Source organism: Caretta caretta, chromosome 20, assembly GCF_965140235.1.
Source record: "Caretta caretta isolate rCarCar2 chromosome 20, rCarCar1.hap1, whole genome shotgun sequence".
NCBI lineage: Eukaryota > Metazoa > Chordata > Testudines > Cheloniidae > Caretta > Caretta caretta.
In genome coordinates this window covers 20,979,742-21,248,097 of record NC_134225.1, presented here as the reverse complement: position 1 = coordinate 21,248,097, position 268,356 = coordinate 20,979,742, and the positions used below count along the sequence as shown (strand labels likewise).

The 268,356-nt window shown below is 59.0% G+C and overlaps 16 protein-coding genes and 1 long non-coding RNA gene across 27 annotated transcripts in view; 8 read left to right on the top strand and 9 right to left on the bottom strand.

Annotated features, from left to right (window-relative positions):
- JUNB (JunB proto-oncogene, AP-1 transcription factor subunit) overlaps positions 1-738 on the top strand; it is a 2,096-nt gene extending 1,358 nt beyond the window's left edge. Inside the window, exon 1 of the mRNA XM_048831632.2 lies at positions 1-738. This exon is cut by the window's left edge and continues 1,358 nt beyond it. Coding sequence (XP_048687589.1) covers positions 1-85 — 85 coding nt within the window. The 3' untranslated portion in view covers positions 86-738.
- A 5,830-nt stretch (positions 739-6,568) lies between these two features.
- PRDX2 (peroxiredoxin 2) lies at positions 6,569-13,704 on the bottom strand. The gene is made up of 6 exons (XM_048831636.2): positions 13,559-13,704; positions 10,929-11,034; positions 9,506-9,659; positions 8,119-8,241; positions 7,360-7,490; positions 6,569-6,810 (listed from the first exon to the last, which is right to left on the bottom strand). The coding sequence occupies exons 1-6, from the start codon at positions 13,685-13,687 to the stop codon at positions 6,725-6,727; spliced, it is 729 nt and encodes a 242-aa protein (XP_048687593.1). The 5' UTR covers positions 13,688-13,704; the 3' UTR covers positions 6,569-6,724.
- A 1,173-nt stretch (positions 13,705-14,877) lies between these two features.
- RNASEH2A (ribonuclease H2 subunit A) lies at positions 14,878-19,584 on the top strand. The gene is made up of 8 exons (XM_048831633.2): positions 14,878-15,043; positions 15,535-15,606; positions 15,986-16,112; positions 16,423-16,510; positions 16,819-16,956; positions 17,355-17,442; positions 18,107-18,230; positions 19,148-19,584. Exons 1-8 carry the CDS (start codon positions 14,917-14,919, stop codon positions 19,281-19,283), a joined length of 900 nt encoding a protein of 299 aa, XP_048687590.2. The 5' UTR covers positions 14,878-14,916; the 3' UTR covers positions 19,284-19,584.
- Positions 19,585-19,720: 136 nt separating this feature from the next.
- On the bottom strand, positions 19,721-29,916 carry RTBDN (retbindin). 2 transcript variants are annotated; one of them, XM_048831634.2, is made up of 6 exons: positions 29,451-29,916; positions 24,762-24,929; positions 23,620-23,719; positions 22,859-22,987; positions 22,208-22,316; positions 19,721-21,329 (listed from the first exon to the last, which is right to left on the bottom strand). In XM_048831634.2, exons 2-6 carry the CDS (start codon positions 24,922-24,924, stop codon positions 21,069-21,071), a joined length of 762 nt encoding a protein of 253 aa, XP_048687591.1. In that variant the 5' UTR covers positions 24,925-24,929; positions 29,451-29,916; the 3' UTR covers positions 19,721-21,068. The 2 variants fall into 2 exon arrangements, with proteins under 2 accessions (XP_048687591.1, XP_048687592.1); XM_048831635.2 differs by lacking the exon at positions 29,451-29,916 and adding an exon at positions 28,771-28,863.
- A 5,362-nt stretch (positions 29,917-35,278) lies between these two features.
- On the top strand, positions 35,279-83,685 carry MAST1 (microtubule associated serine/threonine kinase 1). Of its 4 annotated transcripts, none has more exons than XM_075121424.1 (27): positions 35,279-35,522; positions 45,196-45,227; positions 56,213-56,301; positions 57,546-57,621; positions 58,885-58,963; positions 59,297-59,457; positions 59,933-60,008; positions 60,931-61,140; positions 61,465-61,566; positions 63,827-63,959; positions 64,625-64,692; positions 66,186-66,271; positions 66,679-66,887; positions 69,124-69,262; positions 69,573-69,705; positions 69,954-70,119; positions 70,466-70,567; positions 71,165-71,287; positions 72,034-72,143; positions 74,337-74,500; positions 75,163-75,413; positions 75,877-76,080; positions 76,699-76,928; positions 77,625-77,747; positions 78,279-78,415; positions 79,124-79,311; positions 80,875-83,685. In XM_075121424.1, the coding sequence occupies exons 1-27, from the start codon at positions 35,316-35,318 to the stop codon at positions 82,026-82,028; spliced, it is 4,752 nt and encodes a 1,583-aa protein (XP_074977525.1). In that variant the 5' UTR covers positions 35,279-35,315; the 3' UTR covers positions 82,029-83,685. The 4 variants fall into 4 exon arrangements, with proteins under 4 accessions (XP_074977525.1, XP_074977526.1, XP_048687775.1 ...); XM_075121425.1 differs by lacking the exon at positions 35,279-35,522 and adding an exon at positions 35,898-35,921; XM_048831818.2 differs by lacking the exon at positions 35,279-35,522 and adding an exon at positions 36,810-36,976.
- A 4,603-nt stretch (positions 83,686-88,288) lies between these two features.
- LOC125627719 (uncharacterized) lies at positions 88,289-100,497 on the bottom strand. Of its 2 annotated transcripts, none has more exons than XM_048832153.2 (2): positions 100,352-100,497; positions 88,289-91,605 (listed from the first exon to the last, which is right to left on the bottom strand). In XM_048832153.2, exon 2 carries the CDS (start codon positions 90,326-90,328, stop codon positions 88,988-88,990), a length of 1,341 nt encoding a protein of 446 aa, XP_048688110.1. In that variant the 5' UTR covers positions 90,329-91,605; positions 100,352-100,497; the 3' UTR covers positions 88,289-88,987. The 2 variants fall into 2 exon arrangements, with proteins under 2 accessions (XP_048688110.1, XP_048688111.1); XM_048832154.2 differs by lacking the exon at positions 100,352-100,497 and adding an exon at positions 93,440-93,596.
- On the top strand, positions 93,596-95,343 carry LOC142069635 (uncharacterized). 2 transcript variants are annotated; one of them, XR_012665570.1, is made up of 2 exons: positions 93,596-93,833; positions 94,806-95,343. It is a non-coding gene; the product is annotated as an uncharacterized LOC142069635 (long non-coding RNA). The 2 variants fall into 2 exon arrangements; XR_012665569.1 differs by lacking the exon at positions 93,596-93,833 and adding an exon at positions 94,084-94,170.
- An 8,384-nt stretch (positions 100,498-108,881) lies between the features above and the next one.
- Positions 108,882-114,859, bottom strand: LOC125627720 (uncharacterized). 2 transcript variants are annotated; one of them, XM_075121617.1, is made up of 2 exons: positions 114,780-114,859; positions 108,882-110,109 (listed from the first exon to the last, which is right to left on the bottom strand). In XM_075121617.1, exons 1-2 carry the CDS (start codon positions 114,832-114,834, stop codon positions 109,094-109,096), a joined length of 1,071 nt encoding a protein of 356 aa, XP_074977718.1. In that variant the 5' UTR covers positions 114,835-114,859; the 3' UTR covers positions 108,882-109,093. The 2 variants fall into 2 exon arrangements, with proteins under 2 accessions (XP_074977718.1, XP_048688112.1); XM_048832155.2 differs by lacking the exon at positions 114,780-114,859 and adding an exon at positions 113,978-114,210.
- A 5,666-nt stretch (positions 114,860-120,525) lies between these two features.
- Positions 120,526-135,891, bottom strand: DNASE2 (deoxyribonuclease 2, lysosomal). The gene is given in 15 exon segments (XM_075121698.1): positions 120,526-121,142; positions 121,471-121,668; positions 122,270-122,431; positions 122,798-122,882; positions 123,390-123,564; positions 123,891-123,990; positions 123,993-124,029; positions 128,050-128,108; positions 128,544-128,625; positions 129,955-130,014; positions 130,666-130,722; positions 131,224-131,301; positions 131,557-131,607; positions 132,013-132,124; positions 133,928-135,891. Coding segments are annotated over 15 exon segments (1,611 nt in total). The 5' UTR covers positions 133,945-135,891; the 3' UTR covers positions 120,526-120,804.
- A 615-nt stretch (positions 135,892-136,506) lies between these two features.
- On the bottom strand, positions 136,507-140,673 carry KLF1 (KLF transcription factor 1). Its single transcript, XM_048832152.2, has 3 exons — positions 140,406-140,673; positions 138,396-139,235; positions 136,507-137,505 (listed from the first exon to the last, which is right to left on the bottom strand). The coding sequence occupies exons 1-3, from the start codon at positions 140,490-140,492 to the stop codon at positions 137,440-137,442; spliced, it is 993 nt and encodes a 330-aa protein (XP_048688109.2). The 5' UTR covers positions 140,493-140,673; the 3' UTR covers positions 136,507-137,439.
- Positions 140,674-144,270: 3,597 nt separating this feature from the next.
- On the top strand, positions 144,271-157,990 carry GCDH (glutaryl-CoA dehydrogenase). 2 transcript variants are annotated; one of them, XM_048832148.2, is made up of 12 exons: positions 144,271-144,292; positions 147,659-147,919; positions 148,295-148,330; positions 148,858-149,001; positions 149,652-149,714; positions 150,504-150,674; positions 151,588-151,717; positions 152,180-152,396; positions 153,137-153,240; positions 154,041-154,166; positions 155,767-155,927; positions 156,934-157,990. In XM_048832148.2, the coding sequence occupies exons 2-12, from the start codon at positions 147,817-147,819 to the stop codon at positions 157,005-157,007; spliced, it is 1,329 nt and encodes a 442-aa protein (XP_048688105.2). In that variant the 5' UTR covers positions 144,271-144,292; positions 147,659-147,816; the 3' UTR covers positions 157,008-157,990. The 2 variants fall into 2 exon arrangements, with proteins under 2 accessions (XP_048688105.2, XP_048688104.2); XM_048832147.2 differs by lacking the exon at positions 144,271-144,292 and adding an exon at positions 146,800-146,947.
- Positions 157,991-159,803: 1,813 nt separating this feature from the next.
- Positions 159,804-167,537, bottom strand: SYCE2 (synaptonemal complex central element protein 2). Its single transcript, XM_048832318.2, has 4 exons — positions 167,388-167,537; positions 165,500-165,618; positions 162,891-163,101; positions 159,804-160,316 (listed from the first exon to the last, which is right to left on the bottom strand). Exons 2-4 carry the CDS (start codon positions 165,610-165,612, stop codon positions 160,122-160,124), a joined length of 519 nt encoding a protein of 172 aa, XP_048688275.1. The 5' UTR covers positions 165,613-165,618; positions 167,388-167,537; the 3' UTR covers positions 159,804-160,121.
- Positions 167,538-181,847: 14,310 nt separating this feature from the next.
- On the bottom strand, positions 181,848-192,902 carry FARSA (phenylalanyl-tRNA synthetase subunit alpha). The gene is given in 15 exon segments (XM_048831931.2): positions 181,848-182,191; positions 182,810-182,924; positions 183,552-183,629; positions 184,078-184,246; positions 184,574-184,673; positions 185,307-185,391; positions 185,866-185,981; positions 186,559-186,687; positions 188,019-188,111; positions 188,805-188,923; positions 189,269-189,367; positions 189,707-189,844; positions 192,527-192,718; positions 192,721-192,770; positions 192,773-192,902. Coding segments are annotated over 15 exon segments (1,719 nt in total). The 3' UTR covers positions 181,848-182,085.
- A 23,111-nt stretch (positions 192,903-216,013) lies between these two features.
- On the top strand, positions 216,014-225,299 carry CALR (calreticulin). The gene is made up of 9 exons (XM_048831515.2): positions 216,014-216,207; positions 219,234-219,335; positions 219,919-220,122; positions 220,591-220,685; positions 220,795-221,004; positions 221,232-221,345; positions 222,402-222,545; positions 223,044-223,136; positions 223,906-225,299. Exons 1-9 carry the CDS (start codon positions 216,120-216,122, stop codon positions 224,104-224,106), a joined length of 1,251 nt encoding a protein of 416 aa, XP_048687472.1. The 5' UTR covers positions 216,014-216,119; the 3' UTR covers positions 224,107-225,299.
- Positions 225,300-226,115: 816 nt separating this feature from the next.
- Positions 226,116-244,143, top strand: RAD23A (RAD23 nucleotide excision repair protein A). 2 transcript variants are annotated; one of them, XM_048831516.2, is made up of 10 exons: positions 226,116-226,317; positions 227,621-227,668; positions 231,756-231,917; positions 232,331-232,533; positions 234,330-234,385; positions 235,394-235,521; positions 236,014-236,089; positions 236,438-236,568; positions 236,903-237,067; positions 241,051-244,143. In XM_048831516.2, the coding sequence occupies exons 1-10, from the start codon at positions 226,246-226,248 to the stop codon at positions 241,162-241,164; spliced, it is 1,155 nt and encodes a 384-aa protein (XP_048687473.1). In that variant the 5' UTR covers positions 226,116-226,245; the 3' UTR covers positions 241,165-244,143. The 2 variants fall into 2 exon arrangements, with proteins under 2 accessions (XP_048687473.1, XP_048687474.1); XM_048831517.2 differs by lacking the exon at positions 227,621-227,668 and having other exon boundaries at positions 226,118-226,317.
- A 2,527-nt stretch (positions 244,144-246,670) lies between these two features.
- On the top strand, positions 246,671-262,241 carry LOC125627628 (tetratricopeptide repeat protein 39A-like). Of its 2 annotated transcripts, XM_048831924.2 has the most exons (18): positions 246,671-246,750; positions 250,413-250,514; positions 250,810-250,941; positions 251,522-251,592; positions 252,152-252,219; positions 252,675-252,739; positions 253,219-253,318; positions 253,465-253,530; positions 254,031-254,139; positions 254,536-254,603; positions 254,867-254,926; positions 255,369-255,530; positions 255,893-255,984; positions 257,064-257,184; positions 257,666-257,777; positions 258,200-258,314; positions 259,033-259,149; positions 259,544-259,759. In XM_048831924.2, exons 1-18 carry the CDS (start codon positions 246,725-246,727, stop codon positions 259,659-259,661), a joined length of 1,704 nt encoding a protein of 567 aa, XP_048687881.1. In that variant the 5' UTR covers positions 246,671-246,724; the 3' UTR covers positions 259,662-259,759. The 2 variants fall into 2 exon arrangements, with proteins under 2 accessions (XP_048687881.1, XP_048687882.2); XM_048831925.2 differs by lacking the exon at positions 258,200-258,314 and having other exon boundaries at positions 259,544-262,241.
- A 3,677-nt stretch (positions 262,242-265,918) lies between these two features.
- Positions 265,919-267,809, bottom strand: GADD45GIP1 (GADD45G interacting protein 1). The gene is made up of 2 exons (XM_048831923.2): positions 267,361-267,809; positions 265,919-266,903 (listed from the first exon to the last, which is right to left on the bottom strand). The coding sequence occupies exons 1-2, from the start codon at positions 267,702-267,704 to the stop codon at positions 266,585-266,587; spliced, it is 663 nt and encodes a 220-aa protein (XP_048687880.1). The 5' UTR covers positions 267,705-267,809; the 3' UTR covers positions 265,919-266,584.
- Between the last annotated feature and the right edge of the window lie 547 nt (positions 267,810-268,356).

Sequence of the window (268,356 nt, the reverse complement as noted above, 5' to 3'; positions counted from 1 at the left end):
GGTGGCCCAACTCAAGCAGAAAGTCATGAATCACGTGAACAATGGTTGCCAGTTGCTTTTGACTGTTAAAATGCAATCCTTCTGAAACCCCCCTGAGCCCCATCTTATTTAAGAGACTTGTGTGTAACTGGACTCCCTGTTGGAAAGTTTACATGAACTTTAGCTGGACTTCTGTAGCGTTCTCATGAGTCGGACCAACCTCTGCATGCAACTTTGAAGATGATTCTTGGCCTCCTCTTGTTTGCTGATGGTTGTATTTTTATTTTATTTTTTTGGATGGGAGGGGGTTGTATTTTGCTCTCTGCTGGATTCAGAATATGTGCATATTGCCTAAAATTTGTGTATGTTGTGTGAGTGTATTTAAAAATGGAACAAACCAACAAACTTGTTGCATAGCTGGACAGTGCGGCAAGAGGTACTTTGGCAAGGAAACCATGTAATAAGGGAACTGTGTGTCTGAATTAAGGGGCCAGGACTTTCCTTAACTTAAAACCGAACAAACAAAAAAATCTGATACTTGACATTGACAGATAAGAGAAACTGAGTGCCACACCATAGAATTGCCTTGCCCATGAAAGGAAATATGGCTTATTTACTTTACTTTTTTGTGGTGTTTTAGTTTTGTTTTTTTAAAACAAAAGTCCTTGAATTTGTTGTGTTTTTAAAAAGTTGATTGTATTTGTGTTTTTGACTTTATATTGACCTTTATTTAAGTTTAAAAAAAAAAAAGTTCTCTGATCTCCTGTCTGAGGTTTGGCTTGGTTTCAAATCCTTTTTGGCCCGGACATTATTTCAGGTGGGGGGGAGGGGACTGTGTCTGGTCATAAAACAGGATCTGTTCTGTATTTTTTAGGTGAGGCTTTTACAGTTGAAAGGTCTAAACTAGAAATTTTTGCTGTCCGTTTCCTTCACCTCTTTCTACAGGACTCCCTCTGAATATATTGTTAACGGATCCCTGATTCTTCATCACCCCTTTTGTTTCTGGGGTGGCAGCTTTTGGGCCTGTGTCAGGGGCTGGGACCTTAGGGTGCTGTACAAAATCTTTACCTCCTGCCCCAGCTTGGAGGAGGCGTTTCTGGCGACTCCCCCCCAGCCGGAGTGGATTTGATGGCTCTCAGCTGATCTGTGTTTTTCCTCCCAGTCTGGCTCCAGGGCCTGTGGTAGCTAAGAGCTCAGCCGGGCTCATCACACGGGGCCTTGGGGCTTCCACAGCTCGGAATCTCTCTAGCTCGTCTCCTCCTGCAACCCCACCCCCGCGGCCTGGCGCTTTCCCAGGGGCTCTGACTTCTTTTCGGGGGGGGGGGGGGAAGAGATCTGTGTTTCTCCCCCCTCCCCCTAGCTCTGAGGGCAGACCGCAACGCCCTGGAGGCCCTGCGCGGCTGTTTTTCGCCCCAGGCCAGGGTTAAAAATTCCCCCTGCGCTGCGCGGCGCTGCTTCCCCCGCCCGGCTCCGGCGCACGGGAAGGGGGCGGGCGGCAGGCGAGGGGAAGGGTTTTCCCAGTGACGCAGGGGAAGATGCCCATATATGGGCCCGGGCTGGCTAGTGACGTGCCCGGCCCCGTTCCGGGAACCCCCGCCCACGCCGGCTGCCGGGCAGAGGGGGCTTGGCCTGGCTTCATTTCCAGCCAGGGCGGCAGGCAGCAGGGAGGGGTTTTTCCCAGGGGCCGCGGGGGAGCGGAGTTGGAGGCCGCTGGCTCGAAACCAGCCCGTTCATTTCCAGGCCGGGGCATCTGCAAAATCCCCCCCCTTGGTGGGGAGGGGGCAGGACGAGCCCACGGGGGAATTGGACGTTTCTCTCAGCTGAGGCCGGAAAGACCCTGCCACGTTCCCACCGCTCAGATCAAAGGCAAAGAGAATGTTTTCCTCACGCTGGAAGTTGGAGGTGTTGTTCCGGGGGTCAAGGGAGCAGATAGAAGCACCCACCTTTTGAGATGGGGATCTAGTAGGTGCCTTACTGTAGCACCCTGCTTTGGGGCGGGATATTAGGTGTATAATGGTAGCACCCCCGTGTGAGAGTGGGGTCCCACCAGAACGCTGCACGGGATCCGAGGAAAAACGGTTCCAGGTGCTGTGGCATCAGCCTGTGGAACTCCCTGCCACAGGACGTTGTTGGGGCCAAGAACTGAGGAAGAGTCAAAGAGGGAGAGGATGAGCCTCTGGACCCCAGAGGTGACAATTAGTGCTGGGAGGTAAAGTCTAGGGCAGGGGCCAGGCCCCTGTCTAGCAGGAATGAGGCAGTCTTCGGGGGGGGGGGGCTGTTTCCCCTACATCTGTCTGCTGCAGGGTTCTTACACCTCTCTCCAAAGCAGCTCCTGCTCCCCTGTTGGAGACGGGACAGCAGGGGAGTGAGAGGCAGCCCCTGCCCCACAGATAACAGACAAGACAGATGCAGGAAGGGATTCTCACCTCCCATTCCGCAGAGCGGGGAACTGAGGCACGAGATGGTGAAATGACTGAACCAAGGTCATTCAGGGACATGGTGGCAAAGCTGAGAGTTGGACCCAAGAGACCCGAGCGATGCCCTGCGGAATCCCAGTGAGCTCCCATAGGCCTGGGCCCTGGCTGAGCACTTGTGGGGGGCAGTCTGTTCATCCTGGGGGTGAGCAGATGCTCACCAGCTGCGCAAGCCCCTTTCCAGGCGAATGCCTAGAGATGGGCCAGAGGTGGGCCCCCAGTGGCCTTAAGGGAGCGCTTGGGACACCCTGACCAAGCCTGGCCCTGCCATGTGCCACCAGCCTCTTAGAAACCCCACACCCACAGGGGGCTGGCAGGATGTGACGGCAAAGGGGGGCACCGAGAATACACCAAGGGGTGTGGGTTGGGGTGTGTTTGAGTGGGGGCTGCCAGCTGACCTAGCATGCTACACGCATGGGTGTGAGGAGGAATCAAGGTAGAGGCCGTGGCAGGTGCTTTGGGGTAGATTGGGGGGGGTGTCCCTGCCTCTCCAGCTCTGGGGTGGGGCAGGCCTGGGGGACGGCCACCCTTGATTTCCCAGCTTGGGGTGTTCTCAGAGTAGCCCCCTGCTGCGTGACGGCGCGAGGCAGCGTCAAAGCGGTTCCTTGGCAGCCGCTGGTCCCCGGGGCCCACGGAGCGTGCGGCGGGCGAGCTTCTGGGGGAACGGGAGGGAGATCAATGGGGCTGGCGTGAGTCACGGATGACACAGGCAGCTGCTGCGCCAGCTTCCCCCACACAGCAAAACTCACGCCCGACCCGCAGCCCCCCCCCGCTCTGCCGCTGCCCCCCCCGACCCGCAGCCCCCCCCCGCTCTGCCGCTGCCCCCCACTCCCGACCCGCAACCCCCCAGCGCTGCCGCTGCCCCCCACTCCCGACCCCCAGCCCCCCCCGCTCTGCCGCTGCCCCCCCCCGACCCGCAGCCCCCCCCGCTCTGCCGCAGTCCCCCCAGCGCTGCCCCCCACTCCCGACCCGCAGCCCCCCCAGCGCTGCCGCTGCCCCCCCCGACCCGCAGCCCCCCCCGCTCTGCCGCAGTCCCCCCAGCGCTGCCCCCCACTCCCGACCCGCAACCCCCTAGCGCTGCCGCTGCCCCCCACTCCCGACCCGCAGCCCCCCCAGCTCTACCGTCCCGTCCCCCCACTCCAGACCCGCAGCCCCCTCTGCTGTGTCAGCCCTGGGCTCCCCCCAGCTGATGCCCCTGAGTCACCGCCACTAACCCAGCCCCGGCTGCCTGCAGACGCGCTGGGCGTGCCGGGGCCGGGAACAGCCTGTGCCGGGAGCTCCGGCCAGCGCGGGGGTGGGAGCAGCGCCCAGGGACGTGAGCAGGAACACACGGGCGGCAGCTGCACGCGCCCCTCCCCCGCATCCCCCCCGGCACCCCCCCACATCCGCCCTGTACACATCCCTCCCCCCTCAAACACCCCCCTGCAGCCACTCTCCCCCCATCCACCCCCCGTCCCCCCATACACCCTCCCCTGCCACCCCTCCGCCCTGTACACACCCCTCCCCCTCCAAACACCCCCCTGCAGCCACTCTCCCCCCATCCACCCCCCATCCCCCCATACACCCTCCCACTGCCACCCCTCCACCCTGTACACATCCCTCCCCCCTCAAACACCCCCCTGCAGCCACTCTCCCCCCATCCACCCCCTGTCCCCCCATACACCCTCCCACTGCCACCCCTCCACCCCGTACACATCCCTCCCCCCTCAAACACCCCCCTGCAGCCACTCTCCCCCCATCCACCCCCCATCCCCCCATACACCCTCCCCTGCCACCCCTCCACCCTGTACACACCCCTCCCCCTCCAAACACCCCCCTGCAGCCACTCTCCCCCCCATCCACCTCCATCCACCCCCCCCAGCAGCCACTCTCCCCCATCCACCCCACTGCACACCCTCCTGCATCCACCTGTCCTGTACACACACCCCAGCATCCACCTTCCCCCATACACCAATTCCATGCACCATTTTCCCCCCTGCATGCACTGCCTGGTACAACTGCAACACCCCTCCCCCCACACCACTCCTGTGAGCACATTGCATCCCCCCCATACACCCCTTCTGTACACACTGCAACACCCCTCTGTGCACACTTCCCATACAAACCCATTTCCCATACACCCCCCCACCGCATGCTTCTCTCCCAGCACCCCCTCTGCAGACTGATGCCCACAGGGTACCCTCCCCTGCCCCCTCCCAGCCCCCCCTTGCTTTGACTCATTTTATGTCTGAGTGGCAGCCCCCCCCAGCTGAGCAACTCAAGCAGGGCAGAATTCGCTGGGGGGGGGGGGGGGGGGGGGGGGGGGGGGGGGGGGGGGGGGGAGAAGAAGAGAAGGGCAGGCAGGCTCCCCCTCCCCCCTGCATGCCAGGCTGATGGTGCCAGACCAGACCCGGCCAAGGGATGGACCCCAACAGCCCCCAGGAGAAGGGTGTGGCCATGTGCACAGGGTGGCTGTGGGTGCAATCAGGTGTGTGGAGGGGGGGGGGGAGAGGAGAGTGTGCAGCTGTGGGGGGTGCAGGGCACAAGAGGGGCTGTGTGCAAAGACCAGTGCTTAAGCCCAGGGCCATGGGCGGAGAGGTGCAGCGGCACCCGGGTGCACCCAGGGCTGCGTGCATGCCTGCATGGGGTGGCTGTGGACACAGCTGTGTGTGGTAATTCTGCACAGCCCTGTCCGGGCATGCAGGCTGCCAGGCCGCCTCCCAGCACTCTGGCCCCAGGGGGAGCCCAGCCCTCGTCCTCAGGCCAAGACTGGAACCAGCCGAGCCCAGCCGGGGAACAGAGCAGGGGCCAGGAGGGCTGGGCCTGGCCTGCGGGAGGGAAGCAGGAGCACAGGGAGCTTGGCTAGCGTCTGGGAGCAGCTGGGGAACATGATGTCCCAGCCAGGAAAGCACACCCAGGTCAGCCTAACCCCTGCAGCACCCACCCCCATTCCCTCCCTCCCCATTAAGGCCAGCAGTGACCTACCCAGCCATCGCCCCTACACCCCCTGACCCCACTCTGAGCCACAATGTCCCCAGCTCCCTGGCCCCTCTACACAGACAGCTCAGCCCTTAGGAATAGCCCCCAGGGAGGCCAGCTCAGGGTGCAGGAAAAGGGGCCTTTCCCCTGCAAGGGGCCCTGGCTCCCCTCTGGCCTCAGGGCAGCTGCCAGGCCACACTCCCAGGGGCTGATGAAGTCACAGGCAGACCCCAGCTCACCTCCTCCAGGCCCAGCGCTGGCTGGTGTGGGAGGGGAAGGGACATGTCTGGCTCATGCACCGCTCCTGGCACACAGTGTCTGGGGCTGACCAGGGCAAGGTGCCCCCCATATTATGTACCAGGGCAGGCTGGAGCCCCCAGCACCAACTGTCAGAGGAAGGGGGTGTCAGGACTCCTGGGTGTGTCCCCCCCGGAGTAGTTAGAGCTCTCTGGGGCAGTAGCTGCAAGCCAGGCTCTTGGGGGACAGGTAGCACCCCCTGCTGGCACAGCACCAGCCTGAATGATGACTGGGCATGGTGGGGGAGTGGCAGAAGCTGGACATGCCTGGAGAGCCCCCTCCTCCCCAAGCAGCAGGGGGCTGGCTTTAAGGGAAGGGGGGCAGATGAGCACACTGCTCATAGCAGGAGCTAGGCCCTGCCCCCACCCCCTCCAAGTCCGACACTCCTCAATGCCCCATCCAGCTGCCCCCCCCCCCCGCCCCCTGGGATCCCAGCCCCCTCAGAATCTGGCAACCCTGAGCCAGGACCCTCTGGGACCAGGAATCCCTGCTCCTTCCAGCCTGGGGGCAGCTGTACTGTGAGTGGGGGAGGGAGAGAAGCCAAGAGCCCACAAGGGGTGTCCCCCAGCAGAGAACCCCAGGCCCTTCAGAGTCAGCTGCCCTAGTGGGGAGCCAGTTGATGTTCTAGGAGACCTGGATTCGCCTCCCCAGAGCTGGACGCACACCAGGGAGCTAGCTAGATGCAGCCAACAGCACCACCTAGTGGTGCAAAGTGCTACAGCACCCACTGGCACCAAGAGACACCTGGGGTCGATCAGAGGTTGACTGGATCCCCAGGGCTTGGATGGGACACCCCCCCCCCCCCCCAGCAGGGTTGCCCCGACCCCCCCCCCCCCATTCAGGATCAGAAACAAGCCAGCTCCTTTTCAAACAAACCCTTTTACTTTAGGTCACAAGCATCTTCTCGGATTCCCCCTGCCCCAAAATATCCCCATCCAATGGGTGGGGTGAGGCAGAGGGAGGGGCTCCTTCACAGTAGACCCGATTCTCAGTCAGCTGCTGCTGCCCCCCCCCGCTCAGTGCTGCTTGGCAAAGTAGTCCTTGCTGTCCTTCACTGTGGGCTTGATGGTGTCGCTCCCAGGTTGCCAGCCTGCTGGGCACACTGGAGAAAGTGGGGGAGGGGGGGTTAGGAGACCAGAGGCAGGAGCTTTGTATTCCCCCCGCCCCCTGCCCTTTGCAGATGGGGAAACTGAGGCAGAGTACAGAAAACCTGGGTTTGATGCCAAGTCCTAGGCTGGTGCTGTAACCACTAGGCAACCCTTCCCCTCCAGCTTGGAGGTCTGCCCAAGGCTGGATGGAGCAAGCACTGTAGGTCCATGCATGGGGCTCTACCCCACCTCTGCCTGGCATGGGGGTGGCCGTGTGCATGCGTCTCTAACCCTTCGAGAAAAACTTCCTAGTACAAGCAGAGTCTGCAGCCAGCTGGAAACAGCTGGGGTTGAGAGCCCCCTCACCACTTTGCCCCCCAGGAACAAACTCAGACCTGCTGTCCCACCCCCCCAGCTGTGGGGCACCCACCCCGTCTAGATACACTGCTGCAGTTGGGCCCTGCCTTCCCCCTAACCTGGGGTTGGCCTTTACCCTGCCCCCCCCCCCCCACCAACCAAGAGCTCCCCCCGCCAACCTGTGCAGAGGCTGGACCCAGCCTCACCTTCCCCATGCGTGTCCGTGTACTGGAACGCCTGCACCAGGCGCAGCACCTCTTCCACCGAGCGCCCCACCGGCAGGTCGTTGACTGTGATCTGGCGCAGGACACCCTTGCTGTCGATGATAAACAGGCCCCTGCGGGGGGAGGAGGGAGAGGGATCACACCCCAATGGGAACCAATGGGGGGTGCACCCCCCCTGCCCCCAGCCCAGATAACATCCCAGATCTGTCACGGTGGGGATCCCAGGGGATCACGGAGCCTGCAGCCTTCCCCCCATGGGATGTGGGGCACCCCCACCCGGATGCTCAGAGCCAGCTGTTGCTTAGTGGAGACACCCAGAGATTCAGTGGGGTGGGGAGTACATCAGCTCCATAGATTGGAAATCTCTAGCCTCAGTCAGGGCAAGACTGGCTGTGGGGATACCAGAGTGACACCCTCAGCCTGGCATCCCATGGGGCTCCTTCCACCCCCCCCCATATACCCACCCTGGTGTTCCCCACACACTGCCCCAGCTCCCCAGTCAGCGTCCCGTTCACCAGATGCACCCACCCTTCACCAGCCATGGGGGTGGGGGTGTCGTTCGACATTAGCTGGCACTGCTGTGAAGTTAAGGGGCAGAACTCCAATGGGGCCCCAAAACTGCCACAGGGAGACCGGAGTGGGGACCTCAGCACAAGTGACCACCATTCCCCTTCCCCCCCACCCCCAGCCAGAGCAGACCCCAGAAGCTCACACACAAGGGCAGTCAGTCAACCCCCACACCTGTAGGTGATTCCCTCATCCTCCTTCAGCACCCCATAGTCCATGGCCATGCTGCGGGTGAGATCTGACAGCAGAGGGATCTTTATGGTGCCCAGCCCCCCCTCCTTCCGCGGGGTGTTGACCCTACAGGGAGACAAGGGGGTTAGTCTCATGCTGTGGTATGCCCCTAATCCCAGCCACAGGGACCCCACATCTAGATCTGTCCCCCCGGCACCACCTCCCGCCCAGGGAATGAGGCCACCTGGCCCTAGTGCATCAGGCCCTGTCTCCCACTCAGGGGGCCCATGGGGCAGACCCCAGCCTGCAGCAGCATGGCTCTCATCCTGGCTTGCAGCATCGGGGGCTGGGGGGCAGCTGGTCCAGCCAGACTCCCACAGAGCTGCTAGTGAGGGGGAGAATTTCCCCTCCTCCCACAAACCACCAGAAGACAGACACCCAGGTTAGACACTAAATCAGAGGATTGATACAGTGCTTAGACTGGGGGGGGCATGCTGATGAGAGCCCTATTCTGGAAGGGGGAAGAGAAGAACACCCCCACCCGAGAAGATCATGCCAGTTTAGCCATCCACTCCCCACCCCCCGTTACAGGCCTGTCTCTGGCTGGTCCCAGCCCCCAGTGGCTAGGGGTGATAAGGCTTCTCTCAGAGTGTGCCCAGATAAAGCCAGTAGGGGCCCACCCTGCCCCACCCCTCTGGGACAGCTGGTAATGTCTGCTGGATTCTAGCCCAGTGTCTTCCCCACAGCAAGGGAGGGATGGGCCCCACCCCTGCCCCCTATCTAACCAGGGAGCATGGGGCTTTTTGATAGCTTGTGAGGCATTGGAACTGGTCTGTGGGGAGATTCCAACCCCTGGCACCCAGGGGCTCTGACCCCTCCCCTCCCTAAAGGCCTGGTACCAGGTCCAGATGGGTTAAGGGACTAGACAGGCAGGCTTCCCAGCCCCCCCTCCCCACACAGGTTTTGCTCCAGATCTCATGTACCGATTGCATTGGGGCATCTGGGGCAGAGCAAGCCAGCAGCACCAGACCTCTTGTGTTAGGGCTGGCAAGATCCTGACCTCACACCCATTACAAGTGGAGAGCAGAGGGGTGTCTAGGGGGCATTTTGGTCACTGGCCTGAGACACTGTCACATGCTGTGGGTCTCAGTCTCCTTCCAGGTGGAAACCATGGTTCCTGATGCATTAGCCTGGGTTGCAATCATAGCAATGTCTCATTCCCTGCCCCCCTGAGCCAGCTTCTCCCCACCCCACCCCTAGGGCCAGATCAGAGATGGGCCCCCCAACCCTGCCAGTCCCCACAGCCCAGGGCTGGATCGGAGCTGGCACCCCCTAGAGGGCGGCGAGACCTCACCCATGTCCCCCTCCTGCCCCCCGCCCCTGCCCGCACCAGGCCAGGTGGGTGAAGTGCGAGTCCACGGAGGCCCCCAGGACTTCGCAGTGCAGCTTGTGGAAAGCCTCGGCGTGCTCGCTGAAGGCGATGATCTCGGTGGGGCAGACGAAGGTGAAGTCCAGTGGGTAGAAGAACAGCACCACGTACTTGCCTGGGGGATGGGAGGGGGAGAGAACCAGTCAGCAGGGGGAGCTGCCATAGGATGGGGTGTCAAGAGGTGGAGCCATGGGCAGAGACCCAAGTCCCCCCCCAGACCCAGTTGCATGGCTGGAGGCCTTGCTTGCCAGCCAGCTGATCTGGTTACAGCGTCTCCCCCAGGAGGCACTGAGAATGACCCCCTCAAGCCCAGGCTCAGCCAATCACAAGCCAGCCGATTGGATTATACACAGGGTCCCCATTTATCTTTTAAAGAGACAGCACTGCACACTTGCCTGCCCAGAGGCAGGATGGTAAAACTGCAAGGTCCCCCTCTCTCCACAGGACCTTAATCCTGCCCCACAGGGGACCCCCCCCCCCCACTTCCTTTAGGGCAGGGGTGGGCAAACTTTTTGGCCTAAGGGCCACATCTGGGTATGGAAATTGTATGGCAGGCCATGAAGGCTCACAAAATTGGGGTTGGGGTGTGGGAGAGGAGTGCGGGCTCTGGGGTGGGGCCAGAAATGAGGAGTTCAGGGTGTGGGGGGGAGGCTCCAGGCTGGGGCACAGGGTGAGGGGTTGGGGTGCAGGAGGGTGCTCTGGGCTGGGACTGAGGTGCTCAGAGGGGGATCAGGGCTAGGGCAGGGGGTTGGGGTGCAGGAGGGGGTCAGGGGTGCAGGCTCCAGGTGGCGCTTACCTCAAGTGGCTCCTGGAAGCTGTGGCATGTCCCCGCTGTGGCTCCTATGCGGAGGCGCGGCAGGCAGCTCTGCAGGCTGCCCCGTCCGCAGGCACCGCCTCTACAGCTCCCATTGACTGCAGTTCCTGGCCAATGGGAGCTGCAGAGCTGGCGCTTGGGGCAGGGGCAGCATGTGGAGCCGGGGGGAATATGCTGATGCTTCCAGGAGTCACATGCAGCCACAGCACACGCAGAGTGGGGCAAGCCCCGGACCCTGCTCCCCAACGGGAGCTCAAGGGCTGGATTAAAATGTCTGAAGCGCTGGATGTGGCCGCCGGGCCAGGTTTGCCCACCCCTGCCCTAGAGGTGGTGACCCTGTTCCCCATGCAGGCAGACACCCCTGTAGAGTGCCCCCAGTATTCCCAGCATTCGCTCATGCGCAGAACATCCAGCTAATCCAGTACCAGCAGGGGGCGCTGCGGGGAGCAGGGCAGGAGCACTGGCTATGGGGGGAGCTCCCAGCAGCCCTAATCCCAGTGTCTGGGGAAGCTGTAAAGACCTCCCTATTAGCACAGGCTCAGAGCAGAGCCGTCAGCAGGTTCCTCTCACCTCTGTAGTCGGAGAGTTTGATCTCTTTGAAGGCTCCGTCCACCACGGCCATAGCGTGGAAGCCTGGGGCTGGCTTGCCGATGTGAGCGTTACCAGAAGCCATGTCCTGCAAGAGAAGCTGGGGCTCAGGACAGGTGGCACTGGTTAGCGGGTCTGGCCAGCAACTGTGAGGAGTTTCTCCCGTTCTCTGCAGGAAGCAACACTGCACGGGGGCAGCTTGGAGATGGACCAGATGAGCTGGCAGGGGGGCCCTGACTTCCAGGAGGTCTCACTGCACCAGCGCCTGGATTTCTGAGACGATACCAGCTCCCAGACCAGACCCAATCTCAACTCCCCCTTCCAGCCCACCCCAATCATCTCCTTCCCAGCGCTGGTCTGCGTGAGCAGACAATCCCAGCTCCGAGCCCCCAGTCACAGGAGCATCACTCACATCTCACAGCTCAGAGCACACTAGCTATTCTGGGTTGGCACTGGGAATGCTAGACCCAGCGGGCACCCCACTCCCCAGCACAGGTACAACCCAGGGACTGCCAAGCTAATGCAGGCTAGAGAGATCTTTGGGGGAGGGCAAAAGGCTGGCGGCATCTCCTCCCCATGTGCAGCCAGGCACAGCTGTGCTAGTGTGAACCCACCCAGCCCACCAATCAATCACAATTAACCAGCTCACCCCTCTTACAGCTTGCATACAGGAGGCTATTTTGCACACACAAAGCACTTTTCATTCCCAAAATCGTGCAAACCAACAACACTAATCGGTGATTCCACAAACTGGGTCAGTGCAAAGCTGGGGATAGGGAACCCAAGAGTTCCGACTCCTAGCCCCCTAAGCACTAGACCCCTCTCCCTTCCCACAGCTGGGGACAGAACCTAGGAGTCCTGCCTCCCAGCACCCCACACTGACAGCATTAAAAGTAACAGTCCTGCTCTCAATCTATTCTATCTGAAAGTGCAAGGAAAGGACCCCTAAAGCTCCAATTATTTGGAGCAGACCTTGTCTCATTTCGGCTCAGAGACCTGAAAAACGTATGGCTTCGCTGTGAGATGAGGCCGGCTAAGCCGGCGGGGAAGAGATACGGGAAGAATTTTATTGGGGTTTTCTTCTGTGGCTGTACCTCACCAAGCCTGGGGGGCCCCCGCTCGCTACCATGACAGACCAACAGATACCACAAGCAAGAGTGCGGAGCCGTTGCAGGACATGCAACTCTGCTGGGGGGGTTTCTTCAGATAAGAACCGCCCTACTCGGGGTGGGCAGAATGGCCCCAAAGGATACCAAGCAATAGGGAGTTCCCCCAGTGACACTAGGGCAAAAAGCACTCTCTCTCCCTGCATTGTGAGCCGCCACCCCAGAGGCAGCCCCACTGCAAGGCAGTTGGCACGGCATCCGGGATTTGCCATCATGGGGCAAGCTCGCGGTCAGCACAAGAGTCTTTAGAGCTGAAGGCAGGTTGTGGTCTAAAGACCTGGGTTCTGTCCCCGACTGGCCTGGTGAGTTACCTTGGGCAAGTCACTTTCAGCTTCATGCCTTGGTTTCCCCTCCTGCCCTTTGTCCTGTAAGCTCCTCAGGGCAGGGACCGCTTCTCACTCGGTGTCTGTGGCGCACCGGACACAACAGGATCTTAAAGCCACCTTAGCAGAAGAAGCGGGGGCCACCTCCCAGCAAAGGGGCATATAAAAATAACAGGCCTCCAGCTGCCATTTTCACTAGCCACCTGAAGTCGCTCGGTTCCCTGCCCCCTTAGAAGCTTCGCCTAACCGTCCAGAAGCAGGACACAGGGGAAACTCACTGGACAAAACCCAAGCACGAATTAAGACCCACAAGCCAAGTCACCTCTGGCGAGTCCTTAACGGCACAATGCAAAGGTGAAATGCTCCCACCGCAGGGAGGCGGCGGTTCACGCACCAGGACAGCAGGGAATTAGACAGCAGCCTAGAATTCACCCAGCTAGGGCCCCACTGATGGATCAGCCCCTCTTCCAGCCCCCCCAATTGTTTCCGGGGGGGGGGGAACAGAGATACTCTGCCATAGTTTCTTCCCTGTGCAGCCACTTGAGAAACTTGCACAATCCCAGCTCTCCCGTGTCAACCCACCAGCACCACCCAGGAAAACCCTGATGCACCCTTACAGCGGTTGGCACCTGCTGGAAGAAGTGAGGAGCTGGTACGTAAGTGAGGGCAAGAGAGGGGCCCAGGGCGATTCAGGATCCACGCCCCCGCCCCCCCGCAGTTGCTTTCGAAGCCGGGAGCCGCCAGGGCACGCGAGACAGTGCTGCAGCCTAGGTCAGGGCTTTCCAAAAATAGCAGCAGAGACCGGGGGGGGGATGAGGAGGACGAAAGGCCCCTTTAGCATTGCCAGGCCCTGGCTGGAAACAATACCCCGCCTGGCTCCTCCTGCGGGATTTGCACGAGGGCTACAGGAACCCAGAGCCGACATCTACCGCTGAAGGCAGCGATTCCAGGGGGGGCCCAGTCACTCTCCCCACTCCGAGCAGCCACTTTGCAAAAGAGACGCTCCCTCCTGCATGTGGCTGCTCCAGGCCCGGGGGCTGGAAAAGCCCCCCGCTCCAGGGCCCACAAAAGCAAACCCGGCCTGCAATGCACAACCAGGAGCGTGCAACACAAAAGCACCCACCTCGTCGCTGCACCCTACCACAGCAAAGACACCCTCGACCTCCGCGGCGCGTGCACAGCTCGCAGCCAGCCTGCAGCCGGGTCTTATAGCCACCCCCTCCACGCCCCCGTCCGGGCTGGGCTGCTCCATTTGGAGCAGAGAGAGGGGGGAAGTGAAGACGAGAGAGATAAAGCCAGGGGTGGGGCAGGGTTTAGACCTCCAAGGGGACTCCCCGCATTGCACGTGGAGGGCGAGGTTCGGGGGGGCCCCCTAGCATTGCACAGAGGTGAGCGGGGTTATGGGCTCTCTCTGCCTTGCACAGAGGGGGGACAGGGCCATGTATGGGGACCCCTGCGTTGCAGACGGGGGCGGGGCTATGGGCCCCCCCAGCATTGCACATAGGGGGGTGGGGCTAACCCTCCCGTGCTCCCCGTTACAGTGCAGGCCAGGTGGGGTTGCAATGCTGCCCTGGAGGAACCCCACAGCCCAGGAGGGGGAGGCTCCCTAGGGGTCTGGGGCCAAGCTTTGGACCGAGCTGGGTTTATTTATTTATCACTCATGACTCTGCTGAGTCCGTTTGTTTATGGGGAATTTCACCCCAGCCCCTGTGCCTCAGTTTCCCCACTGGTGCAATGATCCCAAGCCTCTGAGACTCCAGAGGGTCGGCGGAGCTGGGGAATTAGAGCATAATTGTTAGGACTGTTCCCTAGGGTTTGTTTATGGCTTTATGAATGGCCTTGTGATGCACAGGATTTTACCCACGTACATGCCCCTGAGCCCACAGAACCCCCACCAAACACATGATCCCCCTAAGTTACCACCACATACAGCCCCCCACCTTCACTCCTAAATGCTACCCCGTGCCACGCACAACCACAGGTTGGGGATGTGGGAAGCAGAGGGACATGGATAGGGCCTTTCCCCTCCAAGGGACATGAGCTCTGATCCAATCCCAGGGACTTCAGAGCCCGGCTCTTAGAGACTCCTAATGGGATCTGTGGAGCTCGGGGAGGGGTCCCAAGTTGGGCCCCACAATCAGTGGCTGCTCTTAGAAAGTAGCGATGAATGACTAATTCCAAGCTAATGCAATGAATCCGGTGTAAATGGACCCAGGAGTCCTGACACACACACAAGGCAGGGGCAGAACCCAGGAGTCCTGCCCCCCACCCACCAACCTCTTCCTGCTCTAACCACTGGACCCCATTCCCTCCTAGAGCTGGGATAGAACCCAGGAGACCTCACCTCTGACCCCCCCCCAACCCCAGAGCTCAAGCATGGGGCTGCCCCTCCCCTAGAACTACAACTCCCAGGTGTCTGTGCGAGGCCGGCTCCGCCCCCTGGGCCGGGCTCGGGGCCTCGCGCTCGCCCGCGCGCGGAACATGGAGCTGGGGGAATTCGAGCGGGACAACGCGGGCAGCTGCCGCCTGGGCTCCCCCGTGCCCGAGCTGTGCCGGGCCGGGCCCTGCTGCCTGGGCATCGATGAGGCCGGCAGGGGGCCTGTGCTGGGTACGGGGGGGGGTCCCCAGCATTGCAAGGGGAGACCCCCCAGCATTGCACAGAGCAGGGACCCCCCCAGCGTTGCTTAGGGGTGGGGATAGGGGGCCCCCCATACTGAATGATAGGGGCGGGGCCCTCCCTGTCTGTGCTCCTGAAGGGGGAGCCCCTGGTACAGTGAGGAGGGGGTGATGGGTGGGGGAGCACAAGGCATCTCACAGGATTCCCCCCCCACACACACACACACAACTCCCTGCCAGGGAGGTGGGTCCACCCGCCCTGGGGGAGAAGAGCTTGGAGCCCTGTAGCTGGCAGGGGGGTTAGACGGGCCCTGCCCAGTTACCCCTCTCCACATAGTGCGGGCAGGGCTGATTTCCCCGCCCCCCGGTGCTGTGGGTGGGAGTTGCGGAGTAGGAGGCTCTTGCACCAGCTGGATCGGGCTCGGCTGCCCCCCCATCTGTGCCCTTGCCCCCCGCCATATGTGCCTCTGTCTCCCCGTCCAGGTCCCATGGTCTATGGTGTTTGCTACTGCCCGCTGGCAAAGCAGGAGGAGCTGGGAGCTCTGAAGATGGCCGGTAAGGACAAGGGCATCGTGGGGGTGGGGGGCTCAACTTCCACCCGGGCCTCCTGTGATTTCCCCCCCGCCAGAGAAGGGGCCCAGGGATCTCAGTGAGGGGGGTCAGGGGGTGGAATTCCAGAGTTCTGGGACTGACAGAGCAACTGCAGAGAGATGGGGTCAGGAGAACTGAGGCTTGGGGAATGGGGGAGGCAGGGGGGATATGGATCTCCGTGGGGGGAGCAAAGTGGGGACAGGGGATGGGGACAGCAGTGGGGAAGGGCCCCACAGAGGGAATGCTGGATCATGAGGGGGCCCCCCCCCCAAGATCTCGAGGAAGGCCGAGGCTTCCTCTGGTGGCCAACCCTAGTGTCATCCCCCCCCGGTCCGCCCCCCAGACTCGAAGACACTGACGGAGGCCGAGCGGGAGCAGCTGTTTGGGACACTGGACGGGGCCAGGGACTTCGTCGGCTGGGCCCTGCACATCCTCTCTCCCAACCTCATCTCCACCAGCATGCAGCAGCGGTGAGAGCCCCAGGGAACTCGATTCGCATGGGGGTCACAGGTGCCCCCTAGTGGGGAAAGGCCCTGTGTTCCATTTCCCCCCTGAGCCAGCCAGGCCCCCCAGCCTGGGGCCGAATCAGCCAGCGCTCCCTAGAGGGGAAAGGCTATGTGTCCCCCTTCCCCGCTCCTGTTAACCCTAGGAGCCAGATCGCTGGGTGGGTGAGGCAGCTGGAGAGTTTCTAGGGGGTTGCTCTGTGTCTGTGCAACGCCTGGCACAGTGGGGCCCAGGTCTCTGGCTGGTAAATACTAACCCCTCTCCTCTCCCGGCCAGGGCGAAATACAACCTCAATGCCCTGTCCCACGACACAGCCATCGGGCTGATACAGCACGTGCTGGACGCGGGAGTGCATGTGGCAGAGGTGAGCCGGCTGCAGTTTTCCCCCGCACCTCAGTTTCCCTGTGGGGCAGATTTCTGTCCACGGGGTGCCCCGATCACAGACTCAGCCAGGGTTGGCAAAGGGGACCACTGTGGGCATAGTGCTGACAGGCACCCTTGCTCCCCCCACTTCCAGCCAGCCTCCCTATGCCTCAGTTTCTCTATACGGCAACAGGGCAGCTGCCTCCCCATGTGGTGCCCTGATCCCAGCACAAGGTGTAGCGGGGGGGTGGGAAGGGATCTGACACCCCCCCACACACACCTCTTGCGGGGTCCCCCCAACCCTGGCAGGTCTTCGTGGACACGGTGGGGCCGGCGGAGAAGTACCAGGAGAAGCTAAAACGGCATTTTCCGGAGCTCAAGGTGACTGTGAGGCCGAAGGCCGATTCCCTCTTCCCCATCGTCAGCGCAGCCAGCATCTGTGCCAAGGTGAGCCTCTGGGGTCCCCCCTCTTCAGGGGGCCTGGTGGGGAACAGGCTGGATCTTACTGTGTGCTTAGGAGTCACCAGGCTCCCTGGAGCAATGGACCAGGGCGGGTTTGTGGAATATGGAGACACCCCAGCTTCACTTACCGTCCTGTTATTGGGATCTCCTGGGTGAATTAATAAGGGGGTTCCATTGGGTGTCCCTCAATCGGCTCCATGCTAGCAGATTCATCCTCACTTCCTATCCCAAATGCTGCATGGCAGTTCGACAGCTCTTGCGCCCCTCCCCAGAGGCGGCTGCATCTCAGCCCCGGGCGACGGATCCCTGTCAAAACAGCCCAGCGCTAGGGGACCATGTTCCTAGAGGTGCCGCCCCGAGCCAACTCCTGTCTGTGTTGGCAGGTGGCGCGGGATCGTGCTGTGAAGAACTGGACGTTCCTGGAGGATCTGGGGGACGTGAGCGTGGAGTATGGGTCTGGGTACCCCAATGGTAAATGGACCCCCCCCCCCGTGTAATTCTCAGGGGCAGTGATAGGTCTGACCACAACGTGGAGCTATTTGCATATATAGGAGCTGAAGATAAACCGAGGCTGCCCCATGGGCCCATCTAGCCCGGTATCCTGCCTTCCACCCGGTTCCTAGATTGCACCGGCTCCGTCTCTCACCCAGCTCCTACTGGCCAGCTGTGTTTGGTTTCACGCACCAGAGGGCGCATGTGACCTGGGATCTGCTCCCGTCTTTCACTGGATCCTCCCGCCCTGGCTCTTGCATTGCCTAGGGGTGGGGGCTGTGGTGCCAGGCTCCGAGCCCCCTCCCAGCCCTTGGGCTTCCTTTAACCCCCTCGGCTGCATCAGGCTGGATTTCTGATCTGCCTTCCAGAGACCGAGACGGAAGCTAAGTGACGTGCTGAGGGCATGGGGGATGGCAGTGGTGGAACTGGGGATAGAAGCCAGGAGTCCGGGCTCCCAGCCCCCCTGCTCTAACCACGAGACTTCCCCACCCTCCCAGAGCCAGGGATAGAACCCAGGAGTCCTGACTGGTTTGAAAGCTGGCAGGTACCCCCGTTTGCAGTCAGGGAGGTGGGGCTGGTGCATTTAGCCCCCTCCCTGACTCTCATCTCTCCCCCATCCCTCCCCCCACTCCCTGGCCCCCAGATCCCAAGACCAAGGAGTGGCTGGCGCAGTGCCTGGACCCTGTGTTCGGGTACCCCCAGTTCGTGCGCTTCAGCTGGAGCACGGCCCAGACCATCCTGGAGAGCAAGGCAGTGCCCGTGCGCTGGTAGGTGAGGGGGGCCGGGACAGGACTGAGGGTACCAATCTGTTAGATCCCTGCAAGGGGCCTGACCTCAGTCTGACCCCCACTTGGCATTGATGGGCTCGAACAAGCTCCCGCGGGCGCCGTCCATAGCGGCTCAGAGGAGCCGGCTCTGATGCCAAGCGACAGCCCTGCCACCCCCAATTATGCCCCGGCTGCCACCAGGGCCCTGCTGGGGGGAAGGGCAGCACCGCATGCTGCTAACGGGGCCCTTCTGCTGACCTCCCCCCTGGCATGCGTGGAGGGTGCTGGGCGCAGCTCCCCTCCCCCTCTGGGGTCCCCTCGCCACCCACCGGCTCGTCCTGCACCCATGTGTGGGATTGGGGAGCCCAGGGGGGCTGTACTGAGAGCAGCATGGTTCAGTGCCTCCCAGGCCTGGCCCCTCCCCTTCCCAGGTATGACCTTGGCAGCTGGGTGTGGATCCCTCCCGAGGGGAGAGAGGGCAGAGGAGATGGGGGGTTATGGGATTCTGCACCCCCTCAGACGCGGGGGGTCCACCGTGGGCGTAGAGGGGCTCAGAGGGGCCCTGCCTCATGCTGTTTCATTATCTTCCTGTGCCGGGTCACAGCCCCCACATCCCACCCCAGAGGTGGCTGCATCTCAGCCCTGGGTGAGGGATCCCTGTATAAACAGCCCCTGCGCCCCACCCCAGAGGTGGTCACATCTCGGCGCCAGGCAAGGGGTCCCTAGATACATCGGTCCGGAGTAGACACCAGCTGAGCCCAGCACACCTGCTGGCTCTACCCATCCCACCTCTTTCCGCTTGATCTGGCACCTGCCTCTGCCCTGGCACCCTGTGTGTGTGTGTTGGAGAGAGCTGAGCATTAACGGGGGGTGTGGGGGGGTGCCAGGGCCCCGTTAACTTCTTATTCCCTCCCCAGGGACGACAGTGAGGACGACCCTGCTCAGAAGGGCACCCGCTCCGTCCTGTCCTTCTTTGCCCGCAAAGAGTCCTCCAAGCACCAGCCCCACCGCTTCTTCCACGAGCGCAAACTGGAGACAGTGACTGGGCTGTAGTGGGCACCGGGGGCGGAGGGCTGGCCCCATGCCCCCCCCCAGCCCCATGGCCCCCTCAAGTCGGCTCAGCTTGACTTAGAGCGAGAACTTTCGACTCACAGTGTCTGGGGTTGTATTTAATCGTGGTGCCAGCTGATCTGAGCCCCCCTCTCCAGGGGCTGGGAGGAGCCCAGCCATTAAAGGGGCTTTTAGGAACCAGCTGCCCAGTCTCGCCAGCGCCTCCTTGCTGTGGATTTTCCACCCACAGTGAATCCCCTCCCCCCCCCAATTCATTTTAGTTAATAAAACATTTTGAAACATCTCTGGAGTTTGCAATAGGTGTGTTTCTCCCCCCCGCCCCCAATGCGGTGTGTCCCGCTGTGTCCCTGAGCCCTGCAGCCACCTCTGCGGTGGAGCTGACTAGAAAAAAGGGGAGGGGCCAAAAAAATCCCATGGACCAAATTTGAAAGGTTTTTATTTTAGTTTATTTCTTTCCACAGTTTCATCTGCTTTTCAAACAGCATTTTTCCCTTGTAATCCCAGTTCTGGGGAGCAAATGGACAAGTAAGGGGCAGGGGTGGCCCCGTGGGAACTGATGCTCAGAGCAAGGGGGTTGAGTCCAGGGGTGGGGTATATTTCAGAAGGTTTGGGGCTGCTTTGAGGGGGGGCTGGCTTAAAACACTGGCACGATCTTCCCCCTACACCGCCGATTCCCCTTCTCCCCCTGCAGGGGGGGCAGATCCTTGCTTTGAGACAGAAGCCTCTGGCTCCCTGGGCTCTTGCAGTGTGGAATGAGTGTCCATGGTTTGCCCCACCAATCTGTCTGCACAGCGCCCCCTACTGCTGTGCTGGGGCCCTGAGGTCAGCACAGACTGCTCGGGGAGAGAGCCCCCACCTCGCAGCCCAGCGTCCCCTAGCGCTGTCCTGGGTGGGCATGCCGTCACCCTGCCCAGCTAAATTCCCGCCCGCTAGCCGCAGCAAAGACATGGCTGGTTCTGTCTACACTAGCGTGTGAGGGGTTGCAACAAGCTTTAGCATGCAGGCTAGGTGCAAACGCTGTTGCTTGGGCTGAGTGGAATCGACAGAGGGGGGCCCCTACAGAGTGTCCCCGAGCCTGGCATTGGGGTCAGCAGTGACTAGTGGGGAGAGCGCCCTCTGCTGCCCCCGTGGTGTCAGTGGGCTCTTTGTCACCCCCTGCTGTCTGACTCGTAGAGCAGTTAAGGAGTCGGCCCAGCATGAAGCAAATGGACCTGGCTTATCATCAGCTCCTCTGTGTCAAGGGGTCGATCCCCGTTGGTGGGGGGTGTCAACCAGGAACCTGCGCAGCATCCTCCCTTGCCCCTGAGCCTTTGGCCAGCAGCCACTCCAGGTCCTGGCCTGCACGAGAGAGCCGAGCCACTACACTGAGTTACTCTCAGGTGTCCCCACTCTGTGCCTCAGTTTCCCCCTCTGTAGTATAGCAAGAGGATAATACAGCTGCATCCCTATGTGACTGGGGCATGGGGGGAGCTGGTGGCGAGCAGGGACGCCCTCTCTGGGAAGTTGGGTGCTTGGGGAGGGGGAAGCTAACACCCCTTTGAGCTAGGCCCTATGGCTGCGGCGGGAGGAGGGCTATGTGGGTCCCCCACTCCTGTAGGTGGCTGGATGGGGTGCAAGAGGAGCTAGAGAAGCAGTCACAGTTTGCGTGGGGGGGACAGTCAGGGGTTTGCATAGATTACAAGCATTTCCCACCCCCCCGCCCGACACCTGGTGCGGGAGGGGCTCTCCTAGGGAGTGGGGGAGCTGGGGTGGGAGGGGCCAGCGGCTCTAGAGCCCGCTCCCGCTCCCCTCCACGTCCTCCATGAAGACGGAGCGCTTGTGCAGGCCGTGCCGGAGGAGGCTGCTGGCCGGGCAGGGCCCCCGGGGGCTGCCGGCTTTGGTGGAGTCAGGCTCCTCCGAGCTGTCCCCGTCCTCGGGCAGCGGGTCGGTGTCGGAGCCTGTCAGGCTCAGGCAGGGGCAGGGCTCCTGGGCGGCCACGAAGGAGTCACCCCAGATGTTCTCGCAGAGCTCCCTGCCATCCCGGTACATCTGGGGGGCAGAGAGAGGGGAGAGGTTAGGGGGTGAGACCTGGGGCCTTTCCCCTCTAGGGGGCACTGGCTCCAATCCAGCCCCAGGGCAGGGGAACTGGCTGGCTCAGGGGGGTGGGGAATGGGGCATGGGGCCTTTCCCCTCTAGGGGGTGCCACTCGGATCCAGGGCAGGGGGAGGAGAGGTTGAGTCTCAGACCAAATCCCTCTGCCAGTCTCGGAGCACAGAGAGGGCAGGGACGCTCATGCTCTGTCCCCAAGTACAGGTGCTGGGCCTGATGGGCACCCCTTGGTGGTGGGGGCTGCCAGGCAGGGGGCCCTGCCAGCGTTTGCAGCTCTGCTGCCCCCGGCAGGCGCTAGCTGGCTCAGTGTCTGGGAGCCGCATGTGGGCCAAGGCAGCAGCCTGTTGGGCTGGGTGCGGGGAGATCTCCTGGCGATGGCTGGGGTGGTGCCAGCTGCTGGCAGCTCCCCCCCCAGCCCCCTGAGCTGCTGCCCAGGCTGTGGGCACATGGGGATCAGGAGTGGGGATCTCTATCCCCCCGCCCAATTCACCCAGCCCCCTCTATCCATCCCAAGTAGGACAGCACCCTGCGGGTTTGTCCCTCTGAGCCAGGCAGCACCCCGCCCTGGGGCTGGATCGGCGCCGGCGCCCTCTAGAGGGGAGAGGCCCCGTGTCCCATTGCATGCCAGGAGTTGGACGGGTCTCAGCCCAGCTCTGAGGTGTCTGTGCTACAGAATCCGCCCTGCCCAGTTGGTGCCAACCCAGCAGCCTGAGCAGGGCAGCTCAGCCACGGAGTCCCAGTCCCCCACTTCCCCCCCCCCCGGCCTTCCCCCAGCAGGGCTGAGCCAACCCCCTCCCCCAGCAGCAGAGCCCCCTCACCTGACTGTAGGGCACACAGTCCCGGCTGCAGTTGTTTCCCTGGGGACCCCACTGCCAGTCACTCACCCAGTTGCGGGCACAAGTCAGGTCATCCTTGCAGGCTTCATACCTGGTGGGGGGGGAGGGGTGAGAAGAGGGAACAGGCTGGAATTGAGACAGACTACGGGGCTCTTCAGCTGGGGTGTTCCAGGGCCAATCTATCCCCATATTGCCCCACATCAGACCCCAGGGTCCATCCAGCCCAGTAGCCCAGCTTTGCTGCTGCACTCCAGCTCCTTGCAGCAGGGAGTTCCACCAGTCCATTGGGCTGCATTAAAGGGGCAGTTCCCCACAGGTGGGAGAGACCTTCCGACCAGCCCATCCTGGAGCTTGTCATGGGGCCTGGATTCTCTTTTCCCCTTGGCCATTGCTGCCTGGAGTCACAGGTGAATTCACACCCTCCCTAGGAATAGCCTGGCTCCCAGCCCCTCCCCCTACCAACCACTAGACCCTGCTTCCCTCCCAGAGCCAGGGATAGACCCAGGGGTCCTGGCTCCCCCTCCCTTCTAACCGCTGGGCCCCACTCCCCTCCCAGAGCCAGGGATAGAACCCAGGAGTCCCGGTTCCCAGCCCCCTCTGCTCTAACCCGGCCAGGAAGGTGCATTGACTTACCACGCCTCACAGAATCTCAGGCAGAGGGGCACCTCCAGGACAGCTGTGGGGCGCTGGGGGTGGGGCCAGCGGGCGGCGCTGGGGGAGCAGCGGTAGAAGCATTCAACCCTCTGGAGGTAGCGCTTGCACCTGGGGAGGGAGAGCGGGGAGAGGGGGCATTAGAGTGGGGAGGCCCACAGTGGTTGCACCTTGAGCCGCGCACTGGCAGGATGCTGCAGGGAGTGGGGCGGGGGCTCAGCAGGGGGCGCTATCCCCCAAGCAGGCAGCGCTGGCCCCAATGCCCCAGGGCGGCACTAGGGGGCGCTGTCCCCCAAGCAGGCAGCGCTGGCCCCAATGCCCCAGGGCGGCACTAGGGGGCGCTGTGCTGCAGGGAGTGGGGCGGGGGCTCAGCAGGTAGCACTCCCTCTCAGTGCTGACCCCAGGGTGGCACTAGGGGGCGCTCTGCCCTGCTGGTCCCATCTGTTTAGGTTGGGCTATAACTTAGGTCTTTGTGTAACCCTCGGCTTCTAGGCTAGAATTTCAAACTGAGTGTGTGTCATCATCCACCACCAGGGCATTGCTGCGGGGAAGCTCAGAGTCAGGGGAAACAAGACATGGGCATGGCACTGCTGCAGGGAAGCTCACAGCCAGGGGTAGCTGAATGCTAGGAGGGCACTGCTGCAGGGAAGCTCACAGCCGGGGGATAGCTGGGTTCTAGCAGGGCACTGCTGCGGGGAAGCTCACAGCCGAGGCAGGCAGAGGGCGGGGTCAGGCAGTCCTACCTGGGGCTGAGGCTCCTGCAGCGATTCCAGGAGATGTCATTGACCTTGGCGAGTGGGGCACTGGAGATCTCCTGGGCCACTTTGGGGGAGCAGCAGGCGTCTGGGAAGAGACCGTCCATCAGCGCCATCCTTGACTCCTCACCCAGGGCCCTGACCCCCCACTGACCCGGCTCCCCAGGGCAGGGCCTGGCGTGTGAGGGGTGTGTGACGAAGTGGGACTGTTCTTAATGTTTCCTCTGAATAGTGTGGGGGTGCCTCAGTTTCCCCTAGGCAGTTCTTAAGTATCTAGGGGGTGGGGTAAGGGTGTATGATCATTGCAGAGCCCTAGAGGGCAGGTGTGTGCAGGAGTCTGGACACAGAGAATGGCCAACGCCCTGTTTCCTGGCAACTGATGGCCTGGGCCCTTCCCCCCCTGCAAGGTGAGAGCTGAAGGGTTGGAGAACAAAGGAATCAGGTGACCACCTGGCCCGGGAAAGGAACAAAGCCCAGAGGAGGAGGGGCTGGAGGGGTTTTCAGTTTGGGGCTGGCTGGGACATGGAGTGAAGTGCAGACGTGGTTGTCTGGCTCACTGCCCCCCAAAATGGACCCAGCTGAGGGGTCCCATTCTCTGCACCTGCGAGCTCTGTGTTAGACCATGTTCCTGTCGTCTAATAAACCTTCTGTTTTACTGGCTGGCTGAGAGTCACGTCTGACTGCGGAGTTGGGGGGCAGGACCCTCTGGCTTCCCCAGGAGCCCCTCCTGAGCGGACTCGCTGGGGGGAAGCGCACGGAGGGGCAGAGGATGCTGAATGCTCCGAGGTCAGACCCAGGAAGGTGGAAGCTGAGTGAGCTGCCTGTCCTGAAGACAGGCCCCTCTCGTTCTCCAAAGCACAGGGATCCCCAGCAACACGGGGGCAAAGCTACTGCTCACTGGGGTCTAGTGGATAGAGCGAGGGGTGGGCTGTGGAGTCAGGACTCCTGGGTTCTAGCCCCAGCTCTGGGAGGGGAGTGGGGTCTAGTGGTTAGAGCAGGGGGCTGGGACTGGAGAAACCCCTTGAAACCACCTGCTCTGACCCAGTTTCGTCCTCCCCAAACCTCAGATTTTGTGGCCTACCCGCTGCACACCCCACCCCATCCCGGGCCACCCCATGCCCATCACTCACTGGCAGCGTAGAGCTGGCAAACGCCCAGCTGCCCCTCGGGGCTAGGGGCCACCTTGTGCTTCCCTCCAGCCAGGCAGCGGCTGTCCAGGCCCCCAGCGCCTCCGCACAGCATGGCCAGCGCCCAGCCGATGGCCAGTGCCCACACTCTGCCCCCACCACTCATGGCACCTGGGAACAGAATCAAAGCGGGGGGGTTTGGTCAGAAGGGAAAGACTGGGGGCTCCCCCGGTAGCCTGCCCCTGAACCGGACAGACCGGCCTGCCCTGGGGGGTGGGAGTGGGGTTAGGAGGGGGATGGGCTGGGGACGGTGGGGGGGGACAGTAAGGCTGGCTGTGGGGGTTGGGAGGTCCCCACTCTGGGACCAGCTTGGTTTGGGGAAGGGCAGGGGTAATACTGAGTCCAGGGAGGGGGGGAGGCAGTGTACAGTGCTGTATCTCTCTACCTCCCCACCCCCTGCCCCATCTGGGTCTCTCTCTGACAGCCCAAGTCCCCTCTGGCACGGCTCCTTTGGGCATTATTCAGCACCCACAGGGCTGGAGATTGGGGGCTGCTGACGCTCAGCAGGGACAGTCAGTCGTTGACCCCCAGCCGCTTTGCCCTCTGGCACTGGGCTGGCTGGGAAGCTGCACAGAGTCCTTCCTGACCCCTGCAATGATCCTGGAGCATCACAGTGACTGACCAGAATTTCCCCAGTAACCATAGACCATCCCCTAGGCCAGGAAAGGATCCAACCAGCCTGAGTCCTCACATCTAAGCTCTCACTGGCTGCCCTAGCCCCCGGGCTCTATCTCTGCTGTAATTCCCACTATGCTGGATGAATTGCATCTTTCCAGGGTCTACTTGACTTCCAGTGGAGACTATATCAGGGGTTGGAGCAGGGGAGGCTGTGAGCCAGGACTCCTGGGTTCCAGCCTCAGACCCTTCCTTGGCAGAGGGGCTCATTCCTGTGGGTGACATTAGACCCTCATCCCCTGCAAGGAGCTGGGTGGCTCACATGCTGGGGAAGGTGCCTTGGGAGAGGCTCAGTGCATCTGATCCATGCCCCCTAATTGGATTTGAATTAAAGACCTGGCTCTAAGTTGGACTTGGCAGCTTCTGCCCCCAAGGCCCAAGGTGACTCCTGCTTACGGAGCCAGATCCTGCCTTCCCCAGCGAATTAGGCCGACGGGGTGAAATTAGACAAGACAGGTATGTGGGGGGGGGGGGGGGGGGCACCTGGCTCTGGCAGCATCCTCCCCACTGGGAGATCAGATTTCCCCACCCACACACACACACACCCAGTGTTGCTTGCCTAGGAGAAACCCAACTCCCTGCTCTCCCCAAGGGCAGCTGGTAAAAGCGCAGCTAGGGACCAAACCCAACCTGGCTTCCAGCCCCTGCTGTAACCACTAGACCCCGCTCCCCTCATTCCAGAGCAGGGAACAGAACCCAGGAGACCTGGCTCCCCAGCCCCCCTGCTCTAACCACTAGACCCTGCTCCCCTCATCCCAGAGCTCGGGAAAGAACCCAGGAGTCCTGGCTCTGAGTCACATCAGAAAGGACTGGTTTTCCTTCCCAGAAGGACAAATGCTTGCATGGGTGGGGGAGGGGTGCCATGTTACCAGCCCCAGCAATGTGTCGCCCCCCCCCGCCCCCAAAAAAAAAACCACGAGAAATTTAGAAAAACCAGGGAGTCATTTTTTGACCTGGGGGGGTAGGTTGAGTCTTTGGGGAGTCGCATTTTCCTGCTTTTCGTTGGCAGCGTGAGGGCTGGATTCTGGCTTTTGAGGAAAACAAACAGGAGCAGAGTGCCCCCCCCGCCCCCCCAGGAGCTGGGGCTTGCAGGAAGAGGACGAGGCTCCGAGCCGTACTGCACACCGTGCCGGAGTCAGCATCTCTCTGCTCCTGTCCTGACCCCCGGAACCGCCGGTGAACGGGAATTATTGACACACCCCTCGGGTGGCACTTTTGGTTTTGTTCTGTTTTTTTAAACTGATACAATTTCAGCCAAGTCAGGGTCCCATTATGGTGTGTGCGGCCTTAGCATTAGCAGCATTACGATAGCACCTGGAGACCCCCCCCCCACGATCAGGGCCCCATTGTGCCGGGCGCTGCAGACACCTCTGAGGCAGTCCCTGCCCCAAGCTGATCTCAGTCTAACTAGACCAAGGAAGGATCATTATCCCCAGTCAGATGGGGGAAACTGAGGCACAAGGCAATCAAAGGATTGACCCCAGGAGCCAGGACTCCTGACTGCTAGTCCCAGTGAGGAGTGGTGTCTAGTGGTTAGAGTGAGGAGGGGCAGGGCTGTGAGTCAGGACTCCTGGGTTCTATCCCCAGCTCGGGAAGGGGGAATGGTTTAGTGGTTAGAGCTGGGGGCCAGGAGAGCAAAGGAGAGCCAGCAGGTGCTATTGAGAGCTAACAGCCTCCCTCCTTCCTGTCTCCCCCACCCCCCAGGTCCTGCTGGGAGCCAGTGGGGGCCAGGCAAGTTGCATGTGACTATGTAGAGACAATTTCTCCACCTGGGGCTGGAGGGACCATTTCCCCCCCGCCCCTGCCCCCGGCAGGTTACTCCCGGATCATCTACTAGGGCATTTCTTGCACCTTCCTATGAAGCAGCTGGACTTGGGCCCTGCAATTGATAGGGTAAGGGGCTGGATGGGCCCAGGTCTGATCTGGGGCAGCAATCCCATCTGAGCCCCCCTGAGGAGCCCCCTCACCCAGGCAGCGCCATGCTCACACGGCCCCAAGGACCATAGATCAAACCGCTCAATCTAGAGCAGCCTTTCGACAGGCTCCAGCGGCTGATTGTGCCCCTGCTGCAGCGGGGTGCAAAGAATGGAAGCAGGAGGCCTCGGTTCTATCCCCTGCTCTGCAAGGGGAGGGAGGTCTAGTGGTTAGAGCAGAGGACCAACAATCAGGACTCCTCGAATGCGGCGCCCTGAAGTGGGCCCAGGACTCACAGGGGCTGAGCAGAGCCAGACAGTGACCCCCCGTGTCTCGCTAACGCACCCCGGAGGGTGCTCGCCACCTTTGCAACTGGGACCACATCCGGCTGTTGACTCATAGTCAGTTTGTGACCCACTGTAACACCAGCCCCTGTTCAGCCCTGCTACCCCCTATCCCGCTCGTCCCCACTGTGCAATTGTGAACCAAGCACTTTGCAGGCATCTTGGTTGAATTTGAAGGGGGTGGGGCTGGCAGTCAGGACTCCCGGGTTCTATTTCCAGTTCTGGATGGGGAGTGGGACCTGGTGGGTTAGAGCAGGGGGAACTGGAAGTCAGGACGCCTGGGTTCCCTTCCGAGCTGTCCTGCACGACTTTTGGGGAGTCATTTCCCTACTCCGTGCCCCCCTTTCCTCATGTGTAAAATGCCTTTCTGCAGCCCTCTCAGCACTCAAGGTGCCCTACGGCAGCCGCTCCCGGCCTTTCCAGACCACCCGCCCCCTTTCAGGAGCCTGATTGGCCTCGCGTACCCCAAGTTTCACCTCACCTAAAAACCACTTGCTTACAGAATCAGACATCAGAATACAAGTGCCCCAGCCAGACCATTACTGAGCAACTGCCGACTTTCTCCTTTTAACCAGATCGTGGTAAAATCAATCCACTGGGGCAGAAATATCCTGCTGCCATTTCCGTGGCTAGTCTGTCCAGCGGTAGAAACAAAGCATTGTCCTGTGTACTGACTGGGCCAGTTTCATGTCCCCTGTTATAAACCTGGCAGGGCTCCCCGGACCCCTGGCTGAGAACCGGGGCACTACCGGGGAGCTGAGTGGTGGTGGTGGTGGGGTTATAGAGGAAGGAAACTGAGGCAGGGAGAAATTGAAGTGACTGGTCCCAGCTCCCAGGGGAAGCCTGTGCTAGAACTGGGCTCTGAACCCAGGAGTCCTGACACCCCAGCCAGCTCCTTAACCTCCCCCCCAAGTCACGATTTCCATAGCCCTGAAATCACGCTTTCTCCCCCCAATAAAATCAAAGCCGCCACCCCTCGATGGGGCAGGACCCTCGCCCCTGCCCCCCCCCCCACTCACCCCAAACTCTCTGCTGCTTTGATTTACCCGGCAGCTCTTCCGCCGGGCCGAGGTTTTCCTTCTCCTGCTCTGGACTCGTCTGGCTTTGACCCGGGCGGGGAGGGAGCCCGGCTGCCGGGGGAGGGGTAGATGGGGGGGGCGGAGTGAATCGAGGAGGGGGGGTGGAGTGAATAGTTCTTCGGGTGATTTCAAACTTGCGACCCACGGGAGGGACAGAGTCCGGTTCTCACTCCGTGTCCCTGATTCTCTCCCTCCCCCACCCAAGCCGTGCCCCCCCCCCCAAGTTATAGGGGCGGCCTGCGCTAGCAAGGAGCTGAACTCCGTGACCCAGGAGCCCCCCTTATAGCCCCATGTTCTGATGTGATAACCCCCCACCCGCACAGCAGCCGCTGGGATTTCTATGGGGGGGTGGAGCCCCCCATCTCCACTTCCCAGCCCCCCCGGCCACGGGCGACTCTCAGGGGCAGAACCAAGCCCGCAGGATTGGGGGCGTCGGGCTCCTCTGCGTCTGCAGCGCCCCAGAGTGGATGTGTTACCGCTAGGGGATGGGGGATCCCCGCACCCCCTTTTCCCTAGTGGCTGCAGGAGGGTGGAACTGGGCCACCAGACCCCGCCCCCCGCGCCTGCTATAATAAACCAGGGGGGAAATCGACCCTCCCCACCCCACCCCTTGTGCCTACCTGAGCTGGCTGCTGGATTGGGGGGTCTTGCCTGGGTGACCGGGGGGGGGGCGATCTCCCCCCTTCTTCCACCCCACTGCCGCCGCTGGGCAGGGGAGCGGCGCCTCAGCTCGCCTCCTCCTGCTCTGGCTGCTGCAAAGCAAATCCCTGCAGCAGCCGCTCGCCCGCCGGAGCGGCGCTGGGGTGAATCCGGAGTCGCCCGCGTCACACTGGTGTACGCCCGGGAGGGGCTGTGGGGGGCGCTCTGTCTCTCCCGCTCCTTCCTCCCACATCACATCGTCTGGGGCCTGCTCTGGGCCGGGCCCAGGGAGGGACGTGGTCAGCTGATGTAAATTAACAAGGCAAATCCGGGGGAAGCTTCCATCAGGTTTTTCCCCAGGGCCAAAAACTGCCCCCAGGCGGGGACGTGACCCAGCGTGCGCGGGAGGGGCCGGGCTCGGGCCAGTGTTTGAAGCATGAATCCCTCCAGCTGGGAACGTTGCACGGGTAATGGCGAGCGACTCTTTCCGTGGGAGCCCCCTAAAGCCAATGTCTTGCGCTCCCCCCGGTGGTCGGGCAGGACGCAGCTTATTCGCCTGGCGCTGAGATGCAGCCACCTCTGGGGTGGGTGCGGGGGCCCGTTTATACAGGGGTTTCTCAGCCAGTGCTGTGATGCAGCTGTCTCTGGGGTGGGGCATGGCGGCTATTTAACAGTGAAATGCCAGCCTGTATCCAACTGAACCAGCAGGGGGTGCTGGTTAGGGAGGCATCCTGGAGACAGGCACACAGGGCTTTCTCACTGCCACAATCTCCTTCCCCATATGCCTGGGGCATGGGCCACCCTGGCACAGACGGGAGGGGAATGCCCTCCACCAGTGCATCCAGGGAAGTAGGGGACCCTGAGACCCCCATCTTACTCCCCGCACACACACCACATGAGGTGATCTCTGGGTTCCTTCTGCCCTTGTAATGGTGATTAACTCCCCCTTGTCTTTTCGGGTCCCCCGGGGATCACTGGGGCGCTGCATGGCCCACCCGAGGAGCTGCCTTCCAGCCATGGAGTCTGATTTGCAAGGGAGTCTCCAGGGGGGATGAGTCAGGGATCAGCACAGACAGACGGAGGGACAACCCCAGCCCCAGGGTGGGACCTTGCAGCCGAAGCTGCGTAACTTACAAAGCCAGAACCTGCCCCGGTCCGAGCCACTGGGCCACAATGGTTTTGGAAGAGCCTTTTGGTTCAATGCACTAACCCTCACCCCACCACATGGGAACTCCTGGCTCTGGGAGGGGCGTGAGGTCTAGTGGTTAGAGTGGGGTGGGGTGGGGTGGGATGGGGGTGCTGGGATGAGAGTCAGGACTCCTGTGTCCTGCTCAAGCTCTGGCAGGGGCATGGCTAAAGCCCTGTGTGGCCTTGAGCCCAGTGGCCTTTCTGGGAGCTGCCGGGCACTGGGGGGCCCTGGCTGCGGATCACTACTGCCACCTAGTGGGCTGCGTGCTCTGGTGGGTGCCAGGCTCTGGGGTGCCCATGGCGGGGGCAGGAGTTGTGTCCTACATGTGCCATGACGGAACAATCCCAGCCTGCACTTCAGGGGTCCCCAGGGCAGCTCTGGGGACATGGCCACCACCCCTGAGATAGGGCAGGAGCCACATCCCCCCACGTTATGGGTGGGTTAAATGGCTCTTGTGTTGGGGGTGAAAGTGGGACTCGAGAACACATGGGACTGGGAGGCAGGTTCCTGGGGTCTGCTCTGAGTCAGGGAGAGGGACTCAAGTCTCCTGGGTTCAATTATGAGATCGGATAAGAGAGTGGAGTCTAGTGGTTAGAGCAGGGGAGGCTGGGAGTCAGGACTCCTGGGTTCTCTGCTGAGCTCTGGGAGCGGAGTGGAGTCTAGTGGTAGGGACAGAGGAACACAAAACCAGGTTTCCCAGGTTCTGTTTCAGGGCTGAGTCACAGTGAGTCTGAGTCTCATGCCCTTGCTCCATGCCTCAGTTTCCCCAATGGGATGCATAGCTGGGCAGGGCTAGCAAACTGCATGGTATTACCAGGGCTTTGCCAACGGCTGTTTGGCATAGGCTGGGGGAAATTGCTCCTTCTGTCCTCCATGGCCGCAGGGTTGGCCCATGCCCTGGGGACCGGGGCTCTGCCTGGCTTGCTCCAGACAGGTGTCTTCACTGCTGTAACCTCAGTGCTCCCGGCAGGGAATTGACCTCCACTAAGCGCCGGATGGGATTAGCAGGTAGGGGTTAGGGGCCGCTGTGGGTAGGGGAATTAGACCAGCTTCTGCCATCTGGCTGGGGCCAGCACCTGAGGGCGTGGGCCCAAGGCAAGGGCCTTCACCTGTTCTGGATTGTCAGCGAGCAGGCAAAAGCTGGGTTCATGGGCTGCCTTCTCCCGCGGCCCAGCCCCGCCCTTGCTTTAAGCCACTAGGACCCCCCTCCCCTCCCAGAGCCAGAAATAGAACCCAGGAGTCCTGCCTCCCTCCCCGTCCCCCGTCCCTTGCGCTCGCCGTGGGGACTGAACAGAAGTTCTTGAAGCAGAAGTGTCAGAGAACCCCGGTCCCCCAGGCTGTAGTACAGGGACTGGCCACTAGAGAGCGACAGAGCCCCGCGGCATTTCTGTGGGGCCCACCAATATTTCACGTGTCCCCAGGGATGATTCTTAAAGTGCTGTGTCTGGAAGGGGCCCAGCGGGGGTGGGGGGAGGTCCGGGCTCTGAGCGGCTCCGCTGTTCGCACCCCCGGGCCCAGAAACACAGCGCGGTGGGGTCTTTCCACCCCGGCAGCCCGGGGGAGGCGAGAGAACCCAGGAGTCCGGCCCTTGTACCGCTCCCAGCCCCCGTCCTTCAGCACCAGCACCATGGACAGCGCAGGGTCCAGAGCAGGGCATGTCCCGCCGCTGTGACTGGCTGCAACTGTGTGTGGGTGAGTGTGTGTGTGGGTGTGAGCGTGTTACATGCCTCTCCCTCCTCTGCCTGTCCCAGGCCCTCCCTCTCCATCACCCCGGGCAGAGTTCTGGGCTGTGGCGGCCTCCTCCCAAGCTAACCCTGCCACTGCCAGCGTCCAGGTGGGAACACGCGTCACCCAGGCACGCACGCCAGGCTCGCGCACGCTCGCCGTGCACCCTGGCCAAGGTCTGCTCTCTGCCCCATCCGGTAACCGGTCTTCTGGAAGTGACCCTGTTACTGGGCCGGGCACCAAGGACCATGTGGTTCCGGGGGGCAGGCCCATGGCCTCCAAGACTCTGAGATTGGGCCTTCTGCATCCGTGGCCCCGTTTCTCTCTCCCTCTCTGTGGCTCCCTGCACACCATCCGTTACCGCACACCACGGCCACTCCCTCGTCACACACCAGTGCACACAAACACAGCTTCACGCGCACACACTCCCCACCACCAGCCAGACACCTGCCCCTGCAGGCAACACACCCCCACACCCACACACAGACACCCGCCTCCAGGCCCTGCTCTGCCGGCTGGGCCCAGCCCTAGCTATTGATTTCCTTTAACTGCCCCATTAGGCTGTGGATCGCCCTGGCCGCCCATCAAGTGCAGTTACGGCGCTGGCCCAGCCTATCGACCCGATGCTGCCTGGCCGTCCGTGCTGAGGCTGGTGCAGGACGGGGCCGGGCGCTGGCCCAAGCCACGAACTGCCCTGGAGACCAGACGCCACCCGTCACCCCCGACAGCTGTCTGCGCCAATCGCCGCAGAGACCAGAGTCACCCCGGGCTTGCGTCTCCCCAGAACCCAGGCCCCATGCTGATGGATCTACTTGACGATGAGAGTCCCATGGTCTCCAACCTCCCCAGCAGCAGGCAACCCACCTTTGCAAATCTCCCTGGCTTACGAAAACTACCAGGGGATTGTTACGGGCCAGGCCCTCTGTCACGGAGTCCCTGGGCGATGCTCTGGAACTGCTCCCCATGAAGCCAGTCAGGACTCTGGGGTAGTCACCTTTCTGTGAGCAGCCTGTCTTCAGGACACACAGCTCACCCGGCTTCCACCTTCCTGGGTCTGACCTTGGAGCATTCAGCATCCTCTGCCCCTCCGTGCGCTTCCCCCCAGCGAGTCCGCTCAGGCAGGGCTCCTAGGGAAGCCAGAGGGTCCTGCACCCCAACTTCGCAGTCAGACGGGACTCTCAGCCAGCCAGTAAAACAGAAGGTTTATTAGACGACAGGAACATGGTCTAAAACAGAGCTTGCAGGTGCAGAGAACAGGACCCCTCAGCTGGGTCCATTTTGGGGGGCAGTGAGCCAGACAACCCCGTCTGCACTTCACTCCATGTCCCAGCCAGCCCCAAACTGAAAACTCCCTCCAGCCCCTCCTCCTCTGGGCTTTGTTCCTTTCCCGGGCCAGGAGGTCACCTGATTCCTTTGTTCTCCAACCCTTCAGCTCTCACCTTGCAGGGGGGGAAGGGCCCAGGCCATCAGTTGCCAGGAAACAGGGTGTCGGCCATTCTCTGTGTCCAGACTCCTGCACACACCTGCCCTCTAGGGCTCTGCAATGATCATACACCCTTACTCCACCCCCTAGATACTTAAGAACTGCCTAGGGGAAACTGAGGCACCCCCACACTATTCAGAGGAAACATTAAGAACAGTCCCACTTCGTCACACCCTCCGCTTTACAGCTCCTCTGAAATGCAGCAACTCCCTGCAGCCCAGCGCCCCCTAGTGCTGCACTGGGGTCAGCCCTGACTGCCCAGGGGAGAGCGCCCCCTACTGAGCCCCGTCCTGAAGCAGCAACCTCCTCTGCAGTGTGGTTTGTGAATTCAGAACATGGGGCAGGGGGAAAAGGGGCAGACCAGAGCCAGACCGCCATTGAGCAGAGCCCCCCTCCCCAGGAGCACCCCCCTGCCCACCCCAGGCCATGCGCCCAGCGGCCTCCCCTGGAGCAGCCCCCACCACACCGCTCCGTCGCCCCCATGAATATTTCATCCCTGCTCATTTCCCTGACGTGGCCGCGGACACGGCACCATTAGCTCTGGAGCCTGGATTTTTCTAGGCCTTGGGGAGGGAGGGGGGAATGGGGACGAGCAGGAGGGTTATGCTCCCCCTCCCCACAGAAACTGACCCCTCTGGGCATCGCCAGAGCCCAAATTCCCCACTGCCAGACACCAAGGACTCACCCCCCAGCCTCTTATTCCAGCCCCCCAACTGCCCAATGCTGGAGACCACCAGCCCCTTATTCAGGCCCCCAAATGCCCAGTGCTGGGGACCCCAGACCCTTATCCCAGCCCCCCAACTGCCCAATGCTGGCGACTCCCAGCCCCTTATTCAGGCCCCCAACTGCCCAATGCTGGGGAACCCCAGCCCCTTATTCAGGCCCCCAACTGCCCAGTGCTGGGGAACCCCAGCCCCCAGGCCCCCTCGCCCCTTCCCCAGCCAGGTGGAAATTCCTGGACGAGCCCCCGTTGTGGGGGAGGGGGGCAGAAGCAACAGCTTGGCAGCTCTTCTAAGAGCAATGACAGCCCCCCCGCCCCGGCCCCCCGGGACCAGACACTGCCTGATCAATAATGCATCCGGCTCTTAACATATGTCAGGGCTGGCGGGGGAGGGGAGAGACGGGCAGGCGGGAGGGGGGGTCGAGGCAAGTGGAGACCGGGAGCGAGGCCACGGGGGGGAGGGGAGGAGAGAGAGGTGGGGGAAGAGGGGGTGGCTGCAGGAGGGGGGAAGGGGAGGCCCCCTCGGGGAAGGGCTTAGAGGCAGGGGGAGGAGGCCGGAGGGGGGAGGGCTGCAGAGGAAGGGCGGGGGGGAAGGGGTGGGAGGAAGCTGCCAGGGGAGGGGGGCTGGGAAGAGCTGAGCTAGCGTTACTGACTCCCTGTCAGTCTTTCTGCCCCCCCAGGTTCCCTGCGCTGTCAGCTGATGCAGCCAGCCCAGCTCAGGGCACCAGATGCTGTGGACTCCTGGAGGGAAAGGGTTAACAATTAATCCTGCCCTTAATCCAAAAGCAATTAGCCTTGGGAGGACCTGGCTCCCCACCCCCAGCCCTCTGGAGCTTCCTGGGGTCCGATTGGGACCCATCCTGCACCAGGGGAGGAAGGGGCTGGGAACCCAGGACTCCTGGGATCTATTCCCAGCACCACCACCGACTCCATGGGTGAGCCACTTAATCACTCCGTGCCTCAGTTTCCCTTTCTGTACAGCAGGGATAATAATTCTTCCTTTGGCTGCATGGGTTATTGAGCTGTTCAGGAGAGGGACTGTCTCTCATAGGGGGCCCTGATCTCGGGTGGGCGTCTATGCCGTGCCCGGCCCAATGAGGGCCTGATCCCAGTCGGGGTTTGTGCATTGCCTGGCACAAGGGGGCCCATACAGATTGGAAACTCCGCAATACAAACAACAATAACTCCGGGGTCATCGAGCCCTGCTGGGCCCTCGCTAACCCAGGAGCTAACCCCCCCCAGACTGCTGTCTACACTCGTGCTTGCAACAGTGTAGAGGGAGGGAAACAGGCTGGTGCAGAGGGAGAGGCCGCAGGATTGCCAGCATGGGAGAGGTGTGTGTGAAAATTGCATGGAGAGAGGGCCAGAGTTAAGGGGACTCTAGGGACAGGGTCTGAGGGAAGGGGGGGCAGTGGGTGGTACGGGGGGCACACGGGCAGCGAGCAGTGGATGTGTTGGGGGCGTGTGGGGTTGGGGGGCAGCCGCAGGGGGAATGGTGGGGGCTCATGGGTGTGTGGGCAGGGGGGCACATTGGGGGAGCGGGTTGATGTGATAGTGGATGGTGGGGGGTGACAGGGGAACGGGGGCAGCAGGTGGTGGGAGGCACATGGGGTGGGGCAGTGGGGGAGCACACGGGGTGGGGGCAGGGGCTGAAGCGGAGCTCAGCGGAGCTGGGCCCTGGGGGCTGCGGGGCTGGAAGGGTTAAACCCCCGGCCCCGGGCGGGGAGGGGGGGTGTCCCGCGGTTGCCGCAGCAGCGGGGAGCCGGGCGGAGCAGCCCCCCGTCCCCGGGGGCCATGGGCTGGCGAGGCCGGGCCGCCCAGCCGGGATCTCGGCCCCCCCCCCGCCGCCGCGCGGGAGCGGAGCCGGCGACGCGCAGAGGCGGCTGCATCCCCGGGAGCCGGGCAGGCGGGGGCAGCATGGGGGGGGCGGGAGGCCCCGGGGCCCCGGGACCCCCCAGCTAAGCGGGAAGCGGGAGCTCGCCGGGGCCGGGCGGTCGGGCGCAGGCGGCGGCGGCTGGCGAGGATGGAGCCGGGCGCGCACCTGGGCTGATCCCCGCGGGGGGCTGCGCGGCGTCTCGCGAAGCCCCGGGGGGGCTGAGACCCCCAGGCGTGGTGGGGGGGCACACCTGAGCCGCCCCGCCCCGCCCTGCCCCCCCCCGCGCTGGGCAGCTGGGCCGGGCGCCGCCGCTGCCAGGGGCCTGGTGGCTGCCAAGTTTTGTGGCAGGAGACGCGAGTGAAGGATCCTCGCTCCCCCCCCCCCCGCAGCCAGCTCCCCCCCCCCGCAGCCACCACCCCTCCCTCGGCTCCATCGCTGGCTCGGGGGCGCCCGGGGCCTGCTGGCTGTGGGGAGATGGACGACTCGGGGATTATCCGCAGGCGACGGCTCCAGGTAAGGGGGGCTGGGACCCCGCGCATGGCATGGGAGGGGGTGCTGTGGTTTTGTGGGTGTCTGGTCCCCCTCCCCTGCTGGCTCACGGACGGGGGAGGAGCCCTGACGGATCCAGGGTGCCACCCCCTCCCCCCGCTGCTAATGCACCCTGCAGTACAGCCGTGTGGGTCTGTCTGGGTGCCGCCCTCCCATAGATCCCCTCCCTGCCCCCCCCCCCCACGCTAAAATGGGGACATTGGGCCCCGGGACCACGTTTGGTGGGCGTCCTTGGGGTGAGGGTGCTGTTTGGGGTCACCCCACCCATGCATCCCCTCCTGTGGTGGGGCGCTGTGGTATCTGGGGGTCTCTCCAGTCTGTTTTCCAGGTGTCCCCCACTTTGAGAGACCCTCCCCCACCCAAGGCCATGAACCCCCCCACCCCGGGAACTTTCTAGGGCGCACAGGGGCTGTGGAGCAGGGGGCGGGTGCTGCAGGGCGTGGGGTGTGTGAATGGGGCTCTGTGGGGTGGGCACTGTTAGAGTCGGGCATGGCAGGCTGGTGGAGACAGAAAGCGAGGGAGTGGCAAAGGGTGAAATGAGGGGGCACAGCTGCTCTGAGCTCCCCACTGCACCTCAGGGTGCCTGGGCGGAGCTGGCTGTTCAGGGTGGGCCGCGTCGAGCGATGTCGAGAGGTCTGGCACCGAACGGGGCAAGGCGCTCCCTGCCTGCCATGAGCGGGCGATGGGGTCCATTCTGAATCTGGTGTTTGGCTGGTGGGTTCTGATGCCAGGTCAGCTGGGAGTGTGTGTGTGGGAGGTGTTGGCATAGGACAGCTAGGTGGCAACATGCGCAAATGGTCTCTGTCTGGCCACTGAGAGTGGAATGGGGCCTAGTGGTTAGAGCTAGGGGTGGGATGGGAGTCAGGACTCCTGAGTTCTATTCCCAGATCTTTCCCCTCCTCCATGCCTCAGTTTCCCCCTCTGTACAGGGGGGATAATGACCCCAACACCCCGGGGTGGGGGAGAGTCATGGAGCTGATCTGAGTAATGTCTGTAAAGTGCATTGATCTGGGTGGGGCAAGCGCAGCCCCCATCTGTTATTATATATGCGGGGGGAATGGGGGAGGGGCCAGAGGCCCACCCTGTCCCCAGGCCCAGTGTGCAGCATCAGGATCCTCCCCACCCTGCTAGCACCTGGGATGGAAACCTCTCTCCCGCCGTGGGGCTCGCAGGGCCCTCGGGACCGGCCTGTCGGCAGCTCTGCCAAGGCGGTAAACATGTTTGTTTCATTTCAGTGCCTGTGGATCCCACACTGGGCTGGGCTATGACACCCAGCGGGGATCAGAACCGCTGGCCCAGTCCGGCCCAGTCAAGATCCTCTGCAGTTGGGGGTGTGAGTCTTGAGCCTGATTCTGGCCCAATTCCAGAGCGGGGGAGGTCACTCCAGCTCCCCCAAATCCCCACCCCACACTCTGAGTTGCACTCAGAGCTCGTATTCTTCACTTCCTGTCTAGAACTGTTAAAAAAGCCCCACGCCATGCCCCACTTTAGGCTCCCTCTTTGCATTCCCCATAGTCCTGGGCCATGTCCCATCCCCTTGTGCAATCCAGAGCAGCCTCGGGGCTACTCTAACATCTTCCACTTGCTGCTGGGAGGCAGCGAACAGCCAGAGCAGTCAGCTGGACTGCAGGGCTGCCAGCTGGAGATGCCCCCCTGCTCAGGGATGATCCTTGGGGGGCCATTCCCCCCACTTTCAGACTCCTTTGGGCTGCCGGAGAGGCCTAGAAGAGTGTCAAGGAGAGTTGGGCCTAGAGAGAGCGGGAGTGACACGGCTGCAGTGGGGACAACACCCACCTGCCCCCACTGCGGGGCCTGCTTCTGGGATCCCCAGAATCACCCCCCTGCCCCCTCCCCCCATCACTGGACAACGCCGAACCCTCTGGAGATCAGAACCCACGGCACCAACTGCACTGAGCTGACCCCGGGAAGTTAATGGCAGGGGGTCCAAGACATCCTCTTCCCCTCCTCCTCCAGGACGACAATCCCCAGAATGCCTCTGGGCTGAAACTGACCTGTGGAACTCATGGCCACTTGTGCAGCCATTGGCGGGGGAAACCCCCACCCCCCTCACACGGAGGCTTCCGCCATTTCTTCCCCGGCAGATTCAGGCCCAGAAATTTCCAAAAGCGGCCCCTGGTTTGGGGTGTCAGGTTCTCCCCAAACCAGAGCCAGCCCTGGAGAGGGGTAGGGAGGCTGCTCACGATGGATTGGTGTAACAGTGGAGCCCAGGAACCCCAGGCCAGGGTGCCAAGTGCAGGGCAAACAAGTGACAAATGCTACAGGGGGCTGCTGGGCAGGGTCCGCAGGAGCTGTGAGAACGCTGCAGCACGCAGGGTAATCTGCCCCCGTGACCTCGCCTCCTGACCCCTGGTGGCTTTAAGCCCTGAAGCATGATGGTGACCAGCCCTCCTAAAATTGCCCTTACTGTGAGTGGTGATTACTTCGCTCCTGCGGAATCAGGTGGCTCTGCTGGATTTTTAAAAAAGTCTCCCTTCATAACCCATTCCCTCCCTCCCCCCACAGCCCCCTCATGAGTTTACTTTGCTTTTCTCTGGGCCTCTTTCCAGTTCAACAATACTTGATCAGGAAGAGAGCAGTTAAAAGGGGCTCTGCCTTTTGAGATCAGGGCCCTGCCTTGCTTGGCCTAACAATCTGGGGAAACCGAGGAATGGAGCGGCAAAGTGCTTTGCCTAAGGCCGTCCCGGGAACTGAACCCAGGACTCCTAGCCCTTTGCCTTGAGCACCAAACTATCTTGATCCGCCTCCAGAGTCTCAGAGCACAAGGTGGAGCTGCTCTGACTAAACGTGGGATGTTGGAAATTCGGATCCATATTGTTTTTATTATTATTAGGTGCATTACGGTAGTGCCCGGGAGCCCAGTCGTGGCCCAGAACCCCATTGAGCTGGGCACTGTATGCTATTTATTAGGAGCACTATGGTAGCACCTAGGAACCCAGTCGTGGCTCAGAACCCCATCGTGCTTGGCGCTGTACAGACACAGACCAGACGGACAGGCCCTGCCCTGGGGAGCTTCCCAGCAAAGTAGAAGACAAAGAACAACAGGTGGATTCAGACAGACGAGGGAGCCCCCAGGGAAAAGGGTTCTCAGTGTTGCACCCGGGTTCCATCTTTGGGGGCAGAGCTCCTGGTGCCGGGAGAGATCCCAGATGCATCATTGGCACGGTTCGATTTTCATGGCTCCCTGCCTTCTGCCGGAGCCGGGAGGGGCCGGGTTGGGGGCCGGAGATGAGCCGCACCGGAAATGTGCGGCTTTTCATCTGGCGTGACAGGGATCTTTAGCTCGGTGCCTCTTTCGTTGCAGGGCTAAGCTGCGGGGGAGGAGGGGTTCTGCCCCTCTTGGCTGTAGACTGCTCTGCCCCATAGGGCAAGCAGGTCCGGGCTTGCAGCAGTGGGCCTGTGCACAGGGGAGAGTCTGCAGGGCCACAGCCTAAGCTGGGCCTGGCCCTGTTTGTTTTGTGGATGGGTGACGCACACATTTTGGTGATTTAGGTCCCTTAGCATTTTTTGTAAGAGAGCAGGGGGAAGTGTCAGCTCCAGGGTCCTGGCCAGATTGGAGCAGGGCAAATTCTAGTCACGATTCCCCCAGTTGTGTGAAGGATTTTAATACATTTCCTGTGCTGAACGCCTGTCTCGTGGGGCTGTGAAAAAACTGCCACACCTCGCCTCCAGAGGCGGCTGCATTTCAGCACCGGGCGAGGGATCCCTGTATAAACAGCCCCTGCACCCCACCCCAAAAGTGTCTGCTTCTCAGCCCCGGCTGATGGATCCCAGTATAAACAACCCCTGTGCCCCACCCCAGAAGTGGCTGCATCTCAGTATGGGCAAGGGATCACCGTATAACCAAACCTCAACTCTTACTCCAGAGGTGACTGGATTTTGGTGCTGGGTGAGGGCTCCCTATATAAACAGCCCCACCCCAGAGGCAACTGCCTCTCATCACTGAATGAGCAATCCCTGGGGATGCGTATCTATATAGAGCCTGAGGAGTCACACTTCGCTCTTAGCATACATGGATCGCAACGTGTTCGACAAAGGACAGCTGTGTCATTATTCCCATTTAGTAGATGGGGAAACTGAGGCACAGGGTGGGGCTTGCCCAAACCTACTCCACTGGCCAGAGGCAGAGCTGGGGGGTCAGTTACAGGCCTGGGAAGTTGGGGTGGGGGTGGCAGGACATGGGAGGGGGGGTCCAAGGGGACATCAGGAGGTGTGAGCCCCATTGCTGGTGGCTGGTGCTGGTGGGGGGAACGGCAGCCCCATAAGTAGTGGCTTTGTGGACTGGGAGCCCCAAGGCTGCTGGCTGTTGGTGGCACAAGCAGATTGTATGCAGTTCTGGGGGGCTGTGTGGGGCATTGGGGAACTGTGGGGCAGTTGAGGGGGTTATGGGCTGTGGGTCATTTAAGGGGGTGGGGACAGTGCAGAGCATGGGGGCTGTGGGGAATTTGAGGGGTCATGGGGGGATGTGCGGGGTGGTGGTGGGCTGTGGGGCATTTGAGGGGGTCGTGGGGGGCTCTTCAGGGTTTCGGGGGGGCGATGGGGCATTTGAAGGGGTTGTGGGGGGCTGTGCAGGGAGTGGAGGGCTGTAGGGCATTTGAGGAGGTTGTGGGGGGGCGATGTGAGATGTGGGGCAGGGCTGAGGAGTACTCAGAGTGTCTGTGGGTGCAGTGCGAGAAGTCTAGGGGCGCTGGGCAGGGACATTTGGGGGAGGTATTATCCCATTGCTGGAGGGTGGGGAATCAGATGCCAGCGCAGCCCTACACACACACACCCCCGCCCAGCTGTATCTCCCGCCCTGGGGGGAGGGATCAGATGGCGGGGGGCAAGTTCCCGGCAGCGGGCGCGGTTTTGGGAACTTGCGGGCACAGCAGCTGCTGGTGCTGGAGGGAAGCCCAGTCCCCCCCCGCCCCCCCTGCTCTGGAGTGGTGGGGGAGGGAGAAATCTGCCTCCATCCCGAGGAAGTCCTCGGGCTACCAGCAGGGGGCTCTGTGGGAAGTGGGGCAGGAGCTCTGGCTGTGGGGTGGGGGTGTCTCCTGGCTACTCCAGTCCTGGTCTCTCCCAGCAGGGGGCGCTGTGGGGGGGCTGGATTTAGGGCGGGGGCCCCATATTTCGGATAATGACCAGGTCCCAGCAACGCCCCCCCTCCATCCTTGTGGGGGGTGGGGGGCGCCTGTCCCTTTAAGGCCTGTGCTGGCCGCACACTGCGGGGGAGGGGAGCCCACGGGTGCTGCAATGCGACTGGAGGAGCCGGGAAGCAGCGCCAGGGCCCGATCCTGCTGGGGGCTGAGCATCTTCCCCGCACCCCGCTGGCCCCGGCTCCCTGGAGGCCTGGACCCCAGGGAGCGAATTAACCCCTGCGGTGCTATCTTGGGGTCCTGCGGCTGATGCCCCCCTCCCCAAAATGGTCTCAGCTGTGGGGATCAGTGGGGGTGTGTGTGTCAGAGACGTGGGTGGGGCTTTCTTCTCCCAGCTGGAGTGGGCTGGTGGGAAGGAGCACCCTGGGGTGGGGGAGCGGGGCACACGTGTCTGGGGGTGTTGTACACCCAGAGGGGTTTGTTCTACACGCAAACACAGAGAAATGTTACACACAGACACACAGAATTGTTCTCCACACAGATCCACTGAAATATCTCACGCACCCGGACACGGAATTTTTCCACGCACACCCGGATACACGCAAGCCGCGGTCCTGGGGTGTGACACGCCTAGGGAAACGTTACACACAAAGGGAAACGCTGCACACACACGGTCAGAAATATGACCCACCGAACATGAGGAAGGAAGGTAACTGGGGAATTGTACACATGACACACACCAGGGAGTGTTCCCCATAGACAGACCCACATGGGGTTGTGACACGGATTTCCCACTTCCACCTTGCACGTTCTCCCATGTGCACATTGTACACTTCATACTCATGTGCCCCCCCACAGGGGGACATACACTAACACAACGGCTTCCTCTTCTCACGCCCTCTCATCCACACACCTGCTCTCGCACACCCATGCCACTCACACCCTCTTGTGTGTACACATTCTCACACCCTCATTCTCACACATCCACTCTCACATCCTCACACTCTCACGTACATGGGCAAATGCTCACCCACCCTTGTTTTCACACTCACACACATGATTACACTCATGAAGGCACCCACACCCACATAGGCACACATGCTCACACACCTACACACACATGCCCACCAACACGCAAACATACACACGAACACACACATACAAAGGCACACAACACACATATGCACACTTGAACAGATACATGTACACACACGCATGCACACGCATGCAAATGCACACGTGCACAGACCCACACCTGCACGCATGCACGCACAAACACGCACATATGCAAACACACACGTGCACGGACATCTGCACACAGAGCTATTTTCTGTCTCCCTGGGGGGCAGAGTACAGGAAAGGGGCCTGGAGTGAGTCCATCCCCTCTGCCCTGCCCCGTGTGTCTCCTGCTGAGATTCCCTCCTGGGCCCCGGGCCCTGCAGCCGGCAGGCAGAGACGCCCTGGCACTGCCCTTCCCAGAGCCGCACCAATTCCAGGGCTCGCAGCTGGAAGTTACACAGGGTGGGTGACTGGTTGTGGGGAGAGAGAGCTGTTCTTTCAAGTCTTGGCTCAGGGAGGGAAGTAGGGCCTAGTGGTTGGGGGGGGGGCTAGGAGCCAGGACTCCTGGGTTCTACCCCCAGCTCTGAGAGGGGAGTGGGGTGTAGTGCTTAGGGCAGGGAGGGGTTCAGCATCTGGTGCAGTTGGCCGCATCAGCCCCTTGCACGTCTGTTGAGCGAAGTGTCCGTTGGCCTCAATCGAGGCTCTTTGAGAGATTTGTTTAATTTTTTCCTCCTGGATCCGAGCTTGAGACACTTGGGTCCAGATCCTCCAATGTGCCGACATATCTTCGAGGATCTGGGCCTTAGGGGGTTTGGGGAGGGGGGCAAGTGAACTTTGCATTAGGAGTGGGGGGGAGCAGGGAACAGATTCCCGGATTCCTTCCAGGATGGGAGCATCCCAGAATGTGTCGTCTGCGGAGCCCCTGGCATGCCGGCTGCTGGGCACAGTGCCCTACAGACAACCTGGGCTCCCAGGACAGACTGCCGCCCCGCTGGCCCCGGCTGCAGCCAGGAGGGGACTCAGACAGACGGGCAGACAGAGTCAGACAGACAGGGAGAGTTGCTGCGGCTTGCTAATGCAATCAGGCCCTTAGCGGCCAAATGCCCCCCTGCCTGCTGCAGCTGCTGCTGGCCAAGTGGAGTCTGAGCTTGGAGGGGAGAGTCCAAGGGTGCAGGGCGGGAGGCTTAGCAGGGGGCGCTCTCCCCGCTGTCCTGATCTCCGGGTGGTGCTAGGGAAGGGTGCCCTACAGGGAGCGCGATGTGGGGATCAGCGTGTGGCACTTTCCCTCGCAGTCTGCCCAGTGCAGCACTAGGGGGCGCTGAGCTGCAGGGAGCTGGCTGGGGGGACTCAGTAGGGGGCGCTCTCCCCTGCCTGGCAGTGCTGACCCCAATGCCCCAGCGCCAGGCTGTTGCCTTTCAGATGCGCTGTAACCCCAAGGCCCCGCCTCCATGACCATCGTCAGTGGCTTGTTCGCGAGAGGCGGGGTTTTGATACCCAGGTCCTGGATTGGTTCTAACTGGGTTCACGCTTGCTTGTACCCTACCCTGCCCCCTGCTGACACAGGAGGACACAGGGTTTTTTTGTATAAACAGCCCCCTTGCCCCACCCCAGTGGCAACTGCATCTCAGTAGCAGGCCAAGGGTCCCTGTATACACAGCCGCCGTGCCCCCCCCCAGAGGTGGCTGCATATCAGCGTCTGGCGAGGGATCCCTGTATGAATAGCTGCTGTGCCCCACCCCAGAGGTGGCTGCCTGTTAGTGCCAGGTGAGAGATCCCTGTGTGTGTGAACTACTATTAATTATTTGTACTGCGGTGGTATTTAGCATCCCCCGGGATGGGCCAGGACCCCATTGTGCCTTGTGTTGCACTAACCCAGTAAAAATGCTCCAGTCTGTTCAGACAAAAGGGATTGTAGAAAAGAGATCAGCCCTGGGACTCCGTCACCTTCTGACGATGATCCAGGGGGCAAAATCCCCTCTGTCCCCCTTCCCCCCCAGGGGCTAACTTCCCGTCCCCTGTCTTGTTTTGCAGAAGGACCTGCCCTTGCCACGGAAAAGCAGCAGGTAAGCCCCTTCCGCTGCAGTGTTTGTGTGTCCCGGGATTCGGGTGGTCACCCCCCCATCCCAGACCTCCCTGCAGCAGCCTTGCAGGCCTGAGATGGGGGGTTCACTCCCCGCCTTGTGAGCCAGTGGTCAGTGTCCCGCTACAGACTTTGCACGGGACTGATCCAGGCGATTCCCTCGCTGGCTGGCTGGGGCAGAGGGGAGCTACGAACCAATCCCAGGCAAGGACCCGGCGACGTGGCCGTGGGGCAGGGGTTAATCTGCCCCTCCTGGGTCACCTTGGGGCTTTGCCCGGATTCCAGCCTGGCACATCCCAGGGCCTGTGCTGGGCTCTTCAGGGTCTTTCCTCCTCTCCTGTGTTTTGGGTGCGGGCGGGCGGAGGGTTGGTTTGGGGGTGAGGTCTGGGAATGCACACCAGACTGTGCACACAACCAGCCACGGAGACACCCACATGTGCAATCGCATACCTATGCTGTGTGTACAACCACACCCTACACACCCGCATCCACACCAGGCTACACGGAGTCCCACGTGTACTTCACGCATAACCACACCAGGCAGCCACCCAGACAAACAGTCCACGCGAAACCACACACCACCTACAGACTCAATCACAGACACCACCCCATGTACATACCCACCTCCCCCACAGATAGAGCCCCATATATAGACACACTTCCCATATAGACAATCATGCACCCAGCCACATAAATACACCCTATATACACAAATATACACCCATACAAAATATGGCCAACCGCACAGCACATACATACACTACAGATACACACTATCTGTGTTTTGGGGAAGAGGGGCCTATACACACACACTCCACTAACACACAGTAACACTCACCATATAACACATACTGTGTAACACCCCCCCGCACACCGTAAACACACGCACGCACCCCATGTCCCCCACCCAAACAGAAACACACACAGATACACTCTAGTAACACCCACACAGGCATTCTCCAGCCAGTAATATACCACACACACAAACAGACACACACACCCGCACAGAGATGTGTCCTCGCAGAGATCACAGCTCTGAAATTCATGCCAGCCGCCTGCACCCAGCAGCCCCCTGTCTCCCTACACCCACCGCAGGGGGCAGGGATCAGCTGGGAGCTCGCTCCAGGCAGCTGGGGCTGCGTCTGTCTGTGTGTGGGGTACCGGTGTCATGTGTGTGTCACAGCCCGGAGAGTGCACGTGTGTGTGTGTGTTCCTAGGGTCTATCGGTGTGCGTGTCTGTTTGGGGGGGATTCCATGGGGTGCATGCGTGTTATATGGGGGGGGTTGCTGGAGTGTGTGTGTTTCTGGAGAGGTTGTGTGTGTGTGTGTGTTACTGGAATGTGTGTGTTATATGGGGGGGTTGCTGGAGTGTGTGTGTTTCTGGAGAGGTTGTGTGTGTGTGTGTTACTGGAATGTGTGTGTTATATGGGGGGGTTGCTGGAGTGTGTGTGTTTCTGGAGAGGTTGTGTGTGTGTGTGTGTTGTGTTATATGGGGGGGGGGTTGCTGGAGTGTGTGAGTCTGTGTATCTATCTCTGATCCCGCCCCCGCCATGGTCCCTTTGCCCCAAACAGCATTTCCAGCTGCATCATCGCAGCGGCCCCGGGACCAGAGCCCGCCCCCCCCCCACGGCAGACACATCCCCGGCCCGCTCGCCCCGCTTCCAGCGCCCCCCCCGCCAGACACACCCCCAGCCCCCCTCCGCTCCCAGCGCCCCCCGACACCTCCCCAGTCCCCCCCGCTCCCAGCGCCCCCCCCGCCAGACACACCCGCAGCTCCCCCCGCTCCCAGCGCCGCCCCCCCCGACACACCCCCAGCCCGGCCCCTCCCCGCTCACAGCGCCGCCCCCCGGCTCCCCGCTCCGGCTTCTCGGCAGCCGCTCGGCGCGCTGGGCTCGGCCCCATGGCGGCCCCGGGGGGCGATGTCTGAGCCCCCGCGAGCGGCCCCGGCCGAGCTCCCGCGGCCCCGGAGCCTGGACGGCAGCATGTTCCGCCGCACCAAGAGGTACCGGGTCCGAGACACCTGCCCCCGTCCCCGCTCCCCCATCGTCCTCCATCCCCCTGCCCCTCCCTTCCCCCTTCCTCAGCCCCCCAGCCCCCCTGCCCCTCCCTCCTCCTGCTTCCTCAGCGCCCCATCGTCCTCCATCCCCCTGCCCCTCCCTTCCCCCTTCCTCAGCCCCCCAGCCCCCCTGCCCCTCCCTCCTCCTGCTTCCTCAGCGCCCCATCGTCCTCCATCCCCCTGCCCCTCCCTTCCCCCTTCCTCAGCCCCCCAGCCCCCCTGCCCCTCCCTCCTCCTGCTTCCTCAGCGCCCCATCGTCCTCCATCCCCCTGCCCCTCCCTTCCCCCTTCCTCAGCCCCCCAGCCCCCTTGCCCCTCCCTCCTCCTGCTTCCTCAGCGCCCCATCGTCCTCCATCCCCCCATCATCCCCCTCCCGCTCCCCCATCCCCCTGCCCCTCCCTTCCTCCCCCCATCCTCCTGCTTCCTCAGCCCCCACTCCATCCCCTCCCCTCCCTTCCTCCCCTCCTCCTTCCTCAGCCCCCCATCCTCCTTCCTCCTCCTGCTTCCTCAGCCCCCCGTCATCCTCCATCCCCCCATCATTCTCCCTCCCGCATCCGCCTCCATCCTCCCTTCCCCCTCCCTCCTCATCCCCCTTCCCCCCCATCCACCATCCCTCCATCCCCTCTGTCCTGATCCTTCCATCCTTGTTCCTCTCCCCTCCTCATCCCCCCTCCCCATTCTCCTCTTCCTCCATCCCCTCCCCCATCATCCCCCTCCCTCCATCTCCCCTCCTCATCCCCCATCCCCCCATCATCCCTCCATCCCCTCTGTCCTGATCCTTCCATTCCCATCCCCTCCCCCATCCTCTCCCTCCTCATCCTTTTCCCCCATCATCCCTCCATCCCTATCCCCCTCCGTTCTCACCGCTCCATCCCTGTCATCCCCCTCTCCAGCCCCTCTGTCCCGCCATCCTTCATCCCTCCGCCGCCCTCCTCCTCACTATCCCTCTATCTGCACCTCCTTCCCTCCATCCTGCCCCCTGGCCCCATCCCTCCATCCCACTCGCCTTCCCCTGCCGGGCTTTTCCGTCTCTTTCTCTGATGTCTTGGGCATATTTTTGTTGGGGGGTGCCAAGGATCCAGCTTCATTTTGCCCCCCCCCCACAGTGACCAACAATGATGGGGGGGACAATGATGCGTTCAGAGCTGATGTGGGGATGGGGGTGCAATGTCTTTGGCTGGGGGGGCATATTCAAAGCTGGAGGGGGGCAGATTTGGAGTGGGGGGGATTCAGAGCGGGGGGGGGAGGCTGGGGTTATGCTGGTGATGGGGGAGGGTCCCTTGACACACCCCTCCCTCCCCTGACACATCCATCCTCCCCCTCCCTCCCCAGATACACTTCTCCCTCCCCATACAAACCCTCCCTCCCCCTCCATCCTATGACACACCCTCCCTCCCTCCCTCCCCATACACTATCTATCTATCTATCTATCTATCTATCTATCTATCTATCTATCTATCTATCTATCCCCATACACCCCTTCTATCTATCTATCTATCTATCTATCCCCATACACCCCTTCTATCTATCTATCTATCTATCTATCCCCATACACCCCTTCTATCTATCTATCTATCTATCTATCCCCATACACCCCTTCTATCTATCTATCTATCTATCTATCCCCATACACCCCTTCTATCTATCTATCTATCTATCTATCTATCTATCTATCTATCTATCCCCATGCACCCCTTCTATCTATCTATCTATCTATCTATCTATCTATCTATCTATCTATCCCCATACACCCCATCTATCTATCTATCTATCTATCTATCTATCTATCTATCTATCTATCCCCATGCACCCCTTCTATCTATCTATCTATCTATCTATCTATCTATCTATCTATCTATCTATCTATCTCACATACTCCTCTCTTTCTCAGTAACACCCCAGATCCACCCATCTCCTTGGCCCTCCAAGCTCTGCACCCCGCTAGGCCTGGGGGGGGACCCAGCTCTGGGGTCTGAGGGTTGTTCAATATTTCAAACCCCTGCCCCATGGCGCCTCCTGTCTTAGGGGCTGAATAGTGTATGGGGGGGAGGGGGCTGGAGTCATACATTGGAATCACAGCAAAAGACAGCGGCCTTCCCCAGCCAGCTCTAGTCTTCTGCCCCCCAGCCCCAGCCATCTGCCCCCCAGCCACCCTGTCTCCATCCACCCCCCAGGCACCTCCCTCACCTGCCACGTGCTGCTTGGCTGCTTGGAGGGGCTGGGGTGGGAGTGGGGGGCAGGGCCCTTTGGGATCAGTCTGGGGAGCATGGGGGGAGACGGGTGTGGAGCCGAGTTGGGTTCTGGTTGGTGAGGTGGGCACCTTTGGGGGAGTTACACTGTGTGTGTGCGTGTGTGCGAGAGGAACAGCTACTGGTCCCTTGAGAGAGCGTGTGTTACCCCCGGTATGTGGTGTTGTGCAGTGTAATTGGTGTTTTTGTGATCGTGTGTGTGGTGGGGGAAGGGCTGATACATGCTTGTGCATTCACTGACACATGTGCACACCCTGATGCACACCCTGCCCCGTTCACGCACACACACTGACACACTCATGCACACCGACACACGGGCACACACTAATGCACACACTGACACACTTGTGTGTGTGCTGACACGTTTGCACACATGCACTGACACATTCATGCGCACCAACACGCGAGCACACACTAATGCGTGCACTGACACACTTGTGCGCACGCTGACACATTTGCACACACACTGACACACTCATGCACACCGACACACGTGCACACACTAATGCGCACACTGACACACTTGTGCACGCGCTGACACGTTCATGCACACACACTGACACACTCATGCACACCGACACATGTGCACAAACTAATGTGCATGCTGACACACTTGTGCGCACGCTGTCACGTTTGCACACGCACACTGATGCACTCACATGCACCGACACACGTGCACACACTAATGCGCACGCTGACACACTTGTGTGCGCTGTCACTTTTGCACACGCACACTGACACACTCACATGCACCGACACACGTGCACACACTCATGCGCACACTGACACACTTGTGCACGCGCTGACACGTTCATGCACACACTGACACACCAATGCACACTGACATGCGTGCACACACTCATGCGTGCACTGACACACTTGTGCGCACGCTGACAGGTTCACGCACACAAACTGACACACTCATGCACACCGACACACGTGCACACACTAATGTGCACGCTGACACACTTGTGCGCATGCTGTCATGTTTGCACACGCACACTGACACACTCACATGCACCGACACACGTGCACACACTAATGCGCACACTGACACACTTGTGTGCACGCTGACACATTTGCGCACACACACTGACACTCTCACACACCGACACGTGTGCACACACTAATGCGCACACTGACACGCTTGTGCGCACGCTGACACGTTTGCGCACACGCACTGACACACTCATGCACACCGACATGCGTGCACACACTAATGCGCACACTGACACACTTGTGCGCACGCCGACACATTTGCACACACTGACACACTCACACACACCGACACACGTGCACACACTAATGCGCACACTGACATGCTTGTGCGTGCTGACACGTTTGCACACACTGACACACTCATGCACACCGACACACGTGCACACACTAATGTGCACACTGATGCACTTGTGCACGCGCTGACACGTTTGCGCACACACTGACACACTCACACACACCGACACGCGTGCACACACTAAGGCGCACACTGACACGCTTGTGCGCACGCTGACACGTTTGCGCACACGCACTGACACACGTGCACACACTGACACACTTGCACATGCACCGACATGGCCTTTGCCAGCAGGGCTTGTTCCGATTGAGAGCGACCGCCCCAGCTTCCACCCATTGTTGGGTTTAATGAGCTTCTTGACTGACTGCATCGTCATGGAGACAGATGGACAGGGCATCACCATGGAGACAGGAGACAGACAGACAGGGCATCTCCAGGGAGACAGGGCATGGAGACAGGCAGACACCAGCTACACATCCACTAGGACACAATACATGCACAGAAAGACACACACACATCCTTAGCCACACTCACAGCCAGACCTGACCCGGACACAACACACACAGCCGCTCACACTCAGGTGCAAGAGCTCCCCCCTCCCTCCCCCCGACGCCCACCCCGCACTCCATCACACCAGACAGATCTTCTCACGCACACCCGGCCAACCAGAGGGGAGACAAACACACAGCCACACACGCTCTGACACACAACAGATCTCGCTCACCCTGGTTTCAGACAAACACAGACACCTACACACTCAAACACACTGAGACACCAGGCAGACTCAGACTCCGTCAAGCACGCACACACAACGCAGACACAGCGGGAATATGTGACCCTGAGAGGGGGCTGTGGGGCAGGACGGAAGGGCACCGGCTGGGCTACGGATGAGGGGAGCCCAGGGCTGGGCTAGCAGGGGCTGTGGGTCGGGATTGAGGGGCACCGGTGGGGGTAGGGGAGCCCAGGGGCAGGATGGCAAATCCCAGACCTACCAGTGCTCACACTAATGCCGTTGTTAACGAGCAGGCTGCTGCTAACCGACCACAGAACAATGGCTGATGGTTGTTTCAAGATGGCGGCGCAGGCCCCAGTCCTGGGGGCTCTGTGTCCAGGCTGCCCCCCTTGGTCCCAGGCTGGCACCAAAGTCACCAGCCAAGGGCGCCCTTCCTAGGGGGTGGGAGGAGCAGGGCACAGGAACCAAGGGGGCTGAGGCCAGGGTGCTTAGGGGATGGGACAGTCTAGGGTTTGGCAGTTGCCACATCATGGCCTAGACATGGTTCCCTGGTCCAGAGCTGGGGGGGAGGGGTCGCCTCTGCGAAGAGCAGTGTAGGGTGTATGACACATGACTGAGGATGCTCATCCCAACCTGGCTGTATCACAGCAGAGGGGAGCAGCCAGCATTCCCATAATCCCCTGCTCTCCCTGGCTCTCCCGGCCCCCTTTTGCACTGTTGACTCTGAACCCTACTGATAGCCAGTTACATGTCAGCGCCGTTAAGGGTTTCACGACTGAACAGAGCAGAGGAGAAAGGAGAGTGAGTGTCGGGGGACTGGCACAATTAGCTGGGCATGCTCTTGCTTCAGGGATGTGGGTGGGTGGGGCTTGGCTTAGGAGAACACGTCTATTTTATTGTCCCCAGTCTGTCCCCGTGCTGTGAGCCGTTCAACAGCCCCCACCCCAGAGACAGCTGCCTCTCAGCACCCAGCAAGGAGCGGGGACAGATCTAGGTCCCTGCCAGTGCGGTATCAGAGAGGCTCTGAGCTCTGTGTACGGGCCAGGTGTTGCTGCCCGCCCAGCCAATGGGCATCAGAGCCCAGCCGCTAATAAATAATCCTCAGTGGGGCAGATGAATTACCCCAGAAGAGGCAGCGGCTAGAACTCTGCAGGGCCCCGTGGGCCGAAGCAGCGAAAGCCGCCGGAGCTGATGTGGGCGAGCAAACTGTCAGTGAGAGACTGGTAGGGCCGCGGCTCTGCCGGTGCCCCTCGCTCCCGACCCGCAGCCCCCTGCTATTCCGGCCCTGCCCCCCCAGCTCTGCCAGTGCCCCTCGCTCCCGACCCACAGCCCCCTGCCCCCCCAGCTCTGCCAGTGCCCCTTGCTCCCGACCCGCAGCCCCTGTCCCCCCAGCTCTGCCAGTGCCCCTCGCTCCCGACCCGCAGCCCCTGCCCCCCCAGCTCTGCCGGTGCCCCTCGCTCCCGACCCGCAGCCCCCTGCCCCCCCAGCTCTGCCAGTGCCCCTCGCTCCCGACCCACAGCCCCCTGCCCCCCCAGCTCTGCCAGTGCCCCTCGCTCCTGACCCGCAGCCCCCTGCCCCCCCAGCTCTGCCAGTGCCCCTCGCTCCCGACCCACAGCCCCCTGCCCCCCCAGCTCTGCCAGTGCCCCTCGCTCCCGACCCGCAGCCCCTGTCCCCCCAGCTCTGCCAGTGCCCCTCGCTCCCGACCCGCAGCCCCTGCCCCCCCAGCTCTGCCGGTGCCCCTCGCTCCCGACCCGCAGCCCCCTGCCCCCCCAGCTCTGCCAGTGCCCCTCGCTCCCGACCCGCAGCCCCCTGCCCCCCCAGCTCTGCCAGTGCCCCTCGCTCCTGACCCGCAGCCCCCTGCCCCCCCAGCTCTGCCGGTGCCCCTTGCTCCCGACCCGCAGCCCCCTGCTATTCCGGCCCTGCCCCCCCAGCTCTGCCAGTGCCCCTCGCTCCCGACCCGCAGCCCCCTGCCCCCCCAGCTCTGCCAGTGCCCCTCGCTCCCGACCCGCAGCCCCCTGCCCCCCCAGCTCTGCCAGTGCCCCTCGCTCCCGACCCGCAGCCCCCTGCTATTCCGGCCCTGCCCCCCCAGCTCTGCCAGTGCCCCTCGCTCCCGACCCGCAGCCCCCTGCCCCCCCAGCTCTGCCAGTGCCCCTCGCTCCCGACCCGCAGCCCCCTGCCCTCCCAGCTCTGCTGGTGCCCCTTGCTCCCGACCCGCAGCCCCCTGCCCCCCCAGCTCTGCCGGTCCCCCTCGCTCCCAACCCGCAGCCCCTGTCCCCCCAGCTCTGCCAGTGCCCCTCGCTCCCAACCCGCAGCCCCTGCCCCCCCAGCTCTGCCAGTGCCCCTCGCTCCCAACCCGCAGCCTCTGTCCCCCCAGCTCTGCCAGTGCCCCTCGCTCCCAACCCACAGCCCCTGCCCCCCCAGCTCTGCCAGTGCCCCTCGCTCCCGACCCGCAGCCCCCTGCTATTCCGGCCCTGCCCCCCCAGCTCTGCCGGTGCCCCTCGCTCCCGACCCGCAGCCCCCTGCTATTCCGGCCCTGCCCCCCCAGCTCTGCCGGTCCCCCTCGCTCCCGACCCGCAGCCCCCTGCTATTCCGGCCCTGCCCCCCCAGCTCTGCCGGTGCCCCTTGCTCCAGACCCGCAGCCCCCTGCCCCCCCAGCTCTGCCAGTGCCCCTCGCTCCCGACCCGCAGCCCCCTGCTATTCCGGCCCTGCCCCCCCAGCTCTGCTGGTCCCCCTCGCTCCCGACCCACAGCCCCCTGCCCCCCCAGCTCTGCCAGTGCCCCTCACTCCCGACCCGCAGCCCCCTGCTATTCCGGCCCTGCCCCCCCATCTCTGCCGGTGCCCCTTGCTCCAGACCCGCAGCCCCCTGCCCCCCCAGCTCTGCCAGTGCCCCTCGCTCCCGACCCGCAGCCCCCTGCCCCCCCAGCTCTGCCGGTGCCCCTCGCTCCCGACCCGCAGCCCCCTGCCCCCCCAGCTCTGCCAGTGCCCCTCGCTCCCGACCCGCAGCCCCCTGCTATTCCAGCCCTGCCCCCCCAGCTCTGCCGGTGCCCCTTGCTCCAGACCCGCAGCCCCCTGCCCCCCCAGCTCTGCCAGTGCCCCTCGCTCCCGACCCGCAGCCCCCTGCTATTCCGGCCCTGCCCCCCCAGCTCTGCCGGTCCCCCTCGCTCCCGACCCGCAGCCCCCTGCTATTCCAGCCCTGCCCCCCCAGCTCTGCTGGTCCCCCTCGCTCCCGACCCACAGCCCCCTGCCCCCCCAGCTCTGCCAGTGCCCCTCACTCCCGACCCACAGCCCCCTGCTATTCCAGCCCTGCCCCCCCAGCTCTGCCGGTCCCCCTCACTCCCGACCCGCAGTCCCCTGCTATTCCAGCCCTGCCCCCCCCAGCTCTGCCGGTCCCCCTCGCTCCCGACCCGCAGCCCCTGCCCCCCCCAGCTCTGCCAATGCCCCTCATTCCTGGCACTCCCTTTCTCCATCTCTGTTTATTGCACCTCAATCCTGATTTATCTCTGGGGTGTTTTTTTGTGGGGGGGAAGGGGGAGGTCAGGACTCCTGGGTTCCATTCCCAGCTCTGTCACTGACTCCCTGTGTGACCTTGGGCGAGTTACCTCGTTCGTCACCTCGGCCGTGAGCCAGCTCTGGGGTGGAGCCTGGCAGCTGGGTAGGAGCCCAGAGCAAGGCAGGACCAGCAGTAGAATGTGCGTGATGAGGCTGGGGGAGGGGGGAATGTCAGGGCCAGATAATTTAGGCAGGACCCTGGGGTCAGCTTGTGAGAGACGTCCTGGAGTCTGTTCATGACAGGGCATGAAAACACAGCACAAGAGTGAGGGAATAGAACCCAGGAGTCCTGCCCACCCCCAGTAGGCCCCACTCCCCTCACAGAGCCAGAGATGGAACCCAGGAGTCCTGGCACCCAGCCCCTCCCCCCACTACACCCCACTCCCCTCACAGAGCCAGAGATAGAACCCAGGAGTCCTGGCACCCAGCCCCTCCCCCCACTACACCCCCTTCCACTCACAGAGCTGGAGATAGAACCCAGGAGTCCTGGCTCCCAGTGCCCCCCCCGCCCCCACTGGGCCCCACTCTCCTTGCAGAGCTGGGACCGGATGCAGTCCCCCTTCCTGAAGCTGAAGTGAAGGATGTAAGTCGATGAGGAGCCTGGCCCTGGGAGAAGAGTGATGTCTAGTGGTTAGCACAGGGAGGGACTGGGAGCCCAGCAGCACTTGCCTTGGTGCGGTGTGGGGGGAATTGGGAGTGGCGTCTGTCCCCATCACTGCCCCACCCCCAGCTGGTCTCGATTCATTTTGTCCATTCCCGCACTGGAAATAGCACACGAAAAAACTCCAGAGCCCAGAAGAAAACGAGATGGGAACGGCTGGGAGGGGCCCTACTGCTTAGTTTGGGAGCGGGGGGCTGGGAGCCAGGACTCCTGGGTTCTATCCCTGGTGCTGGGAGCAAAGCAGAGCTCAGGGTTTCTAGTCCTGGGCCTGAGGGAGTAGAGAAGACCCTGAAGGGGAGCTGTCTCTTGAAACTCCCTTGATCCCATGCTGGCTTTGGGACTGGGGTCAGACCCCATTTCCCCCTAGCCCCCAAGCTGGCCCACTGAGTCCAGTCCCCCCTTCTCTTGTTCCTTCCCTTCTCTGCAGCTGCCGAACCAGTAACAGGAAGAGCCTGATCCTGACCAGCACGTCCCCGACGCTGCCGCGGCCCCACTCCCCCATCCCGGGTCACATCGGTGAGTTCCCCCAGCCTGGGACGCCATCCATCCAGCGTCGCCCCAGCCATGCTGCTCCGTAGCCAGCAGGGGGAGCTCTTGCTCGAGGCTTCACAACTTGCCCCCACCAAGGGCAGCTCCCTTCCCGCACTAAGCCAGCCCTGCCAAGGGCCCAGCTGGGCCTGGGGCTGCGCCCATCACCCAACGGCTGCTCAGCTCTTCGTCTAGCTCCATCTCTGGAGCCTAGTGTCTGGCTTCCCATCCGTCTGTCTGGCTGCCTGACTATCCATTTATCACAGCATCCATCCATCCATCCATCCATCCATCCATCCATCCATCCATCTCTTTCAATCCATCCATCGATCCATCCATCCACTCATGAGTCCATCTATCCAATCATGTCTTTCAATCCATCCATCCAACCATCTCTTTCAATCCATTCATCCATCCAACCATCCCTCCATCCATCCTTCTCTTTCAATCCATCCATCCATCCATCCATCCATCCAACCATCTCTTTCAATCCATCCATCTCTTTCAATCCATCTCTTTCAATCAATCCATCCATCCATCTCTTTCAAGCAATCCATCCATCCATCCATCCATCCATCCATCTCTTTCAATCCGTCTTTTTCCATCCATCCATCCATCCATCTTTCAATCCATCCATCCAACCATCACTTAAGCAGTGTTGCCATCCTTTTGTCCATCCACTCATCCATCTTTCTACCAATCCAACTCTCCATTCTTCCATCCACTCTCCACCTCGCTACAGTCCATCCATCCATTCTTCTGTCTTTCAGATCATTCATCCATTCATGAGTCCATCCATTCATCCATCTCTCCATCTAGCCTTCTGCCCATCTATCTACCAGTCTATCCATTTGTCCATTCTTCTGTCAGTCCATCCATCCATTTATCTATCTGCTAATACAGCTGTCTGTCCATTGACAGAGTCTCCATCCATCCATCTCTTTCTCATGCCCCCATCACCACTTTCTCCAACAGCCAACACATCCAGGCTCCTTTGCCTGGCATTAGTGCCTCCCAACCCATTTGCTGCTCTTGGGAGGAAGTGGGAACAGCAGCCAGTAGCAATCCAGTCCACCCCCCTGTGGCTCTGCCCTCTTGGGAGGGGTCTTGGAGGATGAGTGGCTCCATGGGGGCAGCATGTGGTGTTGGTGGCAGAGGTGGGATGCTATCTGTTGGGGGATCCTAACATACTCTATATCTGTCTGTCATCCCCTGCTCCCTCTCCCTCTCAGGCAGCAGCCCCCTGGACAGCCCAAGGAACTTCTCCCCCAACGCACCCGCCCACTTCTCCTTCACCTCCTCGCGCAGGTAAGGGCTGCGCCGCCCCCTTGATGCCAGTCTCTGGGGAGTGGAATGAGTTTACCGGGCCTCAGCCCAGTTCCCAGGAGTCTTCACCATAAACAACCCTCTCCCTCCACAGCTAGCTGACACCCTCCCACCTTGCCAGCAGCCTCAGCACTGAGACTGAGGCCTCAACTGGCTCTAGAGCTGGGGAGAGAACCCAGGAGTCCTGACTCCCATCCCCTCCCCCCCACTCTACCCATTACACCCTACTCCCCTCCTATAGCTGGTAATAGAACCCAGGAGTCCTAGCTCCCAGCCCCCCTCCATGCTCTAACCACTGGACCCCATGCCCCTCCCAGAGCTGGGGATAGAACCCAGGACTCCCATCCGATCCCCTGGCCCATGCAGCAGTTGGGAACGTAGGAGCCTACGCCCCATCTGCTCCCTGCTCTGATTACAGCCCTGCCCGCCCACACCAGCCCCTGCCAAGAGCCTGGGAGAAATGGCACCGTCTCCTCCTGGAGCAGCTGGGCTCACCCGGCTGGCGGGTCCCTGGCTGTGGGGTCCTGGCGTCCCTCGGACGAACCGACTGGTGGGAAGTGCCGTTCCCTTCCCCATTCTGGCCCATGGGGTGCGAGGTCTGTCCCTCCGCATGGCCCTGGCACTGGGACGGGGCGAGGGATTGGTGGAGCCTGCTTGGGCCAAATCCAGGAAGGGAGTGAGAGCAGGACAGGGCCTGGGAGCCAGGACTCCTAGGTTCTGTGCCCAGCTCTGGGAGGGGAGTGGGGTCTAGTGGTTAGAGCTGGGGTCTGGGAGCCGGGACTCCTGGGTTCTCTGCCCAGCTCTGGGAGGGGAGTGGGGTCTAGTGGTTAGAGCTGGGGTCTGGGAGCCGGGACTCCTGGGTTCTCTGCCCAGCTCTGGGAGGGGAGTGGGGTCTAGTGGTTAGAGCTGGGGTCTGGGAACCGGGACTCCTGCCTTCTCTACCTGGCTCTGCTAATCCTCCATCTCCCAATGGTTAATTAACACCTCTATCTTTCCCAGTGGCGCCTTGTGTGAGCCCCGAGCCCTCAGGGGTCCCCATGTAGCTGTTGCGGCGGGGCATTGCCTGCCACCTCTGCTCAGCCCCGTTCTCCCACATGCCAGGCAGCAGCTCCAAGCCCCTGGCACTGGGGGTGGCCGGGCTGGACGGGGCTGAGGTCCTCGCTGCTCTCTGAAGACTGGATCCCCCGGAAGGGCTGGATCCCCCTAGACTGGATCCCCTCACGCTCCCCTGTTTGGTCCCCTCAGGGCAGACGGACGCCGCTGGTCTCTGGCTTCCCTTCCCTCGTCCGGATATGGAACCAACACCCCCAGCTCCACCGTGTCGGTGAGTGTCGTGACCCCAGATGGGCGAGTAGGGCCGGCCGGCGCGTCCAGACAGTGCTGGCCCCTGGCGGTCAGTGCTGGCCCCGTGAGGTGCTTGGGGGCCTGTGTGGCAGGGAACGGGGCAGGGAGTCAGCAGGGGGCGCTCTCCTTACTCTGTCAGGGCCGGTTTGCGTGCAGCACTAGGGGGCGCTGTGCTGCAGTTACAATAGGACGTTGGAGCCTCGTTCACTTCCTCTCCTAAGCGGCGGTTAATTACTGACACGCCCCACCCCAGAGGTGGCTGCACCTCGGTGACGGGTCCCTGTCGAACCCTCCTCTTTCTCTCCCTCCCTAGTCGTCCTGCTCGTCCCAGGAGCGGCTGCACCAGCTGCCCTACCAGCCCACCATGGACGAGCTGCATTTCCTCTCCAAGCACTTTGGCAGCACCGAGAGCATCACGGACGACGACGGAGGGCGGCGCTCCCCCGCCGTGCGCCCCCGGTCCCGGAGCCTCAGGTACTGCAGGAGCAGAGGGGACGCCCCCCTCTCCCCAGCCCCTGTTCCCTTCCCCCGAGCCCCTTGGGCTGGGGTCACATAGGAGACTTGCCATGGGAATCTGTCTGCTGTAGGGGCAGGGGGCTCAGCAGCGGGGCGCCCTCCCCCCGGCAGTCGGTGCTGGCCCCAGTGTGATGCTAGTGGGTGCTGTGCTGCGGGAAGTGGGGTCTCAGTAGGGGGCGCTCTCCTTTCGTAGCTAGTGCTGACCCCAGAGCCGCAGTAGGGTGATAGGGAGAGCGATCGAGGGCTTAGCAGGGGGCGCCCTCCCTTGTGCAAAGCCTTTCTGGTGTAACAGCTACCAGGTCTCCACCCCAGAGGTGGCTGCATCTCAGCGCCGGGTGGGTGGTTTCTGGGAGTGGGAGGCTCTGGGGGGAACACGGTAGGGGGCACGGAGATGTAACACCATGTGACTCCTCCCTTCTTCCCTGCCGTGCAGCCCGGGCCGCTCCCCCTCCTCTCACGACAATGAGATAGTGATGATGAACCATGTGTACAAGGAACGGTTCCCCAAGGTATGGCCCGGGTGTGTGTGTGGGGGGAGAACAGGCCCTGAGGGCAGCGCAGGAGACAAGGGCCCAGGGGCACAGCAGGGGTGGGGGCCCGTGGCCTTGCAGAGTCCAGCGGGCAGGGGCCCAGTGGTACAGCAGCAGGGGTGGGGTCTGTGGGCCTGGCAGAGTCCAGCGGGCGGTGGCCCAGGAAGCAGGGGTGGGGATCCGGGGGCCTGGCAGAGTCCAGTGGGCGGGGGCCCAGGGGCACAGCAGGGAAGCCCTGTGCCCTGGTGTGGGATTCACCAGCGAAGGGCTGACAGGGCCTGGCCAGGGAGAGGCCTCCGAGGTCCCTGCAGTGCCTGTGGGTGAAGCTCCCAGCTGTGAGTCTCTGGGTGAGGGGGATCGGGCAGGACGGGCTGAGCAGGACCCTGGGGTCCCCATGGGGAGGTGGGGGTGTCCAGCTGAACCCTCTGGGGGTTCCTTTGGGAAGGGAGCCCTCTAGTGGTGATATGTTGTGCAACCGCTGCCTGCTCCCTCCGGAGATTCCATGGGGACCCTGCCCCACATTCCCCTCAGCGTCTCGTTCACCCCTGGGACCAAGGGACAGCGGTCTGGGGGGGTCTAGCCAAGGTTCGGTTGCGACAGGCCAGGTGACGCCTTCCCAACGCTTGGGTTCCATCTTGGCTTGGGGGTGGGGGTGGGGGGGGAAGTGTAGTGGTTAGAGCCAGGGGCTGGTGGCCAGGACTCTTGGGTTCTGCCCTGGCTCAGGGAGGGCAGTGGGGTCCAGTGGTTACAGCAGGGGGCTGGGAGCCAGGACTCCTGGGTTCTGCCCTGGTTCAGGGAGGGCAGTGGGGTTCCCGTTCAGAGCAGCCTGGTCTCTGGGGTAAACTCCCCCTGACCCCCGGTGCCGGCTCAGTAGAATCTCCCCATCTCCCACCCCGGCCAGGCCACGGCGCAGATGGAGGAGAAGCTGCAGGATTTCGTCACGGCTTTCGAACCAGACAGCGTCCTGCCCCTGGCCGACGGGGCCCTCAGCTTCATCCACCACCAGGTGATCGAGCTGGCCCGGGACTGTCTGGCCAAGGCCCGTGAGGGACTCATCTCCAGCATCTACTTCTACGAGCTGCAGGAGAACATGGAGAAGCTGCTGCAGGACGTGAGCAGGGGGTGGGGGGGCTGCCAGGGGGTGTGGAGCAGCGGGGTGAGGGGAGCGGGGTGGGGCAGCGGGGCTGAGACAGGAGCGGGGTAGGGGGTGATGGGGCAGTGGGGCTGTGATGGGGGTCACAGGGATGCGATGGGAGCAGGAGGGTGCTGGGGAACAGGATGAGGGCCCTGGGGGTGAAGCGAGTGGCGTGGGGGGTGGTGACTAGGGGCATTGGGGGGTGATGGGGGCGGGGCAGGAGGGCAGGCTCTCTGGGGCAGGCCGAGGACATAGGGCCGGCATGGGCTGCCTCTCACCTCCCCTCTCCCCCGTCCCCAGGCCTACGAGCGCTCAGAGAGCCTGGAAGTTGCCTTCGTGACCCAGCTGGTGAAGAAGCTTCTGATCATCATCTCTCGCCCGGCGCGGCTCCTGGAGTGCCTGGTGAGGGGGGCGGGAGCATGGTGGGGGGGCAGCTGCCCCCCACTCTGCTGCCCCCTGCGCTAGGGTCCGGGGCTGTGCTCTGGGACACCCAGCTCCCAGCCCTGCTGCCCGTCAGAGTGACATGCTGCTACCATCCCTGCTCTGACCCTAAATCCTATGCCAAGCCCCAGCTCTAACTGCTAGCCCCCGCTGCCCTCCCGGAGCTGGGAGAGAACCCAGGAGTCCCGGCTCCCAGCCCCGCTACTCTGCCTACTAAGCCCCGAAGAGAACCCAGGAGTCCTGGCTCCCAGCCCCGCTACTCTGCCTACTAACCCCCGCTCTCCTCCCGGAGCTGGGAGAGAACCCAGGAGTCCCGGCTCCCAGCCCCGCTACTCTGCCTACTAAGCCCCGAAGAGAACCCAGGAGTCCTGGCTCCCAGCCCCGCTACTCTGCCTACTAACCCCCGCTCTCCTCCCGGAGCTGGGAGAGAACCCAGGAGTCCTGGTCTCCAGGCCCCTGCTCTAAACACTAGACCCCCCTGCTAGTCCCCCAGAGCCAAGGGAGAACCCAGGAGTCCTTTTTCCCAGTCCCACCCCCACTCTACCCACCCCTCTGACTCCATTCTGTGCCTGCCCCCCAGCTCCCCCACTCACACCCCTATGCCTGCCCCTACCTGTCTATGTTGCCCCATAGCCATCCCCAAACCTGGCACCCATGCCAGCCAATCCGAGGGCACCCAGCCGGTTACCCTGACAACAACGAGCTAGCCAGTGACTGGGCTGCTGCCTTGGCCCAATGGCGAGCAAGCTGGCAGCAGGGGGCGGTGTGGCATTGGCCAAGGCAGGTTGCTGATGCGGCCTGTTGCTGTGGCAACAGCCATCGCTGCCCAGTTCCTAGAGGGCCGTCATGGCAACAGAGACAGGCAGAGGCATCCTCCAACCGGGATCTTCCCCCCCTCACCCCGCCAAGGGGTTTTGATGCTGGGAATAGGGGGTGGGCATGTAACTAGCCCCTCTGCCCGGCACCCCGAGAGCCCCAGCCGTCTACCTCGCCAGTCAGTGTGTGACCCCCGCTTCACCCGGGGACGTGGGGCGGGGAGAGCCAGGGGGAGGGTCTGGCAGCTTCTGAGACGGTGACAAAAGACACAGCCGTGTGTGTGTGAGAGAGAGTCCCCTTACAAACACCCAAAATACACCCACTAACACCCCCGCACAAAGACACCTGAAACACCCCCCCCCCCCAACATCAGACACACAAGAAGAGCTCTGTGTAGCTCGAAAGCTTGTCTTTCTCACCAAGAGAAGTTGGTCCAAAAAAGGATATTTCCTCACCCACCTTGTCATGCTACACACCCCAACACACATACACTCCTGAAACACAAGTACACCCCACGCACACGTGACACCCCCCCACACACACCTGAAACAGACACACACCAACACACGTCCAAATCCCTGAAACACAAATACACCCCCCCACACACACACCTGAAACAGACACGCACTAATACCTGAAACAGATACAGAGCCACGCCAACACCCCCCCCAACACAAGTGTGTACAAATGCCTGCAAGGCCTGACCTGACACACCCACACCTCTGAAACACACAAAGGCACAAACGCCTGTTACACACGTGCACAGAACTGCCTGACACACACTCACTCACATACCCACCCCTGATACGCCCATACAGACTGCTGGCAGTCCCTGGTCCCTGTGCCCCCGGCTGGCAGTCCGTGGTCCCTGTGCCCCCGGCTGGCAGTCCGTGGTCCCTGTGCCCCCGGCTGGCAGTCCCTGGTCCCTGTGCCCCCGGCTGGCAGTCCGTGGTCCCTGTGCCCCCGGCTGGCAGTCCCTGGTCCCTGTGCCCCCGGCTGGCAGTCCGTGGTCCCTGTGCCCCCGGCTGGCAGTCCGTGGTCCCTGTGCCCCCGGCTGGCAGTCCCTGGTCCCTGTGCCCCCGGCTGGCAGTCCCTGGTCCCTGTGCTCCCGGCTGGCAGTCCCTGGTCCCTGTGCCCCCGGCTGGCAGTCCCTGGTCTGCCAGCAGGAACAGGTGTGTAGGCAGAGCCCCAGTGCCCCGCTCCCACCCCCACCCTGCTCGCTGACCTAGTAACCGCCCTCCTCGTGTGCAGATCCGTAGTTGGGGCACCTCTCCCCAGTGTCTGCTCTCGGACACAAGGGGAGCCCTGGGGTGTTTCCCCAGCCTGCAGGGTCCCTATCTGGGGGTGTGGCCCCCCTGCCTGCCCATGAGTGACGGGGCTGGGTGGCCCTGCCGGTGTCTTGCAGGAGTTTAATCCCGAGGAGTTTTACCATTTGCTGGAGGCGGCTGAGGATCACGCCAAGGAGGGACACCTGATGAAGACGGACATCCCCCGCTACATCATCAGCCAGCTGGGCCTCACCCGCGACCCCTTCACAGGTAACCCCAGCAGGGGAGGGGGGCATGGGGACTGGTGCCCACTGCAGCCAGGCCTGTGCTAGCGAGCGGGCGGGTTGCCATTGCACAAGTGTGAGTGATGGCATGCGTGTGTCTTAGCATGCATGTGTGCGTGATTGCGGGTGCGTGTGTGACTGTGCGTGTTAGCATTTAGTGTGTAAGGTTGCACGTGGGTGTGCGACTGCACGTGTGTTAGCGTGCACGTGGGTGTGTTATTGCAGGTGTGCGACTACATGTGTGTTATCATACGTGTGTGTGCGTTAGCAGGCATGCGTCTGCGCTTGCATTTCTATGACTGCATGTGTGTTAGCATTCACTGAAAACATTTGCAACGCGGCGCATGTGTCTACATGCATATGTGTGACTGCATATGTGTATGTATGACGGCATGTGCGTTTGCAGCCGGGGGTGGGTGCCTGTATGACTGCATGCATGTGTCTGTGTGTGGGCCTATACGTGATTACATTCATGTTGGCATGCACACGTGTGTACGCACCTGCCTCGCCTGGGACTGAATGTGCGTGTATATCCCTGTGCGTATGTCCATGGGTGTGCGTGTGTGTGTGAGTGAGTGTGTGTGGCTGCCCGCGTCGCCCTTCCTTCGTTGGCTCCCGTGGCCCCTCTCCTCAGTTGATGTCTCCCCCCAGACATGGTGCATCTGGAGGAACATGACAGTGGTGGATCCAACACGCCCGAGACAGATGAGTTCACGGAGGTAAGTCCCCAGCCCGGGATACATACAGCACATGGCCATCAGGGCTCCGAGCTGTGGGGGGTGGGCGGTGTCTGAGGGCTGGGTCTGGTGCCCCACAGCTCTGGATCTCTACTGATGGGGCCATAATAATGTGGGGGACTCGCCATTCCGCTGCCGCCTACTGGAGGGGATTGGAACAGCCCTTCTGTGTGTCAGAACCGCCCCAGTCCCCTGGGGGAGCCCTGGCCCGAGGTGCTGTAATGGGCGCAATCCCGCTGGGTCCCACTGGGTGGCAGTATGGCAAAGGGCTTGGGGTAGGTCCCCGCTGCCCCATCTGGGGCATTTTGTTAACACACAAATGCATTTGCCCACCCAGAGATACAGACACACAACAGAGGCAACACAACTGCACGCCCACACAGCCACACAATGCCCAGACACCCGCACGCTCCTGTACATGTTTACAGAGAAACACACACAGACTGGTGTGCAACACAATCACACACACCGAGAGGGACACAGCCCCAGAAACAACACGCACACAGGCAACCGCAGAAACAACACACACAACTCACTCAGGAGACACACACATCCCTCCCTGTCACACAGAGAACCAACCCTCAAAACAACATGGTCCACCCCAGACACACACAGACCAGCATGCAGCACAATCACACAAACCTAGAGGGACACAACCCCAGAATCAACCCACACAACCTATCCTGGAGAGACGCAGCTCCAGAGAAACGACCCCCCAAACAACACCCCTGCTGAGACACACAACTCCAGAAACACACTCCCCATGGGCACACATGTCACAGCCCCAGAAACAAACAACACCAAACGCTGCCGACAGTCACACACCCCGGGAGGACACAGCCTGAGAAACAACATCCTCCCATACAGAGACGCACACTTTCCCCAACCTCAGGAACAACACAACCCACCCCAGACACACACATACAGACACTCACACTCCCTCATAGACACACCACACCTGAAACACAGCACTCCCCACAGAGCCATCCCCCCTCCACAATCACACCCCCTACAGGGGCACAACCTGGAAATAACACACACGCTCCCCAGAGACACACACACACACACACACACAGAGCTCCAGAAACACCTACCCACCCAGAGAGAGACACACAGATACACAACCCCAGAAGCAACACACACTCTGGACACAGACACGCACACACAGATACAAAGACCCAGAACCCAACACACCCCACAGACCCACTTCACCAGGGACACCCAGCCCCACAGCTACACGCACAAACACAACCCCCAGCCCCCTGTGCCCGGGCGCTAAGCCGAGTCTGCCCCGACTGGCGGTAGCCCAGCATGGGAACACCAGGTACCTGGTGCTCTGGGAGGTTGGGGTCTAGTGGTTAGAGCAGGGGGCTGGGAGCTGGTGAAGCCTGAGGGCTGACATGGGGGTGGATCTGGGGGATGGGGGCTCCCCCTTTCCCACCCCCACCCTCAGTGATGCATGTGATTTATTCCAGGGCCGGGGAGCCGCCCTGAAACACAAGAAACCGCCCGGAGAAGGGGACTTTGAAACCATCAAACTTATTAGCAACGGAGCCTATGGGTGAGAGAGTGTTGGGGGAGGGGTTGACCCCTGACCTGACGCCCCTCCTGTGGCAGTGGTCTGCACCCCTTGGGGGTTGGGGGGGAGGCAGGAGAGATCTGGCTCCTCCCCTCACAGCCCCACTGCTCTCTGGAAGGGATCAGCACCCCCAAACCCGCCCCCAGCCTCACAGAGACTTGGAGCGGGGAAGGGAGAACACTGGACTCCTGGGTTCTATCCCAGCTCTGAGCCAGCAGTGAGGTTGAGTGGTTAGAGTGGGGGAGGACTGGGAGTCAGCCTGGGTTCTCGCGCCAGCCTTGGGAGGGGAGCAGTTAGAGTTGGGGAGTGGGGGGTTGGCTCCAGGACTCCAGGGTCCGCACCTGGCACCAGTGGCTGGGGCCGGAGCCGAGCGCTGCTCTGTGTTTCAGGGCCGTGTACTTGGTGCGGCACAAGGAGACCCGGCAGCGCTTTGCCATGAAGAGGATCAACAAGCAGAACCTGATCCTGCGGAACCAGATCCAGCAGGCCTTCGTGGAGCGGGACATCCTCACCTTCGCCGAGAACCCCTTCGTGGTCAGCATGTTCTGCTCCTTTGAGACCAAGCGCCACCTCTGCATGGTCATGGAGTACGTGGAAGGTACGGCGGGCTGGAGGGCGGGGGGGGGCACACCTGGGGTGGGGGGCCACGGCCTGGCCCACCTGGGGAGGGGACACCAACGGCAGCCCTGAAACTGGCTCCGCTGCCCATCCAGCACTGTCGCACCTTGGTGGGGCTGGCGAGCACGTGTCGTGTCACAACCTGATGGCGTTACGTTGTGATACGGTGGGGCTGCCTAGCAGTGTGTTGTGTCACAACATGGTGGTGGTGTGCTGTGATGTGGTAGGGCTCCTTAGCAGCGTGTCGTGTCACAACACAGTGGCGTTGTGTTGTGAGGTGCCCCTTCTGCATAGCAATGTGACGCGTCCCAGCATGGTGGTGTCATCTTGTGACCTGCCCTCTCTGTGCAGTGATGTGGCCACGACATGGTAGTGGTGTGTCGGGCCGGGCTGTCTCTGCATGATGGGACATGTCGTGACGTGGTGGCGTGTTGGGGCATTCGGCCTCTGCAGGGTGGTGCAGCATGACATGGTGGCGTGGCATGATGTGCTGACTGCTCAGCGGGGTGATGCCATGTCATGGCTGGGGGGTGGGCGTTGGGACAGGGTGACATTGGGTCATGACGGAGCAGGGTCTGCGTTGCATCTTGACGGGGTGGAGTTGTATTGTAATGAGGGGATGTGATGGGGAGATGTTGCATCATGACAGGGCAGCACCTTATCAGGCCAGGGAACACTCGTGGCAGGACATGGCATTGCTGTGTCACGACAGGGCCATGTTCTGTCCTAATGGCGCCGTGGTTTAGAGCGGCAGGGTGACATTGTGGCATCATGGGGCAGTGTCATGTCCCGACGGGGTGGATTTGTGTGGTATTGTGACGGGACGGCACTGTGGCGTGCCAGGGTGCCTGCCATTCTCTTGGGACAGGACAGTGGTGTGTTGTGACAGCACCGTGTTGCGTTTTACTGGGGTGAAGTTGTGACATGCCAAGCTGCACGTGCATGGGTTGCCTCACATCCTCTTGGCACAGGCATCCCATGGTGAGAACCCAACATCACCGAGAAGCTATTTTAGTTACTTCTGGGGGAATTCTGCGCCAAAAAAATAAAATTCTGCACACAATATTTTAAAATTCTACAAAATTCTGCATATTTCATTTGTCAAAATAACACAATATAATCACACCAGTTTCAATTATTTTGGTAAGTTATTTCAAAATACCTCTCAGCGTGTATGTCTGTAACAATACAGGCAACAAAAAGGAGTCAGGAAATGTTTTTTGACAAATAGATTCCTTACTAGGCATATTAATACAGAACTCTGAGTAATAATTCATTTTAACTACAGTACAGAACCGTATTTCCCACACCTCTTAGAAGCAGTGCAAAAGGCTTGGAGGAGTCAGGGGTAACTAAGAAGCTGAGGGAGAGGGAAGTCATCACTGGGAAGGAGCCTGGGTGTGAACTTGGAGGGTTGTTGGATATGGGTGGGGAAAGTATGAAATGGTGTTTTTTGGGGGGGGGGGGATTGTTGGGGAGCTTCCCCCATGCAGACCCTGGCTGACCCCTAGCTTCTCCCATTCATCAAGCTCATCAGCCCCTGTCCCCATGTGACCCTCCACCCCCCACTCGGACACCCCTTCCCCCCATCCCCATGTGTCTCTGCACCACTCCTGTCCCCATGTGTCTCCGTGCCCCCACTCAGCCAACCCTCTTCCCCCACGTGGCCCTGCATCCCCTCCTCCTGTGGCCCTGTGCCTCCACTCCCATTCAGCCCCTGCCCCAGCTGGTCCTCCCCGACTAGTCCTTATGATTCCCTAACTGTGACCTCCCAGCAGCCCCATGTGCCCAACACTGTCTGTCTGCCCATATCCCCTGTCTCCTGACCTGGCCCGACAGGTGTGGTGAAGAAGGCACTGCAGGCTCTTTCTCTTCCCCATCTGCAGCTGGGGCTGGCTGGGAGCAGCTGCTCTGTTCTAGCACCACAGCGCCCTCTGGTGGGCAAAAGTTGGAACTGCAGCAACTTTCCAGCAGAAGTTATTTTCTGCGGAAAACAATAAAAGTATGCATGGCACATGAATTAAGTTAATGCGCAGTGGTGCAGAATTCCCCCAGGAGTATCTAAGTACATTGGGGCTGGAAGCTGAGATTTCTGGAGAGGGTCTGGGGCTCCATGCACCCCACTATCAACAGGGCTCAAGAATGCTCCCTGCTCTAGGAGTATGAGGGGAACCCTTCTCCCAGAATAAACAGGGTCTCCCTGGCTCCCCTGGCAGGTGGGGACTGCGCCACGCTGCTGAAGAACATTGGGGCCCTGCCCGTGGAGCTGGCACGGATGTACTTCGCTGAGACCGTGCTGGCCCTGGAGTATCTGCACAACTATGGCATTGTCCACCGTGACCTCAAACCCGACAAGTACGGAGCCTGTGGGGCGGGGAGCAGAACGCCTGGGTTCTATTCCCAGCTCTGGGAGGGGAGTGGGGCCTAGTGGCTAGAGCGGGAGGCTGGGAGGCAGTACTCCTGGGTTCTATTCGCGAAAGGAGGCAGCTTCTTCCATTGCTCTTTCATCCCCCTCCCTCAGCCCCATCTGGGGCCCCCCAGCTCCTCCCAAGGATGGGGTGGGCCATGCAATGTGGTGATCTGGGACCCAGGAGCGGGGTGGGGGCCCCAGAATCCCCCCTCCCCAGCTTCCGCTCTCAGGGGCTCCCTGTCACTGTCCCACCAGCCTACTCATCACCTCCATGGGGCACATTAAGCTGACGGACTTCGGCCTCTCCAAGATGGGGCTGATGAGCCTCACGACCAACCTATATGAGGGCCACATCGAGAAGGATGCCCGCGAGTTCCTGGACAAGCAGGTGAGGCCATGGGGCAGGGGATGGGGGGCCATGGGGGATGGGCTGCAGTGGGCGGGGCCATAGGGGTGGAGCTACAGGAGCCCCTGATGGGGGATGGGGGGGATCAGGCAGGGGATGGGCATTAGGCCAGGGCTGATGGGGCTTAGTGTATATGGGGAGCTGGGGTCACGAGCCGAGGGCTGACGGGGTGGGGGGCTCAGTGGGGGGCTGGGGGCACTAGCCGAGGACTGACGGGCGCCCCCGGGCAGGTGTGCGGGACCCCCGAGTACATCGCACCCGAGGTGATCCTGCGGCAGGGCTACGGGAAGCCGGTGGACTGGTGGGCCATGGGCATCATCCTGTACGAGTTCCTGGTGGGCTGTGTGCCCTTCTTCGGGGACACCCCCGAGGAGCTCTTCGGGCAGGTCATCAGTGGTAGGTGGGGGCGCGGGGGACATAGACATCCTCAGGCTCGGGGAAAGTGTGAGGGCAGGTTCATGGAGGGGACAGTGTAAATTTGGTGGGAAGTGTTGGGGATGGGGCTGAGACTGGGGGGGAAGGGTTGGGGGTGGGGCTGAGTTTGGGGGGAAGGGTTGGGGGTGGGGCTGAGTTTGGGGGGGAGGGGTTGGGGGTGGGGATGAGTTTGGGGATGGGCTGAGTTGGGGGGGAAGGGTCGGGGGTGGGGCTGAGTTTGGGGAAGGGTTGGGGTGGGGTTGAGTTTGGGGGTGGGGCTGAGTTTGGGGTCCAGCTCTGACCCTGCCCCCATCTAACCCCCCCTCAGACGACATCCTGTGGCCGGACGGGGAGGAGGCCCTGCCCATGGACGTCCAACACCTCGTCTCCTGCCTGCTGCAGACCGACCCGCTCGTCCGCCTGGGGGCCGGTAAGATGCTGCCCCCCCCGGCTCCCCCCACAGGGCCCAGCTGGGGACGGGCTCTTGGGCCCGGGGCCAGGACCATTGCACCATGGACCTGCTGCAGCCATGGGTCCCACTCAGCTAATGCCGTGGTGTAACCCGTCAGCCTTGTGCCCCCCGCTTCTCTGACGCCCCAGAGCCCCTTCCCCCCAGCCTTGTGCCCCCCGCATCTCTGACGCCCCAGAGCCCCTCCCGTCCCAGGTGCCCGCACCCGACCCCAGTGCCCCCGTGCTGATGGCAGGCTTTGGCCACTATAGCCGGGCTGGTGCCCAGCAGCCATGGGCCCGAGCAGCGCTGCCTGCCCCCAGCCAAGGGCCCTGCTCCCCGGGCTCCCCCTTGCCTGCCCCAGCCAAGGGCCCTGCTCCCCGGGCTCCCCCTTGCCTGCCCCAGCCAAGGGCCCTGCTCCCCGGTCTCCCCCTTGCCTGCCCCCAGCCAAGGGCCTTGCTCCCCGGGCTCCCCCCTGCCCTGCTCCCCGGGCTCCCCCTTGTCTGCCCCCAGCCAAGGGCCCTGCCCCCAGGGCTCCCCCCCCTGACACCCCGCCCCGGCGGGGGTCGGTCTCTGCAGGTGGTGCCTTTGAGGTGAAGCAACACAACTTCTTCAAGGAGCTCGACTGGGCGGGACTGCTGCGCCAGAAAGCCGAGTTCATCCCCCACCTGGAGTCGGAGGAGGACACCAGCTACTTCGACAGCAAGTGCCACCCCCCCGTATCCCCCGCTCCTGCCCCCCCCCCACCAAGGGCACTGCCCGGGCAGCCCGCCGTGTCCGAAGCATGAGCCAGCCTGGGGTCCGGAGCTCAGGGAATGGGGACTCAAGAGACTCGTGTATCTAGAGCCATGGGCCTGGGGGCTCAGGTTCTATCCCGGCTCTGGGAGGGGAGTGGGGTCTAGTGGTTAGAGCAGGGGGGCTGGGAGCCAGGACTCCTGGGTTCTATCCCCAGCTCTGGCAGGGCGGGGGGGGGGGGGGTGTCAATCCTCCATGCTGCCACCAGGGCACTCTACATTCCCATTTCTTTTGAAGGGGGTTTGGGTCTGGTGTTCTCTGCCTAGTCAGTGGCTTGGCAAGCTGCCCACGCTCCATGCCCACGGGCAGCGTGTCTGGCCGGGGGCAGAAGGGACCTCGGTCTCCATGGCCTGTTCAATCCCTAGTCCCTCTGGGGTCCCATTAACGTCAGTCGGGGGAGAGGAGTTCTGTGCCATGGGCGCCCAGCCTGCTGGGAGCCGTGCCGAGAGCCTGCAAACGCATTGTGCTGGGGGGGGGCACTTGAGCAGCAGGGAATGAAGCAGGATCAGGCACCCCTCGTCCAACACTGAGATGCAGCCACCTGTGGGGTGGGGTGGGGGGCTGTGTATACGGGGACCCCACATCTGGTGTTGAGATGCAGCCACCTCTGGGGTGGGGCGCAGGGGCTGTTTATATCTCCCTTCCCCCTCCAGCTCGTTCGGACAAGTATCACCACATCAACTCCTACGACGACGACGACACAACGGAGGATGAGCCGGTGGAAATCCGGCAGTTCTCGTCCTGCTCCCCCAGGTTCAGCAAGGTGGGACCCCGTAACGTCGAGGGCAAAGGGCTGCCCCGTCTGGGGCCCCTGCGGCTGTGGCTGTGCAGGAGGAGTTTGTGTGTGTGAGCCCTGTGTGGTGTGTGTGATGCATGGGACCTGTGTGAGCTGTTGGATTTGGAGACATGGGAGCTGTACCTGTGGGGCCAGGTCCGTGGGTGGGATCCGTGGGCTAGGGACGCGTGTGTGATCCGTGGCACATGTGCGATCCGTGGGGCCGTGTGTGTAATCCGTGGGGCCAGAGACGTGTGTGCGAGCCATGGGTCTGGGGGCACATAGAAGATCTGTGGGACCGGGAGCATGTGTGCAAGCTGTGGGGCTGGCGGTGTGTGTGATCCATGGGGCTGGGGGAGCGCATGCGATCCGTGGGGCTGGCAGCTTGTGTGATCCGTGGGGCTGGGAGAGCGTGTGCGAGTCGTGCGGCCGGTGGTGCATGTGCGATCCGTTTGCCCGGCGGTGTGTGTGATCCAGGGGGCCGGCGGTGCGTGTGCGATCCAGGGGGCCGGCGGCGCGTGTGCGATCCAGGGGGCTGGCGGCGCGTGTGCGATCCAGGGGGCTGGCGGCGCGTGTGCGATCCAGGGGGCCGGTGGCGCGTGTGCGAGCCGTGCGGCCGGCGGTGCGTGTGCGATCCAGGGGGCCGGCGGTGCGTGTGCGATCCAGGGGGCCGGCGGTGCGTGTGCGATCCAGGGGGCTGGGGGAGCGTGTGCGGCCGGCGGTGCGTGTGCGAGCCGTGCGGCCGGCGGTGCGTGTGCGATCCAGGGGGCTGGGGGAGCGTGTGCGAGCCGTGCGGCCGGCGGTGCATGTGTGATCAGTGGGGCTGGCGATGCGTGTGCGATCCAGGGGGCCGGCGGTGCGTGTGCGATCCACAGGGCTGGGGGAGCGTGTGCGAGCCGTGCGGCCGGCGGTGCGTGTGTGATCAGTGGGTCCGGCGGTGCGTGTGTGATCAGTGGGGCCGGCGATGCGTGTGCGAGCCGTGCGGCCGGCGGTGCGTGTGCGATCCAGGGGGCTGGCGGCGCGTGTGCGATCCAGGGGGCCGGGGGAGCGTGTGCGATCCAGGGGGCCGGGGGAGCGTGTGCGATCCAGGGGGCCGGGGGAGCTTGTGCGATCCAGGGGGCTGGCGGTGCGTGTGTGATCCAGGGGGCTGGGGGAGCGTGTGCGAGCCGTGCGGCCGGCGGTGCGTGTGCGATCCAGGGGGCTGGGGGAGCGTGTGCGATCCAGGGGGCCGGCAGTGCGTGTGCGATCCAGGGGGCCGGCGGCGCGTGTGCGATCCAGGGGGCCGGCGGCGCGTGTGCGATCCAGGGGGCCGGCGGCGCGTGTGCGATCCAGGGGGCCGGTGGCGCGTGTGCGATCCAGGGGGCCGGGGGAGCGTGTGCGATCCAGGGGGCCGGGGGAGCGTGTGCAAGCCGTGCGGCCGGCGGTGCGTGTGTGATCCAGGGGGCTGGGGGAGCGTGTGCGAGCCGTGCGGCCGGCGGTGCGTGTGCGATCCAGGGGCCTGGGGGAGCGTGTGCGATCCAGGGGGCCGGCGGCGCGTGTGCGATCCAGGGGGCCGGCGGCGCGTGTGCGATCCAGGGGGCCGGGGGAGCGTGTGCGATCCAGGGGGCCGGGGGAGCGTGTGCGATCCAGGGGGCCGGCAGTGCGTGTGCGATCCAGGGGGCCGGGGGAGCGTGTGCGATCCAGGGGGCCGGGGGAGCGTGTGCGATCCAGGGGGCCGGCGATGCGTGTGCGATCCAGGGGGCCGGCGGCGCGTGTGCGATCCAGGGGGCCGGGGGAGCGTGTGCGATCCAGGGGGCCGGCGGCGCGTGTGCGATCAGTGGGGCCGGCGGCGCGTGTGCGATCAGTGGGGCCGGCGGCGCGTGTGTGATCAGTGGAGCCGGCGGTGCGTGTGCGATCCAGGGGGCCGGGGGAGCGTGTGCGATCCAGGGGGCCGGGGGAGCGTGTGCGATCCAGGGGGCCGGCGGTGCGTGTGTGATCAGTGGGGCCGGCGGTGCGTGTGCGATCCAGGGGGCCGGCGGTGCGTGTGCAATCAGTGGGGCCGGCGGTGCGTGTGCGATCAGTGGGGCCGGCGGTGCGTGTGCGATCCAGGGGGCCGGCGGCGCGTGTGCGATCCAGGGGGCCGGCGGCGCATGTGCGATCCAGGGGGCCGGCGGCGCCTGCCCTGACCCTCGCCCCCCCCAGGTGTACAGCAGCATGGAGCACCTCTCCCAGCACGAGCCCAAGGGCCCGGGCGTCCCCAAGCGGGACCAGAGCAACAAGCACAAGGACGAGAAGCTCAGCAAGCGCGAAGGCCTCGGCAGCTTCACCCTGCGGGACAAGAGCTGGCGCAGCGGCTCCCCGGAGCTGTGAGTCGGGGGGGTGGCTTCCCGGAGCTGTGAGTCGGGGGGGGCTCCCCAGAGAGGTGAAGGGGGACAGGAGGGGGCTGGGCAGGCTCTCCCCCAGAAACCGCAGTTCATCCCAGCCTGCAGCGCCCCCTGCTGGGACAGTCCCAGAGACCTTCTGGCAGAGGCTGGTTCCGAGAGGGCGGGGGGGGAGGTCTAGTGGTTAGAGCAGGGGGGGCTGGGAGCCAGGACTCCTGGGTTCTATTCCCAGCTCTGGGAGGGCGGGGGGGGGTCTAATGGTTAGAGCAGGGGGCTGGGAGCCAGGACTCCTGGGTTCTATTCCCAGCTTTGGGAGGGGAGTGGGGTCTAATGGTTAGAGCGGGGGGCTGGGAGCCGGGACTCCTGGGTTCTCTCCCGGCTCCGGGAGGGCGGGGGGGTCTAGTGGTTGGGGGGGGGAGCTGGGAGCCAGGACTCCTGGGTTCTCTCCCGGCTCCGGGAGGGCGGGGGGGTCTAGTGGTTGGGGGGGGCTGTGAGCCGGGACTCCTGGGTTCTCTTCTGGCTCCGGGAGGGCAGTGGGGTCTAGTGGTTGGGGGGGGGGGGGAGCTGGGAGCCAGGACTCCTGGGTTCTCTCCCGGCTCCGGGAGGGCCTTGGGGCCTCACCCGCCCACCCCGTGCGTGTGCTGCAGGAAGCGTCTCTCGGCCTCGGAGTACACCTGCCTGGAGAGTGAGTCGAGCCCCCCGCTGGGCGCCCGGCGTCGCTTCTCCGCGCTCATGGACACCAGCCGCTTCGCCGCGCCGCTGGAGGACGATGACGAGCCCCGGGCCAGGGGCCCCGCCAGGGAGAACGGGGGCCCCGCGGCTGCCCCCCAGGCCGAGGGCAAGGACGGGACCACGGGGGGAGCCAGGGACCCCGCTGCCCCCAGGGACGCCGAGGCTGGTGGGTAGGACCTGGGGCTCCCAGAAAGGAGGGAGGGGAGCCAGGCAAAGGGTTAAATGTGGCATCGCCCCCCCCCCCCAACCGGGGTAACTTCCCCCTCGCCCTGGGTAATTGCCCCCGTTCATTGGCCCCACTAGGCAAAGCAGGGGGAGGTGCATTCTGGGTAACAGGCTGGAAAGCTTTGGGGGGGCAGTATATTGTGGGTACCAGCTCTATGTAATGGGGGGGCAGAGAGAGGTGCATTCTGGGAAAGGGCCCTGAAGTCCATGCTGAGGGAGCAGTGCATGCTGGGTAATGGTGCCACCATTGTGTGGGGTGGAGAGGTGCATTCTGGGTAAGGAACCATGGGCTGCCCTGCCCCATGGCCCCGCCCCAGGGCCCCGCCCCAGGCGGCAGGGGTGTCAGGGAGGAGGCTGAGACCCTCCAGTGCCCCCCCACCCTGTTGCTCTGTCTCTCCCCGCAGGCGATAGAGTGAAGGGGGGCGAAGCCCAGGCCCCGAAGGACGTGGACCCCCAGACCCCCAAGGCCACCAGCGACCTGGTTCTGCGGCGCGCCCGGCACCAGCAGCTGTCCGGGGAGTCGGCGGGCGAGAGGCGCAGCGCCCGGGCGGGGGGCAAGGTCATCAAGTCTGCCTCGGCCACCGCCCTGTCCGTCATGATCCCCACAGGTACCCCCCAGCCCTGTCCGTCACGATCCCCACGGGTACCCCCGCACTGATACCTCCTAACCCCCCTGCCCTGTCCATCGCGAGCCCCACAGGTACCCCCCAGCCCCCCCTGCCCTGTCCATCGCGATCCCCACAGGTACCCCCCAGCCCCCCCTGCCCTGTCCATCGCGATCCCCACAGGTACCCCCCAGCCCCCCCTGCCCTGTCCATCGCGATCCCCACAGGTACCCCCCAGCCCCCCCTGCCCTGTCCGTCACGATCCCCACAGGTACCCCCCAGCTCCCCCTGCCCTGTCCGTCATGATCCCCACAGGTATCCCCGGGCTCCCCCCCTGCCCTGTCCGTCATGATCCCCACAGGTATCCCTGGGCTCCCCCCTGTCCGCCATGATCCCCACAGGTACCCCTCACTGATATCTCCTAACCCCACCAAGCTGCCTGTCATGATCCCCAGAGGTCCTGCGCCCTGGAGAGCAGGACTCCTGGGTTCAATCCCCGGCTCTCGGATGGGAGTGGGACCTATTGGTTAGAGCAGGGAGGCTGGGGCTCAGGACTCCTGGGTTCTCTTGGCAGGGCCCCAGGGGTGCCGTGCTGGTCTCACTCACCTCGTCTCTCTGCAGTGGAACAGCACGGCAGCTCCCCCCTGGCCAGCCCCATGTCGCCCCGCTCCCTCTCCTCCAACCCGTCCTCGCGGGACTCCTCGCCGAGCCGCGACTACTCGCCCGCCGTCACCATCCTGCGCTCGCCCATCACCATCCAGCGCTCCGGCAAGAAGTACGGCTTCACGCTGCGGGCCATCCGCGTCTACATGGGCGACAGCAACATCTACAGCGTGCACCACATCGTCTGGGTACGGCCCGGCCGGGCGAGGGGCCCCGCACCCATGGGTGGGGCAGTGCGGGCTGGGCGAGGGGCCCCGCACCCATGGGGGGCAGTATGGACCGGGCAACGGGCCCCGTGCCCCATGGGGGGCAGTGTGGGCCGGGCGACGGGCCCCGTGCCCCATGGGGGGCAGTGTGGGCCGGGCGACGGGCCCCGTGCCCCATGGGGGGCAGTGTGGACCGAGCGACGGGCCCCGTGCCCCATGGGGGGGGCAGTGTGGACCGGGCGACGGGCCCCGTGCCCCATGGGGGGCAGTGTGGACCGGGCGACGGGCCCCGTGCCCCATGAGGGGGGCAGTGCGGGCCGGGCAAGGGGCCCCATGCCCCAAGGGGGACAGTGCATGCTGTGAAAGGGATCTTACACCCCACAGGGGAGCAGGGTATACTGGGAGAGGGGTCTTGTGCCCACTTGGGGGCAGGGCATGCTGGGTAAAGGACTTCACACTTTCCTGAGGGTGCGGTGCATGCTGGGAAAGGCTGGGGGCAGGGCATTCTGGGTACGGTCCTCACACCATCCTTGGGCGGGGGAGGTGCATTGTGGGTAAAGGCTCGACAGCGCTGGGTGGAGCGTTGCATTCTGGGTGGGGCCCTGCGCCTTTGGTTGGGGCGTTGCATTGTGGGTAAGCAGCACGGTCCAGCCCTGACACCTGCCCCCTGCCCGGCAGCACGTGGAGGAGGGGGGCCCCGCCCACGAGGCGGGTCTCTGCGCCGGGGACCTCATCACCCACGTCAACGGGGAGCCGGTGCACGGGCTGGTGCACACGGAGGTGGTAGAGCTCATCCTGAAGGTAAGTGTCGGGGAGCGGTGCATGCTGGGACAGGGGCCTTGCGCCCCATCGGGGAGCGGTGCATGCTGGGACAGGGGCCTTGCGCCCCATCGGGGAGCGGTGCATGCTGGGAAAGGAGCCTCACACCCTGTCGGGGAGCGGTGCATGCTGGGACAGGGGCCTTGCGCCCCATCGGGGAGTGGTGCATGCTGGGACAGGGGCCTTGCGCCCCATTGGGGAGCGGTGCATGCTGGGACAGGGGCCTTGCGCCCCATTGGGGAGCGGTGCATGCTGGGAAAGAGGCCTCACACACCTTCCTGGAAGCAGTGCATGCTGGGACAGGGGCCTCGCGCCCCGCCGGGGATCAGTGCATGCTGGGACAGGGGCCTGATGCCAAGCCCCTGCCCCACCGTTGCGCATGGAGCCCAACTGTGCCCCCAGGTGCCGCCCACACGGCCCCGGGTCAGAGGCAGGCCTTGGCTAACGGGGATGGAGCAGGAGGTTGTTTCCTGCCCCCCCCCCCCCACTCACGTGGCCCGTCTCTCATGGCAGAGCGGGAACAAAGTGATGGTGACCACGACGCCCTTCGAGAACACGTCCATCCGCGTCGGGCCGGCCCGCAAGAGCAGCTACAAATCCAAGATGGCGCGGAGGAACAAGAGGAGTGTCAGCAAGGAGGGGCAGGAGAGGTGGGGGGGGACAGGAGGGGGTGCTGGGGCAGTGGGGAGGATGGGGGGGGCAGGGCCTGGAACAGGAAGGGGTGCTGGGGCCAGGGCAAGAGGTGGGTGCCAGGGTGGGAGGGACAGAAAGGGGTGCTGGGCTAGGGGGGACAGGAGGGTGTGCTGGGGCAGTGGGGGGAAGGGTGCTGGGGTGGGGGTCAGGAAGGGGTGCCTGGGCAGGGGGGACAGGAGTGGGTGCTGGGACCGGGGGGAGAGGTCCTGGGGTTGGGGGCAGGAAGGGGTGCTGGGGTGTCAGGGGGCAGGAAGGGGTACAGGGGTGGGGGGGATAGGAGGGCATACCGGGGCCGGGGGAAGGAGAGGTGCTGGGGTGGGGGGGCACAGAAGGGGGAGCCGTGGCGGCAGAGGGCAGGAAGGGGTGCCACAGTGGGGGGGACAGGAGGCCGTGCCGAGGCAGGCGAAGGAGGGGTGCCGGGGGGGCACAGGAGGGGGGGCTGGGGCAGGGGGAAGGGGCGGGTGCCTGGGCAGGGGGGAAGGACGAGTGCTGGGATGGGAGGGACAGGAGGGGATGCCGGGGTGTGGGGGAGGGGTCCTGGGGTTGGGGGGGACAGGAGGGGGTGCCGAGGCGGGGGAAGGAGGGGTGCGGGGGGACAGGAGGGGGATCTGGGGGAAGGAGGGGTGCCGGGGGATCCCCCCCCTGCACTGACCCTCTCCCCACAGCAAGAAGCGCAGCTCGCTCTTCCGGAAAATCACCAAACAAGCCAACCTGCTCCACACCAGCCGCAGCCTCTCCTCGCTCAGCCGCTCGCTCTCCTCCAGCGACAGCCTGCCCGGCTCGCCCACCCACAGCCTGAGCGCCCGCTCGCCCACCCAGAGCCTGCGCGCCACCCCCGACTCTGCCTACCTCGGTACTGGGTGTGGGGCACCATGGGGGGCACTGGGGGACAGGGGACACCCTGGGGTGGGCTGGGGGTGGGGCACCATGGGGCGGCACTATGGGGCGAGCAGGGAGCATGGCTGAGGGGGCACAGCAGGTGGGGGCTGGGGGCACGGCGGGAGGGCACAGCTGCAAGGGATCACCAGGAGGGAGCAGGGGAGACAGGGACATGGCGGGATCTCTGTTACCGCCTCAGCCCTGCCCCCCATGCCAAAAGGCATGGTGCAGGTGAGGTGGGGGGCGTCAGAGCCACCTTCCTGCGCCCGTGAGTCAGGTTCTGCCCCACTCATGGGGGTGGGGGGAGCAGGTGTGGGGCTGGATTTAGGGGTGGTGGAACATCTGGGGCGTCCTTGGGCTGCACGGGCTTCTCCCTCCACCAGGTGGCGTCCCAACCCCATTCAAGTCCCTCCACGCCCTGGCTCTGTCAAGGGGCATCTCCCCTGCCCGGGCTCTGTGCCCCCTCGTCAGCCGGTGCCCATGGGCAGGGGGCAGAAGGGCGAGGGGGATCCAGGCCCAAAGCTCCAGCAACTAGAGATATGGGGTGAGCTGAGTGCTCCAAGAGAACTGGGGGGGCCCATCCCACTCGTCTGTCTGTCCATCCATCCATCGGGGGCAGCCCCATCCCACTCGTCTGTCCATCCATCCATCGGGGGGCAGCCCCATCCCACTCATCTGTCTGTCCATCCATCCTTCGGGGGGCAGCCCTATCCCACTCATCTGTCCGTCCATCCATCCATCGGGGGGCAGCCCCATCCCACTCATCTGTCTGTCCATCCATCCATCCGGGGGCAGCCCCATCCCACTCGTCTGTCTGTCCATCCATCCATCGGGGGGCAGCCCCATCCCACTCGTCTGTCTGTCCATCCATCCATCGGGGGGCAGCCCCATCCCACTCATCTGTCTGTCCATCCATCCATCTGGGGGCAGCCCCATCCCACTCGTCTGTCTGTCCATCCATCCATCCGGGGGGCAGCCCCATCCCTCTCGTCTGTCCGTCCATCCATCCATCGGGGGGCAGCCCCATCCCACTCGTCTGTCCATCCATCTATCCATCGGGGGGCAGCCCTATCTCACTCGTCTGTCCATCCGTGGGTGGGGGGGCAGCCCCATCCCACTCATCTGTCCATCCATCTATCCATCGGGGGGCAGCCCTATCTCACTTGTCTGTCTGCCCATCCATCCATCGGGGGGGCAGCCCCATCCCACTTGTCTGTCTGTCCATCCATCCAACCATCCATCCATCGGGGGTGGGAGCCCCATCCCACTCATCTGTCAATCCAGCGATGGTGGGGGCAGGGCTCTCCCCACTTCTGCTGATCCAGAGCAGGCTGAAACACAGCCTGTATGCCATGGGGGGGCTCCTTCAGGACTTCCCCCCCAGGAAGTAGGGGGGATCAGGCTGTGGGAGGGAGGGCTGTGTGACAGGTTCTCCCCCGGGCTGCTCCCCCAGGGCGTTCAGAGGTCCTGGTCTCCAGGGGTCCGAGCCGCCCCACTCCGGGATCTCACCCCCCATCCCGGTCTCCTCTCTCTGCAGGCGCCTCGTCCCAGAGCAGCTCCCCAGCCTCCAGCACCCCCAACTCCCCGGCCACCTCCTCCCACCACATCCGGCCCAGCACCCTGCACGGCCTGTCGCCCAAGCTGCACCGCCAGTACCGGTCGGCCCGCTGCAAGTCGGCCGGCAACATCCCGCTCTCGCCCCTGGCCCACACCCCCTCGCCCACCCAGGCCTCGCCCCCCCCGCTGCCCGGCCACACGGTGGGCAGCTCCCACACCACCCAGAGCTTCCCCGCCAAGCTGCACTCCTCCCCGCCCGTGGGCCGGCCCCGGCCCAAGAGCGCCGAGCCGCCCCGCTCACCCCTGCTCAAGCGGGTGCAGTCGGCCGAGAAGCTGGGCTCGCCCCTGGGCTCGGAGAAGAAGGGGGCCGTGCGCAAACACAGCCTGGAGGTGACGCATGCTGACTACCGCAAGGACTTCCACCCCGAGGCCGGCCTGCAGAGCCTGGCCGAGTCGGACGGCGAGAGCCCGGGGGCCGGCGACGGGGCCGGCAGGCAGGTAGCCGCCCGGCGGCTGGGCCGGCAGGAGTTGGCCCTCAGCTTCGGAGCCGGGGAGGCGGCAGGCACGGCCGGCGGGGGCCAGACGTGCCCCAAGGAAGGCCTGGCCTGCGCCGAGGTGGCCGGCAGTCCCCGTGACCCGGCGGGGGGCGTCAGGAGACACCAGGGGGTTCAGACCGAAGAAGCCTTTGCCGCTCCCGCCCGGCCCCCGGCCAAAGCGTTGAGCCCGGTGCAGGAGCATGAGCTGGGCAGGAGGGGCGAGGCAGAGGGGGTGCCGCGCGGGCCTCTGCCTCTGGTGGTGGAGCCCCAGGGGGGCGCCGCCGGGCAGGGGCTGTGGGAGAGGAAGGCCGAGGGGCCCCAGGGCCGGCAGCCCCCCAAGTGCCCCCAGAACCAGGCTGGCTCCCCCAAGGAGAAGTTGATCCTGGAGGTGGTGGAGGAGCACACCACCCTGGGGCCCCGAGCCAAGCCCCCCTCCCCCAAAGTCCCCTGCCCTGAGGCTTCCAAGAATGGGCTGGCCCCCCCCCGGAAGGGCCTGATTGAGGCAAAGACGCTGGGAGTGATGCTGCCGGCGGGAGCAGCCCCTGCCCCCCAAGTCCCACCCCCTGCCGCTGTGGAGAAAAATGGGGCGGGACACTGAGAAGAATGGGTGTGGGGGGGGCAGGATGCCCCCCCCGGAGTGTACACGCCCTGCAGGAAAACAGGGGGACACCCCTGAATTTTGGGAGACATGGTCGGGGGCCCCTCTGCCGTGCCCCCAAAAGGACTCTCGTCTGTTTTTGTGCGGGGCGGTGGGTGGGTATAGGGGTTACACAAAGCCCCCCCCCCCCGTAATAGCTGCTTCCATCGGTGGGGTGAGGGGCACCGAGCCAGGAGGAACCCCCCCCCAGTTCATGGGGGAGTGAAGGCAGTGCCCCATTGTAATCCCCCCAGTGAATGGCATGTCCTGTGTAAAGTATCTATACATATATATATATATAATATATACGCGCAAGAATACCACGTACACTGAAGGGTTAATACTGTGATTTCCCCCCCCACCACCACCACCAGGTTCCTTGCCATGGCCCCAGTCAGGGAAGGGTTAACTGGACCCCAAATTCCCTGGGGGTGGGGGGGTGGGGAGCTTGCTCTGGAGCCTTCCAGGGATTTGGGGGGGGGCAGTTCCTGGCCTGTCACCCCCCCCCTCCACACCTGGTTTATACTTTGCCATGGCAACCAGCTGGCCTGAGCCAATCTGGGGCCTGGCTTGCTGAGGTCACTGAGCAGCCGTTGTAGCATCATCAGGTGTCCGGTGATGTCATCAACAGGCAGCCAATGGTGCTGCAAGGGCATGGTCCAGCCTGGGGAGCTCAACACCCCCCCCCACCCCCCCCTCGGCCTCCCCGTGCTGGCATGATGATGTTGTCAAGCCGTGGCTGCTTGTGTGATGTCATCAAGGTGCTTGTGTGATGTCATCAAGGTGCCTAGTGCCCTGGTGATGTCATCAAGCTCCACCCTTGGGCACCGCGCCTCCCTACTGGGTGTTGGTGATCTTGGACATCATCATGGCAGTGCCCCCCCCCATGTGCCCTGGTGGGGGCGTCCCCAATGGGCACGGTTCTCGCTATGCAAATGCCCGGTGCTGCCCTGAGAGCAAATCGAGCTGTTGGGGGCCTCACACAGCCCATGGGGGAGGGGGCGGGGGGGCATCGCTGTCTCACCCCCACCCCAAATATTTCCCCACCAACCAAGCCTTAATGGACCCTGCATGCCGTGGGCACCCTGCTCAAACACATTCACACGCCTGCCCCATGGCCTGTGCACCCCCCCCCCCGCCGCAGAGGGACCAGCAGGGGGCGCCTTTCCCAGTGGGAGACAGCCCCCCTCCCACTCAGGCCATCGGGGGGTTCCTCACGGAACGGGGTCCCCAAGCCCCGCTCCAGCCTGGGGGTCAAATAGGAGAATGAGAGTTGGGGGGGGGGCCAGCAACGGTGCCTCCGCAGGCTGGGCCAGGTGATAACCAAGGAGGGGGATGGTGGGGGGGAAAAATTATCCCTTATAACCCCCCCCCAAAGAAAGGTGCTATAACCCCTAATCACTCTGGCTATGGGGGGGGGTGAATTCCCACCCCCTCCTACTCCAGAGCCCCCCATGTATATGAGCGGGCCCCACAGGTGGGGGCATTGGCTGCCCAGGAGATGTTGGCCGGGGGGGGGGGGGGGCAGGGGAACAGGGACACACTGTGTCCAGCCCTCAAGTGGGTCCTAAAGCAACCGTGTGCTCATGTAATAATAAAGACTGTACAGCACATATCACTCCCCCGGTGTGGTGTCTCATTGTGTGTGGGGGGGTTGTCTACATAGCCCTCCCCTGCTGCATTATCTGGGGTCGATTGTTCCCCCCGCACCTGTAGCAGCATCGTGTTCCCCCCCACAACCCTCCTCCCTGCATGATCGGGGGGGGGCATCCCAAACATGCCCCCACCACCATCTGCTGCACTGACTGGATGGGGCTCAGCCTGCTTGCCCTGTGCCCCCCCCATAACACAGAATGGGGGCACTAACTGGAAGATTGAATTGGGGTGGGGGTCAGCACCTACAGCCACACCCCACTTGAGATGACCCCCCCAACTGCACCCCCCACGTGGGCCTCCAGTTTTTCAGGTGCTTCACCCCCCAGGGCATTCGGCTCCTCCCTGCACTTGGACAGTGGGAGGGTGTCGTGGTTTGGTGATCGGGCGGGGGAACCCATCAGCCTGGCTGGGTGAAATCGAGGGACCCCCCCCCCATAAACAGCATTAATCACTATTGCAGGTGCCAGTTCTGAGGCCCCCCCCCCCGCCTCCCAGATCAGACCCTCTCCCCCAGCCGCCACGTGCCACCTGGATCGCATGCCCCATTGACTCCTGGTTCTGCTCCGGCCCCACGCCAGGCCTCCTGCGCAGCCCTGGCCCTGATCCAGCTGCCCACGGGGCCGGGCGTTGCCAGTTCTGTACGGGCTGGTGTGACCAGCTGCGTTCACGTGAGGCTGGGCTCACACGGGCCAGGCCGGAGGAAACAGGCCAAAGGTGTCATGGCGGCGTCACCCCCCACCCACCCATGGGGCAGCGGCCGTGGGGTTCTGATCCGCCACCCAGCCCAGCATGGGGGTTCTGGTTCAGCCCATTTAAGGCCTGAGGGTCTGGATCCAGCTGTAGGCCCCCCAACACCATCTGTCATCCCAACATCCCAAATCCCCCCCCAACTGAAACCCCCCCCATACACACTCCCTTGCTGCCCCAAACTCCCCTTCCTGAGAACCACCACCCCCCCAGCTGAGATGGCCCAAAGAGGATCCCCAGCCTCCTTGGCACCAGTGGGAACCCCCCCCCCCCAACAAGCTCCGCTGTGGGGCTGCCCCAGACCTTGTGCCCCTTTCCAGGTCAGGGTGGGCGCTGCTCCGGGGTGGCTGGCGGGCTTCTGTGTCACCTATCCCTTGGCGAGGGCCTTCTGGCACAAACCCTGCAGCCTCCTCCACTGGCTCCGCCCGCCCCAGGATGAACCTGCCATGGGGCAGAGGGGCTAGGACTGGGCATTTGTGTGGCCCATGAACCAGTGTCTCCCTCCAATGCCTGGGGGGGCAGTGGGGCAGGCATCCAGGCCATTGTCTCCCTGAGCCCTGGGGGCTCCCCCAATCTATCCCCCACCCCCACTCTGACCACTAACCCCCACTCCCCTCCCAGAGTCTGGACTAGATACCAGGAGTCCTGACTCCCAGCCTATCCCCCCCACCACACACATATGCTCCAACCACTAGACACTCCTGTCCTCTCCCAGCTCATAGAATATCTGTGGGGTGGTCGGTTGGGGGCACATTTCCCTCTTCAGCCTCAGCCCAGAGGTGGCATCTCTGTTCCCACCCTAGTGCTGAGGACTCCCCCCACTCCCAGGGCTGTGTCCATCCTTCTCTGAGCCCAGGACCTGAGGGGCCAAGGTTAAACAGAGCAGGGCCAGGACTCCTGGGTTCTATCCCCAGGTCTGGGAAGGCAGTGGAGACTAGCCGTTAGAGGAGAGAGACAGGGGTGGGGTGGGGTGGGGTGGGAGGCAGGACTCCTGGGTTCCAGCCCAGCTTGTGGAGGGGAGTGGGGTCCCATGAGCCCAGTGCCCCCTCCCCCGCATGCATCCCCCCTGCCCCATCAATGGCTAGGAGCTCAGAACCAACAGCCCCAGCAGCTGGGGAGGCCACGAGGGGACCCTCCCAGGGTGCATTGGGGCACCAGAGCGGGATTATGGTAGCGCCCCCCCATCCACCCTGCAGCATCACAGGGGGGCCCCTGCCCGCTATAGCATCCCATGGGCCCCCAGCTCCCCACAGTGGCATAGGGGATCCCTGCTCTGCACCCCACAATCACAATCCCACTATTGCATCCTATGGGACCCTGGTGCCCCATCTCCCACCGCAGCATTACGGGTCCCTCCCCCCTCTCCCCCCAGCGGTCCCAGCCCTGTAGCATTGCTTGGGCTCCCCCCACCCATTCCCAGCCTCCCCAGCCCCCTGCCCCCGGCTGTCACAGGCTCTCCCCATCACTGATCCCCGCCCCACCCGTCTCTCCACCCCGCACCGATGAGCCCCCCACCATGAAACCTCCCTCCCAGTGGCTAGGATGCGAAGGGACTGCCATGGCAACAGGACGGGCACTGGTGGTGCCAAGCTGGAGCCCAGCCGCCGGGGCTTGGGGGAGCTCATGACCTACTTTCTCTGGTGCTTTCTTCCGGCCCACGTTAATCGGGGATTATCCTGCCCTGACTGTGGGGGGGACGGGACTCGGCTTTTCCAGGGCAGGAGCAATGTGGGGACACAGGCAGCTCTGAGCCTGTCTTGTGTTCTTGGGGTTGGGCGGGGGGTGTCTAGGAGCAGGACTCCTGGGTTCTATCCCCAGCTCTGGGAGGGGAGCACTTATCTCCTGGATCCCTTGGGCTGCCCCCCTGCCCCTCACCCAAGTTCTTATGTGTGTGGGGCTGGGCCACAGCCTCTGCCCCAGGCCTAGCCAGGAAGCTGGATTAGGCCCTGGCCTGGCCCTCTCCCTTAGACCCAGTCCAGTGGGATTGGGGTTCCCCCCCCCCAGGTTCCTAGCTGACCTCCCGGAGTGAGCAGGATTTGGGGTGCAATGTCCCTGTAAGGGGGGGGGGTCCCCAGGGCTGTATCCACCCCCAGCACACCCACCTCCTCCAAGAGCTGGAGAGGGGGTATGGGTGCTGTGTGTCATGTGTGGGAGGTTGGTTGTGTTACATTGTGCGCACTGCATGCATATGTGTGTGTGTGTGTGTATGCATCTGCGTGTTTTTTCACATGAATGTGTTTCATGGGTATTGTTTTTGTCTGTGCTGTGTGTTTGGTTGAATTTGTGTGTGTGTCTACATGTATTATTTTCATGAGCATGTGTGTTTTTTGCAGTGATTTATTTTGTCTGTGGTGTGTGTGTCTGTATTTTACATAAAGTGTCGTTTTGTGTGTGTGTGTGTTGTGCCTTTGTGTTGTGTATTTGTGAGCATGGTGTTTGGTGCTTTTGTGTGTTGTTTTGTGTGTGTGTACACGGTGTTTTGTCTCTGTGCTGTTTTACGTAGGGGATCGTTGGATCTGTGAGTTTTGTTATCTGTATTTTGTGTTTCTGTGGGAGACGTTGTGTACGTTGTGTGGAACGTACCCCGCCATCTATCCCCAGGCCCTCACCACCCCTCCTTCCCCTGGAGAACTGGGATGCTCCCTTGACCCACACAGGCACTCACCCCCCACCCCAATCCCTGTGGCTTGCACCGGACGCTCCCTCCCCCGCGCTGTCAATTATGGCTGCTGATGTGGGTGCCCTCTGGGTGCTGGTGCTGCCCTACTTTAGCTGCCTGACCTACTAATGCTGAGATGCCAGCCAGGCCCCGTGCTGGCCCAAATAGTAACCACAGTACCAGGGGAGCAGCGGCAGGGAGAGATGCCCCCGTACCTGCCCCCCCCACGCACCACACATTGCCCCTGCCAGCACCCCTCCTCCCCCGCCTGCTGAGGCTGCCATGGGGAGACTCCTGGCTCTGGGAGGGGAGCGGGGTCTAGTGGTTAGAGCAGAAGGGGAGCTGGGAGCCAGGACTCCTGGGTTCTACTTCCTGAGCCAAGGATAGAACCCAGGAGTCCTGGCTCTTTGGGCTGCACTCAGACTATTAGGCAGCACTGCTGTGCTTCCTCCCATGTCTCCTGGTTACACCCTTCTTGCTGCGGTGGGTGTCTGAGTCCCAGGGCACAGCTCCATGCTGTCCCCTGGGTACTGGGGGGGGTATTGGGGTATACCCCAAGGTACAGTTGCTCTAACACCCCCCCATCACCAGGGGTTCAGGCCGCAGAGCCCCTCGATTCTTAACATGGGGCCCCCTTATCTGAAGCCTCAAAAGGGGATGGGGAGCAAAAACCAGACCCAGACCCCCTCTTCTGAAAATAGGGGGAGGCATGGTGTCCGAGATGCACCTCGTATGGACCAGCCACCACCTGCAAGCACAGCGCCCCCTCCTGGCTCCACCCCAACCCCTCCAGCAGCCAAGGGGGTGCAGCTTGTACCATTCCTCCCCTATGTAACCATCCATCCATGCCCCCACATACCCATCCATCCATCCATCCCCATACACTTTCCTCTCTGTCGATCCCCATGCACCCCTGCAATCTATCTATCCATCCAATGCCGTACACACCTACCTATCCATCCATCCACATACACCCCTCTATCTATCCATCCCGTACAGCCTATCGCCACACTCCCCTCTATCTATCCATCCATCCCCACGCACCCCCTCTGTCTATCTATTTTCCTCCCTCCGTACACATCCATCCATCCATTCAACCTTCTTCCCTTCTCTCATTCCACACCCTCCCCCCACAGTGGCTCCACAGCACTTCGGAAAATCTTTTTGGGACATTTATTTGGATTTTTTTTTTAAAAGATACAGTTTTATTTTCATCAAATGTTTCCCGACTCAGAAAATCCCCCACCCCCACCTCCCCCGAATCCCACTGGCTTCAAGAGAGCTGGCTGGCGGCGTTGCTGGTGAGACAGTCCCAGGTCGAGGGAGGCTGCTGGTCCCAGGCCCTGGCTGCACCCCGCTGTCACCATCCTGGGGGCTCCAAAGCCAAGGGGGTGGGGGGGATGAGGAGATCCCGCTTGGTCCTCCCCCTGCAAGGCCAGCCCCACCCAGCACATGGGGCTCAGACCTCAGCTTGGTGGGAACCGTCTGACAGCTCACAAATCTGTGAGCTCAGCCAAGTGGAACCTGCTGCTCTCCAGATCCCCAGGCCTAGCAGGACAGGGATTTCGCTTCTCACCGGATCCCAGCTGGGCAGATCCCCGGGCCCAGCAGAACAGGGATCTCTCTGCTCACTGGATCCCAGCCGGGCAGATCCCCGGGCCCAGCAGAACAGGGATCTCTCTGCTCACCGGATCCCAGCCAGGCAGATCCCCGGGCCCAGCAGAACAGGGATCTCTCTGCTCACCGGATCCCAGCCGGGCAGATCTCCAGGCCCAGCAGGACAGTCAGTGTTGGCTTTGTCCACGTCACCTGCCCAGGCAGTCGCTGTTCAAGGGCTGTGCCCCGCTAGAGGGCACCGTCATATGGGCCTGGCACCCTCATTGTGGCAACTGCCCCTCCACCCGCCGGCAAAGTCCCCGGGCTCCAGCCTGTTTGAGGGGGGCAGGGGGCTGCAGTAGAGGAGTCTGTCCAGGGCACCGGCGGCGGGGGGGTGCCCGTTGAGGAGCAGTGCCTGCCGCACCAGGGCCGCCATCTCCTCGTGCCTCTCGCTCTCCCAGTCGGCTGGCGCCTCCTGCTGGCAGCCGGTGGCGCCAGGCTCAGGGCCCAGGTCCTGGCCACCGCTGCTGTGGGCCCGGCACTTGAGGCGCAGCTTATGGGGCAGAGCAGCCAGCTTGACGTCCGGGGCGGGCGGGTAGGGGGCGGGCGGGCACCCCCAGCCGGGCTCCTCCCCACTCTCCTCGCTGGAGTAACCTGCGAAGGGGGAACTCAGCTCGACCACCATCTCCGTGGGCTCCGGCCTGGCCTCCCGCGCCGCCTCCTCCCCAAGGAAGCCAGCAGGGGCGCCATAGCCCTCAGCCCGTGGGCAGCCATACGGCTCGGGGGGGCCCTGCAGCTCCCCCTGCTGGCAATAGGCCTCACAGTCGCCATGACGACCCCCGGGTATCTGCTGGGCATAGCTCCCCAGGGCCTTCTCCTCTTCTTCCTCCTCCTCTGCCCCGTCCCCCTGCTCTGGCACCCCCCAGGCTCGGGGCGGCTCCACCGCGGTGAAGCCGTTGGCGCTGAAGAGGATGACGCCCCGGGAGGCCGGGGCCTGGGGGTCGGGGGGGCGCAGCGCCCCGTCATCCCCCCGGGCCCGGCTCACGGCCTGCGCCTCCCCCGGCGTCCGCGGCAGCGGGCTGTCCCGGGAGGAGCCGTCGGACATGTCGGAGAGGGAGCCCCGCGGCGAGTATTTGGCTCCGGCGGCGTCCCGGCCGGGCTGCTCCGTCTCGGACGAGTCCTCCGAGTGCTGGGCCCGGGAGGAGGCGCTGGAGTAGCCGCTGCTGCCCCCGCAGCGCTCCCGGCTGGCGGCGCGGAGCTGCTGGCTCTTCTCCGCGAAGGCGGCGGTGCTGAGGAGCCCGAAGCGTAGCTTGAGCTGGAGCAGCTCCGTCTTGAGGCGCAGGTTCTCCTCGTTGAGCGCCAGCACCCGGCTCTCCAGCACCAGGTCGTTGACGCGCCGCTTCTCCCGCGAGCGCTTGGCCGCCTCGTTGTTCTTCCGCCGCTTCTCCCAGTAGCTGGCGTCCTTCTTCTCGTCCGAGATGAACTCCCGCTTGCGCCGGCAGCTGGCGCTGGCTTTGCCCTTCAGCGCCCGAGCCCGGGGCATCGCGCCCTCCGGGGGGACGCCCCCTGCCACGCACTGGGCAGGCGAGCGGAGACCCTCCATCGCAGGGCCAGAAATAGAACCCAGGGCACCCCTGCCCTGACCCTCGACACTCCTTCGGCGCCCTCAGAGAGCCCAGGACGGTCGCCGGCGAAGGGTCGGGACGCTGAGGTTAGAGATGGCTCAAGAACTCACCCGTGGGTCTCCGCCAGCGGGATAGGGGTCCACAGATCTCTGTCACCGGGACACTGCGCCCTGGATCTCTGCCACGGGGATAACACACCCCAGATCTCTGCCACGGGGATATAGGTCCACAGACGTCTGCCACCAGGACACTGTACTCTCTGCCACGGGGTTAACACACCCCAGATCTCTGCCACGGGGATATAGGTCCACAGATGTCTGCCACCAGGACACTGCACTCTTTGCCACGGGGTTAACACACCCCAGATCTCTGCCACAGGGATATGGGTCCACAGACATCTGCCACCGGGACACTGCGCCCTGGATCTCTGCCACGGGGATAACACGCCTCAGATCTCTGCCACGGGGATATGGGTCCACAGACGTCTGCCACTGGGACACTGCACCCTAGATCTCTGCCACGGGGATAACACGCCTCAGTTCTCTGCCACGGGGATATAGGTCCACAGACGTCTACCACTGGGACACTGCACTCTCTGCCACGGGGTTAACACACCCCAGATCTCTGCCACAGGGATATAGGTCCACAGATGTCTGCCACAGGGACACTGCACCCTGGATCTCTTTGCCACTGGGATATGGGTCCACAGACGTCTGCCACCAGGACACTGCGCCCTGGATCTCTGCTACGGGGATAACGTGTCCCAGATCTCTGCCACGGGGATATAGGTCCACAGACGTCTGCCACCAGGACACTGCACCCTGAATCTCTGCCACAGGGAAAACGCGCTCCAGATCTCTGCCACTGGAACAGACGATTCTCGCTAGCTCCTCAGCCCAAGCAGTTAACAAGCCCGGTGGCCAGGCAAGCTGCTGCCGTGAGTGGCCCTCCAGCTGCGACCGACAAGCCACGATGGGCACCTTCGGGTGCCAGCAGGTACATTGGGGACCTGTGGACCATCTTCTGGGCGCCTGGAGGAGCCGCTGTTGGGGGCGGTTCAGGCTCGGCTGGGTCCCTTCCGTGCCTGCTGGCCGCGCTGGGAAGGGGCTGGCCCCCGGCCAGGAGCTCTGGCCCCCGCGTCCTGCTCCGGGAGGCTGGCTGCGGAGACGCGGCTGGGCTGCGGGTGTTGTGGGATGTGAGGCGGGCAGGGGGCGGGAGCCGTGTCAGGTCCGGGAGGAGGAGGAGGAGGGAACACCTAGGAGGAAGGACACGGAGGGCGGTTGGAGCACGGCCCAGCACGTCACACCCCTCTCCGCCGCTTACATAAGCCACAGGCGAGCAGGTCTGGGCAGGGCGGGAGAGGCCTCTGGGCCCAGCGGGCAGCGTGCCCCACATTCCGCCCCGCTACGGCGACGCGTGTGCCATGGCCTGCCGGGTGCCAGGGCTGCCCCAGCTACACACCGCGCACCAGGCATACACACACACCACACACCGTACACACACAGACACACACACAGACACAGAGACACACCACACACCAGGCATACACACACACCACACACCGTACACACACAGACACACACACAGACACAGAGACACACCACACACCAGGCATACACACACACCACACAGCTACAGACACACACACACACCGTGCACACACACACACACACACACACACAGACACACCACACACCACACAGCTACAGACACCACACACCGTACACACACAAACACACACACACACACACACACACACCACACACCAGGCATTCACACACACCACACAGCTACAGACACCACACACACCGTACACACACACACACACAGAGACACACCACACACCAGGCATACACACACACCAACAGCTACAGACACCACACACACCACACACACAGACACACACCAGACAGCTACACACTGCGCATACACACTACACGGCTACACACTGCACCAGCAGTCACCACACACACCACAATTACACCGCGCACCACGCGCGCACACACACACACACTACACAACACACACACCACAATACAGCTACACACCATGCACACACACACTACACACCACACACCAACATATCATTTGCACACACACACTACACACCACACAGCTACACACTGTGCAGACACTGCACACCACACAGCTGCACCCTGCACACCGCACACACACGCACACAAACACACACTATACATGGTGCACACACAGTGCACATTGCACACACACACACTGCACACCGCACCAGTACAAACTGCACACCACACAGCTACACACATCGCACTGCACGCACACACACTACATATGCACACACCCGGCACCCAGCTACACACCATGCACACACGACAGTGCCCACAGCTACACACTGCGCACCACACGTGCACTTACCGGCACGCACACACTGCCCACTGGGTGAACACACCGCATGCACGCCACACACTGCCCACAGATGCCCACTGTATAATGCCTGCCACACATTGCCAACAACTATACAACACGCACGCCACACCACACACCGCAAACACATCACACACAGCACACTGTACATGCTGCACCCCGCACACACTGCACACTGATCACACACTGCACCCCACACAGACACTGCACAACACACAACACGGTGCACTGCACTGAACACGGTGTACATCACACACCTGACACTATACTGCACAGACACACGCATGCACACACTACACAATTACACATTGCACCCCACATACACCTGACACAAACACTGCCCAACACCCACACTGTACCATACACATGGCACACATTACACAACTGCACCACACACCCACACTGCACACTTACCATTACACACCCCACAGAGACACCACACACACACACGGCCCAACACACATTGCACACCGTGTACGCATCACACACTGCACAAGGATACAATTACACCTTGCCCCCCACACAGACATCACACACTGCCCAACACACATCATACAGCTAACACCACACTACACACCACCCATCAGACACGGCACACCCCCTACCCACCAGGCACCCGCCACACACAGTACCCCATGCACCCAACATCACACAGTGCCACACACACACACACACACACACTACACCCCCACCTTGCAGCGCCCCTGCTTTGACTGCCAGGGCGGCTGTTATGTGGCACGTCCGAGCAGTGGCAGGGCAGCCGGCCCGGGCGCGTCCACCCTGGGCAGAGGGGAGCCCTGAAAGCCAGACGAAAAGAGCGAGGCGGCTTCCCACTCTCCTTCCTCCCCTGGCCTGGCTCTTTCCCGGAAGGAGGCCAGTGGGGCTGGAGCAGGGAGGTGGGTTGCACAAGGCAGGACGCCCAGTGGGTCACAAGAGCCCGTTGTGCAACTGACCCAGTCCCGGGGAGGAATATTTCCAACCCCCTGGGCCGAGCCGGGCCGGGGTGTGTGTGTGGAGCAGCACGCTCGGCCTGTCCGCCCCCGCCCGCGCGAGCCAGGCCGGCAGATGTGAGCACTAGGAATATAGGTCAGTAAACATTGAATATTTATCAGCCCCGGCAGTCAAAACAGGTCCGCTGCTGGCATATTGCACAACGCCGCTGCTTAGGCCCGGGCACGTCGCCAGCAACCTACTAGCCTAGAAAGCAGTTCTGTGCGAAAGTCAGAGGAACAATGGGGCTATGGGGCGGGGAGGAAGTGGGGGGATTGGAAGCAGCAAAGGGGCCTGGGTGGCTTAGCTCCATGCTGCTGGGTCCGATGCCGCCCGGAGAGATGATCTAAGCAGGAGCTGAGCCAGGAGGGGAGAAAAACGGGAGGTGGAAGCTGTGGACGGCAGATTCAGGAGATGCAGCCTCCGTCCTCAGGTGTGCTGAGAGATCTGGGGCAAGGCCCAAGATCACCAAAGGGGTTTAGGTACCTTTGGGACCAATGGGAGTTAGGTATCTCATGCCCTTGGAAGACCGGGGCCAGATTTTTAAGAACTTATTTAGGGCCCAGTTTGCAAAAGCGTCTGCCCCTCACCAAGCCACCAGGTTCCACCATCCAGCCTGCTGCCCCTTAAATCGCTCTGGGCCTCAGTTTCCCCATCTGTAAACGGGGGGATAATCCTCCCTCCTTTACTTGTCATTTATTTGGTGTATTACGGTAGCACCTAGGTGCCCCAGTCATGGAGCAGGGCCCCACTGCGCTAGGTGCTGCACAAAGAGCATCAGAGAGAGTCCCTGCCACACGGAGTTTACAATATACGTTGTAGACACAGGGGAGCAGAGGAAACTGAGTCAGAGAGAGCGGCAGGGACACCAGGTGACATAGCGGGTCAGTAACAAAGCTGGGAAGAGAACCCAGGTGTCCGGTGCCCTAGCCACAAGCCCCCACTGCTAAGCCCCCATCCTGCTCCCTGCTGCACAGCGCCCCCTACTGAACTGCCTGCAGCATGGCATTCTCCACTGAGTCTCTCCCTGCACTTCCCACCACCTACTCTGTTTTCTTCTCTTTTTAGGTCAAGGCTGTAAGAGAATTTCCACCCAAACAGGGAGGATCCGCCCCAGGCACCGGCCCTGTGTCCTCATGACACATGGAGCCCTTGGTGGGCTGGTCCGGGTGCGTACTCCAGGCGAGGGCAAGTCTGGGCATCGCCTGGCTGCACTGGTATGAAGGGCACTGCTGACCTACTTCCCAGCTCTGTGTCGTCACCCTGGGCTACCGGGTTACCTAAAGGCAGAGACCAGCCCCCTCCGGCAAAGTCGGCTCCCAGGGAGTCTGTCTGGGCTACTTTGGTCAGTCTGTCTGTCCATTCACCCTTCTTTCCCCATACACCCCATCATCATCCATCTGTCCCTCCTATCCCTCCCTCCCCATACACATCCTCCATCCATCCATCTATCCCCATACACATTCATCCATCCATCCCTAGCACAACGGGGTCCGGGGTGCTACCGTAATACACCTAATACATAATGCGCAGCACCCAGCACATGAAGTGCTCATTCACTATATTACACCTAATAAACAGCAGTCTACCAAAAGGTAAACAAAAACTAAGGTCCTCTTATGTCACATGACTCCAGGAGCTGGTGTGTTAGAAAAACACACACCATATTTTGGGTGAGCTGGTGACAGATCCGCCTGTCTCCCTACCCCCTTACGTTCCTTCTCGGTGCCTATACGTGCCCCCAGGTACCTCTCAGGAGGTAGCTGCGTGCAGTCCGCCCACCCACTGCTGCGTTCTGCTCAGGCTCGGCCCTCGCGGCTCTGCCCTACTAACCCATGAAACCAGAGCTAAGGAACCAACTCAGCATCTGCCTTGGCCAACCGGGGCGTTCCCATGGCAGCCAGCGTGGGCCGGGGGTTACATCACCCGAGCTGCAGAAGGTGAGGGAGTGGGTCAGGAATGGGGCGGATCTCCGCTTGCCAAGGCCCCAGCTGGGTTTGAGAAGGAACTATCCCCAGCTCGGGTGTGACTCTGGAGTGACTCTCCCAAGGTCAATGGGGGCAAGCCACAGGAGAATCGGATCCCAGGCGATGGGAGAAGTGTGTTGTCACAGCAACTGCCCTCCCAGGATCACACCAGTCTTCTCCAGAGCTAGGAGCCTATGCTGCCACAGCTTGAGCAACACCCAATGCCTCCTACAGGGACCCTGCCGTGTGGCGGTGTGTGTGAGAGAGATTGCAGAGGTGTTAGGGGGTGTCAAACCCACACACAGAATCCCCCGTGCACCCCTCCACGGCCTGCTGCTAACAAAGGAGGGGCTTTTTAGTACAAGGGGACAGATCCTCAGCTGGTATAATGCAACGTAGAGACACAGGAGTCCTGGTTCCCAAAGCCACCTGTACTCTAACCACTAGACCCCACTCCCTTCCCAGAGCTGGGAACAGAACCCAGACATCCTGGCTCCCAGCCCCCCTACTCTAACCACTAGACCCCACTCCCTTCCCAGAGCTGGGAACAAACCCAGACATCCTGGCTCCCAGCCCCCCTACTCTAACCACTAGACCCCACTCCCTCCCCGAGCTGGGAACAAACCCAGACATCCTGGCTCCCAGCCCCCCTACTCTAACCACTAGACCCCACTCCCTCCCCGAGCTGGGAACAAACCCAGACGTCCTGGCTCCCAGCCCCCCTACTCTAACCACTAGACCCCACTCCCTCCCCGAGCTGGGAACAAACCCAGACGTCCTGGCTCCCAGCCCCCCTACTCTAACCACTAGACCCCACTCCCCTCCCGAGCTGGGAACAGAACCCAAGTGTCCTGGCCCCCAGCTCTAACCACTAGACCCCACTCCCCTCCCAAGCTGGGAACAGAACCCAGGTGTCCTGGCCCCCAGCTCTAACCACTAGACCCCACTCCCCTCCCTGAGCTAGGGATAGAATCGTGGAGTCTGGATTCCCAGCCGCACACCACCCTCTTGACTCAGGGAAGCCCTGGGCATCCCAGCTTGGCCAGGATCCTTCTCCACAGTCCATGTGTCCCCCCCCGAGGGACCGTACACCCCCCAAACTCTGGGGCCCCTGGGTGAGTCCCTTGAGGAGACAAGGCTGTGGCTGGATCCATCCTGCCCCCGGGGAGTCAGTCCTGCCTGCCAGCCCATGGCTGGGCCCAGGGCTCGCAGCACCGGCCCCCAGGAGCACAGCCCCTTCCCCCAGGCTTCCAGCGCCTCCCGATGTAACTTTATAGAACGCCCCGCTCGCTTGCCACGCAGGGATGTTCTGTCCCTGGCGGGGCTGGAGTGGCACCATCGCTCCCCATGGCACCATCCCCCTGGTTGGTGAGGCCTCTGGGCCAGCCCTGGCTCCTCACCCCTCGCCAGGACCTGGACCCAGCCAAGCAACGGGCCCATACAGCCTATATTTGCCTGACCCCTCCCTGTGCCTGGGATCAGGATCAGGCCCATGGGCCCATCTAGCCCTGTATGCCCCCCACCCTAATCCACCAGGCCCCACTCCTCCCACAGCCAGGGAGAGAACCCAGGAGTCCCAGGCCCCAGCTTGAACCACCAGTCTCACTGCCCTCCCAGAGCCAGCAGCCCTAGGCCACCTTCCCAGCCATTTGATCCCAGCCCTGGCCCCGCCCGCCCTGTGCCGTTATCAGCCCCACACCCAGCCTGTCCCCTGCTCTGGGAACAGCACAGAGCGCGAGCCACACGTCCCAGCCGGCCAGGATCCCGCCACCCCCCCAGCGCTGAGCTACCCTCACTCCATGGGGATGGGGGTGGGGCAGTCATCCCATGAGACAATGGGGAGGGGAAGCTTTCAGTGCTAGCTGCATGGGAGCCAGGACTCCTGGGTTCTGTTCCCAGCTCGGGGAGGGGAATGGGGACAAGTGGTTAGAGCCGGGGGCTGGGAGTTAGGACTCCAGGGTTTTGTTCCAGCTTGGGGGGCAGGAGTGGGGTCTACTGCTTAAAGCAGGAGAGAACAAGGGGGTCAGGACTCCTGGCTTCTGTTCCCAGCTCCAGGAGGGCAGTAGGGTCAAGTGGTTAGAGTGGGGTGGGCATTGGTTGCTTAAAGGCCTCAGGAAGAGGATATCCAATTTACCTGCCCCTTCATCTGCCCAGATACCACGGTGATAGGCTCTCCCTAGCATCACAGGAAGATCGGACTCAAGTCAACCCCAGCCCTGGCCTTTGAGCCGAGCTGATCCTGTGGTGGGGAGTTCCACTGGTCAATCTTCCCCTAACCAGCTACCCGGAGACTCTTCCCAACCCCATCTCCCACTCAGCAGCATTTGGTGCTCAGAGACAACCCCCGAGATAAAGCTGGGATCCCTGCATGGCCCATGGGACCTGTGGCTATAAATCTGAGGCCCCCATGGGTGTGTAGACCGTGCCCCACCCCCCATACAAAGCCTGGTGGCAGCCTGGGGCTCGCCCGTCACCTTGGTGGAGTATGAGCCCAGCTAGCTAATGTAACGTCATCGCACACTAGCCAGGATCAGGGCCCCTCATCCAGAGACTGCCCCAAAGGGCTCAGCCCAGCCAGGTGGGGAGAGTCGAGGTGGGTCGCTGCCCCACTGCTCTTTGGTTTGACTCTGTGAGGGGAGAGGAGGAAAGAGCAGGACTGGGGGGCAGATTTGAGCTATCTCAGGCTGGTACCAGATGGGCACACGCCCCCCCCATTTCCCTCTGCTGCTGCATCAGACCCTGTCCCTATGCCCACCCCCAACACAACAGTGCCTCCAGCTCCATCTGCCCCACAGACCTGGCCCTCACGACCTCATCCGCCCCTGCTAGCTGGGATCGGAGCAGGGAGGGAAAACCACCATGTAAATCTGGGGAGAGGGGTGTAATATGGAGAGTGTGTGTGTAGGGAGGGGGTGTCTGTGTGTGTGTAGATGGGGGTGTGAGGGTGTGGGTGTACTGGGGATATCTGTGTAGATGGGGGTGTGAGGATACTGGGGGGATGTCTGTGTGTACATAGACAGTGTGTGTGTGTGCGTGTACTGGAGGATGTGGGTGTGTGTGTGTGTAGATGGGGGTGTGAGGATACTGGGGAATGTCTGTGTATACATAGACAATGGGTGTGTGTGGGGTGTCTGTATGTGTGTGTAGATGGAGGTGTGAGGAAGTGGGTGTACTGGAGGATGTCTCGTGTGTGTGTGTGTGTGTAGAAGGGGGGGTTCTGCGTACACAGAAAGTGTGTGTGTGTTCACGCACACATGCACATTATTTACAAACTTCACTCCACACTTTCCAGGCAGCGTTCCCCTGGTTTGAGATGCCGGGACCCCAACTTTGCTGCTTCACAATACACCCCTGCACCCCAAATTTATGGGTGTCCTCCAAAGGGCCAAATTCACCCTCAGCAGAGAGTGCCAAAACCTTCTCCCTCCCTCACACACACACACACACACACACCCCACCCTGGCTCCTTTTGGCTTGGCTGTGCCTGCTACACACACCCTGCAAAAGTAGGTCAGGATTGAGGGGAGTGACTGGGAATGAACAGGCAGAGTGTGTGTGTGTGTGTGTGTGTGTGTGTTGTCAGGGCTTTGATCCAGCAGGGCCGATTCCCTGATACAGAAGAGTTCGGGGAGCGTTGTGGGAAGGATACTCCAGGGAACACACATATACACCACAAACAGATGCGCACACACACACATAATTACATGCACACAGAACACAGAGAACATGTGCACACAGTGTATCCAGACACAACACACAATAGATACACACACAACAGAGCACCAGTGAATCATACCTACAAGCACACATGAAACACACTCGAGATATATACAATGCACGTATACTGCTTTACATACATGCAACATATATACATGACAAGAAATACAACAGGAATACACACAGCCACAACACAGTTACATAACCACACAAGACAAACATATACACAGAACATGATATGTATACACTACATACACACCATATACACACACCACATAACACATACACAATGCACCCCCAAATATACACAACACATCATACATACACCCACAACACAAACCACAATACGTACACACCTTCAACCACATAAAACACATCACATACACACACACACACACGCACTACACAGACAACATGCTTATGCACAGAACACACAACACAGGACATACACAATATACAGACAACCTGCAACACACACAGCAGAATACATACATCATACCCACCCCCTAAAAACATACAAAACGCATCATACAAACACAACATGCTTAGACTGACAACACATTACACAGACAACATGCAATACACACAAAATACAATACATAACACGGAAAACACAACACAACACCCCCCCCCCAACCATACGAAACACATCATACAATCACAACAAGCTTAAACACACACACACGACACTCCCCCCACACACGAGGCAATACAATACACACTGCACACAGAAGAAACACAATGCACACCCGAAATACACAAAACATAACACCCTTAGCCACACAACACACACAACACTCTTAGCCACCCAACACACTTCTCACACACACACACACGACACCCCGGCAAACACACGCGCCCCCCTCCATGCGCGCGCGCGCACGCGGTACCCGACACCCCCGGCCCCCCGCCGCGGGCAGGGCTCGGTACCTCTCGGGCCGGGCCGGGCCGAGCCGGGCCGGGCGGGCCGGTCCCTGCGGGCGGTGGCGGCCGGTCCCTGCAGCCGGCGCACGGAATGTGTGTTACTGGGTCACCCGGTTGCATAACAGCCGCTTGGCGCCTCAGTCACGTTCTGCTTCGCAACACACAAAACGGGGGGGGGGGGAAGGGGGCTGGGCCGGGAGCCAACGAGCGGGGGGGGGGGCGGGGATATTTAATCCACCCAGAAGGCGAAACCACCAGCAGCGATCGGAGCCCAGCCCAGAGGCTGGGCAGCGGGGATGGGCGCGCCCCGCCCCCCACCGGGGGCAGGGCTGGCTGCTGGGGAGGTGGGGTCTGCCCGGCTCCGCCCATGGCAGGGATGGGAGGGGCGTGAGGGGGGTGGCCTGTCGGGATCCCCCCCACAGAGGAGATGGGCTAGGGGTGGGGTTTGTCTAAATGCTCCCCCGGGCAGGGAGGGGGGAGGTGCCTGGACACACCCCCTGCAGAAGAGGTGGGCTGGGGTGGGGTTTGTCTAAATGCTCCCCTGGCTGGAATGGGGGGAGGTGCCTGGACACCCCCCCGCCCCAGGAGATGGGCTAGGGGTGGGGTTTGTCTAAATGCTCCCCCTGGCAGGGTTGGGGGGAGGTGCCTGGACACCCCCCCCCCCACACACACACAGAAGAGATGGGCTAGGGGTGGGGTTTGTCTAAATGCTCCCCCTGGCAGGGATGGGGGGACGTGCCTGGACACCCCCCCCCCCGAGGAGATGGGCTAGGGGTGGGGTTTGTCTAAATGTTCCCCCTGGCACAGTGGGGGGAGGTGCCTGGACACCACCCCCCCAGAAGAGATGGGCTGGGGTGGGGTTTGTCTAAATGCTCCCCCTGGCAGGGATGGGGGGGAGATGCCTGGACACACCGCCCCCACAGAAGAGATGGGGGGTTCCTGTCGGATCCAGTTCCCCTTTCCCTGATCTTTCTTCTTCTGCCTCTTGCTAGCTCACCGCTGACCCCCACCCCAGGCATAAATGGGGACTGACTGTTGAAGTCGGACCAGTAGGAGCCAGGAGGGGGTCCTCTGGTCTGCCCTCCCCACACCCCGCTTCTGTCTCTGCCACTTCCCTGCCTCCTCCACCCACCAGGATTTGACTTGGGATGGCGCCATCGTTACCTGGCGCTGGCTTGGGGATGCATTAGACCTGGGTTGAGGGATGAGGAGCGGAGAAAAGATCTGCTCGCATCCAAGCCCAGGCCAGGGGGTGCTCTGGGCCCATGGAATCAGGCCCCCCAGTCCAGGCCTTAAACTGACCCTAGATGAAACACTCCATCCCAGAGGTGGCTGCACTTCAGCACCGGGCAAGGGACCCCTATATAAACAGTCCCATTTAAGCTGGGGAAAATCTATCCCAAAGGGGGTTACAAGTGCTGGAAAGGAGGCAGAGGGCCAGAGCCCTTTCTCAAGCTTTTAGGCTCCACAGATCCCAAAGCACTTTACAAAGGAGGAGTGGCGGTGGGGGAATTTCCCATAGTGTTGCTACGAAGTGACTGACTTGCCCTAGGACCATTCCCTGGGGGCTGCAGAAGGGTCACATCTGCTCCTGGAACAAAGCAAGAGCCCGGAGCTCATCAGGATCCTGCCAGAGGAGGACGAGGGACTGAGAGGTGACAGGAGGCAAGACAAGAGCTGGGTTTTTGCCACATGCCGGGATGGACAAGGACAGTGCGAGCCAGAGCCAAGGTGGTTTCCACAGCAGCATGGCCGGGTGGAGGCCTGGTTTGAGCCCAGCTGGACTTTGTCTTGTGCTAACTTAAGGACTTTCCGCTGCCATGTTCCAGCTGACTAATAAATCCGTTCTTATGTTCTTAAGATTTGTTCAGACTTGTACGTTCTTCCAGCCCGTCGCGGTGACCATGTCCCTGGCTCTCTGTGCAGCCCTCCGCTGGCTCCCCCTTCTCTCGCACCACCAACAGAAGCAGCTGTTGCTATCGCACGTTGCCGTCTCAGATGGAAACATCAGCACGTGGAGGAAAAGGAAGCCAAACTTAACAGCCACATCTGTGCCCCAAGCCAATTGCAAGGAACAAAACGGGTCTCCCCCTCTCCAACCACCACCTACAACTCCAAATATACCAAGCAGCTCTGCGCACCACGGTGACAACGACCCTGCCACTGCGTCCTGTGATGGAGATGTCGTTTGCAATGGTGCTGTTGGTCCCAGGATATTAGAGACCGCAAGGTCTGTGGGGTAATATCCTGGATTGGGCCAACATCTGTGGGTGAAAGAGACAAGCTCGAAAGCCTGTATTTTCCACCTACAGAAGTTAGTCCAAGATATTTCCTCCCCCAACTTGTTTCTGCAACAGGTATGCCAATTTCACGCAATATTCTTCAAAGACCTTCCTGTATTGAATGTATGGATTCTTGTAGGCCGGGATCGTATAAAGAGATGTGAGACCTGGAAGCTCAGAAGACTGTCTTGAAAATGTGCCAGACAAGCATGGCGTTTTTGGACCAAGAAGCGAATTTCCTAGGGAATCTCTCCAGGGAGGTGAATGCAAATTCCCCAAATCCAGTTATGCAAAACCCCAGCCTTTGGAAGCTATGCTCTGGAGAGAGGGATCTTTGTCTGGTGATCACTTCTATAGAAGGCCAAGATAAAAGGCCTGAGACATATTATGAAATGGTGGCTATATGAACTTGTAACCCTGGGGAAAACCCAGTTGTGGGATTTTAAGGACTGAAATCTACCAGAGCCCTAGACTGGAGATGGGGGTGAGCTCCGGTAAGCTACTTAGCATGCATGTAGGTTTTTCGATTGTTTTAACGTTAGCAAATGGACTTGCTTAGAAGCAGCTGTGTGGTAATTTATAACTAAGCTGGGAAGGACTAGATTTCGATCGGTAAGTGTCGAGAAACATCGATTTTGCAGTACACGCAAATGGATGAAAAGTTATTTCCACTGATAATCATCGACATTTATAGACAGACAAAGGAAGCAAAACGCTGCTCGAGAACGTATTCGAGCTGGCTTTCAGGCTAAAAGTTTGACAGATGATTTGATTTGACATATGAGCTGTGGTTTGAGTGGTTATAAAGTTTTAACTTTCTGCCTCTTCGGTGGCTGCTGTAATTAAATCATTATTGTCAGGCTCCCCCATCCCATGGTCTGATGCCCTCACAATTTCCCACAACCGTGAACATTTACAGAGATACAAAGAGACAAAAAGGCTTAAAAATAAACATAGATTTTATCCATTGAAATTATACAAAAATAAACCTAGAATTCTGTCGAGCCTGCTTACAAGGGCAGGGAACACACTGGCCACAGTCACTGGAAAGAAAGCAAAGCATACGCTGTTGTTTATGTAGGGCCTACAGGAAGTGCTACTCCCCAGGTACAGGCTCAGCTCTGACAGGCATGGGATGGGGTGGCTGGGCCATATATAAGGATATCCAGAGGGCCAGGTGGGGGTGAAGCCGGGGTTACACTCTGGCTTGCTGGGGGTATTAGAGTGTAATGCAGGGAGCGGGGCAGCCTCAAAACCCTGGTCAGGAGGGAGTGAGACGCGGGTCTGTGACGGCCGGATGTGGGTGCCCTCGGTAGACTGCAGAGTGGGAACACGGGTGCAGCTACCCTGAATCTGGGACATGTGTTATCACAGCCCTTTCTGGCTTCCCCCGCCCAATCATCTCTCACTGGCTATCGACATCTCCACTCCAGTTTCTGACGGCGGCCTCCAGTGCCCACCTGGTACATTTCAAACCAGCCCCTTGGCGCTTCCTCCCAGAGCCAATGGGGTAGAAAATGAGAGGGGGGGTGAGGGGGTGTCAAACAGACAGACCCTTTTAGATTCCACAACAAACACTTTGTCCAAACCTTGGGAACAGCCCTGGGCTTGAGGATGGCTCCCCAATAAGCCAACATCTTCAAGGGCCACCTTGAGGAAGAATTGCTGGACAAATGCACCATGAAACCCATGATACACAGTGAGGATATTTTCCTCCTCTGGAGAGACAACCTCAACTTCCTCACAGATTTCCACCAACTTCCACCACCATCCATCAAACTCTCTCTGGAACACACCCTCACCAGCATCAGCTTCCTGGACACCACCATCAGCTCCAACAACTATCTGCAAGAAACCCACGGCTCATCACCACTCCTACCTCCGCAGATCCAGTAACCACCGCAGGCACACCCAGAAATCTCCTACCTACCGCCTGGCCCTCAGGTACCACAGAACATACTCCGAGGAGAAAGTCCTTGACGCATGTAAAACCACCTTCACCAAACAGGGACACTCCACCAGAGAAGTAGATCACATCATGGAACGGGCCACCCAAATACCCCGAGAGAACCTGCTTTAATATGGAAATAAAACCCCCTCTGCCCACTCGCCCCTAGTTGTCACTGACTACCCCACACTGGTACCCAAACGGAGTGTCATTCAGCAATTACAACCCAGATTTGATGGGGACTACATCCTGAAAGAAAGCTTTCCTGAACCCCCTCTTCTGGCCTTCAAATAACCCTCCAATCTTGCCAAATTTATCCTCATAAGCCAGCTCCCCACAGAGCAGGACCCACCAACTCAAAGCAACGTCAGACCCTGCCAGAACAACAGATGCAAAACCTGCAGACATATCTCGACACAACACACCTTTCAAGACCCGTGGGACCAGCACATGCCTATGGCAATGTGCGCTGGCCTTCAGCCAGTGCCCCAAGAGCAGCCATGTGGGTGAAACCAGACAATCGTGGCACCCTTGAACGGACTCGCACAGGACAAGGACAAAAGACAAAACCACCCTGTCACCTGCGGGTGGGCACTTTTCACAAAGTGGTCACTCCATATCTGACCTCTCCATCCTCATCCTCAAAGGAAACCCGCACAACCCCTTCACAAGCCAAGCCGGGGAGCTTAAATGGATAACTTTACTAAAACGCTAAAAATCGTGGGCTTAATAAAGACACTGGATTTAGGGCGATTCCAACCATCTGTAGCCCACTAACCCCCCTTTTCTGGCCTACGGCTGCAGGAGTGTTAAGAAGCCACTTCCCCTTGAAGGGTCCCTTAGAAAACATGCAACCTCCTTATGCTAAACAATCCGTCCCCCGTTGCATTTGGCTGTGATGCTCAGAGCACCCTTCCCAGGCCTGGAGAAGAAGCTCAAATGCTCATCTCTCTCTCTCTCTCACTGGGAGGAGTTGGTCCAATAAAAGATATGATCTCGCCCTCCTTGGTGCTCAGACAGATTGGGCGGAGGCCTATGGGGGGAGAGAGAGACAACGCGTCAAGGTGCCAGGACCCGGAATCTGTGTCACGGTCAATAACCACGTCTGCAGGGCCGCCTGTGGACCGGGCTGCGTGTGACAGCCAGCTCCACCCTACCACTAAAGGAGGGTACCGGTGACAATGCAGGTCATGGGGGTATTTACAGCGGATCTGTAAATCAGAGACCCCCCGTCCCCAGAGACGGGGCGTGGGCCGTCTCGGCCGTCTCCTGGGACGGGGGGTCTCTGTGTCTCCCTAGGTGGGACAAGCCCCCCCCAACACACACACAGCCCCCCCAGTGACATGCCCCCAGCACAAACACCCCAAGGGGCTTCCCCCCCGAAGAGGTGAGGGCCCTCCCGCACTCCCTGCCCCATCAGCAGGCACCTGGGCCACTCACCACCCTGTTGTTTACATAGGACCTATAGGAAGTGCTGCTCCTCAGAGGCAGGTTCATCTCCAACAGGATTGATATGGGGCAGCCTGGACCAAGGGGGCTGGCCAGCTCAGGCCAGCCATGGGGTCAGGAGAGTATGGGGCAGGATTTCAGCCCAGTTGTGTATCTGGGGCATTAGAGCTCTGACTGGCCTCACAGCCCCTCCTCGTCGTACCGGGAGAAAGCGAGGGACATGGGTGTCCCATGGTCACACACAGAATCAGTGAGTCAGCCATAGAACCCAGGAGTCCTGGCGCCCATCCCCCTGCTCCAATCTTCCCATCCCCCCCTTCTCTAACCACTAGACCCCACTCCCACCCTGGAAGCTGGGATAGAATGGAGGCATCCTGGTTTCCAGCACCCCCCCACACAGTCTAACCACTAGACCCCATTCCCACCCCACTGCTAGGAACAGAAGCCAGGTATCTTCGCTCAGTTCCCACTGCAATAACAAGCTAATCCTGGCCAAGTGCCAGCCTGGAGGTTTGCACCCGGCATCCTTAACTCCCAGTGCAACTTTCATGGGGGTCTGGGAGTCCCTGCCACTTCTGGCCCCGAACAACTGCCACAACCCACACCAGAAGCGGCCGCATGACAGGGGCAAAGACAGTCCTGGAAAATTCAGCTCCATTCCCAAGAGCATCCTGGGAAATGTAGTTTTTAAGGTCCCAGGGCATCCTGGGGGGTGTAGTTTTTATAAGTCTCACAGCACCCTGGGACGTGTAGTTTTGTGACCTCAGTGCATTCTGGGAAATCAGGTTTCAGAGTAACAGCTGTGTTAGTCGGTATTTGCAAAAAGAAAAGGAGTATTTGTGGCACCTTAGAGACTAACCAATTTATTTGAGCATAAGCTTTCGTGAGCTACAGCTCACTTCATCGGATCCGATGAAGCTTATGCTCAAATAAATTGGTTAGTTCAGTGGTTTGAGCATTGGCCTGTTAAACCCAGGGTTGTGAGTCCAATCCTGGAGGGGGCCATTTGGGACAAAAATTGGGGATTGATCCTGCTTTGAGCGGGGAGTTGGACTAGATGACCTCCTGAGCTCCCTTCCAACCCTGATATTCTATGATTCTAGTCTCTAAGGTGCCACAAGTCCTCCTTTTCTTTTCTGGGAAATGTAGTTTGTGGTGGCCCAATGCATCCTGGCTACGTTGGTTTGCATAGGGGAGCAGTCTGGGGTGTCAGCTTAGCCCCCCCCCAAAGGAGGGGTCCTGTTGTGTTTTGTTCTTCTTCCCCCACCCCTGAGCGAAAGGCTCCTCACCCATCAGAGCCCCCCACCCTTCAAGTAGGCCCCCTTCCCCCATGTGAGCTGGAACTGCAGAGGCCTGGCCTCCTGGGGACCCCCATCAACGCTCCCTATCAGGTGCCCCCCTCTTCCTTCCCCCCCTGTAGCTGTGGCATCTGGAAGAGTGACTGACCGCCCAGCCCCTCCCCAGGGACCGGTTACAGGTACTGGCATGGGCTGGCAGAGGCCAGCCTAAGACTTAAGTCCCCCCAGCCCCCCACCCTCCAGACGAAGGGACCACAAAGTCCAGGCCACAACTGAATGTGCGGGACAAAAACTGGGAGAGGCGGGATGGGAGGGAAGATCGCAGAGCTTCAGCGGAGGACCCCGAGCAGAGAACCCTGGACACTGCCCAGAGGAATGCTGTCCGGAGCTGGGATCCACGAAGGGACCGGGTCCGGGCCCCACAGTCACAGGGCACCCCCTGCCCAGCTGCACACTCCTGGCCCAGTGGCTTGGCTGTCATGGGCAGTGCTAGGTCACGAGGGGGTCGCAGACGGGACCTGCAAACACAATGGAGGAAGAGTCCGGCCAGAACCTCAGCGGGAGGCACCGGACGAGCCGGAAACGGGGTTGCCGCCTGGCTGGCACCCCACGTGCTCAGCAGAAACAGAGGGTGGCAGGATTCTGGGTGAACCGCGCCAACCCCCCGCCTGCGCTCGTGGGCCCACGGAGAAGCCGCCAGAGGAGGTCACCGGAGGGCGGCGGGACTAGGGCAGAGTACAGGCTGGCCACTAGGGCAACCTGCCCTCTTCAGGGGGCAACAGGTCCTGCCACCTGGTGCCAGGGCAGGGCACGAAGCAAGGGACGGGGCGGCGCCCCAGTGTGCAGAGAAGTTTGCAGCGCACGGGTCGGAGATGGCCCGGCTGGATGGTGTTCAGCCTGCCTTGCAGGGCAAAGGCCCAGTTACAAACGCCAGGGGGCCGGGGCAGGCGGGGACCCAAGCCCCAGCATGCTGCGACTCTGAGATCAGGGCCGGAGAGGTGGAGCGTCTTGGGCCATCAGCTGACCCTGGGGGGGGATCCTAGTCTAAGCAGCCCCTGGGCCCCACCCCAGCAGCGGCTGCATCTCAGGGTGTGCGAGCCCAGTGGCAGGGCGGTGTTTGGCGTTGGTGCCATGCTGCTACCATGCGGGGTTAGAGGGGGAGGGAGGTGGGATCAGGGTTCAAATCCAGCCACAGCACCCGGGGCTGACGCGGCACGCCAGCATGATGGGCAGATGGTGGCGCTGTGCAAAGCTAGTGGCATTGCCCCTCTGAGTTCCCTTCAGTTTCCTGCCCCCCTGCACTGGTGGTGGTGGGGGGCAGTACAGGATCCCCCAGCTAGTTATAGCCCTGCCTGGGAGGGGCAAGCATCTGTGAGGGATGTCAGATCACTCCCAGCTGCACATGGCGGAGGAGGGGAAGGAGGGAGACCGGGGTAGATGGGCCCACGGCTCTGATCCAGGGTGGCCAGGAAGGAGGGAGACCGGGGTAGATGGGCCCCCAGGTCTGATCTTGTCTGTGCTCCTTAGGATCTTGGGGGAGCCACCCAAACAAACAGGGGTGCATCCCCCAAGAAACATGTTTATTATTTTAAAAGTCTCCAGCAATGGATACATGATAGAAAAACCTCCCACGCACCCCAAGGGGCAGAAATCTGTACAAATATACATGGGGAGGGGGTAAATTAACATGGGGGGAAGGGCCCTAGGGCGGGGAGATGATAACCCACACCTGCTCCCAGCCACCCCCTTCTCTCCCCCCCCGCAGCACCCCTCAGTTCATCTTGACCAGGATCTGTTCGGAGAAGAACTTCTTCAACTGAGCCACCTCAGCCGACAGTGATGCCAGCTGGCTCCGGAGGGCACCGTTCTCCGTCTGGTACCCGGGCTCCTGGAGTTGGAGGGGGGGCGACCCCCCAGTGCCGTAGCACCCCCCAAACGACGCAGCCCCCACCCCTGATGCCCCATTTGTTTGGTCCTCCCCTCCGGCAGCGCCCCCCCGCCAGTCGCCGGCGGGTGGCGACGGGGCATAGGGGGCCTGGGCCTCGCCCCCCATCTCCTCGGGCCCCCCAGCCATCTTGAAGCGCAGCTTGTGGGGCAGGCTCTTGATGGCATCCCCCGCCGGGTCGTAGCGCCCCCCCCGGCCTGCCTCCCCCGCCTCCCCGGGGGCCTCGGGCACCAGGCAGTGCCCCTCGAACCCGTCCCGCTCCTCAAAGAAGACGGGGCTGCCCATGCTGGAGCTGCCGGGCGTGGAGAACCCGGAGTCCTCGGAGTACCCTGCGCCCAGCTCCGGCTGGAAGGGGCGGCCACAGCGTGGCGGTGGCAGGGGCTCGGGGCCCAGCGGGTACAGGTAGGGGGCGGGCGCCGCAGCCGGCCGTGGGGGCTCGGCCGGCTCGCGGACGAGGCTGAAGCGGAACTTGAGGGCCAGGAGCTCGGCCTTGAGCCGGGCGTTCTCCTCCAGCAGCGCCAGCACCCGGCTCTCCAGCGCCAGGTCGTTGACGCGCCGCTTCTCCCGCGAGCGCTTGGCCGCCTCGTTGTTCTTCTTGCGCTTGTCCCAGTAGCCGTCGTCCTTCTTCTCCTCCGGGGTGAACTCCCGCTTGCGCCGGGCCGCGCTGGCCGGGTCCTGGGGCCTGGCCCCCCCCGCCAGCAGCCCGCTGCCCGTCAGCAGGGACGGGGGATCCTCGGCGAAGCAGGACCCGGCGATGCAGAGCTTGGCTGGGCCTGGCGAGGGCGGGCGAGGTGGCTCCTCTGGGGATGAGCTCATGGCGCCAGGGGACAGGCCGCGCCCGGCTGCGGGGGGGGAAAGCGGGGGGTTAGCGTGTGGCAGGCGATGCCCGGAGGCTGATGGGAGGGGAACGTGGCGGACGTCCCTGTGGGTGTGCAAGAGGGCGTGTGCAAGTGTTGGTGAGCATGCACTGGCGTGTGAGACAACGTGTGTGTGTATGACAGTATCTGTGCTTGTGAACGCACACTTGTGACTGTTTCTGGGTGGGCGACAGCGAGTGTAGCTGTACTAGTGGGGGTGTATCTGCGTGTGTGTGTTGTGCGTGCGTGCGCACACTTGGCCGGAAGCTGAAGTTTGTGGCATAAGTAATGTGACCAAGTTCCTGCTCTCCCTTGGTGGGCCTTGCGCTTCTTGGCGGATTTGCTCGCCTTGGAGCTTCACGGCAGCCCTCAGCTTGGCCGTTTTTCTGAACCCGCAGTCCAGGTCGACTCCTCCTGTGTCTGACCAGGAGTTGGGAGGATTTGGGGGAACCCGGGTCTGCCCTCTACTCCGGGTCCCAGCCCAGGGCCCTGTGGGATGCAGCTGTCTAGAGAGCCTCCTGGAACAGCTGTGCGACAGCGACAACTCCCTGGGCTACTTCCCCATGGCCTCCTCCCAACGCCTTCTTTATCCTCACCACAGGACCTTCCTCCTGGTGTCTGATCATGCTTGTACATCTCAGTCCTCCAACAGTCCCCGTTCTCGTTCTCACTCTCAGCTCCTCGTGCCTCTTGCTCCCAGCTCCTCACACGCACACCACAAACCGAAGTGAGCTCCTTTTTAAAACCCAGGTACCCTGATTAGCCTGCCTTAATTGATTCTAGCAGATTCTTGATTGGCTGCAGGTGTTCTAATCAGCCTGTCTGTCTTCATTGTCTCCAGAAGGTTCCTGATTATTCTGGAACCTTCCCTGTTACCTTACCCCGGGGAAAAGGGACCTACTTAGCCTGGGGCTAATATATCTGCCTTCTATGAGGCGCTAGGAGCTGAGAGTGAGAACGCCGACTGTTGGAGGACTGAGGTGTACAAGCATGATCAGACACCAGGAGGAAGGTCCTGTGGTGAGGATAAAGAAGGTGTGGGGAGGAGGCCATGGGGAAGTAGCCCAGGGAGTTGTCGCCGTCGCACAGCTGTTCCAGGAGGCAGTCTAGACAGCTGCATCCCACAGGGCCCTGGGCTGGAACCCGGAGTAGAGGACGGGCCCGGGTTCCCCCCAAACCTCCCAACTCCTGGTCAGACACAGGAGGAGTCGACCTGGACTGTGGGTTCAGAAAAACGGCTAAGCTGAGGAATGCCGCCAAAAAAAAAAAAAAAAAAATTACTCTCCTATAGCCATCCGACCCGACCCTGTCACAGTAAATTATTTTATATGTCCAAATTAAGTCCATATGTAATTTGCATAAATGTCACTTATGGGACTGCACAGCTCCTCCTGCCCCCCTGGCCTCCTCCCCCCTTGTCTCTCAGGTTGGGAGCTCTTTGGAGTAGGGTTTGGGCTCCACACCCAGGTAAGTGCATGCACATACTCCCACACACAATCACAATCACACACACACAAAACACAAATCAGCCTAACACAACCACACACACAACACACACAGATCAACAGCACCTCACCTCTCTCTCAAACACAACACATAGTCACACTCTAAGACTGTCCCATACGGTCACACAGACATACACAACCCTCGTAACAGATGCACCCCCCCCCACCGCCGCACACACATGCTTACATGAACAGGGATAGATCCGCCAGGCCTCACCCCACCCACCCTCTGGCGCAGGCAGGCCTCACTCTGGGAATCCTCCCTGCTCTGGCCTGCTGTGTTTTGTGCAGCGCACAGCCGGGGGACTCACAGTTGTGTAAAACCCCCGTGGGGGGCTGAGCTCAGAATCAAGCCCTGACATCCTCCCCTCCCCCAAAGCCTGGGCTGGGGGCCCAATCCCTCATCCCGGACCTGCTGTCCCTGCTCCAGGCAATTCAGACCCCCCCCCCCCCGTGACCTCCCCCGTCCCCCCCGCCCTTCACTGGGAACATTCCAGCCCTGGGACAGGACGTGCTGCCCTTCCCCCCCCCCCCCCCCAACAGGATAAACAAACTTGCTCTGAACCAGCTGGTATTTTTGGCTGCTACAGGGGGTGGGGGGGGAATTGCACAAAACTGCACAAGCCATGAAGGGGTTAATTTTCCGGGGACCAGAGATGGGGGGTGGTTGATATTTTATTTAGGAAAGAGAAAGTGAAGCAATCGCACCCAGAATCACACACAGCCAGAAACACAGCCAGCCAGCCACACAATCACAATCACCCACACAGAGCCAGCCACACAATCGCACACAACCAGCTAGAAACACAATCACATACACAGAGGTACACATATATCCAAACACATAATCACACACACATACCTCTAGCACACAAGCACACACAATCACACTTGTTTACACATATATATCCACACAAATTGAAATAAATGTACACAACGATACACATTTACACACAGACACACACATCCATACAGGCATGCACTCTTACAAACACACACAGTCACACAAACACAGCTGCAAAGAAATGCACACCACTATTTATATACTACACACACAGTCTCACGCACAAATACACAAATCCTTCTAAGCACACAAACAGGAATGCAAAGAAATAGTCATATAAATGCACCCAGCTGTACACACAAGCACAAAATACACACAGCCACATATGCAAACACAAAACACACACATCTATGTGAACACACATACAAGTATACAAATATACCACCATTTCTGCACACCCATATATGGACATATACACCCACGCAGAAACACACTGGCACAAACATGTACACACACCTGTATATGTAAACGGTTAACACACAAGTGTACACACCCACATCTACACACACAGAGCTAGGAAGCTGCACTCTCAGCCACAGAATGCCTGTACAAACACCTCGCCATCCATGCCAACATGAACACCCCCATCTGCACACACACACAATACATTACACCTGCAAAGAAACCCACATACAATAGCCCAACAAATACACAACCCCTCTAGACACACAAGCCCAAATGCAAAGTATAGAGGGATTCAAAGAACAAAGCTACAAACATAGAGACCACAAATACACACATGCTAAACATGTAGTCATACACACAAAGCCATGTTACCATGCCCTCACAAATACCACATCCCTCTACACACACAGACCTGCAAACACACCCCACCACATGAACATAGACAAGCGTAGGCAGCCAGAAATGCAAACGAATAATAAAACACCCACAAAGTTAAGGAAGCATAGTAACACCTAGAGCCACACCAGCACACACAATCACACAGAGCTTTGCGTACACAGAGAGAAACACACAGAGAGCCATGCACACGCACACAGACATAGCTACACACACAAAGTCAGGCTTACGAGCACACACAGAGCTACGCACACACCCAGAGCCGTGACACACACACATGCACACACAGAGCCAGGCATGTTTGCACACACACAACTGCACACACACACACACACCCAGAGCCATGCACACACACACACACCCCACGCCGGGACACACAGAGACACACACACAGCTACATACACACACCCAGAGCCATGCACACCCACACACACAGAGCCGTGACACACACACATGCACACACAGAGCCAGGCATGTTTGCACACACACAATTGCACACACACACACACACACGCCCAGACACACAGAGACAGACACACAGCTACATACACACACCCAGAGCCATGACACACATGCACACACCCAGAGCCAGACATGTTTGCACACACACTTCTGCACACACACAGAGCCATGCACGCCCCCCCAGCCCCCACCCGCAGACACACAGCTACACACACACACACACAGCCCCTTCCCCACTCACGCAGGTGTCGGTGCGGACGGTGCCCGTGTCCCCCCGGCGTCCCGGTGGCGCCCGCAGCCCCCTCTCCCCCGCCGGGGCTGGGCGCTGCTCCGAGTCCTCCCGCCCGGCGGTCGCTACGCTGCAGTAGGGCCCGGCGCCCCTTCGCCGCTGCCTCCGCGTCTGCCGCGCCCGCCCGCTCCGGCCCCTATTTGTGCCAAGTTCAGCCCGGGTCCCAGCCTCACCTCGGGTAACCCCGGGACGTCACCGCCGCCCTCCCCCCTCCCGTCCCCCTGGCAACCGCGCGCCATGGCAACAGGGACAGCCCCCTGGCAACGGGCTGGGATGCTCCGGGGGAGCCGGGCTAGGAAGGGGGGTGGCAGAGCCTCTGAGGGGCACCCCCAGGACTCCTGGCTCCAAGCCAGTGGGCCCCCCCCGCCTCCCAGAGCCCGACGTGGAACCCAGGCGTCCTGGTCCCCAGCCATTAGACCCCTCTCCCCTCCCAGTCAAGCCGGGGATAGTCCTGGCTCCCAGCCCGCCCCCCCCCCCCGCTCTAACCCCTAGCCCCCACTCCCCTTCCAGAACTGAGGATAGAACCCAGGAGTCCTGGCTCCCAGAACCCCCTCCCCCCGCCCACAACCCCCAGACCCCACTCCCCTCCCAGATCTGGGAGTCAGGACTCCTGGGTCTCTCACCAGCTCTGGGAGGGGTGTGGGGGGGGGTCTAGTGGTCCGAGGGGGGGGGCGGCTGGGATTCAGGACTCCTGGGTTCTATCCCTAGCTTGCCACCCATCCAGCCCCTACCTCCTGCATCCCCGTTTTCTCACCATAGTAACAGTCCTCTCCTCTGGGCCAGAGCTCGTGGCAACCAGACGCTGCCATGGCAACCCACTGATGTCAAAGGGCCCGGAATAACTGGGGCAGGATCCGGCAGATGCATGGAGCCGGGGGACCCGACCAAGGGGGCCTGATGGAGTCCTGCTCATTAGGTGAATTACGGTAATGCCTAGAGGCCCCCCAGCTGAGATCGGGGCCCCACCATGGCGGGTGCTGCAGCGGCAGACCCTGCCCCAGAGAGCTCGCCATCTGCATAGGTTGGGAGGGGACACTGAGGCACAGAGAAGGAAAGGGACTTGCCTAAGGTCAGTGGCAGAACTGGGACTAGAACCCAGGAGTCCTGACTCCCATCCTCCAACCTCCAACTAGTAGCCCCCTAACCCCAGTGCCCTGAGGCCCAGCCGGGTGCGTTGGCCACTAACCCAGGCTGCCTCTTTGCTTAAACACGCAGGTGATTTCAAACGTGCCCCCTTGGGAGCGGGGCCAGGGCCTGCTCTCCGCGACCCCGAATGACCCTGTCCCCCCCAGCCAAGCCACCTTCTGCCCCCCGATCCGTCCTCCCCTAAGCTGCCTCCTGGCCCGTGTGCATCGCCCTTGGGATCTTTGCTGGTTACGTTTCATTTTGTCCTTCTAGGAACCAGTCTCAGCAAACCACCGTGTGTACGCTGTGCGTGTGTGTATGCGCACACGTGTGTGCCTGAGTGTGTGTTGCAAAGTGGACACACAGTGTGTATGGGCAGCATGTGTGTCCATTGAGTGGGCCAGGGTGTATGAGGGCTGTGTGTGTGTGTGTAAGGGAAGTGTGGGTTTATGTGGAAGTATACAGCGTACAGGGGAGGGGGTGTGAGTGAGTGTGTGTGTGTGCGAGCTGTGTACAGGGTGTGGGTGTTGGAGGGAGTGGCTGGACAGTGTGTTTGTTGCCGAGGGTATCTTTGTATGTGGGAGTGACACAGTTTACGAGGTCTGAGGGTATTCTGAGTGTTGTGCATTGGGAGTGCAGGGGGGCGTGTGAGACATTGTGTGTGTGTTCGCGTGTTGGTGGTGGTGTGCAGGAGTCAGGTGTTTGTGTGCAGTGTGAGGGGTGGGTTTGTGCAGCTCGTGAGTTTAGCACAAGCCCTTTGCCCGAGCTGCGGCAAGTGGTGAGTGGGCAGAGCGTGTGTGAGTGCATAGAGGGGGAGTGTTTGTCCTACACTGTATTTTGGCACCTGGCCCTTTGCCCCATTTTGGGAGTCTGGGAGGGGTGTGTCTGTGAGTCCCATATCTCGATCTTTGCTCTGTGTGTGTGTGTTATACTGTGGTCTCTCAACAACCGGCATCAGGACACACTTGAGGGGAGGGACTGGCTAGCTGAGGGGGCAGGGAATGGCACATGGGGTCTTTCTCCTCTAAGGGGCACTGGCTCCAATCTGGGGGCAGGCAGCAGCCCCATGGGGGGGTAGGGGAGGAGATGCACCCCCTAGGTGACATCAAGGGGTCAGGCTGGGAGAGAGGCACAGAGCGGTGACCCCAGGGGCCTGATCTGCACACATGCTGCCCCCTCCCCCCCAGCGGGCCCCACACCCAGGCCCGGAGGAAAGGGATCCAGGGGGCGGGGAAGGAGGTTACGCAAGCCGGAGACTGTTATGTAAGGGCCTGGCCCCGGCCCAGCTGCTCAGCCTGGGGGCCTGGATCCAGTTACATAATCAGGCGGGACCAGCCAAGGCCGCAGGAGGACCCCTGGCGGGCGGGGGGGGCTTGTTACCTTGCAGCTCTGTGTTCTTGGGGAACCAGGGCGCAGGACTCAGCCCGTCTTGACTCACAAAAGACCTTCCCCTCACCCCCCCCCCGCCTCTGCTTGAACCAAAACCGATCAGAAGAAAGACTGACAAAAAGCAGTGCCAAGGCCGTGGGAGACCCCCCTAAACCCCTAGGATAAGGGGGACGGGATTAAGGAAACTCCCCTGGCCTCATTTGCATCGAGGAGGGGACAAGGAGGCATCTCCAGGAGCATCCAGAATGGAGAACGGCGCTTCCAAGGCAAGAACCGCAGGGAACTCTGGGACCAGAAAAGCAGGGAAACACGGCATGATGGGGGGATCTCTCCTCCAGATGTTAATGAACCCAGCCAATGGGAGCTGTGGGGGCCACGCTTGGGATAGGGGCAGCGTGCGGAGCCCCCTGGCTGCCCCTATGCGTAGGAGCCAGAGCGGGGACATGCCGCTGCTTCCGGGAGCCGTGCAGCGCAAACCCCCAACCCCGCTCCCTGGCTGGAGCTCGAGGGCCGGATTAAAACGTCGGGAGGGCCGGATGTGGCCCCCAGGCCGTAGTTTGCCCAACTGTGCCCTAGACTCTGCCCTCCCCAAACTGGGGATAGAACCCAGGCATCCTGGCTCCCTGCACTGTTACAAACAGCGGGTATCTACCGCTCTGTGCCCTTCTTGTACTTGGGCTCAGCAGTGAGGGGAGAATTCAGACCCCCTGCTCTGAGATCACAGGCCCCAGGCAGCTCAGCTGCTGGAGAATCCCCCACAGCCATCAGCAGTAGAGGGATCTATGATCCATGGCACAGCAATTCCCTCTCCTTCCAGCAGGGGGTGCAGCTGGCTCCTCATAGGATGGGTGGGGGTGGGCTTTCTTCCAGGGGGCTCAATGGGCCAGTGGCTGGGCTGAGCTGGGAAGTATCGGAGCCAGCCCAGCCCCCACCCACCATGGCTGGCGGTGCTTGGCCAGGGAGGGGATGGTTTGGGAAGGTGCCCATCAGGGAAGCGCTCATGGGACCTGGGGAGTGGGGCTGGTGGTTAGAGCGGGGGTGGGGAGGTGGCTGGGAGCCAGGACTCCTGGGTTCTGTTCCCAGCTCTAGCAGGGGAGTGGGGGCTAGTGGTTATATCAGGGGGGGCTTGGACTGAAGTTCTATCCCTGGATCTGGAGGAAGGGGCCTAGTGGTTAGAAAGGGGGTGGGACTGAAGGGGAAGGAAGCTGGGTTGCGCCCCCACCCCCACCCCCACCCCCCTGGCGCCAGCTGGGTCAGGGCAGGCGAGTTGTGTAATGCGGCTCCCAGCTGGGACATCATGTTCCCAGGCTGCCTATTTATAGTGCCCGCCCCCCCCCCCCCATTACCTGCGTATGCAGCTTGGGCAGGGAAGGGGGTTGGGAGGCAGAACTCCTGGGTTCCTTGGGAGGGGAGGGGGTGGAGAAGGGGGTGGGAGGCAGGACTCCTGGGTTCCTTCCCTGGGAGGGAAGGTCTAGCAGTAAGTGGGGGGGCGGGGGTAGGGCGTCTCTTCCCTCCCCATGAGGCTCTGGCCAGTTCCTAGAATCCCAGCCCAAGCTCCCACCCCCAGAGGCGGGGCCGGAGCCGGGGGCCGGGGCCAGAAGTCTGTGCCCCCTTGGCTGCAGCCTAGGATGGGGAAGGTTCTGAAGGGTGGGGGGAGGTAGCAGCCCTGGGGGGCCGCTGGCAGAACCTTCCCCATCCGTGGGGGGGTGGGGGGGCGCGAACTGCTGTAGCTCTGCCGGTGTCCCTCATTCCCGACCTGCAACCCCCTGCTAACCCAGCCCTGGGCTGCCCACCCCCCCACTTCTGCAGGTGCCCCTCAACCCTGACCTGCAGCCCCCTGGGCTCTTAGGTAACACAGACAGTCCCATTTCCCCCTGCCAGGGGGCTGGGGCGGGGGGGGGGGGTCTCGGTCCAGCTGGCGGTTCTGTGACGGGGGCACCTGCCCCCTAGGACCTTTGGGCACCATCCAGCAAACTCATTTCTGCCCCGTGACCCGGCCGGGATCTGGACTCTGCCACCTCTGACAGGCCAGAGTCTGTCCCAGCCCCCCTTCTCCAGCCCCAGGGGTCCCAGAGTTCTCCACCCCCACCCCCAAAGCCTCTGGTGCTGCTGTTTCCTGCCCTAGAGGTTGGGGCCGGGGCCCTTTGCCCAGCCTCTGACTGAGGCGTGGGGCAGACAGGCGGCGATTGCCCCCTGTCCCAGGCTGCAGGAGGCGGGCAGAGCCCCCCCACTCTTGTTGGGGTGTCAGTGGCTTATAGCAGGGGAGCAGTGAGATCACACCCCTCCTCTGGGGGTACTAGCAGGGCCCAGTGGGCAGCCCAGCCTGGTTTCACCTGCATCCCGAGTTACACCCCCACCCTCCCATGGCAGGTGGGGCTGGATCCGCCCCATGGCCCGATGGAGGGGGGGAAGACACAGGTCGGGGGGGGCTGCGGGTTCAGCCTGACACGGACTAGGCAGGGATGATGACACCGCTGCGCCCCCGCCAAGGACCCCTGTTGAGCCTTGGGGGAAGAGTAGGCCCTACCAAAACACGGGAAGCCAAACGGGACCTTCGACAGCAGATCTCAAGGCAGCAGCTTGGGCGCGGGGCGGGGGGGGGGGCGAGGAGAGACGGGAGCACAGGGCGCCCTCTGCTGGCAGAGATTGTAAAGACACGATGCCCCCCCCCACAACACCCACACTCCCCACAACACTCCCACCAAACAGCCCAAGACACACACACTCCATTGGGGACCCCCCTCACCCCACCCCAAACACACACACTGCACACAGCCTGCAACAGCCTCCGCAGTCCAACACACACACCGCAACCCCCACACCCTGCAACACCAACACAGAGTCCCATGCACTCCGCCACAGATACACACAGCTTGTAGGCAACACACCCCACAATCCCCATACACGCCCTCACCCCACTGACAGACACGCCCAGAGCCACCCCGAACGCCGGCCATAGTGACTGGAGCGTTCGGCTGCCCTGCAAGCCCGGGCCACTCCCGGTGGGGCTACTGGGGACAAACCAGCCGGCTGGTCGGAAGAGATCCACCCCAGATCAGACCCATGGGCCCATCTACCCTGGCATCCCACCTCCCGCAGTGGCGAGGACGAGGGGTTGCAGAGGAAGGTACAACACTCCCCCTCGTGGGCACTGATGGAATAACCTGCCCTGGGCCCACTCCCTTGTCGCACCCCAGGCTCCACTCCGACCCCCTGCTTACCCGGGGCTGGGGGGGGCGTGAGGGATGCTCCAACCTCCCCTCCCCAGGGAGAACAACATTAACACTAAATAGACACTGACTGAGGGCAGGGCACTGGGATGGGGAAGCCAGGGGAGGGAAACTGAGGCACGCAGCCCAGCAACAGGCAAGCACCCAGCGCCAGGCACTGCAGAGTTGGGCCTGGGGATGGACAGATAGCTGGGGGATGTATGGGGATGGGAATCTACCTCAGGGGTCCGGTCAATGTCAACAGCCCCCCCGCCACCTTCACTGTTAACCAAAGCAGAGATTTGCCCTCCCCAGCGGATCCTGGCTAGTATCAGGACCCATGACTGGGCCCCCCAGCCTCACTGGTGCTGAAACTTTCTACAGCAGCAGCCTGCAGGTGACCCTGGGAACCCTCCTTCCCCCCCGACCCTGCCCTGATTGCCTCTTGGGGCAGAGTGGGACCCCCTAAACTCCTCCCCTAGCTGGGCCGGGGACTCACTGATCACAGCCAAGTCATCCTAGTGTCTGGGCAGCTCCTGGCCTGTACGACATCCATCCTCACACACACCCCGCTGTAAGGAAGGGCTATTCCCTTGGGGAAACTGAGGCAGGAAGGCAGCGCAGAGAGTTGAACCCAGATGTCCTCTGTCCCTGGTTGGCACTGACCTCTCTCCTCTAGCACCCCCAGGTTATTGAAGGGATGTCCCCCTGCCCCAGTTCTGGCTGCCCCCAGAGCACCACCATCAGGTGTCGGGCCAAGAAAATTGCAAGACTGACTTAGAAATCAGGAGATTATTATTGAAAGAACCAGTGCAGTGGCTGCATTTATACAGGGGCATGGAGACCCCCCCAGCTTTGCAGACACCATTGAATCCACTCTGCCCCACAGCCCCAGAGAGGTAGGTAAGTGCAATTGTCCCTACATCACTGATGGGGAAACTGAGGCACTGAACCAGCAAATGAAGTGCTCAAGGTCCCCCAGAGAGTCACCAGGGCAGAGAACCCAGGACTCCTGACTCCCCATCCCGGCTCTACCCACTAGACTCCGCTCCCCTCCTAGCACTTGCTATACTTCTGCACCAGGGCATAATAGGATTTCCAGACGGCCGGATCCTGCTGGCACAGGGTCCCCCCTCCCCGCTGCTCCTCCTCCAGGTTGCGGTTCATGTCGCCCACGCAGGCCCAGCCGGGTGTGCTCTCGGTGCTCACGCACCACTTGGAGTGGTCGACAGTGGCTGGGAAGTCGGGCCCCGGGGCCGGGAAGCCCAGCTCCTCGATGTTATAGACCCGGTAGGGCCCCGAGCAGTTGGAGGGCAGGACACCCCGCGAGTTGGGCCAGAACTGGACGTAGAGGTCACTGGAGAGTGCCTGGGCCACCCAGCCGGAGTAGAGATCTAGGGGGCAAAGAGCAGGGGAGGGGTTAGCAAGCTGGAGGGAGGGGAAATGGGGGCGGGGAATCAGAGGCACTGTGGGGCTGACCTGGGGGGAACACATCAGAGGGAAGATGGAAGGTTGGGGGGTAGAAGACCCCAGGGGGAGCCAGCTGGAGTAGAGATCTGGGGCAGCCGAGGTGTTGGGGGGGTAGCACCACTTGGGGCGGTTATAAGGCCATGGGGGGAGTTGGGGTTTATCCCCCCCCATGCATGAGTGTGGGTCTGGGACCTGCCAGTCCCCAGATACTCCCCCCCCCCATAACACGGCTCCCCCCGCCCCTGTTCTCACCGTCGTGGAAGAGCCGGAACTTGGCCAGGCTCAGGAAGCGACGCCCCCCCAGCGAGGTCAGGGCCACGCTGCGGTTCCAGGGGGGCTCCCGCACATGCTGCATCTCGGAGGCCAGGTGCAGGTCGGGCAGGGCCTGGGCAAAGGCCCCCTGCACCCGGGCATCGAACACCGCGGGGTCGTCGAACCTCAGCTGGGTGCCTAGAGCGAGTTGGGGGAGGGGGGGTTGGGGGGCAGCAGGACAAGACCTGCAGCCCCCCCTCCCCGGGTGAAACGGGTTGGCCAGGGCTCAGCCCAGCCCCAGGTGCCCCCATCACAGACTCTGCCCCAGCAACAAGCCATGGAGACTGAGCCCCGCTGAGCCATGGGGGGTGGGGGGGCACACAGGGGCGGGGGTCACTCTGCCACGACTAGGCTGCACCCTCACTAGGTTAGACACAGAGTCAGTCCCCAGAGCTGGGATAGAACCCAGGAGTCCTGGCTCTCCCCTCCCCTGCAGCTGTAGCCACTACTAGACCCCACTCCCCTGACAGAGCTGGGATAGAACCCAGGAGTCCTGGCTCCCCCCTCCCCCGCAGCTGTAGCCACTACTAGACCCCACTCCCCTGACAGAGCTGGGATAGAACCCAGGAGTCCTGGCTCCCCGCTCCCCTGCGGCTATAGCCACTAGACCCCTACTTCCCGCTCAAATCCAGGATAGAACCCAAGAGTCCCGGCTCCCAGCCCCTGCTCTAACCACTAGACCCCACTCCCCACCCCGGGCTGGGAGAGGACCCAGGCGTCCGGCAGATGGAGCACCTACCGATCTCCTTGAACTGGGCATAGGGGAAGGTGACGCACAGGAAGGACTGGCCGTTGTGCAGGCCGCTGTGGGGCCAGGCGTAGGTCTCCGTCACAGGGGGCGGGTAGTGGGGGGTGCTGTGCAGCAGCCAGAAGCCCTGGGCTCTGTCCAGCAGGACCACGCCTGGGAGACGGGGACACAAGGGAGGAGAGTCAGGGTCCAGATGGCCAGGGAGAGAACCCAGAAGTCCTGGCTCCCAGCCTCCCCCCTCCTCAGCTCTAAACACTAGACCCCACTCCCCTCCTGGAGCTGGGGAAAGAACCCAGGAGTCCTGGCTCCCAGACCCCCCTCACACCCCGCTCTAACCACCAGCCCCCACTCCCCTCTGGGAGCCAGGGTCGCTGTCTGGGGAAGTCCCTTGTCTCTCTCCCTCCTTTGGGGCAGACTCCCTGCCTCCCCAGCATGGGGAGGTGCTGCCCAGAGCTGCTCTGGGCCCCCCTGGGGGCGGCTGGGCTCAGGCTGGTCGTGGCGGGGGGCAGAGGGGGTTACCCTTGGTGTGCCCCCTGGGGCTGGTGGAGGAGGGGACGTTCTTTGGGGGCTGGTCGTTGTACAGGACATAGGCCGTGTCCTCCGTCTGCAACAGAAATGGGGGCTGAGTGCTGGGAGACCCTGCCCCGCTGCCCCCTGCCCCCCCACCCCTCTCCCCACTTCCCTGCCCCAGTGCCCCCCACTGCCCCTTCCCCACCCCTCTGCCCACTCCCCTGCCCCAGTGCCCCCCACTGCCCCTCCCCCGCCCCTCTGCCCACTGCCCCCCACTGCCCACTCTCCTGCCCCACTGTCTCTTCCCCCAGCACTGCCCCTCCCCCAGCCATTGCTCCCTCTCCTGCCCGTACCCTCAGTGCCCCCTTCTTTCCCCAGCTTCTCACCTACTTCCCCCTCCCCAGTTTCTGCCTCCCCCATTGCCCTGCCCCTGCTCTGCCCTCCGGCTGCCCCATCTCCCCGCACACAGCCTCCCCACCCCTTTGCCCAGCTCCACCTCCCCTGCCCCCTAGTCTGTTCCAGCTTATCCCCAGCTCCTCCCTCCCCTCACTGTCCCTCCCCCAGCAGCCCGGCTCCAGTTGTCCCCCTCCTGCCAACTCACCCTCCTGTTTGCCCCCTGGTAGAGCTGCAGTAGGGTCCTGCCCACGGCGCTCTGGGTGCTGTTCATGAGGGTGCGGCCGGGCACCCAGCCGCCAGAGCGGGCATCCTGGTACATGTAGCGCATGCCTTCGGCCGGGGGGCTGTGCCGGGGCCAGGGCAGCTTATAGGCCAGGAACCTGGGGGGAAACCAGACCCTTTTAACCCTTTGGGGCCAGACCCTGCCTAGGAGGTGGGGGAGCCATACACAGGGAGCCCCAGTGCCTCCCCCTGATGCCAGGAGCAAGGGTATCCTGGCACGGATGCCATGGCTCACTGCGATACCCGCTCACCCAGCCTGTGGCTCGGGGTGTGTGTGGGGGGAAAGATGTGCTATGAGAACCAGGGACACCCCCGCCTCATTTAAGCCCCACTCCGGGGCCCCAGGGGCACACGCTGTCCCTTTATGGGGTGAACAAGTCACACGGGCTGGGGGGGGCTGACATAGGGGAAGGGGGGAACTTACCAGTCCACGGGCTGCCCGGCATCATCATAGCAGGAGATGCCGCCTCCAGCCACATGGGGCAGGGCCACGGCCAGGAGGAAGAGGGGCAGCATCCTGGGGAGGGGGGAAGACACCAAGCAGGATCTGAGGGGAACAGCCCCTGCAATGCACACAGGTACCACCGTGAGGCGCACACGAGTCACACACGCATGTAGGCCCTGCAACAGGGGTGGGAAAATTTTTTGGCCTGAGGCCCACATCTGGGTATGGAAATTGTATGGGGGGGCCATGAAGGCTCATGAAATTGGGGGGGGTGAGAGGGTGAGGGCTCTGAGGTGGGGCCAGAAATGAGGAGTTCAAGTTGTGGGAGGGGGCTCTGGACTGGGGCAGGGGGTTGGGGTGTAGGGGGGTGAGAGCTCCAGCTGGAGGTGCAGGTGATGGGGTGGGGCTGGGGATGAGAGGTTGGGGTGCAAGAGGGTCCTCTGGGCTGGGACCAAGAGGCTCAGAGGGCAGGAGGGGGATCAGGGCTAGGGCAGGGGGTTGGGGTGCAGGAGGGGGTCAGGGGTGCAGGCTCCGGGTGGCGCTTACCTCAAACAGCTCCCAGAAGCAGCGGCGTTTCCCCTCATCTGGCTCCTATGCGGAGGGTCAGCCAGGCGGCTCTACGCACTGCCCCGTCCACAGGTGATGCCTCTGCAGCTCCCATTGGCTGCAGTTCCTGGCCAATGGAAGCTGCAGAGCCGGCGCTTGGGGCGGGGCAGCATATAGGGCCCCGTGGCTGCCTCTACACATAGGGGCCAGCGAGGGGACATGCCGCTGCTTCCGGGAGCCGTGCGGAGCCACAGCATGCTCAGAGCGGGGCAAAAACCGGACCGTGCTCCCCGGCGGGAGCTCAAGGGCCAGATTAAAACTTCTGAAGGGCCAGATGTGGCCCCCGGGTCGTAGTTTGCCCACCCCTGCCCTACAAAAACAATCAATTCCCACCAGGGCATCCCCAGCCAGGGATGAGGGGCTGGTGGGTCAAAGCAAGGCAGAGGCTGGGAACCAGGACTCTGGGGGTCTCTTGGAGGGGTGGGAGGGCCTAGTGGTTAGATGGGAAGCTGGGACCCAGGACTCCTGGGGCTGGGAGGGGAGTGGGATCTGGTGTGTGAGAGCCAGGGGCAGGGCTGGGAGCCAGGACTCCTGGGTTCTATGCACCAGCTGCTCCTCACATCCACTGATGTCTGGGTGAGCCAGGGGTGCCCGGCTAGTCCATGACTTGGGCTCCGGGAAGGGGGCTTCCAAACTGGAGGTGTCCAGAATCAGAGGGGAGCTCAGGCCGGGGCTCGTTGCCCCCCCTCCCCCACCCCTCCAGCCCTGAATCATTTGTGTGGCTTGTCCCCGGGCCCCTTGGTGGGGCCGACGTCCTTCCGGGGATGACGCGCCAGGGGCCGGTATCACAAACTGAAGGCACGGGGGGGCGGCCCTGTTCCAGCACACACACTCCAGTCCCAACCCCGAGTTCCTCGGACCAATTCCTCTTTCTGTGCCAATGGCTCGGGGGGAGGGGACCGGACAGAGCAACGCAGGCCACAGGCAGGGCCCGGCATTCAGCCAGTGCGGGTGATCCCATTCTGCACCCCGCCCCAGAGGCAGTTGCATCTCAGCGCTGGGCAGGGGGGGCTGTTTATTTGGGGACCCGTGCCCCACCCCAGAGCTGGGGACAGAACCCAGGAGTCCTGACTCTCAGACACCCCTGCTCAAACCACTAGCCCCTACACCCCTCCCAGAGCTGGGGACAGAACCCAGGAGTCCTGACTCCCAGACACCCCTGCTCGAACCACTAGCCCCCACTCCCCTCCCAGAGCTGGGGACAGAACCCAGGAGTCCTGACTCCCAGACACCCCCCTCTGCTCAAACCACTAGCCCCTACACCCCTCCCAGAGCTGGGGACAGAACCCAGGAGTCCTGGCTCCCAATTCGATTCTTGGATCATCCCCCCGCCCCCAAGGTCTTCTTCCCCAAAATGATGTGGAGCTGAACTGGTCACAGCTCCAGGGCTTTGTCCCCCACAGTGGGGTCCTTCCACAGCAGGCGGGGTTTTTGCGGGGGGGGGGTGTCTCTCCTTGCTGCTGTACAAAGTCGGTTTCTGGGGGCTGCCAAGCTGGCTCCTTCCCCTTGCGCTGACCCCACATAAACACATAGAGCCTTTGTCGCTGTGGGGCTGGATGGGGGGGGCTGGATTCTGGGGTCCCTGGGGGCTACCCAGCAGATACCTTGCAGTGGCCTGAGCCCTGGGACCCGGCCCGGGGCGGAGATGCAGCTGCCGCTGGGGTGGGGCACGGGGGCTGTTTATACAAGCTCCCCGGGCCCGGCGCGGAGATGCAGCCGCCTCTGGGGTGGGCGTGGGGTCGTTCGCCGGAGCTAGAAGCTGGAGGGGGTCCAGCCCAGCTGCGGTTGGGCTTGTTCTGGGGCGGTCGGGGCCGGGGCCGGGGCCGGGGCCGGGGGTTACCTGACACGGGGGAGCGCCACGTCCCGGGAGCGCCCGGACCTGCCCTCTTTGCCTGCCCCACTGCGCCAGCCCCACTTCCCCTTCCCCAGCTGAGCAGCACGTGACCCCTGGGGCCCCTCCTCCGCCACGCCCTCCCAGCTCCTAGCCAGCTCCCACACCCCCAGGGCCGGTCTGTGGGGCACGCACGGTGGCGGGGGGGGGGAATGTGGGTCCCACCAGAGATGGTCCAGGGGAGGGTTTCCTGCCAGTTAACGACTTAATTGTTTTTTAAGGATTTAATGAGTCCTGTGGGCCCGGTGGGGATTATTAATTACAGGGAGTGCGGGGCTGGGAGCCAGGACTCCTGGGTTCTATTCCTGGCTCTGGGAGGGGAGGGGAGTGAGGTCTAGTGGTTAGAGCTAGGGGTGAGGTTGGGAACCAGAATTCCTGGGTTCCACTCTCAGCTGTGGGAGTGGGGTCATGTTTGGGGAGGGGCATTGCTGGGAGTCAGGACTCCTGGGTTCTAGTCCTGGCTCTAATCAGTGTGTGCTCTGTGCCTCAGTTTCTCCATCCACACAACGTGGATAATGGCCTCGCGAATGCAGCCTGGCTGTGAGGGCCAGTTAGTTCATCACTGGTAGGGGCTTGGAGACCAGGGGGACAGTTTTCTGAATTAGGGGTTATTAATTATCAATTATTAATTACTCCAGCCCCAAGAGCCCAATTGTTCCTTCCAAGGGAATGTGATTCCCTAGCTCTGCCCCTCACTAAAAGGCAGATCCCTTCAGCACCACTAGGTGGCGCTGCTAATTCATCCCATGGTCCCTGTGGAACTCCTCGCTGCTGGGCTGTGGAGCCTGACACCAGCTTATCTGCCTCCTGGGGGGGAGGGATTCTGAACAGCAGCTGCCGCTTTGGCAAGAGAAGAGCCCCAGCTCCCTGGGATTCAGGGAACCAGCCCCCATGTCCTGACCCACTTCCCCCCGCCCCCCTGGGCTGGCAGGGTGTTGAGCCACTGAACTGGCTGGGGTGGGAGAGGGGCCAGATACCAGGCTAGATGGGCCCATCAGAGGTGGTAGCAAGGGAGGAGGGGGAGACCAGGCTGGTCCATGGGTCTGATCTGGGAGCTCGGGGGGTCCCAGGATGGATGGCCCATGAGTCTGATCTGGGGGGCTGGGTGGTGGGGAAATGACCCCAGAGACAAGTTTCTGTGGTTTATTTGTTTATTAGCAGTTGTCGTTGAGCCCCGCATGGCTCAGGGGGGCCGCATCTCCTTGGGGCACATGTAGAGCCAGGGTCCGGCGGGCGGGGGGCAGGGCTGGCGTGACAGCAGGGCACAGAGGGGACCCAGCACCAGGGGGCCCAGCAGGGCCAAGAACAGGGCCTTGGCCAGGGCCCAGAACAGCTGCCCGGCCAGCCGCAGCCTGGGGAGACGGGGGGCAGCATAAGATGGGGGCCTGGGGGGAACCCCCATGCACCCCCCAGACACACAGACCTTCCTCTGGCCTGCCCCCCTGGACCCATACCCTTCCAGACACCGCCCTTGCCCTGTCCCCATGTCCTCTCCCCCCACAGACCCCTCCCCCCCCGCTCCCCAAAGACCCCTTCCCCCAGAGGCCCTCCCAGGTCCTGGCCCCCCAGCTCCAGAGCCCTGGTCCTCCTCATCCCCCCCCAAACTCCCCCAGCCCCTCCATGGTTGCTGGGGCTCCTCACCTTAGGGGGAGTCGCCCCCTTGGCCCTGAGGCCCCCGACTCCTGACAAAGCAGCTTCTCCTGTGGGGGGAACAGCAAACCCAGTGAGTTGGAGCCCCCCACACACACACTTCACAGGGAGTCAGGGTGAGGGGCCCAATGGCAGTAAGTGCTTCTGGGAGGGGACCCCCATTCAGCACCCCCATCCCGGTGGGGTTCCTTGCCCAAATGGCCCCCCTATATGCCCCCCAAACTTCAGAGACTGGCTGTCTGCATCCAACCCCCCCACTGGAAACACTCACCCCCCTGCTGCCCAACTATACCTCCCCATAGACAGCCCCCTGTCTCCACTCACCTCCCCCTTCCCCATCTCCCTGTAGACTGGCCCCTGTCTCCTACTAGCCCCCCTGCCCCCCGCAGCCTGACCCCCACCTCCTCCCAGCCTTCTGACACCCCCCCACACCCAGTACAGCTGAGCCCACAGCCCTCCAATCCTGCCCCCCGTCTCCCCCATACCGTCTGGTCACGCAATCTCTCCTCCCACAGGAGGTTGCTGGCTGGGGTCCCAGGGAGTCTGTATAGCGCTTTCCTTTGGAAGCTGAGGCAGAATACAACATTAGTGCCCCCAAGACACCCCCATAATCTGGAAGGAATGGGGTATGACAATGCAGCTTCCCCCCCCCAGGGGGGATGTGCCCCAGGCATCACCCCCCCGTTGGGATCCCCCGGGCCCCCCCCGGACCCCCTCACCCAGCGCCAGCTAGGGGCCATGTCTGAGTCCTGGGGTCCCCTTAGTCCAGGCAGTCCCTCTGTTGTTCGGCCCTGCCTGTGTTGGAGGTCGGGGGGCCACAGGCTGAAGCAGGGGGCGGGGGTTGCTACAGGCATTGCCTCCTCAAGCGTAGCCCCACCCCAGGCACCCCAGGGTGCTACCCCACCGTCTGTGACCAGTGTCTGAGGCCTGGGGGTGGGGTGACCATGACATCAGGGTCTCCCCCCCCAAATCAAGCCCTCTCCACCCCCATCCTAGGCAGGAGGGGTTGCGACTTGCTGACAATATCTCACAGCTCCCGCGAGTGGCTGCCCCCAGAACCGCCCCAGGCCCTGCAAGCGATGCCCATTGCTACCTGTCAGCCCCCCTCCCCCACCGGAGAGGCTGGTACAGTCACAAGGAGCCTTGGGTGGCCAATCACTCACAGCTCTGCCTCCTGCTGAGCCTCCAGCACCAGATCACCCCAGCAGCTGATATTCCTGTGCAGGACCTTGGAGGGACAGGATCGTGCCCCTACCCTGGTTACAATCCGATTGGCTGCAACAGCCCCACCCCCAGCCCGGGCAGAGGGGAATTTGGTCTCTGTGGGCCAGTGTGTACGTGTGACAGGATGCTCCGGTGTTAGGCTGAGCCCCAGCGAGCTCATCCCACACCATAGATGGGAACAGCTTCCAGCCACCACCCGCTGGATTCGCACTGGCAACCCAGAGGCTAACGGTTCTATGGTGAGATGGTCCCACTGAAATCGGGCGCTGCCCAGATCCCGACTGAGATCAGGGCCCCTTTGTGCCCGGTGCTGCCCAGACCCCAACTGAGATCAGGGCCCCCTTGTGCCGGGCGCTGCCCAGACCCCGACTGAGATCAAGGCCCCCTTGTGCCCAAGGTCTCCCATCAGGGAACAGGGCCCCAGTGTCCCCAGCCCAGCCCACACTCACTGGAGGACCACTCTCTCTGGCAGAGGAAGGAATTTGGGTTTTGAAAGCATGGAACCAGCTGCTTTCCCAGGCTCAGGATCCTCCACCAAAATCAGGGGAAGTTAGGAGCCTAGGAAGGATCTGGGCCCTGCAGGATAAGGCGGATTGCTCTGACCCAAATGAAGCTCCCTGAAACCCAGCTGGGTTCAATCCCGGGGGTGGGACAGGACAGGACAGGACGTACCTGGGTTCTTCGAGAAAGTCCCTGGATGGTCCCACTCAGCTCTTCCATGTGTCGCTGCTTCTAAACCCACCCCCGCCCCCAGACAGGAATGTGGCTTTGGTTCTGGGCCCAGAAGGGCACAGCTCGTTAATTACAGCCCGTGAAACCAACCAGAGAGCTGTGGTGATCTCTGGCAACCCCTGCGGGGTGGGTGCAGACCAGGCTGTGGGTGGGGGCAGCCACCTCAGAGCTACAAAACACTGGGGCATCCGGGCTGGGCCTGAGCCCACAGATCTCCCCAGCTAGCCACCGCCACAAAGGGGCGCCCCTGGGAAAAGCTGGATGGGTCTGGGGACCGCAGGCTGGGGGGGGAACAGGGCGCAGAGGGGGAAGGTTGGGGGGGGTTCTAGGGAGCACAGGCTGGGGTGTGTGATTGTGAGGAGGTGACGGGAGCACAGGTTGAGGGAGGAGGATGCAGGGGGGCTGACTGGGGCTGGGGGAGGGAGGAGGGGGCAGGGCCAGGAGATCAGCCCCTTGGCCCAAGATGTGAGGGAATTCTTTGGTCCCATCCCATCTGGAAAACCCTGTGAGCCTGTCATGCCCCTGCTCAAACCAAGCAATAGGAGACTTCCAGGGAAGGCATGAACTGACTAGAGGGGCTGGGCTAGCAGGGGTCTGTGGGTCAGGAGTGAGGGGCCTGTGCTGAGACCCGGAGCTGGGGCCTGGCCTTACCTCCCGGATCCTGTCAGCCTTGGCCCGACGTTTGGCCTCCATGTCCCACAGGTGCCTCTGGTGGGAGAGGAAAAACACAGGGTTTCCCTTAGCCCCTGTCCAACAGTTGGGTTCCCCACTCCCCTCGCCCACAACAGGAGCTGCTGCCCATGGCTGGGGAGAAGGGTTGTCAGAGACCCCCCAAGACACTCCCTTGTGTCTCAGGAATAGTTCCTGTAGGGTCTGGATTCCCCAGTAGACCCAGGCTGGGTGGACGTCCATGGTTCAGAAGCCATCGTCCCACCCGGACGGAACACACCTCTGTGACTCAGTTTCCCTAGATGGGATCTGAGAAGGAGGCAAGCTGCGCGGGGGTCTCTTTGTTGGTGCCCCAGCTGCCCTCACTCTGGGGGTGCAGGGGGAGCATCATGGGGTGGGGGGCTGGTGTGTATGAGGAGCGGCTCTCCCTGCCTCTCCCTGCCCCAGGAGTCCACGGGGGAGTCGGTCTCTGCCCAGCTGTCCCGCATACTCAGTGACACACCCCAGCCTCAGACCTTCCCCCTCCACCCCCCAGTTCACCTGCAGCTCGTCCTCCTGCACCCGCAGCTGCTGCAGGGCCTGCTTGTGGGTCTTCTCCCACTCTCTCTGCTTGGAGACCTGTGTGGGGAGCGGCAGGCAGTGAGCACACGGGTGGTGGTGGGGATAATGGCAGTGGGAAGGACTGGGTGGGACCTGCAGGGCGCCCGCTCGCAAGGAATGGAGGCCCCCAGTTGTGGACAATGACCCTATCCGGATGTGGATCCCAGAGCACCTCAAAGGCCATATGGGGAAACTGAGGCCCAAGGTCACACAGACAGTGACAGAGCTGGGGACAGAACCCCAGTCCTGACCGCCGCCACCCCCCAGACCCACCTTTCCCTCCAGCTCTTGGATGGTCTCAGCCAGTCTCTGGTTTTCTTTTTCCTGCCGGGCAATGAGGGGAAATTGCTGTTGCAAAGCAGGGCGCGGGCGGGCTGAACCCTTGGGGGCGGGGGACCTGGCTCCTAGCCCCGTGCTAAGCCTCCTGCCAAGCCCAGCCTTTGCCTCCATGCAGACCCCCCCACCAACCCTGCCCAGCCACTACCCCGCTCGCCAGTCTGAAGCCACATCCCCCTGCTGCTGGCCTGTCCAGGAGGACCAGATGGCTCGCGGGAATGACACATGCGACCTGGCCCCCTAGGGGGCACCAGTGCCAATCCAGCCCCAGGGCAGGGGCCTGGCTGGCTCGGGGGGGCGGGGCATCCAATCCGGCCCGTGGTTGCTATGGCGCTGGTCCCCATGGTGCCGTGGCGCCGGTTGCCGTGACGCCGGTTGCCGTGGCGCTCTCACCCACTGGGGGATGTGGCGCTGGTGGTTCTGCTCTTGCCACTCCCGCAAGGCGCCCTGAGCCTCCTCCAGCTCCTCCCGCAGCACCCGGGTGGCCTGCTCCAGCGACTCCAGGCTGCGGGGACAAGGGGGCATCAGGCGGGGGGGAGGGGCATGCCCAGGGCATGGCCCTCCCTGCCCCCCAGGGACCACAGCACAGGCTCCACCCCCACGCACCTCCTCCGCCAAGGTTCCCTGCCTGGCCCCCCCTACACCTGGTGGGGGGGGGTCTCACCTCTGGGCCTGCAGCAGGGCACGGAGCCGGGCCTGGCGCCCCAGCAGCCCCTCATAGTGCCCCTGCCAGCGCTCGGCCTGGGCCAGCTCCTCCGCAATGAGCTCCTGCAGCCGGGCGTTCTCCTCCGCCACGCTCCTGCAGCGCAGCGGGCGTCAGGGCCCCCCTGGCGCCAGCCAGTCTCCCCCCCCCCGAGGGGGTGCCCCACGCGCCCACCCACCGCCGCTCCGGCACCTAGGTCCGCTCAGCCCCACATGCTGCCCCCCCGCACCCGTCGTTACAGAGGTCCCCATACAGAATAAGGCCTGGGGAGGGCTCCCGGGGGGGGGGGCTGAGGGGAATGGACGGGGGGGGTGGATCTCGGAGGGGAGCCCTCTCTCCCCAAAGAGGAGGGCCTGCGGAGTGGCTGGGAGTGAAGGGGAGGGACAGGCCCTGGCTGGTCTATGGCACAGCGGTGGGGGGGGGAGCAATGCCTGACACAGCCAGAAAAGCCAGGGCTGAGCGCTCCCCCTCCCCCGGTCACCCCCCCACTACGCAGCAGCCAGGACAGGACACCTGAGCGGATGGGGAATCCCCCTACAGGGGGCAGCAGTACTGGAAGTCAGACCCATAGCAGGCTGCACTCACACAGCATCCATCCTTCTCTTATGGGGGGGGGATCTTATGTGACACAGCCCCTCCTCCCCGACTGGGCCGGTAACCACCCCACATTGGCAACCGTAACCGGGCATCGCCATACCACATGTTGCTTAGCAACCAGCTGGAACACATGGGATACAACACAAGGGTTGGGGGGGGGCTGTATCTCCATAACCCCCCCCAGGCCTGGGAGAGAGCTGGGAATGTGTGTGTGGGAGGTCCCTGTAACCATGGCTACTGGGCATCCCCTTCCCCAGACTGGGGTGGCAGCCAGTTCACCAGCCCCCACCGGAGGGAGGAGGGGCAGGGCAACCCCTTGGCCTTGGGGTGACTGTCCCCAGAGGACACAGCAGAGGGCGCTCTCCCCCCCTGCCTAGTCTGAGCATGGCAGCCTGGCCCAAAGGCTTCAGCATTCAACTGGGAGTCTGGACGCCCGGGCTCTGTTCCCAAACTCTACCTCTGACCTTGGGCATCTTGCGTCCCCGCGCTGTGCCTCAGTTTCCCCTCCACACCCTGTGTCTATTCAGCGTGTGAGCTCTTCGGGGTAGGGACTGCACCACAGTCAGGGTCTGTGCAGCGCCTGGCCCAGTGCGGGCCCTGATCTCAGGTGAAGGGTCTGGGCAGCACCTGGCACAAGGGGACCCTGATCTCAGTCGGGGTCTCAGCAGCGCCTGACACCAGGGTTCTCAATCTCTTTGAGAGACTTCAGACTCTTCCCTGAGCAGGGGCAGCCTCGGTGCAGCTGAGGCCGAGCTGAGCTCTCGTGAAGAGCTGGCGTTCCCCAGGGCACTCGACGCCCCGCCCGCTCCCATTGCTGCAAGGCCCCATGTGCCGATTCCCTTGCATGACTCAGGCCATCAGCCGTCCCCCAATTAATCCCTGTCTGAACTCGTGCGGTTCTCCTGGAAAAATCGGCCAGCTAGACAAGCTGTCAAAGTGACGGAGAATCCACCACGCCCCTCAGTGACCTGCCCCAGTGGGTAATTCTCACACCCTGAACATTCACACCTTATTTCCAGCCTCATTTTGCCTAGCTTCAGCTTCCAGCCGTTGGTTCATGGTCGTCCTTCCTCTGCTCGCCTGAAGACCCCACGATTACCAAGTTGTTCCCCATGGCAGTACGTTCAGCCTGGGACTGAGCCAACACTTCCCCTTCTCTGCGTTACCCAAAATCCAGGGAGCTATTTGCGTGCCCGGGGCTGATTTAATGAGCTTTAACTTGCAAGTGTAGACAAGGCCAGTCCAATGCTAGATTGAGGTAGGGCAGCTTACTACGTCAGCGTCCACACTACGGCCGTGCTCCCGCCGATGCCGGTGCCCGGCTGCCCCGAGATCATTACTCCCCCTCCGGGAGAGGCGTAGGGCTAATGTCAGTGCAGTTAGGGTGACGGTGTCCCTGCGGACCCTGCATTACTTACAGGGGCCGCTGGCTGCCCTTCTTGTCAATTTCACAGCTCCTGGGTTACAGCCCTGAAATTGAGGAGAAAGGCTGGTGGTAGGTTCCCTGCGGTGAACCCCAGGGGTGGGTGGGAAGCTCCAGCTGGAGCCCGGCTGCCCCCCTGGGCTCCTGCTTCTAGCTGAACTGCTGCCCCAGCTCCCCACTACCTGCTGGGAGCCCTGCTGCCCCTGGGGTCCCGGCTCCCAGCTCCCAACCCCGCTCCCAGCTCCCCGTTGGGAGCCCAGCAGCTGTCCGGGCTCCAGGCACTGACCTCCCCCCCAGGAGCCCGGGGGGCAGCCTGAGGTTTGTAGGTTTATCTCCTACCCCTTTAATCAAATCCTATGGCTCTTCTCTGACCCCTCCACTGCTGGAAAGGGCGCGCGTCCCTTCGTGTTTCACAGATGTGTCGGCCACACGCTCCCAGATCCGCAGGCCAACTCAGCTTGGCACGGAAGCGGCTGGGGGTAGGGCTGGATTTGGGGTGCTTTCCTGCAAGATGACCCCCTAAACCAGGCAGGCTGAAGGGTGACGCTGCAGCTGCACCTTCACACCACCAGGGGGAGCAGCGACCCTACTCAGTCCTCCCCCAGATGCCTGTTTCTGCTGGTAAAAAGGTAATTGATTCGATCCCTGGATCGGGGCCCTTGCGGGCCCCCCTGCTGGGCCCCCCAGAGAACCCAGCCACGCTGTTTGGAAAACACTCATTTGCAATTAGAGGAGGAACTGGGCCTGCTAGGTGGGGTCAGACCCGAGGCCCATCTAGCTCAGCATCTGCTGCCACAGGGGAAGATGTAAGACCCCCTGCAGCCGTAGGTCACACTGTGCGCTCTGCTGAAGATCACCTTCAGCCCTGGCACATCGACATACGAGGTTAATACCCCTTCCTGAATTGTCATCAGCATTCATGCTGCCTTGTCTAGTTTCAGTGTCCAGATCACCCTCCCAGCCCTCTTCCTGAGGCCCTGGTCTCAGCACCATCCAGTAGCAGCGAGTTCCATTGGCTAACCACGTGGGTATCATTCCTTGGATTGGATTTGAATTTGCTACTGCTCCCTGCCCCTGAGCTCGCATTACAAGGCGGGGAGAAGAGAAAGATCCTGATGGAGGATCCTCCAGCCCTAGCACTGTCTTTTGATAGCCTGAGGTCCCACTTCGAGATCTCCTGGCAGAGGGAACTAAACCCCCTCTGTTCAAAGGCTCTGCATGACAGCCTGCTCACCCTCTGAACCCCAATCCCTTTCAATAGGCTCCGAGATTTATTTTTAATTCTTTTTTTTAAAGTACGTGAAGGCAAAACGCACCAAGTGAAGGGCTGGCTTCACCCGCCAGGGCCGAGGCCTGGAAAGACTCACGGCTGGGACAGGTGTAGCCCGTAGGGTTATTTTTCATTAATACAGCAGGGAAAACGTGGGGTCTTTTCCTGACCTGAGACAAGCGTGGCAGTAGGCACTGCCTTCCCCTGGGGCTCTGAAACCTACCTCTCCGCTGGTGGGGCTTATATATAGCCAGAGAGCCTCTCTGACCGCTGGCAGGAGAACAGGTCGCAGGGAGGTTATGATGTTTCAGTTAAAATGGTAGGTTGGGAATTCAGGGTAGAAGCCACTTGTGGAAAGGGACCTACCATAGCACCCAGGAGCCCCAGTCATAAATCAGGACTGCATTGTGCCGGGCACTGTACACAATTTATTAGGTACATTACGGTAGTGCTCAGGACCCCCTTGTGCTGGGCACTGTACATGATTTATTAGGTGCATTACAGTAGCAGCCAGGGGCCCTAATCCCAGGCCGGGACCCCTTGGGCTGGGCACTGACCCTCCTGCAGTCATTAAACAAAATCCACTCTTATTCACTAGGCTCGGGGAGGCAACCTGGCTGAATGGCCAGGGCCCCCTACCAGGAGTCAGGACTCCTAGGTTCTCCTCCCGACTCGGCCACAGACCCGCTCTCTGAGCTAGGGCAAGTCCCTTTCACATTCAGAGACACAAGGTGAAGGGGAAACTGAGGCAATGTAGAGCAGGAGCTGGCCCTCACTGTGCAGCACCCAGCCTGACAGAGGTCACAAGCTGGGTAAGCGTTTCTGTGATACTTCCGCAGAGTCGTCCCTTGCAGCTCTTACTTTTCAATCCACCAGGACACACTTTCAAAGAGCCAGGGGAGAAGGAATAACTTCATTTCAATCCTCTCCTGGCTTAGAGAGGTTCAAACACAGTGGGGTGTAGATTCTGCATAGAAGACACAGCAAGAGGAATCCCCATTCACTGATAACAGTATGGGGCATGAGAGACACTGCACGGGGGGAGAAACACACTGAAAACAAAGAGAATCTGTAATTCGGATGCCTGCGACCAGAACTGATGGATGGAGAGAGAAGAACTGGGTCCCCAAAGCTGCAAAGAGTTACTCACAGGGTAAATTTAATCCTTCAAAGACCCCCACAATTTGTGTATGCTGAGCAGTGAGGTCTGGTTGCCACCACTGTGAGATGAGGCCAGGACCAGCAGCTGTTCTGAATGGAGTCAGTTCATTCAGAGAAGTCTCCCGCCCCCACCCCCTGCTTCTCCTCACCCTTCTCCCATGGGCCTGGCCCAATCCCCACCCCTACCCAGAGGGTGGCAGGAGCTCTCAAACTCATTTCATGGAGCTGGAAACTACATCTGGTTCTTTAATCATTGAAGTCAGAGCCAGCACCCTCTAGAGGGGAAAGGCCTCATGTCCCAGTCCCCAGCCCCTGAACCAGCCCGTTCCCCACGCCAGCAGCAAAGCGAAGCCGGCACCCCCTGGAGGGGAAAGATGCTGGACCCCGTCTCCTGCAGTTTATAACGCCAGAGTAGCTCTTCCCCCTTCTGACATTTAACAAGGAGGCACTTGCTGCTTGTCGCTGCTGAGGGGGAAAGACAAGAACAGAACCTGCTGAAACGGCTCGCTACCAGTCCGTGGCGCCGGCAGAGCGGGGCACGGCACGGCCGCGGCCCCTACGCGTGTCTCTTCATGTGCAGGGCCAGGTGGTCGGAGCGGGAGAAGGCTCGTTGGCACAGCCGGCACTGGAATGGGCGCTGCCCTGTGTGCTTCCGGTAGTGGCGCGTCAGCTCGTCCGAGCGGGCGAACTTCCAGCCGCAGCCCTCCCAGGTGCAGTGGTACGGCTTCTCGCCTGCCAGGGACAGAGGGAATGTCACCCCAGCCCAGCCGGCCCGCCCTAGCCCCCGCAGCCACCTCTGGGGTGGAGCCCGACAGCTGGTTATACAGGGATCCAGCACGGAGATGCAGCCACCTCTGGGGTGGAGCCCGACGGCTGGCTATACAGGGATCCAGCACGGAGATGCAGCCACCTCTGGGGTGGAGCCCGACGGCTGGCTATACAGGGATCCAGCACGGAGATGCAGCCACCTCTGGGGTGGAGCCCGACGGCTGGCTATACAGGGATCCAGCACGGAGATGCAGCCACCTCTGGGGTGGAGCCCGACGGCTGGCTATACAGGGATCCAGCACGGAGATGCAGCCACCTCTGGGGTGGAACGCACGGGCTGTTTAGCAGCCACACAGTAACCCCCATCAAACATTTAGGACAGGAAGTGACAGCACTTGTACCTACTGCGGGGGAAGTGCAGGGAGGCCGACCGAAAGCCCCAGGCTCAGGGCCTGGTCGGGATGCAAGGACCAGAGCCCAGGGCATCAGCGCTCCGGCATTTTCCACAACCCAAAATGGACGGGACCTTTCACGTCTCAGACAGCCAACACCTCCTGCATCACGAGGCCCTCCCATCCCACAGCCTGGTGCCCCCCACAATGCAGTGTCCCCCCCCAGAGCTTCCCCTGCTCCCTGCAGCACAGTGCCCCCGACACTCCCCCACAGTGCAGTGCCCCCCTCCTGACCCCCTCCCAAATCCTCCCCACAGCACCACCCCAAACCTCTACTCCCCACAGCATTGCCCCCACAGCCTCCCACCAAGCCACCCCCTAATGCCCTAACAACAAGATCAGAGCCCTCCCCCACCCCCGCCAGTGCAGGCTGTGCAGTCAGAGGGCCCCCCCAGCACTCACCCCCTCACCTGTGTGGGTGCGGAGATGGGCCTTGAGGTGGGAGCTCTTGGTGTAGGTCTTGCCACAGCTGGGGTGGCTGCAGGTGTGGCTGGTGGGGCGCTTGTGGGCACAGGCTTTGCGGCTCCTCTTGGGCTTGGCTGGGAGCTCCCCGGCCAGCGGGTGGGGCGGCGCCAGGAGGCCGAGGTAGCCCGCAGGGGCTGGGGAGGGCAGCAGAGCTGGGCTGCCCCGGTACAGCTGGAACCGGGCTTGGTACTGGCTGTGACAGAAGGCCTGGCAGCTGCCCCCCAGACCGTAGGGGGGCAGCTGGCAGTAGGGGGCGCCCCGGGCCAGCAGGGTGGGGGCCAGCGGGGCATAGCCCCCGTACGTCAGCTGGTAGCCATGCCGCAGGGCCACGGGCCGGGGATCCCTGTATTCGCCAGGGGGCTGGGCCTCACAGTCCGGCCTGGAGGGGTATGCCGGCAGATGGGCCACAAAGGTGCCCGCTCCCCCCTTTTCTTGCCCGCGGGCATAGCCGGGAGGCACCGAGCTGCAGCCCAGGGGCTCGTCCCCCGACAGGAGCTCAGCCACCAGGCTGGTGGGGCCCGGGAGCCCATCCCCCGATGTGTACCCGCCTGGGCTCTGCCCCTCATAGCCCTCTGGCTGGCACAGCCCAAGCCCTGCCTCGAACCCCCTGCCTGGGCCGGGGCCACCGGCCTCCGTGCTGGGGAAATTGCTGAGCAGGAAGTCTAGGTCCCAGCAGGATTCCTCATCCTCTTGCTTGAGCTGCAGGGAGCCGTGGGGCTTGGGCAGGTCCATGGGGCTGGGCACTGGGGGGTCCGGGTCATCTTCCACCTTCCACCACTAGAGAGGAAACCAACAGGCAGCATCAGGCCAGAGGAGACATTAGGAGAACGGACTAGTGGTTAGAGCCAGGACTCCCTGGTTCCATCCCTAGCTCTGGGAGGGGAGTGGGGGCTAGTGGTTAGCCAGGACTCCTGGGTTCTAACCTCAGCCCACATATACATTAAGCACCCCCCTTTTCCAGCTAAATTTTGTTTTACTGAGCGAAATTCCAGAGAGCAGCCAGCCCCAACTGGCCACAAACCTCCCCCCAGCCCAGCCCCCATCACCCTGTGGGGCTGGGAGCACGGCCCATGGGACTGGCTCCAACACTGCCGTGCTGGGACCCAGAGATAAGAGAACCTGTTATCAGGACCCCGCACCAGCTGCTGGCCAAGGAGAGGGACGGGGCCATCCCGGCCGCCTGGCAGAGCCCGGAGGGGAGAGCGCCCCAGGATGGGGCTCGCAGGCAGGATATGTTAAAGGAGAGGTGGGGGCCCCCTCCGGGTGCACATTCATCTCGCAAGTGAAGTGAGTTTGTCTGCTCTCAGCCCAGCCCCCCTCCAGGCTCAGCAAAAACCCCAGATCAGAGGCTCAGCTGACTAGATAGGGCTGGGCTAGCAGGGGGCTGCAGGTCAGGATTGAGGGGCACTGGCAGAGCTGCAGGGACCCCCAGGGTTGGATAGTGGGGGGGCACTGCAGGGATTGAGGGGCACCATCAGCTGGAAGCTCCTTTAAGGCGAGCTCTGGGATTCCTCCCCCCGAGCTAGGAATGGAACCCAGGCATCCTGCCCCCACAGCCCCATGGCTTAGCAGGACCCCACCCACCCAGTGAAGCCTCCCCCTAGGGAAGGGGCTCCCCACCCCCTCCTCTAGCAACCAGGTGCCTCCTGCCTGCCGTCTGTCTTACCCCAGGGCCCTCATGGGCTCAGAGCAGGACTCTGCCTCCATTGCTGGGCCCATGCAATTCAGCAGAGCTGCGGCGGGGTTGGGGGGCAGGGTACAGTCCTCCCCCCGCCAACCCATTCCCTGCCAACCGAGCTCCCAAACCTCCCTGCCCCCAAGAACACGGAGCCTGGAAATGCAGCCACCTCTGGGGAGCCGCAGGGCTGCGCCTTCGCGCCACAGAGGAGGGACACCACACACGCTGCGGCAGGCAGGCAGCCAGGGCACCCCCCAGCCCCCCCTTACCTTGAGAATCTCCGACTGCTTCTCCTGGAAGTGGCAGAAGCCGGCCAGGCTGCTGATGGAGGGCAGGACGGCATCGGCGAATGCCATGGCCAGCCGGGCCCCAATCCGGAGCCAGGTCAGGGTGAGGGAGGGTGGAAGATCAGAGCCCAAGGGCCGGGAGGGGGGGGACCAACCCTTCCAACTCCTTCCCCTCCACGCACCTGGCCCCCCTCACGTGCTCGCCTCTCCTTCACCCCCCCCCCAGCTGTTGGCTCCCTCGAGCCACTTTCTGAGCAGAGCTTCCCCCCTCCCTTCAAACGCTACATTTCCCTCTTTCCCGCTCCCCTCTCATTGGCTTACTAAGGTGATAAGGGGAGCCTCTAGGCCAATCAGAATGAGGGGTGTGGCCCATCAGGTATGGAGGGGGGGCTAGCTAGGGACTTGGATAATTTCACTCTAAGTGCATGGGGGGGGGTCCCAGGTGGCTTAGGGCTGGGAAACGATCCCGCCCTGCCCCACCCAGGGATCTCAAAGCAGCTGCAGTTTCTGCCCCACTCAGGGGCTGATTTATGGGGGGGGCAGAGGCCTAGGGCTTGGCACCTGCTAGACTCAGCCCCCAGGTGCCTCCCGTGGGCCCATCAGTAGCTGCCGCTGTTGCCCATGGGGGGGATGATTGATGCCACTTGGCAGCCCCCTCCCGCTGGGGGGGCAGATAGACCCTGTCAGAGAGTCGGGACTCCCCCCAGCTATGGGAGGGAGTGGAGTCTAGTCGTTAGGGCAGGGGGGGCTGGGAGTCAGAGGTTCTACATAATATTCCTCCCCCGGCCACTCACCTGCTGGGTGCCTTCGGCCAAGTCTCAGTCCCCCCCTCCCACCTTTGTGCCTCAGTTTCACTCCCTGTGAAATGGGGGGTACTGATACGGGCCCAGCGACCAGAGCAGCATAGAAAGTTCAAGGTTGACTGGTCGGAGGCGAGGCACCTCCCTCACCGCAGCACAAGGCCGGGGCCTCCAGGTGGGAAGGAGGCTGTAGGAATCACAGGAGATCTGGGGGACGGAAGGTGCCACCTAAATACAAATCATTGTCTTGCCCACAAACAGGTTCTAGTGGGTGAAACGAGGCCCAGAGCAGGTCACACAGTGAATGGGGGCAGAGCTAGGGAGAGACCCAGGAGTCCTGCCTACCAAGCCCCCTGCTCTAAGCACTAGACCCCACTGCCCACCCCGAGCTAGGGAGAGAACCCAGGAGTCCCAGCTCCCAAGCCCCCTGCTCTAACCACTAGACCCCACTGCCCACCCTGAGCTAGGGAGAGAACCCAGGAGTCCCGCCTCCCAAGCCCCCTGCTCTAACCACTAGACCCCACTGCCCACCCCGTGCTAGGGAGAGAACCCGGGAGTCCCATTTCTCACTCTCTGCCCCCCAACCCTGCTGGTCCTGGATTTTTATATGGCACTATTTTCTCTCTTCCGGCCTCGGCCCCTTTCGAATTTCATGAAAGGAAACAAGGAACCAGAAATGCTGAGAATTTCCTGAGAAACAAAACAAGATTCAGGGAACCGCACCCTCCTGACCCCAGCCGAGGGAGGGAGTACAGTCTAGTGGTTAGAGTAGGGGGGGCTGGGAGCCAGGACTCCTGGGTTCTGATCCTGATTATCTGAAGCAGCTATTTACTCTCTCCTGTTCCCTGGTGGCTCTGTCTCCCCATTGCCCCCCCTCGAGCCAGGTCTTCCCTGCAGAGACAACCCCCCTTTCCAGATACCCGGCCTGCCGCTCTCAGGGAAGTACGAGGACGTAGATCACCATCCGCCTGAGCTTTATCGGACTGCCCCAGAGCGGCTCGGCCACCTGCCCCAGCCCTGATACCGGGGCAGAGCTGGAGATAAAGCCCCAGGATCTACCCCGGCTCCAGCAGCGGGGACCTTTCCAGCTGAGACATGGGGGAGGCAGTCCCCGTTGGGCAGGGGAGCGAAGGCTGGGCTAGAACAGGGCTGCAGGTCGGGATTGAGGGGCACCAAAGAGCTGGGATGGGGCCCAGGACGGGAATAACCTGGAGCGGGGGAGGGATTGGGTCAGCTTCATGTCCCCAAATCCTGGGTCTGAGTCTGGGGGCGCCTTGGCCTCTGGGAGTTCGGTGATGGGCTTTGACCCACCCGGCTGCCCCAGGGGTTGCCAGGTGCGGGGGGAACAACATACCCGATTGCCAGTGCAGTGGGGAGCCCCCTCCCCCGCCTCCCCTGGGGGTCCCCTCTGCCTACCCCCAGCCTCGCTCTCACCCCTGATCCCAGAAGCCATTGCATCTCTCCCCCTGCCCCACTGGGCACAGAGAAGGGGGGCAGATGAGCCGGGGGGAGGAGCACTGAGTGTTTCCCCCAGGCCCTCGCTCCCTCCCTGCCCAGCAGCCATGGCCTGACCCCTGCGTGAGACGAGCTCGCCAGGCCTCAGCCCAGTCAGTTCTAACCCCCGCCCCCAAGACCAGGCCACGGAGCCTGCAGCCTCCCAAAAGGTCTGTGTGGGGGGGGGGATCCCAGCCCCAGGGCGATGGCTGCACAGAGGTGGGGAGCTGGGATCAGGTGTCCGTCCCCCCCATTAGCTGCTCCGACCCCCCCACCAGCTCCCCCAGCTCCTGCGGCTGATGGCAGTTAGGGGCTGCTGGGCCCTAATCTGCAGCTCCTGTCGCACCAGGCCATGTGTGAGCCCTGATTAGTGCTGGGGAAGGGGGGGCAGAGCTGTGAGATCAGAGCCCTACCAGGCTCTCTGAGCACTAGGCGGCCCGCAGGGACCAGCCTCACACACCCCCTCCCCGACCCCATGCTGGGGAAAGGGCCGAGATCCTTATCCCCACGAGGCAGAGCGGGAAACCGAACCAGAACTCTCCCAGCGAGTCAGGGCAGAGCCAGGAATAGAACCCAGGAGTCCTGACTCCCAGTCCCCCTGCTCTGGGGCTGCATATTGGGACTGAGGGCCACTGGCAGAGCTGGGGGGAGCCCAGGGTGGGATAGCAGGGGGCTGCGGGTCGGGAGTGAGGGGCACTGGCAGAACTGTGCCCCCTGCACACACAGGCCCTGCCAGAGGTCAAGCGGGTAGAAAAGGGGAAGTGATTCGTTCCCCAAATTCGGCCCGTTGTGGCTCCTCTGGCCCATGTCCCTGCTGCCACAATGAGCCATGTGACAGCCCCACCCCCGCCCAGGGCATGATCCCTGCCAGGCACAGACCATGCGGCAGGCAGCAGGTGCCCAGCCCTTGGGGCTGGCCCTGCCTGTAGCCTTTTGCCTTCTGGATGCCCGCAGAGTGAGGGTGGTGTGTGGCAGGGAGAGCTCCTCCCATACAGCCCCCCGACAGATCTCCCCATGCCCCATAAGGACCCAGCTCCCCTCTGACCTCACCCCCACTGTCCCCACCTCCACTCCCAGAGAGACATTGGTGGTAGCAGTGGGGTCCCCCAGACTTCCCGACACAGCCAGGCTGTCTCTGCTTGGGAGATGATCCCTTGGCTCTCCCCCTCCTGCCCCACACAGGGCCACCAGAGCTGTGGGGCTCAGAGTCAACACCTCACTGAGTTGCTACAGGGCAGCTCCCCCTGCTGGGAGCAATGGGCTTAGGCTCTCATCTGACTCAGGCAGCATCTCTGTGTCAGTTACACATCCCTCTCTGAGCCTCATGGTGACACTGGGAGCTAGGCCCTCAACACAGGTCTAGAGCCCCTGGACATTAATGCAGCTCTGCCCTCTGGGATCAAGAGCCTTCTCCACTGCATGCAGCTCCCGCCTCCCTGTACCTCTCTGCATTAGAGCTCAGCTGGACCCCCCTCTTAAAGCCCCCCTCTTTGACGGAAGGAGCGACCCTGCGCATGGGCCTCTGAGCAGGCGAACTGGATTCTGCTGGGTTTAGAAATTCTGTGCAAGAAAGAGGTAAAGGGTCTTTTAAAAAGTGGGTGGGAAGATTGGCAGGGTGGCAGCTTGGCTTAGTGACTAGGGCTTCAGCCGAGACTGGGACTTCTGGGTTCTATTCCCAGCTCTGCCCCCGATGTGCTTCCTGACTCTGAGCAAGGCCCTTTCCCTCATTGGTGCCTCAGTTTCCCCTCCCACCTTCTGTATATTTAGTTTGTAAGCTCTTTGGGGCAAGGATTGTCGCTCATTCTGTGTCTGTGCAACGCCTGGCACAAGGGGGCCCCGATCTCGGTCAGGGTCTGGCAGCATCTGGCACAATGGGGCCCTGATCTTGCTTGCGGTCTGTGCAGAGCCTGGTACAATGGGGCTGGTTGCAGATGTGCCCATTTCACAGATAGTAAATAAACAAGGAGAGAGTTGGGGTGGTTTAGGGCACGACCTGCCCGGTCTGTGACCTCCCAGGCTGGTGGCATCATGTCACAGGGACCTTTTCACCTCCCTTATCGAGCTGTTTGCGTCGTCTGCCCATCCTCCCGCAGCAATTTGGGGAAGTGGGGCCTGTTGCGCTCTTTCCACATTACAACCTCAAGGGTTTTTCTGAGAAACCCCTTCTTACCTCTGCACTCGGGGGTGGAGACCCAGGGCCGCTCCCCTCCCACTCAGGGCTTCCACTGCCAAATGCCTTCCCTGCACTCCCAGGAGAGGGATTGGTGTCATCTCCCTGGGGAAACTGAGGCACAGAGTGGGGAAAGTCATTTGCCCAAGGCCACCCAGTGAGTCAGTGGCAAAGGTGGTAGCAGAACCCAGGAGTCCAGGACTCCCAGCCCCCGCAGTGTAAGCACTAGACCCCTCTCCCCTCCTGGAACTGGGAATAGAACCCAGGGGGAGAGCTAACTCCCAGGCCCCTTCCTCAAGGTGCATTGTCACAGCTGTCTGCGGTGGGGGGAGCTCAGGGCTGGGACAGCAGGGGGCTGCGGGTTGGGAGTGAGGGGCACCAGCTGAGCTGGGGGGGGCTCAGGGCTGGGACAGCAGGGGGCTGCGGGTTGGGAGTGAGGGGCACCACAAACCCCTCCCGACTCCTTTCTCCTATTTTGCTCCCACCCCCGGCCCATGGAGCACAGGGATCTCAAGGTGTTTGCTGGGGGGAGGGCCCACAATCCATGGCCCGTGGGGCCCTCTGCTGGCCGCACCTAGCCCATGCCTGCGTCCTGACAACTGCATTTCACAGACTGGGGTGTCCAGGCTCGCCCGGGGGGGGGCAGGCTCTGTGTGTGTGTGTGTCAGAGAGAGAGAGAGAGAGAAAAGCATCAATGGGGCCCCCACCCATTTGATGCAGGGATCCAGTGGGCCAGATGCCCCGGGCTAGAATCTGCAGCTGGGGCCGGGCGGGGGGCGCTCTGGCTGGAAGGGACCGGCTGGGGGGGGGGAGCTCTAGTTGGAAGGGACCAGCTGCCGGGGGGGCGTTCTGGCTGGAAGGGACCGGCTGGTTTGGGTTGCCAGGCATTCCCCCCCCACACTTTACCAATGTCACACCCCCGCCCCCACTGAGGGAAGTGGGGTCCCATTTCCGAAGCTCTCTTAACCCGCCCTGACTGCAAGGGTTGGGGGGGGTCTGCCTACTCACCCAATCACAGCCCCCACCTGCTCTGGGGGGCGGAGTTTGGGGGGACATTTAATATTGATATCCCCCCCCATGCACTTTATCTGTGTGCGGCCCACGTTGACAGCGGGGGCGGGGCTGTTTCTGCACCACGGGCTCCCCCCCCCCCGGCTGCGTTGCTCAAGATCCTTCGCACGCCCCCTCTCGGTGGCCAATCACGGACGGAGGCTTGTCAACCACGCCCCCCCCGGTGAAAGGCGGGGTGCGCTCCCTTTCTCGTCCCTCCTCCCCTTTGATAATTTCTCTCACCGCATTTTTTAACCCCCAAATCTCTTCACCCCCGGGGCAGCCCAGCTGCAGGCAGAGAAGGATCCAGCGTTTGCAGGAGCAGTTAGCAGCCAGGAGATGCTGCATGCATGCAGATATTGCAAACAAACGCAGTGTGCCTCTTATTGTGGCAAGCGGCCTTTGCAAGCAGGCGGTTACGGCTGGCAGAGGCGGCCGGCGAGCGCCTGTTGCATGCATGCACAATCTCCTCCTCCCCGTGTTTGCAGATTCTGCATGCAAACGCTGCAGGCACCCAGGGGTTGCGCCGCTTTCACAAGTGCGCGGCTGCTGCAGGCAGAGGGGGCCGGCATGCGCCTGCTGCAGGCATGCATGATTTCTCCCCCTGCGTGTCTGCAAATGCCGCGCGTGAGCGTTGCATGCGCCGTGAGGTTGCATGCTTGCAGCGTTTGCACACCCAGACAGATGATTCACCCACGTGTAGCTGCAAGGTGAAGTGGCCGCCACACAGGGGTTGCATGCAGCGTGCACTGGCGTGTCCAGTGCAGCCACGTGCAAGCTCGCATGATGCGGTCTGTTACAGGCAATATGTGCCCGCACCGCGGTACTTGCATGCGGCATGCCCCCCCCCCCCCAACCTGCTGCGGCCTCGCTGCTGAGCCAGAGGGACAGCAAGGAGTTAATCTCTCTCTCTTCCGCCACACTCAAAATGCCGCCCCGCCCCCATTCCTGCTGACGTCACCCCAGGGTCTCCCGTGTTGCCCCCGGGTCAGTTTCAGAACCTCCCCCAGGTGAGTCGCTCTGTGCTGGGGGTGGGGGTCGGTCTCTTTGCTCGGGGCAGCTTGGGGGAGCGGCAGGCCTGGGGGGGGGCTCTCCGTGGGGGGGTTTGCTTAGCTCAGCTCCCGGGGCCCAGTTGCTGAGGCCCCCGTGGTGCCTTGGGCTCGGTCGGGCTCCCGCAGCTGGGCGATGCCTGGCCCTCTCCCCTCCCCCGGCAGCTAAAGCAAAGGGGCTGGGGGCTGGCAGCCAGGGGGTTAATGCACAGGGGTTTGTGCCGCCGCGGGAAGGCGGGTTTATAAAGGTTTTGAACCACCGGGGCTTGTAACCTAACGAAGGCCCCGATCCTGGAGTTGGGTCCATTAGCAGAGCCCTCCCGAATCCGTGGGGAGCTGCACTGGGAGGAGACTCAGAGCCAAGAATAGAACCCAGGAGTCCTGGCTCCCAGCTGCGCTTGCCTTCCTCCCCCCTCCACCGGGAGCTCGGGAGAGAACCCAGGAATCCTGGCTTCCAGCCCCCTGCTCTAACTACTAGACCCCACTCCCCACCCAGAGGTGGGGCTTGGCTCAGAGATCCAGTGTGGACTGTGTGTCTGGGCAATTCCTGCCCCTTCGCAAACAACAAGGGGTGCTGTGGGTCTTGTCTACACAGCAGAACCCGTGGGAGGGCCCCGGCTGCAATACAGCTTCCCTAGTGTCATTAAAACGCCGCCCTGCCTTGTCATGTAGACAGAACAACATCCAGGGGACACATCGGGGAAACAGGCTTACAAGATCAGCGGGGCCTGTCTACGCCCCGCATCGTGAGAGTGATTTATCAGTGAGTCTGGCGGTCGCCCCCAAGCTGCCTCTCTCTCGTCTCCCTTCCCGACGAGCAGCAACCCCAGATGGCTCTGAGACTCACCACGACCAGGCTGCTAAAACGGAGCTGCTGCTGTGCGGCAGGGATAGGCGCCAGCCGGCTCCAGGGCACCATAGCGGCACAGAAGGGTGAGTAGGAGCAGGTGCGGCCCCTCCCAACACCCCCCAAGCCAGACCCCCTAAATGTTGGGGGTTTTTTTAAAGGGGGGGGTGGGGGTGGAGGGCTGGAGCTATGGGGGAAGTACAGGCCTCCATCACCATGGACCCACTGGTGTCACAAGTCCCCCAACCACGGAGAGTCTGAGTCTGTCACAGCCCCACCTCCGTATCCCTGGCTTTTTAGCTCTGCAGGGCTAAGAAGCTGGCACGGGTAATGGAATGCCCAGAAGGGGTCCCTTCAGCGTGGCACAGGGTAGAGATCTGATCCAGTGATTCCCGCTTTGCGTCCTCAGCAGAGCAGGGATAAAATAACCCACCTGCCCGGCTTCTTCTCTGCTTTTCCAGAAAAAGAAACGAAGGCCCAAGAGAAGCCCCTGAAAGGTAACCGCCCGCCCTCCAGCTCCCATTGGAAATGACTTTTTGACCCTTGGACAGCTGGAGAAACTGAAGAGAACAGGGTCGGAGCACCTCTACGAATCCATCAGTAGCAGAAAGTGAAACAGCCAAAAGGCAGCGCTTGGGGTTTTTTACAACAAGGGGTTCCCAGTGTCTGTAAATCAGGGGTTTAAAGCATTGGCCTGAACTAGGTCTATTATTAATTACTAATTTGATTCCAGTAAAGGCTGGGCAGGAATCGGCTTTAATGAATGGCTTCCATCCCATGCCCCTCAATTCTGACCCGCCGCCCCTGCTATTCCAGCCCTGGGCCCCCCACCCTGCAGCCAATACCCTCACGCTTTACTTTTGGGATTAATGTTCCCCTTTGTGATCTGCCTCCAGCCCGAGGGAGGTTGGGTTGAGAAGACGAGGTACCTGGCTTGTCATTTCCCCTCTCCCTGCGTGGGTAGGGGTAGGGGTTGGCGCTGAAGCTGTGAGGTGTGCATCTAGCTCTGACTGTCTTCCTCCAGCCCCGGGAGCCCAGTTTGACTGGCAAGATCCCCTGCAGCTGGAGAGGCAGCTAACCCAGGAGGAGCTCATGATCCGGGATTCCTTCCGCACCTACTGCCAGGAGAAGTTGATGCCACGAATTGTCATGGCCAACCGGAATGAAGGTGCCTGAAGCCAGCACCAGGGATAGAACCCGTGACTGTTCCAAAAACCCATGTCTCTGTCCCCGGAGCCCCCAGTAGCTCTTTCGGGTTTAGATGCTGACTGCAGCCGCTAGCACCGGGAGCTGTCCGATTGCGTCCAGTCTGCGGCAGCGTTGCCCAGACCCGCCCGTCCCAGAGATCCACGTGCCATGGCTGCATGCAAACCAGAGGTGCTTGGGGGTGATTTACAGACCCAGATGCCGCCCGCTGTTCTTCCAGCTTCCTCTTTTAAATTCAGTGGGTGACTCTGGAATTGGCCCCAGGGGCTCCGAGATCAGAATCCGGCCCTGACCCCATTGTAGTCAGGGAGTGACTCCAGATTTACCCAGGGCTCACTGAGATCGGAACGTGCCTGTATGTCTGTAGCCTCCTTCAGGGCCTGGTGGATGCCTGAATTAAAGGCATTTGGGGGAGGGAACTGCAGATTAAACCCGCTGGTGGGGCTGCAGAGATCGTGCGTTGCTGTCGGGGAGAGCCAGGTGGGCTGCATGGCTGGAGCTCCAGTCCTGATCTGGTTTGGGGATCCCCGTGTCCGGGGGGGGGGAGGAGGCAGAGGGCAGTGACTCTGCCTTTTGCACTCACAGACACACTTTGGTGTCTCCTCTTTCCAGTCTTTCACCGGGACATCGTGTCGGAGCTGGGGGAGCTGGGAATCCTGGGCTCCACCATCAAAGGTGAGCTGGACCCAGGAGGGATTCCCCTCCGGCCATGGCTGGGAGGGTCACTGGCCGGGACGTGGAGTGGATCTCAGTTCGAGGACAGTGCGTCCCATGGAGGGAGGGGCTGGCACGCCACGGGGAGGGATCTCACCAGCTGACACGGGGCAGAGGGATGGTGGGCGAGAGCAGCAGCAGCTGACGGATGGGCACCATGGGTGGTGAAGCCCCTGAGAGCTCTCCTGAAGCACGCTGGATACCCCTATGGACAGTCCCGAGAGCTGATCTGACCTGTGCTCACCTGGGACCGTGTAATGGCCACGGCCCCCCTTTGACATGCCCCTCCTTGCCTTCATGTTCACCCCAGTCATGCCTCCTCCTGCCTTGGCCATGCCCACCTCTGCCCCACCTGGGATGCCCCCTGTGGCTGAGGGGGGTACAACACCTCCTGCCCTGTGAGGGGGAGGGGTTTCCAGTGGCTGCTGTGGCATCTCAAACCCTGTGGCTTTGTGCCCGGGCGATGCAGGCCCTGTGGCTCCGTTTGGGAAGGTGGCAGGTGCCCATGGACTATCCCCAGTGCACACGATGCCCCCTACTGGCATGTCTCAGCCCTTCTGAGCTCCTCCATCCACTCTGCCTGCATGGCCCCCGTCAGTCCTTGGCACATGAGGTAGCAGGTGCTGAGGGGAGCCGTTCCCCAGCTGTCCTCAGGCGGGGAGGGGGTTCTTGTCTTGACCGACCCAGGGCGGGGTTCGGACCCGTGCTGCTGCTGATGTGTGTCCTGTCCACATTCTGTGCCCGTCTCAGGTTATGGCTGTGCCGGAACCACGTACGTGGCCTACGGGCTGCTGGCTCGGGAGATCGAGCGAGTGGACAGCAGCTACCGTTCAGTCCTGAGCGTCCAGTCGTCCCTGGTGATGCACCCCATCAACGCCTACGGCACGGAGCAGCAGAAGCAGAAATACCTGCCCCGTCTGGGTGAGCGAGAGGCGCGGGTGGGGGCTCTCCCTGGCTAGGAGCGGGGAGCGTGGATCCACCCGGGAGGCTGCTGGCTCCGGAGCTGGTAGACGTCCCCTGTAGCCAGGCCCCGGCTGTCCGGCCAGCTGGCAGAGCAGGGAGGATGCTGGGATGGTTCTTTCCCACAATGCTCTCTGCTGGGATAACCTGGAAGGAGTGGGGGTTGGCGGGAAGGGGAAGGAACTGCCCCCTGCCCCCCAGAGGCGGGCTGCTGGGAGGGAGCACAGGGTGGGGAAGGTCTGCGGGGGCAGGCATACAGGGAGTGGGGGGTGGCCACTGGTGGCGAACGAGCCATGAGGAGAATGTCGGGGGAGGGAGGATGCAGAAGTCGGGGGCAGGGCAGGTATTGGGCCTGGGTGACGTGAGAGCCATGGCGGGAGGGGTGGCAACTGTGGGATTGGGTATCGTCTGGAGGGTGGGAACTAGGTTGGAGGGGCAGGACCCATGGGGAGGGTGTTGGGGGCAGAATTGGGGGAGGGAGAGGGGCCTTCAGTGGGGTGGGCAGGGGGAGGGCATTGGGGTGAGTAGGGGCTTGGGAGCTGGGGGGAACCTAGGAGAAAAGTGCTTGGGGGCAGCAGATGGGCGGGGGGACGGGCACTGCCTGGTGGTTGAGGGGCAGTGCAGGACCTGGGGCAGGGATGAGATGGGGGGTGGGAATTGATGGGGGAGAGGCAGTGCAGGAACCTGGTGGGAGGGTCACAAGAGAGGTGGGAATTGGTGGAGGGAGGGGTCGGTGCAGGACCTGGGCCGTGGGGGAGGGTGTCTTGGGGATGGGAGGTGGGGGAGGGGGCAGGACCTTGGGGGGGGGGGCAGGACCTGGGGGGAGGGTTGGGGCAGCGGCTCAAGCCCAAGCCCACTGGCTTCCTGTCCTCAGCCACAGGGGAGCTGCTGGGCTGCTTTGGGCTGACTGAGCCCAACCACGGCAGCGACCCCGGGGGCATGGAGACAAGGGCTCGCTACCACCCGGCCAGCAAGACCTACACGCTCAACGGCTCCAAGACCTGGTGAGACAGAGACAGAGCCAGGCCCCGGCAGCCCGGCCGCTAGCCCTGCCCTCGGCTCTCAGCAGCCACCCACGCTCCAGGCCCTTGGTCTCACTGAAACCCTGTCCTGAGACCAGATCCTCTGGGGCCCCAGAGCTGGGCAAGCCCCCTCTTCCCAGACAACTGCTGTACCCTGATAACCTTGGCCCTGCCTTGTTGCTCCCCATGGCTCAGCCAATCCTGGGCCTCTCCAGGACTCCTGGGTTCTATCCCAAGCTCTAGGGTGGGAGTGGGGTCCAGTGGTTAGAGCAGGGAGCCAGGACTCCTGGGTTCTATCCCCAGCTCCGTTACTGAGTTGCTGGAGCGTTTCACATCTCCCCTCTAGCTCGTTTTCCCTGTCTGGATGGTACCATCCTGCCTCCTTTGAGGAGGGAGCTCTGAGAGGCTCCGAAATGAGCTGGGTCTCACATCTCCTCCTCCCAGGATCACCAACTCCCCACTGGCGGATCTCTGCGTGGTGTGGGCTGTGTGTGAGGACGGGAGGATCCGGGGCTTCCTTCTGGAGAGGGGGATGAAGGGCCTGTCAACACCCAGGATCGAGGGCAAGTTCTCCCTGCGGGCCTCCACCACCGGCATGATCCTGATGGAGGATGTGGAGGTGCCGGAGGAGAACCTGCTGCCGCATGTCTCCGGGCTTGCGGTAAGTCCAGCCTCTCCTCCCCACCAGCCGATTCTTCGGTTCCCCATGATCTCGCAGCCTAAGCAGGGTTGGCTGGGGACACTGCTAGGAGGAGAGACTCCAGCTGCCGTGGGGAGGGGGGCCAGCAGCGGATGCTTTCCCCATAGAGCCAGTGCTGATTCCAGTGCGGTGCTAGGGGGCACTGTGCTGCAGGGGAATGGCCTTTAAACCAAGGGATGTTAATCCAGGTGTCCTGGCCTGATCCTCACCTTGGCAATTGCCTTCAGCTTCCCAAACCATAGGAAGCAATCGACTGCTGGATTCTTCTTTGCTTCCTGTCTTGGGTATGGTTGCTGTGTGGTTGATGAAAACAGCTGCTGTGCCCCGCCCCAACCCCAGAAGCAGCTGCATTTCAGCACAGGGCCAAGTGATCCCTGGATAAGTAGCTGCTGTTCTCCACTCCAGAGACAACTGCATTTCCTCAGGGGGTGAGTGATCGCTGTATAAAACAGCCCCCACTGTACAGGGGCGTTCCGTTGGAGAGATGAGCCGTTCCTGTGGTCAGTTTTGATGAATGCCAATGAACTTGTGCTTAGAAATGTGGTCCCCAAATCCTTCTGGGCAGAGAGAGACAATGGCACGAAGCCAGGATCCTGTTGCCCTGTTAATGCAGGGGGCTGGCGGGAGCAGAGGTCATGTGCTCTTCCTTGGCAACGTTGCCTGGAGGTTAATGATCAAGGCTCTGTCTCGTGTCCTGCCAGGGTCCGTTTGGCTGTCTGAACAATGCCAGGTATGGCATTGCCTGGGGAGCGCTCGGTGCTGCTGAATTCTGCTTGGAGACAGCTAGGCAGTATGCCTTGGACAGGTAATGACTGCATGTGGGGTCGAGGGGAAGAATTCTTTGTGCCTGGGGTGGGTGGAAGCCCCACGTAGGTTTGGGGGATCCCTGCCTGCCTCTTTTTAAAGGCACTGATTCATTCAGACCTCATGGGAGAGTCCTTGACAGGAGGGGAAACTGAGGGAGAGAGGTGAAGGGACTTGACCAAGGTTGCAGAGTGGATCAGTAGCAGAGCTGGGAATGGGACCCAAGAGTCCTGACTCCCAGCCCCCTTCCCTAACCCACCAGGGTGAATGCCAGCGGTTAGCTGTGGGAGAACACGGTGGAGTCCAGCAGTGAAGGGCTTTCATGGGGCTCACTAGCTCTTTCCAGTCCAGTTGTGCTGCCAGCCGATTACATGAAGCGTTCTAGCTCTCAGAAGAACTGTCCGTTGTAGAGCGTCCGATGGAACTCTTTGTCGCTGAGCAGAGATCAGGTCAAATGAGAAGCAAGGACGGTGTAGTGCATAAGGCACTGAACTGTGACTTGGACACCTAGGTTCTGTCCCTGATTCTGCCGTCCCAAACTGTGACTTGGACACCTAGGTTCTGTCCCTGATTCTGCCGTCCCTTCCTATCTCTGGGCCTTGGTTTTCCCCTCCCACCATGTGAGCTTATCAGGAGAGCACCCAGCACAATGTGGATTTTGGATGGGGCCTTTAGGCTCTACCTAATACACCTAGTATAATGCTCCATCCCAGTTAAAGTCAGTCACCAGAGGCGGATCTGCCCCAGGAGTTTTAAGTGACTTTTGCTCCTCAGTCTTCTAACTAAGTTGTCCGCCCCTAGGATCCAGTTTGGGGTGCCGCTGGCTAGGAACCAGCTGGTCCAGAAGAAGCTGGCTGATATGCTCACCGAGATCACCATTGGCTTACAGGCTTGCCTGCAGCTGGGGAGGCTAAAGGATGAAGACAAGTATGTACCTGCCTTTCTTAACTAAAAAATGTTATTCTGTGGGTTAGACTGCAAAGCTAGAAGGGGTTTGGCTGGCTCAGGGGTGGGGAATGGGATCCAGGGTCTTATCCTTCCAGGGAACACAGGCTCTGATCCAGCCCCAGGCTGGGGGGTGGGACTGGTGGCGTAAGGCATTGTGGAATGACATAGAATCATAAAATTGGAAGTCCCCTGCACTCAAGGCAGGACTCAGTATTCTCTAGACCAGGGGTGGCCAACCTGTGGCTCCGGAGCCTCATGCGGCTCTTCAGAAGTTAATATGCGGCTCCTTGCATAGCCACCGACTCCGGGGCTGGAGCTACAAGCACCGACTTTCCATTGTGCCGGGGGGGAGGGTGCTCACTGCTCAACCCCTGACTCTGCCACAGGCCCTGCCCCTACTTCACCCAAGGCCCCTCTCCTTCCTGCCTCCTTCCCTGAGCCTGCCATGCCCTCACTTCTCCCCCTCCTCCCAGAGCCTCCTGCATGCTGCAGGAGGCATGGGGAAGGAGGGGGAGGCACTGATCAGCAGGGCTGCTGGCAGGCGGGGGGACTGCTGACGTATTACTGTGGCTCTTCAGCAACGTACATAGGTCAATTCTGGCTCCTTCTCAGGCGCGGGTTGGTTGTCCCTGATCTAGACCATCCCTGACAGGTGTTTTGTCCAACCTGCTCTTAAAAATCCCCAATGATGGAGATTCCACAACCTCCCGAGGCAATTTATTCCAGTGCTTAACTGCCCTAACAGTTAGGAAGTTTTTCCTAATGTCCAACCTAAACCGCCCTTGCTGCAATTTAAGCCCATTGCTTCTTGTCCTGTCCACAGAGATTAAGAAGAACAATTCTTCTCCCGCCTCCTTGTAACAACCTTCTATGTACTTGAAAACTGTTCTCATGTCCCCTCTCAGTCTTCTCTTCTCCAGACTAAACAAACCCAATTTTTTTTTTCAATCTTCCCTCATAGGTCATGTTTTCTAGACCTTTAATCATTTCTTGTTGCTATTCTCTGGACTCTCTCCAGTTTGTCCACATCTTTCCTGACATGTGGCGCCCAGAACTGGACACAATACTCCAGCTGAGGCCTAATCAGTGCGGAGTAGAGTGGAAGAATTACTTCTTGTGTCTTGCTTACAACACTCCTGCTAATACAGCCCAGAATTGTTTGCTTTTTTTGCAACAGCATTACACTGTTGACTCATATTTAGCTTATGATCCACTGTGACCCCCAGATCCCTTTCCGCAGTACTCCTTTCCTAGGCAGTCATTCCCCAATTTGTATGTGTGACATACAGGGCCTTTTCCTTCTAAGGGGCAATGACTCCAATCCAGCCCCAAATTTGGGGACTGCCTGGCTCATGCAGGTGGGGAAGGGGGTCCTATTCCCCTCTAGGAGCGTTGGTTCTGATCCAGACCACGTGATTAGAGAAAAACAGGCTGTTCCCCTTTGACCAAGCCGCTAGGTCTCCCCAGTATGAAACGAGGCTGCTGGGTCTAAGCCTGGTGCCAACATGGCACAAACCCTGGCTCTACCGGGGAGCTCGTCCTTCCACCCTAGTCCCCTTGATTGCTGCTGTTGCTGCAGGGCTGCCCCTGAGATGATCTCCATGCTGAAGCGGAACTCCTGTGGCAAAGCCCTGGATATTGCCCGCCAGGCCAGAGACATGCTGGGGGGCAACGGCATCGCCGACGAATATCATGTCATCCGACACGTCATGAACCTGGAGGCTGTGAACACCTATGAAGGTAAATCTCCCCCCCCCCCCCCCCCCCACTCCATACACCTCTGTATCAAATGTCATGAAGGTTCCTAGGATTTCCCAGCTCCTTCGGGACAGTGGAGGTAAGGGATAGAAAGCAGGATGCTCGGGGGTGCTGTGCTTCAGGGAGCAGGGTGGGCCTCAGTAGGAGGCATCCTCCCCTCCAATCTAATCTCCCTGTGTCAGGTTGGGGCTTAGAGCTCCAACTGAATATGATGTTCTTGCTGTATGCTGCTGAAACAGCTGCCATGTTCCACCCCAGAGGTGGCTGCATGTTAGTGATTTGCTTCCCTCGTCGCTAATATAGTCTTTTTTCACCTTCCGGGGGAAGCAACCCCTGCCACTGTTTGATGGATAATCTTGGAACATGCTCATCCCTGTAGCATCTGATGATTTACGCCTGGTCTATACACAGGTTTTACCCCCAGATAATGGTGTTTGTTGGGGGGGCAGGGGGTGACTTTCATTTACCAATATAGTTACATGAGTACAACCACTAGTGTGGACATGATAGAAGGGGAATAAAGGTGCCTTATACTGATATGGCATATTCCCCTTCCCATATGTCAGGAACTTCACTGGTATGTAGCACCAGTACAACTGTGTCCACACAGATAGTGGTTGTACTACTGGAACCGTTTTAGCCATGCCAGTCTAGTTAAACTTCTGTATGTAGCCAAGACCTTGTATTCGTTCCTCTTTCACTGGATTTCAGTTTTACCTTTTCTAGTCTCCTGGGTTTCGTGCTACAAAAGCCATGCTGCTGGGGGGAAAGGTTTGGGGTTTGTTCCCTTACAAAGAGATCCATATTCTCCCACGGTTGTTATGATGCAAACCATCCTCTCTGCAACAAAGCAGCCAAAATCTGTCCTTGCTAGCTCCGGAGAGGCAGTTCCATGGAACTGAGACATACCGCATGCAAATTGGTGACTTCCGGTTATCCTAAACATCACCCAGTGAGATCTTTGTTCCCGTTTCTCTTCACTCCACAGGCACGCATGATATCCATGCTCTCATCCTTGGCAGAGCAATCACCGGACTTCAATCCTTCACCGTCGGCAAATAAATCCAATATGGAGGAGGCCTATATCACCTTTGCCTTAAATTCACTACATCAGAAGAATGATTGTTTTGTATACAAAGATTTTTGATTTTTCTTTCTCAAGATAATAAGTCACAAGCCAGAGGCTGCTGCTGTGATACCGAATCTGAATGTAGCTCTTCGGGCTGACTCCTGGATTCTCTCTTACTTTGCAATACAATTCCCCCCCAAATCAGCTAGTTGGTTTTCAAGCTCAAGGATCTGGGAGGTCATCTTCCGCTCTGTTTGCCGTAAAGGATCAAGGAGAGAGGCTCAGTAACGGACCGTCTTTGCCAGCATTGCATTTGTATTTTGGGGGTATGGGAGAGGGTGCAATTAGCGAAACTTCTGTGAAGTGGATTGTCATGTAACAAAAGTCAGTGGATTTGTGATGCTGGATTGGCTGCTTGATGCATGGAGCTGGCTTGCTTGCTTTCTCCTTGATTGTAAATTCAGGAGCTGTGTGGGAAAGCCCGCCTGTTTCAACAGGGCGGGAATGCACTGTCAGTCATCAGTGGTTCACCTCTCCTTCCACTGGGTGTCCAAGTTCAGCTAACTTGCTTCTCAGAATTATCTGAATGGAGGCACTATTGCATGCTGGGAGAACTCTCTGCTCTTTACAAAGCTGTGTTGAAGCCGTAAAACCTGAATCTTCACACACAGCCAGGTCATGGGACGTGTCAAACGGGCATCTGCACAATGTAGCTACTGAGCTAAACGTTGTTACCGAGGTGAAGCAATGCTGTACAGGGCTGGGGGTCAGAATGGGGTTAAATTCCTGGTTCTGCCACGGACTTACTGCAGGCAACTCTATGCCTCAGTTTCCCCAGCTGTAAGACCCACAGAAGACGCATTTAGCATTCCTGTTACCAAATTTCTCTTTCACAGTATCCCACAGTTGAACCCAGCTGATCTCGTATCCCTTCTGTTACTTACATGAATAAATTTTAAAATATATGGTATCTTGCTTTTTCGGTTTGCGGTGGTTAGTTGTTTGTGTACCTTGCAACCCGCTGCTGGATAGAATCGGAGCCGCTGAACTGTGTAAACTGTTAACATTTGGTGGCTGGTTGCCCTGGCCATTGCAAAACAGAAGAAAATGACCAGCAAAAGGCTGTGTTCAAATTTCACATCCCTTCACTCAAAGGTAACTTTCTTGACTTGGGAAGGTTGTTGAGACCTCTCGGATTGTAGGGCTTGGGGGTGAGTGGTGAAGTCTGAGCAGTTGAAGAGTGGCTGAGCACAGATCAAGATGTTCAGTAACTCACTGTAATGCTCCCACAATCATCAGGGCAGAAGGATTGGAAATGTGTCCCTCGGGTTGTGTATGCGAGATGCAGTCACGGGAGCTCTGGGTGCACAACTTGACTTCCTTCAGGGAAAAGTTTTCCAAAGAAACCAGGGCCAGATTTTTCAAGTGCTTGGCCCTCACAATTGAAGCCAGATTTCCGAGAGATATCAACGCCTGATGCCCTGAGCTCTTTCCTTGATCTAGGTCCGATGGTGGATGCTGAATTCTCTTGAAACTTCTGGCCCTCGGGCCTGCCTTTTTTTCCAAGGTGTTTGGCTCAAGCACTCAGATATGACAGTGATGGGGTGGTATCAGAACCTACGCAGAATAGCTGCCCTAGCTCTAGTGATGTGCTGGCGGTTGAGTTTTCAGTGCACAGTCCATCTCTGCACAAGAACCAGTATGTTCAATACCAGAATTGTACTGTAGTCTCTCTGCCAGCAGTGTTCAACTTGCTGAACAGCTGGAGCTAAATTCAATCCTAGCTGAGGCAGGTGGATTGAGCCCCTAATCTCTGGCAAATAGGTTACAAGAAAGCAAAGTTTCATACAGGCAACTGCCATGGCCTATGACTACATGTAGCTCCAGATTTTTTTCAAAGTGCTCAACACCCAACTTTGACAATCTGGTCTGTACTGTTCGTTATGTGAAATGGACATTAGACCAAGAGTAGGAGATGTGCCCTTATCAAGGGGATTAGACAGCTGAGCCATCCTTGCTTGAAAACTCTTTAACAACCAGGGTGGTTTCTCTGGATTGATCCACCTGAAACGACCCTTCTCCTCTACACCGCTTCAGGTTCCATGACTGTGGCAAAAAGTCCCAGCCCACCTACATGTGCTAAGACAATTGGGGCTGCCCCAGGAATTATAAAGTAGCCGTGTCCAGCATTGGGCAACAGGAACGGTATATAAAAATAACTTGCCGGTTTTCTGATCTGCTGGCTGTGACTGATGGGTGGAAGTGGCTTCTTAGGACAGAAAGTGCAGTGCTCCCTGCCCTTTTCCCCACACACCCCTGCTTGGCTAGGACTTTTTGTTCCTTTCCTGTAGGTCTGATGGGCAGCAGAACAGGTTCTGTTTTCAGCCCCTGCATGTGTAAGTGGTCTTTTTGTTCTCTGCGTTTGAGAATAATAAGGGCTTATCAGGAACAGCAGCTTAAACTCTGTTCTCCTGTAAAGAAACTGAGCGACAGAATCTTATGTTTTTGCTTTAAATCCCATTGTGTTTTTCATATCAGCACAGACAGCGGTTGGAAATAACGAACAGGCAAGTCACTGAAGGAGACATGTTTACAGCTATTGATAAACCAACAAAGTGGAATGTAACATTCATGTGATCTTTATAAAATGCCTTTTACAATAAACAGCGCTAGGAGAGAGTTAGCGACAACAATCTCCCCCTGCCACACTGGAAGAAAGACATTTCAAAGGCAGCAGGGTGCAGAAGTTTGACAACAGCCACTGGCCATTGCATGATCCTTTCGTATCTTCAGTGGGCTTTAATGACATCTCAACATTCCCTCCCACGTAGATAAGACTTATTCCCACTTTTATGAAGACTGACTCTTGCCAGCTGTGGTTTTTAACCTGTCTGGCTTCATGCCCTTTAGGACACTATCAGAGCTTGAAAGTTTAGGAGTTTTTAAAACAACTTTAACAATTAAACAAACTGCAACAGGAATAGAAAAAGGGGCCCTTATCTGACCTGTAGTCTTATTTTTCCTTTTGCATCAGAATAGTAGCTACACGATGGTTTGAGTGGTTCCTTTGGGCTTTTGATTCCAGCTGGCCCTTCTTCCCAGTGTTCTCACACCTCTGGCTGCACGCACAAGTCTTTATAAGCTGCCTCCACAGTGTGGCAGACTTGTCTGAGCTCCGTTTGGATCTGGCTGATCCTCTCCATTATCTCCGAGAGCTCTTGGAGCTTATCCTGCATTTGCTTGTTATGGCGATCGTAAATGAGAAACATCATTTCCTCCAGCTTCTCTGCCAAACTCGAAACCTTTTGCAGTGCAAGGAAAGACAGGCCTTAGGAATTAAAATGGATAGGAGGCTGATGGCTTGAATATTAAGGGTTGCATTGTCCCCCCACTCCCAGAGTAACAGGATGCAACTATCATTGATTTCAGTGGGTGCTCTGCCATGTTGGGATGGGGCTGAGTCTTGCCCTAAGTGTGACTTTTTTCATGAGTTTTAGACAGAGTAGACCAAAACTGATCTCTGCATAAATGTAAATGCTTACTGCAGGCTTCTTACACCATCTTCTGAAAGCATCTGGGGCTGGCCATGTGGGAGCCAGGATACTGACTCCAGGGACTGCTAGCCTGGGCCAGGCTGGCAATTCCTTATTCCTATGCAGACCCCAGCCCTACAACTGGTCCATGCAGCACTTCAGTGCAACTCCATGAGGATCTGCCTGCATGGATCTGAATGCAGGAGTGGGATCTTCATGGGAAACGGCAATATGGCACACAAGAGGATTCTAGCCTACTAGCGGCCATGTGCCCCAGAGATCAGGGCACTGGACTGCAATTCAGGACACCTGGGTTCTATTTCCAGCTCTCCCAGGAGTTAGGTGGCTAGCATGATTTTCAAAAGCCCCAAGCTGCATTTTTAGGGCTCCTAAATACTTTTGAAAATCTGTCCCAAAGCTTTAATGACCGCCTCAGCAATGGTAAGGCGGAAATAACTTCCCAAGTGCATGGAATGTGTGACCGGAGATGTGCTGAGCTGCTCCTGGTAGAGGCCATGATGAAGGTTTTGCGAGGGCCAGTGTGAAATGGGAGACGTGTTGGTTTCTGCATCTGTTGGAGATGGAAGTGGAAGCCTTATGGCAAGTTGGAGTGCATTAGACCACAGCGATCAGAAGGTGGTAAAGAATTCGAATGACTTTCCTCTTAACTTAGCTCCATGCTTTGAAGTCACTGGCATAAAATGAAGCTTTGGTTTGTTATTCCTTTTGCATAATAATCCCTAGTTTTTATCAGTAGATCTCAAAGTACTTCACAAAGGAGGTCAGTACCATTATCCCCCTGGGGAAATTGAGGCACAAAGAGGTGAAGTGATTTGTCCAAGGTCACCCAGCAGGCCATTTGCAGAGCCAAGAATAGAACCTTGGTCTCCTGGGTCCTAGTCCAGTACTGTATCCTATAAGCCACACTGCCTCTCTTAATAATAATTAATAAATATCTCACTCTTGTATAGCACTTGGGAGACCTGGGTTCTATTCCCAGTTCTTCCACGGGCCTGCTGGGTGAGCTTGGACAAGTCATATTGACCTGCTGTGCCTCGGTTTCCCCATTTTACAACAATTCTGACTTTTTGTAAGGTGCTTTGAGATCTATGAATGAAAAGTGCTAGATAAGAGCCAGGCGTTCTATATATTACAAGTTAGCGTCTGTATCTGATTTTATAATGGAAAGCGCCCCACTGTTGCATTATTTTTCTTTACCTGTATGTAAAAGTATGCTCCAAAGCATCTGATTTAATGCCTTGGAGGCAAGGAGGACATTCAGGCGGGTGATCTGTGACTGATTAACATGATTAAAATACATTTAAATAAACATTCTGTGAGTGCACAATCTTTAATGTGTGTGCAGTCAGAGTGGAGAGGAGATTAGCGAGGCAATGGGGGTTGCTGCATGTCACAGGGATTCAAGTTAGTGGGTGAGGCGTGATGTTGGGATTTCACTGATGTTGGCAGGTAAAGTGGTTTTACATTAAAAACAAGCTCTGTACTGATTCGCTGCAACGTAGCAGAGAATTGGAGAACATGGAGACTGACAGGGCCCCTCTAGTCCATCTCCTTTCAAGTAGAGTCTAGCTGCTGCTCCCCTCTTTTGTTCTGTCCGATCTACTTTTAAATGCTCTATACGGTGAAACTCCCCCAACTTTCCTTGGGGAGATGATTCCATAACCCAGTATGGGTCCCTGGGAAGAAGACCCATGCGAGAAGAAGACCTTCCTCACACGGCTTTTCCCACTCCCATGAAAATGGAGGGCTCAGCCATCCCTCCCCTTGGCCCAGTTGTCTTGGGATCTGGAGGAGCATAGGAGCATGACTGTTGGAGGAGGCGTGTGGGTTGGAGAACGCTGCACCCAGTGAAGTTCAAAAGGAAAAGAGAACACAGTTCTGGGCTGTATTACCTTTCCCACCCCATGCTGTGTGACATATCCCTCTGAGGAGGGGCCCTAGTGCAGCTCCTGCTTGGGAGGGCCTTCTAGGGAGACTCCAGGGTGTGTGTGAGAGAGGGGGATGCATCAGAAGCAAAGGGCTTTCATGCAGATGTCTCCGGTCTCAGGCCAATCCCCTGGGATATATGGTGGGTCCTGCTGCCTGTTCCAGCCTGGGGCAAACCCTGCCTCTGTGCTGGAATGACATGGGGTTTATACCATGGAAGGGGACAATCCACCCCCCGATACAGCACTTCCCCCACACACACATTTTCCTTTGCTCAGCATTAAAACCCCTCCTCCTTCACCAAGCTAGCTAACTTCTCTTCCTTCCTACTTCTCTTCCTTCCTTTGGCTTCCACCCTCGAGCCCTTGCATATAGCCATCTCACTATTCACTTCACCTTCAGCAGGAGGCTCTCCCTGAAATTGCTCATGACAGTGTGGTCTTTCTTCCGGTTCTCGTTGATCTTCTCAATCAGCTGCTGCGTTCTTTTCTGCAGATTTTCAATGTTTGAATCCAGGGCTGCGAAATAATTGGATGACTTGCCATCCAATGCTGCTACAGGCACATCTGCAGTGGGGCAGAGCAGAGATGTGCTGGGCGATTCCTTCCTGCATTTAAATTGAAATAAATGAACGTGTGTTGTATTCACCTGTACCCCAACTTACACTCAAAGGCCAAAACTTAGGTGAGTTTGAGGACTCATTGTGAAAGCATTCACTTTGTTTCCAGATAAGAGTAACTGACATATCTGAAGCAAGGGGGGAAGTTTACCTGCTCTGTGGAAAAGGTAAACTTCCCATCCTTTCCCTTGCTGTCACTCCTAAAGTAAGGGAGCATTTTAAAACCAAACAGCAAAGGTCAGATCCTCCCCTGGTCACTGGTGCCTGTATGCATGTAAGAAGGCTGCAGCTATACAAAACTACCATCACAATTCAATACATGAAGAAAAATTACAAAGACTAGAGCCAAAGTTATCGAGCAAAATCAGATGCCAAAGAAAACTGGTCCCAGCTATTTTGTTAATTTCTCTCTTGTGGGAATTTTAGTCCTTTACATTTGTGTATCCAATAATTAAAGCAGCTTATTAACCAGAATCCATTAATCACAAACTTGACAGCTCCTGTGTTAGCTAATTATATTTTATAAAGGAAATACAGAGTCCCTGTTGGCGGACTTGTTTGTGAAACTATTTCTGCAATGCTAGCAAAATTGACATCTAATTCCATTTGATGGGGGGGTGGGGGGGAATGACACACATGATGAGCAGCCTCAGGTTCTAAATCAGTACCCTTGCCTATGGAAGGCAGTGTGCTTAGGATCAGCCTTCTGGGTACATTATTGCATTAGCACATTATATACTGTACTGATCAGGATTCCCGCTCAACTCCTGATGCTATTGGCTGGCACGCCTACATCAATGTTTCTTAACCTTGCCTTATGTTGCCTTATGTTGGCATTTGGTCCTGAGGAGGCGTGGAGGAAATGGGTCTAAATAAACCAAGCCATCTGCCAAGGTGAAGCAGCTCAGTGATGGAATTAAAAGCCAGAGACACCTGCTGTTGATTAGCTCTGTCCTCTTGTACAGAAGTACAAGTTAACAACCTCCATGCCAGGTGGCTTTGTATACACTCAGTGCGCTGTATGTACACAGCTACTACAAGAGAGGCAGTGTGGCCCACTGGATTGGCCACTGCCCGGGGAGGCAGGAGATCTGGGTTCTAAATAAATACACTAGAAGTGTCAGGTGCTGGGGGGCCATTTAAGTCCCATAGAGAGGAGCTGAAAGACAAACTGCCTAGCATAACTGCTCCCATCCAAAGGGTTGTCTACACACAGCTTTTGTATCAGTTTCAAACCAGTACAGGGGTGCTGGAACAATTTGTATAGTGGAAGTGCTGAGAGTCATTGAACCAAACTGGTTTCAGAGTAACAGCCGTGTTAGTCTGTATTCGCAAAAAGAACAGGAGTACTTGTGGCACCTTAGAGACTAACCAATTTATTTGAGCATGAGCTTTCGTGAGCTACAGCTCACTTCATCGGATGCATTTGCATCCGATGAAGTGAGCTGTAGCTCACGAAAGCTTATGAACCAAACTGTAAACCCTGTATATAGTGGAATCCACTCCAAGCCAGTGGGTGCGGCATCACCCCTAGTTCCAGCACCTATGAACCAGTATAAAGCAGTACAACCCTCTAGTGTGGGTACTGTTAGCTACATGTAGGTCTTGTCTCGGGAAAATGAAACCAATATGGTTATAACTCTTAGTCTCGTCGGACAGTGTCTTTTTTTTTCAGTGTAGCGTATGTCATTGCATTCACACACTAGGGGTATCCCAATGTAACTATACTAAACTAATATCTAATCATACCCCAACTGAAATAATTACATTGGTCCAAAGCCTATGTTGAGAGTAGGCGTAAATGCACTGACTGTCACCACCTCTTTAAAAGCAGTAGATGTCCTGGGAACCACTTTATAGGACTTAAAATGAGTAATTCTGCCTGTGCTCAACACAAGAGAATGTGTGAGTCATTAATTAGACAGCACTTTGCATCAGGAGATCTCAAAGCACTTTACAAAAGAGGTCAGCATCATTACCCTCATTTTACAGCTGGGAAAACTGCGGCACGGGCCATTACTTGCCCAAAGTCACCCAGCAAACTAGTGGCAGAGCCAGGAATTGAACCTAGGTCTCCTGAGTGCCATTCCAGTTCTCTATCCATTGGGAAATACTGCCTCCAAACTAACTTTTTAACTTAAGAATGTAATTAGAAACATTGTCCATACCCAATTATATTAATTAGAAAACCTAATCTGAATACAGGCTGGGAAATTGCTACAATTAACATGAACAACCAAGGCATTCCCAACTATATATTTATTAAAAACACATTTCTTCTTTGGGAAATTGCTGTTGACATATTCCTGGCACAAGGCAAAGCATTTTCTCCCCTTTCTTTGGCTCTCAGCAAATATTAGACAGAAGTCTGTGCAAAACGCCTCACCTGGACAGGATCTCACTATGTAATTCACGTCTTTCTATATCATCAAAGAACGGGCTGTCCGGTTTAGCCTGCTCCTCTTCTGGCTCTGGACTTTCACATTCCTGATTAGACATTGTAACCTTTAAAAATTAGAGAGATTTTTCAGGAGGCTGCATGGATCAGGCACTGCACTGGGACTCATTCTAGCCTTTGGCTCTGCCACTAATTTGCTGTGTGACCTGAGCAAGTCACTTCCCTTCTATCTTGTCTATTTAGAGTTGAAGCTCTCCAGGGCAGGGACTGTCTCTTACAAAGTATTTGTACAACTCTTAGCAAAATGGGGCCCTGGTCTTGTTGCAGCCTCTAGTCTCTATAGTAACACATATAATTAATAAGAATAACAGAATAATCACTGACCTACATGAGCTACTAAATCAAACTGAGAGTTTTAAACTCATATCCAGTAGAGCTTGATAGGAACTTTTGATGACATTTATGGGGGATTGGAAAATGCTGATTCCTCCTAACTGAATCTTCCCATGGGACCATGTCAGTTTCAATTATTTTTTTGTTTTGAAAAAGAATTTTTTGAAAAATATCAAAACAGCCAGTTTTGACATTTTCATAATTAAACATTTGGAATTTTCAGTTCAAAACTACTTTTTGTTTAAAAATCTATGTTATTTTATATTTTAAAATGTTTTTAAAATAAAAAAGGTCAAAACTGAAACACAACATATTGAATTAATGGAAAGGAAATATTTCAATTTACCCCAAATCATTTTTTTCAGTGTTTCAGTTTATGAAAAATTTTGAGACTTTGGCTCTTCGTCCCTATTTGGAACCAGGAAAAAAGTCAAACTCTCAAAACTTGTCATAGAATGGGAAATCCATTTCCTGACCAGCTCTAATATTGAATCTGCTTCTCTTCTACCCTAGTTTTACACTGATATAACTTCACTGGAGTTACTCCCAATTTACCTAGAGAGCTGGACAAAATACGCTATTTTTATCTCTGACTTGATTTTGCTTGGAGAGTTTGAAATAGTCTGTATTTTATTAGATGTACTATAAAACAAAATTTGCTAAGAAAAACTGTTAAAACACTGAGGATATATATATAAATATAAAGACACTGCAACTCTAACCTCTGTTAGAGGACTACGAAATTACATCGATCTAGAAACATTTTTAGCTTTCTAGCTGTATAAGTCAATTGTATTTACCTAGATTGTAAATTCTGTGAGATAAGGACTGTCTTTTTGTTATGGGTGTATGTACCACATCTAACACTATCCCCACTGGATTTGTGCTGGAAATGGCCCACCTTGATTATCATACACATTGTAAGGAGAGTGATCACTTTAGATAAGCTATGACCAGCAGGAGAGTGGGGTGGGGGGAGAGAAAACCTTTTGTAGTGATAAACACCCATTTTTTCATGGTTTGTGTGTATAAAAACATCTTCTGTATTTTCCACAGTGTGCATCCGATGAAGTGAGCTGTAGCTCACAAAAGCTTATGCTCAAATAAATTGGTTAGTCTCTAAGGTGCCACAAGTCCTCCTTTTCTATCCCCAGTCAAGAGGTTCTAGCAATTACTAAAATAGAAATAATGATAATAATAATTAATAATTAATAATAAAACACCTAGAACCTACACTGGTTACCTGGATTTGAAAGTGTAACCTTGTCTGACCTCAACCAAGATCTTCAAAACTCTATAGGAATTTAATTTTGAAAAGGAGAGATAAGTACATACAATGTTTGTTAAATTCACATCATTTACTAAACTGAAATGTTGCAGGAAGCTAGCTGTTGACCAATCACTACAATTCTACTCCACACCCTCCCTCTTTTATATAACTAGATAAATTTTACTGGGAAAAATCTGACTTCAGGATTCCCACCTCTGAGACATTGCTGTTTTTCTTAAAGACCCAGCTCCTGGGATCATGTGAGCATCTCAGTTTTCATTAAAAACAAAAAATGAAAGAAGTCATTCCTAAGTCTTGTGGATGAGAATAAATGCTTGAAATCATGACCCCCTAAAGATAGCAAATAATCTGTCATCGTAATCTGACAACCCAAATTTATTTGTCTATTGATAATTTTTAAGCCATGATTTTTTTAGAATTTGGGGTTGGATTTTTTTGGGTTGGCAGTATTGTGACTCTTAATATTTGCTTTAAAAAAAAATCAATTGATCAAAGATTTTCTCATGCTCAAAAAGGGCCTAAAAGAATTCCCACTGTGTCTGAATACTGATGGTAAGCGTTAAATACATTGAAATTAGTCAATTCAATCAAATTAGAGGAGATGGATAGCTAGATGGGTGTGTGTTTTGCCTGCTAGATAAATAGATTGGTGAATCCTACCAGTGTGTGTGTGTGTGTGTGTGTGTGTGTGTATATATATATAAACCCCTCTAATTTGATTTAATTCTGTAGGGTGGGGTGCTTGTTTTGTTCCCTCCTAAGGGTGAAGGGGCTCCTATATTGCCCCATAGGAGCATGTGGTGCCCTATAGCAAGGCTGGGGGGATCCCCAATGGGCCAGTGTGAGGAGCCCCTAGGGGAAAGGACCCCCACATGGGACAGCTGTACCCAGGCTCACAGTGCGGGAGACCCCATAGGGGGGTGAGCAGCCTGTAGATGGATGAGGACCCGATATCAGGGCTCACCAGGTGAATTTCATATAGAACTGGGGGGGCTATATTAGGGCTCTCAGGGGGACCCTACAGAACTGGGGGGGCTGTATTGGGGCTCCCAGGGGGGCCCATATAGAACTGGGGAGGCCTGTATTAGGCTCCCATATAGATGTGACCCCTCTATTATTGCAAGCCTCTCGGTGGGGCCTGTGGGGGGGGCTCACCCCAGAGATTGGGCTGGATCGGGGCTCCCAGCGCCCCTCCCCCCTCCCCGCAGCTTTTCCCGCCACTTCCCTGCCCCTTAACGGCCCCGCTGAGAAGAGGGGTGGGCCGGGCCTGGGCCGGAGAATGCCAGCCCTGCTAGCCAATCAGCGCCCTCCCCGCCCTCAGCTCCTCCAATGAGATGTCGAGGGGGCATGAAAGCGGGGAGTGAGGGGGAGTCCAGGCTGGGGAAGGCGGAGGTGGTGGGAACCAGGCTGGGGGAAGGGGACAGGGCTGAGGGCTCCAGGTTGGGGGAGGGGGGCTGAGCTGGGGGGACCGGGCTGGGGGAGGGGAGGCAAAGCTGGGGGAAGGGGCAGGGCTGAGGGGTCCAGGCTGGGGGGTGGGGGTGGGGCCACATCCAACACAGTTTGGCAGAATTAGTTGCACAAAAGACAGCTGGACTAGCAGGGAGCCTGGGTGGAGAGCACTGCAGTGTTGGGGGGATTTTCATCCCCCCAAATCTAGAGCTTGCATTAATAAAGGAAACACTGAGTTTGGAACAGAAGCTAGCCCCCCCCCCCCCCCAAGCATTGTTTACACTCCTGTTGCAGGTGGGGATTGAGATTGAAGGACATTAGCAGAGCTCTGGGGGATGGGTAGTCCAGGACTAAATAGCTGTAGAACTATGGGTTACTCGTGGTGTGGAAGGGTTTTGCTCACTCATCCCCATTTTCTCCATTCAATCCGAGGTGGCCATAGGACAGGAATGACAAAGAAATCCTAGATAGTCACAGATTTCTGGCAGGTTTCAGGTGCACCTGGAGAGCAATTTGGAGAAGCATGAACATCATCTACCCTCACTTGTTGCTTTAGCCCCTAGGAGATTTTGGTTTCTGTGGCTCAGAAGCGCAGGATCTAAAGCATCCCCTCATCTCACTGTGTATGCACCTCCCTGGTGTTCTTCATGCCTATGTGAATGCAACAGGTTCCAAACAGTAAAAAATGAAAATAAACTGGTAGTTGCCAGCGGTGTTGAAAACACAATTATTAAAGAAAACACTACAGACAGAGGCATTCTTGGTTTCATGGCGAGAGGGCTCTTTAATACAAATTTGCATGATTGTGTCCAACCAGGGGATGCAACTTCTACAGAGATGTATTTGTCTGCTGCTTTTTAGAGTCCGGTTCTCCCCCATCCCAATCCAATCTTGTATAAGGGAAGTAGCTGGAAACCAGCAAGAGATGGTTAAACCATCTTGGCTTTGTTTTGAATGCCTGCTTGTATTAAGGAAGCAAAGTTGCATTCCCAGCCCTCCCCAACGCTGTCTGGAACTGCTTAATAAAAATTCGTAGATTTGTTCTACGTAACTTCTCCTATTTACGGCGATTCACATTATTCAATGCTTGCATTTCAAAGGCTAGTTAAAATTATATTAATCCTCCTGCTCAGAGAGATCCATGCATTTCTCTTTTAATCCTTGGATCTAAAAGTGCTATCCCATTTTAGAGCTGGGGAAACACACAAGGAATTGGAGTGATGTGCAGCAGAGTCAAAGTTAGAACTTGGGATATAATTCTCATTTCCTTTGTGAGGATGGGTCCTTTAAGACAATTTGACTGTCTCCATATTCTGACAGGTTTCAGAGTAGCAGCCGTGTTCGTCTGTATTTGCAAAAAGAAAAGGAGTACTTGTGGCACCTTAGAGACTACAGCTCACGAAAGCTTAAGCTCAAATAAATTGGTTAGTCTCTAAGGTGCCACAAGTACTCCTTTTCTTTTTCCATATTCTGAGGCTGTGCAGGTCCCTGTAAATTACAGTGTCTTTGAGGTTGCTCTAATTTATGCTCTGCTGCCAGTGGCCCCCACTGGGCCTGTATTCTGGAACCATTTTGACCCACCTTAAGCCTCCTTTATGCTACCATTAGTGTGACTGAGAATCGACCCCATTGAATGGCCACGCGGGCGTCATGCTATCTACACACAAATGGACATCTGAACAAAAGGCTTGTGTCACTTCCTGGCTCCTCTCTTGTTAAGGGTAGTCCATCCTCAGTTCTACACAGGAAGTCCCTGTCCAGGAATAACCATTTCAGATTGATCAAAGATCCAGTATTTAAGAACAAGGGATGCCTCACATGTATGTGTCATTGCCTTCATTCTGTTTGCCTGATGACTTCACTTCTAATAAGAATCATTTAAAAAACAGTCCACTGAAGAAGGCTGGGATTTCCAAATAGGTGTTTAGACCCCACTGAAATTCAGTAGGAGACTAGTGCCTTCTTCCAATAAGGCAACTCAGGCCTGGTCTACACAAAAAAATTAGATTGACCTAGTTACGTCGCTCAGGGCCATGAAAAAAATTGCACCCAAAGATGAAGTGAGCTGTAGCTCACGAAAGCTCATGCTCAAATAAATTGGTTAGTCTCTAAGGTGCCACAAGTACTCCTTTTCTTTTTGCGAATACAGACTAACACGGCTGTTCCTCTGAAACCTAACCTCCAGGGTAGACACAATGTACCACCCTTGATCTAGCTACTACCTCAGAATAGTGAGCCAACTACTTTGATGAGAAAAAAATCCCAGTGCCACGGTAGTGCTTGTAGTGTAGTCAATAGCCTCCGAAAATCTCCACAAAAGTCCAGATGTTTTACAGGAAGCAGGTATTCTGGCAGCTTTAACAGTTCTAGGGACTCAACAAGAAACTATGGCAGCAAGAGGACTAATAACGTTTACTGTCTTTCTGATCATAAAATAGACACTTCCCCCGACCTTATCTGACAGCTCATCTCACTCCAGGGATTGTTGGACAAGAAAGGAACATTTTGTAAACAAACATTTTGTGGCAAATATCGAATTTCACAGGTTTGGGACTGAGAAGTTCAGTGTGATCCCTGCTCTGTGAGAACTTGTGAATGGTTCCCATCTGGGATTTGGGTGACATCACAGGCTAGTTCTTCCAGCTCGTGTTATTTTTACACTTGTAATCCATTGATGCCTGGAATAGCAGCACCTTCCACCTCATGAAACAGGGTTTGGTGGTTGGTTGCTTTTTCCCCCTTCCCAGAGAGAATTTAAGATCTGGAAACTGTGCCACTCAAGAATGAAAAATCCACACCGCCTGCATGCGTGGGCCAGAAAGAATATGCTGAAATTGACCCTGGAGGAGCAGAGCATGAGAAATGCAGCAAATGGCCCAACAAAGACCGGGGTGGGATGGCAGCATGGTAATCTTGGAGATGGAGGCCAGGGCATCTGAGCCAAGGGTTGGCAGAGAGGGGAGTCATGTTCAGAGATGAGCTTCGCGGTGTACGATGTGGGGGTGTTTGGATCAGCCTCTCTCTTAGACATGCCGTTTCAAAGTTGACAGCAATGCTGCTGTGGCTAACTGGGCTCCATGCAAATGGATTTAGCGACCAAGGCAGGAATGATGAGTGACTGACCAGACTGAGGCCCTGCTTTGTCTCACAGGGCCGTGCAATCGGCTTGCTCAGCAGGACTGGATGGGGAAGTAACTTGCTGCCAATTCCGATCCCCGCACCCGCCTTAGTCACTTCCCACAGCATTGAAGGGGAAATGTCGTAATCAGCTCCTCTTGAGCCATTGGCTTTGCATGGAATTCTCCTGCCCAACCCTAGGGTGTAAGTTGAGGTAGGAAAAGGCCTTGTTTAACGTAAACTTTCTTCCAGCCCTGAGGTGTGTATATTGCAGCAGCATTAGACCCTTTCACACATGGCTAGAGTCTGAGTGAAAGAGGGGCTCACACCACTTTACATATCACTTCTGCATCTGGACGACCGTATCCACATCAAGATCTGTCTTGCTCTCTCTGCCCCCTCTGCTCTCCAGCACCTCAACCCCCTTGCTTGCCCAGGCACTCAACAGGCTCTTGGCCCAAATCTGAAGGAGAAAGATTCAAGTTTAGAGGCACCTCCCATCAGCTCCTTTCTTGAACTTGTCAAGTTCAGCAGGTGTTTATTTCCCACATGTCAAGTGTACCAGGGCTAATGTCCCACGTGTGGGGATCCAGATCGGAAGCTTCTCTTCTGAGCCTGGCATCTGTGCAGGGAGCAGCAGGGTGATATTTATAGCAGTGGAGGTGCCAACATCTGATGTCTCAGCTTCTCACCTTGTCACCTAAATACCATTAGCAGCAGGTCGCCCTCAGCATTGCAGAACCAGGTCACATTGACAAGAGGGTCGGTTCCCTTGCAGTTCAGGCTGCTGGACTCCAATCAGATCAGATCCATCTGATCAGCTAGTCCATTGCCTTCAGGTCGACCCGAGATGGCTCTCTCTCTCTCTCTCATATGCCCCACTCCTTTATCTGCAGGGAATTCTGCCACCCTGGTGGCAAAAGCTTGGTCTACACTTCAAAGAGGCTGCTGGACAGAGCCAACCCGGTGGTTCCCTCTGGCTCTCTTTCTCCTCCATATCATCAGACCTCCTGTGGTTTCCCTGTTTCCTTCCCTCCCACTTTCCTCAGGACAGTTAGACACCGTGGGAATCGCTGTTGGGTGGAATTTTCTGAACCTTGGTAGCTGGAATGCACCCGAGTGAATTGGCAGCAAACACCCTCCCACAGCCCACTGGGCCCTGCCCCGTCGAATCCCTACATCGGCTAGAGCTCCAGGATCAGGCCCCTGCTTCATTCTGTGCTGGATCACGTCAGCTCCCACGTCTCCTGCCAGGAGAGCTCCATGCCACCAGGCCTGCAGAGAGAGGCCCGACACACTGCACTCAGTGCTTCACACCAGCACTCCACCCGGTGTTGACACTATCTTGTTAACACCCCTTTGCTCTTCGCACTCCCAGCTCGTCATCTTCCTGAGCAGCCGGAGGGGGGAAGCAGGAGGAATGGTGAAGTGAGGAAGAACAGCGGGGCCCATCCTGTGCCCACAACTGCCCTGGCCTCACAGATTGCCCTGGGAGATTGCCATCCTTGCCTTCACAGTCTGTGTCCCCAGGGCAGAGGACAGAGGCTCCTTACTGCTCCCAGCTGGAAATTGTGCGCTGGAGCTAGTGATCCCGGCTTCACCCCTTTCGGGGAAGGGCTGGGAGATAGAAACCTGCCCACACTGTGTTCTGCCTATGCAGCGACTCCCAGATTCAGCTCATCGTAGGAAGACAAGTCTGAAAATTACCCCACGCACCTGTAGTCACATCTTATGTGTATTCCTGTAGTGCCTCAGGCCCCACTCCGAGTCCAGGGTCGCACGGTGCTGGGTGCACACCGTCTCAGTAGACACCGACTGGGAGGGGAAACTGAGGAACGGATTTGCTCAAGGTCAGACAGCAGGATGGGAAATAGAACCCAGGAGTCCTGAGTCCTTGTGCAGTGCCCTAGCCAATAAACCAGGCTACCTCTTTCTAGACCTACTTATCCCCTGTCCCCTTCACTGGAATGGAGGTGCGGGGCTGCACCCAAACGAGCAACACAAGAGCTGCATTAGCGGGCTTTGCAGATGTCAGGCTTTCATTAAAATAAATAACGAAGGGTCTTAGGGTTGCAAAGAAAACTCCCAGACCACGACTCCCATGGTTAGCTTCCTTGAATGGCGGCTAGACAGCCAGAAACCACAAGCTAGCTAAATTCTCCTGTCCTGAACTGCTTTGCAGCCTTGCTGTGCTGTTAAACAACTGCCACGCTATACCTCAGAAGTGGCTGCGTTTCAGTGCTGTGTGAGCGATCCCCCCGTATAAATAGCTGCCACGGTCCACCCCAGAGGTGGCTCCATTTCACTGGTGGGCAAATAATCCCTGTACTTGTTAGCGTTTGAACAGCAGATTCAGAGCACAAAGCATGCTGATATCCTTTGGCCTGAGGGACGGATCCCATTTCACTGTAATGTATTTTACCTTATAGTTACATCACACCTTGGGGGGGATCCCTCCTCATTTTCATCACTTCATCTAACACAGCTGTGCCTCGGGTGGAAGGTGATCGCGGCTGACCTGCGGTTTGGAACTGGACGTGAGGAAGAACGCGGTATGGAACAGAAGCTGCCAAGGGCCTTTAGGAAAGCAAGATTTAACGATTTCCCAGACTGGAGTCTGTCTGTGCTCTGTCCTGTGTCCTGGTTAAGAACTGCCAGCTTAGGACCTTGTGTGAACTGGTGATGGAACCCAGAAGTCCTGACCCACAGCCTTCCTCCCCCCTCCTACTCTAACCACTAGTCCTCACTCCCCTCCCCAGGCCCAGAATACAACCCAGAAGTCTTGACTCCCAGCCCTCCTGCTTTAACCACTAGTCTCCGCTCCCCTCCAAGAGCTAGAAATAGAACCCAGGTGTCCAGAGCATAATTTCACACAACAAACCCCACAGCCTAGGTCTCCCCTTTGCAATGCCCCCTATTGAACAGTCCCAGACAGCCAATCACCCACAGCCCTGGTAATGACATAACTGTGTGGGTGGAGCCTCTCCCTTAATGCTCACCTCCAGCTGTCTGCTCTGATCGTTCCAGAGGGTCCGACTGTGGCTCATCGCTCCAGGGACGCCCAGCTCCCCACCTCCCGGACAGCGCTCCTGGCTGGGCCTGTCCCATTCACCGCCTGGGTGAAGCCACCAAGTGGGAACAGATGCACCATCAAGCAACAGAGCAGACAGAATCCACGCAGCCCAGGTGAGAAAGGGGAGCTGGGTCGAGTGGTTAGAGCACTGAGAGCCAGGACTCCTGGGTTCTATCCCTGGCTCTGGGAGGGGAGTGGGGTCTAATGGTTAGATCACTGGGAGCCAGGACTCCTGGGTTCTAACCATGGCTCAGGGAGGGGAGCTGGGTCTATTGATTAGAGCACTGGGAGCCAGGATTCCTGGGTTCTCTCTCTGGTCCCAGGAGTGGGCTCAGAGCTTCAAGGGAGACTGGGAGTCAGGACTCCTACATCCTGTTCCTGGAGGCGGGGTCGCAGCAGATGGACAGTTAATAGTTGAATCGAGAGCTCTCCAGACGTCCTTGCCCAGCGGCTGTGTTGCCCCTTCCCCTCTGCTGCCCCTGGTGTTAGCTCCATGCCCTGTGCGACAGGGGAGTTATTTTAAGCCTCATAAATCTGTGACTCCTTGGAAAGCTTGGGCACAGTCTCAGCGTTCGGCAAAGCCCTTGGCTCCCAGCCCAGACTGTTGCGCAAAGGGAATTAGCCTGCTGCCCAGTGGGGAACCCCCACGCCTCTGGCTCTTCTGGGGGCCCCTCCTAGGAAGGAGCCCATTAACAGGGCAGGGAATTGACCCTTGAACTGACTCTCCAGGGTGGGGTCTGTGGCACTGGGGAGTCACCAAATCGAGCCTCGGCGACTTTCTAGCTGGGAAGTTACTGGCCTGGATGCAGGACTGGCTGGGAGGGAGCCCTGGGCTGGGCTGGGCTGGGCTGAGCAGGACAGGCTAGAGGGCACAGTGCTCCCATCCGGCCTTTATAGCCCAGACCTGCTCGAACACACATGGCTTGTTTTCTGGGCTTAGGGCTTGCTCGCCCCAGCCAAGACCCTGGAGTTGACCAAAAAAGTCAGAGTAAGGACACTTCTATTATTTGTATTATGGCAGCACAACGAGGCCCCAGCTGAAATCCTGGGGGTGGGGAGGACCCTCATGGTACCAGGGGCTGTATGGATCCCCCAGCTGAGATCAGGGCCTCCCATGATGCCAGGAGCTGCACAGACCCCTGGCTGAGGTCAGGAGATGCCCATGGTGCCAGGTGCTGCAGGGGAGGGATAGCTCAGTGGTTTGAGCATTGGCCTGTTCAACCTAGGGTTGTGAGTTCAATCCTTGAGGGGGCCATTTAGGGATCGGGGGCAAAAATGGGGGATTGGTCCTGCTTTGAGCAGGGGCTTGGACTAGATGACCTCCTGAGGTCCCTTCCACCCCTGATATTCTTTGATTCTAAGTGGTGAGAGACAGTCCTGAAGCTAGTTGGGCCAAAGGAAGCTGGGCCTGTTCTCCCTGCTTTGCAGATGCACAGAGACCAGGGGCTGCCTCGCCTGCAGGGCGTGTGCAAATGTAGGGCTCAGTTCTGAACCCCGATGAAACCCCTTGGAGCAGGAGGGTGATGGCAGCCAGGCCCACCACTGAATTGAACCATGCAGGGCCCGCTCCTGCTACTGACTGCGTGGGCCGAGACCTGAGCCCCCCCGGAGACTTAACACAGCTCTGGGTGCAGGAGGTCCTACAGCCCCATGTCAGCCCTGGGTGGGTGCCCGCCGTTGTCAGGGTGGTAATGCTGGCAATAGCTGGAGTTCGGGTTGGGCTATTTGCCGTAGGGCAAGAGTGCTGCACAAAGAGGGAGCTGTGAACTCTCTGCTGTGGAGACAAGTGGGGCACTGCGACCCCGAAATGCCCCCGGAGGCAGATAACCAGCCCCCACTGTGCGGTAGTTGGCTGAGCTCAGGGTTTGCGACCCAGGCTCGAGATTTGGGGGGCTCATGATTTTTGAGCCTGGGGGTTGGCACCTGCAGGCAAACCCCTCCTGAGACAGCCCAAGAGAGGGCAGAGGCTGGCAGAGCCAGATGGGTGCACTTCATGGGGGAGGGGTCCTGCCAGGATCGGAGCCACGTTTGGTAAAGGAGGTTTTTGAGAGACAGGGCTGGTCTCTCACTAGGGGGCCGAGCTGAACCCTTGATTCCCCCAGGATGGCTAGTGAGGGGGGGGCAGTTCTGCTGCTTTTAGCAGAAGCATCGCCTGGAGAAACACACAGGGGAGGGGTGTTCTGGGACCCGGCGGCCACCCACTGGGGTGGGGGCTCCCCCCGAAGCCAGGGGAGACCTGGAGCAGCAAAAGGGAATAAAAGTGAAATTACCCTAGTGCCAGGGACAAAGCTGCTGGGTTCTTCCAGCAGGACAGGGCCAGGGCCCCGCGCAAGCCCTGAGACCCCAGTAACGCTCCCGGGGAGGGGGGACATGGGGGGGGCTGTCCCCAGCAGAGCAGCGTGATCAATTGCCTGGGTGGGGGTTTAGCTGCTTTGACGTCACTGGACTTTCCTAGAAAGCGGGCCTGGGCTGGGCCCCCCCCCCAGCAGGCACCCTCCCCCCAGGACCCAACTGGTTTGAGTTAGGGCTGCTTGTGTTCCAGAAACACTGGAGGCACAGATCGATCAGGGGCCCCGTTTGCTCTGGCTCCCTGTCCTCTCTTCTAACCAACCGAGAGCCAGCCCCTGCCCCAGAGCTCGCTGTCTCCAGGGACACTGGGAGGGGAACCCGCAGCCGAGGGGATGGGGAGGAAAGGTTTGGCCCCGGGGGCAGAGCTGACTGGATTGTGCTGCCCTCAGGGAGGAGAGTCCTACAAGCAGCCTGGCTGACCCCAGGCAAAAGCCATTTGGTCAATCTGGGCCTCAGTTTCCCCCACCAGTAAAGTGAGGATAACGGTTCTGCCTTGGCCGATTAGCTCATGAGCTCTCGCTCTGCATGTGGGCAGCGCCTGGCCTAATGGGGCCCTCAATCTTGGGGGGGGCTCTCTGTGGCCCGTCTGGCCCCCAGCATCATGGGGACCCCAATCTTGGGATCGGGTCTGTGCAGCCCCTGGCACAACAGAGTCTGACCTTGGCTGAGGACTCCAGTCACGACTAGAATGCAAAATATGTATTGCTCCAAATTAGCCCCTTCAGCTCCCAATGGGCAAACCCCGCCACACTGCGGGAGTGTGAGCTTCCCCTCTGAGCCATGCCCGCCCTCCGGAGCTCCCAGCCCCTGCCCCACATCGCTCTGTGGCTAACCAGCAGCAAGTGGGGAATCAGCCAAAGGGGTGACAGGTCAGGCTTGAGCCCAGCTGCTGAGCCCGGACCCGAGCACACCTGGCCGGCACACCGCAGGGTGCAGCAGGGGAAGCCTGCAGTAGGCATGGGGAGTGCCGTGGGGAACGGTCCCGCCAGGGCGGAGGGCTCAGGAACCCGGAGTGATTTCCAGCTCCGCCTGCTAGTGAGACTAAGATCCAGAGTGCAAGGAAAATGACAAAGAGCCCGACCAGCAAGTGCAGGGTTAAACTCCGCCTGCTCCACACCAGAGCCCAGAGGGCCGAAGCTCCAGCCCCCCTCCCTCCGCCTGTCTGCCCCCAGGCCGGGTGAGGGGAGCAGGCCCCCTGGTTACAGCGAGGCATATGGAATCGGGATACATGGGTTCGACCACCTTGTCAGAGCAGGGAAGTAGGAGCCAGGACTCCTGGGTCCTATACCTAGCTCCAGCAGGGCAGGAGGGAAATGGACTGGGGGTCAGGAAATGGACTGGGGGTCAGGTTCTTACCCCATCTCTGGGAAGGGAGTGTTGTCTAGCGGTTAGACATGGAGCATCAGGACTCCTGGGTTCTTAGCCTGGAAGTTGTAGAATGAAGCAGTTAGACCCAGGAGTCATGACTCACCTTCCCTCTGTTGCCAGCTTGGGGAGGGGAGTAGGGTCAGGTGGTTAGAGCAGAGGACAGGAAGCCAGGACTCCTGGGTTCCATCCCAAGCTCTGGGAGAGGAGTGGGAACTAGTGGGTTAGAGCGGCAGGAGAGGGCTGGGAGCCAGGACTCCTGGGTTCCCATCCTAATTCCTTGAAGGGAGTGTTAGAAGTGGGGCAGAGACTGGATTTTTCTCCCTGAAGCAGGAAGTTTTGCAATGAAGCAGATAAAAGGAGGGGGTAGGAGATAGGATGCCAGGGTTCAATTCCCAGCCATCACTGACTCACCCCATGAGCCTAGCCCCGCCCCTTGCCTCAGTTTCCCCATCCATAACAGGGATGAGACCTTTGTCCCCATGCTGCAGGCCATCTCCACCCACCCTGAAGCTCCCGCCCCAGGCGTCCGGGTGCCTCCCCGCCCCCCGCACCAGGGCATGGAAGCCGTGTCCGCCCTGCAGCTCATGAACTTGACCAGCCTCAATCGCACCGAAGCAGTGGGGCTCCTGTCCCCGCACTCGTCCGCCAACGAGCAGCCCCTGTACAGCGAGTACAAGCCGCCCGTCCGCGACCTCATCCCCCTGCCCAAGGCCGTGCTCTACCTCCTCATGGCCGCCCTCGTGGTGGTGGGCGTGGCCTACGCCATCGTGGGGCACCTCATCAAGGACCTGGCCCATGACCTCATAGGTGAGTCGGGGCGGGAGAGATGGACGGAGGGGCACGAGCGGTAAATCATCATCTCTTGCTGCCAGGTTGGAGCACTAGGGCAGCCGCGACTTCCCTGCGATGCTGGTGCTGTGGGGTGTTAAACAGCAGCCACGTTCCACCCCAGAGGTGGCTGCGCAGCAGCAGGGCGATTCCTGTAGGTCATAACCGCTCTTATCCCGTGCTTTTCCTCAGGCAGCCCCTAAGCACTACAAGAGCAGCAGCATTAGCCCCATTTCACAGAAGGGCAAACCGAGGCACAGAGCAGGGCAGCGACCTGTCCAAGGTCACACTGCAGGCTGGCCGATGGGAGAGAGTTCTCCCGTCGGCTTAAGAAACCCACCGCCGCACGCGACTGGAGCTCTCGCACAGACAGAAGTGCCGGCGTGGACAGCGCTGGCAACGGCACGGACGTCACTCAGGGCGGGGCGTTATTCACACCTGGAAAAACCACCGGCCGAGTTTCCAAAAGCTGCCGTTAAAACTCAAGAGTTTTTAGAAACTTGAAAAAAGAGGGGGGGGAGGGAAGGTTGAAGGCTTTTAGGTTTCCAGTGGGCCCCCCCCCCCAAAAAAGCCTTCTGTGGCCAGGTGGGCTGATTGCCAGCAGCTCAAAGCCAGCGGATGACTGGGCCATGGAGAATGAGCCCCCGCTCCTCCTGCTAGGAGCCCCCCATTTCTACCCCCACTTGGGGAGAGAAGAATCCTTCTCCCTGGGATGGGGACCCTGCCTGGCTGTGACCCAGGGGAACCCCCAACAGGCTCAGAACCATCCAAGCTGCCCCCAGAGAGGGGAAGGAGAAGACACTTGGAGAACTGGGCACCTAAGCCCCTGCTCTAACCACTAGACCCCACTCCCCTCCCAGAGCCAGGCTAGAACCCAAGAGTCCTAAATAGGAGCAGGGTGGGGTCAGAATTCCTCGCCTCTGTTCCCAGCTTTGAGTGACCTCAGGTCAGTCGCTTCTGTGCCTCAGTTTCCCCACAGAGATGTAGACGAAGAGCACCTGAGAGGCTCAGAGTGCATGGTTGAGGGGCATGACACGGGGTGCAGCTGGGGGTCAGGGCGACGTCCCCCCGCTCACTGTGTCCCATCTCCCCACAGATTGGCTGCTGGGGCCACAGCCTGATGCGCCCAACAAGGAGAACGACTCGGACGCCGCACCCGCACCCCCCTCAGGGTTCTACCGTGCGCAGCCCCCCATAGCCGAGCCCCACAGCCCCGGCGAGGTGCACATCATGCTACAGGGGGCGGCCCAGCCCACGTAGGGCAGGCCCCACCCAGCCATGGACAGGAGGGGCTGAGCCGGCGGGCGCACCCAGAGACCACCAGCAGGCTGTGCCGGCCACCAGCCCAACACACCGCACAGCCCAGAGCCCCAGCCGGGACGGACGGTGCCCGAGGGCAGGCAAGACCCCCACCGCAGACATCAGGGGGACTGCCGTTCCCTCCCGTCCCTGTCACTTCGCGTCCTTCACCCGACGCCAGCATCCCGGCTGGGGTCCCTGTGACGGGGGGAGCTCCAGTGGCTAGCGAGCCCCCGCACCAGCAGAGATTCCTCCTGGCCCTGCAGCTGTAACCCCCCAGGAGGCTGGCTGCGCCGACGGTGCCTGGACCGAGGAGGGCGGGTCTGTGCTGGGGGGCTGAGCGAGCCGAGGCCTGGAGAAGGGAAGGGCAGTTACTGCCTACGGGCTGCTCTGACTGGGGGTCACAGTGGGGGCCATTTCCCCCAGCTGGAAGGGGTGCTCCGCCCCAGCCAGAAGCCCCGCTGCACCACAGGGAGAGGGGACACTTCGCTCTGGACACGGCCTCTGCCCCGAGGTGCCTGTGGAGGAGGGACCCCCCCAGGGCTCTGGCAGCACAAGGGACTGGGATCGGTTTGTTAAATAAAATATGGACTCAGAAAATTCCCCTGGCTCCGGTTGTTGGTTCACAGAGTCCCGAGCCCCACGTGCCAGAGGGGGCTCTTGAAAGAGCCCCGAGGTCAGTCCCCCTCACTCCCAACACGCAGCCCCCCTCACTCCCAGCCCCAGGGCTGAGGTGGAGATTTCACTCCCATTCCCCCCCATCCAGCCCTGCAGAGGAAGGGGCCACAGGCTCAGTGCTGCCCCCACCCCCCCTTTGAACAAAGCCCCCAGCACACACCCCGAGCAGATGGTGGGGGTCAGGAAATCACCCCCCAACATGCTGCCCCGGTCTTCGCAGCTGTGGTGCAGGCCCCGCCCCATCATATGGGGTGCAGTCACCCCACATACGAACAGGGCTGGGAGGGAGAGAGCCCAGGTCTCTGCACTAGCCTTTACACCCCACTGCCCGCCCACAGCTGGGGGAAGAACCTATAGTCATGACTCCCACCCCCACCACGCCCCCAAGCCTGGAACAGGACCCAGGAGTCCTTCTCCCCCCCCTTCCCCCCCAAAGCCCACCAGGAGTGCGCCCCACCCCCTCCCCATTCCAAACAGAGCAGAGTCTCCAGCCCAGACACTAGCCCTTTATTGAGGCGCAACAGGCTGCAGGTGCCGGCACTGGCCCGGGCAGCTCTGCCGTGTCCCCCAGCGGGGAGGGCAGAGCAGGGGGCTGGACGGAAGGGAGCCAAGGGCGCCCTGCCAGCCCTCTGCCCAGGAAGGGGGGCAGCCCCAGCCCAGCTGCAGAGGGGGAGGGGAGTCCCCCGGAGAGGGCACTAATAAATACGGGGCTGGCCCAGCGGCAGGACCCTACGCGTCGAGGCGGCAGAGCGGGCCGTCGTACACCATCTGCAGGTTCACCTTGTGCCCAACCAGCTCCCGGATGTTGTTGATGCCGTATTTGATCATGGTGGGGCTGGAGGAGAAGGCGGGTGTTAGGGGAGTGCAGCCCTGCTGCTGACCCACCCGTAACGGACCCTCCACTGGGCAACAGAGGGCACAGGGCGAGCACGTCGCCAACCCCAGGAGAGGAGAGTTCCCTTGCCCAAACTCTGCCGGTGCCCCTCAGTCCCGACCCGCAGCCCCCTGCTAGCCCAGCCCTGGGCTCCCGCCCCATAGCTCTGCCAGTGCCCCTCAATCCAGACCCAGAGAGCATGGCTGTTGCTGGCTGGAAACCCCCTGGCTCTGAGTCACCCCGGCTGAGAGGGGTGCTGGTCCCCAGAGCTCCGCCCGGGCTGTGCAGACACACCCTCCCACAGGCGCAGGATTACATGGGGATTAGCACAAGTCGTTACCATCTACGGGCAGTGCCGGGTGTCAGGCAGGCACAGGAAGAGGAGTTGGGAGCTGCCCTACAGCCATGGCACACGCTGGGGGTCTCCATCCCCTTCCCAGCATGGCCAGCCCTATGGCCCCCCACATTAGCAGGAGCTGTAAGGGGCCCTGACTGCCTCCACTGGCACCCTCAAGGCCGCCTGTGAGCCCACCCCCTGTGAGCCTGTGTGCCCACACCCTCCCACAGCATCCTCCTCACCGCTCCAGAGAGAGGCCCCAGGCGATGACCGACACGCCCTCCGGCAGGCCCATCGGCAGCAGCATCTCTGGGCGGAAGATCCCCGAATTACCCACCTCCACCCACTTCTGGAGCCCTGCAACGGGAAGGGAGATGGCAGCTCGGTTAGTCTCGGTCGGGCACCCCTAAGCAGGGCTAGGGAGCCGGGGGAGAGACGCTCCCGGGCATCTAGAGAAGCGACTGGAGCAGACGGTTCTGTTCCGAGTGGGATCCAAGGCCCTGCCATGGGGCCAGGACTGCCGGGCCAGCCCCCACCCCAAACCCTGACCCCTTTGTCTCTGTGGGATTGGATGGGGGCGTTGTGAGCTTGGGGATCCCTGGGCTGGACCCAGCAGGTCCCTGGCCTGGCTGCTGCTGCTCGGCCAGGCATGGATGTGCAGGGCATGACTGGAGAGCAGGAGCCCTGCAGTGCCAGCCTGCCAGGGGGAAGGGGACCCCCTCTGCTGACCCCAGGGCCTGATTTCAGGTCTTTCGCCGCCCAGTGCTGGCTCAGGATCAGGGAGCACCTTGATTCCCGGGGGGCTGGGAGACGCTGCAGCGGGCACCACAGCTAATCCTGGCTGGGGGGCACATGCCACCCCAACCTGCAACTCCCTCATCCGAGACCCTGAAGCTGCCCTGCCCCCCGCAGCCGGCAGGCCCAGCGTGTGCTGCTCAGGGGAGAAGGGGCTGATCTGGCTGCGAGGGGCTGGCGCCCCCTCACCTTGGTGGTAGCTGAACACCTCCATGCTGGGCTCCGTGTAGGGGTTGTAGGCCGGCTTGAAACGCAGCTGGCTGATCCCTGCCGAGACACAGGCCAGTGAGAGCATGCGGCCCTGCTAGGCCCCCTGCAGCCACCCCATGGACCGCCAGGCCCCCTCCTCCCTGCACATCCTACCAGACCCATGTCCCCTCCTGCACCCCACACCCTGCCTGGCCCTCCATCCTGAACCCACCCCATAGCCTGCCAGACCCTGTGTCCTCTCCTGCACCCCCACCCTGCCTGGCCCCCGCCCCTTCCTGCTAGGACCCTCCTCTAGAGCCTGCTGGTGGCAGAAGCTCAGCCCTGGATTGGGCTTTGTCCAGGGTGTTCGCTGGCAGCAGATACCGCTGAGCGCCCCAAATCCTCCCCTATCAGGGACCTCCATCCTGGCTTCCCCCATCCTGCCAGCTCCTCGCAGAGGTCGGCTTTCCCGCTCTTCCGCACATGGCGATGTCTGTCCCCCTGTCAGCGGGCAGCTGGCACGTACCCAGTTTGGTGAAGAACTCCCTGAGGGTGCCCATGAGGTCCCCCAGCGTCAGCCCGTAGTCGGCCACCACCCCCTCGATCTGGTGGAACTCGGCCAGGTGGGTGGCGTCCAGCGTCTCGTTCCGGAAGACCCGGTCAATGGAGAAATACTTGGCTGGGGTGAACTTCTCCTGGGGGGGGCAGGGAAGAGAGGTGTCAATCATAGCCCCAGCCCATCCCCTGGACTCCACCCACCAGGCCACTGCAGCATGGGATCCCAGTCCCAGGCCAGATTCACCCCCAGCCCCTTGAGCCCCAGCCACTGGGGGCAGCAGAGCCCTGCCCCCCCAGCTCCTCCTGCGCCCCGGCATCTTCCATTCCCCTTCCCCACACACACACACAGTCAGGGTGGGGCCCTGGGTCTGGCTGAGGGGCAGCTGCAGCCAGGGCTCAGGGAGTTCGGCTAGTGCCGGGGGGGGGGGGCACAGCTTGGGGGGGGGAGGCGTGGCACCTCCCACCTGCTGGGCCAGCCGATAGAGCATGCGGGCGCTGACAGCCGTGGTGTGCGTCCGCAGGATGTTCTTCCGCGCCTCCTCCAGCGTCCAGTCGTATTTGTACCTGGGGGGTACGGAGGTGTGAGATCCGACACACGCTGGGCATGGGGGTGGGGCAGGAGCGCAGCAGAGCAATCCCCGGATGGGCGGGGAGAGCTCCCCATGGCACCAGGCTGCTGTGGGCAAATCGCTGGGGGAAGGGGAGGATGGAACATCCCCCCCACACACCCCAAAGTCCCCCACAGTCCAGGCGCCAAAGGGTTAAGTGGTGCCCCCGGAACAGGCAGGTTCCCCAAGCAGCAACGGGGGACGGGAGCTGCCCCAGACCAAAGGAGCAGCCTAGAGCGGAGGGGCCCCAAATCCCATTCCCCGCCCCCCCCAAGCCAGGCAGCCCTCCCAGCCTGGGCTGGATCAGAGCCAGCGTCCCCTAGGGAAGAAAGGCCTCATGTCCCCTTCCCCGCCACTCTGAGCCAGCCAGTCCCCCCCACCCCTGGGGCCGGTTTGGAGCCAGTGCCCTCTACAGGGGAAAGGCCCCGTTTCCCCATTCCCCACCACCCTGAGCCAGCCAGCCCCCGGTCCAGATCAGAGCTAGCGCCCCCAAGTGGGGAAAGGCCCCATGTCCTATTTCCCACCCCCACCCCGAGATCAGCCTGTTCCTCTGGGCTCCAAGCCCAGCTCAACAGCTGGGGACACTCACCCCTGGGAACCGTAGCCTCCTTGCGAGTGGATCTTCTTCACTCTCTTCAGATAGTCCATGGGGAAATCCGTGGCTTTGGCAGGATCTGGGGGAATCCAGGGGGTGCAAAGGGGGCTGGAGTGACTCCCCCTGACCCACCAGGAACCCGGGGATGCTAAATGGTCTGGGAGGGGGCCCAAGGGGCAGCGGGGAGCCAGAGGGGCAGCAGGGGTGGCAAGTGGGGCTAATGTGCATAGAAGATGCTGCACCCCCCCAGCCTGATGCCCCCCATTTAGCCACAGGCCTGGGTGAGCAACCCACCCCTCACTGCGCCCCAGCCCACGGGGGTTGGGACTCTGGTCACTCCTCACAGCGCCTCTGCCAGCACCATTGAGATAAGGAGACCTGGCCAGGTAGGGACTGGTGGACACCCTGCAAGCTCGCACAGAAGCCATTCCCACGCCCTGAGCCAGCCCTGGGGCGCAGGCGGCGCCCCCTAGAGGGGAAAGGCCCACTCTTTGCTGTGCTCCCCACAGCAGCAGATAGGCCTGCTGGCAGCAGGGGCTGGCGGATGACTGACCCTGCAGGAAGAAGGTGTCGTGCTGATCGCGGGCCGGGTGCTGCTGTGGCTGGAAGAGGGCGTCGAAGTTCCAGAAGGAGCTCTCGATGAAGTTATTGGTGGGCATTTCTGTGAAACTGAGCGAGACACGGGACCAGTGAGCACCCCCGTTCCAGAGAGCGCAGGGCAATCCTGGCACTGTGCGGGCACTGCCATCCACATGGGCAGGGGCACAAGGCCTCTGGATGGTGAGAGGAGAGGTCACAAGAGGAGCCCAGAGCAGCTTCCACACACACCCATCCCCCTGGGGGACGGCACCGGGTAGCCCCACTGGGCACAGAGAGGGGAGTGACTTGCCCAAAGCTACACAGCAAAGGAACAGCTGAGCCAGGACTCCCAACTCCCCCACTCTAGCCCCTACACCTCCTCCCCTCCCTGAACCATGGAGAGAACCCAGGAGTCCTGGCTCCCAACACTGCAGATCATGCTGAAGGGAACAGTCTCATCCCAGAACCTTGGGCCGGGCTGGCTGGAACCTAGGGTGCTCTCTGTCTCCCTGCCCCTCCCAAACAAGAGGGCTGGCAGCAGCTGTGCAGACCTCAGCCGGTACCCGCCACTGCAGGACATGGTCTGCATTCTGTACTGCAGCCCCCCAGGCAGATGCCCCCGCCAACCGCCAGGGTAGGGACTGCAGGGGAACATGTGGCTACTCACCCCATCTCGAGGAAGATCTGTCTGAACTGGGTGCGGACCTTGAGCAGCGGGTGGAGGTGCCCGCTCTCGGGCATGATCCCCAGCGCCTCGAAGTTGTACGCCTTGAACTTCAGGTCACGCCACGAGCCGCTGTGGACGAAGGGTGGGGAAAGGTCACAGGGGGCGAGCCCTGTGGAACTGACTGAGCGAGTAACAGGCTTTGTACAGCACCTTCCACCCACCTATAGTCCATGGTGCCACTGAAATGCAGCCACCTCTGGGGTGGAGGGCAACAGCCAGCCAGTACGTAACAGTGGGGACAAGAGGACCCAGGCCACAAGCCTGTCACTGTCCCTGCAGAGTGGGTAGGGCTCATCTGAAAGACCCACGAGGCTGAGCCACATGGGCTTTACACATCTACCGGTGGGGGGAGGGGACCCCAGGGGGGATATGAACCCACAGTGAACGTGGAGGAAAACCTGGCACTTGGAGCCCAGAGATCGGGGCTGGGTCGACATTTCAGCCATAGCTGGAAGCAGGTAAAGTGGGAGCTGCCGAGGCAGGAAGGAGGCCTACCGTCCCAGCTGATGCCTGGAGAATCGGGTGTCATCCGTTTCACACTCCCAACCCCTTCATGACCAGTCAGCAACTCCAGCTGCTTCCTGAGCCAACAGCCCCCAGCCCCACCCACCTCGTCAAGTGGGGAAACAAGCTCTGCCTGAGGCACTGGGGAAGATGCCCACACATTCTGTACCCCCCACACCCACCTGCTCAGCTGCCCCATGGCTGCCTATTCATCGGGATACCCGCCCCATAGGCCCTGTAGTACCGGCACTCCAAGCTGCTCAGAGGACACTAGTATCCCCTCACCTCCAGCCCCCTGTCCACCCAGGAGCGACTCTAAGGTCTAGACATTGGGTAAGAGCGAAGGCTGTAAGGAAGCCGAGAGGTTTTAATTCAAAAGTTGTGGTCGTGGTTGTTAACGTTGCAGTTTTGGTGAGGTCGGTTCCAGCACCATAAAACCCCACGTTTAACCCCCTCCACCCAAAACCATAGAAAAGCATTTTTTTGAGTGGTGTAGTGACCCCATATGCCAGGACAAAATGCCACTCAAATCTGGCCTGAAGGGGAGGCTGGGCCAAACCTGGCACGCGGGGCCACACCACTCACATGTGCGGAAGCCATAACACCACCCCCCCCCCCGGCCCAAGTTTCTGCCACAAAATCACAGCTCACGATGTTCTTACAGCCTCGTTCGTGGCCTTTTAAATAGCATACGCGCACGCTGGGGGTGCCCCCATCTGCCATCGCAGAAACCGCAGAGCCCTGACAGGGGCGTCCACAGGCAGGTAGGCCTTGGCCGTTTGCAGAGGGATTCCGAAGAGCCACATTTACATGTGCGCGGCTGCGGCTCCCCCATGGTCCTAGCGCAGGGCAGAGAGCAAGGACGCAGACTCTGCCGGAGGCAGCATGCGCCTCACCTGGCGATCATCTCTGGCGTGAGGTCCGTCTCCTGCTTGGTGACCGTGGTGGAGAAGGCGCTGCCTTTCCGGATCCAGTAGGTCTTGATGACCCTGTACACAAGAAGGGAGGCAGAGAGGTGACCCCAGTGGGAAGCCTAGCACCAAAGATCATGGCTTGAGACTGGGAGAAGGGCACAGCAGAACCAGGCAGCCCATTTGCCTAACGAACCACATCGCGCCCTTGGGACTTCTACTGGCCTTTACAGTGGCGGCACAGCTCATCTAGACGACAAATCCCAGCATGGCCCAGTCTGTCTTCACCCAAGCCATGCATGCTGGGAGCTGTAGTCTGAGCCGGCTGCACCAGTCCACGAGCCAGGACACCGACGACCCTCAGCGGGACTGGACGTCCCGGCTGGGTGCCCGGCAGCCAGGCTGGCTAAGCAGTACTGTCCCTGCAGAGTGGGGGACAGGCCTGGAGGGGCAGGGAGGTAGGGGTGTGGGGGTGGGTGTGCGCGCACGCGCAGGCTGTTAGACATGGGAGCTTCCCCACCACCAAAGGAGAGACCAGAAGCAGGGGACACTGCACAGATGCAGCAGGGAAACGGACCCACCAGCTGCTGCCCTCTAGTGGGGAGAGGAAAATGTGCACCCCAAAGGTACAATCAGACCCATGCCTGCTTCCTGAGCACAGGGGAGACCCAGCACCCCACATTACTGCTGGGGAGAATCCCTAACTCCTGACCGTGCTGCAGCAGCAGAGGGATTCAAGCCGGTGGAGGGGAAGGTGGGCACTCAACTCACACTTCCGTCAGGAGTTTCCGTTTCTTCAGTTCGTTCCTGTCTTTTTCCTCCAGGCTCTCAGCCTCTCCCTGCTGCACCAGCTGCAGCTTCTCCCGCACGGAGTCCTGCACGCTCTCCACCTGGGGGACAGGAGAGCAGCAGTGAGCACCCCCCTGGGTGTGGGAGCATTCCCCCATCCCTGAGGTGCCCCAGGCAGCGTGGCCCAGAGTAAGCCAGGGACTCAGTAAGCTCGAGCTGTGACAGCACTGTGCCATTCCTAATGGTGGAGGGTGGAATAAGCTTGTTCATTTCCATAGTGCCTTTCACCTCAGGGGTCCAACCACCCGCTCGGTGCTCACCGACTGACCTGCGAGAGCTAAAGGGTCTCTGCTCGGCCCAGGGAGATTCAAAGGGGGATTCGGGGGCCAGGAGGGCCCAGCTTGGAAATCTCCCTTCTGACGAAAGCCCCGCCACAAAACACTCACAGCCCGGAAGATGCGCGGACCCCCATCCGCGTTCTTGTCCAGCCGCACCCACTTGTTGGACATGGCCTTGCTGAACCCCACTTTCCCACTCGGCAGATTCTGCAACGAGAGACAAGGGAGATTTCAGATCCAGGCAGAGCAGAAAAGAAACACCCGCAGGGGAAAGGGGGACAAGCAGGATATTCTGCCCTCCCTCCCAGGGCTCAGAAATGTTTACAGGCACTTGGTCAACATCACAACCACCCTCACGGGGAAGGCCAGAGTTATCCCAATTTGACAACGGGACCCTAGCTTCCTGACTCCCAGCCCCACTCCCCTCCCAGAGTCAGGAAGTGAACCCAGGAGTCCTGACTCCCAGGCTGCAGAATGTAGAAGAACAGCGAAGTTCTGGCAGGAGATGAGACACTGAAGATGTGAGGGATGGGAAGCCAGCCTCACCATCAGCTTGCTCTGGGGCAGCCCTTCAGCAGGGATGCTGTCAAAGACACGCGCCTCATGGCTTCCCTCCTGGATGATCTCCTTCCCCTCGGGCGTCAGCTCCCAGTGTTTAGAGGATCGCTGTTCAGCCTCGATGACCTGAGGGGAACACACAGGGGGGCTGTGAAATACAGGGACCATCGCACTGGATCAGACCCAAGGCCCATTTAAGTGCAGTATCCTGTCTCTGACAGTGATCAGTACCAAGTGCTTCAGAGGAAGGCATGAAAGCCACACCGCAGGCAGGGAGGAATAATTTTCCCCCATGAAGGTCTCCTCCTATTCCCTCATAGATTGATTGGGCAGCATGAAGTGTTTTTATCCCTTCTGGGACTCTTATTTTAGCATCAGCAATCACCCTTCAGGATATTTCTGCTATTCCGCTTTGAATCTTGATGAGCTCTTGAACACAGCAACATAGAATATCAGGGTTGGAAGGGACCTCAGTAGGTCATCTAGTCCAACCCCCTGCTCAAAAGCAGGACCCATCCCCAATTAAATCATCCCAGCCAGGGCTTTGTCAAGCCTGACCTTAAAAACTTCTAAGGAAGGAGATTCCACCACCTCCCTAGGCAACGCATTCCAGTGTTTCACCACCCTCCTAGTGAAAAAGTTTTTCCTAATATCCAACCTAAACCTCCCCCACTGCAACTTGAGACCATTACTCCTTGTCCTGTCCTCTTCCACCACTGAGAATAGTCTAGAACCATCCTCTCTGGAACCACCTCTCAGGTAGTTGAAAGCAGCTATCAAATCCCCCCTCATTCTTCTCTTCCGCAGACTAAACAATCCCAGTTCCCTCAACCTCTCCTCATAAGTCATGTGTTCCAGACCCCTAATCATTTTTGTTGCCCTTTGCTGGACTCTTTCCAATTTATCCACATCTTTCTTGTAGTGTGGGGCCCAAAACTGGACACAGTACTCCAGATGAGGCCTCACCAATGTCGAATAGAGGGGGTCGATCACGTCCCTCGATCTGCTCGCTATGCCCCTACTTATACATCCCAAAATGCCATTGGCCTTCTTGGCAACAAAGGCACACTGCTGACTCATATCCAGCTTCTCGTCCACTGTCACCCCTAGGTCCTTTTCCGCAGAACTGCTGCCTAGCCATTCGGTCCCTAGTCTGTCGCTGTGCATTGGGTTCTTCCGTCCTAAGTGCAGGACCCTGCACTTATCCTTGTTGAACCTCATCAGATTTCTTTTGGCCCAATCCTCCAATTTGTCTAGGTCCCTCTGTATCCTATCCCTGCCCTCCAGCGTATCTACCACTCCTCCCAGTTTAGTATCATCCGCAAATTTGCTGAGAATGCAATCCACACCATCCTCCAGATCGTTTATGAAGATATTGAACAAAACCGGCCCCAGGACCGACCCCTGGGGCACTCCACTTGACACCGGCTGCCAACTAGACATGGAGCCATTGATCACTACCCGTTGAGCCCGACAATCTAGCCAACTTTCTACCCACCTTATAGTGCATTCATCCAGCCCATACTTCTTTAACTTGCTGACAAGAATACTGTGGGAGACCATGTCAAACGCTTTGCTAAAGTCAAGATACAATACAAGATACAATACATCCACTGCTTTCCCTTCTTCCACAGAACCAGTAATCTCATCAATCTCAACATCCTGTAGCAGGGAGTTCCACAGGTTATGTATGTATGTACCAAGTGAAAAGTCTGTGGGACTTGCTGCCACCGGACATCGTTGAGACCAACAGAGCAAGATTAAAAAGACAGTGAGTGATTATAGGGATACCATGGATACTTCAACTGCTACAGCTCAGCCTACTCCAGGCCGGCCGGGACTGGCACAATTCCATGGCTGCTCCAGAAGGGCAGGGTGAGAAGCACAAGGAGCTCCTGCAAGGATCAAAGAGATACTGGGAAAGACTGGGGGCACAAAGGGGTGGGACAGGGGACAAGGAGAATAGTTTGGGGAGACAGGATCAAGGAGGGATTTCAGAAGCAGTGGGTGTGTGGAGGGGTATCGGGGTAAAGAGAGATACAGAAGGGGACCTTTTGTAAGGGGGGGGGGGGAGAGAAGCTGCTATCCTGAAGGACACCTCAACATGGCCCTGAACACCCCCACTCCCTTTTCCCTAGGAGCCTCCCCTCCCCCCTGCTCCCTCCAGCCCATCTGTTCACCTCTCCTCAGGCTCAACAGTCCTGTTCCCCCCCCCCCCGGCAGGCCCCCTCCCCCAGGAGCCCCCACCTCCCACTGCCCCACGCCCATCCCCCACACCCCTCCCCCGGGAACCCCCACCTCCCCACACCCATGCCCCTGCTGGCCCCCACACCCCACTGCCCCTCCCCCGGGAGCCTGCACCTCCCACTGCCCCACACTGCCCCACACCCATGCCGCTGCTGGCCCCCACTGCCCCACGCCCATCCCCCGGGAACCCCCATCCCCCACTGCCCCTCCCCCTGCTGGCCCCCACGCCCCACTGCCCCTCCCCCGGGAGCCCCCACCTCCCACTGCCCCACGCCCATCCCCCACACCCCTCCCCCGGGAACCCCCACCTCCCCACACCCATGCCCCTGCTGGCCCCCACGCCCCACTGCCCCTCCCCCGGGAGCCTGCACCTCCCACTGCCCCACACTGCCCCACACCCATGCCGCTGCTGGCCCCCACTGCCCCACGCCCATCCCCCGGGAACCCCCATCCCCCACTGCCCCTCCCCCGGGAGCCCCCCACGCCCCACTGCCCCTCCCCCGGGAGCCCCCACCTCCCACTGCCCCACGCCCATCGCCCCTCCCCCACCCCCGGCCCTACCTCCCCCAGCGCCTGCAGGCTCTTCACCGCCCCCACCAGCTGCTGGTGCTCCAGGCCCAGCGCCGCGGCCGCCTCCAGACTGCCCAGGCCGCTGCCCCCCGCCCGCTCCAGCCGCTGCAGCAGCAGCTCGGCCAGCGCGGGCCCGTCCGTCGCCATGGCGGGGGACATGCCTGCCGGAGGGGGCGGGGCGGGCAAAACACCGGGTGACCTCTCGCCCCGGAAGTGGTCTCGAAAACCACCCCCACTTCCGGGGGTATGGAATTTTTCTCATTGCCGCCCGGTGGCCGCCATTTTTCGTGTGGCACACGAGGAGCGGCCCAACGCGGGCGTCATCTTGGGCGTGGCACGAATCGATCGACGAGCGGGCGGACGCCATGTTGAGTGTGGCAATAAGGGCAACATCGGGAGGGCCGCCTAGTGTCTGCCATCTTGAGTGTGGCATACAAGGGCGACTGCTAAAGCCCCGCGGCCGCCACCCCTGAACGTGGGAGGAGGTGCCATCTTGAGTGTGGCAGCACCTCTCCCATGAGGCCTCATCCCCAGCTGTGGGGTGGGTGTGGGGCCTGGAGGGGGAAGACAGGGCAGGCTTGTGCAGGTGGCTGCATTCAGGGGGTCACTGGGGCCTCCACAGACATGACAGGGCCTGAGGATGATGTCATGACAGGCCCATCCCACCCACCTGGGTGGCTGTGACATCAGGTGGGGGCATGGGGCGGCATTTGGTTACCGTGGTGATGGGCCCATCCCACCCACCTGGGCAGCCGTGACAGGCTGTGAGGATGGCATGAGGCGCTTGGTTACCATGACAACATGCGTATCCCACCTTCTGAGGCGCCACGAGGCCATGCTGTGAGGCCGCCCTCTATTGCCATGGTGATGGGCCCAAGTTCCATGCCAAGGCACCTGGTTACCATGGCGATGGGCACAGGCTATTCGCCCTGGTTGTTGCCTCAGGATATTACAGCACAGTTGCCATGGGTGGATGTGACCATGCATCTGGACTGAGACTCCTCCCCTTTCTGCTGTGCAACTCGGCCTGGTGCTCTCCAGCCCAGAGGTGGCTGCATGCCGGCGGCCCTGTGTGTGCACCAAGCGTGCGAACCATCAGGTGCTCCTGAAAACGGAGGGCTGCTTATTCACGTGTGCCAGCAGGGGGAACACAGCATTGTCAACTCCAAGCATCCAAAAATCACGAGTCAGGCCTCGAAAATCATGAGATTGGCTTAAAAATAATTTATTTGTTTTAAAATAATACATTTTGGGTTCTTTTCCTTTGCCCTCTCATGTCTGAGCCTTTCGGCCGCATACAGGTCACATTTTCAAGCTTTTCTCCACAACTACAAGGTCAAGAAACTCTCTTTCAACGAAAGCTGCAGTTCTCCTGTAAACCCACGACTCTGGGAGCTGGTGCTTTAAGACAAACCCCAAAGATCATGAGACTTGTGATAAAATCACCTAAAACGGCAACCCAGACACAAAGATGAACAGCAGTTCCTCTCTATGGGTAGCCCTAGAAATTGTCAAGACAATGATGGGTGTTGGATCATCATGGAAAGAAAATCTGTTTGTTAAATACCAGGCAGGGGATGTGCCAGACACCCCCCACCACACCGTGACAGATGGAAACCACAGCTGGGCAGCATGCAGCAATGCAATGTAGGCTCCATGGACTTTTAATCCACCTGGGGCCTCCTGGTAGTTGTAATTACAACTTCCTCCTGCTGGCTAAACACAGCTTGTTTGCTTATGGGCAAAGCTAGCTAATGAGTTCCAGCAATAGAAAGTGAATCCTCTTAGCCACAAACCAGGTGCAGCCCAGCCATTGGCAGGGCACGATTCAGTGCCCCCTACCAAGGTGCCGCTGCCCTATCTCAGAGGGAAGAGAGCTCACTTGGTTGCCATGCCCTCTGCCAACACTGCTAAACTGGGAGCAGGTTTGTGCTAAATAGACTGCCTTTTTGGGTGTTGTGGGCACCTGTCCCACTAGCAATTTGGCTGAGCCCCAGCAAACTCGTATCACATGGTGGGGGCATCAGATGGGAATGGGTTCTGATCGCTACTGGGCTGGATCTGAAGTGGCAGCGTAGACGTGAAAGGCTCTGAATGCCTTTCCCCTAAGTCTGGGGTTCTCCAGCTGGGGGTCATGACAGGGGCTGTGGAGATGCTGTGACCACCTTGCCCTTCCCATATTGAGCAGGAGGGGTGTGTGGGAATGGTCCCAGAAAGGTTGGGAATACCTGCCCTAAACCTTACAGACCCCTAAAAAAACCCTTCAGTCATGTCACAGAGCGCTTGATATCTCAATGAAGACATATCTACTTTGCTGCCAGAGATGAACCCAAACAGTGTGTCCTCTGCGGGATCCTGTGGGGGCTGACAGTGGCTGACTGCGGAGACTGCCCCTAAACCCTGCAGTGATGGGTGTGGGGGGAGTCTCCCCAAAGAAAGGTAGGAGCTCCATCACTCAGAGGACACTTAAAGCTAGGAACAGGCAAGAATAGACTGCAAGGGGACAGGAATCTGGGTGCAGGATCTAATGAGCCTTTCCGTTCCTCGTTAGTGGAGCAGCTGACCCCAGCAGAGGACTCTGGATCTCAAGAGCTCAACTGCACGGCATCCAAACTCATTTGAGATGCCAGCTGCTTATTTTGCCTCCTCCCTGGATTTGTGAGTTGGGTGCAAGATGCTTAGGGCTCCCCTTGCTTGATCCCTAATCACTCAGCGGAGACACAGCCATCAGCCCCCAGGTGGGCCTGGGAAGTCAACTGCGATTGACAGTTGGTCTGAGATGTTTTGTTCTCCAGGATCCTGGGGGCAGGAGAGGGGTCGCTGTGGAGGAGCGAGTGGGCAGTTCCCCTGGCTCAGCTGGGCACCTTCCAGCTGATAAAAGGTTTCAAGGAGAATCTCAAGAGCAGCCCCCTGAAGCTCTGAATGAATGGAAGAGACTGTAAACGGCAAAAGGTATACAGGTTTCAGAGGAACAGCCGTGTTAGTCTGTATTCGCAAAAAGAAAAGGAGTACTTGTGGCACCTTAGAGACTAACCAATTTATTTGAGCATGAGCTTTCGTGAGCTACAGCTCACTTCATCGGATGTATACCGTGGAATACTGGTGGTCAGCACGGATGCTGCGGTATTGTCCTAAAAGTCAGGGCATTAATTGACACCCTGGTAATTAGGTCCCACCTGCCAAGGAGTCCCCATCCTACACACTTGCAGTTTCATTTGGCTCTAGGAGTTGCCCTCCTGTATTTCCAGATTCTCTGGTAACTAGATTTAAAACAGGGGGCGTGCAAGCTCTTTTCTGGGAGGGGAGGCTACAGATTAGAGCAGGGGGCTGGAAATCCGGACTCCTGGGTTCTATGCCCAGCACTGTGGGGAGAGAGGAGCCTAATGGATTAGAGAAGGGTGGAGCAGGGAGCCAGCACTCCTGGGTTCAATCCACGACTCTGGGAAGGGAATCGTGTATAGGGTTAGAGCAGGGGTACTGGGACCCAGGACTCCTGAGTTCTATTTCCAGGTTTGGGAGGGGAGTGGGGTCTAGTGATAGGAACAGGGTATCAGGACTCACTGAAATCATTCTCTTGATTCACTTCCCTTCCCCTCATTCCATTGATTTCAGTGGAAGTTAGGAGCCTAAATGCCTTTGAGGATCTGGGCTTCAGGTTCCCGTCTGTTAAAGGGGGATAATGGACTAATTACAGCCTGGGAGGTGCTTGCTTTTGGGTTGCTACCAGGGTGTGGAGCTGGGGCAGGTGGTCTGGATTCACTGTAACTTCCTTAGGGCAACCCCAGCGAGAGGGATGGACAGTAACACTTGCTGGCTACCCGGAAAGAGGCTTTGAGCTTTAGGTGGCAAAGCAGGACCAGCCGATAGAGGATGTTCTGTTCTCCTGGAGCTACATAAAATATACAGGTCAGTGGCAGAACAGGTAGACCGCTCCCAGGGCTGGGACTAGAGCCAGGAGTCCTCCATTCCTGCTTATCCCCCAGGCTCTTTTCAGAGCTGGGAGTAGAACCTGACTCCTAGTCCCCTCCTAGAGCTGGGAATTGAACCCAGGAGTCCTGATTCCTAGCTTTGCCCCTCTGCTCTCACCGCCACAACTGGGAATAAAACCGTATCCTGACTCCCATTTCCCTTCCCCTGCTCTGACTGCTAGCCCCCACTCCTTCCCAAGGACGAGAGGCCCGGAGTTCATCGCATGAGCATCTGCTCAGACCACTAGCCACTCCTCTCCCTGGATACTGTCCCCCTCCCCTGCACCATCATTCCTGTCCTGAGCCCAAACCAAGTATGGGCTGAGTTGGAGTCTCAACAGAAACACCTTACTCTGCCTGTAGAACAGGATGTTCAGGGCATGTGTTTTCATGGGTTATAACTCTCTTGCACAGTAAAAGCGACAAACTAAAGGCACACCCTCTTTAAAATCCAGCCCCTGCAACTGCCGTCCCAGGAGGTAAAACTGACCCGTCTGGCTACTGGTAGCGGGGTCCAGTAGTTAGAGCAGGTTTAGAGGGGACTGGGAGGCAGGATTCCTGGGTTCTAGTCTCAGCTCTGGGAGGGGAGAGGTGTCCCATAAGGCACCTGTATGCTGATATAAGTGCATTCACACCAGGCGTTGTACAGGTAGAACTGTCTCTGTACAAAGTCACAGGTCTAGCAATAATTATACTGCATGAAAACTCTGCGCAGAGCACAGCCTGAGGTGCCTTGGTCAGAATTGTTAAGTCACAACTGGGGAGGCCGTGGCTGGAAGTCTGGGGCCAGGACCAGAGCCCACATAGAGAGCCACAAAAAGGACCCCCAGGCTGGAGGAAACGCCTGACTGTGAGGCTGAAAGAGCTGGAGCTGTTGAGCTTAGCCGAAAGCTAGCGAGGTGATGAGGTGGCTGTTTCAGCAGCATCTCAGGGAGAAAATCCTGGCTCTTCGTTCTAGCAGAGACAGGCAGAACAAACAACAATGGCTGGAAGCTGAACCCAAATGAGAAATGAGGCACCAATGTTTAAATCAGGCTGCTTGCCCATGGGACAAACGGCCAGGGGCAGGGATGGAATCCGCAGAACTTGATGGCTTCCCGTCCACACGAGGCCAGTTCTGGAAGCGGCTTTAGGCAAACACGAGTCACTTGGGCTCAGTGCAGGGTAACTGGGTGAAGCGTGATGGCCTGCGCAATTAGGTCAGACTCATAGTGGTCCCTTCTCTCCTTAATCTCTATGGATAAAGTTTTGGTCATTGCATGGGCAGAGTTAAGGTTGTTTGGGTGTCTTAACTGTTGGTTTCCAGCCTTAACATGATTGGATGTCTTTTAAGTGTCACTTTCACTATGAAAGTCCTGGTGTACAATATCCCTGTCCTGTTTTTACCCTTCGGTTACTGATCTGGACTCTCCATCTTAATTGCATCTTAATTTAGGTTTCTTTGCCTTGGTACACGTATATAGGGACCATGTCACACGCCAAAGCCCCCTCTGGAATGGAACACCTCAGCTGGTCAGTGTCCCGCAACGGTCCTCCTCCAAAGAATCCCCCAAGCACTCTGGTACCAGTAGAGGGTATCAGATGGGAATGGTATAAAAACCAAGTGAGTGAAAAGGAGATCACGGCCACTGGGATTTGGTGGGGACCAGTGGCAGAGCTGATAGGGAAGCATGGGGGTAAACCTCCCGGGGGTACCCAGGGTTGCAAGGCCCCTCGCTACCACCTGCCCTTAGCTTGAGGAAGCCTGCATCTGTGGCTGCCAGGGCTTGGCTCCCCAACTCCACTAGCTGTAGGTGGGGCTGAGAGCCCCTCTCAACCACTGTCCCTCCACAGGTTAGTGATAGGCACCCCTGAGCTGGCAGCCTAGTTCCTAAATGAAAGATCAAACCTCATCCCCTCTCCTCTTCTGTTATGTAGCTATGGAATAAGATCCCTTCCCCCAAGAGGCCCCCCCTTCAGAGACTCATCGTGGGGTCTTCTGTCTTTGCAAATCCTCCAGCCCGCCCCTGGCCTGGACAGCAAAGGTAGCTTGTCTTGTGGGTGTCCGTTGTTTTATATGCTGACTGAGTTAGCCCTGGGGCATGCAATATACATGTGCCCAGCCCAGACAGAAAGGGATAAGTGTCTGTTCCCTCCTGCCTGGGGACCTGCTTTACCTCACAGACCTTAAGGGTATGTCTACAGTACGAAATTAGGTTGAATTTATAGAAGTCGGTTTTTTAGAAATCGGTTTTATATATTCGAGTGTGTGTGTCCCCACAGAAAATGCTCTAAGTGCATTAAGTGCATTAACTCGGTGGAGTGCTTCCACAGTACCGAGGCTAGAGTCGACTTCCGGAGTGTTGCACTGTGGGTAGCTATCCCACAGTTCCCGCAGTCTCCACTGCCCATTGGAATTCTCGGTTGAGATCCCAATGCCTGATGGGGCTAAAACATTGTCGTGAGTGGTTCTGGGTACATATCGTCAGGCCCCCCTTCCCTCCCTCCCTCCATGAAAGCAAGGGCAGACAATCGTTTCGCGCCTTTTTTCCTGAGTTACCTGTGCAGACGCCATACCATGGCAAGCATGGAGCCCGCTCAGGTAACTGTCACCGTATATCTCCTGGGTGCTGGCAGACGTGGTACTGCATTGCTACAAGCAGCATCAACCCATTGCCTTGTGGCAGCAGACGGTACAGTACGACTGGTAGCCGTCATCGTCAGGCCAGGAGCGCCTGGGCAGACATGGGCGCAGGGACTAAATTTGGAGTGACTTGACCAGGTCATTCTCTTTAGTCCTGCAGTCAGTCCTATTGAACCATCTTATGGTGAGCAGGCAGGCGATACGGATTGCTAGCAGTCCTACTGTACCATCTTCTGCCAGGCAGGCAAGAGATGAGGATGGCTAGCAGTCCTACTGCACCGTCTTCTGCCGAGCAGCCATGAGATGTGGATGGCTTGCAGTCCTTCTGCACCGTCTGCTGCCAGCCAAAGATGTAAAAGATAGATGGAGTGGATCAAAACAAGAAATAGACCAGATTTGTTTTGTACTCATTTGCTTCCCCCCGTCCCCCGTCTAGGGGACTCATTCCTCTAGGTCACACTGCAGTCACTCACAGACAAGGTGCAGCAAGGTAAATCTAGCCATGTATCAATCAGAGGCCAGACCAACCTGCTTGTTCCAATAAGAACAATTACTTAGGTGCACCATTTCTTATTGGAACCCTCCGTGAAGTTCTGCCTGAAATACTCATTGATGTAAAGCCACCCCCTTTGTTGATTTTAATTCCCTGTAAGCCAACCCTGTAAGCCATGTCGTCAGTCGCCCCTCCCTCCGTCAGAGCAACGGCAGACAAGCGTTCCGCGCCTTTTTTCTGTGTGGACGCCATACCAAGGCAAGCATGGAGGCCGCTCAGCTCACTTTGGCAATTAGGAGCACATTAAACACCACACACATTATCCAGCAGTATATGCAGCACCAGAACCTGGCAGAGCGATACCGGGCGAGGAGGCGACGTCAGCGCGGTCACGTGAGTGATCAGGACATGGACACAGATTTCTCTGAAAGCATGGACCCTGCCAATGCATGCATCATGGTGCTAATAGGGCAGGTTCATGCTCTGGAACGCCGATTCTGGGCTCGGGAAACAAGCACAGACTGGTGGGACCGCATAGTGTTGCAGGTCTGGGACGATTCCCAGTGGCTGCGAAACTTTCGCATGCGTAAGGGCACTTTCATGGAACTTTGTGACTTGCTTTCCCCTGCCCTGAAGCGCATGAATACCAAGATGAGAGCAGCCCTCACAGTTGAGAAGCGAGTGGTGACAGCCCTGTGGAAGCTTGCAACGCCAAAAAGCTACCAGTCAGTTGCGATGCAAGTAGCCCACGCAATCAAAGATCTGCTGATATCAAGGGTAGTGATCCTAGGAAATGTGCAGGTCATAGTGGATGGCTTTGCTGCAATGGGATTCCCTAACTGTGGTGGGGCCGTAGACGGAACCCATATCCCTATCTTGGCACCGGAGCACGAAGCCGGCGAGTACATAAACCGCAAGGGGTACTTTTCAATAGTGCTGCAAGCTCTGGTGGATCACAAGGGACGTTTCACCAACGTCAACGTGGGATGGCCGGGAAAGGTACATGACGCTCGCATCTTCAGGAACTCTGGTCTGTTTCAAAAGCTGCAGGAAGGGACTTTATTCCCAGACCAGAAAATAACTGTTGGGGATGTTGAAATGCCTATAGTTATCCTTGGGGACCCAGCCTACCCCTTAATGCCATGGCTCATGAAGCCGTACACAGGCAGCCTGGACAGTAGTCAGGAGTTGTTCAACTACAGGCTGAGCAAATGCAGAATGGTGGAAGAATGTGCATTTGGATGTTTAAAAGCACGCTGGCGCAGTTTACTGACTCGCTTAGACCTCAGCGAAACCAATATTCCCATTGTTATTACTGCTTGCTGTGTGCTCCACAATATCTGTGAGAGTAAGGGGGAGACGTTTATGGCGGGGTGGGAGGTTGAGGCAAATCACCTGACTGCTGGTTACGCGCAGCCAGACACCAGGGCAATTAGAAGAGCACAGGAGGGCTCGGTGCGCATCAGAGAAGCTTTGAAAACCAGTTTCATGACTGGCCAGGCTACGGTGTGAAAGTTCTATTTGTTTCTCCTTGATGAAACTCCTTGAAACCCTTGGTTCACTCTACTTCCCTGTAAGCTAACCACTCTCCCCTCCTCCCTTCGATCACCGCTTGCAGAGGCAATAAAGTCATTGTTGCTTCACATTCATGCATTCTTTATTCATTCATCACACAAATAGGGGGATGACTACCAAGGTAGCCCAGGAGGGGTGGTGGAGGAGGGAAGGAAAATGCCACACAGCACTTTAAAAGTTTACAACTTTAAATTTTATTGAATGCCAGCCTTCTGTTTTTTGGGCAATCCTCTATGGTGGAGTGGCTGGTTGGCCGGAGCCCCCCCCCACCGCGTTCTTGGGCATCTGGGTGTGGAGGCTATGGAACTTGGGGAGGAGGGTGGTTGGTTACACAGGGGCTGTAGTGGCAGTCTGTGCTCCAGCTGCCTTTGCTGCAGCTCAGCCATACACTGGAGCATACTGGTTTGATCCTCCAGCAGCCTCAGCATTGAATCCTGGCTCCTCTCATCACACTGCCGCCACATTTGAGCTTCAGCCCTGTCTTCAGCCCGCCACTTACTCTCTTCAGCCCGCCACCTCTCCTCCCGGTCATTTTGTGCTTTCCTGCACTCTGACATTATTTGCCTCCACGCATTCGTCTGTGCTCTGTCAGTGTGGGAGGACAGCATGAGCTCAGAGAACATTTCATCACGAGTGCATTTTTTTTTCTTTCTAATCTTCACTAGCCTCTGAGAAGGAGAAGATCCTGTGATCATTGAAACACATGCAGCTGGTGGAGAAAAAAAAAGGGACAGCGGTATTTAAAAAGACACATTTTATAAAACAGTGGCTACACTCTTTCAGGGTAAACCTTGCTGTTAACATTACATACGTAGCATATGTGCTTTGGTTCCAAGGTCGCATTTTGCCACCCCACACCGCGTTGCTACCCCCTCAACCCTCCCCCCTCCCCGTGGCTAACAGCGGGGAACATTTCTGTTCAGCCACAGGCAAACAGACCAGCAGGAACGGGCACCTCTGAGTGTCCCCTGAAGAAAAGCACCCTATTTCAATCAGGTGACCATGAATGATATCTCACTCTCCTGAGGATAACACAGAGAGATAAAGAATGGATGTTGTTTGAACGCCAGCAAACATACACTGCAATGCTTTGTTATACAATGATTCCCGAGTACGTGTTACTGGCCTGGAGTGGTAAAGTGTCCTACCATGGAGGACGCAATAAGGCTGCCCTCCCCAGAAACCTTTTGCAAAGGCTTTGGGAGTACATCCAGGAGAGCCGCAAATGCCAGGGCAAATTAATCCTTTCACATGCTTGCTTTTAAACCATGTATAGTATTTTAAAAGGTACACTCACTGGAGGTCCCTTCTCCACCTGCCGGGTCCAGGAGGCAGCCTTGGGTGGGTTCGGGGGGTAGTGGCTCCAGGTCCAGGGTGAGAAACCGTTCCTGGCTGTCGGGAAAACCGGTTTCTCCGATTGCTTGCTATGAGCTATCTACAACCTCATCATCATCATCATCTTCTTCGTCCCCAAAACCTGCTTCCGTGTTGCCTCCCTCTCCATTGAAGGAGTCAAACAACATGGCTGGGGTAGTGGTGGCTGAACCCCCTAAAATGGCATGCAGCTCATCACAGAAGCGGCATGTTTGGGGCTCTGACCCGGAGCGGCCGTTCGCCTCTCTGGTTTTCTGGTAGGCTTGCCTCAGCTCCTTAAGTTTCACGCGGTACTGCTTCGGGTCCCTGTTATGGCCTTTGTCCTTCATGCCCTGGGAGATTTTGACAAAGGTTTTGGCATTTCGAAAACTGGAACGGAGTTCTGATAGCACGGATTCCTCTCCCCATACAGCAATCAGATCCCGTACCTCCCGGTCAGTCCATGCTGGAGCTCTTTTGCGATTCTGGGATTCCATCATGGTCACCTCTGCTGATGAGCTCTGCATGGTCACCTGCAGCTTGCCAAACAGGAAATGAGATTCAAAACTTCGCGGTTCTTTTCCTGTCTACCTGGCCAGTGCATCTGAGTTGAGAGTGCTGTCCAGAGCAGTCACAATGGAACACTCTGGGATAGCTCCCGGAGGCCAATACCGTTGAATTGTGTCCACAGTACCCCAAATTCGACCCGGCAAGGCCGATTTAAGCGCTAATCCACTTGTCAGGGATGGAGTAAGGAAATCGATTTTAAGAGCCCTTTAAGTCGAAATAAAAGGCTTCATCGTGTGGACGGGTGCAGGTTTACATCGATTTAACGCTGCTAAATTCGACCTAAAGTCCTAGTGTAGACCAGGGCTAAGACCATAATGTTCAGTATAGAGACATAGCTCCTTAAATATCATCTGTATGTACGTTTTGCCTTCATCATGCCGTCCCCGTGCATTGCTGGCTGTGGGTAGAGACCTCACATGCCACCCTCTGGCACGTTATAATGTAGATATCAGACCCACGGGATCCCTGTAATCCTATGCATGCCTGTGCCCTCTGCTAGCTGTACCAAGGGGTCACAACCCCTCCCCTACCCCTACCCCCCGGCAGCATTTTGGTGTATGTGTGGCACCTTTTCAAATATATTATCTGATTGACAAAAGGAAGAATGCCAGGTCTCAACACCCGGAATGGGGAACCGGGCCCAGCCCCACAGGACAGAAGCCGCCGCTGCTAGGTGGGTGCTGGGTGGACTTGCTTTCCTGCCAATGACCCATCGCCCTGCCTGGTGCAAAGCCTGGCTCTGCCCCAGGCAGGACTCTGGCATTGCCACCTCCACTCCTGTGAAAAGGGCTGGGGGGTCTTTAATGGCCACAACATGGCAAGACCTAAGACCCCTCCTGTAATGCGGCACCCGATGGAGCCGGGGGCTCGGCCCTGACTCGAGAGACGCACACTGCTGAGTTGCCAAAAGCCCCTTGCAGAAGCGACCTAGGATTTGGCTCAGTGATTGCCCACCCAGCCTAGCTCCCGGCCTCTGAACTGAGACCAGCGGCACGGCGTCGGCATGGGCAGTCCTGTGGGGAAGTTAAGGTCCCACCAGCTCAGAACACGACAGCTGCTGCTTATCTCGAATTCTCTCCTGCGAGGTGCTCTGGGTAAGGGGAGAGACCAGGCGCTTGGGATTTGTAATAATGAGAAACTCAGTGAGTCCAACCACCTGGCTGGCCCAGCCTTCCAGATATGCCAGCTACTTCCCTCTTTCTTTTCCTCCCTTTCTTATCTCTCTGGGATGCCCTGCCTCTTCCCTCTGCCATCTTTCTCTGGCCTGGTTGCCAGCGAAGCAGTTTGGATTGCAAAATAAAATCCGTTTGTGTGGCAACCTCGCCTCATGGGCTCAGGAGCTTGTGTAATTGACATCTTATGGCACAACAGACTCCAAGGGTGGGTGAGGTCGGATAGCCTGTCTGTTTTGTAAATGATGCCAGCCACAGGATGGTAAGAGAGCAAGGACATCTGTGTTCATAGGTGCCCAAGGTGATAGGCACTAGCAAAAATCCACAGATAGATGAGTGTGTATGGGGGGTGCATGGAGGGGTACATATGGGGATGGATAGAGGGATGCATGTATATAGGATGGGTGGATGGAGCGATGAGTATCGGGGAGGGGTGCATATGGGAATGGAAGGATGACTAGTGGGGTGTGTGTATGGGTTTGGGTGGATGGGCGGGTGAGTATGGGGCTAGAAGATGTGTATGGAGATAGGTGGAAGGAGAGAGGGGTGCATATGGGGATTGATGGAGGGATGGATGGATAAATAGTGGGGTGTGTATGCGTTTGGATGGAGGGGGGTGTGTGGGATAAATGGATGGCTGGATAGTGGGGTGTGTAGGGGGATAGAGGGGTGTGTGAGGATGGGAGGGTGTATATGGGGATGGATGGGTAGTGGGTGTGTGAAGGGATGGATGGATAGAGCATGTATTTGGGGAGAGAGAAGGTTTTAATAGAGTAACTACCTCGGAATTACCTAATTGTGGGGTCCTGAACTGGCCTGGGGCACAGGCCCCCTCCTCACTGGTAGCCTGGGCACAGGTTGGCCAGCCAGGTGCCTCAGTATTTGCTGGGTATGGATAACATCCCAGAACTGTTTCCGTTTGGGTTGGTTTTTTTATCAGACATTTTGAACAGTGTTGTTCTGAGCTGTTAAACAGATAGCCAGCCCCACCCACAAGGTGCCTGCATCTTTGCGCTCGCCGAGGGATCCCTGTATAAACAGCCCCTGTGTGCGCCCCCTCCCCCAGTCCAGAGACAGCTACACCTCAGCACTGGGTGAAGGATCCCTGTATAAACAGTTACTGTGCCCCACCCCAGAAGGTGCTGCATATTAGTGGTGGGTGCAGGAATCCCTGTATAAACAGTTACCCACGGCCAGGGTGGCTGCATTTCAGTGATCTCTGTCCACACAGCTTGCAAAGCCTTTGTGATTCTGTAGGATGAAAGAGACTGTAGAAATGGGGAGGCCCTGTTATTAGAACTACTAGCTCCATGTTAGTATTTTTAGCTCAATGATCCAGCACGGAGCACAGGTGCTGGATATTTCTCTTGTTTAGGGTTCTTTGCCAGGCTGTTCAAAAGGCAAAGAGACAGTTAGGGAAGCTAGATCCCTGACCGGCAATGAAGATAACACTTTTCATAGATTCCAAGGCCAGACGGGACCGCTGTGATCTCCTTGACTGACCTGTATAACGCAGGCCAGAGATCTTCCCCTAAATAATACCTAGGGCAGATCTTTTAGAAAAAAGATCCAATCTGGATTTTAAAATGGCCAGTGATGGAGAATCCACCACAACCTTGGTAAATCGTTCCAATGGTTAATTACCCTCAATGTTAAAAATGTATGCCTCATGTCTAATCCGAATTTGTCTAAGTTCAACTCCCAGCCATTGGATTGTGTTAGACCTTTCTCTGCCAGACTGAAGAGCCCATTATTAAATATTTGTTTCCCATGTAGGTACTGATAGACTGTGATCAAGTCCCCCCTTAACCTCTGTGTTAGGCTAAATAGATTGAGCTCCGTGAGTCTCTCACTGTAAGGCAGGTTTTCTAATCCTTCCATCATTCTTGTGGCTCTTTTCTGATCCCTCTCCAATTTATCAACATCCTTCTTGAATAGGGGATACCAGAACTGGACATTGGAGTCCAGCAGCGGTTGCACCTGTGCCAAATACAGAGATAAAAGAACCTCTCTATTGCTACTTGAGTAGAGATGTGACAGTTTACCAACCAATTGAGATGGCTCTGTATTACTGACCTGTCCTCTTCATTATTTACCGCTCACTCTTTTTGTGTCATCTGCAAACGTTATCCGAGGTGATTTTATGTTTTCTTCAAGGTCATTGATGAAATGTTTAATGGCGTAGGACCAAGAACAGATCTGTGTGGGACTCCACTATAAACATACCTACTTGATGCTTCTCCATTTACAGTTAAGTTTTGAGCTAGCTTTTTGTCTATTTAATGTGTCCTGTTAATTTTGTATCATTCTTAGGTTTTAATCACAATGTTGTGCAATACCAAGTCCAGTGCCTTACAGAAGCCTAGTATATTACATCAACATTATTACCTTTATCAACCAAACTTGTAATAGAATAAAAAAGAATCATTTAGTTTGACAGGGTCTATTTTCCATTAACTCATGTTGATTGGCATTAAGTGTATTACCCTCCTTTAATTCTTTACTAATCAAGTCCCATATCAGCCGCTCCATTATCTTGCCTGGGATTGATGTCAGACTGACAGGAATATAATTACCCAAGTCATCCCGCTGGCCCTTTTAAAATGTGGGCACAACATTAGCTTTTTTTCCCCAGTCTTCTGGAACTTCCCCAGTGTTCCAAGACTAAATGAAAATCAATATCAATGGTCCTGTGAGCTCTTCAGCCAGCTCTTTTAAAACTCTTGGATGCAAGTTGTCTGGACCTACTGATTTAAAAATGTCTGACGTTAGTAGCTGCTATTTTTCCATTCCACTAGTATCTCTTGAGGATGTTAGAGTGTTATCATCATCATATGATGAATACATCATCTGTTTTTTCCCTATTAGAGAACAGAAATATTTATTGAACACTTCTGCCTTTTCTTAATTATTATTGACACGTCTACCATTTCCATCTAGTAGTGGACCATTACTGTTGATAGAATTATTTTTGTTCCTAACATACTTAATAAAACTCCTTCTTATTGTTCTTAATTCTGCTAGCCATAGATTTCTCCTTGTGCCCCTTGACTTTCCTTATCAGTTTTCTACAATCCCTAGCTTCTGATTTACATTACTATCAACTTCCCTTTCTTCTATTTGTTATATAACTGTTTTAGCTGCTGTCATAAACATACAGCTAAGGGTATCATAAAATCCCTCCTTTATTTGTAAAGGGTTAAGAAGCTCAGATAACCTGGTTGGCACCTGACCAAAAGGACCAATAAGGGGAGAAGATACTTTCAAATCTGTGGGAGAAGGTTTTTGTTTTTGTGTTTCTTTGTGTTCTCTGGGGAGGCAGAGAGGCACCAGGTCAGGGAAATCCATTTTCTCCAAACAATCCTGAAACGAGTCTCTGATATTACAAAAAGTGTAAGTAAACAAGGCAAAGTGCGTTAGGTTATCTTTTGTTTTAGTTTGTGAATTTTCCTTTTGCTAGAAGAAAAGGAGTACTTGTGGCACCTTAGAGACTAACCAACTAGAGGGAGATGTATTCCTGTTTTTGTAACTTTTGAAGTTAAACCTAGAGGGGAATTCCTCTGTTTTAAATCTTTTGTTACCCTGTAAAGTTACCTTCCATTCTGACTTTACAGAGGTGATTCTTTTTTCTTTTTTTTAAAAGCTGAAAGCAACTGGAGTTTTTTTTTATTTTGCCTGAAGGCAGAGGAGTTGAGTTACAGCAACGGAATTCACAAGCTGTTTTTTTCTTTTTTCTTTTTTTTCTTTTTAGCTCTCTGTTTAGGCTAGGCTAAGCGCAGGAAGGCTAGGATGACAGAAAGTGATGTCCAGAGAAAACTAGAATTAGCCAGATTTGAAGCTGAAGAGAGACAGAAAGAACATGAAAGGCAGATGGCCTTAAAGCGCTTGGAAGCGGAGGCAGAGACAAAATGCTTGGAGACGGAAATGGAAGCAAAACGCTTGGAGGCAGTGTTAGCGCTGAAGCGATAACCCTAACAATCCTTCCCCAAAAATCCACAAATGGGAGTGACTGTGTCCACAGTATGATGAATCCAGTGATATTGTTGAATATTTCATCACCTTTGAGAGACTGTGCACACTCCATGCAATTTCTGACGATCACAAGATGACCACATTGGTAGCAAAATTGACTGGCAGAGCTCTTGGCATATTCAGCAAGATGCCTATTGAGGATGCTTCTGATTATGGTAAATTTAAGGATTTGGTTTTGAAACAATTTCAAATTACACGTGAAACGTACAGAGTAAAATTTAGAGCCCTTAAGAGAGGGCCTGGACTAAGTAATGCGGCTTATGTAAACCAGATGAAGCATCTGTTAGATAAATGGGTCAAAGGAAGGGGTGTAACTAGCTTTGAAGGGATGTGTGATTTGGTTATACAAGAGCAGTTCCTGATTTTGACCAATGATGATATAAAACAGTGTTAATGGGATCAGAAAATGGACTCAGCAGAAAGTCTTACTTCTTATGCTGATCAATACGAGCAGTCCCAGACCGTCAGGGAGGTGGGGCAAATCGGAACCAAACGGGTAGAGGTAGCAGAGAGGAAAAACCCTGGTCGCGGTTTGGGCGGATACCAGAAAGGACACCCTGAGATCACACCGTACCACCGGGGGCAGCCCAAAGCCCCAACTAAACCCCAAGGAAAACCCCCAACACCTTATCGTCCCACCACACCATTCTCCAGCAACCCACCTCGCCCCAGTAACCAGTCAGCTGGGCGATGTTTTAAATGTAATAATCTGGGGCATGTAAAGGCCAGCTGCCCGAAGAACCCCAAAAGATTACAGTTCATTGCACCGAGGTCCCACCAAAGGTCCTCAGGCCCAGATGCCTCCCAGATACCCTCAGAGCGAAGGGACACTGTGAGTGTGGGCGGGAAGAAGGTTATCGCATGGAGGGACACTGGAGCACAGGTGTCAGCTATCCACCACTCCTTAGTGGACCCCAAATTCATCAACCCAGAAGCACAAGTGATGATTCAACCCTTCAAGTCAAACTCTTCTGACTTGCCTACAGCCAAGTTGCCTGTCCAGTACAAGGGCTGGTCAGGAATGTGGACTTTTGCGTCTATGATGATTATCCCATTCCCATGCTGCTGGAGGAAGACTTGGCCAACCATGTAAAGCTAGCCAAGAGGGTGAGAATGGTCACCCGCAGCCAGGCTAAGCAAGCTGTCACACTTAGCTCTGTTCTGGAAACTTCTGCCAGGGCCCCGGCTGTGTTACCAGAGACCCAGACTGAGGTGGTGGAATCGGACCCCAGGCCAACGTCTGTGACGGCGGTCATGGATCCAGTCTCAGAGATCCAGCCAGAGCCAGTCCCAGAACCAGAACTGGCGAAGCAACCAGCACCAGAACCGTTGCCAGCCCTGAGTCCAGCGCTTCCAACCCCGTCTGCAGCTCCAACGCCAGAGGGCACCACTGAACCTGCCTTGACAGCAGCAGCTAAACCTGCACAAGAGGGTCAGCTGGAGCCTGAACCGCAACCTAGCGCACCCACAGAGAGCGGGTCACCGTCCCTGGAACCAGCCCCATCCCCCGCGTTGCTTCCCAAGGGACGAAGCCCAGGTCCACTATCCAGTGAGGAACTGATGTCCCCAGCATCAAGGGAACAGTTCCAGGCCAAGCAGGAAGCAGATAAAAGCCTCCAGGGAGCTTGGACGGCGGCATGGAGCAACCCACCCCCTCTCAACTCTTCTAACCAATCCCGGTTTGTGGTAGACAGAGGACTTTTATACAAGGAAACTCTTTCTGGGAGGCACCAGGAGAACTGGCATCACAGAGACAGTTGGTAGTTCCAACTAAGTACCAGGAAAAGCTCTTGAGCTTAGCCCATGATCACCCTAGTGGCCATGCTGGGGTGAACAGGACCAAAGACCATTTGGGGAGGTTATTCCACTGGGAGGAAATGGGTAAGGATGTTTCTACTTGTGAGGTGTGCCAAAGAGTGGGAAAACCCCAAGACCAGATCAAAGCCCCTCTCCAGCCACTCCCCATCATTGAGGTCCCATTTCAGCAAGTAGTTGTGGATATTCTGGGTCCTTTTCTGAAAAAGACACCCAGAGGAAAGCAGTACATACTGACTTTCATGTATTTTGCCACCCAAGGGCCGGAAGCAGTAGCTCTAAGCAACACCAGAGCTAAAAGTGTGTGCCAGGCACTAACAGACATTTTTGCCAGGGTAGGCTGGTCCTCCAACATCCTTACAGATTCAAGAACTAATTTCCTGGCAGGGACCATGAAAAGCCTGTGGGAAGCTCATGGGGTGAACCACTTGGTTGCCAACCCTTACCACCATCAAACAAATGGCCTGGTGGAGAAGTTTAATGGAACTTTGGGGGCCATGATATGTAAATTCGTAAATGAGCACTCCAGTGATTGGGACCTAGTTTTGCAGCAGTTGCTCTTTCCCTACAGAGCTGTACCACATCCCAGTTTAGGGTTTTCACCATTTGAACTTGTGTATGTCTGCGAGGTTAAGGGGCCATTACAGTTGGTGAAACAGCAATGGGAGGGGTTTACGCCTTCTCCAGGAACTAACATTCTGGACTTTGTAAACAACCTACAAAACACCCTCCAAACCTCTTTAGCTCTTGCTAGAGAAAACCTAAAAAATGCTCAGGAAGAGCAAAAAGCCTGGTATGATAAACATGCCAGAGAGTGTTCCTTCAAAGTAGGGGACCAGGTCATGGTCTTGAAGGTGCTCCAGGCCCAGAAGATGGAAGTGTTGTGGGAAGGGCCATTCACGGTCCAAGAGCACCTGGGAGCTGTTAACTGTCTCATAGCATCCCCCACTTCAAACCTAAAGCCTAAAGTGTACCATGTTAATTCTCTAAAGCCCTTTTATTCCAGAGAATTAAAGGTTTGTCAGTTTACAGCCCAGGGAGGAGATGACCCTGAGTGGCCTGAAGGTGTCTACTACAAAGGAAAAAGTGACGGTGGTGTGGAAGAGGTGAACCTCTCCATGACCCTTGGACGTATGCAGTGACAGCAGATCAAGGAGCTGTGCACTAGCTTTGCGCCAATGTTCTCAGCCACCCCAGGACGGACCATGGGCATACCACTCCATTGACACAGGTAATGCTCGCCCAATTAGAGCCCAACCTTACCGGATGTCTCCTCAAGCCAAAACTACTATAGAATAGGAGATCCAGGACATGCTACAGATGGGTGTAATCTGCCCCTCTAACAGTGCATGGTCATCTCCAGTGGTTCTAGTTCCCAAACCAGATGGGGAGATACGCTTTTGCGTGGACTACCATAAGTTAAATGCTGTAACTCGCCCAGACAACTATCCAATGCCACGCACAGATGAGCTATTGGAGAAACTGGGACGTGCCTAGTTCATCTCTACCTTGGATTTAACCAAGGGGTACTGGCAGGTACCGCTGGATGAATCTGCCAAGGAAAGGTCAGCCTTCATCACCCATGTAGGGGTGTATGAATTTAATGAGCTCCCTTTCGGGTTATGAAATGCACCCGCCACTTTCCAAAAACTGTTAGATAGTCTCCTAGCGGGATTGGGAGAATCTGCAGTCGCCTACATTGATGATGTGGCCATCTTTTCTGATTCATCGGAAGAACACCAGGAGCATCTGAAAAAAGTCTTCGAGCACATTAGGGAGGCGGGACTAACTGTTAAGGCTAAAAAGCGTCAAATAGGCTTAAACAGAGTGACTTACCTTGGACGCCAGGTGGGTCAAGGAACTATCAACCCCCTACAGGCCAAAGTGGATGCTATCCAAAAGTGGCCTGTCCCAAAGTCAAAGAAACAGGTCCTATCCTTCTTAGGCTTGGCCGGGTATTACAGGCGATTTGTACCACACTACAGCTAAATCGCCGCCCCACTGACAGACCTAACCAAAAAGAAACAGCCAAATGCAGTGCAGTGGGCTGAAGAGCGTCAGAAGGCCTTTAACCAGCTTAAAGCGACACTCATGTCTGACCCAGTGCTAAGGGCCCCAGACTTTGACAAACTGTTCCTAGTAACCACAGATGCGTCCGAGCGTGGTGTGGGGGCATGTAGCGGGGTGGTTACCCGCTCCGGCCCTGACAGGGCTGATGCCAGCCCAGGGAGAGGGCTGGGGCTGTGAGACAAAGCCCAGCCGGATTAAGGGAACAGCCGCAGCTGTGGCCAGGTCCATCAGGCCCAGCTGGCCCCTATAAGAGGCTGTGAGCCAGGAGCCCAGTCAGTTTCCCTCTGCCTGAAGAGGGAGAAAGGCCTGGCTGCAAGGTGCCGAGCAGGACACCTAGATTGGACCAGGGCTGGGGAAGAGCCAGAGGAGCTGGGAGCTCCGGCCTGGAAAGCCTCAGGCTGCAGGCCTGACTACAGGCTGAATAGGTGCAGGGTTGCAGAGGGGCAGTCCACGGGTAGGCAGAGGCAGCAGGTCCAAAACCCCCTTGCCTGTGATGAGTGGTATGCACACTGCAGTCTGCCCCCAATACAAAGGGCTAAGTGGGGACTGGCAGTAGCCCAGACTGAGGTGAGGTGAGGTGTGGGGGTGTTAGAGAGTGGGGGTCCCCCTGGGTGGGGAGACCCAGAACCTGAGAGTGTGGGGGTCCTGCCAGGGGGGGCAGTACCCCAAAGAAAGGGTCACCGGGTCCTGGGAGGGACATGGGGGCTGGCGGTAAGGCAGATCACTGGTCTGCAGAGGGCGCTCTGGGGGCTGGACGAGCTAATTCCCGACGACTACCAGCAGGAGGCGCCGCAGGGGTGAGTCCGAACCTTTACAGGGCAGTTTTAATGCAGGAAGGACTGGATCAAGAATTCCATCCTGTCGTGTTTCTCAGCAAGAAGCTGTCTGAGAGGGAAAGCCCCTGGTCAATCAGCAAAAAGGAATGTTATGCCATTGTCTACGCTCCGGAAAAGCTACGCCCATACGTTTGGGGACAGCGTTTCCACCTACAAACCGACCATGCTGTGCTGAAGTGGCTTCCTACCATCAAGGACGATAACAAAAAACTTCTTTCGTGGAGTTTAGCTCTCCAAGATTTTGATTTTGAAATACAGCACATCTCAGGAGCTTCTAACGAAGTGGCTGATGCCATCTCCTGTGAAAGTTTCCCAGAATCAACTGGTTAAAATCGTCCCTGAAATGTGGAAAATATTGTTAACTTGTATGTAATCAGTAGTATATCTAGAGGTGCATGTGTCTTATTAATTCTGTTTTCTCCTAGAGCTCCAGGAAGAAATCACAGCCAGTGTGGAGCAGGCTGTCCAGCACTGTCTATGATTTGGGGGCCGTGTCATAAACCTACAGCTAAGGGTATCATAAAATCCCTCCTTTACCTGTAAAGGGTTAAGAAGCTCAGATAACCTGGTTGGCACCTGACCAAAAGGACCAATAAGGGGAGAAGATACTTTCAAATCTGTGGGAGAAGGTTTTTGTTTTTGTGTTTCTTTGTGTTCTCTGAGGAGGCAGAGAGGCACCAGGTCAGGGAAATAATCCATCTCCTCCATACAATCCTGAAACGAGTATCTGATATTACAAAAAGTGTAAATAAACAAGGCAAGGTGCGTTAGGTTATCTTTTGTTTTAGTTTGGGAATTTTCCCTTTGCTAGAGGGAGGTGTATTCCTGTTCTTTGTAACTTTGAAGTTAAACCTAGAGGGGAACTCTTCTGTGTTTTAAATCTTTTGTTACCCTGTAAAGTTACCTTCCATCCTGATTTTACAGAGGTGATTCTTTTACTTTTTTTTAAAATAAAATTCTTCTTTTAAGAATCTGATTGATTTTCAGTGTCCTAAAGACCCAGGGGTTTGGGTCTGTGCTCACTTTGTAACAAATTGGTTTGGATATTATTCTCAAGCCTCCCCAGGAAAGGGGGTGTAAGGGTTTGGGGGGATATTTTGGGGGAGATAGGGCTTCAAGTGGCCCTCCCTGAATGTTTGTTTAAATCACTTGGTGGTGGCAGCAATACCAAGGGCAAGGAAGAAATGTGTGCCTTGTGGAAGTTTTTAACCTAAGCTGGTAGAGATAAGCTTGGGGGGTCTTTCGTGAGGGTCCCCACATCTGTACCCTAGAGTTCAGAGTGGGGAAGGAACCCTGAAAGCTGCCTTAATTTCCCCTCTAACCTAGTTCAGTTTTTTTTTTAACTGATACAGCCTTCTTCCTCAATTTTTGGGCATCTTGTTAAATGTTCTTAAACAATTTCCAAGTATCACTCAGAATTGAATCAGAAAATTTTTTTCCTAGCTGATTTGGCTCACGATTTTTCAGCTTTGTGAAACTGGTCCTTTTAAAGCGCTCTTGCATGCGCTCTGTGTGTGTGTGTGTGTGTGTAAGTAAACTGGTTTGGACTTTATTCTGCTTGCACATTATAAATGTGATCAAGCTATGATGACTTATACCTAAGCTGCTATTAATTTTTAGTTCTCTGATCAGTTTCTCTTTATCTGTCAGGATTAGGTCTAATATAGAATTCCCCTGTGTTGGTTGGATCACTTTCTAAGTTGGGAAATTGTCATCTACAATATTTAGAAATTCCAAGGATCTATTTGTATTGACAGTGAGAGACCTCCAGAAAAGACCTTTGCCCCTTCTGATGATCATTTACAAACATTAGTGAATTAAGTGAGAGGTGCAGCTATCCAGTGAGCCACCCTCCACTGCAATGCAGCCACTGCTGGAGTAGAGCATGGCAGCTCATAGCACACAGTACTTGGAGGCAAAGAAAAAACCTTAACACTAAATGAAACTACTGGATGAGCTTAGGGAGTCAGAATTAAAAGATCAGAGATGCAGTTTGCACAGGACACCAAGATTAACTTCTCTAACCCTTGATGAGCAAAAAATCAGAACCCTGATTTCTGAGTTGGTACCCACGTAGCAATCGCAATGACTGGTGTGTCCATGGCTCCCTGCCTAGTCCCTGGGTGAGCACATTATGCTTTAACGATTGTTTTATTGTTAGTTCTGGGAGGCAGCCGCACAACACCAAAGGAACAGCAGCGGGTTCCAATTTGCAGAGGATAAAGAATAATCCTCACAAATCCCTGACTTTCAGCTGAGGACTCGGAGCGTTCGATAATGGTAGGCTGGTATCTTCACAGAGGGGGAAGTGGTGCCTAAGTGAGTTGACCAAAGCCCCAGGAAAAGTCAGTGGCAGAGCGGAGTAAAGACCCCAGGAGTGCTGGCTCCCAGCCCGCTGTGCTGACCACTGGACCCCCTGCCCCTCCCAAAGAGAGGCAGAGAGCCAGGATCCCAGCCTGTGGCCCCATCCTGCTACGCCTAGCACCTGCTTGCATCCTCGCGTAACATTACACCACGGCGCCTTGCTGTGTCACAGCGCATGGCATCGCCAGCTCTCTTCCTCCTCCTCCCCCAGGCTGGGTTATTTTATCACCTCCCCCACTGGTGGTTATTAGGGGGTGGGGTGGGTTGCCCCCTGCAGTGACCCAGAGGGGTGCAGAGGAGAGGGAACCCAGCACAACCACCATGAGCTGGCCCTTTAAGAGAGGCCGAAAGCTCACGTGACCTGACAGGCGGCGGTGACATAGCCAGCGAGGGGAGGGGGCGTCTCCCCCGGAACGCGTGGTCGCTCCTGATTGGCCGAGCTCGGCAACCAATGGGAAGCGGCCATCTGGGACGCCAGCGTTCGGGGGCGCAGCCTCACTCGTCGGGCAGGCTGCCGGCCAATGGGAGCGACCGTCGCTCGGGCTCGGGCCAATGGGGCGGCGGCGGGGGCCGGGCGCCTGGCCGGGCCGACTATAAGTGCGGCCGCCTCGGGCTGCGCGCCCGCAGTCAGTGTCTGGTGCCCCGCTGGGTCGTCGGCGTCTCGTGACGGGCCAGGCCGGCACCTCCCGGGGACAAGCGCGAGACCCACCGCGATGAGCCCGCTCCTGGCGCTCTGCGGCCTGCTGGGCCTGGTGGCGGCGGGGCCCGCCCAGTACTTCAGGGAGGAGTTCGGGGACGGAGGTGAGGGGGGGCGGGGTCCCCATGGGGTCAGGCCAGCCCTGCAGGAGACGGGGGGGTGGGAGTGAAGGGGGAGGTGATGGGGGTCCCGGGGGGTCCCCATGGGGTTAGGCTAGCCCTGTGGGGGTTGAGAGTGAAGGGGGAGGTGATGGGGGTCTGGGGGAGGGTCTCCATGGGGTCAGGCCAGCCCTGCAGGAGATGGGGGGGTGAAGGGGGAGGTGATGGGGGGGGGTCCCCATGGGGTCAGGCCAGCCCTGTGGGGGTGGGAGTGAAGGGGAGGTGATGGGGTCCTGGGGGGGTCCCCATGGGGTCAAGCTAGCCCTGTGGGGAGTGAGAGTGAAGGGGGAGGTGATGGGGGTCCGGGGGAGGGTCTCCATGGGGTCAGGCCAGCCCTGCAGGAGATGGGGGAGGTGATGGGGGGGTCCCCATGGGGTCAGGCCAGCCCTGTGGGGGTGGGAGTGAAGGGGGAGGTGATGGGGTCCCCATGGGGTCAAGCTAGCCCTGTGGGGAGTGAGAGTGAAGGGGGAGGTGATGGGGTCCCCATGGGGTCAAGCTAGCCCTGTGGGGAGTGAGAGTGAAGGGGGAGGTGATGGGGGTCTGGGGGAGGGTCTCCATGGGGTCAGGCCAGCCCTGCAGGAGATGGGGAGGTGATGGGGGGGGTCTCCATGGGGTCAGGCCAGCCCTGTGGGGGGTGGGAATGAAGGGGGAGGTGATGGGAGGGGTCTTCAAGGGGTCAGGCCAGGCCTGCAGGAGATGGGGAGGTGATGGGGGTCCCATGGGGCGGGGGGGTCTCTGTGGGGTCAGGCTAGCTCTGCAGGTGGAAGGGTTAGTCGGGGTTTACTAGTCTCTGGCCTGGGCGGGGTGCAGTAAAGGGGAGGCTCTGAAGGGCAGCTGTGATGGGGGGCTCCTTAGGGTGTGGGGATCTGTGGGAGGAGGGGTCAGCATAGATCTGCTGGGGGGGTGCATTGAAGGACATAAGGCTTTTCTGTAGCACTCACTGTGCTGTCAGGCTCATGGGTGGGGCTGGGGGATGGTAGGGAGGATTAAATAGGGTACAGATCTATGGGGTTAGAGTTGGGGTGTCCTGGTTTTGTGAACATAGGGTGGTATCTATAGGGACGATTAATGGTCTAGTGTCATAAATGGTCCCTGCAGGACCAAAGGGAACTCTGTGGGGAGGGGGACAGTCGTAATAGGATCGAGGCCATATAGAGCCATGGGATGAGCCCAGATTTCTCTGTGAGGAGGCAGGCCACACACAGTGGGGCAGAGAACCCTGTTGGGAGGCAGGCATTATATTTCACCCACAAAAATACACCCTAAAATCCTGCTTTGGCTGGTCAGGACTCAGCAGGATTTGGGATTGTGGGTTGGGAGTAGTGAGCTAACCTGTGTCTGTCTCTTATTAGAGTATTTCATTTGCCCTGGGCTCTAGATAGCATTAGGATGTCAGTTTAAAGCCCTTTCAAAAGAGGCTTTGAAAATATTTGGGGGGTGGGGGAAAACTGCCCTCTTCTCCCCCCCCCCCCCCCCCCCCCCCCCAAAATCAGTGCATAGCTGTTCAGATTAAAAACTCACTTGCTTGCAGTTCCATAGCTGAAACAGTAAGAGCCTCTGAATATACAGTGTGAACACTGCCTGAAACCAGGGGCCTGGTGTCTTGCCATGCTTCTTGGGTAAACTCAATCTGGAGAGGGCATATTTGCTGCCTATAGGCAGCAGCCTGTCTTCTGTGTTTAAGGGCTTATAGAGAGGAGGCAGGGGATGGGGGTGGCGGCTGGAGGCCTCTTTGGTTTCATAATCGCCTCCCTGTGCAGTCTAGACTGAATGGGCAGTGGGGAATCGATAATTATTGGGCCCTGTGGGGATGGTGTCTGTTCTGTAAGGACTAGGTCAAACATTTTGGGGTGTCTAAGCACATGCAGACTGTACAGCCCTATGGGGGGCTGTGCACCATGTGTAAGTTTAAAAGCAAAAATCTGCTGTAGTTGATGATGGATGGGTGCCAAGTTAAGGATGTAAGCAAATGGCTTATAACTCTGCTCCATCGATCTCAGAGCAGACAGCTTGCAGTCCTCAGCTCAGTCCCACTGTGCCCATGTGGGTGGCTAAATGGAAACTGGTATAGATACAGTGTGCATCTGTGGGCGTGCAAGGCCTGGAGACTGGTGAGGCGGCTCATGGCATGCTATGCTGTGTTTCTCCTGTGCAGCTGTGACCGCATCAGTGAGTTCGGAAGCAGGTGTTGTAACTTGTCTGGAAAGCTGGTGACTCCTGCCTGAAGGGCTTATGGCTCTAAAGGCTCTGGCTGGGGCCCTTCAGACAAGGCCTTTGCTTCTGGTCCATGATGCAGCTTGCAGTACTAAGGGATGAGATGTGGCTGGCCCAGCCATTCTAGACTGATGTTGAGTGTACAAGCATCCCCCAGGGCATGCTGATCAAGGCACTAACAAGCAATATAAGCTGCCAATGCAGGATTGACTGTTAAACAGCTGCCATATTCCACCCCAGTGGAGGCTGCATTTTAGCAGCAGGTGACTCAGTCCTTATGTGTTGCCTGTCCTTCTCTTCATGAAGTGCTGAGGCTCATGGGAGAGGAGAAATGCAAAATCCTGTTCCACACTTAATACTCTGCCACACATTTGCATGGTCAGCTTTCACTCTGCCTGCTGGATGAAGCAGGCCCATCATTGCACATAGGGAGGGGGTATGGTCTAGTGGCTAGAACAGAGGCACTGGGAGTCAGAACTCTGTGGGGGCTCAATATGACCTTGGGCAAGCCACTTCCTTTCTGCCTCAGTTCCCTGCCTGGTGAAAATGAGGCTCTTGCCCCTGGCTCCATGAGTGACTGGAACACCGGCCAGTGATTGGCTTCAAGAGCTCTTCTCTGGCCTGTGATGCCCTAGTGAGGTGGGGCCTTCCTCACATAGTGACCAAGGGTGGGCTGGGACTGTACATTCCCTGTCCTGAGCGCGTGTGGTGATAGCGGGGGGCTGTTAAAATTTCATGCCTGTCTCTCTTCCCCACAGATGCCTGGACGAGCCGCTGGGTGGAGTCGAAGCACAAGTCAGACTATGGGAAGTTCAAACTCACAGCGGGCAAGTTCTATGGGGACGCCGAGAAGGATAAAGGTGAGAAATTGTGTGTCCCTCCCCACCCGCCCAGGATGCACTAGGGAGATTGGGGCCTTTTCTGTTAACCATCTTACCCATTGGCTCCCCTGGCAGGGTTACTATAAATCACCCAGCACATCTATAAATCAGTATGAGATCAGCCCAGTAGATCCTTCCCATCCCATTCTGGCTGTAATGGGTTAGCCTGCTGGGTGTCACCTGGATTATGTGCTCTCTGAGACAGGGCTGCCTCTTAGCTGTCTGCACAGGTCCTTGCCACTACCAAAGTCCAAATAACCGCACACAGCATATGACAGCCACCAATACCTGCCCCCTTGGGAAGCTGACAAAACCCCCATAATGCACCTGTGAACATGGCTGGGGGGTAATACCTTGCTGGTTGCCACCTCGTGCCCTGAAGCATTAGCCGTAAGATGAAAAGCACAGGGGCTCGGCACGGTGCCTACATACAAGCTGCTGCAGAGCTGAGCGCGAACAGGCCTGTTGCCCAGATATGCTGAGTTCTGAGGCCAACTACGGAGGGATCACGCTCCCCCTCCCTGCTGGCTCTTGACTGTGTGTTTTCCCCTTCCCTTGTCAGGCCTCCAGACAAGCCAGGATGCCCGTTTCTACGCCCTGTCTGCCCGCTTTGACCCCTTCAGCAACAAGGACAAGACCTTGGTGGTGCAGTTCACGGTGAAACACGAGCAGAATATTGACTGTGGTGGTGGTTATGTCAAGCTCTTCCCCTCGAGCCTGAGCCAGGAGGACATGCACGGGGACTCGGAGTACAACATCATGTTTGGTGAGTGCCTGTGGGGTGGGCTCTGCGTGGCCTCTGCTGGCCATGCACTAGCTGTATGGACCCAGACTGTGGTAGGGTCTCATGCGAAGCAGGGTGGGGCTTGCACAGTGTCTGGAGGGGAGCTCTCCAAACCCCTAGGAATGCGTGCGTGACTTAGTAGGGGGTGCTCATTGGCCCAGCATGGCACTAGGGGCTGCTGGGGAGCTGTGTTCCCCCAGCACTGCCCCTCTGTCATTTTTGGTGGGTTCCCAGCAGGGGGGAGAGTCCAGTCTGAGCCCCATTCAGCCCATGATCTCTCTACTGAGCCTGCCAACAAGGCCAGTGTGGGGATGTACGGGTGCTGAGGTAGTAGCTGGTCCTGTTGGGGGCTGAATTTGCCAGCTCTCCATGCTGGAACAAGGTGACTTTCAGCCCCTTCTGATGCAGGCTGGGTTTGCTCCTCTGAACTGTGGCTTGTTTCCAATCCAGGCCCTGACATCTGTGGCCCAGGCACCAAAAAAGTGCACGTGATCTTCAACTACAAAGGGAAGAACGTCCTGATCAACAAAGACATCCGTTGCAAGGTGAGTCTCCTGGCTAGGGGCTCCTGCCCCTGTGACATGGGCCTGGAGTGGAATCTCCTTGGCTCTAAGCTGAGACTTCATCTAATCCCTGGCTCCTTCCCTTGCCCAGGATGACGAGTTCACGCACCTCTACACCCTCATTGTGCGGCCTGACAACACCTACGAGGTGAAGATTGACAACAACAAGGTGGAGTCGGGCAGCCTGGAGGAAGACTGGGACTTCTTGCCTCCCAAGAAGATCAAGGACCCTGAGGCCAAGAAACCAGAGGACTGGGACGATAGGGCCAAGATAGACGACCCCGAGGACTCTAAGCCAGAGGTGAGTTGGGGGCTGCAGATCTTGGGTAGGGGCAGCGTCAGAGACTGGTACCGTAATGCTACATCATTTCCCCGGCCCATGTGGCCAGGTGGTGGGGGATAACAGCTGTAGCTCTTGCTGTGTGTGGGGCTGGATGGGGCAATGGAGGGGAGGATATCCATCAGAGTGAGGAGTTGGTGGCGAATCTCTTCCTGACATCTGCCTGGTTCTGTTCCTCTGCCCCTCAGGACTGGGATAAGCCGGAGCACATTCCTGACCCTGATGCCAAGAAGCCAGAGGACTGGGATGAGGAGATGGACGGGGAGTGGGAGCCTCCAGTGATCCAGAACCCAGAGTACAAGGTAAGGCTGGCCCACAGGCTGGGTCTAGAGCGGTTGTGGGGGGATGGAGGGGGTCTAGAGTGTCTGATTGTAAACTTCCATGAATATCGTGGCCTTCTGTCAGTTGAGGAGCCGCAGCCCTGCTGCAGTCGGTGCTGAGTATCTGTGTACCCGGGGGATGAGACCCGAGGCCTGATGCTTGCCAGTTATTGCCTTGGAGTGACAAATGCACCCAGTTAAGTGACAAATGCACCTAGAGAAAGGCATGAACCCCATAACACCTCTGTGCAGTGCCAGTGAGCATTCCCTTCTTGGTGCCACCTCCAGCCTTCTGCAAGGGGATAGGCTTGTGCCCTGGAGGGAGGAGATCAAGACCCTTGTAACTCCAAACTATTGTGGTAACGCTGCCCCAGTCTAATCCTCTTCATGCTGAGCTAGTCATGGGTAAGGAGGGCCTTGGGGGCCTTCTGAGGGCAGGCAGGGGAGCAGAGATTGAGCAGGAACGTTCCCTGGTTCTCAAGTTGGCATGTGGCTGCTCAGTCATTGGTCCCCTCTGGCCTTGGAATCTTTGTGATCCTCTAGTCACGTCTGACCTCCTGCCTAATGCAGGCCAGAGAACTGGTCTGAAATAATTCCTAGATCAGAGCTTCTGGGAAACCTCCCAGTCTTGATTTAAAAACTGCCAGCGATGGCAAATCCACCACAGCCCTTGGTTCAGGGTTCCAGCACGGCGTGGGGAGAAGGGAATAATCCATAGCGTGCTAGCACTGGGCTTCCTCTATGGCAGCCTCAGCCCAGTCCAGATGTCTCTGAAAGCAGCTGTAGGTGGAGCCCTTGTGTTCCAACTCCCCTTAATAAACTCTGGGCCTGTGATCCTCAGGGTGGCACGTGCACCAAGGGAGGCAGCCTGTCCCACTCCTACAGCTGCAATAGCTTCTGGCAGAGCTGGCATCCCCACGCCAGGCCCATTCCTTGCTCTTTCTCCCCCCGTAAGACCAACCGCTCGCCTGTTGGAGACCAGGTGTAATCCCTCTCCCCACTCGCTGGTTTCTCACATGCTGTTCTCCTGCTCCCTAGGGGGAGTGGAAACCCCGACAGATAGACAACCCTGACTACAAGGGGAAGTGGGTGCACCCTGAGATCGACAACCCAGACTACACCCCTGATCCCAGCCTGTACTCCTACGACAGCTTCAGCGTCATCGGCTTGGACCTGTGGCAGGTGCGCTCCTCCCAAGGGGGCTGGCTGGGAGCAGGACTTGTCTAGCTCTTGAACAGTAGCCTAGATCATGCCACCTTGCGCTGGGGTGGGAACTTGCCTTTAATGCGCTCTGCTTCAGGCTGAGCCCCTGGGGCCTCAGCCGCACTAAAGCGCTGGGGCATCCAATCTAATGGAACATGGGCCTTGTGCCCGGCTGTGCTGCTGGCATCGCTGTCCCCTGTTGGCAGATACCTTAACTCGCCCTCAGGGACTCCTGGCTCCCTTATGTCTGAACGCTTCCCAAGCCAAAACAGATGCTTGTCTCTTGCCCAATCCTTGAGATTCAGCCTCAGCCCTGGCTGAGCAGCATTAAGTTTTCTTCTGGGCAGGACTTGACTCTTAACCCTTGTCTTGCTGGTTGACCCCCCACCTTTGCTTGGGGCGAGATGGGCAAAGTCACCGTGGGGGCGTCCGGCTGCTCCCTGCTGCGCGGTGGTCACTGGCTTGCTATCCTTTCAGGTGAAATCTGGCACCATCTTCGACAACTTCCTGATCACAGATGACGAGAAGTTCGCAGAGGAGTCGGGCAATGAGACCTGGGGGGCCACCAAGGTAATGACTGTCCCTGGGGAGTGCTCCTGCTCCCCCAGAAGAGATTTCCCCTGCTAGTAAATGTCGTCCTCCCTTTGGGTCGACATAAGGGGAGAGCCCATGTGCTGGCAGGCAGTGCAGTGACCAAGTCACCCCCTGAGGTCGGAGGAAGGACCTGCAGCTGTTCGGGGGGCTCCACGGGGAATCATAGTGCAGGGAAAGGCAGGCTGAATCCAGGGGGTTTACTGTTGCATTTCTTGTGCTAGGAGGGTGATGGGGCTGTTCAGCTGTAACAGGGCATAGAAACACCTTTGAAATAATCTGATATTGGGTGTGGGGGAGAAGGCCAGACAGTTCAGTAAATGTTCTGAAACCTAAACCCTCTAATGTAATCCATCCTCTCCGAGTGGGGCTATCAGGATGGGCCTATGGCTGAAGCAGGACTCCTGGGCACATCCCACCTGCTCTTGGCCTGGGTTTCCCTATCAGAAGTGAGGCAAAAGTTCTTGCCAAGGCATGAAGGTTTAAGGTGGTCTGAAACTGTTCGGAGGGTTGCGTAGAGTCTAGCCTGCTCGGTTCCTTGCATCTCTCCTTCCTTCAGTACTCACTGGCCCAGCCCAATGGCAGTGTCTTTCTCCTCGTGCAGATGGGGAAACTGAGGCATGGGCTTGCTAAAGACAGCCTGGTAGAGCAGGGAATTAGAATCTGGGGCCCAGGCTAGCACCCAAACCACTTGCACCATCTTCCCTCTCCCTTTCGGATAACTTGTCTTGCTGTCAATCTCTCCCAGGATGCTGAGAAGAAAATGAAGGAGCAGCAGGATGAGGAGCAGAGGAAGAAACAAGAGGAGGAGGACAAGAAGCGGAAAGAGGAGGAAGGGGACGATGAGCCCGAAGGGGACGATAATGAGGAAGAGGAGGAGGAGGACGACGATGAGCCAGAGAAGGAGGAAGAGGAGGAAACGGAGGCACCGCTGAAGGATGAGCTGTAAAAGGCCGTTCCCACAGCACCGCTCCTCCGCTGAGCCTCGCCTTTGGCCCCCACCATGTGGCTCGCTTGGTTAAACCCAAATAAGGAGAGGGGGAGGGGATACAGTAATGTCTCTATGAGACTTGAACTTTTTTTATTGGTGTTTTGTTTGTGGTTTGTTTTTTTTCACATGCCCCCAATGATCCATTCATGTGAGTTCAGGTCTCGGCCCTGCAGTGGATGAATGTATGCTAAGTTTAACTGTAGAAACACAACCCTTGGTTCAGGCAGGAACAGCAGCATCAACCACTTTTTTAATGGTGGCTGGTGTCTCTACCGGCTCCTGTCCTCCAGGTGCTCTGCAAAGGGATAGATAGGAAGCAGTGTACCACTACCTCTCCTTGCCCTCCTTCCAGTCACCTGCCCTGCTCCATCCCTCCTCACAGATGGAAGCAGTTTCCAACCCCTGCTCCCATGTCAGTGACCTGAGTGGGCAGGGATGGTAGGGTTGGCTTTTCCTCCATCCTAGCACTGCTTTGGTGAACCAAGGGGTTGAAATCTACTAGACTGCAGTATTAGGCCTCATTTTCCGCAGTCTGTTCTCACAGGAACTGTACAGCTGTCAAGAGAGCTCCAGCTTAAAATGAGTGGATTGATCCATTTCCTATGTTGCTGCAGCTGCTGCATTGTTTTTTACAACTCAAGCAGCTGTCTTGGCCTCCGGTTCACTGACAGCTGGTGCGGAGGCCAGTCCAAACTAGATCCACTGTTAAACAGAACGTGCTTTCAACAGCTCAGACTAAGTGGGATGGGTAACTCTAAGTAACTTCCTCCCCTTTCTTTGGACTGTAAAGCAAACATCTGTAGTTCCTTGATTTTCTGTAACATGCCTGACACCTCTCAGGAATCCCCCCTGGAAATTGCATAGAGCTATTGTCTTGTAGCATGGGTGGAGGGGAAATGGGGCATGGGCTAGAATGAAGAGTGGTGTCTTGGTGAGGGAGGTCACAGAATGCTGGGGTGGGTGGCAGGAGAGAATGGGGGTTGGTAGATGGTAAGGGAGTGGAATACTGAGTCCAAGCTTCTACCTACTCTCTGAAATGTATTGTGGGGGAGGAGTGAAATGCAGAGGTAGGGGTGCGGAGACTTCTCATGTTCACACTTGAATGTATGAATGATTGAAGAAAATTTCTATTAAATTAAATTTCATGTCTAGCCTGTGGCCTGGTTTCTATGGGTCTCTTCCTGGGATGTGAGTGGTATGCAGTCACTTCACGTGGGGGGAACCATAGTAGCTAAACCAGTAAGGTAATATACCCCAGCAAGGATTTTTAGCTGCCTAGCAGAGGTATAGCCATAGCTGCCCCCTTTGTAAAAAGAGAGCAAGGGGCTCAAGTGCAGGCCCCCAGAGAAATACACCATCCACATGTCAAGTAGGAGAAGACAGGGGCTGGAAGGACTAAAGGGAGGGGTGGCGTCACCCGGCCTGTGCATGGGGTGGGAGATGGGCTGTGGGCTGCGACTGAGCCGCCTGCTGTGTAAGGAAGGAGCCAGGCCCAGCCTCACTCCTGCTACGTTGTTTGTAGGATCAGTACGGCCCGGCCCGGCCCGCTGCTTCTCAAGAGTGGCCACCAGTCTCCTGAGAAACTTTGATGAGCTTCAAAGGCTGGATGGTGATACCCCCTACAGGGCGGGCTAGTGCCCCTACGAACCCTTCCCTGCACTGCACACGGGGGGGCGGGCACAGGGCCGCCCACCCCCGGCCTGCGTGGGTCTGACACAGCCTCCGTGCTGGGCGGGAGCTGCCTGCCCTCGCCGCCCGGGCCACGCGTGGGAATCACGGGTCTCCCGCGCCAAGCGCTCAGCCATGTTAGCCTGGCGGGGCGGCCATTTTGTGTTCCCCCCATCACGTGATCGCCGCGGCTGGCCGTCTGCTGTCACGTGATCGGCCCGCCCCAGCGGCGTTCCCGTCGCGGCTTCGCGCTCCCCCCGTCACGTGATCGAGGCGGCGCTCGCCCCTGTCACGTGCCGGGCCCGCGCCCTGGCCGGGGCCGGAAGCGGCGGGGCGCTAAGATGGCGGCGGCGTGAGTTGCATGTTGCGGGGCTGCCGAGTCCGTTGGGAAGAAGCGTCCGCCCGGCGCGTCCCGCCCGCCCGCCCGCCATGGCGGTGACCGTCACCCTCAAGACGCTGCAGCAGCAAACCTTCAAGATCCGCATGGAGCCCGAGGAGACGGTGAGGGGGGCGCGGCCCCAGCTCAGCCCCCACGTGGGGGGCAGCCCCCCCCGCGCAGCCCGGCCCCGCCCCTCCCCGCCCCTCCCCCGCAGGTAGGGCAGCTCCCCCCGTCCCCCTTTCCACGTGGTCCTGCCCCAATTCCTTCCCCCCACTTCCACGTGGTCCTGCCCCAATTCCCCCACATGTGGGGCAGCCCCACTCCCGCAGTACAATCTCAGCCCCCTCTTCCTGCGTGGAGTCAGACGACCCCCACCACCACGTGGTCCTGGCCCAATTCTCTGCCCCCCCCCCACATGGTCCTGGCCCAATTCTCCCCCCATGTGGAGCCAGCACCCCCCCCACACACACACACGCATGGTCCTGGGCCGTTGCCCCAGCGGTCCCAGTTTCTCCCTGCCATGTGGGGCAGTCTCCCTACCTTCCCCCCCAAAGGTGTAACACCCCTATGGGATGGGCCCTAGGCTGCGTGGGGCACTTTTCCCTCTCCCCCATCCCCTTTTTTCCTACCTGGGAATGTGATACACAGAGTAAAAAAGAATACCAGCTTTGAGGGGTATGGGTAGGGTGGCTCGGGGGGGGCGTGTGGGGAGTGAAATATGGGGTGAGAGTGCCAGAAGAGCAGGGTATGAGGCATGGGAGGAGGGGTGAATGGCTCCATGTGGGTGGAGGTAGGAGCCTCAGAAAGGAGAGAGGTAGGGGAGCCGAGCTGTCTGCGTGCCTCCGTACTGGGGCAGTAGCAGGTGGTACATCTGGGACTCTTTCAGCAAGTCCCTATTAGCTCCCGTTGAGAAATGTACCAGGGCAGCCCTGCCGCAGGCAAAGCTGGGCCTGGTGCGTGTCCCTGGGGCCTTGGTGGTCACTGCTGGGCATCGCCTGCTTGGCCCAGAGTGATTGGGGGAGGTAGGGAGCAGGAAGACAAGCTGATCCCAGCTGGTGTGTGGCTCCCTCCACCTCCCGGTTCCAATGGGGGGGATTTTACAGTGGGGTCTGTGATGCTACCGCTCCTGTTGCCATCAGCATCTCCTCCTGCTTCCACCGGGGTGCAAACACCTTGCGTCTGTCTCTCTTTCCGTGTCCCGTAAGAGGCCTCCTCTGGGTCACAGACACCCTTGAAAAGAAAAGGAGGACTTGTGGCACCTTAGAGACTAACCAATTTATTTGAGCATAAGCTTTCATGAGCTACAGCTCACTTCATCAATGTTGCATCCGATGAAGTGAGCTGTAGCTCACGAAAGCTCATGCTCAGATAAATTAATTAGTCTCTAAGGTGCCACAAGTCCTCCTTTTCTTTTTGCAAATACAGACTAACACGGCTGCTACTCTGAAACCAGACGCCCTTGAGGTGTTAGAGGTGAGACCTTAACGCTGTCGTGATCCGTGTTCATGTGACTCGTGTCAAAGCTGACTGGCATCCTCTGAAGGAACCAAATCCCCTATCTTGTCGGGCTCATACAGTCTAGTGGTTAGAGCATTGGACTGGGACTCCAGAGACCTGGGTTCAGTTCCCAGCTCTGCCACTGGTTCGGAGGGTGACCTGGCACGAGTAATTTCTCCTCTTGAGCCTCAGTTTCCCTATCTGTAACATGGGGAGAGTCATACTGACCTCCTTTGTAAAGCCTTTGGCGACCGATAGATGAAAAGCACCTTATGAGAGCTAGGGATTATTAATATACCCTGCTCAGCATCCCGCTCCGAGGCGGCGGGGGCACAGAGCTAAACAGCTAGCACCAGGACTGGCGTCTCAGATCTCCAGAATGTTCTTGTCTCTGCCCTGGAGCTGTCATTTGGCTTTCAAGGGAGCTTTGCTTGAGGGGGAGGCTGTCCCGTGTGGCTGGGGTTTCAGCCTGTGGGTTCTGAACAGGCCCTCGGGGGCGGTGACTCCACCTCCCTTTCTTTGGTTTTATGGGCAATCCCTGTTTTTTTTCTGTTGTGACATGTGGTCTCAGTGTGGGGAAGATGGAAAATCCCCCTGCTTGTGTTTGGATGCGGGAGGCACTTTGTGAGGTCAATTTGAATGACTTGGGAAGGACGAATGGGTGGAGCAGTGGGCTGGGAGGCAGGACTCCTCCTGTCTGTTCCCAGCTCTAGCAAAGTGTGGGGTCTAGTAGTTAGAGCAGGGAGGCTGAGTTCTGTTCCCAGTTCTGGGAGGGGAGTGGGGCTTAGTGGGTTGGAGGATGGTGGCTGGGAGACAGGACTCCGTTCCAAGCTGTAGGACAAGAGTGCAATCTAATGGGTAGAGTGCGCTGTCAATCGGATTCTTCTCCCTCCAAACGTACCGCTGTTTTTAAACACTGAGCTGAGACTGAGAACAAGACTCGGTTTTAGCAGGGAGCGGAGTCCTGCACTCCTGTATTGCTTTGTGCTTTAGGCAGAGCTGATTTTTAGGGGCCCTTTATGGGGGGTGCAGGGTCTAGAATTTAGGTTGTGTGTATGATGCATGTAAAAATAAACCCTAGCAATACAAATCTTACCATCAATCTTTTTTTAATACCGTTTGAAATATTCCCTGTCACTTTTGCAGCTGAGCAGCCTCTCATGAGGGCAAAGGGATTTCAAATGTTTTTCACAGCATGGATCACATTTTAAGACAGAAACTGTTTGCTGGACAGCTCCCCTCCCATCTATAGCCAGTAAAGCCCTTGTGGTGGGACTGAAGATCTGGGGTTAGTTCCCAACTCTGCCACAGACTGCCGGTCTGACCTTGAGCACATCCCTTCATTGTTCTGGGCCTCAGTTTCCTCACCTGTGTCATGGGAGGGGCCTCCCATGTCTTGTCTGTTCAGCCTGTGAGCTCTTTTGGGCGGGAGCTCTCACTCCATGTCTGTGCAGCGCCTGGCACTGTGCAGCCCCAGTCTATGCTGGAGCTTGCAGGCCCTTCCCCAGATTATGAATAACGTGCTTGGAAGGATTGTTGGTGTCTTTTAATGCAAACTAGCCCCTGGCAATAAGCAGGCCCAAGCCGCCAACAAGGAAAGCGCTGGCTGAGGAGCAGGGCCCACGAAGCTGAGTGGAACTGATTAAAAAACCAAAGTGAAACTGCTGTGCCTGTCCTCATGGGGCGAGCCGAGAGGCAAAAGGGGATTGGGTGACGTGCACGAGGCCGGCTTTAATGCTCTTAGGAGGCCACGGTCAGAGACTGGGTTTTTAACTGACTTGAATGCTCCCTGTCTGATTGTAACTCCCGATCCCTTCCCAGCTAGGGCTGTGTCTGCGCCCCTGAGCCCCTTGTAGATGCAGCGCAGACCTTATCTGCTGCCTCCCCAACGAGTTAGCTCCATCAATGGCTGGGTCTGTGCCAGGACTTATGTTGGCACGGCTCTGGCGGCTGCACCCTTGAATTTCCCGGCTCTGTGCTTGGCCGTTACAATTCCCTAGCTGGCTTTGTAAGTGGTAACTCCTGCTCTGCGCGCTCCCCTCTCCCGCAGTAGTGGGACACTGGATTCAGCAGCGTTTAGTTCCTGCCCTACACTGTTCCATGTCTGTATAAACAGCCCACCCCAGAGGTGGCTGCATCTCCCCGCAGGGCGAGGGACCTCGGTATAAACAGCTGCCGCTCTCCACCGCTGAGGCAGCCAAACTTGTGTAGCGGGCGATACGGTTTTGCTGCCATGCTGAGCCAGACAGTCGTTGCCCATGGGAGGAGAGGGGTGAGGCGGTGGCTTCCTTTTTTAAATAGCTGGAGTCCCACATCCTTTTCACAGAGCGTCAGGCTTCGTTTTGGCTCAACCCAGGAGCCAAAAATATCACTTGGCTCCTACTCGCTTGTCTCACAGGGCTTTGCAGCTGTTCCGACGGGTCCCCTCTGGGACACCATTGTCCTCCGGGATGCAGGGGAGCGTCTGGTGCGAAGCCTCCACTGCTTGGCTGTGTGGGGCTGGGGGGAATGGGATGCATGCTTGCAGAAGCAGTTGCTCAGTTATCCTTCCAGAGGGCCTTGCAGACCCGAAAGGGTTGAGCCTCATGGCTCTGCCCCCTGTCTTCAAGCACCAGGAAATATGTCTCTGTCTTACCAATGGAGAAACGGAGGCGGAGAAGGCATGAGTGGTTTGCAGTCACCCAGAGACCAATGCAGACGCTTCCAGGACCAGTGAGACTTTCCCAGTGGCTGACTGTGATTCCTAGGGGACAGTCAGGCTCTGTTCACGCTCAGGGAAATGGGTGTGTTCAACACGTGTGAAAATCTTGGTGTAGATGAAGCTTTTCTGCCCTGTGTGTCAGTGCTGACCCCATTGTGGCACTAGGGGGCGCTGTGCTGCAGTGAGCAAGGGGGAGGGGCTCAGCAGGGGGCACTTCGCAGTCAGTGCTGCCCTGGTGCAGCAGTAGGGGGCGCTGTGCTGCAGGGAGTAGCTCTGGGGGTGCAGCAGGGCCCACTCTCCCCTCACGGTCAGGGCTGGCCACAGTGTGGTGTTGGCTGGCCTGGGTGAACCCTAGTTAAAATGTGTAGAAATACAGCTTGGTTCCTAGTGATGAGTCGTCCTTGGCCCCCGAGTGTCCAGCGTGGATCCCCCTGAGCCCTTAGGTGCCCCCAAGAAGGAGCCTCCGGCTTGCGTTAGCTGCAGCAGCAGCTGTCCCAGTTCCCCAGTGCCTCGGCCTCCTGTTCCGAAAGCTACTGCTGGGTTCTGTAATCCGGCCTGGCCCTGGCCCTGGCCCTGCGGGGAAGCTGCTTCCATCACAAGCAAAGCATGTCCCCCTGAAACGCCATGAGCAGGGCAGAGGGGTGCTGGGGGGGGTCCCGAGTCTGCGCATGCACCTCCCTGGCTTGGTTGGCACCATTCAGCTGTGAATGGAGCTCTGGGCAATCCTGGCAGCCGGGGGAGAGTCGGAGATGCTGCTCGGCAATGGGCAGATGTGAGCCCAAGACATCCAGTGACCTGCCCCAGAGAGCGCATCTGGTGTCTTTCAGGTATTACTTAGTTGTATTACGGTGGTGGCCAGGACCCCTCTGTGCTGGGCGCTGTACAAATATACAACAGAGATGGTCCCTGCCCCAGAGAGCTTTCAGTCTAAGCAGCTATGGGGTTACCTAGGGGTTATCTAGAGGCTTCAGCCAAGATCAAGTCCCATCGGGCCGGGCGCTGCCCACACACAATGAGAGGCTGTCACCATCACAACGAGGGTAAACGCAGGGTGGGACTCGGGTGCAGCATCTGGGCAACAGGTTGGCAGCTCAGAGCCAGAGAGTTGCCCCGGGACACCCAGGGAGTTGGCGGCAGATCCAGATTTCCTGAGTCCCAGGTCAGGGCCTTTCCTGCAGGACCAGACTAGGATGTAGAGAACCAGGGCGGGAACAAACCAAACTGACCTGTCACCTCCTTAATCCTCCCGCCTAATATTGCTGCTGGGGCCGGGAGCAGGGTGGGGAAGGAGAGTTGTCCCTCTCCCGGCCACGCAGGGGTCTGCATACCCAGCTGACGGGGCCGTCTCGTCCTGCCTGGCAGGTGCGGGTCCTCAAGGAGAAGATTGAGGCCGAGAAAGGCAAGGAGGCTTTCCCCGTGTCAGGCCAGAAGCTGATCTACGCTGGCAAGATCCTGAGCGACGATGTCGCCATCAAGGAGTACAAGATCGATGAGAAGAACTTCGTGGTGGTCATGGTGACCAAGGTACGGCCGGGCCCTGCTCCCACTTGCGGCTGGGCTGCTGGGCCAGAGGTAGGAGCTGCCCCTGGCTGGGATGCTGCAGAAGGAAGGCAGCATCAAGATGGGCTTGCTTTTCACACCCACTCAGTAGGGGGCGCTCTCCCCTCGCCGTTGACGCTGCCCCCAGCGTGGCACTAGGGGGTGCTGTGCTGCGGGGAGCAGGGACGGGGGGCTTGCTAGGGGGCGCTCTCCTCTCACAGTTAGTGCTGATTGTATAACACACGCAGTCAGCCAGTGCCGAAGGGGAGTTCCTTCCTGCCCCCCTTCACCGCAGCTGCTTCCCCGCCCGGGGGTTGGGAGCTGATCGCCTTGCGTGTGGCTGGGGAGCAGGGGACAGAGACCCCAGCCGCACCCTTCAACGCTGCTTGTTTCCTCAGACCAAATCCAACTCGGGCGTCCCAGCCCCTTCCCCTGGCGACGCTGGGCCGGCCAGTGTCCCGGAGCCAGCCCCGTCGGTGGGGCAGACGCCGGCGCCTGCGGCCGGTGCCGATGCTGTCCTGCCCCCAGTGCCTGTGGCGCCGAGCGAGGAGAAGCCTCCGGAGGAGCCGGCTGTTGTCACGCTGCCCGAATCCACTGCCGGGTAAGCCCTGAGAACACGTGCCCCCGCCCCGCGCCTGCCTGTTTGTGTCCAGTAGCACTTCAGGGTGCGGGCTTGACCTTCCTTTGTGGGAACCTGGAACATCTTTAACTTGGAAGAGTGGGGTCTAGTGGTTAGAGCAAAGGGGCTGGGAGTCAGGACTCCTGGGTCCTATTCCCAGCCCTTCCACAGATTCACTGTATGACTGGCTAAGTCACTTTGCATCTCTGTGCCTCAGTTTCCCCATCTGTGCAGTGATACCTACCTCCCTGTGTTTTTTGGGGTGGGGGGGGTGGGTTAAGCGTAATGTTGCCATGTGGCTGTTAAGCAGCTGCCACCTTTCACCCCAGAGGTGGCTACACTGCAGTGGTCCCTCACACACAGACTGCAGCATGCTTCAGGATCCTTGCCGGTGAACGGCTGTCTCTGTACGCACATCGCATCCCCTGGGCTGTGGGGACAGAAAGAGGGTGGGGGGTGCACCGAGCTTGCCTGTGAAGCACAGAATGAGCCCATCCCCATGAGCAGCGGGACTGGTTTGATTTCAGGGTGGATTGAAAATCTGTTTAGTTTCAGTTAGTGACCTGGCGCCCTTTGAGATGTGGCGAAGACCCTGCTTGTCTCCTGGGCAGAAAAGACGAGCCTTTGTTCGAAATAGTGTTGGCGAGAAGATGCCCCTGTTGTCAGACAGCAGCCGGTGCAAACTTGTGGGCTTGGGTCCCGCCAGGCCTAGCCCCAAGAAGGTTAACGTGGCAGCGGATGGTGATAGAATCATAGAATATCAGGGTTGGAATGGACCTCAGGAGGTCATCTAGTCCAACCGCCTGCTCAAAGCAGGGCCAATCCCCAGTTTTTGCCCCAGATTCCTAAATGGCCCCCTCAAGGATTGAACTCACAACCCTGGGTTTAGCAGGCCAATGCTCAAACCACTGAGCTATCCCGCCCCTCAGGTGTGTCCTTGCAAGGGGGTCAGCAGCAAGGAGAGGGAGAGCCAGCATGTGGCAGCTCGCTGGGAGGTCAGCTGCTGAGCGCTCCAAGCAGGATCAGGCAGGCTTCCAAAAATTCAGCTGTGAGGTCACCAGTATTTGGACATTGTTACCCCAGGATGGACCCTGATTCCGCTGTCAGAGCTGGGTCTGGTGGATTAGCTTCAACCTGCTGGGAACAGTGTCACCCGAGCTGAAACCATAATAATTCCTCAGTAGATCTCAAAGCACTTGGTCAGGAACATTATCCCATTTTACAGATGGGGAAACTGTGGCAGGATGCATGACTATGCCCTGCTGGGTGACCCCGGGCAAAAGGCCTCCACCCTGGGGTGTGCACTGTCTGAAAACAAAAAATCCAGCTGAACTTGAAACCAGAGGAATTTTCTGCCATAGCCACAATCTGAGACCTGGGATCCTAAGAGTGGCTAGCGGCTATTAGTAGTATTATGGTCTCGCCCGGGCCGTGTGCCAAGACCCCGCTGTGCCAGGTGCTGCACAAACACAGAGTGCACTCAAGCCAAGAAAGGCAGAGCGGGGACCCGCTCGCAAACTCCAGAGGCACCAAACTGTGTCCATGGGATTTCGAACACACTCGGTAACATTCAGAACCACGCTGCTTTCCTAGCGCAGGCAGGGCCTGGGGGTCAGATCACAGAGAGAAGGGACCTTCGCTGCATCCCGCCCTGTGGTTCCTCCCGGCTCAGGGAGCCCGGCCTGGCTGCCCCAGCGCAGTGTTGGCCCCTGGTGGTTTGCTTGTTGCCCGGCTGTTTGGAAGGAGCCAGCTACTATTCCTCTCTTTTAAATTTGCAGCTCTGTTCCCTCTTCAGGTAGCGTGGGGCGCCCAGACGACGCGGCTTCCACCCTGGGTAGGTGAAATCCCCTTGCTGGGGCTGGGGCAGGCAGCCGGGGTCCCTGGGTGACAGCAGAGAGCTCCTGCCAGCACCCCGGGCTGGCTGCTCCGTGGCTCCCAAGGGGCAGACACTGCAGCTGGCTCCTGCAGCATGAGCTCGTTGGGCGGGGGCGCCCTCTTGTGGCTGTCGCTGGATAAAACAACCCCCTCTTCCCGATGCTGGTGTATGGGTGCCAGGAGCAGGACCCCCCTTCGCAGTGTTGCCCCTCTGTCTGGGAGGTGTGGGGGTGGGCTGGTGGCCCGACCAGGGTGTTGGGAGCTACCTCCTTCATGGCGATCTCAGGTTTCAGTGCAGGGCAGGTTCCAAGCCCTGGGTTGTTCGGTGCCCTGTTTGATGAGTTGGTTGAGTCTCTGCTGGCAGCTGCTCTGGGGCAGCCTGGGCTGTGTCTGTTCCAAGGATAAAAGGTGACCGTCTCCAGTCACTCGTTAGCAGAGGGGCCGAGTTAGGGAAAGAAGGCTGGGGGGCTGGTAGCCAGGACTTCTGGGTTCCTGTCCCAGCTCTGCATGGGGAATGGGGTCTAGTGGTTAGGGGACAGGGCTGGGAGCCAGGACTCCTGGGCTTTTTCCCAGCATGTGTGGGCTGGGTTCTGTCTCCAGCTCAGGTGGACATGAGGGGTGGGTGGGTGTTAATTAGCTGTATTACGGTAGCGCCCAGGAGCCCTAGTCATGGACAGGGTGGGGTGTGGAGCAGGGAGCCAGGACTCCTGGGTTCTAGTCCCAGCTCTGCCCCTGATTTAGGGTAGAATCACTTCCCCTGTGGGGAGTGGGCGTGGAGGGGGGAGGTGATCCCACACTGGGAAGGGGAGGGTGAACCCCTCTGCTGGGAGATGCTGGTGGAGGGGGAAGGGCTGTGTTCGTAGCCAGCACCCAGTCCTTCCCCCCTTTCCCTTGGTGAGCGTGTGCTGGGCACCCCAGGACTGCTGGCTCTGCCTCAGCCCGGGCTGTTGTCCCCTTTCGCCTGCAGTGACCGGCTCGGAGTACGAGACGATGCTGACCGAGATCATGTCCATGGGATATGAGCGGGAGCGGGTGGTGGCTGCACTCCGGGCCAGCTACAACAATCCCCACCGCGCCGTGGAGTACCTGTTGACGGTAAGGGGGCGCCGGGGCAGGACTCCTGGATTCTATCCCAGCTTGGGGAGGGGAGGGGGTTTCGGGGGTTAGAGCAGGGGGGGCTGGGAGCCAGGAGTCTCCCCAGCTCTGAGAGGAATGAGGTCTAGTGGTTAGAACGGTGTGGGAGCCAGGACTCCTGGGTTTCATTGCCATCGACTTGCTCTGTGACTTTGGGCAAATGATTTTTTTTTTCCATCCACATCTGGATGGCTTACAGGAGTGGGATACGGAGTCTGACCCCGTAAGGTCACCGGTTCTGATCCAGCTCTCTGGGACCCTGTGTGGAATGAGCAGGGGTGCCCGCATTGCCTGAGGCCAGCTCGCTCCCTCGCTGGCAGGACATGGGGCGCCAGGCAAACCCCAGAGACTGAGTTCCTTTCTGGCCCCTTGCGGGGTGAGCCCTGTGGGGCAGGGGCTGTTGTGGGGGGAGGGGCACTGGACAGCACTAATGATGCCCCTTTGACTTCACAGGGCATCCCAGGCACCTCCGAGCCGGAGAGAGCCCCGATCCAGGAGAGCCAACCCACAGAGCAGCCAGCACCAGAAGGTCAGTGACATGGTCCTCCCACACCTATGCGATACTTAGGGACCGTGGTGGGAGGGGGGAGACCCAGGGCGGCCAGGCCAGGGGCTGGAGCTGCGTGGGAGAAGGCTCTTGCTCCTGTGGAGCATGGGCTATGGAAGGCCACTGAAAGCATGCATCCAGGGGTGGCAGTGGTGACCCAAACTGGTCCTTCAGGAAGGAGGGAGTGGCTCCAGGCCCTCTTCCCCCTAGCTAGATACCCTCCCATATTCTGTGATCACCAGTGCCCCACCTGTGTGGCAGCATGGCCCAGGTGGGCCCTGCTCCTTCAAGGCATGGACTGGCTTCACCCCGCCCACTCCTTCCCCACAGGCGAGAACCCGCTGGAGTTCCTGAGAGACCAGCCCCAGTTCCAGAACATGCGACAGGTGATCCAGCAGAACCCAGCCCTGCTCCCGGCCCTGCTCCAGCAGTTGGGCCAGGAGAACCCCCAGCTACTGCAGGTAAAGGGGGACAGGAGCTGAAAGAGGCCACGGAGGAGGAACCGGGAATTAGTGCTGGGAGGGGAGTGTGTCTAGAGTGGAGGGAGGCAGGTTCTATGCCTGGCTCTGGGAGGGGAGTGGGATCTGATGGGTTAGAGCAGGGGGTGGAGGGGGGAGCCAGGACTCCTAGGTTCTAACCCTGGCTCTACCAGTGGGTCACTTTGTGACCTTGAACAAGTCCCTGCCCCTTTCCCAAGTTTCCCCGCTGGGAAAAGGGGCTGTAAAGGTCCTGCTCTGGGGGTGGGGGGGGCGCGTCTCTCCCTAACCCTGATCCCCTTCCCATTGCCCTCCCCAGCAAATCAGCCAGCACCAAGAGCAGTTCATCCAGATGCTGAACGAGCCGCTGGGAGAGATGGCCGACATCTCTGACATCGAGGGGGAGATCGGGGCCATCGGAGAGGAATCTCCCCAGATGAACTACATCCAGGTCACGCCTCAGGAAAAAGAAGCCATAGAAAGGGTAAGAGGGAGGCTGGCTGTGCGAGGAGCCGTCCTTCCTACTGGGCATGCCACAGGATTCCTGCACTGGAGAGCCCCAACGAGGGTGCAGTGGGGTCTCGGGGGGAGGCTGGCGAGGTTGGGAGCCAGGACTTCTGGGTTCTATCCCCTGCTCTGTGCTGGGAGTTGGGGTCTAGTGGTTGGAGCCAGGGGGGAGGAGCTGGAGGCCAGGACTCCTGGAGTGTTTCTGTCTGTCCCTGACAGCTCCAAAAGCTTTATCTGGTCTGATGCTGAGCACCTGGAGCTGGGGGTTGAATAAGAACCAAGTTTAGTTATTAACATAAGGGCCAAGTTGTAGCCTTGATAACACTGGGGGGGGGGGGGGTGATTCAGACGGGACAGAGGTGCATTGTGGGGAGAGGGGAGTAGACATCTCTGACTTTGCAAAGCAATGGAGCATAATTAATTTGGTCCTCCCCCCAAAATGGATGTGGTCCTCCCTGATGGGCAGTGCTGCCAAGCTCCGCCCACAACATCCCAGAGGAGCTGGATACCTCTGCTGAAACATGGGTCCAAATGACATCATTAGTCTTCAGAGTGAATATGGGAGTCTTCAGAGTCTTTCCCACCTGGTCAGATCCAGAAAGGGTTGTTGCTGGGTTCATGGCGACCTCCATAGACTCATTGACCTTAAGGCCAGAAGGGCCTGTCCTGATCACCTAGGCTGACCTGCACATCTCAGACCACAGAACCTCACAAACCCCCTCCAGGAACAGGCCCATAGAGGGTGGCTGAGTTACTGAAGGCCTCAAATCTTGATGTAAAGACTTCAAGTTACAGAGAATCCACTATTTGCTCTAGTTGAATACCTGCAAGTGACCCAGGCCCCACATTGCAGAGGGAAAAAACATCCAGGGTCTCTGCCCGGTCTGACCTGGGGGAAAATTCCTTCCCAACCTCAAACCTGGTGATTGGTTAGAACCTGAGCACGTGGGTGAGACCCACCAGCCAGATGCCTGGAAAGAATTCTCTGTGGTAACTCAGAGCCCTCCCCACCTAGTGTCCGATCACTGGCTCTTGGAGATCTTTGCTATTAGCAGTCACAGATCAGCCACATGCCATTGTAGGCAGGCTCACTATCACATCCCCCCCGAAACTGATCAGCTCCGTCTTGAAGCCAGTTGGGTTTTTTGCCCCCCACTGCTCCCCTTGGGAGGCTGCTTCAGAACTTCCCCCCTCTGATGGTTAGAAACCTTCATCTAATTTCAAGCCTAAACTTGTTGATGGCTAGTTTCTAGCCATTTGTGCTTGGGCCAATGTTGGCCCTTAAATAACTCCTCTCCCTCCCTGGTGTTTTCCCTCTGATGTATAGAGAGCAATCAGATCCCCCCTCAGCCTTTGTGTGGTTAGGCTGAACGAGCCACGCTCTTTGAGTCTCCTCTCATAAGGTAGGTTCTCCATTCCTCGGATTGCTCTTCTCTGCACCATTTCTAATCCAGATTCATCTTTCTTACACGTGAGAGCCCTTAAATACAAGTACTGCGTTAGCAATTCCACAGTCACAGGATACGACCCTCAAGTTTACAGGTTCATTACAAATCCTTGCTATTGGCCTCGCAATTTTACATGCCAGTTCCTTTAATATTCTTGGATGAAGATTATCCCGGCCCCCCGACATGCTCCTGTTAAACTGAGTTCGGCCTCCACCTCGGCTATGGTCATTTCTACTGCCGTATCCTCGTGCCCTCAGCCGCCCTGCCACTGTCCCCCCAAAAAATGCATCACCCTTATGAAAAACCGAGACACCGCCTTCGTTTAGGTGTTGGGCCAGGCCTAGATTATCTTTAATCTCCTCCCCATCCGCAGTGCTTAGCGGTCCCACTTCTTTCCTTGTTTTCTTTTTATTTCTATGGCTAAAGAACCGTTTCCTGGTGGTTTTAATTTCCTTGGCAAGCTCCAGCTCTGCCTGGCTTTTGGCAGTTCTCCCCTACACTCCCTCTTGGAGGTCAGAAAGTGTTCTTCACTGATCCATCCCACCTTCCGTTCCTTGTAGGTTTTCTGCTCTCTCAATCTCCTGGTTGAGATGCTTGATGTGCAGCCCTTCCCTGTGATTTTCCCCCCCGGGCTTGGGATGCAGGCTTCAGACCATTTCTGCACCTTTGACTTAAAATAATGCCAAGCCTCCTCCGCATTCAGATCCTTGAGTTCTCCAGGCCAGTCCGATTCCCAAACTGCTTCCCTTCACTTTTTTTAAGTTGCCCTTTTGAAATCCAGGACTCTAGATTCAGACCTACTTTGTTTATCCTTCCATTTACGGTGAATAGCTCATGAGCACTCGAACCAAGGTTGTCCCTTTACAACCAGCTCTTCTATGAGGCCTTCACTTCTTACCAAAACGAAATCAGCTCTTGATGGTTCAGTGAAGAAATCTGTCAGCTGTCCCATCAAGGAACACCTGGGCCCTACCGTTATTGGGAGCGCTTGTCCCCCAATTAGTCTGGGAAATTAAAGTCTGGGAATTGGGATTACAGGAGTCATGTTGAGTTCATTAGAGGTCTCTCTCCAGATCCTGAGGGTCCATAGCAGACCCCAAGCACCATCCCAGCGGAGCCTCTCTAAGCTTTCTTCCCCAAAGTGGTTGTGACCCAGATAGGTTCCGTTTTATCCATTCCGTCACTTCTCGTTTCTTTCCACTCTTCCTCGTCATTAACATCCAGTGCTGCACCGCCCCGCTTTACCTTTACGTCTGTCCCCTGCACGGCACGTTCCCTTCAGTGCTTGTGCTCCACTCACCAGTTCTCTTCTCCCGATGGTCTCGGCTTTCACTTCCTGTCCCTCCACATTGTTCCCCAAGCACCACGCGTCGCTGGACAGACGTCTTCGTTATCTGCTCAGCTTCACCCACGTTCCTCACCCAATAAGGGACGGTCGTTCTACTGCAGTATCCCCTTCCCAACGTTACTGTCAGTGGCGTTGGGACCTTGTCATCCATTCTCCTACCCTCCGTTGGTCCTTTCTCCCTTGCCGTATCCTCTTGTACTTGACTTTCCTCCTGCTCACTGTTAGTCAGGTGTGGAGATTACGCCCGCCCTGAGTCCCTAGTTTAAAGCTCTTCTTCTAGTCGGTTGTGCCAACCTCCATCGCAGACATCTGTCGCCCTCCCCACTCAGGTGGCGTCTGTCCCCGGAGAACAGTCCTCTGCCCGTGACTGCCTCCCAGTGGTCAAACATCCCAAAGCCCTCCTGGCAGCACCACTGCCTGAGCCAGATGTTGATCATCATCTTCTCTCGCCTTCGCTGTCCTCTTCTAGGGCCAGGTAGAATCCCACTGAAGATCACCTGAGCCTCCAGTTCTTTCAGTGCCTTCCCCAGCCTGGCGTGGTCTCCCTGGCTGCATCCCACCAAGAATCTAGCCGTACCATTTGTTCCCGTGGATTCTTTCCTCCTCCTGTAGGTTCAGGCTCAGGTCCACATCCTGTGTCTTAGCTCCCGGCAGCCAGCACACTCTTCTGTGCTCCAGAACAACTCAGCCGCGGTTTCTAGCTGCACCTCCAAACCTCGGCTCAGCTCTGCCAGCTGGCACCTCATCCCCGCCCTGTGGCAGGTTACAGCTCCCGGTGCGGGAACCACGGGTGAGGTTGTCAGGCCTCCAGGAGATAGCACGGGGGCTGGGAGCGGGGGGGAGAGCTGGTTTTAAGGTAACAGCCCTGTCGAAGTCACAGGTCTCCTGGGGTGCAGTGCTGTGCCCCTGCACAAGGGAGTCCTCAAAGACAGCACGGCCATCCTCCGCAGTGCCTGTACTTGGGGGAGTTCTCCCCCAGCCTCCTGAACCTGAGGGGTTCACAGCCCCTCTTTCACCCCTGCATTCGAGCATCCCAAGTGGGCTCAGGCACTCTGCTCCGGAGCGGCTCGCTTCCAAAGGGCAGCTGGGACATACAGGGTGGCAGAGAGGAGTAGGGTTCCCAGGCAGGATCCTTTTGACTCTTCTCTCTTTGTGTCCCCTCAGTTAAAGGCCTTAGGATTCCCGGAAAGTCTGGTCATCCAGGCGTACTTTGCTTGTGAGAAGAATGAAAACCTGGCTGCCAATTTCCTGCTGAGTCAGAACTTCGATGACGAGTGATGCAAGGAAAAAGGAAGAAAAAAAATTTTATATATGAAAAAATTCTCTCTATATCTATTCCTGTCTATTTAAGGGGTACATGGGAGAGACCCCAATTCCCCCCCCCCCCAATCAGACAAACTTACATCCAGATTCGACCAGCCCAGCCTTCTGGCTTGAGGAAATGCTCTTTTCCCCGCTCCCCGTGGAACTGGACAGCTGGGGATCTGAGTCGCAGAACTAGCCCCTAGTCCCAGCCCCCCTCCCCCGGCGCCTGGGCCGTGGGTGAATTCAGTTGCACCCCTCTCCTGCATGGGGCTTGCTCTGGGGTGGGGAGAAGGGATTTGGGGCTGGTCGAGGGGGTCTGTGGGCTCCTCGCCCAGCCCAGAACTTGTGTGCAGGTTGCTTTGCTGTTGAGATGACCAGCCCCTGGGGAAAGGCTGAGCTACTCTGCTTCCATCCATCACCCACTAGCCGTGTGTTGGTCTCCTTTAATTTCCCTTCCCCAGTCCCGCTTTCTGCCACGACCCAGCCACCAGCCAGTTTGGGACCCTATCTATCCCGCTTCGAACCTGCATGGCTCACACAGATCACAGTTGGCCCACCCCACTCCCCAGTCTGGTGTGTTAGTGGTTGGCTTTGCCTGCATAGAGGAGGCTAAACCATGTTGCCAGTCTGGATCCGTGCTGAGCAGAGCGCAGATCCCTGCTCCTAGACAAGGCAGGGTTTAAACTAGCCGCCTCTGCTAGCAGTTAGCTCCAGATCCAGGAGGGCTGAGAACTGGCTTCCTGTGAGCCCAACCTGTGTTTAAGAACCAGCTGTTCTGGCACTTGTCCCGCCCTCCCTGCGAGGCATGCATCGAAACGAACTGCTCAGCTAGCTCCCCGCCGCGCTGCTGCGGAAGGCAGGGGGCGGGTGCTGCCTTAGAACAGCCCGTGCTGAGCCAGGGCTGCCGTGAAAAGACAGGGTTTGACTCTCGGAGCCAGGTCCCTCAACAGGGTCGCTTGTGCGGTGTTTACTGCTCAGACCTCGGTCCCTGTGCTGTGCCGAGGGAGATGGAAAGCCATTAAACCCCTGCCTGCCCTAAAAGGATCTTTTTCAAATTACCCCTTTGAAAAGTGCTGCAAATCAGTCCCTTCCTCTGCTGGGTTTAAGCCCTGTTTCCAATTCTATTGGAGTTTTAAGGGAACTAAACACGAGGATGTCTTTTTAACCTTGATTTTTCTCCTCATTGGGGGATTACAAAACCACAGATTTATTAGATTAAAATCTATTTATTTGAAACAGGGCAACTTTTATCCCCAGGACAATGGGCTTATTTTAAAAACAACATTAAAAAATACCCTCTTCGCTCTGGTAATTTAAAAATCCAATTCTCCTCCCCTTAGGAAGCCGCTGTGCTCTGACCCACTTCTGAGAAGATCAGATGAAAATCCACCCTCGTCCCACCTCCTCCCTGCTAATTTAGTGCCAACTTGGCTGTTTTTTTCTGGATCATCACACCTGTCTCTGCGTCCCTATTTCTCTCCCTGTCTCATGCCCCCAAAACCTTGACCCCCCCGTTGAAGTAATTCCTGACTTTTGTGGGCCATTCTGTTGCATACAAATCCCACCTGGGGCTGGCTTTCCCTAGCCTGTGCAGTTGCAAAGAGAATAGAGTATTTGCCTCCAAAGTAAATCCTGAAGCCATAAATAGCTCCTAAGCTCCATGATATTGCAGGGTAGCTGTGAAAGAGGCTCAGCTAAATTAAGCCGGTGTGATTTTAAGGGGGCGGGAACATGGGTTCCAAAGTGGGTGGGGACAAGAGTTTGCTAGGCCCACATTCTTAGCTTTGCCTCAAGTGAAAAGTGGCCATTGGTTAGATCCAGGCCTCGCCTCCTGGCCACAGTTCCATCTTAAAGGAGCAGTGTCCTAGCATTTGCAGTTTGTTTTGGGGTTGATTTGTTTTCGTGGTTGTACTTAAAATGTTCCTAGCTGGCCGCGGGGTCTGTGCCTGCTAACCAAGGGCCCAATCGAGCTCTTGGGGTGAAGATGGCAGATGGGATAGATTTGATGAAGTACATAAAAGGGGAGGAGTTGGGGTGGAAGGATTACATGGAAATGTAAAACCAAAAGAGGGTGGTTCTTACCCACCCACCTTGTGGGGCCGGGAAAGTGTAACTGGGGAGGTTGTTCTAGAATTGGGCCTCCACACCCCAGCCTCGTCAGTCAGACTGCACCCTGCTGTTCTGGGTGGCCCTGCTCCCCCTTGCCTGGCACCGGCCCCACGGCGGCTTTGTTGCACCTGTTCATTTAGCAGCAGCTTTCCAGGCCCCGGCGCCTGTTGGTTTCTCTCTGGAGCCGCGGGGGTAGCGTGGGAAACTGGCCTCGAATGCTGGGGTGGTGTGGGAGTCTCGGGCTGCGTCTCTGCTGAAAACCCTGCTTGAGCTCTTCAGCATAGACTCTCGCTCCAGCGCCGGGAGTTAATCCACCTCCCGGAGCAGCGGCAGCTTGGGCCGGGGCAGAATTCGTCCCTGGGTCTAGTGGGGTTGGCTCTCGGCGGCGGGGAGTTTTCACACCCCTGCGAGATGTGATGTGTCCATGTAAATTTTCAGCATAGACCAGCCCTCGCAGCCCACGTGCTGCTGATTTAATAGAATTGGGGGGGGCGCTAAATTTCCCAGCAGCCTTAGGGGAAGGCACTTCGGCTGGCTGGTCAAGCTCAGGGGTCCGGCTTCATTTGTTTCAATCTTGAGCTGTTCTGCTCTAGCCCAATCTGAGTGGGGTGATGGGAACACCAGGCCAGGGTGCCCCCTCTCCCCCCGGCTCTGGGGAATGAAGCAGGCCTGGGCCCTGGGTGTAGGTTTCCCCCATAGCTTTCAGTTCCCCCAGGCGGCCTCTCTCCCTGTCCGAGACTGAGTGCTTCACACCTACTGGTTTTGGGGTGCTATGAATGGAATGTGAAATAAACGAGCTGCCCCCGCCACTCGCTGACGAGGACGGGTCAGAACCTCCTAAAAGCCACCGTCTCTGGCGTGTTCTTTCCAACCCGTGCCTGGGGGAAGCTAGAAGCGGCCGAGGGGAGCAGAGGGGAGAGCTATTTTAAGGCGCAGAATAAGTGAGTGTGGATGATTAAACGTGCTTGCACCGGGAGGAGATGGGGGTTGGCCTGGGCTCCCACACAGGAGCATGGAGCTGCTCCCCAGGGCCAGCCGCTGAGATCCGGGCTCCAGCTCGTGGTTGGGGTCAGCAAAGAAAGGCTCAGCCCTTCTTTTTCCATGAATGGGGCAAGAACCCTGATTCCCACCAGCCCCTCCCCCTCGGAGGGTGGGAACAGGGCACCTGGCACTGATTGAGACCCCCTCCCCCCTGCCTTATCCTGTGTGTGTGTTCCTGGGCGAAGGGCCACACGGGGCCAATCTCCCAGTAGCCTCTCGGAGCTCACCAGGGACGCTGGAGCGATTCCAGGCAGCAGCCATGCGAGGTGAGGGGCCGTTTCCCGGCTGGCCAGCTGGGAACCCCATGGCCAAGGGGTCTGGCTGGGCCCAGCCCTTGTCGGAGCTGCTGGTTGCGTGGCTCACTGGCTGTGTTCGTGGTTGCCAGGCTCCGCTCTGCAAGGGCGGGAGAGTTTGGAGACTGTTACCGTGAGGCTAAACCCCGTGGGAACAAGGCCTTGGCTACTGTGTCTGGAGCTGTGGGACAGGCTAATTGCAGGGTTTTCTCTAGCATCGTTCACCCCTCAAAGCATCGTACAAGAGCATAGTTGGATCGCATCACTGGCTACTAACGCAGCTGCTTCTGGGTGGGGTGCGGGGGCTGTTCATGCAGGGATCCCTTGCCCAGTGCTGAAATGCAGCCACCTCTGGGTTGTCCCTGGGGGCTGTTTCTCCAGGGCTGAGTCATTTCATGCAGCCTGGAGGCAGGTGATGTGAGCCGAGGGCCCTGGCTAAACTACAATGGACTAGCCCAAGCCCAGGTGGTTCCCCGCCCACCAGGCTGCACCCGAGGGGCCCCGCTCACCAAGGGCCGGGCTTGCAGCTACCGGGCAGGCCCAGAAAGCAGGTTTGACCACATTTGTGCAAAGCAGATGGGGTCGATGCAAGGCCACGCTAGGACAGCTGTGTCCCTCTGCAGCCTGCCGGAGCTGCTGTTGGCTCCAGGACCGGGACTGCTGCTGTGCAGGGGGGCTGGAGAGTTTTTCAGCAGTTTCCGCTCTTGGGCAGATCTGCAATATATTAATTATACCCCAGTAGCACCAAGGAGCCCCAGCAAAAATTGGGCCCCCCCATTGTGCCAGGTGCTGCACAGACCCTGAGCGGGACCAGGGCCCCCATAGGCAGGGCCGTGAACAGATCCGGGGTTGGACCAGGCGCTGCACTGATGCATTGAGAACTGTCCCTGCCCCATAAAGCTCACAGACTCAATAGACAAAGGAAAGGAGGGGAAACTGAGGCACAGAGCTGAGGAGAGACTGGCCCAGGGTCATGCAGGGAGTCTGTGGAGGAGTTGGGACTTGAAGGGAGATCTCCAGGGCCCCAGCAGCAAGGCTCCCCCTGACCCAGCCCCAGCCCCCTGATGTAACTGGCCCTGCTCACACAAACTGATGCCAAAGTGTTAGGCTGGAAGTGTCTGTGATCCCAGCAAGGGGCAGATTGGTGTAAAGGCCGATAGGCTCTGCCCCCGCCCAGAACTCAGGCTGGCAGATGAGACGTGAGTCCCCGCCAGGTGAGTCCCGGCGCCTGGGGGCCGGATCCCTGCCCGGGGGGCCCCGGCCAGGTGAGTCCCGGCGCCTGGGGGCCGGATCCCTGCCCGGGGGGCCCCGGCCAGGTGAGTCCCGGCGCCTGGGGGCCGGATCCCTGCCCGGGGGGCCCCGGCCAGGTGAGTCCCGGCGCCTGGGGGCCGGATCCCCGACCGGGGGGCCCCGGCCAGGTGAGTCCCTGCGCCTGGGGGCCGGATCCCTGCCCGGGGGGCCCCGGCCAGGTGAGTCCCTGCACCTGGGGGCCGGATCCCCGACCGGGGGGCCCCGGCCAGGTGAGTCCCTGCACCTGGGGGCCGGATCCCCGACCGGGGGGCCCCCGGCCAGGTGAGTCCCTGCACCTGGGGGCCGGATCCCTGCCCGGAGGGCCCCGGCCAGGTGAGTCCCTGCACCTGGGGGCCGGATCCCTGCCCGGGGGGCCCCGGCCAGGTGAGTCCCAGCGCCTGGGGGCCGGATCCCTGCCCGGGGGGCCCCGGCCAGGTGAGTCCCGGCGCCTGGGGGCCGGATCCCTGCCCGGGGGGCCCCGGCCAGGTGAGTCCCTGCACCTGGGGGCCGGATCCCTGCCCGGGGGGCCCCGGCCAGGTGAGTCCCGGCGCCTGGGGGCCGGATCCCTGCCCGGGGGGCCCCGGCCAGGTGAGTCCCGGCGCCTGGGGGCCGGATCCCTGCCCGGGGGGCCCCGGCCAGGTGAGTCCCTGCACCTGGGGGCCGGATCCCTGCCCGGGGGGCCCCGGCCAGGTGAGTCGCGGCACCTGCAGGGCGGAGCCGCCTCCCTCCCCGCCCCCGCCGGGTCCCGGCCGCACATTCCTCCAGAGCCGCTTCCTGCTCCCGGACCAGACCGGACCGTCATGGCCCTGGCGGCCGCTGCGGGCAGGTGAGAGACCCCGGCGGGGAGCCCCCGAGCCGGGACTGGAGGGGGGCGGGACCCTCTGCCCGGGGCTGCTCCCCCCCCGCGCCCCTCCCCCGCTGCAGCCCCCCGCCTCCCAAAGCTCCGCCCCCCCCCGGCCCGCTGGGTCTTTCTGCTGCGGGCTCCCCCCCCCGCCCCCCTGGAGAAACGCACCTTCAATGCAGAGTCACCCCCCCCCCCCGTGCCTGCTCCCTGGGGGGGTCCAGGGCACATGGGTGCACCCAGCCCCTTCCCTCACTGGGTCAGCCCGGGGGGGGATCCTCTCCTGCTCCCCGGCCAGTCAGGATCCGGGGGGTCCCTGCTGGGTGACGGGAGGCTGGGGCGGGGGGCTCCAGGAGACCGGGGCGGGGCCGGGATATACAACCGGATTCAGAGCTACGGGAGGGGAGGTTGGGCTTGGGGTCGAGCACAGAAGATGGGGGGCAGGGGTCGATGGGGTGGGGAGCAGGCTGATGTGGGGATCATTGGGGGGGAAAGGTTTAGAGGGGGGCTGGGCCCCTCCCCCCTGGACCGTCAGTCCTCACTCAGGATGAGTCCAATCGGGCCCCCGGCGCAGGTGCCTCCCCCCCAGGGCACTGTGGGAATATCCAGGGTTCCTGGGGTGCAGCCATGTGTTTTGGGGGGCCCAGAGGGGGCGGGGCACGCAGGGTGGAGGGGGGCAAAGCCCGACAGCCCCGTGTTTGCCAGGAGCTGGTGAGCAGGGCTGTGCTCCAGATGGCGGGGGATCCCAGACCCGGCGGGGGGGCCCTGCCCGTGAGGCCATGAGCCAGCTGAGCCTAGTGCCCAGCCCAGCCTGGCACCTGCTGGCCAAAGCCCTTCCTCAGCCCTGCGTGGAGCCGATGGGGGGGGCGGGGGCCCAGCCGAGCCTCCGGGCCCAGCCCTGTTTGGTGAAGGTGGGGTGGATGCGCTGGCAGGGCCCTGCCAAGCCCGTGTTTGCTCAGCACTCCCGGGCACCGGTTCAGCTGAGCGTCGCTGGCTGCGGCCTTTGGCAAACACAGCGCTGAGGCTGGCCATGGGGAGAGGGGGCAGCGGGGCCCCTCGGCCTTGCCCTCGGCCTGTGGGGGGGTTGGCAGCTGGGGGAGGGGGAAGTCAGTCCATGTTCATAGCTGGGGTGGCAGGGGGTTGATCGGTGCTGGCCAGAGGGAGAGAAAAGTGCTGAGTAAACACCCCCCCAGCTCTGCTGCTGCCCCTCACTCCTGACCTGCATCCCCTGATGGCCCAGCCCTGGGCTCCCCCTCCCAGCTCCGCTGGTGCCCCTCACTTCTGACCCACAACCCCTGCTCGCCCAGCCCTGGGCTCTCCCACCTTTGCAACTCACCAGCCCCTTACCTGCTTCTATGCTACCTACAATCTCTTCCTGCAACAGACCCCGCAGCCCTTGCTAATAAATAAACATCTGTTCTGTGTTTGGGGGGAAAGCCAGGCCATGTCATCCTTTCATATTATGATGATGATGAAATATTTTCTATTCCAAAAATAACAGCCAGATGTTAAACAATAGCTGTGAAAGTTAGACAGTTTCAATCACTGGGGCAGGTCACTTGCATCCTAGAGTTTGAAAAGAGTTGGCCAAGGAGTTAAGCCTTGTAACTGTGGGGACATTCCCAAGGACTGGAAGAAAGCTAATGGTGTGCCAGTCTTTAAAAAGGGTAAACAGGATGACCTGCATTATTACAGTCCTGTCAGTCTGACATCAGCCCCAGGCAAGATATTGGTGAGATGGGAGGCTATTAATAAAGGATTAAAGGCAGGTAATGTAACAAATGCCGATCAATAGGGGTTTATGGAAAATAGCTCCTGTCAAAGTGATGTGATATTTTTGAATAAGATTGCAAATTTGGTAGTTGGAGGCGATAGGGTGATATCATCTAAGCAGATTGCCGTGACTTGGTACCGCACGACGTTCTGATTGCAAAAACTAGAACGGTCCCAGTTCAGTGTGGTCCAGGTGAAGTGGATTATAAACTGGTTTAACTGAGAGGGCTCGACATGTAACTGCAAATGGAGAATCACCGTTGGGCAGGTGTGTTTCTAGCGGGGTCCCACAGGGACCGGGTCTTGGCCCTACGATATCTGACATTTTATCAACGGCTGGGAGAAAACATCAAATCATCCATGGACAGCGTTTGCAGACGACACAAAGAATGGGAGAGTGATAAATCATGACGAGGGCAGGTCACTGATACGGAGCGACCTGGATCGTTCGGCAAACCGGGCGCAAGCAAACAATCTGCATTTTAATTCGGACGGTGTAAACATCTGGGAATGAAGAATAGGTCGTACTTACAGGCTGGGGGGCTCTGCCCTGGGGAACCGCGTCTCTGACAAAGATTTGGGGGTCATGGTGGAGAATCAGCTGAACACGAGCTCCCAGTGCGACGCTGGGGCCAAAAGGGCTGATGCAAACCATGGATACTTAACCAGGGGAATCTGGAGTAGGAGCAGAGAGGTGATTTTACCTCTGTGTCTGGCTCTAGAATCACCATGCCACGATATAAATCCATGGCACGGCCATACCTCGAATACTGCCTGCAGTTCTGGTCGCCGCATCACAAAAGGGGTGTATTAGAATTGGAAAAGGTTCAGAAAAGGGCAACAAAAGTGATTTGGGGGGCGTATGAGGAGAGATGAATAAGACAGGGACCGTTCAGCTTGGAAAAGAGACGGCTAAGGGGGGATCTGACAGAAGTCTACAAAATCTTGACGGGTGAGGAGAAAGTGAATAAAGACGGGTTATTTACTCCTTCTCCTAACAAAAGAACTAGAGGTCACCCAATGAAATTAACAGGCAGCCGGTTTAAACAAACACAAGGAAGTATTTCTTCTCACAATGCAGTCGACCTGTGGAACTCACTGCCAGAGGATGTTGTGAAGGCCAAGACTAGAACAGAGTTTTAAAAAGAGCTAGAGAAGTTCCTGGAGGACAGGTCCATCAATGGCTATTAGCTAGGCTGGGCAGGGATGGTGTCCTTAGCCTCTGTTTGCCAGAAGCTGGGATTGACTGACAGGGGATGAATCATTTGACAATTGCCCTGTTCTGTTCCCTCCCCCTGAAGCGCCTGGCACCAGCCACTGTCAGCAGACAGGACACTGGCCTGGATGGACCATTGGTCTGACCCCGTCTGGCCGTTCTTATGGCCACTGCTGGACTTGTGTGCACAGTTCAGGAAGGACGTTGGTAAATCAGGGAGGGGTCAGAGAGGAGCCGCGCGGAGGATTAAAGGGTCAGAAAACCTGCCAGAGACTCCAGGAGCTCGATCTAGTTCATGTACCAAAGGGAAGGCGAAGGGCGACTTGCTCCCAGCCATTGGGAGCCAGCATTTGCCAGCAGGCTCGGCCGTCTCGCAGAGCAGAGCAAATGAGATGGAAGCTGAAGCTGGACAGGGCTGAAGGCACAGAGTTTAACCGGGAGGGTGAATAACCCCTGGAGCCACCGACCCAGGGCCTTGGTGGAGTCTCCACCATGGGCTAGTTTCACACCGGGGTGGGATGTTTTCCTAGATCGGTGCGATTTTCAGCCTGCAGTAACTCAGGGCAGGTCTCTGGGGGTTAGACTAGGGGGTCCCCCTGGTCCCTTCGCTTGGAATCTCTAACTCTCTAAGCAGCCCCTCTTTGCTCCCCGCCCACAGGCCCCCGCCTGACCTGGCGGCCGCCCTAGACGAGTGCATGGAGGCCATGAACTCCTTCCTCTGCAACCAGTTCAGCAAGAGCCTGGAGAAGCTGCAGCCCAGGTGGGTGGAGGAGCTGCCCATGGTCCCTGGCCCTGATCCTCCTCGGTGGGCCGAGGGCTCCCGGCATCTGCAGGGTGCACGTCGGGGAAGCTCGCCCTGGCCTGGGGGGTTCCTTCGATCCTCCCCACCCCCAATGCTGCATCCCAGTGGGCACAAGGGGCCATGCTACCCTAGAACACTCCCCACCCCCCCAACCCTGGGCCATGAGCTAAGGCATGGTGGGGCTCCTTGGGGCGGGTGTTGCTGGGGGGCTGGGGGAGTCTCCCTCCTGTCACCTGCCCCCTGCTCCCGGCAGGACCAAGGAGAGCATGTACCACGCCCTGGTCTACGCCACCATCCTGGAGATGCAGGCCATGATGACCTTCGAGCACGATGACATCGTGCAGGCCGGGCAGACCATGAAGGAGGCCCAGGAGATTTGCCAGAGGTGGGGGTGGGGGGCACATGGGAGGTGGGGATGGGGCATCCAGGGAAGGGGTGATGGGACTCCGGCATCAGGGTGGGGCATAGCAGGGACTGGGGAAGGCCCAGGGAGGGTTATGGGGTGTGTGTGTCATGGGGGGAGATGGGGCGCACAGGGGCTGGCGGTTGGATGGGGAGTGACAGGGCGTGGGCAGGAGGCTGGCCTGGCAATGGGACCCCCAGGCCTGGCCCCATGGAGGTCTCTGGGCTGGGGCGGGAGGCGTGGGGGTCATTCTGCACCAGTCCCACTGCCGGGTGGAACGGACCTGCCCGTTGTGTGTCATAGACCCGCTGCCCAGCAGAGGGGGAGTTTCCCAGGGCTTGGGGGAGTAAGAGCCTAACCCCTCTGGGGAGCTGGGGCCTGGGAGGCCGTGGGGCAAAGATGGGGGAACCCTTCCAGTTACAGGCTCCTCGCTGGGGAAAATCCCCCCCCTCTCAGCAGTTACTGACCCTGTGGGTCGGGTAGGGCTGGGGAGGCCTGTAGGGGGAGATGCGGGAGGGGCAAGGTAGCTGCCCCACCCCAGCCATCTTCCTCCCACCCCCAGGTTTCGGAGGAAATCCAGCGTGACTGGCTCCCTCACCGGCCTGGTCAGCAAGGCGGATTCATTCACTGAGGGTAAGAGATGCAGAGCATGGCCGCAGGGTGTCGGAGGGTGGGTCAGAGCAGGGGGCTGGGAGCCAGGACTCCTGGGTTCTATCCCTGGCTCTGGGAAGGGGAGTGGGGCCTGGTGGTCAGAGCAGGGGGCTGGGAGCCAGGACTCCTGGGTTCTACCCCTGGCTCTGGGAAGGGGAGTGGGGTCTGGTGGTCAGAGCAGGGGGCTGGGAGCCAGGACTCCTGGGTTCTATCCCTGGCTCTGGGAAGGGGAGTGGGGCCTGGTGGTCAGAGCAGGGGGCTGGGAGCCAGGACTCCTGGGTTCTACCCCTGGCTCTGGGAAGGGGAGTGGGGTCTGGTGGTCAGAGCAGGGGGCTGGGAGCCAGGACTCCTGGGTTCTACCCCTGGCTCTGGGAAGGGGAGTGGGGTCTGGTGGTCAGAGCAGGGGGCTGGGAGCCAGGACTCCTGGGTTCTATCCCCAGCTCCGTGGGTAGGCTGCGATGGCGGTGTTGCTGGAGGGGGGGTCGGGGCTTAGGGATGAGCATGCCCCCCCCCTCCAAGTCCCTGTCGCTCTCCCTCACAGTGGAGCTGCACGCCGAGGTCTGCTACGCAGAGTGTCTACTGCAGCGGGCGGCCCTGACCTTCCTGCAGGTACCGGATCCCACTCCATGTGGCTCGCACAGCGCCAGGGGGCCAGGACACCTGGGTTGTGAGCTAAATCCCCGGTGCTGCAGGGAGCAGGGTGGGGGCTCAGCGGGGGACACTCTCCCCTCGCAGTCAGTGCTGGCCCCAATGGGCCACTCGGGGGTGCTGTGGGTCACTCTCCAGGTCACTTTCAAGGATTCGCTTTCATTTCCTGTCTCATTGTGAGACAACGTTGCTGTGTGGCACCCCACCCCAGAGGTGGCTGCATCTCAGCGCCAGGTGAGGGGTTCCTGGATAAACAACCCCCGCATCCCACTGCAGAGATGGCTGCATCTCAGTGCCGGGTGAGGGGTCCCTCTATAAACAACCTCCATTCCCCACCCCAGAGGTGGCTGCATCTCAGCACCGGGCGAGGGATCCCTTCCCTCAGGGTTTGCTCATTTCCCCCCTTCTCCCTGCAGGATGAGAACATGGTGAATTTCATCAAGGGGGGGATCAAGGTGCGGAGCAGCTACCTGATCTACAGGTGAGTGATGTCACAGCGGTGGTTCTGGGGGAGGGGGCCCCTCTTCAGGCTGCTGCCTTGGGGCCAGCGGGGGAGGAGGGGTCCCAGACGGGGCCCTCAGCCTCAGAAGGGCTCTTTTACTGTGAAGGTGGGAAATGTGATGGTTCTCCTGGGGCACTCAATGTGGTGTACTGGTGTGAGCAGGGGGCTGGGCGCCAGGACTCCTGGGTTCTATCCCCGGCTCCGGGAGGGGAGTGGGGGCTAGTGGTTAGAGCTGGGTGCCAGGACTCCTGGGTTCTATCCCCAGCTCTGGGAGGGGAGTGGGGGCTAGTGGTTAGAGCTGGGCGCCAGGACTCCTGGGTTCTATCCCCAGCTCCGGGAGAGGCGTGGGGGCTAGTGGTTAGAGCTGGGCGCCAGGACTCCTGGGTTCTATCCCCAGCTCCGGGAGAGGCGTGGGGGCTAGTGGTTAGCACTCTCTGACTCTCCTGTTTCTTTTCCAGGGAACTGAGCAGTTTCATCCAGTCCAGTCACTGTACAGCAGGCCCTGCCCACGTACACTTGGAGGGAGGGGTGGCACTGGGCATCGGCGCCTTTAATCTGGTAAATTACTAGGAAGGGGGGGGGTGGGGAATGGGACACGGGGCCTTTCCCCTCGAGGGGGCACCGGCTCCGGCCCGGCCCCAGGGCAGGGGACTGGCTGACGGGAACGGGACACGGGGCCTTTCATTCCTCTCTTCTCTCCCCAGACTCTCTCTCTCTTCCCTCCGCGGATCCTGAAGCTGCTGGAATTTGCTGGGTTTTCGGGGGACAAGGTAACCCCTTGCCTGGGCCTCCCGTCATCCCCCGCACAGTCTGCAGGTCCCCGCGATGGGGGTTCCCTGGGTCACTGCTGAGAAGGGGGGTTCTGTGGGGGGTCCCGCAAGGGGAGAGGGTCTGGGGGGCTAGCTGGGGTGTGTCTGAGGTAGGGGAGGAATTGGGGTATGGGCCTTCCCTCCATCCCCACCCCCACCCCCATTGCAGCCAGGGCCCCATCAGCCAGAGGGAGTCATTGAGCTTTGGGCTGAGTCCCGCACCCCCAGCTCTCAGGGCTGTGGTTGGGGGCGGGGGGGCGAACATCTGTCCCTCCCCCCACCCCCAGCTCTTCCTGGCCTGGTGGGCTGCAGCTGCCACCAGAGGGCGCCTCACCCTGCCGTTGTGTGTGGCAGTGGCCGGCCGCGCTGCCCCAGAGGTGGCCGCATCAGGCAGCGCGTTGGGACTCTGGAAGGGTGAAAGCGCCCAATGGCCCCCCCCTCTGCTGTGTCTCTCTGCGCAGGAGTACGGGCTGCAGCAGCTGCACGAGGGTGCGACCACCCTGAACCTGCGGGCCCTGCTCTGCACCATGCTGCTCCTCTGCTATTACACCTTCCTCACCTTCATCCTGGGTAGGACTGCAGCCGGCGGGGGGCGGGGGACGGGGCCTCCCCCCAGCGGGTGCCAGCTCTGATCCGGCCCCAGGCCAGGGGCCGGCTGGCTCAGGGGGGCAGGGGATGGGGCCTCCCCCCAGGGGGTGCAAACTCTGATCTGACCCCAGGCCAGGGGCCAGCTGGCTCAGGGGGGCAGGACATGGGGCCTCCCCCCTAGGGGGTGCAAACTCTGATCTGACCCCAGGCCAGGGGCCGGCTGGCTCGGGGGGCAGGGGACGGGACATGGGGCCTTTCCCCCCAGGGGGTGCCAGCTCTGATCCGGGCCCCCCATTCCCATTCAGGGGGTCCCCGATCTCTCTCAGAACTGGGAGCAGTGGCTTCGCCCCAGGCTGACCCCTCCTTGCACCCTTGCAGGGATTGGGGAGGACGATTTTACGGAAGCTGAGAGCCTGCTAAGACCCTACCTCATTCGCTACCCCAAGGTACGGGACCGGCCGGTGGGGCCCTTCCACCTGCGGGGTGGGAGGGTCCGGGGGGGATCTGTCCTCACTGGGGAGAATTGGGGCTGCCCCATGGTCTGACCTCCTGACGGGTTTTGCTGCCCCGGCTAAAACTAGGGAGTGGAAAGAACTGGGCTGAGACCCCCCCCAACTTGCTTCATGGGTGATCCCGGCATCCCCTACGCTTTGCCCTTCCACAGGGACCCTGCCCCCCACCCATCGGCTCCCTTCTCTCCCCTCTGCAGAGCGCCATCTTCCTCTTCTTCGCCGGCAGGATAGAGGAGATCAAAGGGAACATCAGTGAGGTAAGAGACCCCTCGCCTGGGGGACCCCCTCACAGAGCCAGAGTCTGCGACGGGGGGTGCTCCTGAACCAACCAGTCCCCTGGCCTGGGGCCGGATCGGAGCCGGCGTCCCCCTAGAGGGGGAAGGCCCCGTGACCCATTCCCCACCCCCCTGGAGCCAGCCAGTCCCCCCATCCCCTTGGGGCCGGATCAGAGCCAGCGCCCCCTAGAGGGGGAAGGCCCCATGTCCCATTCCCCACCCCCCTGGAGCCAGCCAGTCCCCCCATCCCCTTGGGGCCGGATCAGAGCCAGTGCCCCCTAGAGGGGGAAGGCCCCATGTCCCATTCCCCACCCCCCTGGAGCCAGCCAGTCCCCCCATCCCTCCAGGGCTGGATCAGAACCGGCGCCCCCTAGAGGGGAAGGCCCCCGTGCCCATTCACGAGGCTCTTGACCTCTCTGCACAGGCCATCTGCAGGTTCGAGGCGGGCTGCTCGGCGCAGCAGGCCTGGAAGCAGTTCCACCACATGTGCTACTGGGAGCTGATGTGGTGTTTCGCCTACAAGGGCATGTGGAAAATGGCCTATTTCTACGCCGACCTGCTGAGCAAGGAGAACCGCTGGTCCAAGGTGAGGGGTTATGGGTGGGGCCGTGCCCTCTCCAGGGACTAAAGGGTTTATTGGGGAGGGTCTGTCAGTGCTTCACACAGCGCCCCCTAGTGCCGCCCTGGGGCATTGGGGCCAGCACTGACTGTGGGGGAGAGCGCCCCCTGCTGAGTCCCCGCCCCCCTCCAGCTCACGGCAGCAGCCGGAGGTTTTCTATAGGGTCTCCCATAGGTGTCCAGAGTTGGAGACCTAACCAGGCCGGATGGCCTGGCTGTCTGGTCTGTGGCTGCTAGTTCTCGGCCCGTCCTGGGCCTGTTGGGGGTCTGAGCCCCCCGCCCCCAGCCGTGTGCGTGGGGCTGATGGGTCAGGCCGGTGTCTTTCTGCAGGCCATGTATGTGTATATGAAAGCCGCCTTCCTCAGCATGCTGCCCCCCGAGGAGCCCCGGCCCTTCGGGGAGAGCGAGGTGCAGCTGTTCAGGTAGGGGCCATGGGCGATGCTGGTGCTGGGGGAACAGGAGGGTTTGGTGCCAAACATGGGGGTTGGGCAGGAGGGGCACCGGGAGATCTGGGTTCAGGCCTTGCAGCACAAGGAACATGAGTTTCTTTTGGGAGGGGGGGCTGCAGGTCGGGAGTGAGGGGCACCGGCAGAGCTGGGTGGGGAGCCCAGGGCTGGGAGAGCAGGGGCTGTGGGTTGGGAGTGAGGGGCATTGGCTGGGCTGTGTGTGTCCCAACCCCCAGTCACCTGCCCACTAACACTGACCCCCAGATGGGAAGTTGCGTCCCCCCCTTTCTGCTCCTCAGCTTAACGTATGGCACTGGTCATTCCCTCCCTACCTGCCTGCTTGGCTCCGTCCTGCATCCAGCCCTGGGCATTGGCTGGCTCAGGGCCCCCCCCAAATCTTATCACTTCCTTTCCCCTCCTATCCCAGCTGCAAAGCTGGGGTGTGTAGGGGAATGGCAGGGGCTACCTAGAGACAGGACAGACATGGGCATAAGATAGGACTCCTGGGTTCTCTCCCTGGCTCTGGGAGGGAAGTGGGGTCTAGTGGTTAGAGCAGGGGGGTGCTGGGACCCAGGACTCCTGGGTTCTACCCCCAGCTCTGGGAGGGTTCATGTTCCATGGAGCTAAATGCTGCAGTCTCAGCTGGAAACACGGTGCCGGCTTCAGGCAGATCTAAATGCCATGGGTCGTGTTAAATTAAATTAGATCATTCACAGCGTGAGGGCTGGATCCGCCCGGTACCAGTTTGACCCAGTTTTTGCTCTCGTCATAGTTTAATCTGCCACGTATGTGTATTGCCGATGCCTGTGTGCAAGCATTAGGTTCAAGAGTTAACAGGATGGGAGCTGAACCAGGCACTCTCTGAGCCATCGTTTCAGGCTGTCTGCAGACTCAGGCATACGTTGCTGGGCTGCCTTTTGGCAAACGGGTCGGCTAGAACCGGGACCTTTGCTTTCAATGCCAGTGGAGATTCTGGAACCCAATTCTGGGTCCAGGGGACCCCCAGTGCGCCCCCCCCCCCAGATCGCAACCCAGCTGTCTCTCTTCCCCTCCAGGCAGGTGTCATCTTTTAAGCAGAAGATCGCGGGCAAGTCTCCCCCCACGGAGAAGTTTGCCATCCGGAAAGCCCGGCGCTATAAGGGCAGCCGCCCGGTCCCTGTACCGGTGCCAGCCCTGGTGAGGGGGAAGGGAGTGTGGGGAGAGGGTTCGAGGGGGAAAATTGTGCTGGATGCTGCTTGGAAAAGCCATGACTCAACTGGTGCCATCACCCAGGATCTGCCGTGCTGGAGAATGGGAGGGGCTAGGAGTCAGGACGCCTGGGTTCTCTCCCTGGCTTGGAGAGGGGAGCGGGGTCTGGTGGTTAGAACCTAGGGGCTGGGAGTCGGGAATGCTGGGTCCCATTTCCCATCTTTGTCACATGACCTTGGACAGGTTGTGTCCCTCTCTGTGCCTCAGTTTCCCCACTTCCCATTGGCTCTGAGTGCAAAGCGGCTATAACCTGCTCAGGACGAGGGGGGAATGGGGGAACTGGGAGGGAACCTAGGACAGGCTGGTTAATGTCCAGCGGGATGTGGGGGCTGTCCTGGGGGTCCAGATCCTCCTCTGCAGGGTGAGCAGCCCGGGCTGTTGCCCTGACACCCCCCCCGTCCCTCCCCAGGAGATGATGTACATGTGGAATGGCTTCACCGTGCTGGGCAAGCAGCGGGAGCTGCTGGAGGGGACTCTGGAGACGCTGATGCAGGCTGAGAAGAAGCTGCAGGAGTCGCCAGGTAACAGGATGTGAGGCCTTTCCCCTCCGGGGGCTGCCAGCTCCCATTTGGCCTCAGGGTGGGGCACCGGCTGGCTTTGGGGGAGGGGGGGGGAATGGGACACGGGGCCTTTCCCCTCCGGGGGGCGCCAGCTCCCATCCGGCCCCAGGGTGGGAACGAAGAACACGCGTGTGGCTGCATCGTGTTTGTTGGGTCTCAGCCCCAGTGGAGAGACTGAGCCCCCCCCATCTCTGCCCAGAGCCAGTGGGGGGTGGGTAGAAGACACAGCTGGGGGGCTGAGGGGGGGTACACCGGGTTGGGGGCTGTGGGGGGGCTGGCACACTGGGGTGGGGGCTCTCCCTGCCACCCCCCCCTTCCCCGCGGGGATGCCCAGAGGAGCTGGGCCCCGGGGCCCCCCCTTGACGCCCCAACTCTGCCCACAGCCGGCGAGTTCCAGACGGACGACCGGTGCCTCCTGCTGCTGCTGAAGGGGCTCTGCATGAGGCACCGGCGGAGCCCAGCCGAGGCGGAGGCCTGCTTCAGCGCCGTGCTGGGCAGGTGAGCGCCCCCTGCTGGGAGACTCCGCCTGGCTCCCGCCGCCCAGGGCATCTGCGGCGGGGGGAGTCCCCATCCTGGGCGGGCTCTGGCTCCTGACCCACTGCGGACGTGACGGAGGGAGGGTCCTGCTGGTTCTTGGCCCCTCCTCCCCCCCCAGTTTGCTGATCTTGGGGTTACCCCACTGATGGGCTTTCCCAATGGGATAATGCCCCCCCCCCAGCACATGGGCATTGCCCGGGCAAGGAACTGCGTTCTGGGGGTCACAGGTGGTGCCATGTTCCATGGGGGGGTCACTCCCCCCTAGGGATCAGAGGGGTCCTGGGTCTGTGGGGGGGTCACTCCCCCCTCTAGGGATCAGCGGGGTCCTGGGTCTGTGTGTGTGGGGGTCACTCCCCTCTAGGGAACAGCGGGTTCCTGGGTCTGTGGGGAGGGTCACTCCCCCCTCTAAGTATCAGAGGGGTCCTGGGTCTGTGGGGGGGTCATTCCCCCCTCTAGGGATCAGGGGGGTCCTGGGTCTGTGTGGGCTGGGGGGGTGTCATTCCCCTCCTAGGGGCCTGGGGGTGTCTGGAGGACACCATGCTTTTGCGGGTCTGTCTGGCCCCTGGCCAGGTGCTGCCCCCAAACTCCTGCCCCCAGGTTGCTGCCCGGGGCGGGTCTTGGTCCGGGAAGCCCCTCCCCGGTGAATTACCGTCTGTCTGTCTGTCCCTCCCGCTGGCAGTGAGAAGCGGATCCGCTACGATCACTACCTGGTGCCCAACACGCTGCTGGAGCTCGGCCTGCTGCACCTGGCCCAGGGCCGGAGCGAGGAGGCCATCCCGCTGCTGCGCCGAGCCAGGTGGGGCCTGTCTACACTAGGAGGGTGTTGCAACAATGTCAGCCTGTCCTGTGCTCCCCTGTCCCACAATGCTTCCCAGAAGCCCCAGCGGGTGTATCGCAGAATGCATTGTGGTGCTAAGGTGCACTGGGGGGCCAGAGGGGCTGGAACTGTCTGTGTGGCTGATTTAGGGGGGGGCAGGGCTCGGGGGGGGGAATTGAGGCACCCCCCCCCCCACTCAGCGGATGGTTCTGGTTCAGCTGGTCCCAGGACTGGTCAGTGCACCGGGAAGCTCAGGAATGGGGTGGGGGGAGTCCGGTGCGTATGATCAAGAGACTCTGGCCCTGGCGGGGTGGGGGTGGGGGGCAGGGTGTATTTGTGGCCAGTGATTACCCCCCCCACCCTCCCAATTTAGGAACAACTACAAGAACTATTCCATGGAGTCCCGGACGCTCTTCCGGATCCACGCGGTTCTGTCCCGGCTCAAGGCGGATCAGGAGGAGAACGGCATGGAAGGACCCAGCTCCTCCTAAGGAACCGTGCCCCGCAGCCGAGAAGAGCTGGGGGGGCACGGGACTCTGGGGGATGGAATCACCTGTCGTCCCCCCCCCAGCCCCCACCGAAGGAGGGACCCTGCACTTTCAATGAAGCCAAATTGACTTAACCCTTCCTGCGCCGCTCCGCACCCCAGAGCGACTTCTTTGTCTCCAAAGGCGGAGCCTGGAAGGGGTGCGTCTCCTTTGGGAGCGTGCCCGCAGCACCAGGGGGTACCACTGTGACAAACAGGGGGCAGGGAGGCAGAGCTGGATCCTGCGGGAGGGTGCCGCATGGTGAGGCAGCCCTTTAAGTCTGAACCCAAATACCCTTAAAGGGCCAGTTCACCCTGCGATGCCCACCCCTGTTCAAGTTTCCTAGGATAAGGGCTAACCACGCCTCCCCCCCCACCCTGCACGCACACTTTAATTAAACTAATTTGGGACTAGTCACTTGGGGAGGTGCCGACTGCTGTACGGGGCACCATAAGCACTGTGCCCTGTGTTTCCTAGCTGGTTTCCCTGGTCCAGGGAACCTCCCTATCCACAGGTCCCTTGGCCCTCCAGGGTCCCCCCCTCCTACCCCTGTTCTGGTCCCCCGTGGACCAGCTGGCTCCACACACCCCCATAGCTGGGCCCTTCTGCATCCGTATTTCCCATTATCCTGTAGGAATGGGAGCCACGGCGCCTTGCCAAGAGCTGGACGGGTATTTCTTTCCATCATCGCCACTGGGGCATTGACTGATGGTTTGCCGCAGAGATCTCATTTGGGGACGATCCTGGGGACCCAGGAGCTGTTGCTGCCTCCTGCACTGGCAGGCGATTTTTTTTAAAATGCAGCCGTGGCCTTGTTTTTCTATTTCTGCCTCTTCTTTTTTGGTCCGGAAATTCAGGTCTCCCCCGAAAGCCCTCAGCACAGGGAAAAGGGCCGAATCCTATGGCCGGTTCTTACAGTGTGTTTTTAATGAGGTGGGCAGCCTCTGAGCCATGCCCCCCCGCATCTGTACATGCCTCTGAGCCATCCCCCTCCGCGTTTGACAAATGGGGAAACTGAGGCAACGTGGCCTGCAACTGTGAACCAAGGACACCAGATGGGGAAACTGGGAATCGACCGCAGATCTCTTGAGGCCGGGTGCTTTTTAGGTACTAAATCATCTGTCACCATTTACCTCAGTCCACTCTGGCCTTGTCTATATTCAAAGTCCCACTGGTTACACTTTAATCTGATCTAGCGAAATCAGCGCAAAAGACTCCGGTTTAAGCCGGGTTTATTTGGGTTTCATTGCGGGGCTTGTCTAAACACAGAAGTTGGGCAACTTTAACTGACATTGGTTTAGTACAACCAGTGCATCTTTGTGTGTAGATGCTCATGGGTTGAAATTGGGTTGATATTGGTCAGTCCCATAGGCTGCAGAACTGGAGGCCACCTGGGCCACGGGCCGACCCCTTTCAACAGGGGCCACTCACTCAAATTTGGCCTGGCCAAGGCCCTGTCATGCTGAAGAAGCGTCTGGGCCAAACCCAGGCAGCCACACGCCTCATGGCTGGGAGCGTGCCAAGGCCAGCAACCTGGGTCCTGCTCTGCGTGTGCTGCAGGCCGGGTCCTCGCTTGCCAGCTACCGAAGCAGAAGTGATGTTGCTCCGGGCTGGGGGCTGGGATAAGGTTAGGGGTGGGGGAGGCAGCCGTGTTGCACGAATAGCTGCATAAGTGCCGCATTCGCAGTCCAGCCATCCCACGCTGAGTCCAGGTGCTGGGGCCTTGCAAACGCAGCAGGCCAATGGAGAAGGCTGTTTCCCTGTGCTTGTACATTACACAAGAGAGCGCTGGGTTATGGGGTGGAATAGTGGGGGATCCCACAATGCACAGCAGCTGCCCCACAAGCCACGTGCCTGCTGGAGGATGCTGGGATGCATACCCATGATGCACTGGGCTGTTTGCCAAGAGACCTCTGCTGGGCGGGCAATGCGCTGGCCCACAGGTGTGAGGCTGAATGCGCTCGTGTGGGGAGGAGTCTGTCCTGTTGTCATGACAGATCTGAAACGCACGGCGTTATCCCGGTGCAGTTTTCAGTGCAGCCAAAGCCTCCGTGAAACGGCTGCAACTTTGTATGTAAGCGGGCCTGAGTTCATTAGAAACAGATTTAAGCTAAACCAATATAAGCGTCCACATGGGCTTGCATTGATTTAATTGACTCAGTTGCTTTTAAACCCATTTAGTTACACAGGTGCGCTTTCAAATAGACACGCCCTGTTAGAGGACAGAACTGCTGTTGAGGGGGGCCAGCACCCATATTGCACGATTTCCCCATGACCAAGAGACAGCTGGTTCGATCCCTGCTCCACGTGTGAATGTCTAACCCCAGCACAGAGCTGGCGAGAGAAGAAACACCCGTCGCGAGGTGGCTGTGCTAAAGGGGTGATGGGACTTTCTTTACATGAACAATTGGTTAAATAATGGATGTTTGGGATCTGTATGGAGGAATCTTATTTTAAAATCGAATTGGGTTCCATCAAGAGTTTTAAATCCTTTTAATTCTGGAGATGATGTAATAAAAAATACAGATGTTTAATTTGTATTCCAGGGTGTTGGGTATTTTTTTCTCCTGATGCAAAAATGGTTGGGGGGCACCTATGAATATACTGAACTCTGCCCCCTGTTGGTTTTATTTAGCATGCAGCTTTGCCCAGGGGCCTGATATTAGGGTGGTATATGTGTTTATCCCACTGATTCAGCTGAATTCAGGCCCACAGGAAATGCCAGGTCAACACCACCTGCAAGACACCTCCCAGTAGGCAATGATGGGATATCCAGACAATGGGGTAATTTCTCCCTAACCCCAGCCAATAAGGGGGTCAACATGTGCCTTGAATCTATAACCCTAATTTTTGTTTTTATCTGGTCTAATGTAACTGCAGCTGTTCTTATCCTCTGCACAATTATCACCTTTTTTGCATCCTGATAGAATCTTGGGCCCAATATCATGTGTTGGTGGGTTCTGCAGGTCAAACGCACCTTATGTACAAATATGTATTGCCTTCGCGGGTGATTTAGATGTGTTGAGCTGGGAGGCAGTATGTCCTAGTGGATAGAGCACTGGACTGGGTCCTGAGAGAGCAGGGTTCTATTCCCCAGCTCTGCCATTAGCCTCACTTTCACTGGTCTGTGCCTCAGTTTCCCCATTCTGTAAAATAGGGCTAATGCCACTCACCTCCTTTGGAAAGTGCTTTGAGAGCTACTGATGAAGAGCTAGGGATGATCATACCATGATAGGGTGGAACAACACACGCCAGGCACCTTTATCCTGTTCACTATTTTGTGCCCCCTTTGGGTCGGGCTTTTGAAAGTACTTTTACTTGGCAAGTCATAGAGGTTTTCCAATGGGTCTGTGCTCCTTTACACACAGATTTTGTCCTGGTATCACCTTTTATTTAAACAAATATTGCTCCAACCTCTAGCAGAGCTGCAGTTACAAGCTTACTCTACTTCCCATGTGGGCACAGCGATGCTGCTAGAAACACCTTTATGTAAGAGCAGCTGGGCTACAGAGGGTTGTACCAGTTTAACTATTATGGGGTATTTAAAGTGGTACAACTTATGAGGGAGGGAAGTTGAATGCACTAGAAAGTCCCTCTCACTAGGAATTCCGAGGGCTTGGCTACATGTGGAAGCTTACCAGAATTGTTCCACAGGCCGAGATCTTCAAGGGTACTTAGGGGCCCAACTCCACTGATTTCAGGGAGCACCTGGGCTGTGGATTCAGAGTGTGCTGTGCTCTTCTCGTCTGACCTCCTGTATAACACCGGCCCTGGATGAATTCCTGTTCGAACCAGAGCAGCTCTTTGAGGAAAACATCCCAGCTCGATTTAAAGCTTACCCCAGCTGCAGAATCCACGGCACTCTGGGGCAAGTTTGTTCCAATAGTTAATTACCCTCCCTGTTAAAACTGCACACCTGAATGTGTCGAGCTTCAACTTCCTTCCGGGTGCGGGCTCTGGTGAGACAGAGGGAAAATTTTTGCCCCTTAGCAAAGGGTTGCTGTACAAGGGTGATTTAAGTAATAATTATTCCAGGATCGTGGCCACTCGTTGGGTGGGTGGGCAGCAAGGTTATGGCAGAACAGAGAATGTTGTAAGCAGTATCAGAAGCGGAGCCCATGGACCTATGAAAAGGCAGAGAGGGGCAGGCAACTGCCCCCCTTACCGGAAATTGCTGCCTTGGTAAACATCCAGCCCCACCATGGCTAAGCCCTGAGCATTGTCTCTGGGATGAGTCAGCCCTTGATTGCCACACATGATCCCCAATAAGCAAACAAAACCTCCCTTAAGGGAGGGAGGAGGGGGTCAGATATAAGGTTGTAACTGGGCTCGGTCAGCAGCTTTGAGTCACTGATGCAGCAGCTGCCTCCTAGCGGCCCCCGTGGGAAGTGCACCCCTGCCGGCTGCAAAGCTGCCATTCAGAGCTGGATTCCTTGCTCTGCAGCTGGGCCTGGCTCTCCCAGCTGTAACCCGTGAGGGAGGATTTTGTTTTTCAACCGTGCGAACACCTGCTCTGCATAAAGAAGGGTCTCCCAAGCCAACAGCCCAGCTGCTAGTGTTGCGAGGAAACCAATTTTGCTGTTTGATCAGGAGAGCTGTCCCAGCTGTGTGAAACGGCTCAGGAAATATGCCAAAGGGATGGGAGAGGGGGGAGTGAAGTGTCTAAACCAGCTCAGAGAGTGCGGAGGAAAACCTCTGTCCTCTGAACTGTGAAACACTTTCAAAACAGTCACAAATTTCAGTTCCCAGCCATGACCCCGAGGCAGCAAGAGGGGAAGTGACTTGCCAAGGCTGTTCAGCGACTCAGAAGGTAAGAAATGGCTCGGTGACTAGGGCACTAACTCAGCACAGGAGAGGCCCACATTCAATTCCCTGCTCTGCCTCAGACTGCCTGTGGGCAACTCACTTAACCATGCTGTGCCTCAGTTTCCCCATCCCTAAAACAGGGATACTAGTACTGCCCTGCCTCACAGGGGTGTGTGTCAGGATAAATACATTAAGAATTGTGAGGGGCTCAAATACCTCAGGGATGGGGCCCTGTAAGTACCTAATATAGGTCCTGGCTCCCAGTCTTCCCTACTCTTACAATATGAGGAAACATTTTTCTAAAATGTGCAGGTTCAGTCTCAAGGAGAGAAGACTAAGGGGGAGCCTATGACAGTCTTCAAAGCTGTTCTAAAGGGGACAGGGATCAGTTGTTCATGTTCCCTGAGGGTAGGACAAGAAGTAACGGGCTTAATCTGCAGCAAGGGAGTTAGGTTAGATACCAGGAAAAATGTCCTGCCTCTGAGTTAGTTACGCTCTGGAATAGGCTTCCATGGGAGGAATCCTGTCTTTGGGGGCTTTTATGAATGGATTGGCCCAACATTTGACAGGGCCAGTCTGTTTACTTGGTCCTACCTCAGCATGGGGGCTGGACTAGATGATTTGTGGAGGTCCCATCCAGCTCTACGCTTCTGTGATCACGTTTCCTCCCCTGAAGCAGAGAAAGGAGCAAACGCTCAGGGATTCTTTGAGCGTATGGTGGTACATTCTTTGTCCTTCCCTAGAGTGTAACGACGCTCTAGGGAAGGACAAAGCGTCTGGTTACACCCTTGCCATGTCTGTTACTCTGAAACATGTATGAGTCAGTCTCCAAATTTGGAAGAAAATGCAACTAGGTGCAGAGAGTGCAGGGAACTGGCCATGGATGGGTATTTTGGCTATGAAAGATCAATGAATCACACTCCTTCCTAACAAAATCGTGCTGCTCCTTGAGGTAGGGAAAGGAGGCTAGTGGATAGAGCACAGGCCTGGGTGTCATGAGGCCTGGGATCCCTGGGTCCCTGACCTGCTGCGTTACTTTGGGCAAGTCCCTTCTCCTCCCAATGCCTTGGTTTTCCCATCTGTAAAACAGAGGTCATGATACTGACCTCCTTTGGAAAGCTATTTGAGACCTACTGATGAAAAGCCCTAGCTAAGAGCGATTATATACAGGAGTCACTTGCCCACTGCTGAAATGCAGCCACCACTGGGCTGGAATGTGACAGCTCAAGACAGAAAGTTAAAAGGGCATCCTAGTGAACTAACCCCATGGGGGGACAGATGGGTGTGGGGGAAGCAAGACTCATCTCTTACCAGAAGCACCAGTGGTCTCTAAGGCACATTTGTGGCCAGGAGAGACATCAGAACCTTCTGGGATCAGAACTGGCTGATAAAGAAAAGTCCCAGGCAGCCAAGGCCCTAGTCAGAGCCTTTTATTTCAACATACAAAGTACAGGGATCTCAGGTTGCTGGCTTGGTAGGGGCAGAACTGGCTGAGAAAGGAGCCTAGTGGTTACATTACTAACACAGTCACCATGTGGTCATCACCCTCTCTGCGATAGCAGCATTCACTCGGGAGTCCCGGGGCTCTGTAGGGTAATGCCAGCTCCCCCACAACGTATCATTCCCAATCTGAAGTTGGGGGGAGCCTAGGGCTTTTGAGCAGGACCTTCCAATGACCTCCCTCTACCTTACTCAAACTCCATTAGGTGGCCCGTGCACAGATCTGAGTCCAGCTGCGGGGGTGGCTGAAGAACCCAGGCTGAGCTGGCTGGCTGGCTGTACATGCAGGGAGGGAGGCTGCCCCCGCCCCCTGTCACACTCCAGGGGGCAGCTCCTACACTGGGGCTGACCTTGCAGTGCAGTGCCTATTCACCCAGTGCTGCACCCCCCGCACCCCACCCCAGTTAGAGTAAATGGTGGTGTTGACTTGCTGCTCCAAGAAGCATGATTGGCGTTCCAGATCTGAGCCACCAGCTCCCTGCTCAGCCCCCCTCTAGCACGCACTGGGAACAGAATTTAGCTCAGTGACAACTGTGGCTCTAACACTGACCCAATCTGAGGCTCCTAGATCATGTGCCCCCCTAGGCTGGTTCAGGCCCACCAGCTGAGACAGGAACAGGTTCTGGGTCAGCAGCAGTTTTCTTCTTTGCCTCCTCCTTGAGCTGTTTCTTCTTCAGCTTGAGCTCCTTGCGCTGTTTCTTCTCCATCTCCTGCACCAGCTCCTGGAATTTGGCACTGCGGTAGTCCACCTTGTGGCCAAAACGCTCCTGGGCCTCGGCCAGCAGCCGCTCCCGCCGGGCCTTGTCCTCCCGCTCTTTCTCCTTGCGTGCCGCCTTCTCCCGCCGCCAGTCCTCGATCATCTGCGGCATCTTGGCCATGTTGGCAGCAATCAGCTTCTCTCTGCCAGGAGGGCAAACAAGCCAGCAGTGAGACACCCACCACAGGGGGGAGACTCTCTGTATCTCTACTGCCATTGCTGTTCCCAAACCTTACACTGTAATTTGGGGTGGGGCGACAGAGGTCACCATTCCCTTTCCCTGAGGGCAGGTCTTGGGCCTGGAGACCTTGCTCATAGGAGTGGGGCGGGAGCATTTCCTAGAACAATGTGTTGGGGGGAGGGGGTGGTGTCACACCCCAAATAGGGGTCATCACCCCAGGACTAGGGTTAGGTTCCAGCATCTCTCCCACCTCTGGAGTAGGGTCCTCCCTCCCCAGGAACTGGGTCAGGTTTTGGGGTCCCTGACCCCTCCATGACTAGGGTCCTCCCCCTCCCCCAGGAATGAGTCAAGTTTCAGGGCCCCTTCCCAGGGCAGTCAGGACCCAGACCTCCGGCCCCCAGGTCAAGCCCCCTCCGCACCTCTCTACCCGCTGCCTCTCCTCCTGCTGCTCCTTCGCGTCCAGCGCCGCCTCCATCTCCCTCAGCCCGGGGAACCACTCCCTCTCCTCGGCCTCCAGCTCCTGCAGCTTCTCGGGGCTGGGCCAGAGCCGGGCCGGGTCCACGCCGGAGGCCGAGCCGTGGCGCCCGTACAGCTTGGCCTCGTAGGCGGGCTGCAGCTGCCACAGGGGCGTGAGGGGATCGCTGGGGTCCGGCCGGTACACGCCGCCCGGCTTGCGCCGCGGGGGCGGGGCGTGATAGGGGCGGGCGGCCGGGAGCGCGGCCCGGAGCAGCCCCAGCCATGCCCGCCGCATGGGCGCCGCCATCTTGTCTGTTCACGTGACCTCACGGGGCGGGTCCTGCCAGCACTCGCGGGGGCTGCCCAGAGACGTGCCTGACACCTCGCCCTCCACTGACCGGAAGTCGGGCGATGGAGGCCGGAAGTTGGTTTGCGGGAAGGCGCAGAAAGACCGGAAGTGGGGCGATGGAGGCCGGAAGCGGGGCCTTTGGGGGTCAATGGGGACCGGAAGCGGGGCCTTTCGGGGCAGTGGGGACCGGAAGTGGGGCCTTTCGGGGCAGTGGGCACCGGAAGTGGGGCTGAGGGGGTCAGGGCACTGGGTGGGGGAATTTACCCGCAAACTGAGGCCTCTTCTCCCCATGCCCTGGAAGCAAGGCGGCGCCGTCGTCGCCTGGCGTCGTGGTGCTGAGTTGAGACGAAGGCCACGAGTCAAACTTGGCGCCGAGCCGGTGTCACGTCCAGGCGACGTGTCGTCAGGTCGCCCCCCCCGTAGGGCGGCCACCTCCGAGCAGCAAAAAACCGGGACAGCCAGGCTGGGCCGGAGCCCCCAGAACCGGCCAGGGGCAGCGTGTGCTCTGCACCCTGACTCACAGATCTCCCCGGCCAGCCCCCGCCACGAAGGGACGACCCTGGGAGAACCTGGACAGGTGGCAACATGCCCTTCCCCCCCAGGCAGCGTT

Coding starts and splice junctions, on each gene's coding strand:
- RNASEH2A (XM_048831633.2), top strand. CDS start 14,917: ATGGAGCTGGGGGAATTCGAGCGGGACAACGCGGGCAGCTGCCGCCTG. Junction 15,044..15,534: donor CGGCAGGGGGCCTGTGCTGG/GTACGGGGGGGG, acceptor CTCCCCGTCCAG/GTCCCATGGTCTATGGTGTT. Junction 17,443..18,106: donor TGGGTCTGGGTACCCCAATG/GTAAATGGACCC, acceptor CCTGGCCCCCAG/ATCCCAAGACCAAGGAGTGG.
- RTBDN (XM_048831634.2), bottom strand. CDS start 24,924: ATGAGTGGTGGGGGCAGAGTGTGGGCACTGGCCATCGGCTGGGCGCTG. Junction 22,317..22,858: donor CTGAGATTCTGTGAGGCGTG/GTAAGTCAATGC, acceptor CCCCCCCACCAG/GTATGAAGCCTGCAAGGATG. Junction 21,330..22,207: donor ACTGTGTGCCCTACAGTCAG/GTGAGGGGGCTC, acceptor TCTGCCCCCCAG/ATGTACCGGGATGGCAGGGA.
- LOC125627628 (XM_048831925.2), top strand. CDS start 246,725: ATGGCCCTGGCGGCCGCTGCGGGCAG. Junction 251,593..252,151: donor GGCGGATTCATTCACTGAGG/GTAAGAGATGCA, acceptor TCTCCCTCACAG/TGGAGCTGCACGCCGAGGTC. Junction 259,150..259,543: donor CCGCTGCTGCGCCGAGCCAG/GTGGGGCCTGTC, acceptor CTCCCAATTTAG/GAACAACTACAAGAACTATT.
- LOC125627719 (XM_048832153.2), bottom strand. CDS start 90,328: ATGGAGGGTCTCCGCTCGCCTGCCCAGTGCGTGGCAGGGGGCGTCCCC.
- SYCE2 (XM_048832318.2), bottom strand. CDS start 165,612: ATGTCTAATCAGGAATGTGAAAGTCCAGAGCCAGAAGAGGAGCAGGCT. Junction 163,102..165,499: donor CATAGTGAGATCCTGTCCAG/GTGAGGCGTTTT, acceptor ATTTAAATGCAG/GAAGGAATCGCCCAGCACAT. Junction 160,317..162,890: donor GGGAGAGCCTCCTGCTGAAG/GTGAAGTGAATA, acceptor GCACTGCAAAAG/GTTTCGAGTTTGGCAGAGAA.
- KLF1 (XM_048832152.2), bottom strand. CDS start 140,492: ATGGCATTCGCCGATGCCGTCCTGCCCTCCATCAGCAGCCTGGCCGGC. Junction 139,236..140,405: donor AGCAGTCGGAGATTCTCAAG/GTAAGGGGGGGC, acceptor TTTCCTCTCTAG/TGGTGGAAGGTGGAAGATGA. Junction 137,506..138,395: donor GCACCCACACAGGTGAGGGG/GTGAGTGCTGGG, acceptor TGTCCCTGGCAG/GCGAGAAGCCGTACCACTGC.
- LOC125627720 (XM_075121617.1), bottom strand. CDS start 114,834: ATGGCAGCGTCTGGTTGCCACGAGCTCTGGCCCAGAGGAGAGGACTGT. Junction 110,110..114,779: donor AGGAGAGGACTGTTACTATG/GTGAGAAAACGG, acceptor CCCCCCCCGCAG/CCGGGCGCGGCCTGTCCCCT.
- GADD45GIP1 (XM_048831923.2), bottom strand. CDS start 267,704: ATGGCGGCGCCCATGCGGCGGGCATGGCTGGGGCTGCTCCGGGCCGCG. Junction 266,904..267,360: donor GAGAGGCAGCGGGTAGAGAG/GTGCGGAGGGGG, acceptor CCCTCCTGGCAG/AGAGAAGCTGATTGCTGCCA.
- MAST1 (XM_075121424.1), top strand. CDS start 35,316: ATGCTGTGGACTCCTGGAGGGAAAGGGTTAACAATTAATCCTGCCCTT. Junction 70,568..71,164: donor GCTCGTCCGCCTGGGGGCCG/GTAAGATGCTGC, acceptor CGGTCTCTGCAG/GTGGTGCCTTTGAGGTGAAG. Junction 74,501..75,162: donor CGCAGCGGCTCCCCGGAGCT/GTGAGTCGGGGG, acceptor CGTGTGCTGCAG/GAAGCGTCTCTCGGCCTCGG.
- PRDX2 (XM_048831636.2), bottom strand. CDS start 13,687: ATGGAGCAGCCCAGCCCGGACGGGGGCGTGGAGGGGGTGGCTATAAGA. Junction 8,242..9,505: donor CACTTCACCCACCTGGCCTG/GTGCGGGCAGGG, acceptor GTCTCCCTGTAG/GGTCAACACCCCGCGGAAGG. Junction 7,491..8,118: donor GATGAGGGAATCACCTACAG/GTGTGGGGGTTG, acceptor CTCCCCCCGCAG/GGGCCTGTTTATCATCGACA.
- RAD23A (XM_048831516.2), top strand. CDS start 226,246: ATGGCGGTGACCGTCACCCTCAAGACGCTGCAGCAGCAAACCTTCAAG. Junction 235,522..236,013: donor CCGTGGAGTACCTGTTGACG/GTAAGGGGGCGC, acceptor TTGACTTCACAG/GGCATCCCAGGCACCTCCGA. Junction 236,090..236,437: donor AGAGCAGCCAGCACCAGAAG/GTCAGTGACATG, acceptor CCTTCCCCACAG/GCGAGAACCCGCTGGAGTTC.
- GCDH (XM_048832148.2), top strand. CDS start 147,817: ATGGCTCTGAGACTCACCACGACCAGGCTGCTAAAACGGAGCTGCTGC. Junction 148,331..148,857: donor CCAAGAGAAGCCCCTGAAAG/GTAACCGCCCGC, acceptor GTCTTCCTCCAG/CCCCGGGAGCCCAGTTTGAC. Junction 154,167..155,766: donor AGGCTAAAGGATGAAGACAA/GTATGTACCTGC, acceptor CTGTTGCTGCAG/GGCTGCCCCTGAGATGATCT.
- CALR (XM_048831515.2), top strand. CDS start 216,120: ATGAGCCCGCTCCTGGCGCTCTGCGGCCTGCTGGGCCTGGTGGCGGCG. Junction 216,208..219,233: donor GGAGGAGTTCGGGGACGGAG/GTGAGGGGGGGC, acceptor TCTTCCCCACAG/ATGCCTGGACGAGCCGCTGG. Junction 221,346..222,401: donor TCCAGAACCCAGAGTACAAG/GTAAGGCTGGCC, acceptor CCTGCTCCCTAG/GGGGAGTGGAAACCCCGACA.